Source organism: Canis aureus, chromosome 27, assembly GCF_053574225.1.
Source record: "Canis aureus isolate CA01 chromosome 27, VMU_Caureus_v.1.0, whole genome shotgun sequence".
Taxonomy (NCBI): domain Eukaryota; kingdom Metazoa; phylum Chordata; class Mammalia; order Carnivora; family Canidae; genus Canis; species Canis aureus.
Window position 1 is genome coordinate 34742362 of NC_135637.1, and position 221431 is coordinate 34963792.

At 47.8% G+C, this 221431-nt stretch overlaps 9 protein-coding genes, 3 long non-coding RNA genes and 1 pseudogene across 38 annotated transcripts; 6 read left to right on the top strand and 7 right to left on the bottom strand.

The window, feature by feature from the left end:
* Positions 1-2308: 2308 nt before the first annotated feature.
* On the bottom strand, positions 2309-51670 carry ZNF74 (zinc finger protein 74). 10 transcript variants are annotated; one of them, XM_077874646.1, is made up of 7 exons: positions 51274-51670; positions 17388-17473; positions 15640-15963; positions 9839-9965; positions 9319-9417; positions 8080-8174; positions 2309-7897 (listed from the first exon to the last, which is right to left on the bottom strand). In XM_077874646.1, the coding sequence occupies exons 3-7, from the start codon at positions 15781-15783 to the stop codon at positions 6533-6535; spliced, it is 1830 nt and encodes a 609-aa protein (XP_077730772.1). In that variant the 5' UTR covers positions 15784-15963; positions 17388-17473; positions 51274-51670; the 3' UTR covers positions 2309-6532. The 10 variants fall into 10 exon arrangements, with proteins under 10 accessions (XP_077730772.1, XP_077730780.1, XP_077730778.1 ...); XM_077874654.1 differs by having other exon boundaries at positions 15930-15963; positions 51274-51363; XM_077874652.1 differs by lacking the exon at positions 51274-51670 and adding an exon at positions 17823-18353 and having other exon boundaries at positions 15930-15963.
* Positions 22839-25927, top strand: LOC144299441 (protein SDA1 homolog pseudogene; annotated as a pseudogene).
* LOC144299442 (uncharacterized) lies at positions 25421-51528 on the bottom strand. Its single transcript, XM_077874963.1, has 4 exons — positions 51500-51528; positions 51228-51410; positions 49595-49661; positions 25421-29072 (listed from the first exon to the last, which is right to left on the bottom strand). The coding sequence occupies exons 1-4, from the start codon at positions 51526-51528 to the stop codon at positions 27939-27941; spliced, it is 1413 nt and encodes a 470-aa protein (XP_077731089.1). The 3' UTR covers positions 25421-27938.
* Positions 51671-51839: 169 nt separating the features above from the next.
* LOC144299225 (uncharacterized) lies at positions 51840-60457 on the top strand. Of its 2 annotated transcripts, XR_013365953.1 has the most exons (5): positions 51840-52714; positions 55379-55535; positions 56558-56769; positions 57101-57210; positions 60036-60457. It is a non-coding gene; the product is annotated as an uncharacterized LOC144299225 (long non-coding RNA). The 2 variants fall into 2 exon arrangements; XR_013365954.1 differs by lacking the exon at positions 57101-57210 and having other exon boundaries at positions 51847-52714; positions 60036-60453.
* LOC144299226 (uncharacterized) lies at positions 58036-70469 on the bottom strand. Of its 2 annotated transcripts, XR_013365955.1 has the most exons (4): positions 70310-70469; positions 66472-66536; positions 58597-58760; positions 58036-58340 (listed from the first exon to the last, which is right to left on the bottom strand). It is a non-coding gene; the product is annotated as an uncharacterized LOC144299226 (long non-coding RNA). The 2 variants fall into 2 exon arrangements; XR_013365956.1 differs by lacking the exon at positions 66472-66536 and having other exon boundaries at positions 70310-70462.
* LOC144299227 (uncharacterized) lies at positions 69805-72053 on the top strand. The gene is made up of 2 exons (XR_013365957.1): positions 69805-70005; positions 71658-72053. It is a non-coding gene; the product is annotated as an uncharacterized LOC144299227 (long non-coding RNA).
* Positions 70470-72053, top strand: LOC144299610 (protein FAM246A-like). The gene has a single exon (XM_077875008.1). The coding sequence runs from the start codon at positions 70470-70472 to the stop codon at positions 71157-71159; it is 690 nt and encodes a 229-aa protein (XP_077731134.1). The 3' UTR covers positions 71160-72053.
* A 232-nt stretch (positions 72054-72285) lies between these two features.
* On the bottom strand, positions 72286-78215 carry LOC144299233 (carbonic anhydrase 15-like). Of its 2 annotated transcripts, XM_077874674.1 has the most exons (8): positions 75277-78215; positions 74977-75012; positions 74191-74361; positions 73499-73659; positions 73325-73417; positions 72914-72980; positions 72639-72805; positions 72286-72554 (listed from the first exon to the last, which is right to left on the bottom strand). In XM_077874674.1, the coding sequence occupies exons 1-8, from the start codon at positions 75341-75343 to the stop codon at positions 72330-72332; spliced, it is 987 nt and encodes a 328-aa protein (XP_077730800.1). In that variant the 5' UTR covers positions 75344-78215; the 3' UTR covers positions 72286-72329. The 2 variants fall into 2 exon arrangements, with proteins under 2 accessions (XP_077730800.1, XP_077730801.1); XM_077874675.1 differs by lacking the exon at positions 74977-75012.
* Positions 78216-78362: 147 nt separating this feature from the next.
* DGCR2 (DiGeorge syndrome critical region gene 2) lies at positions 78363-178018 on the bottom strand. 15 transcript variants are annotated; one of them, XM_077874661.1, is made up of 14 exons: positions 177865-178018; positions 175060-175255; positions 139936-139989; positions 139302-139407; positions 138484-138606; positions 137457-137583; positions 115474-115601; positions 112851-113068; positions 111082-111158; positions 102545-102721; positions 89843-90046; positions 83992-84144; positions 82782-83018; positions 78363-81274 (listed from the first exon to the last, which is right to left on the bottom strand). In XM_077874661.1, the coding sequence occupies exons 5-14, from the start codon at positions 138508-138510 to the stop codon at positions 81024-81026; spliced, it is 1599 nt and encodes a 532-aa protein (XP_077730787.1). In that variant the 5' UTR covers positions 138511-138606; positions 139302-139407; positions 139936-139989; positions 175060-175255; positions 177865-178018; the 3' UTR covers positions 78363-81023. The 15 variants fall into 15 exon arrangements, with proteins under 15 accessions (XP_077730787.1, XP_077730788.1, XP_077730785.1 ...); XM_077874662.1 differs by lacking the exons at positions 139302-139407; positions 139936-139989; XM_077874659.1 differs by lacking the exons at positions 137457-137583; positions 139302-139407 and having other exon boundaries at positions 177865-178017.
* TSSK1B (testis specific serine kinase 1B) lies at positions 172254-173724 on the top strand. Its single transcript, XM_077874671.1, has one exon. It carries the CDS (start codon positions 172414-172416, stop codon positions 173521-173523), a length of 1110 nt encoding a protein of 369 aa, XP_077730797.1. The 5' UTR covers positions 172254-172413; the 3' UTR covers positions 173524-173724.
* A 7-nt stretch (positions 178019-178025) lies between the features above and the next one.
* On the top strand, positions 178026-179447 carry TSSK2 (testis specific serine kinase 2). Its single transcript, XM_077874672.1, has one exon. It carries the CDS (start codon positions 178161-178163, stop codon positions 179235-179237), a length of 1077 nt encoding a protein of 358 aa, XP_077730798.1. The 5' UTR covers positions 178026-178160; the 3' UTR covers positions 179238-179447.
* Positions 179448-181082: 1635 nt separating this feature from the next.
* Positions 181083-191608, bottom strand: ESS2 (ess-2 spliceosome associated protein). Its single transcript, XM_077874670.1, has 10 exons — positions 191416-191608; positions 190253-190421; positions 190061-190162; positions 187858-188027; positions 187628-187745; positions 187224-187357; positions 186348-186450; positions 185275-185384; positions 182073-182188; positions 181083-181637 (listed from the first exon to the last, which is right to left on the bottom strand). Exons 1-10 carry the CDS (start codon positions 191548-191550, stop codon positions 181358-181360), a joined length of 1437 nt encoding a protein of 478 aa, XP_077730796.1. The 5' UTR covers positions 191551-191608; the 3' UTR covers positions 181083-181357.
* Positions 191609-193264: 1656 nt separating this feature from the next.
* GSC2 (goosecoid homeobox 2) lies at positions 193265-196281 on the bottom strand. The gene is made up of 3 exons (XM_077874964.1): positions 196032-196281; positions 195686-195939; positions 193265-195312 (listed from the first exon to the last, which is right to left on the bottom strand). The coding sequence occupies exons 1-3, from the start codon at positions 196279-196281 to the stop codon at positions 195211-195213; spliced, it is 606 nt and encodes a 201-aa protein (XP_077731090.1). The 3' UTR covers positions 193265-195210.
* Between the last annotated feature and the right edge of the window lie 25150 nt (positions 196282-221431).

The following is a 221431-nucleotide window of genomic DNA, read 5'->3' on the forward strand; positions in this document are numbered from 1 at the left end:
CACCTTGGTCGCTTCTCATGGCTTTTTATTAATGGTCTGAGATGCATTCGGAGAGGTGAGGTTTGAGCATGGGGTATTCATTCAAGAGGCCTAACTAACAAGGGGCATTCCCGGGTAGCCTTTGTGGCTCAGCGGTTTAGCGCCGCCTGCAGCCCAGGGCGTGATCCTGGAGACCTCGGATCAACTCCCACATAGGGCTCCCTGCATGGAGCCTGCTTCTCCCTCTGTCGCAGCCTCTCCCTCTCTGTCTCTCGTGAATAAATAAATAATATCTTTTAAAAAAATGGGCATTCCTCGTACACATGCTGCCTTCTGTCAAGTGGACTCCCTAGTGAATTTAGAACAGCCACTGGGACCAGTTTCAACCCTGCAAGGGGCTGAAAAGGAGGTGGAAATGGAACGATGGTGCCATCTAGTGGTTGATTGTGGCAATAGCGTGAAGAGCCCAAATAAGCCAGGTAGAGTCCAGCAAGCTCTGGTGTTGCTAGATGGGGTCCCCCCAAGGGCATGCAGTGTCCCAGGCCCAGATTATTCCCCAGAGTAGACATAGCTAGGTGAGAAAAACCAGGAGGCTGAATGGTAGCATTTGCATCATGTGGGTGCTGGATAGCTTGAGACATTGGCCAGACCCCGATCTACATGGGTGTAGTGGGGACCAGTTGATGTGTGAGTATTTCACTGAGACACAGGGCCCTGACCCTTATGTGGGATGATATCCCATTGCCCCCTCCCTGTTCTATGTAGAAGTGTCAACTGAGTCTCCCCTCGAGGTTCTGCAGGCCCAGGAGTGGTTACCCCACAGACATCAGGTAATGGAGCGCTGTGTCCCTTCAAAAGTGGATGTGCTCAATCATAAAAAGGAAGGAAACTCTGACTCAGGCTACAATGTGGATGAACCTCGAAGACATCATGCAGAATGAGAGAAGCCAGGCACAAACCGGGCAAATTCATAGAGCTAGAAAGAATAGAGGTTGCCAGAGGCTGGGGGCAGCAGGGAATGCGGAGTTAGTGTTTAATGGGTGCAGAGGTTCAATTTTACAAAATGAAAACGTTCTGGAGCCATTGTGGTGATTTTTTTTTTAAGATTTTATTTATTTATTCATGACAGACACAGAGACACAGGAAGAGGGAGAGGGAGAAGCAGGCTCCATGCAGGGAGCCCGACGTGGGACTCGATCCCGGGACTCCAGGATCACACACTGGGCCGAAGGCGGGCGCTAAACTGCTGAGCCACCCAGGGATCCCCTGTGGTGATGGTTTTTATAACAACATGAATGCACCTTTTTAAAAAAAAGATTTTAATTGAGGCCTTTGCTTGGTTGGACGGTTTGGTGCCATGGGATGAGAAGGCCCGGACTTGGGGCATTTTCAATGGCTCAGGCTGCTTGGGGCCTCATTAAGAGTGGTCACTGACTCAGCAACGGGAGCTCTGAGGCCTTAGAGACTATAAGTTTTCCTCTGAGAAATAATGCTAGGCATCTGTGTCGAGAACCTTCCTTCTTCAGCATCTGTGGGTCCCCATTCCATTTTATCTGCCATACTTTTCCATCTCTACCTCCAACCGTAAGCCATGCGAGAGGAGGAGTTGGCAGGCTGTGGCCCAGGTGCCAAATCTGGCCGGTTGTGCATTTTCATAAATAGAGGTTGACTGAAGCAAGCTCACGTGCACGCGCGCACGCACACACACGGTGCTTGTTCAGGCCATGCTTCATCCTTCATCTTTTTTTTTTTTTTTTTTTTTTTTTTAGCAAGCAGGAGAACGATCCCAGCAGTGGTGCCTAGCAGCTGAGAGAGGAGCGGAATTTGGGGCAACTCTCCCTGCTGAGTGCAGGAGAATTCCCATCAGAGGTTGTTCACTGTCAGGCAAAACCTGAATGAAATCCTGGGCTCACTGTTGAACAATTCTGCTTGTTGCACCTCAAGCCCTAGAGAAGTCAATTCACGTGTAGTAAATGTTAATACACTCTTGGTGAATAAAGCTTATTTTAGTAAGAGTTTATTTTAGCAGAGAAGATATGTTAAAAAATCTTTTAATAAATCCAATTTTATCTCCATAACAATGTATATTATGGTATATGATCATTCTGAGGTGTGCCAAGAAGGTAAAAATCAGCATCCAGCCCTGATTTTTTGAAGTCTTAGCAAACTAGGTCTATAAAGACGGTTCATTAACCTGGTAAACAAGCAGTCATGGCCAACAGCGGCATCTCACCTAAGAGTGAAATAGTAGATCTGTCTCCCTTCAAGTCCAGAGAAAGACCCACATGCTGTGCCAGTGAGGAATGAAACAACTGTGAGGAATGACAAATGGACTTAAACTGTTTATTTTCTTACACAACAAGAACTCAGAAAGTTGAATGTTGGTGGCTGAAACAGTTGCTCAAGAATTTCATCTAAGGCCTAGGATCCTTCTATTTTTCCACTCCACATGTGACTTTTGTTCTCAATTGTCTCATGGTGCAAGATGGCTACTATACCTCTAGGCATTGCATCCAAGTTCCAAGTAGGAAGAAGGGGACAGGGAAGGAATACAAAACAAAGACTTCCCCAAAACTCTGGCAGATTTCCACTTGAGCCTTATTGTTCAGAATTGGGCCATGTGGTCACCCCAGCTGTAACAGAGTCTTTAGAGGCCAAAGTGTTTTGGGGTGACATAATGGCCTCCCACTTCAAATAGAGTCTGCCACTGATGACCACTGCCACCAACACTGAGTGCTGCTTTAGAAGTGCTAGCCAATGTAGGTTTTTAAAAGAAACAAAATAAAAGGCTTTCTGTATGAAAAGGAGTGGCAAGCTTTTTATTTCCAAGTTATATGAGTTTACCTAGAAAGCCCAATAAAATGTTAGAGACCTAAAATAATTCAATGAAGTTGCTAGATATAAAATAAATATACAAAAAGATATATACAATCAACAGTTGTCCTATATAAAACAGAAAGACTTGACTTAGAAACCCCACAAAATTAGAATGAAGTTAATAAACATACGTACTGAACATATATGTAAGAACATCTATGAAGAAAACTATACAGCTTTTCTGATGGTTAGAGACAGATTTGAATGACTGGTACTTGGATGAGAAGATTGAATATTGTATAGAACTATAGGAATTCTTCACACACTAGTCAGTTCTAGTCAAACCCCAATGAGATATGCAGGTGCAAAAAGAGGTTAAACTCTGAGAAGAATAATCTTGGGTTATCTGGAATAATTAGATTTTTAAAAAACCTTTTAAAAAACCCACAGAGGGCAGCCCCGGTGGCGCAGTGGTTTAGCGCCGCCTGCAGCCTGGGGTGTGATCCTGGAGACCCGGGATTGAGTCCCGCATCGGGCTTCCTGTATGGAGCCTGCTTCTCCCTCTGCCTGTGTCTCTGTCTCTCTCTCTCGCTCTGTGTCTCTAGGAACAAATAAACAAAATCTTAAAAAAAAAAAAAAAAAACACACAAAAAGTACTGTCCTGGTCCTACTACATATAAAGTGAATTATGAAGCTACAAACAGAAAAGAGGTCTAAGAACAGTGAGGAATGCCATTCTAGACTGATGCAGGGACCTTGGAAGTTACATCCCAAACAGATGGATATAAGAGTTCAATGCAAAATATGGAACCAAAAAAGGATTTATTTATTTTTTTTATTTTTTTAAAGATTTATTTATTTATTCATGATAGACATAGAGAGGCAGAGATGCAGGCAGAGGGAGAAGCAGGCTCCATGCTGGGAGCCCGACGTGGGACTCAATCCCAGGACTCCAGGATCATGCCCTGGGCCAAAGGCAGGCGCCAAACCGCTGAGCCACCCAGGGATCCCCCAAAAAAGGATTTAAAGAAGGGGCTAAGGGCCAAGAAAAAATATAAATAAACAAACCAAAAAGACCAAGTTACACAGAATTTGAACATCTCTGTTCATTAAAAATGTGGTAACAAAGGTAAAAATGTATGTGCCAAGGCACTGTGTGTATGAAGAACAAAGAATGGAATAGACAATTTATATGAAGAGAAGAAAAAGGTCAAAAAATACAAACCAATAATACTCTTGATGTATGAAAATGGTAAATATAAAAAGTGGAGATGATGCCAAGTGTGTGCAAGTGTGCAGGGAAAGGGGTGCTCTTGGAGCTCATGTGGGAGAATGAAGAATGTCGTGCTGGGTTTGACCTAGAAACAGCTATGTAGTGTCTGTGAACTCTGCCTGTGAATTCTACTTCTCAGAATTTATTCTGAGGAAATGATCGAAGGGCAGAATGGGTTTCTGTTCGAGAATTACAATAAAGGAACAGTTCAATCATGACACTGGTAAAACACAGCCATCAATAATGTTTTTGAAAAATATTTTGTAATGTGGAAAACACTCATCATAAAACATTTCCCATTTATGGGAAAAGACAGAAAAGTATGAATCTAGTTTTGCTTAAAAGCAAAGGCATAATATATGTGCACAGAAAAAAGACCTCGACATAAGTGCACCTCTGGCAGTGGCCTATGAACTGATACTGAAGGGTCCTTGCATTCTTATGATTTTTAAAATTTTTTCCAGATTCCTTCAGTATATACATATTGTTTGTATAATCATGAAAAAAAGTTTGTATGTAAATTAAAGAAAAATATCAAATCTCCAATGATAAGAGGGAAGAGGGTATATTCAAATCATTTTCAGGACAAAAGACCAAGAATCAAAAGTTGTTCAATATTCATCCTCATTAGTTACTGAAGGTGCAAAGTAAAGTGATAATAAGGTGCCACTCAGCTGAGTACATAGAAGCACCACAGGGTTGACAGCAGGCACGGTGTCCAGAGCCCCACAGAGATGTTTTAAGTTCTTTTGAAATAAGACGAAAATTGAGTATGAAAATAATGACCTAAGCCCAGATTGTATTTGTCCTTTTACAAAAGCAGCTGTAAAACAGGACTTTTCCTATTTGGCACAGAAGGCCCCACGACTGCCATGATGTGGCCCTGGGGACCGTGTAATGGGAGGCTGGCTTGCACACACTCTGGAGGAACGCAGTGGAGTTGCAGATGCCCAGGAGCATCGCTGTGTTGTTACTGTGCCCTGAACGAAGGCTGTCTGGACAGGCAGCTTCGAGCAGGGAGTCCCCCGTCTCGGGGAGGTGCCGTGCAGAGACGTTCCCAGCTGACCACTATTGCTGACTGATTGCTTCATATGAAATGGTATTACTTTGCACGCCACCAAAACCATACGAAAATGATTCCTGAAGCTGTTCATTTCCTTTATCTCAAAATTTTCACTTTTCAGAATCTAAGAAAATGCTAAAGAAGTATAATGCCAAAATATGCTCTATGAAGAATGGTTTATAATGGTGAAGTGATCTATAATAAAAACATGGAAATAACTTCAATATCCAACAAAAGAACATCCAATAGAATACTCTGCTTCCATTGGGAAGTATAACTCCAGACAGTTCAGTTACTTGGGAAAAAAATTCTGCTATGCAGCTAGGTGGGGGGTGGGGGAGGTTAAAAAGATATATACACTATGTTTGCGGTAATGTAAAAATCCACTTTGAAACCAGCAGAAGGTAATGTATCAAAGTGCGAAATGCAGTTTACTAGGAATTATGGGGGCCTTTTTCCTTAATTTCACATTTCCCGAAATGTGGTGATTTTGCTGCCATAATTTAAAAAGTATACTAAAAATCATTTCATAAACTATAGCTCTCTGTATAAATGTAAAGTATCGTCACTGAGAAAGCAGCTTAGACTTGCTTAGGACCAAGTGGAAGGAACATTAATTCCAGGTGAACACTACCCACCTCTGCAGGGAGCACAGGGGCAGGTCCCATGGACGAGCTCCTCCCGCAGGGCTGAGCCAGTGTGCTGAGCTCACTGGAGCAGAGGGAGGCCCTGCAGGACGAAGGTGCGCTTCCTAGACACGTCTATCCCAACACCACACCTGGATGGACGCCGAGCAGGTGGCCAGGCTCGATGCTGGCGTGTCAGGACCCGGCTACGCCGATGCCAGGCCACACTTCTGAGACGGAGGTGCTGTCACTACTGGATGACTTTGCGGTAGTACTGCTTCAGTGGGGTGAGTCCAGGAAATCTGCCTTTCCCTAAACCCCCACCATTCAAGATCCTTCTCCCCTCCTGGAATATACTAGTGTTCACTTAGAAGTAAACTGTTCATGATTCTTGTTTGTTTTTATTATTATCATTCTAAACTTAACAGCATACAAAGGAAATTCCTGATCGAAACCATGCCAGGAGCCCACCGTCCAAGGACACAACGATCGACGTACCTTCTTTCTGTCTGTAGGAAAGATCTATTCCCCATGTCAGTGACCTGCAAACCCGTTAAAGAAAACAGGATGACAGGACAACCTCAAAAGGCCCTTGACTCTTCTCGCCTAACGCATAGTGCTTCCCGGGACAGTGATGACCTCTGAGAGAGCTGTCCCTGCGCATGGGGTGTGGGCACAGGGCCGGTCTCTAATCCAGAGGCATGGGCGGGCTGTATGTATCCGAGCTGTCAGGCTTTCTATGGAAGGAACGAGGCTGATGGTGAGCACGCAGCGCTAATTTCCAGGCTTGCTGCCCAGGGGGGAAGTCCTGCCGGAGGAGGGCTGCACCACACACAGGAGCTTTGCCACGTCCAGGGGATCGATGGGGTCCACGCCACTCACGCCCGCGCCCCCTGCACCCAGCAGGCCGCCAGGCATGTAGTAGGTGCTCAGTAAGTGCTTATTGAACTGGATGGCAAAGGGCTTCTCCTCGCTGTGTCTTCTCTGGTGTTCAGTGAGGTGAGTGCTCCAGCCAAACATTTCCCCGCACTCGTTACATCTGAATGACTTCTCCCCAGAGTGGATCTTCTGATGTTTGATGAGACAGTGATTCTGGCTAAAGGCTTTGCCGCATTCACCACATTTGTAGGGCTTCTCCCCGGTGTGGATGCGCTGGTGCACGATGAGGGACGAGTGGCAGCTGAAGGCCTTCCAGCAGCGGCTGCAGTCAAAGGGCTTCTCGCCCGTGTGGATGCGCTGGTGCACGATGAGGTAGGAGTGGGAGCTGAAGGCTTTCCCACACTCGTTGCACTTGAAGGGCTTCTCGCCGCTGTGGATGCGCTGGTGCACGACGAGGTAGGAGTGGCAGCTGAAGGCCTTGCCGCACTCGGAGCACTTGAAGGGCTTCTCGCCCGTGTGGATGCGCTGGTGCAGGGTGAGGCGTGAGCGGCTGCTGAAGGCCTTCCCGCACTCGCCGCACTTGAACGGCTTGTCCCCGTTGTGGATCTTCTCGTGCACGGTCAGGGACGAGTGGCAGGTGAAGGCCTTGCCGCACGCGCCACACTGGTAGGGCTTCTCGCCAGTGTGGATGCGCTGGTGGCGCGTCAGGTGCGTCCTCTGGTTGAAGGCTTTGCCGCACGCGCCGCACTGGTAGGGCTTCTCGCCCGTGTGCACGCGCAGGTGCATGTTGAGCAGCGAGCTGCAGCTGAAGGCCTTCTCGCAGGCGCTGCACTTGTAGGGCCGCTCGCCTGTGTGGATGCGGTGGTGCACGTTCAGGGACGAGTGGCAGCTGAAGGCCTTCCCGCATTCGCCGCAGAAGAAGGGCTTCTCCCCGGTGTGGATGCGCTGGTGCTCCAGGAGGTTGGTGCTCCAGGTGAAGGCCTTGCCGCACTCGTGGCACTTGTAGGCCTTCTCCCGGGCGTGCCACCGCCGGTGCAGGGTCAGAGCCGAGCTCTGCCCGAAGGCTTTCCCACACTCGGCACACGCGAAGAGGCCTTCCCCGGCGGCCACGCACCGCCGCCCGCTTGTCGGAGGGTGTTCGCTGCGGTCGCCGTTCCTGGCCAGGCCTCTCCCCTGGCCTCTCCGTGGCTTAAGGACCACCTCACCAGGCCGGAAACTCTCTGTAGGCCCGTCAGGAGGGTCTCCTTCTGCAGGAATGTTCTGGGGGGTGAAGAGGGTGCACCCAGGGGGTAAATCCTTCTCAGATGCCTTGTGGCCCTGCCACCCCCACAGCTGCCCGGTGCTGGCCTCTGGAGCACAGCTTCATCCCTGGGCACAGCAGCCCATGGGCCCTCGCGGGCCCTCCCATCACCCAGAGGGGGGCTGTGGATGTTGGACCTCACCAGTGGCTTGGTGATCGGCTCCTGGCATGGCTCTTCCTTGTAAACACCCTGCTGTTGACACCACTTGTCCTCCACCCCAGGCCCGGGCTCCCCTCCTATAAGGAAGAGGAAATGCAATCTTCCATAAGCAGGTGGAGGTGTGGCAGAACCCAAACTGAGGTCTGACAGGGGGTGGAGGGTGGGGGGTGGGGGGGGTTCGGACAAGCACAGAAAGAAGAGGGCAGGCCAACAGCCAGAGCGCTAGAAGGCCTGAGGGGCGGAGCCCAGGGGCAGGCATCCCTGGTGAGACAGGCTACGAGCCCACCAGGCGGAGGTGGGGGAGACGGAACTCCAGACAGAGCCAGGGGGTGAGGGACGGAGCAGGGTCATGGGGTCTGCCAGTTGGACATGATTCACTTATTGAAACATCGACTGAAAGACCGCTGTGTGGGAACCGGGTGGGGGCCAGGTGTGAACACAGGGTAAGCACAAGCCCAGAAATGAGAATTACAGGCAAATTCTCTGTGATGCCAGAAGGGAAGAGTGCCCCCATACCGCCTCTCTGGTTTTTGCTTTAGAAGGCTTACAACTTACAACTGTAAATGTATGCTCTGGCCCTGAGACATATACACATCTTTTTATTTTTTAAAGATTTATTTATTTGAGAGAGAGAGAGAGAGAGAGAGAGAGAGAGAGAAAGCACAAGCAGAAGGAGTGGGAGAAGCAGACTCCTCAAGGAGCAGAGAGCCTGACATGGGGCTGGATCTTAGGACCCTGGGATCATGACCTGAGCCAAAGGCGGAGGCTTAACCGACTTAGCTGCCCAGGCCCCTGTACATATCTTTAAAAGCTAAATCCATCTCTTATCAGCTTTGCATCTCAGGAGGACCATCTGCCTGGGAGCCACCTCTGCAAACTATGATCCCCATCTCTCCGCACCCCCAGGCTGATGCTGCTCTCTTCTCGGTGAGGGAGGCCCTGGACCCCAGTTCCACACATACTCCATACCCCCTTGCATCCAACAGGTGCCACTAGTTCCCATGAGGTGCGGACATGACTGCTGTCTCCCGGCAGTTGAAGGCAGATGTCTTTGCCTGGTTTGCTCACCCCTATATTCCCAGCACAGGTCCCCATGCATAGTCGCTGCTCAATGTGGGCATTGAAGGAAGGAAGGGAAGCGGGACCACGTGGGGGTGGGGGTCGGGGAGTGGTCCTGGGAGGCAGGAGTCTGCATATCCTTCCACTGTGTGCCCCACTCACCTGAACAAGCCCCTCCAGGAACTTCTCCGGGCATCCACCACGGCTCCTCGCCTCGTTCCAGGTGGGAGATCACATCTGGCTTGCAGACAGGGGGCCCTGCTTGCAGGGGGAAGTGGTGTGTGTGGTTCTGTGTGCTGTGGCTTCTCGGGGCAGGGCTGTCCGGGCCAGCACTGAGAGGTGTGTGCCATACCCGGGGATGCGGGTCTTACATGTAGAACCCAAACTAAAGGGCACACGCTGAGGACCCCATGGGGTCTTTCTCCCTTGGAAAGCTCCAGGGCAGGCTGGGCTCCCAGGCCCCTGTCCACCCCCTCCCTTTCTTCTGGTCCCACCTCAGGACCAGCCCCACCTCCAGGCAAGGATGCTGGTAGTAGTTACTATGCACTGCCCAGCCCTAACCGGAGCACAGCGGCCACATCTCCCACGTCCTGCAGGGACTGGCACCGAAGGGAGGCTTGGTAATAGCTATACTACGGCAGAATGCCCAGACTACACACCAAGCTTCCGGGAGCTGTCTTACCCAGGGCAAGAAGGTTCTGGTAGTTCTCCAACATCACGTCACGGTACAAGGCCCTCTGAGGGGAGTCTAGCTGGCCCCACTCCTCCTGGGTAAAGTCCACAGCCACATCCTTGAAAGTCACCGATTCCTGGAATGACATGCACATTCTCATTCGCCCAGGATGGGAGTGATTCAGACTGTGTTCGTGGTTCCAAGGGAGCCACATGTCGACTGAGGACCTCAGGAATGAAGGGTTAGCCTCAGGTGACCTTCTCCCGTGTATGGAAGTTGTGCTATGGGTGCCATCTGTCATACACACCACGCCTGGGCTGGGCATCACCATGCAGACTCTGGCCTTCTGGACTGGGATGGCCAAGCTAACTGGCCAGCCTGGATCCAGGTGCCTCCATGGGCTGGAGTCTCCTTGAGTTTTGGGTAAGATGCTATGCTTCCAGCATTAAGAATGTCAAATTTAAGAACTTGAAAGAAGAGTACAAAGAACCCAGAAACACCAAACACCATCGTGAAAGGATCCTACTCTGGACAGGAAGCCATTATTACACCCTAAGGAAGGAAACTCTGTACTTATCAGCAAGTTCTGTCAGCAGTCGACCAAGGGAGCCACTCTGTGTTCTTTCTGCTTGCTTCCCACACCATCCCTTCCCACTGGACCCCTGCTCCCACCCTCCCCAACGCTGGTCACTGACACTTGCACACACTCCTCCTCTAGAACCCCTCTAGGCTCTTCTGCTGATCTGGGCTGCTCACCCACTCTGGAGCCTCCAGGCTGCCACCCCCAATGTTCCCTTCGCTCTTTACCCTCCAATCCCACTGTGGATCCCCCTTGCCAGCAAATAACCTCTCAAAGCCCATCTGAGTGCTGACCTAAGGTGGCAAGGGTGGTTGTCTCTTCAAAGATCTGGGCGCCATGGAACCCTGGTGTAAATGGTAGACAGGGCATTACATTAGATATAAGAACAAAGAAAAAGCCAAGTGGAGGAGGCCTGGCTCCCACTTCGTATTTGCTGGGAGTGACTGGCATGTGGCCAAGCTCCCAGAGGTCACCGGATTTCTCTGGAAATCTTGGATTTGCATCAGCATCCATGGTCAGGCACGGGGGTGTGGAATTTCAAACCCTGAGAGGCCTTGTGCCTACCAGGAGGTTGGGAAGAGTGGGGACATCCTTTGGGGTCACAAGAGCTTTGACCTTCAGCTCTAAAAGTGGCTTATACCTTTCTTTTCTTTCTTTTTTTCCTAAGATTTTATTTATTTATTTGACAGAGAACCAGAGAGTACAAGTGACGGAAATGGCAGAGGCAGAGGGAGAAGCAGGATACCCGCTGAGCAGGGAGCTGGATGTGGGGCTTGATCCCAGGACTCTGGGATCATGACCTGAGCCAAAGGCAGATGCTTAACAACTGAGCCACCCAGGGGTCCCGGCTTATACTTTTAGATTGTTCTCAAAGCTGCTGCAGAGTGAACTCTGTCCCCCTGAAATTCCTATGTGGAAGCCCTCCTTTCCAACGTGATTGTATTTGGAGACAGGTCTATAGGAGGTAACTGAGGTTATGTTGGGTCATAAAAGTGGGCCCAGATCTGACAAGCCTCCCAAGAAGGGGACAGAAGAGCTCTCTCTTTCCATCATGCATTCTGAGGAAAGGAGGCCTGAGGGCACTGTGAGAGCCAGACAAAAAGACGCAGAAACTGGACCCTGCTGACACCCTGATCTCAGACTTCTCACCTCTGGAACTGTTAGAAAATCAATTTCTGTTGTTCAAGCTGCCAAGTCAGTGGTATTCTGTTATGGCAGTCGGAGCTCAGCCAACATAAAACAGTAGGAAAGATAAAGCCCATCTTTATACCATACACAAAACGCAACTCCAGGTGCAAGGATCTACATGTGGAGGCTTCTGGGAGACAACTCTGTAAGTTCCTGGACGGCATGACAGCAAACTCAGAAGCCAGGAGGAGAAGATTTACATTTGCTCCATGAATGTTTACATTTTCTACACGTAGCACTGATAAATTGCTAAGAAGAAAGAAAAAAAAAATGGGCATAGGGTAGAAGCAGACAATTCACAGAAGACTGGCAAATGATTAAGAAGCACAGGAGGAGGGATCCCTGGATGGCTCAGTGGTTTGGTGCCTGCCTTCGGCCCAGGGCGTGGTCCTAGAATCCTGGGATCGAATTCCACATTGGACTCCCTGCATGGAGCCTGCTTCTCCCTCTGCCTGTGTTTCTGCCCCCCTCTCTCTCTCTGTGTCTCTCATGAATGAATAGATGAAATCTTTAAAAAAAAAAAAAAAAAAAGCAGCAGCAGCACATGAGGAGACAGTCACACTAGACATCCAGAAATGAGAAATAAAGCAGAAAGATACCATTTCACATGCAGCAGAGAGGCAAAATATGTAAAGCCTGGAAATACCAAGTGTGGGCTGGTCTATGAGGAAATGAGATGGTCTTACATCGCTGGACAGGTGTAAGGGGGACATCCATTCTGGAAAGCAAAACCTATTCTACTATCTCTAGTAAAGTTGAGAGTGTATGTTCCCTGTGCCTCAAAAGTCCACTATGAGATTCCTATCCAGTCTAGAGAGGCTGAGTAAACACCAGAAATGTCCTGAATGCCCATCAGTAGGGATGACATACACCAGGATACTGTGCAGCATTGCAAACGAATGCGGTGGAGTAATGTGGGGAGCTTTTAAGAGCACGGCAGTGAGTACAAGAGCAGGCCGAGGGCAACCAGGCCTGGTGTGATGTGACACAGTCCCGTGTGCAGTTTACAAATACTCATATGTACATCTAGCTCCATTCTCTGGTGCGTAAGGGCACAGGCTCCAAGCTCAGTAGCCTGGGTGGGCCCCCTACTCCCACCCTTACTAGCTATGTGAGTTGTGCAGGGGAGGGGGGCTCTGTTCTCTTGTTGCCAATAGCACTGGTGTCATTGCATCACAGTGAGGATTAATGAGTTAGTATGTAGGAAGCCCTCATCCAAGGGCCTGGCAGATGGCAGGTGTCCAATGGTGTTTGCTGTTAGTCACCGTCCTCTGAAATTGTCACACACTGAGGGGGGCAGGAGAGGAGGGAGACGAGGATGGGGAGGGAGGGGGGGGAGGATGCAAAAAACATCTTGCATTTACCTGTAAGGTTTTGGGTTGTTTATTTTTTTAAGATTTTATTTATTGAGAGAGAGAGAGAGAATGTGAGAGAGCATGAGTGAGTGGTGGGGAAGGGCAGAGGAAGAGGGAGAAGCAGGCTCCCCACTGAGCAGGGAGCCCAATGCAGGGCTTGATCCCAAGACCCTGATCTCAAGGACCCGAACCAAAGGCAGATGCTGTGCCACTGGGGCTGCCCAAATGTGAATGGTCTTAACACTCTGACTGAAAATAAGAGATTGTCAAGTTGAATTTAAAAATTAAGACCCAACCATACGTTAGCTATAGAAACCCATTTTAAAAATAAAGACAAAGGTAAACTAAAAGTGGAAGAATGGGAAAAGATATACTCTGCAAATACTAATCAAAAGAAAGCTGCAGTGGCTATATTAATATTAGACAAAGCAGATTTTGGAGCAAAGGAGATCATCAGAGACCAAGAGAGATGTTATATAATCATCATTACATGATTACATAATGGTCATTATCACAACAGCAATTCCTTAAGAACTCACAACAATCTTAACTATAAATGTATCTACTAATAGAGTTTCAAAACACATAAGGCAAAAACTTGATAGGACTGAAAAGAAAAACAGACAAATCCACGATTATACTTGGTAATTTTAACAGTAATCTCTCTCAATAATTGCTAGAACTCAAAAACAGAAAATATGTAAGGATACAGAACAATTGATTAACACATCATTCTACTGGACTTAATTGACATTCACAGAATACTATAGTTGACAAAAGCAGAAGACATATTCTTTTCAAGTGCATACAGAACATTTACCAAGATAAACCACATTCTGGGCAATAAAATAAATCTTAGTAAATCTGAAAAAATTCAAATTATATAAAGTTCCTTCTTCAACTACAACAGAATTAAATTAGAAATCTCTAATAGATATCTGGAGGGACACCTGGGTTGGTGGCTCAGCGGTTGAGCATCTGCCTTCGGCTCAGGGCATGATTCCCGGGATCTGGGATCCAGTCTCGTATTAGGCTCCCTGTGAGGAGCCTGCTTCTCCCTCTGCCTATGTCTCTGCCTCTGTCTCTCTGAGTCTCATGAATAAATAAGTAAATCTTTAAAAAAAAAAAGGAAGAAAGATATCTGGAAAAAATCCTCCAAATATTTGGAAATCAAAAACATTCCTAAATAACACATGGTTGAAGAAGAAATCACAACAGAAACTGGATCTATTTTGAACTGAAAAAATGAAAATACAACATAAAATCGGGGATGTAGCTAAGGCAGTGTTTAGAGGGAAATGTATAGCATTGGATGCTATATGAGAAAAGAAGAAAGGTGCCAAATCAATATCTGTTTCAACTTTAAGAAACCAAAATAAGTAAAGGAAGGAAATAATAAGAACCTTAAATAAATGGAACAAGACAGAAAAGCAATAGAGAAAAATCAATGAAACCAAAGATGGCTCTTGGAAATGATAAGATCGATAATTAAATAAACATTTACTATCTGACTCAACAATTCCACTTAGATATATATTCGGGAGAAATTAAAACACAAGTCTAGGGGATCCCTGAGTGGCTCAGCAGTTTAGCACCTGCCTTCGGCAGAGGGCGTGATCCTGGAGTCCCGGGATCAAGTCTCACATCGGGCTCCCTGCATGAAGCCTGCTTCTTCCTCTGCCTGTGTCTCTGCCCCTCTCTCTCTGCGTGTCTCTCATAAATAAATAATCTTAAAAAATAAAAAATAAAATAAAACACATGTCTATACTTGTATTCAAACATTTAGAGCAAGTTTACTTGTAATAGCCCAAACCTGGAAACAACCTAATATCTCTCAGCTGATGGATGGATGAACAAATTATAAATGCCCATATGATGGTGTTTGGGGCTGAGTTGTGACCCCTCCAAATTCATAGGTTGAAGCCTTTGCCCCAGTACCTCAGAAAAGCATGCTTGGAGATAGGATCCTTAAAGAGATAATGAAGGAAAAATTAGATCATTTTGATGAGCCATCATCCAACAGGAGTGATGTCCTTATAAAAAAAGAAAACTTTGAATCAAATACGTACAGAGAAAGACCATGTGAAGACACTGAGAAAAGGTATCTTCACAACGCAAGAAGAGAGGCCTCAGAAGAAACCAACCCTGCTGACATCTTGATCTTGAACTTCCTGAATTGAGACAATAAACTTTTGCTGTTTAAGCCATCTGTAGCACTGTTATGGCAGCCCTTGTAAACTAATACAAATGGTATATTACTCAGCAACAATAAAGAACAAATTACTGATTCACATAAAGAACTCAAAAGCACTATGCTAACTGAAATTAGAAACCAAAGACTATGTGGGGCACCTGGCTGGTTCAGTTAGTAAAGCAAGCGACTCTTAATCAAGGTGAGGTTTAAGCCCTACATTAAGTGTAGATTACTTAAAAATAAAATCTTTTAAAAAAAGAAACTAAAGACTATATATACTATATATTTCCATATGAAATTCTTAAGAAGGCAAAATTGTGGTTGCCAAGGGGTGGGGGTGGGGAGAGGACTGCTGCAAAGGGGCATGAAGGGAACTTTTTGGGTGATGGAAACATTTTAGGTTATGATTGTGGTGCTGGTTACACAACTGGTTACACAAACTCATCAAATCCTCTATTTAAAATTGGAGAACTTTACTGTATATAAATTATACCTCAGTAAATGTGATCCAAAAAAGCCACTGGATTTCAGGAAGACAAGGTGGGGATGATGACACATGCTGAGAACATGCCCATAGCTGAGGCATGCAGGAATAACACATAATGATCATGGCATTAGCAGGGGAAATGAAAAACATGGGCAGAAACAAAGCTCCAGAGATATCAGAATGTGGTGCTGGAGAAAGGGGGCTGTCAGAGGCCACATGTCTTCCGTGTGGGGGTGTCGACAGGTAAGGGCAGGGTAGGACCTGAGCCTTGCACAGGCTGTCTGGTGGCTATTTACACTGAGAGAAGTCCATGTCCCATGCATCTTCATTCTGTAAGATAGGAAACAAACCCCAGGGGATCAAATGCCAATGTGTGGTAATGAAACTAGTGGGGAAGTCAGACCAGATCGTGCAGGATGTCTCAGGAGAGCAAAACACTTGACTGTGAGTCTGAGTGGGGCTGCCAGGCAAGAAGAGTACTGAGAAGAGGAGGACCAGTTACTCAAGGCTCTAAGAAGTTGATATTTTAGGAATAACACCTATGCACAAGAAGGGTACTACCCTGAGGTAATCACTCACAAGCGCACACATGCACTTCTTGCTGAACCATCTGTGGGTAAGTTGCAGACATCACAACATCTCACCCTATGGGCTTCACCTTGTACGTTCTAAGTATATTCTCCTACCCAATCACAGTGGTATCATCACACCCAAGAAATGTAATGTTGATGCTATGTGATCTAAGATAAATCCATTTTCAAATTTCCTCAATTGTCCCAAACTGCCTTTGATTGAGGGTTTTTTCAATTTTTTTGGATCTATGACCTGTCAAAGATCACGTACTACATTTGACTATCAATAGTCTCTTGAGCGTGTTCTAGAATGACAGAGCATTCTAACACATGACAGTAGCTAGGCACATCTCAGGATGTGTTTTAGAGTTATTTCTATTTTTCTGTAATCAGATTCCTTTCAAGTGGGAGGCTAACACAATCACAAAATCCTGAAAGAATCAAAGGACCCTCAACGCTCCAGACTTTTTCACTACTGTACTCTCTTATCAACTGTACTCTTTCAAATACTGTGAGGGATGAGGGTGGTTTAGGTGGTTGAGTAAGATAAGAAATAAGTCTGTGAAAGGGGGGATTTGGGGCCCACTTTAGCTGCACAAGTGGCCCCATGCCAATTCCTTGCTGAGCTCCCAGATCCTCTAAAACTCCAGGTTTTTCCTTGACAGTCTCATTCCAGGGGCCCCTCCCAGAGGAAAAGGCACACAGGGATGCAACCCCCTCCCAACACTCTTACCCTGGAGCTACCATGCAGCCTTCTTTCAGCTGTTTTGCACTCCCCTGCCTGATTCCATCCCAGAAAACTCCCCCAGGTGAGGACCATGCCCTAAGTCTGCATGTGGAGGTGACTGAAGTGATCTCATATGAGGTGTCATCTACTTGCTCGGGATCCACTAAAATCAGTCCTCAGAGCTCCTGGTATGGTGCTGGGCAAACAGGTCCTGGGCAAATGACTCACCAAATGAGCTGAATCAGGGGAGAAGAGACACTTCAAGGGCACACCTGGACTCTCTCCAGCCGGAGCTGTTCCCCTGCCCAGAGCGTCCCCAGGAAGGGAGAACGGCCCCCCAGACTGGGAGTGGGGGAGGGGGGGACCCTTTGGGTGAAGATTCCAGGCAGGGGAAAAGTGCGAACCCTCTTCATTAAGAACGAGATATTCAGAAGGAAGAAAAGACAACCACTCACCTCGGACCTGGCTTCCAGGAGACCCTGATCCAATTTATCCTCTGGATTCTTTTTGAGGGTAAGGGCAGGCTCCTGAGAGGACCGAGCTGGGGAGGAGAAATGAGTCAAAGGGGCTGCTCTGCCCATAGCCCCCGGTGCAGGGCTGAGCTGAAGCCCACTCCACCCCTAGCACCGGGCAGGCTCGGAGAGGACTCAGGAACCGCCCCCGCGGGTGGGGTGGGGAGCGAGCCCCAATATCGGCACAATCTGGAGGAAGAACACTGCCCTTGTTTGTCTTCCTCTTCAGCATGCTTGAGAACTGGAAACGAACGGGTGTGCACGGTGAGAGGCAGGAGGCCCGACTCTGCCAAGTGCTTCTGGGACACTAGCCCGACCTGAGTGTCCGCCTCCTCGAGCCAGGTCCACAGACCCAGTGACTAGACGAGCCAACTGTACCTGTCTCCCGGGGCTTCGGGGCAGGGGTCTCCATGGCGCCCTCGGCAGCGTTCCCCCGGCCGTGCAAGGCTCTGCAGCCTCCCGGGCCCCAGGCCAGGCCCAGGGGCGCGGGTCCTGCTGCTGGGGCTCAGGGGCAGCCTGCAGGGGGGCCCCGGGGCGAGGCCCCCGCACTCCCGGCTGCACGGTCACGGTCACGCCCGCGGAGCCCCCTGCGCCGCTCCCCGCCCCCAAGGTCGGGGTCAGGCAGGCTCCGCAAGCGCCCCACACCCCAGCCTGCGCTCACGCCCCATCACCCGCGCCCCGCGCAGCCCGGCACACTCCTCCCGGGACACTGCGGGCCGGGAGCACCGCTGGGCTCGGGCTCAGCCGTCCGGAGCCAGCTGGCGCAGAGCGCGGCCGGCAGACAGGCCCCGCGGTGGACGGACAGACCGGCCGACGGTGGCACAGATGCGCGACCAAGCGGACCGGCCTCCCACAAAAGCCGACCGACTGCCACAAAGGAGCAACCCGGCGACCGCCGCCGGAAAGTGCGCCTGCGCGCATCGGACGCGAACTACAACTTCCGGTAGCCTTTGCGTTTCGCTGGCGCGGACTCCATTTCCCAGAGGGCGTTGGGGTCCCAGAGCTGCCCTTGCGCCAAGCATACGAGCTTATGGCACAGCCTTCTGGGAAATGTAGTTCCCGGCACAGCGGCCTAACACTCTGGCCCCGCCCCAATCTCCCTTGCCCCTATTGCTGCAGAAGGCGCTTGTGTTTCGGTGAGTGTGTGTTTATGTGGGTCAGCGTTTGCTGTATATGTTCCTCGGTGTGTCACCAGTGTGTCTGTGTGTACCCACAGTGCTTATCAGTGTGTGCATTTTTGTGAATCTATGCCCCAGTGTACATATTTATGTCACTGTGGGTCTCATAGTTCTGGTTGTGTGACTGTATGTAAATCAGTGCAATTCCAGAGATTCTATATTGAGTGCCCTGTCCACTCGTATCTCTACCTACCAGTCCTGAAAAGTAACAAGACAGTAGCTACAATGATGTGTCCAGACTAAAATAAGGATGTGGATGGGAGGGTACAGTTACTGCTTTATAATTCTTGAGCTGTGAAAAGCATTTAATTGACAATAGGTAGTGTAAGACTCTCACGTATTTAAGGAGATGTCCTAAGTTACTTTCTGACTTCTTAGGGTCATCCATGTAAAATCCTGAGGGCTGATTAGCAGGGCCATATGAAGTTACAGCAAAATATGGGTACATATACCATTTTAAAAGTAAAAAGCCGGGCAGCCCTGGTGGCGCGGTGGTTTGGCGCCGCCTGCAGCCTGGGGTGTGATCCTGGAGACCCTTGATCGGGTCCCACATTGGGCTCCCTGCGTGGAGTCTGCTTCTCCCTCTGCCTGTGTCTCTGCCTCTCTCTCTGTGTGTGTCTCTATGAATAAATAAATTAAAAAAAAAAGTAAAAAGCCCACAGTGTGTACAAATGTCAACTTACTATGTTATATGCCTGAAACTAATATAAAGTACATCAATTATACCTCAATAAAAAATTAAAAGCACTTAAAATAATAGGAATATTTTAAAGACCAAAACACATTAAACATTAATAATGTCTTATTACATTAATGTTTGGTGTTATAACCTAAATTCCTTTTCCAAGTACCTGTACAGGTAGCTTGTATCCCACTAGTCCTCTTGCCAAGAATAGTTATAAACTTGCATAGAGGAATGGATCTCAAGCAGATAATGGGCTGATGATACAGAGGCCAGAGTTTGAGGACTTCTGGAAAGATTCTAAATTGAGAGCAAAAATCCAGGAACTTGGAGATAGTCAAATAAGGGTAAGCCTAAAAATCTGCATAAAAATTCCCCTTGAATACTGGGGATCCCTGGGTGGCTCAGTGGTTGGGCACCTGCCTTTGGCCCAGGGCATGGTCCTGGTCCTGGTCCTGAATTCCACATCGGGCTCCCTGCATGGAGCCTGCTTTTCCCTCTGCCTGTGTCTCTGCCTCTTTCTCTCTCTCTGTGTCTCTCATGAATAAATAAATAAATAAATAAATAAATAAATAAATAAATAAAATATTTTTAAAATTCCCCTTAAATTCTTGAGTGACTACTACACTGCATATGACTTCAAGGATGTTTTCCTCTAAGCATCATTTGGAAGGCTAAAAAGCTGAGTGGAGATCTCAACAGTTTGGTATTTAACTCTCACCAATGGATTTATTAAATACCTGGAGCTTTCCATTGGAATCCCAGAAGATGCAGGTCTTAGTGGTAAAGATATAGCCCAATGTTAAGGGCTGTGTTCTAGGACTAAGGGCAAAACTAAAACAGACCTTCCTTAAAAACAAAACAAAAAAAAAGCCTAAAACCAAGATCTCAGAGGATCATTGTGAACAATTTAACTGCCTGCCTGAATGAAACTCAACACTCTTTAAAGGAAGATAACAGAATCCAAAATCCTTTCACAGGATCATCCACAATGGCAACTATAAATTAAAATATTAGGGGATCCCTGGGTGGCGCAGCGGTTTGGCGCCTGCCTTTGGCCCAGGGCGCGATCCTGGAGACCCGGGATCGAATCCCACGTCGGGCTCCCGGTGCATGGAGCCTGCTTCTCCCTCTGCCTGTGTCTCTGCCTCTCCTTCTGCCTGTGTCTCTGCCTCTCTCTCTGTGTGTGGCTATCATAAATAAATAAATAAAAAATTAAAAAAAAATAAAATAAAATATTACTAGACATGCAAAAAACCAGAAGAGAATGACCCATAGTTGAGAAAAAAAAGTTTATGTGAAGAAACCCACAGAAGACTCATATGAAGGAATTAGCTAAGAGTTTGACAAAACTATCAAAATTATGTGAAATAATTTACAAGAAAAGACAGGTCAAACAAGTAAGTGGATGAGGAAGCTCATCCGAGGAATGGATCTTTAAAAAGAACCAATTGAAAAATTCATTGATGAAAATGGGCCAGTAGAAATTATCCTAACTGAAATACAGTAAGAAAATGAAGTGGGGATTAAAAAAAAAAAACACAGAACAAATCATCTGAGATTTGTGGGACAATGTGATCATGGTCCAACACAATACCTCTTCAACTTTTTGGTCTTAGGAGCCCTTTACACTCTTAAAATTACTGGGAATCTAAAGGGTTTTTGCTTATGTGAATTATATCTATCTCTACTGCATTTGAAAATAAAGTTAAGGAATGTTAGAAAAATTTATTTATTCAACAAAATAAGCCAAATAAATGTTGTATTAGTTTCCCAGAGCTGCAAAATACCAAAAAAATTTTTTTTAAAGATTTCATTTATTTATTCATGAGAGACATAGAAAGAGAGAGAGGCACAGACACAGGTAGAGGGAGAAGCAGGCTCCATGCAAGGAGCCCGACATGGGACTCAATCTTGGATCTTCAGGATCATGCCCTGGGCTGAAGGCGGCACTAAACCACTGAGCCACCAGGGCTGCCCAAACTAAGTGGTTTAAACAACAGAAATGTATTGCCTTGATGTTCTGGAGACTAGAAATCTGAGATCCAGGTGTCAGCAGGGCTGGTCCTTCTGAGGATTATGAGGAAGAATCTGTTCTATGATTCTCCCATAGCTTCTGGTGGTTTGCTTCAATCTTTCTTATTTCTTGGCTTATAGAAGCATCACTCCAATTCCTGCCTTCATCTTCACATGGCATTCTTCCTGTGTGTGTGTGTGTGTGTCTGCCTCCAAATTTCCCCTTCCTATAAAAACGCTAGTAATATTGGATTAGGGCCCACTCTAAAGACCTCATTATATTTTAATTTATTTATTTATTTTATTTTTATTTATGTATTTGAGAGAGGAAGAGGGAGAGAAAGAGAATCTACAATGTCTCCCCATTGAACAGGGAGCCCAACATGGGGCTTGAGCCCATGATCCTAAGATCATGACTGAACTAAAACCAAGAGTTGGATGCTTAACCAACTGAGCCACCCAGGAGCCCCTAAAGGCCTCATTTGAATTCGAATGCCTCTGCAAAGACTTTATCTCTAAGTAAGGTCACATTCTCACATACCAGGCATTAGGACCTCAACATATGAATTTTGGGCGTGTACACAATCTATAACACATTTTAACATATTCCATTTGTAAAATGGAATAAAAATCCTGTATTTTGGCTGTTGGTGGTTGCTGGTGGTGTGGTGCTTCTTAAGACTGCTTTCTGAGGAGCCACTCAGCAGCCAACATGTCTAACAGAAACAATAATAAACTGCCCAGAAACCTGCCACAGTTACAGAATCTGATCAAAGCAGGATCTGCCAGCCTACATCGAGGAGTTTCTACAGCAGTATAATCACTCCAAATCCAATGTGGAGATTTTCAAATTACAACCAAATAAACCTAGCAAACAATTGGCAGAGCTAGTGAGGTTTATGGCATAGATTGGTCACTGCTATCCAGAACACTTAAGTAACTTTCCTCAAGAGCTGAAAGATCTCTCCTACAATCACAGTCTTGGATCCAGATCTTTGAATAACATTTTGCAAAGCTTTGATCTTGCTGAGAAATAAGAATCTCGTCAATCCATCAGGTTTGCTAGAACTCTTCTTTGAACTTCTGCATTGCCATGATAATCTTCTGCGAAACACTTTATTTTTTAAAAAGATTTTATTTCTTTATTCATGACAGACACAGAGAGAAAGAGAGAGGCAGAGACACAGGCAGAGGGAGAACTAGGCTCCATGCAGGCAGCCTGATGTGGGACTGGATCTCGGGTCTCCAGGATCACACCCCGGGCCGAAGGTGGTGCTAAACCGCTGTGGTGCTAAACCGCTGGGCCACTGGGGCTGCCCCTGTGAAAGACTTTATTTTTTATTTTTTTTAAAGATTTATTTATTTATGAGAGAGAGAGAGAGAGGCAGAGACACAGGAGGAGGGAGAAGCAGGCTCCATGCCAGGAACCCGAAGCGGGACTCGATCCCAGGACTCCAGGACCGCACCCTGGGCCAAAGGCAGGTGCTAAACCATTGAGCCACCCAGGGATCCCTGTGAAAGACTTTATACACACATATTGTCACTGATATCAAGAATATAAATACAAAACAGAAGAACAATAAAGTGAATATTGTGTTGCAGAATTTCATGTATACCATGTTAAGAGAGCAATGCAACTGCAGCCAAGATATCTTTGGATGTGATGACTGAACTCTACAGAAGAAACATCTGGAATGATGCCAAAACTGTCAATGTGATCACAACTGCATGTTTCCCTAAGGTCACCAAGATATTAGTTGCTGCTTTGACATTTTTCCTTGGGAAAGATGAAGAGGAGAAACAGGACAGTGACTCAGAATCCGAGGATGAAGGACCAACAGCAAGAGACCTGCTAGTGCAAATGCCACGGGGAAGAAAAGCTCCAAACACAAGAAAAAGTTGGAAAAGGCTATGAAAGTTCTCAAGAAAAAAAAAAAAAAAAGAAAAAGAAACCAGAGGTGTTTAACTTTTCAGCTATTCATTTGATTCATGATCCCCAAGATTTTGCAGAAAAATTCTAAAACAGCTAGAGAGCTGTACAGAGAAGTTTGAGGTGAAAATAATGCTCATGAACCTCATCTCCAGATTGGTGGGAATTCAGGAGCTTTTTCTCTTCAACTTCTATCCCTTTGTGCAAAGGTTTCTGCAGCCCCACCAAAGAGAAGTAACGAAGATCCTTCTGTTTGCTGCCCAAGCGTTTCATCACTTAGTACTCCCAGAGATCATTCAGTCAATGCTCATGACTGTGGCCAACAATTTTATCACTGGCAAGAACTCTGGGGAGGTCATGACAGTAGGAATCAATGCTATAAAAGAGATAACAGCTTGATGTCCTCTAGCCATGACTGAAGAACTTCTCCAAGATCTGGCTCAGTATAAAACACACAGAGATAAGAATGTGATGATGTCTGCTAGAACTTTGATTCAGCTCTTCCAAACAGTGAATCCTAAGATGTTGCAGAAGAATTTCCGGGGTAAGCCTACAGAGGCCTCCATAGAAGCAAGAGTGCAAGAATATGGAGAATTAGATGCTAAAGATTACATTCCAGGAGCAGAAGTTCTAGAAGTTGGAAAAGAAGAGAATTCTGAAAATGTTGAGGATGGGTGGGAAAGCACCAGTCTCAGTGAGGAGGCAGATGCTGATGGTGAGTGGGTTGATGTGCATCACTCTTCTGATGAAGAGCAGCAAGAAATATTCAAGAAGCTCATCAGGATGCCCATGGGGGAGCGGAAAGCCAAAGCTGCAGCCATTAGCACAAGCTGAGTTCTAACTCAGGAAGTCTTCCAGAAAGTCCGCATAGCCCAAATGAGGAAAAAACTCAACACTAACTCAGGGAAAGCCCAAAAGAGGAAATATATTGAAATAGATAGTGATGAGGAGCCCAGGGGTGAGTTACTTTCTCGTCGGGACCTTGAACACATTCATAAAAAGCCAAAATCTGACAAGGAGACAAGACTAGCCACAGCAGTGGCTGGGAAGACAGACCGAAAATAATTCATGAGGAAGAAAACCAAAATGAACCCATTTTCCAGTTCCACAAATAAAGAGAAGAAAAAACAGAAGAACTTTATGATGATGCGATATAACCATAACGTCTGGTCAAAAAACAAGCATTCCTTCCGTGAAAAGCAGCTGGCACTACGAGATGCACTTTTGAAAAAGAGAAAAAGAATAGGGATCCCTGGGTGGCGCAGGGATCCCTGGGTGGCGCAGCGGTTTGGCGCCTGCCTTTGGCCCAGGGCGCGATCCTGGAGACCGGGGATCGAATCCCACATCGGGCTCCGGGTGCATGGAGCCTGCTTCTCCCTCTGCCTGTGTCTCTGCCTCTCTCTCTCTCACTGTGTGCCTATCATAAATAAAAAAAAAAAAAATAAAATAAAATAAAAAGAATGAAGTAACCTCCAAGCAAGTTTTCCATTCCAAGAAGAATGCTAAGTTTGTATCATTATTTTGAAAACTAGTTAATCAAGAATATTTACATTAAAAAGTCCTGAAGTACCGTATTGTGAAAAATACAGTAAAAAAAAAATCCTGTATTTTCCAAAACAATAGTGAGGAGAGGAGCATTATTTGACATTCTTTTTTTCAAATCTCTTTAATGTAATACAAGGCAGCTGGATCTTCTTACCTGCTTCAGTGTAATTTAAAACGTTCTTAGAAATAAAATTTCAGACGCAAGTGGTGAATTCCATGAGTCTGAAACATTTAAGGAAAAAAATACCAGTTTTTCAGAAAATATTTCATAAAATAAGATGGGAGGGAATACTTCCTAGGTCATTTTCAGAGGCTTAAATAATCCTAATCCCAAAACTGACAAGGACATTACAAGGAAAGAAAATTACAGAACAATGATGCAAGAACATAGAAATGAAAGTATTAAGATAGCAAATCCAATCCAGCAATACTTTAGAAAGGATAATATATCATGACCAAGTGGAGCTTATTCAAGGAATGAAAAGTTGGTTTAATATTTCAAAATCAATCAATGTAATTAGCCTAATTAACACAGTAAAGGAGAAAAACAGCTTGATGCAGAAAATGCATTTAAATAAAAATAATACACTTTTTATTGATAGAAATGGACAAGTTGACTCTAAAATTTTATTTTTTTAATTTTTATTTATTTATGATAGTCACACGAGAGAGAGAGAGAGAGAGAGGCAGAGACACAGGCAGAGGGAGAAGCAGGCTCCATGCACCGAGAGCCCGACGCGGGACTCGATTCAGGGTCTCCAGGATCACGCCCTGGGCCAAAGGCAGGCGCTAAACCGCTGCACCACCCAGGGATCCCTCACTCTAAAATTTTAACAGGAAGCAAAGGACTAGGAAAGTTGGGATCATTTGGAAGAAATATAAAGTTGAAAAAGTCATGTGAAAAAGTTGGTGTAAGGAGGGTTTACTACTAAACCCTCTAAGTTGTAAAGCAACTTAGATTGGTGGTAGGAGACTGAAAACTTCCCCTGACAAACCTGATTTCTAATGCTGTGTGTAAGAATTAGAATTTCACCATTGCCTGGACATCTTGGAGCCTCACAGGGCCCCAGACACCTAACTGGATTACCTTGCTCTTGCCAATATGCCCACCGCCCAACAGGAAATGCTCTAATCCAGGTAGTTTCCCTCTCACCTGGGCCAGCGTCCCATCCTCACCCTACCAGCCCATGAATTATTCACAGAAGCCAATCACATTCTCCAGTGAAAACAGGGAATATCTCACCCTCTTGCTGCTACAAAGCCTGCCTCCCATTGCTCCTACTGGTTTTCTCTGCTCCTGAGTGCAACCCATGTGTGCTGTGGTGTGTGGTGTCCTTCCCTGCATTGGGATATGTGACTAATAAACCTCTGGCCAGTCATCAAGACCAGTGTCGGGTGCCATGTGTTTAGCTGTCTTATATTATGTAGGGTGGAGGATCCCACCCTCACCAATGGGATAAATAGGAGGTGATCTGAACAGTATTTGCTACAAAAGTTATTAATTAGAGAAGCCATAGAATTTACTTCAGAGAAACACTTTTGTCTTATATTTTCAAGGAAAAAGATCCTTTTTGTAATTTTTGCAAAAATAATTCAACAATTACAAAACAGGTAGGTTCTCTCTATGGTACATTTTATGACTATTACATTGCCCTAATTTACCTTTTTTAAAAAGAGAAATTTGTATACAATGCAGAATGTTGACATATTATAGTTGATTATCTACCCTCAATTTCAGGACATTTATTCTGTAAAGGGCTAGAGAATATTTTAGGTTTCACAGGCTTTTATGGACTGAGTTGTGTTCCCTCCAAATACATATGTTGAAGCCTGCTACGGTCTACAAAAATTCATGTTGAAATCCTGACCTCAAAAGTAATGGTTCTAGGAAGTGGGGGGCTTTAGGAGGTGATTAGGTCATGAAGGTAAAGCCCTCATGAATAGGGTTAGTACCCTTATAAAAGAGAGCCCAGAGAGATTCCTCACCTTTCTCAACATATGAGGGCACAACAAAAAGATGGCCATCTATGAACGTGGAAGTGGGCTCTCACCAAACACTGAATCTTCCAACTTTTCAGCCTCCAGAGCTTAAACTTTTCAGCCTCCAGAGCTGTTAGAAATAAATTTCTGTTGTTTATAAGCCACCCAGTATACATTGTATCTGTTACAGCAACGTGAAAAACTTAAAACAAATCCCTGAACCTCAATGTGACTATTTAAAGATAGGGCCTTTAAAGAGGTGAGTATAGTCAGATGAGGTCATAAAGATGGAGCCCTAATCCAAAAGGACTGGTGTCCTTAGAAGAAGAGGAAGAGACACCAGGGATAATAAGTGCACAGAAGAAAGGGCACATAAGGACACAGCAAGAAGACAGCCATCTCCAAGCCAAGGAAAGGAGACTCAGAAGAAAACAAACATGCCAACACCTGATCTTGGACATAAGCCTCCGAAACTGTGAGATAATACATTTCTATTGTTTACATAAACACATAGATGTGACTGTGCCAATAAAATTTTATTTATAACAAAGGTGCAGGTTGGATTTAGCCCATGATCTACAGTATTTAAAGCTCTGTATATGTAGAATGAGGCCTCCTTATATATAACATCATTTATAGATTCAACACATTATTCCTACAACTTTTCTAGAAATTCAGCATGATATATAAGAAGATTTAACTTTCATGTGAAACTTTGTGGTTTTAAAGATGTTATTTATAAGGTTCTCCTCAGTATTTTTCCTTTAACTTATAGTAAGAGATGGGATGCCTGGGTGGCTCAGTGGTTGAGTGTCTACCTTCAGCTTGGGTCCTGATCCTGGGCCTGGGGGTCAAGTCCCACATTGGGCTCCCTGAAAGGAGCTCGCTTCTCCCTCTGCCTGTGTCTCTGCTTCTCTGTGTCTCTCATGAATAAATAAATAAAATATATTTTTTAAACTTATAGTAAGAGGTCATATTACATTAAAACATTTCAGACATTTTCCACTTTCTTAGTTTTCTTTATGATGAACATATTAGTATTCTAGCATTTGTGGCATGGTAGAAGTGAAATATTTTCCACAGTTATATTTATAGGAGTTCTCTCTTTTATTAATTTATTCATGTTGAGGAATGCCTGTGCTTATGCTGAAAATTTTCCCACATTAAATACATTTGTTGAATTTCTCTCCAGTCAGAATTTCTTTGTGACTGGCACATAATAAAGGTTTATTTCTCTTGTGAATCCTTTGATGTTGAACAAGGTATGCATTTACAGTGAAGGCCTTTCCACATTCCTCACATTGATAGGGTTTTTCTCCAGTATGCATCCTCTGATGTTGAATCAGATACACACTCTGACCAAAAGTCTTCCCACACTCGTTACACTTGTAGGGTTTCCCTTCAGTATGAATTCTCTGATGTTGATTAAGGTGTGTACTTCTGCTGAAAGATTTGTCACATTTTTTGCACTTGTAAGGCTTCTCTCCAGTATGAATTCTCTGGTGTTGAGTAAGGTGTGTGTTCCATCGGAAAGCTTTCCCACATTCATTACATTCAAAGGGTTTTTCTCCAGTATGGATCCTCTTATGTTGAATAAGGGATGACCTATGACTATAGGCTTTGCCACATTCAGTACATTCATAGGGTTTCTCTCCAGTATGTGTTCTCAGATGTAAAGTAAGCTGAATGCTCTGGGTAAAGGCTTTCCCACATTCTTTACATTCAAAGGGTTTTTCTCCAGTATGAATCCTCTTGTGCTGCATTAGGGATGAGCTATGACTATAGGTCTTACCACATTCAGTACATTCATAAGGTTTCTCTCCAGAATGAGTTCTTAGATGCAGAGTAAGTTGAATGCTCTGAATAAAGGCTTTGCCACACTGATTGCATTCATAGGGTTTCTCCCCAGTATGAGTTTTCTGATGCAGAGTTAGATGTGAACTTTGGCTAAAGGTCTTCCCACACTGATTACATTCATAAGGTTTCTCTCCTGTATGAATCCTCTGATGCTGTGTGAGGCATGTACTTTGGCTGAAGGCCTTCCCACATTCACTACACTCATAGCGTTTTTCTCCAGTATGAGTTCTCTGATGTAGAATAAGGGACGAGTCCCAGCTGAAGGACTTCCCACATACATTACACTCATATGGTCGCTCTCCTGTGTGACATCTTTCATGTTGTATAAGGTGTGTACCCCTGCTAAAAGATTTGCCACAATTTCTGCATTTGAAGGGCTTTTCTCTAGCACCAAATTTCTGGTATCTAATAAGGTATGAGTTAACTCCAGTATGTGTACTCTAGTGTTGAGTGAGATCCAGACCACAGCTAAAGTCTTTCCCACATTGATCACATTTGTATAGCTTTTCACATGTGTAGATTCTCTGATGATTACTTAGATTTAGGTTATGTGAAAAGCTGCTGCCATAACTGTCATCTTTATACTTTGTTTTCCCTGAAGGAATTGTGCTTTGAGTAACAAAGTCTGACTGCTGTCCACACTCAAATCCAGCATCTTCAAGAATGTTCTCCTGAGTCAGGATTTTCTTACGGGTAAATGCCATCTGCCCTGGATGGCTCTCTAAACAACTAAGAGATTCTAGGACTTCTCTGGTGGAGTAACAGATTCCATTCCTTTTACCTTTGTTGATTACCATGCCCTGGGAAAATTCTTCAGAAATTAGTTGCTTCAAATTTGACTTTGCAGTTCTAGATCTGGTCTCTTGGTCTGAAAGAAATAAAAGTGGAAGATATTTGACCTTTTAGAGAAATACAAAGTGTGAGTTAGTCAAAGCTACATATAATATGTTACTATTGTTTTTATTCTTTGATTCCCCAAACAGAGGTATGGTGCTTTGACTGATTTCAAATGTCACGTAAGCGAAGAGCCACTGTGGACGGGAGCAAGGAAGACGTGAACAGGGACATGCAAGTGGTTATAGGGGTGATGGTAAGTGACACCTGAGGTAAGTTACAAGTGAGGACTGCCTTTCTAGAATCACTGAAGGGTGAAAACAGGGACCTAAGAATGGACAAGAGGGCAGTAATGAGGGGAATCACTAGAATAAGGATAGCAGAAGAGAAACAGATCATAATATAACCCACTATGTGCCTAGGTCACTATGAAATGTCACCACTAATATCTCAGCCTCCAACCTCTTCTCTTGCCCATTTTTTTAATAAATTTATTTTTTATTGGTGTTCAATTTGCCAAGATATAGAATAATACCCAGTGCTCATCCCATCAAGTGCCCCCTGCAGTGCCCGTCACCCAGTCACCCCCACCCACCTCCCTTTGCACTCGCTTCCCAGAGTTAGGAGTCTCTCATGTTCTGTCTCCCTTTCTGATATTTCCCACTCATTTTTTCTCCTTTCCCCTTTATTCCCTTTCACTATTTTTTATATTCCCCAAATGAATGAGATCATATAATGTTTGTCCTTCTCCGACTGACTTATTTCACTCAGCATAATACCCTCCAGTTCCATCCACGTCGAAGCAAATGGTGGGTATTTGTCGTTTCTAATGGCTGAGTAACATTCCATTGTATACATAAACCACATCTTCTTTATCCATTCATCTTTCGATGGACACCGAGGCTCCTTCCACAGTTTGGCTATTGTGGACATTGCTGCTATAAACATTGGGGTGCAAGTGTCCCGGCATTTCATTGCATCTGTATCTTTGGGGTAAATCCCCAGCAGTTCTTGCCCATTTTGTAAGCTGCCACAGTTAACTTCTCAGCAATGCCAAATCACCAGGTCTGTAAGGATGGTCCCATTCTCCTACTATCAGAGGCAACCCATGGTCACTATTGAATTGAGTTGGGGTCAGAGTTAGCAAGTGGGATAAAGGACTCAGGCGGAATCCAACACAGTGAGGGGGTGTGAGAAGACAAGAAACAGAGGAGTTGACTGATGTGGAGAGTGATCATGGGAAGTCCTGCTGAGGCTGAATGCAGCAGGAAGCAGAAAACCACAGTGTGGATTCCAGCAGGTGGTGGATGTGTTTACCAGGCCATTCCTAGTAGATTTACCTAATATTCAAGGTAGATTAAGAGGAAAGGAATGGTGATCGAACAGATGGCAAGAAAGAGGAGGGAGGTGAAAGTGGCATCACCGGCCACTGAGGGGCTTCTCTAGAGAGGACAGAACCCCTGGCAGGATGGGGGAGGAGGTACATCTGAGAGAAGGGAAGAAGGAAGCCAGTGCCACTGGGAAGGGTCCCAGGCAGGCAGTACACTCCCTGCAGGGCCCGGACTTGTGCAAGAGAGGAACGGGAGAGGCAGGATGTGGCTTCCGTGCAGGGATTATTCTCCAGGTAGCCCTAATTTATCTTGGGATTTCTCCTGCACTTCTAGAAACTACTGGCTTCCTGAACAGCCTTCTGCATGAGCTCCTGGACCCCCTTCCCATCTCTTCACCTGGAGAGGGGTCTCTAGGGATGTCCCTCCACACCATCCATGGTGATCTGCCTTGCTCCAGCTGGGAGATCACATCAGGCTTGAAATCCTGGCACCCTGCTCAGGGAAGACAAGAGGTACAAGTGTTGAGCCAGTGACAAGCATATGCCCAGGACCCTGCTGCTATTTCCCTGTCTTCAGGGAATGATGGATGACCCCAGAGTGGGGGTTGGGGCAGCCTTAGCCTCCTGCTCCCTGCCACACAGAGAACAAGCAGTGGAAACACCCTAAGCCTATGTCCTCTGAACATCAAAATATGGTCCTGTGGCTCAGAGGCCTCAGGGTCTTGGGATTCATGGTTTGGACAGAGAAGAGAGAGCAGAATCCTCATTCACCAACTCATATTGGCAGGGTAGGTGTGCACAGGCCTTCAAGCATTGTTAGTGGACTGTGCCTCTCAGACTCTAAAACCCCTTTCCAGTCTCTATTGCATCTTTTAAAATCTCACATATTTTCATTATAATCTATTTTATCTGTGTTTATTTAATAAAAAAAATGATCACTTACCAAGTTCAATTACTTAACATCTCCCCTCTTCCCAGCAGTTAAGCAGACAACCTGAGCAGAAGGCACTTGTGTCCCCCAACCCTCCCAGGGTGCTGCCTCGTGTTCCTCCCCAGGCCAGTGCTCAGGATGGGCCCAGGGCCACTCTTACCCAGGGAGGCCAGGCTCCTGTAGTTCTCCAGCATGACTTCTTGGTACAGTGCCTTCTGAGTAGTGCCCAGGTGCTCCCACTCTTCCTGAGTGAATTCTACAGCCACATCCTGGAATGTCACTGGGTCCTGAGATGTTACAAGAGGCAGTGTTTGGCAGTGGACATACCATGCACAGTGCATCACAGGGTGCAGCATCCCAACAGGCAGGGGAAAGTATATACCAAGAAATTATTGGCTTATAGCATGCTGAACACAAGACATTAGTACATCTGGTTCAAACAGGAACAGGACAGCAACACTGAGTCTGCTACTCTAATATTCTCCTGGAAGTTCTAGTTTGTGCAGTAAAAAATTCCAGATGACTAATGACAGCTATAGACAGTTGAGCGAATCTCTGGAATGTGAAGTCAAGAGCAAAGAAGCAAGCTGTAGTTAAATCCACGGAATATGTATTTATTCAGGGTTAGAGATCGAAATTATACTCTTCCCCTCAAGCCATCTGTTGAACCTCCAAACCACAATGTGACTGTATTTATAGATAGAGCCTTTAAAGAGACAGTTCAGGTTAAATGAGGTCATAAGGGTGAGGCCTTAATCTGATGGGTCCTTGTAAGAAGAAGAGGAGACACGAGTGCATGCACACAGAGGAAAAGCCATGTAAGGACACAGAGAGAAGTGGCCCTCTACAAGCCAGGAGGAGAGCTTTCACCATAAACCCTGATGGCACCTTGATCTTGGACCTTCAGCCTCCAGAACTGTGAGAGAATGAATTTCTGTTGTTTAAGCCATGTGGTTGGTGGTGTTTTGTTATAGCCACCCTGGCAGATTAACAGAGTTCAAACATTGTGCATTTGAATGGTCTAGTGTTTGGGATATATGTGGTAAGACCATAAAGAGCAAGAAGATTCCTACAGATTCCAGGGTAGAGATGATATTTGAAGGAGGGGGAGAGGGATGTTGTTTTTAAGATGAAGAGATAGATAAAGAGGAAGTATGTCTCTTAAATTACTTGGAATAGGACAAAAGAGTAACTGGAAGGAAGGCTGGCTGGAGCAGAGCAGACAGGGGAACTAGGTGCTGGGATGTGCAGAATGATGCTGAAGGACAGCTTGTTTGTGGCACTGTCTCCACTGTGTATGTCTTCACTCTTATTCTTTTTTTAAAAAAGATTTTATTTATTTATTCATAGAGACACAGAGAGAGAGGCAGAGACACAGGCAGAGGGAGAAGCAGACTCCATGCAGGGAGCCTGACGTGGGACTCGATCCTAGGTCTCCAGGATCAGACCCCAGGCTGCAGTCGGCGCTAAACCGCTGCGCCACCAGGGCTGCCCTTCACTCTTATTCTTCCACCCACATGCAGCACACTGTCCTGGCCCTTCCTGTTTAGTGTCCTCCCCATCTTTCTCCTCCTTAAATGATTGGGGTCCACAGTCCTTCATCCTACACCCTGTCAGATCCCTCTCCTCCCCTCTTTGGGATCCCCCTAGGCTTATCCACTCCTGGGATCTCAGGACCACTCTTTGCCTCCAACTTCCAATGTTGGTTTTTCAGGTCTGAATACCCAAGTTGTCAGAACAGAGTGAGAGGGAAAGAGGAAGTCAAGGGCAAAGCTGGGTCATCACTGGAGGATATGCCCTCCCCCCATAGAGTTGGAGACCCCATGGACAGAACTCCTCAGGTAAGGGTAGGTTCATCACCACAGCTGGAGACCCCATGGGCAGTGGGGACTCTTCTCCATGAGACAGAGATTCTACAAGTGGTGGTGCCCACCTTGCCATGAATGGAGCCTCCTCACCAAAGAGATCCACTGATGTCACCCATGGGCCAGGGCAGCAGAGGCCAGGGGGCCAGACCAGGTTTGAGGGTTGAGTCACATTATAGCAGGGCATCCTCACCAAAGCCGTGAGAGGACAAAGCCTGAGAGATCCGACCAAGGTAGCAGCTACCTCAGAGCTCCAGTCACTGAAGCAGACACCCATGCAATCCCAGAACACAAGGGGGCAAAGGGACAAAAGCACCCTGTTCACCAGCTGAGAGCCTGTCCCCCCAAACTAGTCAGAGAATGCCTAAGTAAACACCATATTCTCCTTTGTCTGGTTTAATTTGTCCAACAATTACAAGCTGCAATGCTATCACGGTAATGAGAAATGAACTCAACTAAATACTGAAAGCTTTGAATTTTTGCAGCTAATCAACTTGAGAATTTTTTAAAGATATTTTTAATTTATAATAAAATTTTATAACCTGATTATGCAAAAGTAAAAAGCTAAAAGTGCCTATTAATAGTTTTAAATGATTTTCATTAATGAGTCATGAAAGGATGAATATGCAACATAACTGTTTTTAAAAAACCACCTGTTCTTCAAACAAAATCTCTACCCATGTGGGCAGCAGACTTTGAGAGTTAAAAAATCCATTTAAAGATTTAAATGGAGACACTGACGTTTGGTTTGGTTGTAAATTGATTTTTTGCTTCTGGTTAAATATGTAAGACACATATGAGAAATTGTCTTGTTCATGATAATTCCTTCTGGAAATTCAGTATCTAAAAACATCTTTAAAAAGACATTTTTAGGGATACTTGGGTGGCGCAGCTGTTTAGCGCCTGCCTTTGGCCCAGGGCGCGATCCTGGAGACCCGGGATCGAATCCCACGTCGAGCTCCCGGTGCATGGAGCCTGCTTCTCCCTCTGCCTATGTCTCTGCCTCTCTCTCTCTCTCTATCATAAATAAATAAAAAATTAAAAAAGACATTTTTAAAGGTAGTGGTCTCTCCTTTACCCATGTATTTGAAGAATAAAGTCTTCAGGCAAGATCACAGAGGGAGACCAACATTGTATATTTGTGTGTTGATTTTTCATTAAGAAAAAAATGTAATGAAAGAACAGAAACTTTCAGTAATTGAGTACTATAATGAAAAATATTTTGTTGAGCATACATTTTTCTAAATATTTGACTATAGGCTCATCAGGAGAATATTAATAATGACTGCCAGGAATAAGACCTACTAAATGTGAAAAAATTGATTTTGGGGGGCTATTGTTTGGTTTTGTTTTTAATAAAAGAAGCCAAATGAGGGAAACTTGCCCAATTGGGCATTGGTCCAAAACCATGATGATTAAAACAACATTATATTCATGAAACCAGGCAGCCTAGATGGCCTGGAAATAGGTGCTGATTTAGATGCATACATGGCCGTTTTAGGCAACAAGGGAAAACAGATCATTCAAAAATGGTACTAGACAACTGGTTAATCATCTGGAAAAAATAAAAAGAAGATACTCACCGTATACCTTTTTTTTTTTTTTTTTTTTGAGAGAGAGAGAGAGAGTGCAAGCCGGGGTGGGGGAGGGGGAGATGGAGAAGGAAAGAGAGAATCTTAAGCTGAGCATGGAGCCTGACGTGGGGCTTGATCTCACAACCCTAAGCTTAGATCATGAACCCCCCAAGCTTCATGATCTAAGCTAAAATCAAGAGTTGGATACCTAACTGAGCTACCCAGACACCCCTTCAAGCCATTCTTAAGGCCAAAATATATTAGTTTTTTTTAATGTTTTTATTTATTTATTAATGAGAGGCAAAGAGAGAGGGAGAGAAGCAGAGACACAGGCAGAGGGAGAAGCAGGCTCCATGCAAGGAGTCCGATATGGGATTTGATCCTGGGATTCCAGGATCATGCCCTGGGCCGTAGGCAGGCGCTAAACTGCTCAGCCACCCAGGGATCCCAATATATTAGATTTTTTAAATTTTTTTTTAAATTTTTATTTATTTATGATAGTCACAGAGAGAGAGAGAGAGAGGCAGAGACACAGGCAGAGGGAGAAGCAGGCTCCATGCACCGGGAGCCCGATGTGGGATTCGATCCCGGGTCTCCAGGATCGCGCCCCGGGCCAAAGGCAGGCCCAAACCGCTGCGCCACCCAGGGATCCCCTATTGTAGCTTTAAAAACTAATATATTGAGGGATCCCTGGGTGGCGCAGCGGTTTGGGCCTGCCTTTGGCCCGGGGCGCGATCCTGGAGACCCGGGATCGAATCCCACATCGGGCTCCCGGTGCATGGAGCCTGCTTCTCCCTCTGCCTGTGTCTCTGCCTCTCTCTCTCTCTCTCTGTGACTATCATAAATAAATAAAAAAATAAATAAATAATTAAAGCTACAATAGTCACAATAGTTACAGCCTTTTGAAAAGAGTAACCTTGGAGGAGGCTGACACCAAGGTCAGGATCCATTCTAAAACCAGAGGCATACTTGAAAACAAAACTATACAACCTAAAAAAAAAGTTGAATTTTCCCAACTGGGAAAAAGAATTTGCAGTATCTATTATTTTCAAAGGATTGATATTACTATGTAAAAAGTTCTTATAAATTCATAAGAATAAAAAAATTAAAATGGACATAAAATATGAGTGATTCACAGAAGAAATTCAAATGGCTAATAAATATATGAAAAGTTATGGGCGCTTGGATGGCTCAGTTGGTTAAGTGTCCAACTCTTGATTTTGACTCAGCTCAGATCTAGAATCAAGCCCTGTGTTAGGCTTCATACTCAGTGGGGGGCCTGCTTAAGGATTCTCTCTCTCCCTTTTCCCCCTCCCTGCTTGCATGCTGTCTCTCTAAAATAAATAAATAAATAAATAAATAAATAAATAAATAAATTTTAAAAAGAAAAATATATAAAAAGATGTTCAACTATACTAAAGAAAATCTGAAGTGGAAATTAAAGGAGTTACTTTTTCCCTTTACCTGTTAAATTGGCAAAGATTAAAAAGTTTGCTAGACTTCAGTTTCTAGTAATTGACTGATTGAGTATCCAAAAGTGATCTTCCATCTGAGAACAAATAAAAATCCTGGATAAAATGTCTTTCAGGAAAAAAAACTATAAAATTTTACTGAAACATAAGAAGACCGATTACTAAAATGGCATATATTCTTTGTAAATATATGATAAAATTAACCAAAATGCAAAATGGCATTTTTTACTTTGCTAAAAAAAGACACAAAAATTCATCTGTAAGAAAACTCAGGCCAAAAGAACTTTACAAAGCTAAAATTATAAAATTACCTTTGCTTCTGTTCAAAAACCACTTTCATTTAAAAACAAATAACAGGTTAAACAGATAGTCCCCAAACCTGGTTCTTGTATATTCAGGAGTATATTACAAGGACTATAACATTACTAAGTGGTATTAATCCCAAGAATGTAAGGGTGGCTCAACATACAAAAAACAAACAACATATCACACCATATTAATGGAATGAAGGAAGAAAATAACATGAGATCTTAACTGAATCAGAGAAAGGATGTAAGAAAATCTATCACCCTTTCATGGTGAAAACACAACTAGGAATAGAAGGGAATTTCCTCAACATGGTAAAGGTCATATGTGAAAAATCAACAGCTAACATTATACTTAATAGTAAAAAAAAAAATAGTAAAAGTCTGAAAGGTTTATCCTCTAAGATGAGGAATAAGACAAGAATGCCACTCTTGCCATTTCTATTCGGCATACTACTGCACATTCTAGAGAAAGCAATTAGGCAAGAAAAAGAAATGTATCCAAATTGGAAAGGAAGAACTAAAAGCTTTGCAGATGACATGATCTGATATGTAGAAACCTCTAATGATTTCATTTAAAAAGTCACCATAGTTTTAGGATATAAAATTAACACAGAAAAATTTGTTCTATTTCAGATGCAGGAAAAAACATGTGATAAAATTCAACATCTGTTTATCATAAAAACTCTCAACAAAGTGGGTATAGAGGGAACATCACATTTAATGTCGAAAAGCTAAGAGCCTTTCCTCTAAGATCTGGAACAAGACAAGGATGCCCATTCTTATCACTTTATTCAACACAGTACTAGAAGTCCTAGCCAGAAAAACTGGGCAAGAAAAAGAAATAAAACGTATCCAAATTGGAAAGGAAGGAATAAAACTGTTACTATTTGCAAATGCATGATACTATATATAGAAAACCCTAAGGATGCCTTTAAAAAACTGTTAGAAATAATAAATTCAGTTAAGCATGATCAGCACAAAAAAAGTCTCTTGTGTTTTTATACAATAATAATAAACTATCAGTAAGAGAAATTAAGATAATAATCCCATGTACAATCACATCAAAAAGAATAAAATAGCTAGGAATAAATTTAACCAAGGAGGTGAAAGATGTGTGTATTGAAAACTATAAGACAGGGATCCCTGGGTGGCGCAGCGGTTTAGCGCCTGCCTTTGGCCCAGGGCGTGATCCTGGAGACCCGGGATCGAATCCCACGTCGGGCTCCCGGTGCATGGAGCCTGCATCTCCCTCTGCCTGTGTCTCTGCCTCTCTTTCTCTCTCTCTCTCTGTGACTATCATAAATTAAAAAAAATTAAAAAAAAAGAAAACTATGAGACACTAAGAAATTAAAGAAGACACAAATAAATGGAAAGATATTTTGTGCTCATAGACTGTAAGAATATAATTTAATTTAATATTGCTAAAATGGCCATACCACCCAAAGCAATATACAGATTCCATGCAATTCCTATCAAAATTTCAACGTGAAAATTCTATTTTCACAGAAATAGAACAATCCTAAAATTTCTATGACACCATAAAATACCCCAAATAGCCAAAGCAATGTTGAGAAAGAATAGGTTAGAGGCACTGTGCTCCTTGATTTCAAACTATATTACAAAAACAAAACAAACAAAAAAGCTACAGTAATTAAAACAGTATGGTATTGGCATAAAAACAGACAAATAGATCAGTGGAACTGAATATAAACATAAATAAACCTATGCATATATGGTCAATAAATTTATGACAAAGGTACCAAGAAAATACAATGGGAGAAAGGACAGTCTGTAATAAATGGTGCTGAGAAAACTGGATAGCCACACACAAAAGAATGAAATTGAACCACCATCTTACTTCATAACACAAAAGTTAACTAAAAAAGTATCAAAGACTTGAATTAACACCTGAAACCCTAATACTCCTAGAAGAAAACATTTGAATCTGACACCAAAAGCAAAAATCACAAAAGCAAAAATAAACAGGTGGGGCTACATCAAAGTAAAGAAATTCTGTATAGCAAAGGAAAGCATCAACAAAATGAAAATGCAACCTACAGAATGGGAGAAAATATTTGCAAATATATATTTGATAAGGGACTAATATCCAAAATATATAAAGAACTCATTCAATTCAATAGTAAAAAAAAAAACAAATAATCAGATTAAAATATGGGTAGAAAATCTGAGTAGACATTTTTCCAAAACCATATAGATGGACAACAGTTACATGAAAAGATGCTCTATATAACTAATCATCAGGAAAATGCAAATCAAGACCACAAGGATCTATCATCTCACACATGTTAGAATGGCTATTATAAAAAAAAAAAACTAGAAATAACAAGTATGGTGGAGGATGTGGAGAAAAGGGAACCCTTGTGCACTGTTAATGGGAATGTAAATAGGTGCAGCCATTGTGGAAAACAGTATGAAGGTTTCTCAAAAAGTTAAAAGTAGAACTACCATAGGATACAGTGATTCCACTTCTGGGTAGTTATCCAAATAAAACAAAAGCATTAGCTCAAAAAGGTATCTATACCCCTGTGTCCACTGCATCATTATCTACAACAGCCAATATACATAAGCAATCTAAGTGTCCATCAATAGATGAATGGATAAAGATGTAGTGCATATATTCAACAGAATATTCCTCAGCCATAAAAAAATCCACACAATGCCATTCACAACAGCATGGATGGATCTGGAGGGAATTATGGTAGGCGAAATAAGTTAGGCAAAAACAAATACCAAATTATCTGTTTTATATGTGGAAAATAAATTTAAAAAAAAACCAAGCTTATAGATACAAAGAACAAATCAGCAGTTGCCAGAGGTGGGTGGGGAGGGGTGGGAGAAATGGATGAACTGTTCATTTTAGGTTTTAGTTTAAATAACTGAGCTTTCTTTTTAAAATGTTTTTTTATTTGAGAGAGAGAGAGCATGTGTGTGTGCATATGAGTGTGGGTGGGGGTAGGGGCAGAGGGAGAGGAAGAGAATCTCAAGCAGTCTCGCCACTGAGCCTGGAGCCAGGTCAATCCCAGGACCCTGAGATCACAACCTGAGCCAAAATCAAGAGTTGGCCGCTTAGCCAATTGAGCCACCCAAGTGCCCCTAACTAAATTAACTTTCTTTCCTTTTTTTTTTAATAAGTTAACTTTCTAAAAAAGAAAAAATAGTTGTATCTTAACATACCATGAATGAAAAATATGCAAAAGAAATTAAGAAAAATGATTCCAGGGATGCCTGGGTGGCTCAGCAGTTGAGCATCTGCCTTTGGCTCAGGGCATGATCCTGGAGTTCTGGGATCGAGTTCCAAATTGGGCTTCCTGCATGGAGCCTGCTTCTCCATCTGCCTATGTCTCTGCCTTCTCTCTGTGTCTCTCATGAATAAATAAATAAAATATTTTTAAAAAAGAAAAGTCATTCCATTTACAATAACATCAAAGAATCACTTAGGAATAAATTTAACCAAAGGGGTATAAGACTTGTACACTGAAAACTGCAAAATACTGCTGAAAGAAATTAAAGAAGACCAAAAGAAACTGAAAGACATCTTGTTCTCATGGATTGGAAAATTTAATATCACTAAGATGTGTATATCACCGAAAGTAATAAAAGATTCAATGCAATCCCTCTCAAAATCCCAATGATGTTTTTGAAAAAATGGAAAAACCTCTCCTAAAATGCATACAGAATCGCAAGAAGACCAGAATAACTAAAACAACCTTGAAAAAGAACAAGAGCACCCAGGTGGCTCAGTGGTTGAGCACCTGCCTTTGGGTCAGGTTGTAATCCCAGAGTTCTGGGATTGAGTCCCACATCAAGCTCCCCCCACAGGGAGCCTGCCTCTCCCTCTCCCTATGTCTCTGCCTCACTCTGTGTCTCTCATGAATAAATAAATAAAATCTCTTAAAAAAAGAAAAAGTTGGAGGACTCACATTTCCTGATTTTGAAAAGTATTGCACAACGGGAGAGATCAAAACAGTGTGGTACTAGTATAAGGACAGACATTTAAACTAATGGAATGGCACTGACGGCCCAGAAATAAACTCTCACCTTTATGGCCAATTGATTTTTCACAAAGGTGCCAGTACTGTTCAATGGGGAAAGACCAATCTTTTCAATAGGTAGTGCAGGAAAAACTGGATATCCATGTGCAAAAGAATGAAGACAGACCCTTACCTTACGCTATATAAATATTAACATAAAGTGAACGAAAGACATAAATTTAAGAGCTAAAACGATAAAGTTCAGAAGAAAACATAAAGGCCAATCTTCATGACTATGGATTTGGCAATGGTTTCTTAAGTATTATATTGGAAGCACAGGCAATAAGATTAAAAAATAAATAAATTGGACTTCACCAAAATTTGAAAGTTTTGTGTATCAAAGAATACTATAAGGAGAGCAAAAAGGCAATCCACAGAATGGGAGAAAATATTTGCAAATCCTATATGTAGTAAGTACTTAATATCTACAATATGTAAAGAACATGTACAAATCAACAACCACCAAAAAAAATCCCAACTTAAAAATCGACAGGGGCCCCTGAGTGGCTCAGTCAGTTAAGCATCTGACTCTTGATTTCAGCTCAGGTCATGATCTCAGGGTCCTCAGTGTGGAGTCTGCTTGCGATTCTCTCTCTCCTTCTCCCTATGCCCCTCCTCCACTCATACACACTCTCTCTCTAAAACAAATAATAAAATCTTTAAAGATAAAAATGGGCAAAAGACTTAAATAGACATTTCTCCAAAGAATATATATATGTATATATAGTATGTATAGTATGTATATGGCCAATAATACACAAAAAGATGCTCAACATCATTTGTTGTTAGGGAAATGCATATCAAAACCACAATGAAATTTTACTTCACATCTGCCAGGATGGTTATAATAAAAGCAACAAAAAATACCAAGTGTTGGTGACACATGGAGAAACTGAAACATTTATGCACAGTTGGTAAGAATGTATAATGGTACAGTTGCTGTGGAAGTTTGGTGCTTTCTAAAAAGGTTAAACATAGAATTACCATATGCCCCAGCAATTCTACTCTTAGGTATACGCCTCAAAGAATGGGAAACAGGGATTCAGACAGATATCTGTACACCAACATTCACAACACCATAATTCACAATAGCTAACAAGTAGAAACGGTTCAAGTGTCCATTAACAGATGACTGGATAAACAGATGGAGTATATGCATACAATGAAATATTATTCCACCATAAAAAGGAGTTAAATTCTGATATAAACTACAACATATATATTAATAGTGAGGAAATATTTCTTAGTGTATTCATTTTTATAAATATTTTATTTGTTTGTTTAGAGTGAGTGAGGGGCAGGGGAAAGGGAGAGAGAATCTCAAGCCGACTCCATACTAAGCACAGAGCCCAACGCAGGGCTTGATCCCATGACTCTGAGAACATGACCTGAGCCCAAACCAAGAGTCAGATGCTCAATAGACTGAGCCACCCAGGCATGTCTATTTCTTAGTTCATATAGGTTCTGTTTGGCTTGATGATAACTGGTTGGTGGTGATAATTGGCAACAAGTGTACAATACTGTGAATATAATTAATTCACATTGGAGTGCATGCTAAAAAATGGTTAAAATGGTAAATTTTATGTTATATATATCTTACCACACTAGAATAAATCAAAGTGATAACCTGTGTGTGTAGCATCTACCACTTGGGTAAAAAGGAAATGGATGAAGGATACAAATTCAAATGACTGCATATGTATAAATAAATTTTCTCTAAAAGGATACAAATGAGGTTGTCTGGAGAGGAAAACTGAAGGGCTGGGGGCAAAAGTAGGAGACTTGCATTTCTCTGTTCACCCTTTGGTATGTTTGAATTCTCAATTATGTACACATATTACTTATCCAAAAATTTAATTACTCAAAAAATTCACAGAACTGGGTTTTAAATAAACATTACAACCCCAATGAATAAACATGCAAAAGTCAGAGCAGTCAATTCCTGAAAGAATAAACACACCCTCCCCAACTCCTACCTGCAAAGAAAGCAAAGTCCTTAGCGTTACTTGTGTCTTGGCCATGTCCTCTTCTCTAGGAAGAGCTAGAGAGAAAGAGAGAGAGAGAGAGAGAGACCGAGAAGAGAAGAGAGAGAGAACACGCATGAGTGCCTCCTCCTGTAGGGCTCAGAGCTGTCTAGAGAGGACTGCTTACCTCTCCCCCAACTCCCAACAGGGGCACAAGGGACACGACCCGTACATACCCTATATAGGTATAGCTCTATACTGTGAAGAAAGAATGTGGTTTTTCCCTTGTGTTTCTTGCCTTTTCTGACCTCTATGAGGCATTGACAGTGTGGAGCACTTCTCTCTCAGGACTGGCTCCTCTCATAAAGAAAATTCCAAGCCCAGGTGGTTTTCAATGATGAATGACTGATATCAAACATTTAAAGGCAAAATACACAAACTCTCAGAAAATAGAAAAATAAAAAGGGAATGCTTCCTAACTCCTTTTAGAGGCCAACACAACCTTGTTATCCAAACTTGACAAATAATTATAAGACAATTAAAGACCAATATCAGAAAAACAGATACAAAAATCCTTACCACATATCAGCAAATCAAAAGTATATGCATGTATGAGTGTGCATGTGTGGGTGTATGTGTGTGTATATTTTCCAGCAGAGTTTAACCTAGGAAAAAAAAGTTGGTTTAACATTAGGAATTTTATGTAATTAATCACATTAAGATCATATATTTTTTAAAGATTTTATTTTTATTTATTCATGAGAATACACAGAGAGGAGAGAGAGAGAGGCAGAGACACAGGCAGAGGGAGAAGCAGGCTCCATGCAGGGAGCCCGATGTGGGACTCGATCCCAGGTCTCCAGGATCAGGCCCTGGGCTGAAGGTGGCGCTAAACCGCTGAGCCACGCAGGCTGCCCACATTAAGATCATATTAAGAGAATGAAGGGAAAAATCAAAATATCTTAATAGATGCAAAAATTCATTAGATAAAATTTTACACTAGTTCATGATTAAAATGTTCAGCAAACCAGTAATGAACTTACTCCATTGATAAATGGCATCTACAAATAGTACCTATAATTCACATCATAATAAATAATGACACATTCAATGCTTTTACCCTAATATTGGGAACTAGGCAAGGATGTCTGTTCTCATCATTTTTATTTTACATTGTACTTGAAATCCTTGTCAGTGAAATAAAACATGAAAAAAGAAATAAAACCACAGATAGTAAGAGAGAAGAAAAACTGTATTTGCAGTCAGCATGATTTTCTCCATAGAAAAACCTAAGAAATCCACAATACAACTTTAAAAATTAATAAATAAGCAAGGTCATAGCATGTGAGAGTCTTCCTATTTCTTACTAACCTTAATACTCCAATCCCAGGCCATAGTAAAAAAAATTTTTTTTGTAAAAATTTTTTATACTACACTTTTCCTGTTCATATTACTATGCAGTTTCTATCTCCTGGTTGGATACTTACGGATATGACTGTCAGGGGAAAAGACTACTCTTAACCTCTACTTCACTACATACAAAAAATTAATTTGAATTATATTGTAGATAAAAACAGAAAAGCTAAAACTATATTGTCTCCAGAAGAAAATATAGGAGGAAATCATTGTTACCTAGTGGTAGGCAAAGAATTCTTAACTAGGACAAAAAAATTACTAACTATTAAAGTTGATAAATAGGACTTCGCCAAAATTAAAAAAATGCTCCATAAAAGACATCATTGGGGCTCCCTGGGTGGCTCAACGGTTTAGCGCCTGTCTTTGGCCCAGGGTGTGATCCTGGAGTCCCAGGATCGAGTCCTGCATCGGGCTCCCTGCACGGAGCCTGCTTCTCCCTCTGCCTGTGTCTCTGCCTCTCTCTCTCTCTCTCTGTGTCTCTCATGAATAAATGGATAAAATCTTTTTTAAAAAGATATCATTAAGATAATAAAAAGGCAAGCATGTAGGGAAGGGTTAACTCTATGTCTGCTCATGCCCTATACATTCCTCAGAAAGGCATGTTTTCAGAACTGGCCCCTGGATAGCTCCTGGGCACTGAGCTCCTAGAATGTTCTGTTGGATAAGAAGAGTGTTTTTGCAAGCCTAAGGCCTTGAGCCATCATTTGCCAGATTGTCCAGATAGCTTACACTAACACTGTGATTCATAGTGAACACCTACTTCCCATCTAAGGGTCTGGATCTTTAGTAACTGAGGTCAGCCATGCAGCGCCATATGCCTACATGGCTGACCTCCAATATAAACACTGGATACCCAAACTTGGGTAAGTTTCCATGGTTGGTGATACTTCGCACATGTCACACTTCACTCCTGGGGAAATTAGATACATCCCTTGCCACTCCACTGGGAGAGGACATGTGGAAGGTTGTGCATGGTTTCTTCTAGACTTTGCCTCATGCACATTTTCCTTGTGCTGATTTTACTGTGCATTCTTTTGGTGTGATAGACACTAACCACGAGACTTTTGAGTCCTTTGAAAGCCCTTCTAGTGAAACATCAAGCCTGAGAGTGGCCCTGGGGGTCCTTGAGACAGCGAGCCACAGATGGCAAGAAAATATTCACTATACATATGGTAATGCAGACATAATACATATATAAATACAAATATATCAATACATAACATATACATGATGACACATACATATACACAAATATACACATATATGATAAAGGTCTTATATCTAGAATATAGACTGAGTTCTTATAGATCAAAAACAAGAGATCAACCAATCCAACCAAAAATGGGCAAGGGACTTAGGCCTTCATAAAATGAGAGGAAGCTATCAGCCATCATTAGCTATCAGGAAAATCCAGATGAAAGATATCGTGAGTCAGCACCATACCATTAGAAGGGCTAAGATTAAAAAGACTGACAATACTAAGTGTTGGCAAAGACCTGGAGCAAACATAACTCCTGCACATTGTTAGCAGGAATGTAAAGTGAATCGGCCACTTTAGAAGTTTCAGAGTTTTGTTTTGTTTTGTTTTGTACAAAGTTAAACATATGCCTGTCCTATGAGCCAGTAGCTATTCCAGTTTTCTAGGTGTTTGCCCAAGAGAAATAAAATATATGTCCACAGAAAGGCTTGTATGCAAATAACCTCAGCAGCTTTACTCATAGAGGCTAAAAACTAGAAGCTACTCAAATGCCCACTGACAAGTGAACAAATATATAAATCGTGGTATGTTCATATAAGGAGTAACACAGAGAAATAAAAATTAATGAGCTAATACACATGTACTATGGAAGAATCTGAGAGACATTTAGTTCAATGAAAACATTTAAAAAGCCAGATGAAAAATGGTACATATAATATGCCTGAATTTCATGAACTTTGCTTTCTTTTTTCTTTCCTTTCTCTCTCTCTCTTTTTAAAAGATTTTATTTATTTATTCATGAGAGACACACACAGAGAAGCAGAGACACGGGCAGAGGGAGAAGCAGGCTCCATGCAGGGAGCCTGATGCGGGACTCGATTCTGGGACTCAGGAATCACACCTTGAGCCGAAGGCAGACGCTTAACCACTGAGCCACCCAGGGATCCCCTTTCTCTCTCTCTTTAATTGAAGAATAGTTGACACACAATCCATGAAGTTCTAAAGCAAGTTCTATGACAACAGAAATCAGCCCGGTAGTTGCTTGAGGTGAGGAACACTAGGAATTGAATAGAAAGAGGCATAAAGGAACTTCCTGGGAGGTTAAAAATATTCCCTGTCTTAAATTGGGTGGTAGATGAACAGATTTATATACCACATTCCATGCCACCCCATTTTATTGTATAAAGTTATATGACAAAAAGTTGATTAAAAAGAAACTAGCGGGATCCCTGGGTGGCGCAGCGGTTTGGCGCCTGCCTTTGGCCCAGGGCGCGATCCTGGAGACCCGGGATCGAATCCCACGTTGGGCTCCCGGTGAATGGAGCCTGCTTCTCCCTCTGCCTGTGTCTCTGCCTCTCTCTCTCTCTCCGTGTGGCTATCATAAATAAATAAATAAATAAAAATTAAAAGAAACTAGCTCCATGGGGAGCCTGGGTAGCTCAGTGGGTTAAGCATCTGACTCTTGGTTTTGGCTCAGGTCATGATCTCAGGATCGTGGGCTCAAGCACCGAGGCAAGCTCTGCACTCAGTGTGCAGTCTGCTTGAGATTGCTGTTGCCTCTGCCTGTGGGCCTACTGTATGCCAGGCCCAGACCTCTGCCTCTGCCCCTACCCCCATTCATGCTTTCTCTTTCTTTCTAAAATAAATAAATCTTTTTTTTTAAGCGACAAGACAAACCACATAGGTACATGGGTATCTGGAGGAAAAGCATTCCTGGCAGAGGGACTATTAAGTGAAAGCATGCCTAGTGAGTTCCAGATACAGAAAAGAGGCCGCTGTGGCCAGAACAGAGTGAGGGAGGGAGTGACAGATGAGCTTGGAACTCAGAACTGGAGACCAGAAGGCACAGGACCTCCCAGGCCATGGTGAGGCTCATTCTGGAACAGGATCATCTGGCTAAGGGCAGAACCAGTAGAAGCAAGGAGACCAGGGAGGGGTTACGCCAACAATTCAGGGAGAGAAGGTGTCCAGGGGAGAAGCTGAGAAGGGGCAGAGTCTGGACACGTTGTGAAGAAAGAGTTTGTGATAGTGTTTGTGAATGAATCGAATATGGGATGTAACAACAACAACAAAAAACGGCAGAGTCAAGAAGTAAAGGTTTTTGGAATGATAGGCTGGAAGTAGGGAACGATCGTTTGTTAAGATGGGAAACAGTGCAGGGGGAAGAGGAGGTCTGTGCAGAGAGCAGGAATCAGTCCTTTTAGACTTGATAAGTTCCAGGGGGCATTAGACATCCAAATGGACAAGCCAAGTGGGCAGTCAGGTAGTGAGCCTGAAGCTGCGAGCAGGAATCTAAGCAGAAGACATAAATTTGAGCATCGGCAGCACATGGGTGCCAGTGAAAACCACAAGGCTCGATAAGGTTTCTTCAAAGTGAGTGTAGTTAGAGAAGATGGGAGGCTTCTCATGATCCAGCCCTGAGGCCCTCCAGTCTTGGGGAGAGAGGTCTCTCATCTCAGGGGGAGATGAGGGTCCAGCAGTGGAGACCAAGGCATTCCCGGAGAGGCGGGAGGAAAACCAGGAGGGGCGCTGTCCCACAGCCAAGGCAAGACAGTGCTGATGGACGGATCAAGCAACATAGAATTCTCTGGTGCAATAGACATGGCCAACATGCACATGAGAAAATGCTCCGCATCACTTGCCATCAGGGAAATACAAATCAAAACCACAATGAGATACCACCTCACACCAGTGAGAATGGGGAAAATTAACAAGGCAGGAAACCACAAATGTTGGAGAGGATGCGGAGAAAAGGGAACCCTCTTGCACTGTTGGTGGGAATGTGAACTGGTGCAGCCCCTCTGGAAAACTGTGTGGAGGTTCCTCAAAGAGTTAAAAATAGACCTGCCCTACGACCCAGCAATTGCACTGCTGGGGATTTACCCCAATGATTCAGATGCAACGAAACGCCGGGACACCTGCACCCCGATGTTTCTAACAGCAATGTCCACAATAGCCAAACTGTGGAAGGAGCCTCGGTGTCCATCGAAAGATGAATGGATAAAGAAGATGTGGTCTATGTATACAACGGAATATTCCTCAGCCATTAGAAATGACAAATACCCACCATTTGCTTCAACGTGGATGGAACTGGAGGGTATTATGCTGAGTGAAGTAAGACAATCAGAGGAGGACAAACAGTGTATGTTCTCATTCATTTGGGGAATATAAATAATAGTGAAAGGGAATATAAGGGAAGGGAGAAGAAATGTGTGGGAAATATCAGAAAGGGAGACAGAACATAAAGACTCCTAACTCTGGGAAACAAACTAGGGGTGGTGGAAGGGGAGGAGGGCGGGGGGTGGAGGTGAATGGGTGACGGGCACTGAGGGGGATACTTGATGGGATGAGCACTGGGTGTTATTCTGTATGTTGGTAAATTGAACACCAATAAAAATTATTTTATTAAAAAAGAAAAAAAAGAATTATCTGGTGCATTTGACAAGGAGAGTTGTGGTACTCTTGTAGAAGCCTGCTTGGAGCAGCTTCAGGATAGACCCGGAGGAGAGTAGTTAGGCACGGCAGACATAAACAACCTTTCCGAGGAGTTCAAAGGCAAAAAGGAGGAATAGGATGGTTGCTGGAAAGTGGGAGGAGGTCTTATTAATAGGGAGAAATAATACTTTCAAATTGTTAGCTATCAATCTGACATCTGAGGTCATTTTAGATCTTTGCTTGGTATTGTTCCTATGTGAATATTCCAGGGGACTTACCAATTTGAAAGTATTATATTACATAATCATCGAGATAATTAGCATACTATGACTGGGAGAGCCCACAAGAATGTTTGCTAAAAAGTTAAGAGGAGCTCTCTCTAGGACTTGGCGGGTTACTGCATATTGTGCTTGTTTGGCTTTCCCAACACTTCCCCTGCACCTATGCATTGCTTGTACTGGATAATTCTTTACAAAAAAGCAGAGATAGTCTCAGTATGACTCATGAGACCACCTCCCCATGACCCATGTAGTTACCCAGACTTTGTCACTGTCTTTGGATATGCACATGCTATTCCCTCTACCTGTGGGTCCCCTACGGCCAGGCTCAGAGCCAGCCACTCCTCCCACTGGTCATTCAGGACCACAGTCCTGAGGGCAGGCCCCCAGCACAGTGCCCCCCACACAAGTGCTCAGGGAATGGATGGATGGATATGTGGTGTCCTGTTATCCAGGCTTGGGACCATTGCTCCAAATACCTGGAAGAACTCTGACCCTGAGCTCCTGACTCAAGCCTCCGGGCAGAAGGAAGAGAAACCCCAAGGCAGGGGTTTTAGGAATAAGCTTTTCAGAGATGATCTTCCTGCACCAGGGGAGCCCATCAGAACCCCAACGCAAGAAAGGAGGCCCATCAGGGCATGTAAAGGGCCAGGTGACTCAGTGTTCTGCGGACTCCCCGAGTATTTTCAACTTTTGATCACACTATTGATCACCCTAAAAAATTCTTTAAATTTTTTTAGAATTGTGGTAAAGATACACATAACCAAAAAAATTCACCATTTTAACCATTGCTAAGTATACAGTTCAGTACTGCTAAGTATATTCACATTGTTGTGCAACCCATCTTCTGAACTTTCTCATCTTGCAAAATTGAAACTCTGCATCCCTTAAACAACAGTTTCCCACACCCCCTCCTCCCAGCCCCGACAACCACCATTCCACTTTCTATGAATTTGACTACTTTAGGGACCTAATAGAAGTGGAATCATACAGTGTCTCTTATTTTGAGGCAGGGCTTATTTCAGTTAGCATAATGTCTTCGAGCTTCATCCATGTTGTACCACGTGTCCAAACTTCCTTTTTTAAGGCTGAATGCCATATTGCATTGTACGGATAGACCCGTTTGTTTATCCATCCGTTTGTGGTTAGATACTTGGGTTGCTTCCACCTCCTGGCTATTGCGACCGCTCCTGCTATAAACGTGGTCTGCAAATAATCTCTTTTCAGATCCTGCTTTCAATTCTTTGGGATATATACCCAGAGATTACATGGTGGTTCTAGTTTTCATTTCTTAAGTAAAAGTTAAAGAATTTCCATACTGCTCTCCACAGTGGCTGCAGCATTTTACATTCTCACCAAGGGCAAAGGTTCCAACTTCTCCACATCCACACTAACGCGTTATGTTTTGTTTTGTTTTTTGTTTTTTGTTTTTGTTTTTGTTTTTGTTTGTTTGGTAATAGCGGTCCTAATGCGTGTGTGATCTTTAAAATTGTTTGATGGTGAAACACAAATCCAGGGCGTGCAGGAACCTCACCCGGAACGGACAGTAATAAGAGACCATACACGGAATTCTGGACACAGGTCACAACGTGAATACTAACGGTGTCGCGGGAAATAGCCCCTGCCCTTACCTATTTCTCTTATCTCTCCCTCCTTCATCTTCCTACACCACCACCACCACCACCACCACCACCACCACCCCCAGCTAAACGCGCTTCTAGCTTTTACAGTAATATTGTCCTTGCTTAACTTGACAGTTTTATCACACCTCCGCTCCCTTAAACCATAGTTCACATTTTGCCAGTGTTTGACCTTGGTATACACGTAAGCATTTTGCGTTACTCCTTTGCTTAACTTTGGGCAGGGGAGACTCATCAGCATTCATACAGCTCTCATCTCTGGGTTTTCCGTACGGAATGTCACAGCAGGAAAATTCACCTTCGTCTCTTCCAGTACCCATCCACAGACAGAGATGACGCTGTACCTGTCTCCCGGGGCTTCGGGGCAGGGGTCTCCAGGCGCCCTCGGCAGCGTTCCCCCGGCCGTGCGCGGCTCTGCAGCCTCCCGGGCCCCAGGCCAGGCCCAGGGGCGCGGGTCCTGCTGCTGGGGCTCAGGGGCAGCCTGCAGGGGGGCCCCGGGGGGAGGCCCTCGCACTCCCCGCTGCGCGGCCACGGTCACGGTCACGCCCGCGGAGCCCCTTGCGCCCCCACCAAGGTCGGGGGCTGCGCTCACGCCCCATCACGTGCGCCCCACACACTCAGGCTGGCCTCGGGCTCAGCGGCCTGGAACCCGCGGGCGCGGAGCGCGGCCTCGGAGACAGATCCCGCGGCTGACCGCCCTCCCACAAAAGCCCAACCACCCTACAACTAGCAGCCCGAAGACCGCTGTGTGAAAGTGCGCCTGCGCAGACCGGGCGCGAACTACAACTCCCGGGAGCCCTTGCGCTGCGAAGACGGCCGACTCTATTTTCCAGAAGGCATCGGGGTCCCGGAGATGCTCCGACCTCCCGTCCCAGACGAGCTTGTAGCACAGCCTTCTGGGAAGTGTAGTTCCGGTGTCACGCTGGACCGCAGGCTGTATATCTAGTTGCTGGAGTATCCAGAGGATGGTGCCCAGGAACGTGGAATTATCCTGTCAGCTCGTCCACATCTCCAAGTGGATTCGGTTGGGTCCGGGTCCATATCCATATTTGCAGGAAAGGCTCATGCACCTCACCCTAAGGATACTAGTGGTGATGGGTTTTACAGGCTCCTGCTGCCCTGCCCTTAACCTGAGGTCCCAGGGAGGATCAGGGGAAGGGGTAGGGAAATCCTCAGCCCTGCTCTCAGGTCCAGTGATCCTGATGCTGGTCCCTCCTCATGAGCAGGGGAAGGAGTTCTCCGTGGTGGTCCAGCCTTGACCCTGTGCTCAAACAATTTCACTCTCCTTGGCTTGAATCCTAGGTTCAGCTTTGGCCACAAGCTCTACCCAGCCAGCATCAGCACATCACAGCTGTGGGCTCCTCCCCTGCTGTGGTTGCTGGCCTCCAGAATCGCCCATATAAGTCTTGTCTCCTGGTAGTCACATCTTTGTGTAGTACTCCCAAATTGAGTAGGGCTGATTTGTGTAACAAAAATAATATTGTGGATATACTGGTGTATGAATTCTGAAGCTAACTCATGAAACACATTGACTGAAGCTTCAGCCTTGCTGTCTTGGATCACTTACTCTGGGGGAAGCCAACACCACATCTTAAGTGTACCTGAATAATCTGTGGACAGTTCCACGTGGCAAGAAACTTTGGCCACCTGCCTACAGCGAGCACCAACTTGCCAGCCACGAAAGGATTGATCTTGATTGTGGAACCCCCCAGCCCTCAGTGACATTTTAACTGCAAACGTATGTGAGATCTCAAGCCAGAGCAACAGAAGAATAGCCAACATGAGGTAAAATGATTTAAGTTTGTTTTAAGTTACTAAGGGATAATTTGTTATACAGCAATAGATAACAAGTACAGATAAAAGTAGTATATATAATTAATGCAGATAGCTAAATCCAGTATTTAGAAATAGGATGCTGTGGAAACAAAAACTGGAATGTGGGAGAAGTTTTGAACTAGCAATGAGAAGAAGCTAAAAGGACTTTGAGATGAGTGGTAATGAAAGTATAATTGCCTTTGAAGGATCTAGAAGCCTTGAAGGATACTTCAGGTTTCTGGGACGCCTGGCTGGCTCGACCAGAAGACCATGCAACTCTTGATCTTGGGGTCATGAGTTCAAGCCCCATGTTGGGGGTAGAGATTACTTAAATAAATCAGTATTTTTTTTAACAACAGCAATGTATGAGGGTACCAATTTCTCCACATCCTTGCCACTACCTGATACTACCTCTTTTTGATTATAGACGTTCTGGGGGGTGTAAAGTAGTATCTCATGAGACCTTAAAGGACACGAAGGAAAATGTTTTTGGAAATTGGAGAGATGGGAATCCTTGCTGCATCGTGGCAGAAAGTTTAGCAACACATCACCTATAGTAACATGGAAAGTAGAAAATGTACCTAATAAACTGGGTAATCTAGCTAAGGAGATTTCCAGATAGAGTGGAAGGTGTCTGGAAACCTGTAGAAGGTGCTTCCTGGCTTCTTGCTGCTCATAGGAACATAGGAGAGGAGAGAAACCCACTATTAAGCAAAAATAAGTTAAGTATTGCTGGGTGTGGAAATACCCAGCCTCTCCAGATGGCAAATGATGCTGAAATCAGGAAATGGTTTATAAGCAAAGATTAAATCTAGGCCACACCCAAGAAAAATAGTATGAAGATGAAGTTGTATGAGCAGATGCTCATATCATTAGCTATCAGGGAAATGCACAAAACTACCATGAGATACTACTTTACACACCCCAGAACGTTTATAATAAAAAAGAGGTAGTATCAGGTAGTGGCAAGGATGTGGAGAAATTGGTACCCTCATATATTGCTGTTGGGAATGTAAAAATGATACAAATGCTTTGGAGAACAGTCTGGTAGTACTTCAAAAGGCTAAAAATAGAGTTACCATTTCACTCATCAATTCTACTCTTAGGCATATACCTAAAATAAATGAAGACATACGTCCACACAAAAACTTGTAGATGAATGTTCAGAGCTATACTACTCATAGTAGCCAAAAAGTGACAACAACCCAAACGTCTACCAAATGATGAGTGGGTAAATAAAATGAGAAATACCCCTATGATGGAATATTAGTCATTGCTAAAAAGAAATAAAGTATATACATATGCATGGGTTTTGCAAATATTATGGTAAATGAAAGAAGCCAGTCATAAAAGGCCACACATTGTATGGCTTCATTTATATAAAGTGTACAGGGTAGGCAAGTCTACTGAGACAGAAAATAGATTAGTGGTTACCTAGGGTAAGGAGTTTGGGGAAAATAGACAGTGACCACTAATGATTTTGAGGTGGTGTTTGAGAGGTGATGAAAATATTAGAAATGACTATGGTGATGGTTACACAACTCTGAATATACTAAAACCTATCAAATTGTCCATTTTAAGTGGGTGAGTTATATGGAATGTGAATTAAATCTTAATAAAGCTTTCAAACTAAAAATGAAATTATAAAATTATTTGTTAAGAACTCAGACAAATCTAAGTGTGGTGCCTCAGAAAGCTGTTCAAACCAAAGAGCTTCTTAGAAGCTTAATGTGTTGTCCTTTGGATAATTTGGTGTGAGTCCACAGTGAAAAAGGGGTTATTTTACAGAGATTTGGGGGTGTGGATTTTGTCTAATACAGTAAACTCCAGTAAGATTCACAAGAGACCTGCACTATTTTTAAGAGAATTAAATTGCCAAAAACACTACCAGCTTGGACTAACAGGGACAGAGTCAGTACAAAAGGAAAGGAGGCCTTGTGATGATCAAACTTTTCTATAAGATGAAAATCAGACTGAAAACACAAGTCTGTTATAAACACGAGAACCTTTCATGGAAAAGGAACAGTAACTCAAAGAGCTGAGCAAAATGGCATGAGGAGTTATTCCTAGACCTTGAGGCCTAGTCAAATAATTTCTAACCTATGCATTTCTGGATTTCGTAATTACTATGGACCAGTGATTTCTGTGTACCTCCTATATCTGCTCCCCTTTTGAACAAGAGCGTCCAGTTATCTTATGCTTGCTTCACCATGTCATCGTATATTGGTGAGTAGTGGAGGGGGCAGCTGTGAGTTCCCAGTTCTTTGGAGTAAGAACAATAGCCTTCAAGGAGCTGAACATGAGAAAGTACACGTGGACCTGATGTAGATGACAAGATCATAGAGTTTTAGCAGATGCTGTAATTGCATGACACTTCAGCACACTCAGGAAAGCATGAGTATATTTTGCACGTGGGAGGGGTGTGAATCATTAGAGACCAGAGGTAGCTTATAAGATAGCCCCCTATGATGCTTACCTCCAGGTGCTCATGCCCTTGTACAGCCCCCTCCCACACTGATCAGAGCTGACTTGTGTAACCAACAGGATGTAGTAGGATGACAATGTGTTAATTTTAAAGCTAGGTCATAAAAGGCATTACAGCTCAGCATTGCTGTCTTGTATTACCCACTCTAGGAAAGCCAGCCCCTGTGTCATGAAAACCCTCAAGAAGCCCTACTGAGAAGTCCACACAGTGAAGAACTGAGGCTCCCTGCCAACAGCCAGCATGCACTTGCCAACCATTAGTGAACCATCTTGGAAGTGAGTCCTCCAGCCCCCGTCAAGCCTTCAGGTGAGGGCAGCCATGGCTGAAATCTTGACTGAGACCCCAGGCTAGGACCGCCCACCAAAGTTACTCTCAAATTTCGGATTCACAGAAACTGTGAAATAACACCTGTTATTATTTTAAGTCACTAAGTTTGGGGTTATTTCTTACACAGCCATAGATGATTAATAATCTTGCCAGGTGCAGGACCAATGTTAATCAGAAGCAACTGCCTGGATGGCAGGTGTGTGTGTAAGTATGGAAGTGTGGCTCTGTGTGTGACAATATGTGTGCACCTATGAATGTATGTGCCTTTGGTGTAATTGTTGATCCATAGTTCCATATTGGTGAGAGTACCAGTTAATGCCAGTGAATGCCTTCTGTGCCCCTGTGTGTGTGCGCGCATGTGTGGCTGTGTGTCAGTGGATGCTGGATGGTGGGTCTAGTCTGTATATCTTCATATATTTGTGCTCTGTGTGAGTTTGTGTATGACTGAGGCTCTTATAGGTCTACAGGAATGACTGTATGCACCCTCTGGCCTCACAGTTCTCATCCGTGCTCTCTCTGGGGGCATGTGCTTCCATGTGATGCTGTACATATGTCCCTATTTATAGGACAGAATGCAGGCCAGTGTGCTGGCTGCTATCTCATAGTCTGGTCTTTCTAGGGGGTGGTGGTGGCTGTGTAAGCATGCATCTGTGTACAAGTGACATCGTATCTGCAGGTCTGGGCCATGGTGACTGTGTGTGCCTCTACTTGTGACTTCTATCTCATGGTCTGTACACACATGCACCTGAGTGTTATCTGAATGGCTCTTGTCTCTAATTTCTCATGTGTGTCTCCCTGCTTGTGTGTGTGTGTGTCTATGTGTGTGTGTGTGTATAGGTGTGTCCTTGGCAGGTGAGTGTGGAGAATGCAGACTATGTGACCACTGAGTGAGAAGGACAAGACTTTAGAGACACCAGCCAGGTCCTGAAGGACCCTGGCTGTTGACCTACTCTTTGTTCCCATCTTCAATGATAGGACTGGGTCCATTTCTCTTTGCCTAGAAAATCAACTCCTTTGCTTGGGACCACCCAGAACTGGAAGGAGGGAGCCTTCAGGAAGACCTGGCTACTGCCCTTGACCCCTGGTCTCTTCTTCTGATGGCGGTGGGGGTGAGCTATGAGGGGAGGAGTCTACAGAGGTGCATGACTGCCCCAACCTCCCTATCCTGGGTAGAAATGTGGCCACCCTGTGGGTCTGCCACACACATGAAACGGTGAGACACCTGCTGTTTTTTTTTTTTTTTCTGGGAACCACCATGGCAAGGTAGGGAGACTTTACACAGAAATAAGGACATGGGTGGGGACACCAGGGGACCAGTACTGGCTACTGCTCACTTGGCAGGGACTCAAGGCCAGTGTGCCAGGCCCTAGGGGCTGTGCAGCTAGAAGGAGGGAGCCAAATGCCTGTGCCATCCTGGGGTTGGAGGGTGGGGGGCGACCTGAGGAGTCTCAGGACACCTGAGGCTAAGACCCTTGCTTTGCTGGCCAAAGACAAGTGAAGTTCAGTGAGAATGTCAGAAATATAGTTTTTGCTTGTCTCCCCAGAGACCTTAAGCATCAGGGCCAGGGCATGATGGTAAGAGGCAGGCAGGTCTCCAGGCAGTTCCTGCGTTCACCTGCCTTTCCACGAGTCCTATGGGCCTGAACACTTTAGGGTAAGTCTCAGGTGAGAAAGCTCCTCCCTGGGCTCAGTGACCAGCCTCCACCTGCCTTCTCCCTGAGAAGAAGTGTGACTGTGTGTGCCTCTACCTGTGACTTCTATCTCATGGTCTGTACACACATGCACCTGAGTTATCTTTGAAAACAAAGAAAAAGAGAGAGGGAGAGAGGGAGGGAGGGAGGAAGAGAGGGATTGGAAAATAGGTTATTTATCTCAGGCATACAGGAGAGGCCAAAGAGTGATTACTATCCAACAATGCCTATTTCTTAAAAAATTTCTTCTTGATCAAACATATGGTCACCTACCCAGATGACTGACATATGTCAGAGTGCCCTCCCTGCCAGAGGACCCCCCACTTCTTGTCTGGCCTTGGCTTTGGGGGCCAAAGGTAGCTAGGCCTGGTTCCCAAGCAATCCTGCCTGGGTGGGCTGGGAATTCTGACAGGAGCAGCCAGTGTGCCCAGTTGGACTGAGGGATCCTAGATGTCAGGGGGGCAGGAGCCGTTACAGGTCCCACAGGAGGGCACACAGAGGAGGGCTTGTGCAGTCCCAGAGACGGCATGTCAGTACAGCCCCAATTCTCAGCTCCAGGCCCCCTGGCACAGTGGCTCTGCTTCCTGCCTCTGAATTCTCTGAGCCTCTCTTGAGCCCCCACAGTAAACAGTGTCTGTCTTAAGCTAGCCTGAGACCCAAAGAGCTCTGTGGGTGGTTATCAATAAGACAGCTACCAACAATTCCTCCTATCTCCATATGTGCAGGGTACATCTCCCTGCAGGAGGCCATTCTGTTGCTGCTAGAAAACCTCCCCAAATTCAGTGACATAAAACAACTACCATTTTATTGTGTTCATGGATTTCAGTGAAACCAGGAATTAAGATGGGGCATGGGGGCTCACCTCCGCTGCACAATGACTAAGGTCTCAGTCAGGTAGACTGTCATAGTTTGAGATGACTCAGTGGTTGAGGGTTGGAATTATCTGGAGGCTTTATAACTGGCATGACTCGCACCCGGGTAGGAAGAGTCAAAGACAGGGGTCATCCTGGACTCTCGACTTGAGAACCTAATCACGATCTCTTCATGTAGTGTGGGCTCCTCCCAGCATGGTGATCAGATTCTGGGGACTGTCCTGCAAGAGAGCGAGTGTCCCAAGAAGCCACATAGACTTTTATGACTTAGTCATGGGAGCCACACACCATCACTCCCACCATATTCTGCTGGTCAAAGCGGTCATGAACTATCTCGGATTCAAAGGGAAGGGCATAGAATCCACCTCTCAGTACAAGGTTTGTCAGAAAGTTTGTGGCCATTTTTTAAAACCACCAGTTTACTCTCTGGCCAAGAAGAATTTACATTCATTCTTTCCACATGTAAAATACACTCACCCCTTGCAAGCGCTGCCCCCAAGTCTTATCCAATTATGGCATGGGGCTCAGGTTCAAGGTCCAGAATTGAACTCCCGTATCTAAATCAGGTACCGGTACAGTAAGGCTTCTCAGGGGGCAGTTCTTGGTTTGACTTTGAGTGTGATTTCTCTTAATCTGAAGACCTGTAAATGAAAGAGATGCATTAACTGCACCCTACCACCCAGCATTTGATGGAGGGACAGGCATGGGATAAATGCAGTCAACACTACCATTCTGATAAAGAGTGAGACACGGCACTCACCATAGCAACCACATGACCATAGGGAGTCTAACATCCATCTGAACGCATGCTGTCACTTCTTGATTAGTACTGCTCCCTGGGACTGACTGCCTGTGGCTCTGGTTTTGCCCTCTGGGGCAATCTTCCCTTTCCTTTTTTTGTTTTTAAGATTTTTATCATATATATATATATATATATATATATGTATATATATATATATATACATATATATATATATATATATATATATATATATATAGAGTGAGAGAGAGAGAGAGAGAGAGAGAGAGAGAGGCAGAGACACAGGCAGAGAGAGAAGCAGGCTCCATGCAGGGAGCCCAACATGGGACTGGATCCCAGCTCTCCAGGATCACACCCTGGGCTGAAGGCGCCTCTAAACCGCTGAGCCACCCAGGCTGCCCAATCTTTCCTTTTCCATAGGAAATAGCCTCTGTTCACGGCTGAGTAGTTCTCTCAGCCTGCTTTTTGCCCAAAAAAGTTTGCAGATTCAAAAGTGTCTTTTCATTTTGTTCTTTCTATGTCCCTATAGGTCCAAACTTATATCAGAATTATATCATTTTTTTAAAAAAACTGTGTGGGTCTCTTATGTATAAACTAATAAATTCACTTTTTAGCCCAAAGACAAACACCTAAAAATCTCAACCCTTTTTCTACCTGGACGCCATGTGAAGCTACTGTGGGACATGCGTCATAAATCTTAGAAGATCTATTGTTTAGGGATACCTGGGTGGCTCAGGTCATGATCCTGGGGTCCTGGGAGTGAGTCCCACATCAGGCTCCCTGCGGGATGTCTCTGCCTCTCTGTGTCTCTCATGAATAATAAATAAACAAACAAACAAACAAATAAATAAATATTTTTTTAAAAGTCCCATTGTTTAACAGGGAGGTTATGCAAAGCACATCCTTAGGAAGGCCTTTTGCAGCATCCCAACTGAATTCTTAACAAAAGGTTTTCCAGTCCACCTCGGCTTCATCTTTACCATGAGATTTTCCTGACAGTACCCTGGATTTGATCTGAGGTTCTTTCTTACCTTGAGACCCCTTTGTTGACTGGAAAACTGGCTAGAGCCCTTTACATCTCCTCCTAGCGCTACTTGAAAACCAAGTAGCTCCTTTATCACTTTGTCTGTCTCCTCTCTCCTCTTATTGTACACAGCTAGGAGAACTCAGGCAGCACCTCCAACACTTCCTGAAAATGGCCTTAGCCAGATCCATGAAATTTATCCGGTATATCTACTGTTTTCCACTTTGCAAGGTGACAGTTTTGCTACATGTTCTACTACTACATAATAAAGATGCCTTTTCCTCCAGCTTCCAATTACACATTCTTTGCTTTGCTTCAAGTCCTGAGCTGTCGCATCTACAAGGTCCATCACACTTCTGCCTACTGCTCAATCCCCAACTCAATACCATGTGTCTTCTCTCTCTTGTGTTAAGGGAGCACTCTGGGTCAGCCTGGGTGGCTCAGCGGTTTAGCACTGCCTTCAGCCCAGGGTGTGATCCTGGAGACCCGGGATCAAGTCTCATGTCGGGCTCCCTGCACGGGGCCTGCTTCTCCCTCTGCCTGTGTCTTGGCCTCTCTCTGTGTCTCTCATGAATAAATAAATAAAATCTTAAAAAAAAAGATCATGATATGAAAATATGCAAAGTTTTTATATACTAATTATAAAGCAGGTAAAAATTTTATTTAAAAATACACCATTTATAATAACAACAGAAACTAAAGGTAACTAAAACACTGAAACAAGATTATGCAAAACCTGTATGGAAAAATTATAAAATTTGATTTAAAGATATTTAGGGGCACCTGGGTGGCTCAGTTGGTTAGGTGGCTGACTCTTGATCTCAGCTCAGGTCTTGATCTCAGAATCCTGAGTTCAGGTCCTGAGTTCAGCCCATGATGGGTTCGGTGCTGGGTATTGAGCTTACTTTAAAAAAAAAAACAAAGATATTTTAAAAGACCTAAATAAGAGAGATAACATACCATGTTTGTGATTGGAGGATTCAGTATTCCAGAGTAGTCAATTCTTCCCAAATTGGTCTACAGATTTAATATAATTCCAAGAAAAAACTAATAAATTCCAATAAAAATGTCAAGTGTGTGTGTGTGTGTGTGTGTGTATGTACATGTGTGTAACTTGGTAAGCTGACTCAAAAATGTATATTAAAAAGCAAAGGGACAAGAATAACCAAGATATGCATGAAGAAAAATAGGTTGGAAAGATTTGTCCTACCAGATAGCAAAATATTTTATAGAATTGTAATTAAGACACTGATAGTGGGGATCCCTGGGTGGCTCAGCAGTTAAACGCTTGCCTTCGGCCCAGGGTGTGATTCTGGAGTCCCGGGATCAAGTCCCACATCGGGCTCCCTGCATGGAGCCTGCTTCTCCCTCTGCTTGTGTCTCTGCCAATCTCTCTCTCTCTCTCTCTCTGTCTCTCATGAATAAATAAATAAAATCTTAAAAAAGAAGACACTGATAGTGATGCAGGGATAGACAAAATGACCAACAGAACAAACCAGAGAGCTCGCAAATAGACACAAGCACATATAACAGAAGTAACACATAAAATAAACACTACTGGGATAATCCATTATCTAAATAGAAAATATAGGACTGGATCCCAACCTCACACCAAGCACAAAAATCAATTCTATACAGATATGAGTCTACATGTTAAAAGCAACACTTTCAGTTTTTAAATGAAAATATAGAATGCTATCTTTTTGCTATATATATTTTTTCTTTCTGCTATATTTTTAAAGGCTTTATGTATTTTTTTTAATTTTTATTTATTTATGATAGTCACAGAGAGAGAGAGAGAGGAAGAGACATAGGCAGAGGGAGAAGCAGGCTCCATGCACCGGGAGCCCAACGCGGGATTCAATCCCGAGTCTCCAGGATCGCGCCCTGGGCCAAAGGCAGGCGCCAAACCGCTGCGCCACCCAGGGATCCCAAAGGTTTTATGTATTTGAGAGAGAAAGAGAGGGACAGAGTATGAGAGAGAGCAAGCATGAATGGGGTTAGGTGCAGGAAGGGAGAAGTAGTCTCCTTAATGAGTGGGAAGCCCAATGTGGGGCTCGACCTGGGATCATGACCTGAGCCAAAGGCAGACGCACAACCAAATGAACCACCCAGGTGCCCCTCTTTTTGCTATTGGATAGGAAAAATTTTATTAAGCAAGACACAAAATGCACTAACAATAAAAGAAATGGTTGATAAACTCAATTACATTAAAGTTTAAAACTTCTGTTCATCAAACACCACCATAAAAGAAGTTCCAAAATCATTTGCTATAAAATATTGAAAGAAGACATTTGCACATATACACATAATAGACAAAAGAGCATTCAGTGGGGTGCCTGGCTAGCTCAGTCAGTTGAGTGACCAACTCTTGGTTTCAGCTCAGGGTTCACAACCTTAGGGTTGTGAGATCAAGCCCCATCATGCTCTGCGTTCAGCACAGAGTCTGCTTGGAACTTTCTCTTCCTCTCCCTCTCCCTCTGCCCCTTCCCACTGCATGTTATCTCTCAAATGGATAAATAAGTCTTAAGAAATAAAAGATCAGGGACGCCTGGGTGGCTCAGTGGTTTAGCATCTGCCTTCAGCCCAGGGCGTGATCCTGGAGACCTGGGATCGAGTCCCGCGTCAGGCTCCCTGCATGGAGCCTACTTCTCCCGCTGCCTGTGTCTCTGCCTCTCTCTCTCTGTCTCTCATGAATAAATAAATAAAATCTTAAAAAAAAGAAATAAAAGATCATTCCAAATGCTTAAAGTTCATTGACTTAAATAGCAGTTGTTTTTTGTGGGTACTGACTGAGAGGGAGCCTTCTGGGTGCTGTAAGTGGTGTACATGTTAATCTGGGTGTTAGTTCTATGGTCTAAATGTTTGTGTTTCCTCAAATTCATATGTTGAAGTCCTAGTGCCCAATGTGACGGTATTAGGAGGTGAGGTTTGTGGGAGGTGTGGTTTGTGGGAGGTGCTTACGTTATGAAGGAGGAACCCTCATGAATGGGACTAGTGCCTTATAAAAGAGGTTCCAGAGAGATCTCTAGCCCGCTCCACCAAGTGAGAACATGGCCAGAAAGCACAAGCTATGAACTAAGAAGGGGGTCCTCACTGGGCACCCTGATCATAAATTTTCCAGCCTTAGATCTGTAAGAAATAAGTTTCTATTGTTTATAAGCCACCCAGTGTATGGCATTTTGTTATGGCAGCCTGAACAGACTAGGACAATGAGTGAATATGAAATCACACCGGTACATCTAAAATATGTGCACTATAGTAAATGCAAATAACATCTTGATAAAATAAATGAACTAAATGAGACACCTATAATTCAATAAGAAAAAAGAAAACCAAAAAAAAAAAAAGAAAAAAGATAAAAGAAAACCAAACAACTCAATAGGAAAATGGGCAAAAGTCATGAACAAGCATTTCACAGAGTCGAGACCATGAATGGTGCATAAGCCTCTGAAAAGATGCACAACTTCACCAGTAGTGAGGGAAACATGAAGCACAGTGAATTATCAGTTAACCCCACTTGATCAGGAAAATACAAGAATCCTGTCAGGGCCACAGGTTCGATACTTGTGAATTAACAGAGATCCTCACATACTGCTGGTGAGAGAGGGTATTCATCCACAATTTGGCATTTTCTCAAATATTTACATGTTTCCTACACCAGGTTCACTCCCCAATATATTCCTTTGAGAAATTCTTGCCTATGGTTCCCAGGGCACAGGTACAAAAATGTGCATAGAAACAGTAATAGCAAAAGAGAGGAATGATTCAAATATCCATTGACAGGAGAATGCACAAATAAGCTGGAATATTTTTTAAATTTTTTATGTTTAAAGATTTTATTTATTTATTTGAGAGAGCAAGAGAGAGAGAGCACAAGTGGAGGGAGAGGGAGCCTGAAGCGGAGCTCGATCCTGGGATCACTATCTGAGCTGAAGGCAGACACTTAACTGACTGAGCCACCCAGGTGTCTCAACTGGAGTATTACACAGAGGTGAAAAAGAATGAATGACACTACAGTGCAGCAACCTGATGCATCTCAGAAGTAATATTAGGTGTAGAAGGCAAGACCCCGGAAAGCGAACACAATGCAATACCATTTTTATGACACTCAAAGACCAGAGAAACCAAATGACACTGTGTAGAGATACCTGCATACATGAAAAGATATATATATATAAAGTCAGGGAAACACATATTTCAGGACAGCAGGTGCCTTTGGAGAGAAGGAGATGAGTCACTGGTACTGGAGCATTCCTGGGTTAGGTAGTTGATTCACAGGTAATTGTCCTGTTGTGATGCTTTTAGCATACACACATGCTATGTAGTATTTTGTGTGTTATCATACGTGACATTAAACATATAATAAAGAGAAAACTGATCTCTTTCAAACTTAATTTTGAGACAGGAAGCTGTAGGGGAAAGCTCTTGATGTGGGTGTTAGTTACAAGGGTATATACACACAAATATCTAACATGACCTGGTTCAATTCCTGGAAAGTGGTCTCACTCACTCCCTTCACTCCTTCCCTCATGCCAGACTCAAGAAAGGACTTGGAGGGGGTTCAGTGGGGTGGGTGGGGAGTGGTGAGGGCTCCCCTCCTATGACATGCACCCTCCTGTACTACCCCAGTCCATCCTCCCAGTCCTGATACCTGCTCCCTGCAGGAATATCACCCCCAATTTCTTCCCCCATGCAGCCCAGGCCTGCTCCCTCACACCAACCCCCCGACTTGTATACTCTCCATCCCCTTCCCTGCCACACTTTCCCACTGGGGGCATCTCAAGGGTGAAGGCAGGGAGTCTGGCCCCGGCTGACTCCAGTCGGTGGGGGGGAAACCCTAGGATTGGGTTGAGAGAAGGCCCTGCTCCTCCTCAGGCCATCCCAGGCAGGGGACACTGAAAGGCAACACTGCAGGCCTGGAAATAACAAAGCCAACACTGAGTGCTTACTCAATGCCAAGCCCAAGCAGGCACCTATATTCACTGAGAGTGGGTTGCTGCCATGCCTCTTGTGTGCCAGGCACTTTTCTGGACCTTGAGGATGCAGGGGTGTCCCTGCCCTATTGCAAGTCAAGCCCAAAGTAGGACAGAGACCAAAGACCCCACATTCCAGGAGAAAGTGCAAAGCATGGTGAGTGCCAAGCGGGCAGATGCAGGTGCAGCATGGGGAAGGGCCCCTGGGTCAGGGCAGGCCTTTCTAGGAGGCCACGTAAACTGATCTGAGGCTGAGGGAGCAGGATGTGCACAGGCTCAGGGGTGGGATGCTGGCATGGCCAGCAAGAGGAAGCAGGTCACTGAGGTGGCAGGTCCAAACCCAGGGTGCACACAGGAGCCCAGGCTCTTGCAGGAGTGAGATGGGAGCTCATGGAGGATGTGGGGCAGAGGTGGGTCTTAATCAGAATTTAGGTGGATCAGGCTCCCACTGAGAAGACGGGTGAATCCCGAGGCCTGGTAGGGGTATGGAGCTCCAGGGGCATGGCATGGGACTGAGAGGTGTCTGCAGGGTCTGGGGTCACCAGGAGGGCATGAAGAGGAGAGCAAAGCCAGTCATACCGATGTTGGTAGGCCTGATGCCCCATCTGGGCCAGGTTGGGAGGCTGAAGGCCACCGTCTGGACTAGTCAGAGCCACCCCAGGCCAGATATTCTAGGGCTGCTGACGCCAGGATGAGGCAAACAAAGTCATTATCAGGTAATGAGCTCATTACTGAGGTCAGGCAAGGCCATTACTGGGTAATGAGTTGTCCCCTGCAGAGCCACTTGCCCCAGGACAGTTCTTGGGGCATGCTGGGTAGCCAAAGCCACTGGGAGGCCAGGGAACAGTTCCAGGCCTGGTACCTAGAAGGTGTTCAGGGGCAAAGTGTCTCCAAGCCCCGTCCCCACAGGGAGCCCCAGTCAGTGGCCCCTTCTTTAAATGAGAAGCCACCTGTAGCTCAGATCTGCCCTTTAGGTCACAGGCTTCCCACGGCCCCTGCCTACCTCCCAGCATCACCATTTGTTGGCCAGTAAAGACTCCCTGGGCTCTGACAGGGGGACACTGAAGCAGGCACAGGGGCCACCAGAATACGTGAGGTAGAATGAAAGAGCCCAGAATGGTGCCCTGAGCAGTGGCCCCAGCCAGACCTGCTCACTTGGTCTACCAAAGCTCCACTCCCTGGCCTGGACGTTGGAGTCCTGAAAGGTACTGCAGCCTTCCCTTCCTAAGAGCCCTGGGGCCAGGGCCCAGGCCCCAGTCCAGCTGGCCTTGCTTGCTCATGGCCAAGGGTCTCATCAGTCTGGCTCTCCCTGAGCCAGTGGCATGGCCAGAGTAAAGAATGGGTGGGCTCCCATGCTCTAGAGTCTGTGCTGAAGGCCAGGGTCTGTGACCAGAAAGGGAAGGGGCAGCCCCCACCCCAGACACTCTGCCTGCAGTGCCCACTCCAAGCCCAGCTCTGAGGCTAACCGCCCCCTGAGGGTGGCTGATGGCTCATGGCAGACCCTACTTCCCGCTCCCCCTGGGGTCCTGCTCCCCATAGACCCTCAGAGCCAGCGCAGGAGGGACTGCCCAGCCAGCCTCAGGGACCCCCACCTGCATCTCCATTCGCTCCCCCTTCACTGAGAACCAGGCCAGGCCAGAACTTGGTGCACATACAGCTGTGGAAGAAGACAAAGACCAGCCTGTTGGTGGAGGGGTGACCTGGGCATCTGCATTTCCAGACCCTCCCATGATGACTGTGAGGCTCCCCTGCCCCCTCCAAGGCCACCAGGGACCCCTCCAACATACAAAGCCCGCCTGGCCCTGCCCACTGAACTCTCCTAGCTCCCACTGCTTTGGAAAATAGAGCCTCCTCTCTGGGTGGCTGCCAGGGTTTAATGGCAACAGAGTGCAAAGCGGGGGTAGTTAAGTGACGCAGAGGCTGCCCCCTTCTTCAGGCAGAGGGAGGGGCAGAGCCCCAGGGTCTCACTCCTCCCAGGCCCTGCCGAGCCCGCACCGTTCCTGAGTTAATCAGTGGCCAGGCACAATCATCGCCCAGGCCTGCCTGTGCAGAGCCCAATGGGGTCATCCCGGCCCACCTCCAGCAGGCCTGGCCCCTGGCGCCCTGGGCACACAGAGGTGGCCTGTGTGGGGAAGCAGCTGGGCCCTGCCCTGCCCCAGTCAGCTCCTCTGTGCAGAGAGCCGACCAGGCTGGGCTTGAGGATATTCTAGAAAGCAGACCTGTGCGCTGGGCCCCCTGGCGCTGTAGCTCTGTTCCTGCTTCTTGCCCCATTCCCCTGGAGCTTCCCCTGCTGTGACCAGCCAGCCTCGGCAAGGGCTCCCCAGCCTGTCCCCGCACCAGCAGTCCTCAGCTTCTGCGGCCCCCCACCCTCCCTGCCCGGGAAGCTCCAGTCAGGGTCACTGCAACCTACTTCTGGACTGTCGGTGCACTTGACCTCAGGGGCTCAGGGTTGTGGTGACCACAGCTGCCTGTTCACCCCTCACCATAGCCTCTGTGCCCTCCTCAGGGCTGGTCGGGCTCCCTGGGGCCTCCCCTCCCATTCTGCCCTCGGTCCTGTGCATCTGTCTGCCCCAGAGCCATGACTCTGGGACTCTCTACCACCAGCCATGACCTCACGTCCAGCACCTGCACGATGGTGAATTCCTCACCACAAAGGCTTTGTCCGTACCACGGCCCTCCATCAGCCTCGACAGCCTGGAAACCTCGCAGTCCCTGTCTGCCCCGGCAGCCCGGCCCCTGCCTTCCAGCTCTCTGCACATCACACATCTGGAGTCCAGTGCCACTGCCCCTCACCCCACCCCAGCCTTTCCCTGCTTCCCTGCTGTCTCCTCCCAGGGACCTCGGGGGCCTCCTTTAGAGCCCCTGGGTCACGTAGCTTGACTTGAGCAGGCCTGGGGAAGGAATCCAGGACATTTTGTCCACAGTATTTTAATTACTGAGAGGAGGGGGCAGGAGTATGGTTAACGAGGCTCTAGAGACCCAGAGAACCAGATGCTGGAAGTCCCAGGGGGCAGTCAGGTGACTCAGCAGGAATGGGGGGTGTCTGCAGGGTTTGACAGAGTGCCAAATTCTCAGCTTCCAGATAGATGGGCTGCAATGAACAAATGAATGAATGAATGGAGGGGATTCAGAAGTCTTCATGGTGGCTTGGGGCCAGGGCTGCCAAAAACAGGGTTGGCAGCCGTCCACCTCTCCCTCCCTCCCTCTCTCTCTCTCTCTCTCTCTCTCTCTCTAACACACACACACACACACACACACACACACACACACAGAGGCACAGGGCTACACAGTGGCTAGGTCCCCGTGGGCTCTGGGGATATGGGTCCCAGTGGCTGCCATGCCATCTCCCTCCCAGCCCAGCCTGGATTCCCTCCAAGCCCTCCCTCCCCACAATTGGCTGGGGAGGAACCCAGAGTCCTAACTAGTCCCTAGGGCTCAGTGAGAACAACAGGCCCGGCAGAGGGATACTGCCCTCCAGAGGGGCCCACAGTGCACTGCCCATGACCCTGAGATGGGCATAGGCAGGTCGAATGGGTGAAGGCACCTGGGTGAAAAAGAACGGAGTACAGCAGTGAGGAGCACTGGCACAAGTGGAAAATGTGGGAGGAACAGGAAAGCCAGCAGGGATGACCATGAAGGTCTGTTGTGTTTTGTTTTGTTTCAAAAAAAGATTTTATTTATTTGACACAGAGAGAGAGCAAGAGCACAAGTAGGCAGAGCGGCAGGCAGAGGGAGAGGCAGAGGGAGAAGCAGAGGGAGAAGCAGGCTCCCTGCAGAGCAGAGTCCAATTCAGGGCTCATCCCAGGGCTCCTGAGATCATGACCTGAGCAGAGGACAGACGCTTAACCAACTGAGCCACCCAGGATCCCTGACCATGAGCATCTAGAATGCCAGGCTGAGGAGGTGCAGGGGCTGATCAGAGTGGGTGGTTAGAGGTCCTGCCCCACTCAGGACCCTCAGCTCTAAACTCATTCACTCATCTACTCCCTGCATCCAACATCCAGCATGTTTAGTACCTCTGAGACCTGAGTGACCCAGTCACCCTGTGCTCAGGGTCCCTACTGTGGACCCAGGTGGACAGAGAACAGAGAGCCACTTAAACATGCTGTGGGCGGGAACCCTGGGTGGCGCAGTGGTTGAGCGCCTGCCTTTGGCCCAGGGCACGATCCTGGAGACCCGGGATCGAATCCCACGTCAGGCTCCCGGTGCATGGAGCCTGCTTCTCCCTCTGCCTGTGTCTCTGCCTCTCTCTCTCTCTCTCTCTGTGACTATCATAAATAAATAAAAATTAAAAAAAATTAAAAAAAAAACATGCTGTGGGCAAGGAGCCTGAGTCATCTGCTGGGGGTTGGGGTGGCCCAGGAAGGCTGTCCTGCAGAAGTGGGATGAGTGGGAGTTGCTTTCCCCCCACCCCCAGGGTATGGGAGTCGTTACCAGCAGGGGAAAAGGCCTGAGCAAAGGCCCACAGGGTGGAGGTTGTTGAACACTACATCTGAAACTAATGATGTACTACATATTGGCCAATTGAATTTAAATTTAAAAAGGGGGTACATCATTACAGAGCCTACACACATTAAAAGGAATAATAATATTTATAACAATAGAAAGTAGAGGGACTGAGCTGGGTGGCTCAGTGGTGGAGCATCTGCCTTTGGCATGATCTTGGGGTCCTGGGATCGAGTCCTGCATCCGGCTCCCTGCAAGAAGCCTGCTTCTTCCTCTGCCTGTGTCTCTGCCTCTCTGTCTCTCATGAATAAATAAATCTTAAAAAACAAAACAATAGAAAGTAGAATGGTGGTTATGAGAGGCTGGTGGAAGGAGGGAGAAGGAAGTTGTTCAACAGGTCTAGCTAGAGTTTCAGATTTGCAAGATGAAAAAGTTCTGGAGATGTTGCGTATACTCAATACTACTGAACTATACTTGAAAATGGTTAAATTGGCACATTTCATGTTCTTTTTTTTTTCTAACAGTAATTAATAAATTATAAAAGGAAGAAAAAAAAAGGAAGAAGACACCGCCAGGCACAGTGTGGGGTGGGCTGTGACACCCAATGGTGGCTCACCACTCAGCCCCCGAGGAGGACGGACTCCTGCAGGTGGGGGCAAGTGACAGCGGCCTGCACTACGGTATGCAAGTGATGGAAGCGGGCCGGGGACGCGCGGGTCCACCGGCACACCTGTTTCCCGGCCGGGACGGGGACGGTCGTTGGGGCGGAGGGTGCGGGCCCGGCTCCTGACTCGGTCTGGGCGCCCGGGCTTCCGCAGCCTTCCTTCCGTGTCCCGTCACTCCCCGCCCTGAAGCCGGTCCAAGCTCCGCGGCCCACGCGGGGGCCCAGCAGCGACAGCGGTCCCCGGGGACAGGCCCAGCGCACACAAGCCGGGCCGAGCCCTGCCCCGCTGGGTCCCCCCGGGGCTCCCCCGCCCTCCCTACCGGAGTTCCCCGGGCCCCAGGCCAGATAGAGCCCCGAGGCCTCGGTCGTTCCCACAGCCGTCCCGGGGGCCCTCTCCACGGAGCGTCGCCGGGGCCCCAGCGGTCGCTAGGCTGCGGGCTGGGGCTCCCGGCTCCGGCGGCGGCGGCGGCGGCGGCGCGGATGGCGGCGGATCCCGGGCGCCCGTGGCTCCAGGCGCGCGGTGCGTACGGCGCGAGCGAGGCGCTGCGAAGGGCCGCCCGCCGCCGGCTGGACCACGGGCCGCAGCCCAACGGGCCGGGCCCCGAGGAAGGCCGCGCCCCCGGCCGCCTGGCTCGCCTGCGGGGCCGGCTCCGGGCCGACGCGCCTCGGCTGCTGCGGCTGGTGGAGCGCGCGGGGGCCGCGGCGGGGGAGGCCGGGGCGCCGGGGGCCGAGGCGCGGGCGGACGCGCGCAGCGCCGGCTCCGTGTGCTCCGTGTGCGGGGAGCCGCGCGGCGGGGCCACCTACCCGGCGGGCGTCCTGGAGGTGAGCGAGCGGCGGCTGCAGGAGGGCCTGGCTGCCGTGCGCGCCGAGCTGGGCGCGGGGCTCGAGGCGCTGCGCGCGGAGCTCCGTGCGGAGCTGGACGCCCTGCGCGAGCTGCTGCCGCCCCCGCCGCCCGCCCGCCGGGAGCCCCGCGTCGCCCCTCGCGCCGCCCCCCGCGGGCCCGCGCTGCTGCGGGCGCTCGGCACCGTGAACGCCCTGGCCGCGGTCGCGAGGCCCGCCGACGACGCCCCGGAAGGCCCTGCGGACGGCGGCGCCAACCGGGCCGCCGCCAGGAGGAGCTTCAAGAAGACGCCGGCGCCGCCCGGGGCCCCGCAGGGCGGCGGGGATTGAGGGCGCCCCCCCGGGGGGCAGCAGGCGCCCTCCCGCACTGCATCTGTATGGACGGATCCATCCCCTCGTCCTGGGAGAAGCGGCCACGGGCCCTGGGGTGTGGGCGTCGGGACCGCAGAGCCTGGGGACCGCCGGGGACCGCGTCTGGGGTGCGGATGGCTCCGTGCAGCCGGGGATCGCCGGCCACCGAGTAGGGCAGGAGGTGGGGTGGAGCCCCTTTTGGCCTTAGAGCTGCAGAAGGGTCATGGTCAGGGGTGTAGCCAGCCCCGTGGAGAGCGTCGGGGAGAGCTCAAGGGCCTGCCTCGGGGAAGGGTGCTGGTGTTTAGGTTTGGTTTGTTTTTCTAAAGGGTCTTGGGTGGGAGGCAGGGCCTCCAAGCCCTGAAATGCCGTGTGAGCCACACATTCCTCAGCAGCCGTTAGGGATCCGCGGACGCTTGGGCCACTGTCACCTGGACACTGCCTCACTCAGGGCAGTAACACCCTCATATACAACCGCAGTCCACAGGGCATCAACTGGACAGCAGCTTGACTCTACTGACAGACGCAGCCTCCTCCTGGACAACGTTGCCTGGACACAGTGGCCTCTATGCTTTGCTGTGGACAGTGACACCAAGGACACTCAACCGTTCTCTTAGCCTCCCTTAGGCTCTCCAGAAAGTGTCACCCGACACTCGGGCTGCACAGCCTAACCCCCAGTGTCACCTGGGCACAGTTTCACTAGTTGTCCTTATCACCAGGACCCACTCACCTAGCACAGCCTGCAGCAGAGCCTGGAACCAGTAGCTTCTCACCTCCTGGCCTCAAGGAAATGTCAACTGAAGTCAGCACTTAACCCCTATAGTGGCCTGGGGTCCCTCAGCCCGCTTGTTTTTTAAAATAAAATGTGTAGTCTTAGACTTTAGCAGGTGGTGTTTCTAGGACCTGCCGGTTTTTCTCCTTGGAAAAGGGGGCACCTGGTCTCTCCCAGTGGGATCAGAGGTCTGGGGTTCCGGCTGGAGGTCTGGGACTGGCTGTGACGGGGTAGGGGAGGATCTCGGGGGTCTGCGTGTTGGCTGGCACACTGAGGCCTCAGTGGGGTCGGCGCAGGAATCCCGCCTCCCACCCCCGCAAGATACAGGAGGCCCCGTCACTCTGTGCATCGTTTATTGCGGGAAGGGGTCGAGCTGGGTCCTAGGGGCTCCTCCAGAGCCACAGGCGGAGCCCTAGGCCCAGCAGAGCCCCGCGCACAGGGGCCAGGTGCGGGGCGGGGGCCGAGGCTGCGGCGCGGATGGAGGCGCCCGGAGAGGCCGAGACCCTGCGCCCCCCGAGAGGCTGCTGCGGGCGGAAGTTGTCGGTGAGCGGTGCGGGGCGCAAGCCGGGGAGCCCGGCCCGGGGCACAGTCTGGAACTGGGCCACCTGAGGGCTCAGGGCAGAGACGGTGAAGTCGGGAGCGCCGGGGCGGCGGGAGGGAGGGAGGAGGGGGAGGGGTGGCGGCCCCACCTGCGCGCGCCCGATGGGGACCGCGGTGGCGAAGAGCGTCCAGAGCACCGCGGGCTGGCAGCCGGGCGTGGTCAGCGACCCCGAATAGCGGTAGTAGCGGGAGAGGCCGGAGGCGCCGGGCAGCAGCGAGGCCAGCGGGAAGGTGGGTGCCAGATTCGCCGGGACCCCTGGGCGGGGGAGGGGAGGGGAGGCGGGACTGCGCCTGGCCTCCCTGTGCCACCCCGTCCCCCGCCCCCAGCAACCCCAGCCCCGGGGGCCACCCCGTGGCTCCTCACCGCGCTCAGACACGTTCTTCAGGCCCGACACAAGCGCGGAGAAGTTGGCGTTGTCCGTGTCCCGCTCCTAGGGAGGGGACTCCAAGTGAGACGGGCGCTGAGTGGACGAGTCTCCAAAGGGGAACTCTGAGGGGGTCTAGGGGAGACTGTAAGGGAAGAGGGTAGGCCCCCAGGAGGGGCAGCTGGGAGATCACCCCCCACTGACCCTGCAGACCCAGGACCTCTAGAGGCCCCATCCTCTAAAGGAACCCTTTAAATCCTACAAACCCTATACAGCCTCCCAACAGCCCCACCGGAGGCCTACAGGCCCTCTCTGCTCCCTTTGCAGAACCCCTTTCTGGGAAGCACGAGGAGTCACGGAGCTCCTCTGGTCCTCCCCCACTGCCGGGAGTCACATGGCCCCTTGCTCACTGCCAACAGCACCGCCAGCACTGCCAGCCCATCAGGGTGACTTCGCGCCTCTTCTATGCTCTGATACCTCGTGTTCATGTGGACCACGTGCATCTGGAGGGGCACAGATCACGAGAGGTACCAGCTGCCCCTTGCACGGGGCACTCCCACCACCTCCCCCATGCCCACGCCCACCTCCATGGGGTAGTGCTGCCCATCCACACTGTGCTCTGAGCCTGCTCGCCCAGGGCCCCCCCAGTGGAAGTGCAGCTGCAGGGCACGGTAGGCAGGCAGCGGCAGCCCGGCGCCCCGAATCTCCAGGCGGCTCTGCGGGTCAGTGTCCATGCGGAGCAGTACTGAGGGGAGGGGAGCACATGACTCTCTCTTCCCCCCACCTACCCACCCTTGTGTATTAGGGTACAGGGTACCAGCACTGGTCCCCTCCAGGCTAGTCTGCTCCCTGGACACTCCCCAGGGTGTCCAGGCCCCTCTGCTGGTCCGCAGCCTACAGAGGAAATACCCCACCCTGCAAGAGGTGGGGAGAGGGTGGCCTTCCTATGCCTGGAGTTTTGACCCACCACATCCACAGCTATGTGTGATATTGGGGGGCTGTGATGACTTCTAAGGCATTCTGACCTGTGGGAACGTACGGACTCCCGGTCCTTGGGGGCAATGGCTGATTGTTATTCTGGGGCGGGGGGGTCCTGACACCTGTGTATGGGGGGCATAAGGTGTCTTTACCAATGTGTGTGGATGTTTCTGTGCTGACTGGAAATTTTGATCACTGGGTGTGTGTGGTGGGGGAGGGGAACGGGTAGTTCTCACTGCCAGGTGGGTTCCTGCTCCTGTTTGGGGTGGGGGTGGGGTCCTGGCCCCAGGGTACTGACCTGTATGGCCGTCATTCTCCAGTGTCCATGGGCCTGGAGGTGCTGAGTGGTAGCCTTGGAAGATAAAGGGTCCCAGGGCAGGGTCCTGCTGGACCAGGTGAAGGTCAATGTTGATGGGGGATTGGGCTGGGCCCCCACAGGCAGGGGCCATCTCCTTCCAGTGGGTGGGGCCTGAGGAAACAAGGCCAGGGATCTGTGGAGGGGGGTCAGGGAGGCAACTTGGGGGAAGGCAGTGCTCCCTCCCACACGTTAACAGAAACTGCCTAGCCTCAGGAAGCTGGCCCCCGGCTTCCCCACACACCTGCTGCACACACCCCGACCTGGCCTGGTTACAATGTCTGCAGCACTCTCACACAGGCAGGCACCGCCTGGTCTGGGCCACTCTGACACATAGTCACCTGCAGGTAGACTGCCCCACAGGGGATGGAGGTGGAAGGGTCTCCCGGCACAGTGGTCACACACCCCCACTGGGGACACCTGCTCCCACATGGACTGACCACACTGACAGTGGCCTGAGTCCCCACTGATATGAACAGCTTGGCACACATGGCAGGACTGCAGATCACACCAGCAACAAGCAACAGCCCTGGACACACATGCAGGGGGACACACACACATTCTGTCTGGTGCCCAGCGAGCCACTGTGGCCCACGACTCCAGATAGAACCTGCAGAGAACACAGAAGCTCAGCATGCACACTGCTTTTGGGTCACACTAGCACCAGGCTGTCTAGTGGTCACAGGACAAAGAGGGATCCCACACAGCCTCACACGACACTGTCCTCACCACACTTCGGGTCCTGGGAGTCGTAGCACCAGGTGCCTGCAGACAGTGGACAGGGGACCAAGATGAGGGACAGCCACCTGGGTCCACTCTGAGCTCTTTCCCAGCTAGGGTCCAAGAATGGGGGTGTAGGGCTTAGGCCAGAGGAGGCTAGCACAGACTCTTCTCTTCTGTCTCAGGCCCAATACCTCCTCCTCCAAAGAGCCCCCCGCCCCCCACCAAAGGCAGGGCTTAACAGGGAGAAGGGGGGAGTCACAAGGGAGGGTAGATTCCAAAAGGGATGGGCAGGGTCCAGATGCTCACCCTCTGAGTCCCCGCACACCACCATTGGCACGGTGAGGAAGGCAAGTGCAAAGCCTAGAGACTGCATGGTGCAGCAGCCACTGACTCCAGAGGACTGGAAAGTGCTAGAGGACAGTGGGGCAGGCTAGGCAGCTGTTTATTAGTGGGGTGGGCTAGGGGTGTGGCTAAGTCTTGTGAGCTCTCTGGCAGGCCACTGCAGGCTGCAGAGAGGGTCCGAGGGAGTGGCGTCCAGGCAGGGCCACCAGCAGGGAAGACGGAGCTCTGAGATCACCAGGCACATGCTCTGATCCTAGGGCTGCGGCTGCGTGCCAGCAACAATTGCTGACATTTACTGGAGCAAAACACTTTTTTTTTTGGAAAGATTTATTTATTCATGAGAGACACAGAGAAAGTAGCAGGGACACAGGCAGGGAAGCAGGCTCACTTCTGGGAGCCCTATGGGGGACTTGACCCCGGAACCCCAGGATCATGACCAGAGCCAAAGGCAGATGCTCAACCGCTGAGCCACCCAGGCGTCCCTGGAGCAAAACACTTTATTTTTATTCTTTTAAAAATGATTTTATTTATTTATTCACGAGAGACACAGAGAGAAAGGGAGAGACACAGAGAGAAAAGCAGAGACACGGGGAGGGAGAAGCAGGCTCCCCAGAGGGAGCCCGATGTGGGACTCGATCCCAGGACCCCAGGATCCTGCCCTGGGCTGAAGGCAGGCGCTTTACCACTGAGCCACCCAGACGTCCTGTGTATTTTTTATTGGAGTTTGATTTGCCAACATATAGTAGAACACCCAGTACTCATCTCATCAAGTGCCTCCCTCAGTGCCTGTCACCGAGACACCCCATACCCCGCCCACCTCCCCTTCCACTACCCCTTGGTTGTTTCCCAGAGTTAGGAGTCTCTCCTGTTCTGTCTCCCTCTCTGATACTTCCTACTCATTTCCCCTCCTTTCCCCTATGATCCCTTTCACTATTTCTTATATTCCCCGAATGACTGAAACCATATGATTGTCCTTCTCCGATTGACTTACTTCACTCAGCATAATACCCTCCAGTTCCATCCACGTCGAAGCAAATGGTGGGTATTTGTCGTTTCTAATGGCTGAGGAATATTCCATTGTATACATAGACCACATCTTCTTTATCCATTCATCTTTCGATGGACACCGAGGCTCCTTCCACAGTTTGGCTATTGTGGACATCGATGCTAGAAACATCGGGGTGCGGGTGTCTCAGTCCTTCACTGCATCTTTATCTTTGGGGTAAATCCCCAGCAGTGCCATTGCTGGGTCGTAGGCAGGTCTATTTTTAACTCTTTGAGGAACCTCCACACTGTTTTCCAGAGTGGCTGCACCAGTTCCCATTCCCACCAACAGTGCAGGAGGGTTCCCCTTTCTCCACATCCTCTCCAACATTTGTGGTTTCCTGTCTTGTTAATTTTCCCCATTCTCACTGGTGCGAGCTGGTATCTCATTGTGGTTTTGATTTGTATTTCCCTGATGGCAACCTCCCCACTTTCTCATGTGCTTGTTGGCCATGTCTATGTCTTCTTTGGTGACATTTCTGTTCATGTCTTTTGCCCATTTCATGATTGGATTATTTCTTTGCTGTTGAGTTTAATAAGTTCTTTATAGATCTTGGAAACTAGCCCTTTATCTGATACGTCATTTGCAAATATCTTCTCCCATTCTGTAGGTTGTCTTTTAGTTTTGTTGACTGTATCCTTTGCTGTGCAAAAGCTTCTTACCTTGATGAAGTCCCGATAGTTCATTTTTGCTTTTGTTTCTCTTGCCTTCATGGATGTATCTTGCAAGAAGTTGCTGTGGTCAAGTTCAAAAAGGGTGTTGCCTGTGTTCTCCTCTAGGATTTTGATGAATTCTTGTCTCACATTTAGATCTCTCATCCATTTTGAGTTTATCTTTGTGTGTGGTGTAAGAGAGTGGTCTAGTTTCATTCTTCTGCACGTGGATGTCCAGTTTTCCCAGCACCATTTATTGAAGAGACTGTCCTTTTTCCAGTGGATAGTCTTTCCTGCTTTGTCGAGTATTAGTTGACCAAAGAGTTGAGGGCCCATTTCTGGGTTCTCTATTCTGTTCCATTGATCTATGTGTCTGTTTTTGTGCCAGTACCACACTTAGAACAGATTCTCTCAACTAATGGGGGTGGTGCAATGATGCCCATTTAGAGATGAGAAAATGGGAGGCTGGGGGCCGGGAGTGAAAAGCCAAGGCCACCAAGCAAGAACAGAAGATCAAAGGGGAGGGCACCTTGAATCCCAATGCTCCTGACTTTTGAGGCCGGGGTAGGGAGTATGTCTTTCCCCTGCTGTGGGTCTGGAACCACTCCACTCCCTGCACACCTGAGGTAAGGCCTTCCTTTGGCGGATCATCCCACCATCTGGGAAACTGCAGCCCTCCCACTCTGCCTTGCACCCCCTAGGAAGGGACTTCAGGCTTCTGCAGCAGCTCCTGAGGCCCTAACCCCAGGCTGTGGCTTGAGCCTCAGTTCCCTCAATTCGCTCTTCCAGAAAGTGGGGCTGATTTCTCTGTCCCTTGGTCTAACTGGGACAGTGACACCGTTTGGAAAGAGCTCTCTATCTGGCACATGTGTGCCTGTGGATGTGAGCACGACTGGCCAGTGGGGTGAAGGGAAAGAGCTGTGCTGTCAACAGTGCTAATGGCACTCAAGACCCCCCTACCACCCCAGCAGGTGTGTCCAGGAATGAGGGACCTGTTCTCAAAAATTCTATCCCTAAGGAATCCCTGTTCCTTTTCTAACCCTGGTCCCTCACCTCTCCAGCCCTGGGGCTCCCCCTGCCCAGCCTGGAGCCAACTGCCAGGATGCTGGTTTAGGAAGATGAGATGAGCACAAGGACCTGCCTGAGGTTGAGTCCCCTGAGTCCCCTAGGAACCCTTTTGTCCCTCCACCACAAACTGGGAAATTACTGGAAGGACCATTGGTCAGACAGAGGGAACAGAGCATCTTGGAGCCCTGTGCCTGGCCGCACAGATGCTCCAACTCCTCCATCCGCCCATCCCCACCACTGTGCCATTCTGTCCCGACTTGGGTCATACCAAAGACTGACCACGCTTCTTCCAGAACACAAATTTATTTGGCATTTGAATGAAATGGTTCTCACAGCATCTTAAGAAAAGGATTAGTGCCAACCCAACCAAAAATAAACCCAAACTAAAAACCCTTAGTGAAAGGAAAACATAAAAAACAGGCATTGAGACAATGTACAGTATTGACTCCTTCCTCCACCAGGTAAGTTGGGTCCTGCGGGGGAAGGCTCCTCCCAAGAGCCTGACCTGTACCTCTGGGGGCCCAGTCTCTCACAGGAGCACAAGAGTCGTAGCTAGGGTTGGCCTCTGGATTCTTTGTTGGACCATGGAGCAGTCCGATCTTACAAAGGGTGGCAACAGGACAGGAGGCTGAGGACAGCCAGACAGACACTGGCGCCCCCCTTGTTCCCCTCCAGCAGAGATCAACTCCTGGGCACCAACTCTTGCAGACACAGTGGGCAGGGGTCTGGAGCAGCACTGCACGCAGGCCTTCTGCCCAGCCCAGGGACACCAGTGGGCTGAGTACCCTGGTGCCGGGACAGAGTCCTGGCCAGTCCAGAAGCAGGTCCACCCTTTCAGGCCACTCCCTGCTCAATGCCTCCTGCATGCCTGATTGGCCCCAGCAGTCCTTCGTCCCCAAAGGGTTTCCCAGTCCCCATGCATCTTGTGCCAACCCCCCTGCTCTCTATATATGGTTCTGAGGCATGGGCCAGACACATGGGAGTTGTGAAGGACTCTCAGCCATAGAGGTCAAGTCCCTATGGGCTCCGCCGGGGTGGTCACTCCAAAGCAGACACGCTCAGGACACTCACCTGGCTCCTGTAAGACCCGTGAATGCTGCTCTAGACCTCAGCTGCCTTGAGCCCAGCATGCTGGAGGCACAACAACCTTCCTGCTTTGTCTTCAGCAGCCAGTGTGGGAAACATGTACCCAGGACGCCTTTCTTGAAGTATCAGCCCTTTGGCAAGGGGAGCTCAGGCTTCCTCGGCATATAGCCTGCTTGCCTGAGGCCTGCCTCCAGCACTCTGGATCTTGTGAGCCCGGACAGGCAGTTCAAAATTCATACCTCTGGCCAGTTCTGTAGGGCAACTCAAAAATCTCATTCCATACTGGAAGAGTCCAACAGGTTTCCAATGGGAGAGTGTGAGAACGCGCCTGGACTGCACTGTGCCACCGAGGTCTGTCACCACAAAGCACCACAGCAGCACTCACTTCTAGTCAACCCTCCTGTCACTGCACGCTGGTCTGGAAAGGCTACAAAGGGGACCAGGAGCAGGGCTCCAGGATCCTCAGGAGCCAAGGGGCAGAGGTGCAGACCTGGCCATGCCTCAGTGCCACCCACGAAGTCACAGCAGGCCGAGGAGAGTGGGGCCCCATGCCGAGTTCCGGTGTACCGCCACCTGCAAAAACTTGGACACATATGCACACACACACACACACACACACAGACATACACGCACACACAAAAAGAAAAGATCCAGACATACAACGTAGAAAAGATATGGATGTGCTAAAAATCGCACAGAACCCGCTTAATCTCCAAACCTCAGAAATGCTAAAAGCCCCGTGTCAGGAGACATGACCACTGCCCAGGAGCAGGCAACAGGGTCCCTTGGTCAAAAGGCCCCTGGGCAGGGTACCCAGCACCCCAAGCTGCTGAGGAGCACGGGAAGGTGGCATGCGGCCACTGGGCACTTGGCTCCAGTGGTGGTGGTGTGCAAGTGGACTTTCAGGAGATGGATACAGCCCAGGGCATTAATTTCAGCCACCCCTCCCCCAAAGAAACAACCCTTTATGGCACAAACAAGATGGGGTGGGGGGCAGGCCAGGCCCAGGGGCAAATTCAATAGGAGTGGGGGCTCCAGAGAGTAGCAGATAGGAGCCGGCCAACCCCCAATGGAGGATCTGGGGCCAGAACACTCATGCGTGAAGGGCCTTGGCCCAACTCCAGGGCTGCCTCCTGGGGGAGCCATGCACAGCAATGCTGGGGACAAAAATGAGAAGGTGGGGCCAGGACCTCCTGGCCCAGAACTGGGCTTCACAGAGCCCAGCTGGAAAGACAGAGTGAGGAGTTCAACCTCTTTCCAAGACCCCCTCTCAGGGCATCGGGCACCAGAGGCCCAGGCCAGCCCCCAGCCTGGGGCAGGGTCACCTTGATGTTCACAGCTGGGGGGGGAGGGGGTGGTGGGGACCCTTGGAGCAGTCGCTATAGTAACCCCCAAGGCTGTTCACCCTGTGGCAGACCAAGTGCCCAGACAATACTGACAGTCCACAAACATAGCCATGCCTGGAAACACCCCTCCTGCCCCCTGGTGGCCCCCAGGCTCAGAGGCGGTTTGGCAGGCTCCCCTGCCCAAAGCCAGGTGTGGTCTGGCCTCTGCCCACACCCCCGGTGCCTTCTTTGTTCCCTACTTCTGAAACGTGTGGTCTGAACTAACTTCATCATTCTTCTGCCACTTGAAAAGAAAAAGTCAGGGACCCAAAGCTGTGCATGTTCTTGGAGCCCTCGAGACCCGGTGCCCAGTGTCTGCTCCCTCGGGAGGTCAGTGGGGTCTGTGCACGTGCACACTGGCAGTGCAGCTGGGTCCAGGCTCATTCGGGCCCTGTGAGTCTCCCACGGGGATCAATGTTTCTCGACAGCAAACAGGTGCTCTCTGGCCGTCGGGGCCGTGGGCTGGGCCGTCCTCTATACCACGGTACTGAGGGAACTGCGGCTGTGGCGGCCGCCCCCTGGCAGTGCCTCTGTGGGGGTGCCTCCTGGACCAGGGTCAGGGGGCACAAGCAGGGCACTGCTGCTGTCGGCAGAGTCTTCCAGATCTGCCAGAGAGGCCTCTGCGGCAGGCAGAGGGTGCTCCAGGCGCCGGGGAGACGCACCTTCACCGCCACCATCCCCCGGGGTTGGCGGCCTGGCGTCTGCTGGCTCAAAGGCATCATCGTCTGCAGGGAGACAGAAGGGGGTCAGCAGGATGGTGGGTCTGGCACAGGGGAGGAGTGGAGCTAGACAGAACCAGGGAACGCTCCTGCTGTCTGAATGTTCCCACCAAGGTGTGAGTGGGGGGGCAGTGTGCTCACCCCTCACCTTTGTACCTGGCAAGGTGCAAGGTGCCATGGTACAGCCACAAGCAAGCCATGCTGTGTGACGGCGGGGACAGGCTTTGACGGTCAGCCAAACAAAGTCAGGGGAGGGGGAAAATTCTTTCTGACTTGAGGGGAGTCAAAGCAGGGCTCCTGTGACAGGAGGGAGCTCCGGGCTGGCCAAGGACAGGCTGTGGCTGGAATATGTGAATGGGAATGCAGGAGGCAGGCCCCGAGCACACAGCTCTGCAAACCTCACGGAGATGTGCAGAAATCTTCACTTTGAGGGAAGCTTTGTGGCAGCCCAGTGCCTTCAGCATGCCTGCTCCGTCACTCTGGCCTCGGAAGGCTCGGGCCATGGGGGCCCGGTGCGCACCTTCGCCTGGCGGCTTCCCCAGCCTCCGAGTCCCGGTACCCTGCCCCGGGGAGCATCTGCTCTGACAACCTGCTCCATGCAGGCATCTGGGACCTGCTGCCCCCCAGCAGGGTCCCTGGCAGGAAGCCTGTTCTACCCTGACCCACTTGACAGCAGATTGGGATAATCGGACCAATCCAGGTCTTGCCTACAGACCACAGAGAAGCAGGACTTGTGAACAAACAGGCCCCAGGACACTGGTTCTGCTGTGGCATGTGGGTGCGCGAGGAGTCGGCCACCTGGGAGTAGGGCACTGCCACTGTCGTACCGTAGGGGGCTGTGTGTGTTAAGAGGGTGGTCACACACAGGCAAATGGGATGAGACACCTGAGCTGCACACAGGGAAAAGGACAAGCCAGGCAATGGGTGGGGAACCTGGCATTCCCTCTGTGCTCCACAGCCCTGCAAGGAATGACTTTCCAGTATCAGATGGACAAAAGATTAATCGGGCCAGTGTCACAGGGCCTTCTTCCCACTTCACAGAACTGCTTCCGGACAGGAGGGAATGTCATGATGGTGTCTCTTCAGCTTACCACAGATACGTGTCTTTACAGCCAAGCAGCGGGCTCAGGGCGGGCCCCTGCACCTCTGGGCTAGCCCTGTACCCACAACCACCAGCACCTGGCTCCCCAGCTCTCTGCAGAGCCCAGCTGAGTGTGCCTCAAGGGCCCCTTGCTAGCAGGTGTTCATCGGACCACCGCCAACAGTCATTGGCACGTGCAGCCCTGGCAAGAGCCCGCCTGCTCTTCATCTGCCCTCCTGCTCTTCATCTGCACCACCACAGATGGTGGTTCCTTCCACTTTAAAGGGAAAACCAAAGGGAAAGCGGAAGGCCAGGAAAAAGTGGAGGCTGAGGGTCTTGTGGATTGGGGAGGGGGGCCACCAGGTCTCTGGCTACCCATGGTGGACAGTGAGTGACGTGCTACTCCCTGTCCCTGGGGGCGGGGGGAAGCACCTGCGGGGTCGTAGAACACGCTGTCAGGGTTGATGGAGGCCTCATAGGGCGGCGGAGGATCATCAGGCTGGTCGATGTCTGGGTATTTGTATGCGGTGTAGGGAGGCGGAGGGTCATGGAAGTGGAACGTGCCGCCCTCCCCGTCGTCAGAAAGGTGTAGTGGAGTGAGGCCAGTGCCGAACCCGTCTGGGCCATAATCAAAGCCAGGGATCCTCCGGCCAAGGTTGAAGTGGTGCACTGGGCAACCGCAGGGAGAAACAAACAACCGAGTCACTCAAAGACACACACGGCTCAGCCCCCAAGTCAGCCACCCTCTCCTGGGGCTGGCCCCGCCACCCCCCAGGCCCAGGGCATCAGGCTTCCTGTCACACTTGTGTGCCCAGCTGCCCACATGAAAGCCCTGAATCTCTCACCTGGACCCCCTTCAGTGCGGCCCTGCCCCTCACCCACATGTGACCTGTCACTCCGTCCTGTCCCTTCTGCTGCCCCGCCGTCACCACAGCCCTCCTCCAGCTTGAGGGTCTTTGTAGCTGGCATGGAGAGAGGGTCTGGGGAAGGACCGTGCCGGTTCAGTGCTGCCAGTGCAATTGCGTCCCTCAGCATTCCCGCCACCTTGATTCAGACCTCGAGCCCCCAGGGTCTGCATCCATCCCACTGGTCCCCACACGGACTGGGGAGCCTGGCTTGCTCACTGGGACAAGGGACAATTCCAGAAGCTCTACTAAGGGCACAGGCCACTGACTGCAGAGAACTCGAGCTGAGGAGGGCGAGTCACACCCTCAGCTGCCTAAGTTTCGAGTGTCTGCTGCTCTGACCCCCTACCCCTGGCCGGTGGCCCACTGACAGTCCAGGCTACTGGAAAAGGTAAGAGGTGATCACCCATCTGAACACATGGCGGCTGCCGAGGGTCGTGCTTCCAGGCCTGGAATGCCAGGGAGCCCGGGGGCAGCTGGCACTGAAGATGCGTCCTTCCGTCCACATGTCCGGAGCCTGATTTCAGGTCCTAAGGACAGTTCCTCCAGTTCCCCAGGTGTGCACTCAGCCCAGGAGCAGGTGAGTAGGTGGGACAGGGACACACCAGGGCACCCTTGTCAACATCCTCTCCTTCTTCCTTGCCCCTTCCTGCTTTCTGTGCTTCCCACCATAAAGGGGACACAGCCTAGGGTGGGGCCCTGACAGTGGCTGCACAGGCAGGGCCAGGCACACTCACAGTTGGCTCCAATCAGTGACTCAATGCGCTCCCGTCGCCTCTGGCGAAGCCGGTGGACCATGAAAAGGAGCAGCGACAGGATGAGGAAGGAGGAGATGCAGCTAACGATCAGACGCATCCCACTGGCCATGGAGTCAAACAGGCTGTTGCCATCTGTTCAAAGAAGAAAATGGCTGTTCACAGAAAAGAAGAGTCTGACCCCCCCCAGGGGCTTAGTGCTATGGAAAGGCCATGGCCCTTCACCACCAGGCAGATATGTACACAAAACAACTTGCTTCCTGATTCCCTGCACTTGATGGTCTTAGAAGAGATGGCAGAAATCAAACAGCTCAAGGTCAAGAATACTGGGATATTACCAAAGGAGAGAAGCAAATCATGGGCCAGGATAAATATTTTACCTTCCAGCCAAGCACTCCTAAGTTCCATACGATGAGTCCCTTCTGCCTAAAAAGCTAGAGGGTGCTCTGTTACGGGCCTCTATGCCCCCAACCAACACAGTACAAAATCAGGCACATGTGACCAAGCTCCAGACCCTAGACCAGGGTTGCTCACCTGGGCGGCTCTAATTCCCAGGGAACGTTGGGCAATGTCTGGAGACATTTTTGGTCATCATTAACCACTCAGGGGGTAGAGGCATTACTGGCATCTAGTGCATAGAGGCTAGGGATACTGCTCCACATCCTGTTGAGCATAAGAAGGCCCTCACCACAGTGCTCAGCCCCAAATGTTGACACTGCCAACATGGAAACACCCTGCCTTGCCCTGGTGCCCACCAGTGCTCGTTTGGTGCTTGCTGTGGAGGTGCTGTGGGTGGGGCACACATGATGATCATGGGATGAGGTGTGAGGGAAGAGAACTGCACCGGAGGAATGCCTACAGTGTAGGAGACATCTCCAGGGGCTCTCATCTAGATGAGATGGGCCACTCGCACCAAGTCACAGAATAACAGAACCACGAACTGGTCCCAGGAATACCTGCCTCCATGAAACCAGTGGGAATGCCATGGAGGCTTCAATGGAGGGACTGACCTGTAGCTACTGGAAGCAGGACTCCATGTGGGTAGAAGGGCCAAGCACTGTCAAATCTCAACACCGTGACAGCCATGTGGGCGGGTCCCCAACCACCAGCCCCAAGGAGACACTTCATGGCCAACATGGGTTCCATGTGAGAGGCCAGGCTCCCAGGGCCCTTCTGCTTCTGCTGGCCCAGTGTGCTCCATACCAATGCAGATGGTCTGAGTTCGCGCTTGCCCTCTTCCCACAGGGCCAGGAAGCTTCCCTCAAAGCTGCACTTATTGCTGACAACGCTTGGGATGAAAATATGTGGAAAAGACATCCTCTCACCAATTAGTTGCTTTTTTGGTGCCTCTGATCCTAGTCCAGTCTCAGAGGAACATTCTGTCTTTGTGGGAGGAAGTCTGTCAACTCAGGAGGCTGCTGATATGTCTGTTAATTGGTGGCCAGCTCAGAGATCCCACGGGGGCACCTAAAGCAGCAGCCCCTTTGCAATGACTCTTACTAATCACTTCTAAAATAAACCCAAGGGAAAAAAAAAAAAACAAAAACCCAAGGACACAGTCAAGGTCCCTGACCATCCCTCCATGGTGATTATGAGGGAGGAAGCAACTCCTAGAAGAAAGCCATTTACACTCAGACACAAAGAAGACAGCACTGTCCTAGGAGCCCGAAGGCAACTTTTGGATCCCTGGGACTCATGCCAAGACTGGTCTCTTTATGGGGCTCTGGACAACACCATGAGTGGGGTTGTCTTCTATCTTCCATGCTACTGGTGCCCAGCCAGCACCTGGGCCCCAGAGGACATGTCCTGCTGTGGTTGATGCTCTTGGAACTGAAAGTGCCCTGAAGTCCACCTGGCCTGACCCTCGGTCTGAATGCCTGAGCCATCCCAAGTCCTTTCTACATGGCTGTCCAGCCTGTGCATGAAGAACTCCAGTGATGACAAGCTCACCACTTCACTGAGTTTGGTTATGTGCTTAATAGTTTGAAATTTCCATCAGAGACAGCAGGTGAAGCAGAAGCTCAGCAGGAACTGGAGGGCAATGCCCTGGACTCTAACATAGGCTCTGTTCCTGGCAGCTACACAGTTGGGTACCCCATCTCACCTCTTAGAGCTTCATGATCCCATGACCCCAGGGCAGCAGCACAGGATGGGAGGAGAGAGCACTCTGAGAAGGGCAGTTGCTCTGTGCCCAGGTCGCTGCTCAGTGTTGGCAATTGTTATTTTAGTCTTTAATTAGGTATGGTACCCCACGTGCATTCAATCTGTTCCCCTAAATGACCAGTGTTGAGCATCTTTTCAGCTGCTTGGCTGCCATCATGTACCTTCTTTGGTGAAGTCTCATTTTAAATCTTTTCCTCACTTCTTAATAGGGTGGTTTATTTTCTTATTGTTGACTTTTTAGAGTCTTTATATACTCTGAACACAAGACCTCTGATTTGTGTTTTACAAATATTTTTTCTTTGATGGTGGCTCATCTTTTCATTCTCTTAAACAACTTTCAAAAGGCAGAAGTTTTTTATTTTACTTTTTGAAAGGATTTTATTTATTCATGAGAGACACAGAGACAGAGAGAGAGGCAGAGACACAGGCAGAGGGAGAAGCAGGCTCCACGCAGGGAACCCGACGCGGGACTCAATCCCGGGACCCCAGGATCACGCCCTGGTCCAAAGGCGGTGCTAAACCGCTGAGCCACCCGGGCTGCCCAAGGCAGAAGTTTTTAATTTTGATGAAGTGCAATTTATCAATTTTTCTTTTTTGGATCATGGTTTTGATGTCAGCTATAAATGTTGCCTATCCCTAGGTCACAAAGATTTTTCTATGTTTTCTATTTTCCTTTAACAGACTTTACTTTCTTAGAGCATACATTTTCCTCTAGAAATATTACAATGTGTGGTTGTATAGTTAGGTCTAAGACCATTTTGGGTTAACTTTTATACAGAGTAGAATGTATAGTTAAAGGTGTGTGTGTGTGTGTTTTTGCATATGGATGTCCAATTGTTTCAACACTATTTGTTAAAAGACTATCCTTTCTTCATTTAATTGCCTTTGTACTGTTGTGAAATATTAGTTGACCATGTAAGTGTGGGACTATTTCTAGACTATTCTGTTCCACTCATCTAGGTGTCTCTTCTTTTGATGATACCATACTGTTTTGATTACTATGACTGTACAGTAAGTTTTATTTTTTTATTTTTTATTTTTTTAAATTTTTATTTATTCATGATAGGCACACAGTGAGAGAGAGAGGCAGAGACACAGGCAGAGGGAGAAGCAGGCTCCATGCACCGGGAGCCCAACGTGGGATTGGATCCCGGGTCTCCAGGATCGCACCCTGGGCCAAAGGCAGGCGCCAAACCGCTGCGCCACCCAGGGATCCCTGTACAGTAAGTTTTAAATCTGGTATCATCAATCCTCCAACTTTGTTCTTTTCAAAAACTGTTTTAGCTATTCTAATTCCTTTGCCTTTCTACTTAAGTTTTATTTAAAGTTGTGTTTTTTTTTTTTTTTTAATTTTTAAGTAATCTCTATACCCAACGTGGACTTGAACTTGAACTCAAGAGTCATGTGTCCACGGACTGAGCCAGCTAGGGCACCCCTCTACATAAATTTTAGAATCAGCTTGTCAATGTCTATAAAAGTAGTTTGCTGAAATTTGGGTTGGGACAGAATTATATTCACAGATAATTTGAGGATATTAACTGCCTAGTGATACTGAATCTTATAATCCATGAACATGGTATACCTCTTCTTTTATTTACATTTTTTTATTTCTTTCATAAGTATTTTATGGTTTGTAGCACACAGCTTGTGCACATATTTGTAAAGCTTATAACTTAGTAGTTTCATGTTTTTGGTGCTATTGTAAATGGTACTTTTCTTAGAAATTTCAATTTCCAACTGCTCACAAGTAGCATATATATAAAAACAATAGAGCTTTAATATATTGACCTTGTACGTGGAGACCTTGCTAAACATACCTATTAGTGTTAGTAACTTTCCTGTAGATCCTCTGGGATTTTCTATGCAGATAATCATGTCATCTACTAAAAAAAGATGATTTCAAAAAAAAAAAAAAAAGATGATTTCATTTTCCCTTTCTGGTCTGGATACATTTTCATTTTCTGGCATTGCCCTTTTCCTTCTATACAACCTTGAATAGAATGGTGAGAGCAGACATTCTGTCTTGTTAAAGGGGATACTTTCCCAATGTCCCCAGTTTGGGTGGCAGTGTCTCTTTCCTTGTTGGAATAAAGACACTTCCTAGGAGAAAATGCTCAGCCTGGGAAGCAGTGAGGACCTGCAAAAGTAAGGCTGAAAAAGAGACCAGGAGACTCCCTGGATAAGTTGCTCAGAAAAACGGCCTGTACTAGATGTGGTCTCATGCAGATGCCCTGAGAGCCCTGTTCTGTGAAGAAGTCCTCAGGGCTGGGCAGGCTCTACAGGCCTTATATAGTTCTGATCATTCTTACAAAGCCTGAATGGAGAGGTAAGGCAATACTGGCAGACTCCTAAGAAATGCAATGAGAAATCCAGGCGATGTGCTTATGGAAGCCAGAGTTTGACTCCTGTGGAAGGTAAGGAGCTGGAGGTTGAGAGTGATGTGGCCAGGACACAGGAGACCTGGTAAGCATCCAGTCAGTACTTGCCATAATACATGAATGCACCTTATACAAGCAGATACAGTCTACTCTGTAAGACAAGGAGGCCCAAGCTCCACGCTCCCTGGTAGGCTCCTCTACTCTCCACAGCCGATTGTACATGTGGGACATGTGCCAGAGTGCCTGATTCAGCCAAACTTCAGACACCCTGATACTGCTCTGACCTCTCCCTAGGCCCTCCTGGCATGCAGGGGCACTGACTACTCCCTACCTGACGAGAGCTCTAGCTGTTGTGGCCCTCAGACACCAACCAGTTCCAGCTCCTGTCCCACCAGCACTAGGCAAAACAGTTTCTCCTCCACAGGGGCCCTGGAGGATGGGGATGGTCACTATGCCCTGTCTGAGCTGCTCTTCTACAGGGTGCATGAGCTTAGGGACTTCCACAAGTCCCTGTCCATGTCTTTCTCACACTGTCAAGATAAAAACAAATTCATGTTTTTGATTTACATTTCTCCTGTGATCATGAATTCACAGAGATGCCAACTATACTGGTGTGAAGAACAATTCAGTATGCTGTAGGGAATGTGATGTAGACTAATGGTCCTATAGACCAGATTGTTACCTGCTTTTTTTTTTTTTTTTTTTTTTGTAAAGGAAAAGAGGGCTATCTAGAGACCACATGTCTGTGCAGTGTCTAACCATAAAGCATCACCTGGTAGAAAGGAATTTTTTTTTCTCAAAAATGAGGGTAATATTTAATCGGGTAATATTTAATCTTTTTCTGAAAGATTTTATTAGTAAAAATCAACGACTATAAGCAATAAAAAATGTCATTACTCTCCACATCACCAAACTCAGAGAAGAGCTCAAATGGGGATATAAGTCTTGAGAGGAGAAAGATCAGGTTCGAAGCCACCAGTTTTAGTGGATTCACTAACAGACACCCACATTAAACTTCAAGTTCACTGGTGTATGATACTTGTTACCTCCCTGAGCTGACACAAGCCAACCTATAAGGTGGCAGTTAGAGAAGGCTGGGTCATATGACACACACATGCCCCCAAGACTACTGGGCCATCAAAGCTGACAAGACAGCTCTGTGAACAAACTGCCACTGTTGCTATGCCATGTACCATGAGCCCTCATGTGTCCCCACCACTGAGAAAGCAAAGGGATATCTGGGCTCCAAGTCAGAACAGGGGGGGTGACTCATGACCCACCATCAATCTCACCTGGGTCCAGGCACATGAACTTGCAGCATTCCTTGGGGTCCTTGCGGTACTGCTGGCAGCCCTGGGGCCTCTCACAGAGGGCAGCCACACACATCTCGGGCTCCCCACCATGGCAGGTGCAGCTCAGGCACGGATCATCTCCCTTGGGGGTGAAGTAGAACCCTTCATCCACCACATTGTCCTTGATGTCAACGCATGTTTGACCTGAAATAAGCACAAATATGCATATATGTATGCAATATCAGCAGAAGGAGCTCTGACTTTCTCCACCTGGGTCTAGGTGGCAGACGTGACAACAGAGGAGTTAGCAAGATCAATCTGAAAGCCCTTCCAGTGCTGGAGTATATGAGCCTGGTCCACAGGGAGTGACTGTCTGAGAGAGGTCACTACAGCTCACTGTTAGGGCAAAGCACACTTGGTCAGGGCACACCTAGCCAGGAGCCCAGACAACTAGCAGAGAGAAGAGTACTAGATTCCAGGGGAAAGCCCTTGAAATGTTTGCTTTCAAGTGTCTGCCTAAGCAGTGTACTTAAAGATTTCTTCAATTTTAAGATGGAGCTGCAATACATATTAATCATTTTATGACATATTTGAGAATGTGTCTCCAATGATTCTCCCAAGAAGCTGCTGGTTCTATTTGTAAAAACAGTCCACTAGTCTCGACACACATGGTAAACTGTGCAGAGCTGACTTAGGGCTAGAGGAAGAGAAATGGCCAAGGCCAGAGACAAGAGGGAGCTGAAAACTCAAAGCCCTAAGCCAGCCCCAGACACAACAGAAGCCTGGAAGAAGGGAGGAGGGATGAGGCAGGGGCAGCTCTCCAAAAGACACATGCTCAGTTGAAGGCAAAGGGAAATGAGAAGAAGTTTGTTTCACTTTTCAAATGGAGTAGGGATGTCTAAAAAAATTCATCAGAAATCCCACAACCACGGGTCTGTGCCTCACTTAAGACTGGAGTTAAATCTACATAACTCATGTGGTCAAGAATTTGCAGGGCAAGAAACACATAGAATTATTCTCTGTTAGAACAGAAAGAAAAGGAATGAAGAAATGAGCAGCCCTCAGAGAAACATGGGATACCATCAAGTGTACCATTATACATGAAATGGACGTACCAAAAGGAGAAGAGAGTAGAAGGAGCAGAAAAAAGTATCTGAAGAAATAATGGCTGAAAACTTCCTAAATTCACAGAAAAACAAAACCTTTAAATGTAGAAATCACAACAAATTACAAGTTGGATAAATGTGAAGAGCCTAAACATGTCAGACACATACATCATAGTAAAAGTGCTAAAGTCAAAGAAAAAGTGAAAGCCTTAAAAACAGAGAGCCAGAAATGACTTGTTACCTATTAAAAGAACCCCCACAAGACTTATAGCTGACTTCTTAGCAGAAAGAACAGAGGTGAGAAGGCCTCTGTATGTCTTGATAACATACTCAAGGTGCTCAAAAAAACCCCTGTCAACCAAGATTCCTATATCCAGTAAACCTAGCTTTCAAGACTTAAAGGCAAAATAAAGACTTTCCCCAGACAGACAAGACCTGAGAGAATTTATTGCTCTTACTTATTGCCTTTTAAGAAATACCAAAGGAAGGATGCCTGGGTGGCTCAGCAGTGGAGCACCTGCCTTTGGCCCAGGGCGTGATCCTGGAGACCTGGGATCTATTTATTTATTAATTAATAAATAAAATCTTTAAGGAAAAAAAAAAAAACAAAGAAATACCAAAGGAAATTCTTTTTATCCCAAAGGAATTTTTTTTTTTTTTTTTTTGAGAGAAAGTGCCCATAGGGAGGGAGGAGGGGCAGAGAGAGGAAGGGAGAATCCTAAGCACACTCCGTGCCCAGTGTGGAGCTTGATGCAGGGCCCAACACGGGGCTCTATCTCACAACCCTGAAATCATGACCTAAGTTGACATCAAGGGTCAGATGCATAACCAACTGAACCACCCAGGCACCCCACCCTAAAGGAAGTTCTTAAAGTTTTTTTTTTTTAAGATTTTATTTATTCATGATAGACACAGAGATAGAGAGAGGGAGGCAGACACATAGGCAGAGGGAGAAGCAGGCTCCATGTTGGGAGCCCGACGTGGGATCGTGGGATTCGATCCCAGGACTCCAGGATCGTGCCCTGGGCCAAAGGCAGGTGCTAAACCGCTGAGCCACCCAGGGATGCCCGGAAGTTCTTAAAGTTAAAAGCAAGTGACCCTCAGAGAGAAATTTGAATCCATACAAAAAAAAAAAAAAGCACTAGAATAGATAATTGTGTAATTACGAAAAACAATATAAATGAGTATTTTTTTCCTCTTAATGATTAAAAAGGCAACTGTATAAAATACTGTGTTTAGAGATGCCTGGGTGGCTCAGCAGTTGAGCATCTGCCTTTGGCTCAGGGCATGATCTCAAGATCCCAGGATTGAGTCCCACATAGGGCTTCCTGCATGGAGCTTGCTTCTCCCTCTGCCTAGGTCTCTGCCTCTCTCGCTCTCTCTCTCTGTCTCTCATGAATAAATAAAAACTTAAAAAAAATAATGTGTTTGTAACATAGTATCAGACCTCTAACATATAGAAATGTATTTTTTTTTGCTAGTAAGCCCAAAGGAGATATGTGGAATAAAAGCTGTTTTAGGCTAAGGAAATGACTGGAGATGGTACTTAACAACAATGTATTGGTAGTTTACAGCACTAACAGACCTAGTGTGTATAATAATACCACAGAAAGAAAGAAAAGAAATACAGTTTTAAGAGGTAACTTCCACATATCACTGAAATGAACCTAGTATCAATCTGATGCTAATCTGAATAAAATGTATATGTTTATATACATGGAATTAGTAGTAATAGTGGCACTTACCTGTGAATATACTAAAAAGCATTGAATGATACAGTTTACATGGGTGAATGGAAAAGTATGTGAATTATATCTCAATAAAGCTGTTAAAATAAAGAGATGATAGCTGAGACCTTCCCATAATTAATAAAACACACAAATCCCCAAGGGTCCTAAAAGGACCAATAAAAATAAATCAATAATTAGACACAATGTGATAAAACCCCAGTGTATCAACAAAGAGAAACTCTCAAAAGCAACAAGAGATGACTATTACCTACTGTTCTATGTTCTTTTAGGCGATGGTCAGTCCGGTGTGGCCACAAGAGAGGCATAAAGGAGGTACGGGAAAACAAAGTGTATTATATTCATAGGCCCTGGACCAACAGAGTCACTGCACACTAGGAAGGATCACACAGTTAGAACACTCAACCAAGTGGGCAGGGAGCAGAGAAGGAGCAAGGACCCCACAGCAAGTGCTTTGTGGGGAGTCAGAATGGAGTACACAACCAAAGGCATGAAGAAATCTCACTGGAATACTTGACTTGATCATTATTAGGTCACAGTCATGGGAGGACAAGAAGGGGAACTTATGGCAGAGGCCAACCTTATCATACTTGGGGCACCTGGCCACCTGGACGGGGTGCTCACAGCCTGTTCGTGGATGGACCAGGATGATAAAAAGTTTTTGAATTTGTAATACATCAAACAAACGAAGAAAAGGTATATGACAGTTCAGAGCAAGGAATAGGCAGAAACAATAAAATAGCACCTTCAAAGTCTTGAGAAAAAGTAACTGTTAATCAACAAATCTATACCCATCTAAGCTAACATTCAGGGTTAAAAAAATACAGACTTTTCATCCAGAGAGTGAAAGGGTGTAGTACTAACAACACAACCTCATCTCAAAGAGCTCCTGAAGGCTGTATTTGAGAAATAAAAAGCTGAACCCAGAGAGAAGAAGTGGGATATAGGAAGAAATAATAAAGACAATGATGAACACCTGAGGAAAGGTGCCTAAATGCTGACTTCATAAAACAAGTGATTCTAATTTCAAGAAGTGTAAACACAAAGTAAAACTAAAATAATGGACAAATATAAGTCAGAAGCTGGGGAACAACTGGAGCTAAAGCAATATAGAGCTTTTGGTGCCTTTTATTTTAAAACTTTTTATTTTCAGGTGCACAGGGACATGTGTCTTCTCCAGTGTCAAAAAGTGGCCCTTCCAAGAATTGAGCTTTTGAACTGAAATGGCTACCATTGGGGAAAAAACAAAAATAACTCTACTTTCCAGTTCCAGGTGACAATGTCTTTTTGACTGATATTCATTCAAGAGTGCACTTGTCCTCAGCAGCCTGTGAAGTCCCTCATGAATTCATCATCTAAGGAAGGGGAGGCATACCCAAGTTGCAGACGCAGGGCATATGCTCTGCAGAATTGTAAGAAAGATAAGAGTTGGTTTTAACCATCCTCCCAATGTCCCTTTTTAAGCCTTCTTAAAAGGTGGTTTGCACAGTGAGTAGAAATTAGGCTTCTCTGCAGTCTAGATCTTCACTCAATCAGTGAATACAAAATGGCACTGGCCCACTGGAAATTATGGACTCCATTATGGAGAAAAAAGCTTACTTACTGAGCAGCAAATTCCAAAAATTTCTAATTTGGATCTTAGTGCTGACCTCTCAATATAGGGTCTTTGTAGGAACACAGTAGGAAGTTAGAGACATTGACTATCTTTAGATTTAAAAATATAAATCAATTATGCCTTTCAAAAATGTAAGGGTAACTAACCACTAACAGGCATATATAAACAAAGTTTCTGAACCAGTAGAGGAAAGAAAGACTAGAGAAAAGTTGATTTATCTCATATAAGTCAGGAAAAGAAAAAAAAGAAGAAAAATCCTAGGTAAACAGCACAGAATAGGTGCCAAAATCAACTTGAAGACTTAATTAAAAGAGTACAAAAAGGTATATTAAAAAGAAGATAGCATAAAAATATTATGTAATAACAATAAAAATAGTTCATTTATATTGAGGACTTTCTTTTTTTTTTTTTTTTTTTTTGAGGACTTTCTATTTGCCAAGGATTGTTCTTTGTACTGCACACATATGTTAACAATCTCTCCCAACAACAACATGGTGAGGTGGGGGCTCTACTACCCATTTTTCCTAATGTGGAACCCAAGGGATAGAGCTCAAGAAACTTGTTCAAGGCCAAACTTGGATTCAAAGTCTGGCTATTGGGCAGCCCGGGTGGCTCAGCGGTTTGGCGCCACCTTCAGTCCAGGGTGTGATCCTGGAGACCCCGGATAGAGTGCCATGTCGGGCTCCCTGCCCGGAGCCGGCTTCTCCCTCTGCCTGTGTCTCTGCCTCTCTCTCTCTCTCTCTGTGTCTCATGAGTGGATGGATAAAATCTTTAAAAAAAAAACAAAAACAAAAAAACAAAAAAAACCCAACAAAGTCTGGCTATTAAGCCTCTTATTGTAACACCATTTTGCACCCACCACTGCAAAAGAAGTAAAACTTTAAGCAAAACCAACAAAAACTAATATGGATAAAAGGGATCATTACAGCATGATAAAAAGGTTCAATTCGGACAGATATTATAAGTACTTGTGCCCCCAATAACATGCTCTCAAGACAGATAAAGCTAAAATTAGGGAATTATCAGGGAAAAATGGATGAATCAACATCCAGAGTGAGAGATTAAAATACATCTTTTAACAATTACTATACCCATGTAGTCAAAACAGACTTGCTATCAATAAGCCTGAGCTAATGTACAAAAAATCCTACCGCCAAGAGTTTAAGCACATGAGGAATACTAATAAAACTCCTAACAACAATAGAACATAAATATCATGTTATCTAACCACAATACACATTAGCCACTAAACTAAATTAGAGACTGTAAATGACTTCGCGGAAGGGGAAAATACACAGACTAGGTAGGGACAGGAGGCATCTTCTGAGGGGCTGGAAATATTCCACCTCTTGATTTGGGAAATGGTTACACATGTATACAAATTCAACAAACTTAAAAAAAAAAAAAAATTCAACAAACCTGCTCTTAAGATCTGTGTACTTCATTGTTTGTAAGTACAGGGAAATTTAAACTTTAATGCCGTATGTTAGAAAAAACTAAAAATTAAGGAGATAAGGGCCTAACTCTAGAAGAAAAAGAAAAGCGTAAACCTAATGAAAGTAAAAGGATGGAAACTGATAGTAGAAATTAATGGCACAGAAAACAGATATAAAACAATGAGAATCAATTACTACCCAAAGCTGGTTATTCACAAAGATGAATCAAAGAGCCAAATCTTCAGTAAGACTAATCAAGAAAAAAGAAAGAAAGTATAAATAATATTAGGAATTAAAAGGTCATAACGATATACAAATGCTTCAAAAATCGTAAAAGAATGCTAAGAGAATTGTATGAGAATGAAGTAAAAAATTCAGACACGTAGGCAATGCCCTAGATAAACATGACTTACCAAACTGACTGAAAAAGAACCAGAAAACTTGAATATGTCTATAATCATTAAGACTAAATTAGTATCAAAAATCTATATCCAAGATATATATATATATACACACACACATGCACACATGCATGCACACATGCACGCACACACACATCTTAGCTCTGTCCACTGAAAGGGCGTTAAAGTCATGAGCATAATTAGTGCCCAGGTCCTCCAAGGCTTGGGAAAAGGTTGAATCCAGAGAGTACAAGATGAACTAGAAAAAGAAAGCAAACAGAAGGAAATAATAAAGAGAAATAATCAGTGAAATTGAAAATAGAAAAAAATCAATTATACAAATAGCTGGTTCTCAAGAAAATGAACAAAATTAATAAACCTCTAGCAAGACTGACAAAATCAAAATTGGATAAACACAAATCACCAATAGCAGGAATGAAATAGGGGACATCACTATAAATCCTGCAAAGATAAGAAAATTAATAAGAGAACGCTATGAACAACCCTATGCCCATAAATTTGAGTACTTAGAAGAAATGGATTAATTCTTTGAAAACCAGAACCTACCAAAAATTCACTCAACATGAAATAGATAATCCAAACAGTCCGATAACAATCAAATAAGTTGAATTCATAATTTAAAAATTCCCCCCAAGAGAAATCTCAAGCCTACATGGTTTCACTGGAGAATTCTTCCACTACAGATAGTGGTTGCAAGTGGGTGTGGTTATAAAGGAATAATAGGGAGGATCCTTATGGTGCTGGAACTACTCATATCTTGAACTACTCATGTCTTGACTGTGTTACAGGATCCTACACAAGAAATAAAATTCTATAACCCCCCCCCTCACACACACACACACACACAAACACACACACACACACACACACACACACAAATACAAGTAAAACTGGAGATAGCAGAATAAAATCAGTGGATTGTGTCCAACTCAATATCTGGCTATGATATTACACTATAGTTTTGCAAAATGTTCCCATTTGGGGAAATCAGGCAAAATGTATAAGGGAGCTTTTTATTTCCTTTAAATGCATCTGAACCTACAGGATCTCAATAAAAATGTCAATTAAAAAAAAAGGCAAGCAGGGATCCTTGGGTGGCTTAGCGGTTTGGCGCCTGCCTTCTGCCCAGGTAGTAATCCTGGAGACCCGGGATCGAATCCCACGTCGGGCTCCCGGTGCATGGAGCCTGCTTCTCCCTCTGCCTATATCTCTGCTTCTCTCTCTCTCTCTCTCTGTGACTATCAAATAAATAAAAAAATTAAAAAAAAAATTCAAAAAAAAGCTGTTTTAAAAAAAAAAGCTCTAACGGAAAAGGTAGATATACAAGATAGAACATTCAGCAGAGATGGAAAGTTAGGAATCAAATGGGGTGCCATGGTCTCAGTCAGTTACGTGGCTGCCTGCAGTTCGGGTCATGATCTCAGGGGTCCTGGGATTGTCCCCCGCCTTGGGCTCCCTGCTCAGTGGGGAGTCTGCTTCTCTCTTTCCCTCTGCCTCTCCCCCCAGCTTGTGCTTCGTTTCTGTCTCTCTTTCTAAAATAAAATATTTTTTTTTAATTTTTATTTATTTATGATAGTCACAGAGAGAGAGAGAGAGAGGCAGAGACACAGGCAGAGGGAGAAGCAGGCTCCATGCACCGGGAGCCCGACGTGGGATTCGATCCCGGGTCTCCAGGATCGCGCCCTGGGCCAAAGGCAGGCGCTAAACCGCTGCGCCACCCAGGGATCCCTAAAATAAAATATTTTTTAAAAAAGAAAGAATCAAATAGAAACATTAGAAATGAAAAATAGACAAAATGTCAAAAACAGGTAAAAAATGCCATCAGTGGGCTCATGAGCAGACTGACAAAGGTAAGGAAAGAATTAGTAAAATATGTCAACAGAAATTACTCAAACTGAAAGACAAAAAGGAAATTAAAGAAACACTACAGCTAAGTGAAATGCATGATTCTGGACTGAATCCTGGACGAGGATAAAAATAGTTATAAAGCGTTATCATTGAAACAACTGACAAAACTGTCATAAACTGTAGCTTACTGTATAGCACTGTACCCATATTATATTCCCTGATTTTGATAATTGTGCGGTGGTTATGTAAGAGTATGTCCTGGTTCTTAGGAAACACACCAAGTATTTAGGCCTCAAGGGTACAATATCCTCAATTTATTCCCAAATGGTTTGGAAGAAATAAGCAGTGAGGGACGCCTGGGTGGCTCAGCGGTTGAGCGTCTGCCTTTGGCTCAGGGCGTGATCCGGGACTCCCGGGATCGAGTCTCACATCAGGTTCCCCTTGAGGAACCTGCTTCTCCCTCTGCCTATGTCTCCGCCTCTCTCTGTGTGTCTCTCTCTCATTCTCTCTGTGTGTCTATCAAGAAAGAAAGAAAGAAAGAAAGAAAGAAAGAGAGAGAGAGAGAGAGAAAGAAAGAAAGAAAGAAAGAAAGAAAGAAAGAAAGAAAGAAAGAAAGAAAGAAAGAAAGAAAGAGGGATCCCTGGGTGGCGCAGCGGTTTGGCGCCTGCCTTTGGCCCAGGGCGCGATCCTGGAGACCCGGGATCGAATCCCACATCGGGCTCCTGGTGCATGGAGCCTGCTTCTCCCTCTGCCTGTGTCTCTGCCTCTCTCTCTCTCTCTCTGTGTGACTATCATAAATAAATAAAAAAAAATTAAAAAAAAAAAAAAAGAAAGAAAGAAAGAAAGAAAGAGAAAACAAAAGAAAAGAAAACCGTAAGGGAAAGAAAATACATTTACAATAGTTTACTATATTTACTGAAAAAATCCATATAAAAAGTGGATGTGGGGATCCCTGAGTGGCGCAGCAGTTTGGCGCCTGCCTTTGGCCCAGGGCGCGATCCGGGAGACCCTGGATCGAATCCCACGTCGGGCTCCCAGTGCATGGAGCCTGCTTCTCCCTCTGCCTGTGTCTCTGCCTCTCTCTGTGTGACTATCATAAATAAATAAAAATTAAAAAAAAAAAAAAAAAAGTGGATGTGGGGGATCCCTGGGTGGCTCAGCAGTTTGGCACCTGCCTTTGGCCCAGGGCGTGATCCTGGAATCCCGGGATCGAGTCCCGCATTGGGCTCCTGGCATGGAGCCTGCTTCTCCCTCTGCCTGTGTCTCTGCCTCTCTCTCTCTCTCTCTCTCATTCTCTCTGTGTGTCTATCATAAATAAATAAATAAATAAATAAATAAATAAATAAATAAATAAATCTTAAAAAAATAAAAAGTGGATGTTAACCCATGTTGTGCAAGTACCAACTGTGTATCTAAATAACAAGTTACAAAGCCCTGGCCTCCCAAGCCCAGATGGTCTTAAATGGTATGATCTATCAAATACTTAAGGACAAGATCATTTGCAATTAGTGCAAACTGACTTAGAGACTGGTAAAATAGAATGCTTCCCAACTCATTTCAAGTATCGAATATAAATGTGATGCAAAAACTAGTCAAGGAGAGCAAAGAAAAGCACCATAACAGGCCAAGATCACTTTTTTTTTTTTTTTTTTTTAGGGATTGAAAGCTTTTTATTAACCATAACAGCACCAGTTACAGAGTTATTTCAGCTGCACTTCAATTTGTTTTGTTTTTTTTTTTTTTTTTTTTTTTATGATAGTCACAGAGAGAGAGAGAGAGGCAGAGACATAGGCAGAGGGAGAAGCAGGCTCCATGCACCGGGAGCCTGATGTGGGATTCGATCCCGGGTCTCCAGGATCGCGCCCTGGGCCAAAGGCAGGCACCAAACTGCTGCGCCACCCAGGGATCCCATCAATTTGTAATTTAATTTAATAAATCACAATGAGAATTACTAAAAAGCAACCTAATCTGAGTTCTTTAAATTCTTTTAACTTGGCATTAAATGCTAAAGAAATGCATTTATTAAGAAAGCTTCTTGTAAGGCATAATACCTTGACTGAGATATAACCTGTGATTTACAAAGTTTAAACTTATAATACATGCTCAGTGTGTTTTTTTTTTTTTTTGAAGATTATTTATTTATTTGAGAGAAAGAAAATGAGGCGGGGACGGCAGAGGGAGAGGGAGAAGCAGACTCCCCTTTGAGCAGGAAGCCCAATGTCGTCTCCCATCCCAGGACCCCGAGAGCATGACTTGAGCTGTCCAGGTGCCCCCTGAGTGTGATTTTTTAAGGTGATAAAGATAAGGTAATGAATGGAAAACTAGACTTGGTGTTAAAGGTGTTAAAAAATTAATCTCTAACTGGATGACCTTGACTTAATCTTCACTTTGGAAGCCTATAAAATATGTGGTTATGGGATGTAAAAGGAGATTATAAACAGATATCTTCTATTTTCTTGACTGGTGTTTTTGCCAAAAAACTCTACAAGGAAGGTCTTACCTACAGTCAAGACATTATTACTTTAGGAGTTGGGAATTTCACGTGAGATTCAAAATAGCAGAGTACTTCCATGAATATGGAGGAGGAAAGAGGACTGCTTAGTTTCATTGCAGACAGCTGCCAACTTGAAGATGCGCTACAGTCTTTTTCTATTATAAGGTGATTTATGAATATCATTATAAATCCAGCTTAGAACTTTTACTGCTTTAAGTGCCATAAACTCATGGGATCTGTAACCTCACATGTAATAAAATTCAAAAAAGATGAGAAAAACATGATTTCCAATCATTCAGCCCTCTAATATGAATTTATTTACAATCACTTTGACTCCTGAAACTAGCTAGTCTTTAGTCTTTTTTTTAATTTATTTTTTACTGGTGTTCAATTTACCAACATACAGAATAACCCCCAGTGCCCGTCACCCATTCACTCCCATCCCCTGCCTTCCTCCCCTTCTACCACCCCTAGTTCATTTCCCAGAGTTAGCAGTCTTTACGTTCTGTCTTCCTTTCTGTTATTTCCCACACATTTCTTCTCCCTTCCCTTATATTCCCTCTCACTATTATTTATATTCCCCAAATGAATGAGAACATATGATGTTTGTCCTTCTCTGACTGACTTACTTCACTCAGCCCAAGATCACTTCTTAGAGGAGTTTCAAAAATCCTAAATGTCGGCCAAGCAAAGCCAGCAATATATATATATATAAAAAACCCTGAGGATGGTTTAATATCAGAGATCTAATGTAAAAAAGTAAATGGTAAATAAAATCATATAAGCAAAATAATAATATAAATCAGTGAAGAAGAAAAGCCACACGATCCCAATAAATGCAGAAAAAGTGTTTACATTTTTGTAATGTAGAAATTCTCAGCAAACTAAGAATGGAAGGGTACTTCCTTAACCTCAAAAAGGTATTTTCTCAGTTTTAAAGTTCCATATTTAATGGTGAAACACCAAAAGCTTTCTCTTTTAGGCTGGTAAGATAAACCTATGGCTCACTACCAGCACTTCTAGTCAACACTACACTGGAGACCTTAGCAAGTAAAGGAACACCAGGGGAAAAAATGTAAAGAAATAAAAAATCAAAGATTTGAAAGAAGACAAAAAAAAAAAAGCCTAAATAGAAAATCTAGCGGAATCCAACCAGGTAAGAGTTCTAATAATGGAGCTCAGAAAACGGATTCTAAAATTCAGGTGAAGAATAAAAGGTTGAGAATTGGCAACAGAAGGGGCAAGAACAAGGGAAGCCCACCACTCATTGGGAGGATGCAAAGTTCCTGTGAAGATGATGTGGTATCAGCATGGGACTGACAACAGCCAAGGGTCAGAATGGAGTCTACTAACAGGCTCAAACATCTATGAATGCTTGATGAATGACAAATTATCAGAAAAGGAATGATGGTCCAAATTAATGATGCTGAGACCATCAGCCTACCTCCCATGCTGCCTCTGGGTGCGATTTGTCCCTGCCCTCAGTAAGCACCACACACTGTGAGTCCCTGAAACTGGAAGAGACCTGGATGTGGAATGTGAGTGAGTGAGTGGGCTGAGGGACAGGGAGAGATCACGGATGGAGCCGGGGAGTGGTCCAGATGCAGAGTAAGCAGTCTTGGAAAGACCGAAAGAGAGAGTGGATAAGTAAGTGACCAGGGGGATTGGAGGCTCCAAGACACCAGGAGATGTGGCAAATCCTCCATCACCATTCTCATGTCAGCTCCTAACAACAACGAGATGTAGAGGGCAGGAATTAGCACCTCTATCCTGGCAAAGAGAAAGGATTGTTCACAGATGCTGACTGCTGCCGGGATCCTTGCCCTCCTGCCACAGCAGTGGCGTACCTTCAGAGGGGTGTGAGCCAGGCAAGGAGCTCCTGCCACCCCACTATGATGCAGGGGTCTGCCTTGGTGCACCGTGAGGTCCAAGTCTACTCAAGGTTGACACCAAGGTCCAGAAATCAGACAGCCACGTATTCATGAGAAGCACTTCCTTACAGCGCATTAGGAGTCACAGCCAAGGTGGCTTACTTCTTTTACAGAGAAACGAAGACTTCTCGTAGCAGTTCTCTGCATGCCAGCTGTGCAGGTCGTGGTGTCGGAGGGTGGGGAAGTGGAAACACTGGAGCTGAGCGCAGAAGACACTGTCACTTTCCGACACGGCTGAGGCAAAGATGGGGTCTGGGGGCAGGAACACCTCGGAGGAACCTGTGGGAAAAATAACAATGTCAGCACACCAATCCCAGGCAGTCCTTGTGGGCACCAAGGCCCCCCAAACTGGACCATCAATCAAAGGGCCTGTGGGCCGCCAAATACTAGCTGCACTGCATTCATTCACGACCTCCCCTAGTTCCTGGGAGCACAGCTCTGGGCAACGTGAAGGATAAAGTAATGGGCCACAGCACAGTCGATTAAAATGTATGAGTTTGGGCAGCCCGGTTGGCTCAGTGGTTTAGCGTTGCCTTCAGCCCAGGGCCTGATCCTGGGGACTCAGGATCGAGTCCCGCGTCGGGCTCCTTGCATGGGGCCTGCTTCTCCCTCTGCCTGTGTCTCTGCCTCTCTCTCTGTGTCTCTCATGAATAAATAAAATCTTTTTAAAAAATGTATGCGTTCATATGGATAAACAACAATTAAATGGGGAGGGGAGTCCTCTCCTTTAACAGGGTCTCAACTAGTAAATAGAGAAGGGCTCAAAAGGCACCTATTGCACGTGCCAGGAGCACACAATTCTGACAGAATCGTAGCTCCCTCAACCTAGCAGGGGGATCATCAGGCCAGGCGAGCTAGAAAGCACTGGCTCCCTGGAACCCCCTCCCAGCTCCAGGGAGACTGTCACTCACTGAAACTCTGCCTTCCAACCCGGGGACCAGGCAATCAAAAATCATGTGGTGCCCGGCAGCCCGAGTGGGGGGTTGTGGTGGAGTACAGGGACAGGGGGCCTCTCTTCTCCTGTCCCAGGAGGTGGACTCAGGTCACAACTGGGCACAGCACAGCCAGCCCCCAGAGCCCACTCTCTACCTCAGAGAACCCTCCAACACTGGACCGCCACAAGATTCCTTGAGGCTAACCTGGACGTGGGTCACCAGAGACACTTCTAATTTTACTAAGATGGCGATGTGGTTTACCCTTTAACAGCAACATGGTATTGTCATGCATGCCTTTTGAACTCTATTTGCTCCCAATACTAAGCATGGAGGTCAGTCTGGAAGAGCCAGCGAGTCTGGAGATGGGGCCTCATTCTGTAGACACTGGGCACAATGCCTCCCAGCCCCCTGACAAGGTCAGGAAGAGGGACTCTGGGGAAGCGTGGTGGGATAGAAGCCCAGTCTCCAGCTGACAGGCACAGTCAATGTCAGTGCACCCCTGCTAGGTCAGACTCACAGGAGGACCATAGAGGAAGGGTAGGGGTGGGGGCCAGGGTCCTTGGGATGTCTTTTCACACCATTTGGGGAGCCTGCCTCTAATGCTAAGAGTGGGCACTGCCATGAGCACTGTGTCATCCAGCCCCCTACTCTCCAGCGAGGTCTCCTGTAACCCACGTGTCCTCTTCTTCTTCAGATACCCCTTTACCTGGGAGAAGCCTTCCTTCTTTTCTTTTAAAAGATTTTATTTATTTATTCATGAGAGACAGAGAGAGAGAGAGAGAGAGGCAGAGACACAGGCAGAGGGAGAAGCAGGCTCCACACAGGGAGCCCGACGTGGGACCCAATCCCGGGTCTCCAGGATCAGGTCCTGGGCTGAAGGCGGCGCTAAACCACTGAGCTGGGGTTTAGCGCTGGGGCTGCCCAGAAGCCTTCCTTCTTAAAACAGTTTTCTTCACTATTTGGCTTCTTGTCTCGTGTGCTGAAAACGAAACAGATTTATCCCATCCTTTATAAAAACAAAAAACAAACAAACAAAAAACCCAAAACAACCAAGTCTTTAGGGGCGCCTGGGTGGCACTGTTAGTTAGTTTCAGATCAGGTCCTGATCTCAGGGTACTGGGAATGAGCCCCGCATCAGGCTCTGCACTCAGCATGGACTGGGCTTGAGATTTTCTCTCCCTCTCCCGCTGCCCCTCCCACTCATGCTCTCTTTCTCTTTCTCTAAAATAAATAAACCTTAAAAAAAAAAAAAAAAAAAAAGAAAGGCTCTAGCCTTGAGTCTAGTTGCCAGCCCAGAGTACAATGTCAGCACACGATTGCAGAGTTCTGACCAAGGCCACAAATGCTCTCAGGGTAGAGTCCTGGGACCTGGTCCCCACCCCATTCTGCTCACAGGCCCTGGAACCTGCCTGAGCCAAACTGAGAGTGGATGGTGGGAGCGAGGGTGGCTCAGGCCCCACCACGTCACACACAGACGGGGGGCACAGGGAAGGCCAAGTGGAGGGAGCTCCTCCCACCCATTATGTGCCCAGAGGACCACCTGGGCCTTCTCGCTCTGTGCTGGTCAGAAGCCCTGTTTACCCTGAGGTCATGTGGGCTACAGTAGTTTCTTGAAACCAATGACTAAGAAGACTGCTACCTCTTTGCCAAACTTAGTTTCTTTCAAGCCTTCATTTTATGTGCCCTTTCTATGGTACTTTATACTCCAGTTTCATAAAAATGCTCCATCCTCTCTTTGCTAGGAGATAAATGCAGCTAATCCCCAACACACTCAGTGTGATCTTCAATTAGCATCTGCTGTGGGTTGAGAAGCATCCCCCCAAAAATCATGGCCATCTGGAACCTCAGAATATGACCTTATTCGGCTCTCGAGGTAAAATCATTCAGTACTTGGGGTGTGTCCTTGCAAAGGGAGAAGACACAGAGGATAAAAACATGGGAAATGACCAGAGGCAGATGGAGCAGAGCCTGGAGTGTGGCTGTCATAAGTCAAGGAATGCCAGGAGCCACTCTGCACTGGCAAAGGAGCAAGAAAGAACTCTCCTGCTAACACCTTGATTTTGGAATTGTCTCCAGAACTGTGAGAAAGTAAATTTGTGTTAAGCCAGAAGTTCATGGTACTCTGTGAGGGCAGCCCCAGGTATCTAGCATGGCCTCCTGATCATCATCCCCACTGACTTAATAAATGTCCACAGGCCGCATCCTGTAAACGGGCACTCGGGGTACACCGGGCAACAGCAGCAGGCAGAGATCCTTGCCTTGCAGAGCTTACAACAGGGTAGGGGTGTAAAGGCCAGAAACAGAGGACGACTAGACCTAATGAGTGAGGTATTCGTGATGTTGGAAGGTCACAACTACTACAGGTAAAAAGGAAGCTGGAGCATGGAGATGAAGGCAGGCCTCGGAGTAGTGCCACAGGAGCAGAGAATGGACGGGACGGGTGACAAGGCTTGTGGTGGGAGTCCCACGCCACGCACAAGCTCACGGCTTTGCTAGAAGCACTCAAGGGACCTGGCTTCTAGCCGCAGTCACAGCTAAGATTTATTACAGCAACACAGCACGATACACCAGCAACAAGAGAGGGGACAGCTCAGGCAAGTCTGGGGGCATCCAGGCCAGACTTCCTGAGCACTCTCTCACCTGGCAGGAACAAACTGCAGCAGCATGGGTGTGGCGTTCCTGCCTGGAGGAGTCCCTGGGCATCTCGACTCCAGACTCACCAGGGGAAACCGGTGTTCACCATAAACCCCACAGTTCGTGCAGTCCAGACGACCCGACACAGTAGGCTCTGCTCCACCCAATCCCTGAGCCCTCCCAGGTGCCAGCCAGGGCCAGGCCGCCTGTGGTACCTTCTCCTGCACCAGAGCAACCTGAGCTTGGGAAGGAGCATCCCAGGGAGGGCTTACAGCAGCAGCAAAGGTGGCATGTGGCTAGAGAGGAGGGCTGCAGGGTGTCGGGAGGGAGGGCAGAGGGAAAGGCTGCCACAGGACTGTGAGGACCAGGCTTTCTTGAGAGAAGGAGCCACAAGGGCAGAAGGGGGAGGAGTAGAGGAACCTCTGACAACTGTGTGAGGAGACAGGGGTGGGTGGGGTTGGCAGCAAGAAGACCAGGCTGGAGGTGTTGGTAATTTAGGTGGGTGACATTAGATCTGATGGCTGTGACCTGGTGACAAGTGATAAGATTCTAGGCAAGTCTGAAAGGGCAGGAGATCATGTCATCGTACCAGCAGACTGTCCTCTAGGGTACCTCTCCACTGCTGCCTGTGCAGCAGGGCAGGCCTTCAACCTGCTGGAGTGGCGGCAACTGTTTCCAGACACCCCGACTCCGTCTGCACACAAGCTGTCCTTAGCGTGGCGCACATGGCCATATACAACAACACCGAACTTCCTCTGCCATCTCCTCCTGTGTCTCTGTTCCCCTGCTCCCTCAGCTTGGAAGAACCACACCCCCCATGCCCATCCTACAGCAGGCTGACCTTCACTTTCTATCAGTGCCTCCCCACAGCAGGCTGTCTGCCTCTGTCTTGCCTCACCCAGGAAGGAGTATGGTACTACAGCCCCCACAGAACGGGTCTGCCTTGGGGCCCACAACGAGCTGTGTGGATCCTCCCAAATGCTCCTCTGCTGGAACCAGCTACCTCACTCTCAGGGCTGCCTTCCTTCAGCAGAACTGCGGCCTGACCTTGGCTGACTCCACTCCAGCTTGACAGTCACCTCACTCAGAGGGCAGGGTCTCCACAATGTGCCTTCTAGGCCAGCTTGAGCCCTGGCCCTCCCCCAAGTGCCGCTTCCTCACTGCTGATGGAAGATTCTAGGTCAGGATAGGTCAGGGCACACAAGTGAGTCACACTCCCTGGGTGTGAGCACCAGGGCCAAGAAGATAGAGATCATAAAGGGCATTCCTTTGTGGCACACATGGCCTCAGCCCACTTGTGATGGGAATGAGCCCCTAGAGGTGGGAATGCTGAGATAGGGGGAGGATGGGTATCCAGGTGCAGGACTGAGCACATCTTTTTTTTTTTTTTTTTTTTAAGATTTTATTTATTTATTCATGAGAGAGACAGAGAGAGGCAGAGACATAGGCAGAGGAAGAATCAGACTCCTTTTGGAGAGCCCGATGAGGAACTCGATCCCAGGACACTGGGATCATGCCCTGAGCCAAAGGCAGACACTCAACCAGTATGCCACCCAGATGCCCCTGAGCAGCTGTTAAAAATAAGCAAGTTATACAACGTGGGCACATCAAACACACAGTATGCTTCCATTTTTATATTTTAAAATACATATCACATATAATAACCAGTAACTGAAATGATACTGTTAACAGCAATGATGCTAGAGCCCTGGGCAATGGCTTGGGGGAAAACAGATGATTCCCTTTAGACAACATGGATCTGCTTTCAAACTTTGGTCACCAATGTTATAAAATTGGCACCTTGTGCTCTCTGGCAGCAGCAGTTCTCAGCCTTCCAGGGTACACCAGGCCCTGGGTGCTGCCTCAACGTCAGGGTCTTGGTACCCTGGAGTGGAGCTGACATGCTGTATAGACAGAAACCGGAGGCAAGGCATCCCTCTTGGGGGAGAGACCATGAGAGGAGGCCCCTCTTACAAGTGGAGCTCCAAACTTGAAGTGCACCTGGGGAGTGGGGGTGCCAACATACACAGGTAAGAAGTATGGATATACGGATGATACTCTGCAGGTGCCACTGTGCTGATGTTATGACAACACGTGTGTTATAACAACACATATTATAAAACACAGAGGAAAATGTTGGGCAAGATGTAAAATACTAAATATCTTCCCGCAGTGGCTTCTTACTGCCATTCGCTCATATTTTAGGCACAATCTTTTCTTTGGAGCGAATTCACCATTAATGACCAAAGACTTAAATCCACCTCCTACTGCCTTTGGGATGCATCACCTCTGGACCCACTTCTCAGGCCCAGCCAGATCCTCAGTTTTGACTAAGGGAGCACGTTCCTCTCTCTTCTCTGCGAGTAGCAGTGGGAGCTCTGCTACCGTCTCATTTGCTGGGGCTGTGTTGACAGCATTCTCTCGCGCTGCAGTCTCTCAGCAGAAGGTGCTTTCGGTATAGACACTTTCAACCAGATACAAAGGCAGCGGAAGAATATAATGAACCCCTGCGAAGTTCTGTCCTGTGTCGCAGCAGCTCACTCTACATGCTTGTCCACAGCACAACACTACAGTCACACCTCTGAAAATCCTGGAGTCAACCTCCACTGCAAATCCAGATTCAGCTTCCCTAACTGTGTCCCAAAATATTTATAACTCTCCCCCTCCCAATCCAGGATGCATCAGAATTCATGTGCTACATTTGGGCTTATGTTTTTTCTTTTAATTTCTTTGAACCCAAAACAGGGGCACCTGGGTGGCTCTGTCGTTAAGTGTCTGACTCTCGATTTTGACTCAGGTCATGTCTCAGGGTCATGGGATCAAGCCCCACAACCGGCTCTGTGCTGGGTGTGGAGCCTGCTTGAGATTCCTGTCTATACTACAGGATAGTATAGACACTCTTCGATCCAGTTATCTTCCTGACACCGATAGTTAAAAAGAGAAGATGCAGGTCTGCGTTGCATGATAATGTGTTCTGGGCTGGGGGACATGGGACCCTCATCTGGCATGAGAATGGCAAAGGCCCCAGGTAGGCTTCAGTGGCCACACTTGTTTTCTCCTTGGCTCCACTGGGGAATTTAGAGAGTAAACCTGAAATCTAAAAAAACTAGATTCCTTTCCCTCTGCCCCTCCCATATCCCACTCTCTTCCTCTCAAAACAAAAACAAAAACAAACACCCCAGAACAAATTATGTTGAGCCGTGTCAGGTATCCGGGCCAGTTATGTTGTAGTAGAGGAATCCTTTTTAGCCACGCATTCATTTTGTGGCTACTACTTAAATCCAGAACAGAACTGCCAAGTCCACTTACCCAGGCACGAGCAGCCAACAACATGCTGCAGCCACACAGAGCTGATGGACATTAGGGCCACAGCACCATCTGTGTGGGCGCCTCACTCTTGCCTCAGGTCCCTTGCACACTGAGCCATTGCTGCCAGTGTTGACATACTTAGTTTTTTTAGATTTCAGGTTTACTCTCTAATGCCCCAGTGGAGCCAAGGAGAAAACAAGTGTGGCCACTGAAGCCTACCTGGAGCCTTTGCCATTCTCATGCCAGATGAGGGTCCCATGTCCCCCAGCTCAGAACACATTATCATGCAACGCAGACCTGCATCTTCTCTTTTTAACTATCGGTGTCAGGAAGATAACTGGATCGGAAGAGTGTCTATACTATCCTGTAGGCCAATGCCTTCTGCTGGGGTCAGGGGCAATGGGCCTTGGCCTAGTATTAGCCATCAATGGTTGTGATTAAGACAATGAGGAACTACTAGATTTATCCTCTGCAAGATACACAGTGACTCCCAGGCCTGGAAACCCATAAGCTATTTACTTGTCTTCTACTCTGGAGAAAAATCTACATATTACCCTCACAAACTTTGGGGATACAAATATGAGGCATGCTTTCAGTAGGATATTTGGAAGATACAAGAATGGGGTGACTTCCCAAGTAGGAGCAAAGGCTGGTAGGTGTGGCCTCTGTTGGGGCCTCTGTAGTCACCATCTCTGCTCCCTGCCCCTTTCCAGCTGCCAGGCTTAGCACCCCTACCCTGTGAGACCCTGCCTCTCTCCAGGGAAGCCAGCTACCTGGGGCTTCTGAATACCAATCATGTCTATAATTTCACCACAGTATGTAAAGACACAGCCAGTCACCTGCCACAAGGCCACTCAGGCTGGGAAACAGGTGGGCTCTGAGGTCAATGCCCCTTCATTCTCCACAGTGAGGTAGCTGGACAGAGCAACATGTCTGGGGTCCTGGGACGTGTCCTTCTCAGAGACACTTAAGACATCCACAGTGGGACTGGGACATGTTTAGGAAAAATGAATAGGACCCAAGCTCAAACCACAGGCCCAAAGAGCAGCCCCAAAGCAAGGCCTGACAAGGGGACAGGGCAGGGGAATCACAGCTCAGGCAGCCAAGTGGAGAGGCCATAGCCAGGGCCTGGGTGAAACCTGCCAGTGCCAGAGTAATAGGGCAGGAGGGGAGGGACAGGGGAGGAGGGGGTAATGGCATGACTCAGCTGCCAACACCAGCATGCTTGCTTCCTTTACATTATGTTGGTGCTTACAAACAAGTCAGCATAAAATCCTTAAAGAAACATACACGCACACACAACACATGCACACTCACTATTTTAATTCCATCTGCCTGGTAGCTTTCCTTCCAGTTTGGATTCTACTTCTTGACGTCTCTATCCTAGAAGGCTTATCCCTCCCTCTCGCCCATGTCAGCTGCACACTCCGTATATTCATTATTTTTATACCCCAATTAAAGGCCTTCACTTAAAGGGAAAATGGACAGTCTAGGTATTTGCCAAGTGAGAAAGAAACACAGTTTCCAGAGAAGGCTCCAGCCCCACAAAGAGCGTGAAAGAAGGGCCTTGGGGTGTCTGCCCATCATCATGGTGCCCTCCACAATCTGGGGCCTGCTCCTCTCCATGAGCCCTGCACCAAGCACCACTGGGGAGAGGGTGAAGGTGTGGGGAGCCCCCAGCAATATCTCCCTAGTCAGGATGATGCCCCCCCATCCCAACTGCACACTCAACAACTCTTCTGAAAGACCAAAAAGACTTACCCTTGAACGCTACCTCCCAGCGACCTTCTAGGGAGCGGTTCCGGCTGGCGATGACATACTGGTAGCCAACCCACAGCCTGCAAGAGGGCGGAAAGGCAGCAGGCCTCAGCACAGCAAGGAAACAACCGTGGACTGGGTGTGAGTGTGGGTATCTTAGAGTTATAGTGACCTTTCAAATACCAAGCTTGTAAAGCATTAATGATTTAAGTTTTGATACTAAAATTTAATAAAGTACATATAAAGTTAGTAAACAATAAATTCACAGATCAGAAAAAGTTGAATCTTGGGTAACTCCTATCAATTCCATTCTCATTGGCTGATCCAATAAAGTTTTCACATTCTATATAAGACCAATCTTATTCTTGGTATTCCTGGTACACACAGCCCCATGAATACAACTCTGTGAATATACTAAAACCAAAGAATGGTCTGCTCTAAAGGGGTAAACTTTATGGTGTGTGAATTACATCTCAATAAAACACAAACCCACATGGGTCTACACTGCAGTGTTGGGTAAAATGACGTTCGTGGTCTCCTGCTTGGTCTCCGCTTAGAGCCAGCTCGCCCCAGACCTGCAGTGTGCTCCTGAGCACACACGTCACAGCACCAAGGGGGCCATGGACCTGGCCGACTGCCACAACCACCTGCTGGGTGTGTGCCTCTCACCCCAGCCTTCCAGCCGCAATCCTGGAGCTGCCCGTCAGCAGGCCCAGTGCCACTGCAGGAGTTCTGGCTCAATGCCACTCTTGCCACTCTTCTCCCTTCAGCCTACTGCCATGCACACGCCCACCCTGGGAAGATGGGGTACTTTCCTACCCAGTGGGCTGAGCCCTCTCACTTCTCCATGGATTCATAATCACCCCGTGATCTAGAAGTTTTTTTCTCACTTTGCAGCTGTAGAAGGAAAAACAGCAAGGTGATTGTGATTTGCCAACATCACAGGGCATAACAGTGGAGCCCAAATCCAGCTAGGGTATTGAAATGAAGGCTTGCTCTCCACCTGCTACAGTCATCGTGCTCCTATAGCAGTGTAGCATCCCTGAGAGAGCACACTGGCCATCTGGCAACCCTAAAATCCACTCCTCCACTCCCCAGCAGTGTGGAAGAAGCAATATGCCCCCTCCAGAAGAGGACCACTACAGTCCTCAGCACACACCTGCCCTCCAACAAAACCCTCTAAGCTCTGGGCTTGGAGATGCTGGCAGCTGGCTGCAATTTTGACATATTCTCCACAATGTTGCAGAGCCTTGGGGTCAAGGGTCAGGCTTTGGAGCCAGACTGCCTGAATTGGAACCTAAGCATACCCTAGCTAATACGTGCCCAAGGTCACGTGTTCACCTACTCTGGGCCTGTCTTCTCACCTATTGGCCTCTTGTGGTTTCTAGAAGACTGAACGAGTGCGCCCATGGAAAGCACTGGGCCTGACAGAGCCCTCTTTCTTAGAAGGAACCCTCCACCCACTTTTACGGCCCTCATGCCGGGCCTAGGAAGCCCCTTCAATCAGCCCCTCAGGAGCCAATGAAGGTAACTGCTTGAAGTGACAACACGGCAGCCCATCCCTGGCCCTCTAAGAGCCCCTGACATCATTCTGATGCCTGATCTAAAGCCCAGATCTCTGTTTCCAGTGGATGGGGCTGCCCTTCCTCTGAGGGCCGGTCAGCGAAGCCTGAGGGGTGTCATGGGAGGCCAGAAGCCACATCCTCGGTGGGTATCCTGCTCACTGGGTGGCAGCCTGACCTCAAGCCCTGGGTCCCCACCACAGGACTCACTTGTGCTGGTCCTGCCAAGCGAAGCTCCGCTCCGGCTGGTCCCATTCCTGGGCCAGGACGAAGCGCAGCTCCTGGTCAGTGGAGAAGGTGGCAAGGGAACCATTCACACGCTGGCAGGTCTGTGCGGCATCCCAGTAGTTCTCTCCACTCAGGTAGACCCGGTAGCAGCTGGCTGTGCCTTCATAGTGGTGCCATCCTGTTGGGCACTTCCCTAGGAAACATGAAGGGCGGGAGGGGAGTTGTCCCCTAAATTAGGATCCTCACTCCAAAATATGATTAGACATGCTGCACCTGAGGCCAGAAATAGCCCCAGAAAAATGGGGAAACAGAGGCTCAGGAGGCAAGCTCTGCCTATAAGACCACACATACTGTGAAATACAAGATTCTCTAAGACACAGATGTAGCCCAAGGCACGGGCACATTCAGGGACTCATATCATTTCTGTAAGGCCTTTGATTTACTTGGCACACTAAAGACTGGCTGCAGAATGTATTTCGTGAAGTGGACTTCATTCTCAGATGAAGTCTGGTTGACAAGACAGCAGAACTCCCCATGCCAGGAACGAGCAGAAAGACTCCCTGCCCACACTGCCCCCAAATCTGGCTCTCTGGCCACTCCACCAGCAAGCCCTCCTGAGCCTAATCCTTGGCCCTCCTTTTCCCTTCAAATGGGCACTGGCCAGTATTCCCCTAAAAGAGAAATTCAGAGGATCAGAGCCAGAAGTGCCTCTGGAATAAAAAGGCCAGCCCCTGCCTCCCAAGACGAGAAGGCGAGGCCCAGGTGGTTCTACAGCAGGCAACAGCAGAGTAGCCAGTCGGAGCCTGCATCTCCCTGAGGCAGGCCAACCCAGATGTCTCCTCACCAGGTGGACCCACTCCTGGGGCCAGACGGCCTCCTGCTGTTCTGTACGGCTGGCCTTAGGTAAGATCTAGGGCCTGTTCCACTGGATCTATTAACTTTCAAATGCTGGCTACCCACCTCCTAAGCACACACTGAAGAATAATAATTTTTAACAAAGGCAGTCATTACCAAAATGCAACTTTTTAATGCATCTACGTCCTATGGAATTAGTAAAACTTCTGAAAGATAGATGTTCATGTTTTTATTAGAGACTGTGTGTGTAACTGATTAACAAAGGCACAGAGATTACAAGAAGGAAATGGCAGCTCTGGCCCGGAGCCCAGGAGGCATGCCACAGCAGCACTGCAGTGAGGACAGGGCTGTCTCCTGCCACCTGCCCACGGGGGACAACCCACTCACAGACTGAGCAGCACAGCACGCAGGAAGGCTCTTCACTGTCGACCAGGAGCAAGCACTGTGATTACCCCTGCTTGGAAGGTACACGGGGCACACAGCACATGCCTGCTGAGGCTGTGGCATGAGCTTGAAGGGCAGGGGATCACCAGGGGAGCCCTTACTACGGCTCCTAAACCCCCACGCACAATGTGTTCCACTCACCCACCCCCTCCAGGTGGGTCCTGCCTTGTTTCCAGGCTACAGGTGGAGACACGGAGACATGCAGAGGCCAAGCACCTCAGCTGGCAAGCAATAGGGCAGGCTCCCACCCAGGGCTCCTCACCCACCACCTTGGGATGGGTCCAGAGGAAACCCCTCTGGGGATGGCAGCTGGTGGGGGGGGGGGCAATGGAAGGAGGGAACATTACTTTTTATTGGCTCATCTTTTTTTAATCATATGAAATTTGTGGAGTTACTACCTTGGCAGAAGTATGAACTATTCAAAAAAAAAAAATAGGTAAGCAATGAAAAGGGTGAGTGTGAGTGTGAGTCGGGGCTCCATGGGGCTGAGTCCTGGCGGCGCCCCATAGGCTGCATGACCTTGGATGTGCTGACCTCTCAGAGCCTTGGTTTCTTCACTTGCTAAGCTTGCCCAGTATCCCTTCAGCCACAAGAATCCTTGCATTTCACAGCTTTTATGGATCAAGGGCTAGCACAGCACCAGGGCACAGCTCCCCAGCTCGTTTAGTCCCTGTCAGGCAACCAAGCTGCCACACAGGGTCTGAGCTCTGAGGTGTTCCCCGGTGCTGAGTGTCTGGGGAGGGGCAAGTACTGACATAGCCAACCGGCTCCTTGGCCCCACAGCTGACACGTCACCTATCAGTTCCTCCTGTCCCAGCGTGTTGTACCCATGTCTGTCATTATCCCTGTCTGTTTTTGGGGCGGGGGTTGGTGTGGCTTTTCTTTCAACCTTCTTTAATCTTGTAATGCTCCTTTAAAAATCTTAATGTCATAGGGAGTTTATTCAAGAACTAGTCTCTTCAAAAACAGTTTAATGACAGGGGCAGAGCCTTCCCTCCCATCAGCTGGACCTAATCCCTCGGAGCCTATTTCTCCATCAAAAAGCAGCTGATTTGTGGCAGCGAGCAGCCTGGTTCCAGAGCCTGGGTTCACATCATGGCTTCACCACTCGGCCCTGGGGTGACCCTGGAAGGGTCGCCTTTCAACCTCAGTCATCAAAAGAGGTCAGTGGCCCCTGACAGCCCAGAAGGGCCATTTTAGGAGGCACACTCCTCATCCAGCTGAGTGGCCCTGGGATAGCCAGGGGCTACATGGGGCCACACAGGGCCACAAGGTTTAGGTCCCAGACAGAGCAGGTCTGCAACTTACTGCTAAAGCGCACGGGCTGCGCCACATTCACTGCATGGAAGTGCTTGGGGTCGCTGCCTCGGGCCCGACCCGGCCGCGGATCCACAGCCTCCTTCCCATGGTAAGGACGCGATTCCCCAGTCACTTCTGAAAGCAAGAAGAGAAACAGGCTGTCAGCACCGCGCACGCAGCGGCAAGGCATCACGCCACCAGGGGCTCTCTGTGGCCAGTGCCAAATTAAAGCCCAGCAGAGTCAGCCTACTCAGGGCTAGGAAAACCAGGTCGAGGGGAAGGCAGCACATTTTCCACTTATTCAAGAATTCTTTAAAGCCTAGGACACCTTGCTGCTCAAGACCAATGAATGACATGTGCTTCTTACTGAAATTATTCTTCATTTTGTTATTATTATTACAAAATGAGGTCTCTCCATTGTATTTTCTAAAAGGCTGCTAGCATAGCACAGAGCTAGTCATTCCTGCCGGAAATCCCTCAGGAGCCCTGGTTTCATGGTGGGGACGCTGGGAGGAGGTGTCTCTCCAGAGGCCAGGCCGCCCCTTCCACCCCAACTGCTAGGGAGCCTCCCGTGGGCGTGAAGGGGGACCGACTGTGGAATACCCTCCTTTGTGCTACTTGCACTGGGCCTGAGTTGCTATCTGTGTGCCTGCCTGTGGGTTCTTCTCACTGCCTCAAGGCCAGGGCCTTCTGACATGCCTGCCTGGCTCCCCAGCGCTTGGCACAGGCCCTGGTGTGCAGCCAGCCTCAAAGGCAGTTGGAAGCATGAACAGGAAGCTGAAAATGAGGAAGACTTCTAGTTTTACGGATCACAATCCAAAAGCGATTCATAGACTGGTGCTTCCACAGTCTCTCTGTGGAGTTCTCCAACCCTGAGAGCACCACTCTCCTCCCTCTTGAAGGTGAGGAGTGATGCAGAGACGTGAGGTAAGGTATTCAAGTCACAGAATGGGAGACAGCCAGAGGCAATGTCCCACCAGAACCACCTTCCTTCCTACTCGGCCTGCATGGAAGCATCTTGGTGCTCAGACAGGACACCTGACTCAAGGTCAGGACAGACAGTGGCAAACTTGGTCTGCACGGCTGCATGCAGAACGAGGTCTCCTCTGGTTCCAGATGGCCACCTCTGGCAGGCCTGAGGCAAAGGACATGGGGCACATGGGCGTGCCATGTGGCCTCCCACAGACCCATCTTCTCTGACTCCATGGTGCTCCACTTGACTGAAGCCTCGCCAACTATCTGATCCTGCTCACGCTGCAGACTCTGACACTGTTTTTATTTCATAAATAATCTGTATTTCTCCTCATTGTAAAATAACAAATCATCCATGTGAAATAACTGAGAAACACAAAAATCTGAAATGCCAAAACATAAACCTTTACTCTGCTAGGGTCTGCCACCCTTCCTGTCTTTTTTTCTATACATATCCCTAAAAATACTGGGATCACATCACTCTATTTTATGTTTTGCTTTGTAAGCTTGACTATAAACAGCTTTCCATATTCTTTTTTTTCTTTTATTTATTATTTATGATAGTCACAGAGAGAGAGAGAGAGAGAGAGGCAGAGACATAGGCAGAGGGAGAAGCAGGCTCCAAGCACCGGGAGCCCGATGTGGGATTCGATCCCGGGTCTCCAGGATCGCGCCCTGGGCCAAAGGCAGGCGCCAAACCGCTGCGCCACCCAGGGATCCCAGTTTTCCATATTCTTACATGCTCTTAAGAACATCATTTTTAATGGCTGCACAGAATTCTGTGAATGTATTTAATTATCATAATCCCCTATGGATTGAAGTTTAGGTCGTCTGCATTTTGTCATTACCCTCCAAGGACTGCACAGAGCAACTTGTACAAAAATCTGTGTGCTCCTCCTCATTTCCTTCCAAGATCCTGGGTAAGTCACAAGCCCTAGTAGCTCTGGGTCCTTCCCCAATACATATAGCATTTCCATTGCCCCTCCATAGACATGTGATGGGGCTCAGAGGCCATCAGATTACAAACTACTCTAAGATATAAACTGTGCTCCCAGTGCCTGAGAGAAGCTCAACTCAAGGCAAGACCTTAAAGGAGAAGCACATTCAAGGCCTTTGGTGCGACCTTACTACCAACACAACCACCTCACTGCTGCCACCTGTGTGCTACAGCCACTCTCCTCAGGGCGACATCAGTTCTCCAGGACTGGGTGTCCCATCCACATATCCTGAGCACTGTCACTCCCACCCCACTCCCTGGGAGGCAGGCAGAGGGGTGAGGAGACCCGTACTGGGCTTAAGGATGGCAGACTAGAAATAAGGACAGGGGATTCCCAGCAGAGGGCACGGCTTGGGCAAAGGCCAAAGGCGGACACGTCTGAGACAAGCTTGAGGACAAGTTTGGGTGTGGTGAGCACATGTTTCCCTACACCTGAATTTCATGTCTCCCTCTGTCTGCTCTGACAAGCAAGACCTGTGATTCCACTTTGTGTCTTGGCCTCTGCCCCAGAGCTAAGCACAGCAGCACCTGGTACAGAACAGGCCAAACTGTTCAGAGAAAGATAAATCTGGGGCACAGGGCGGGAGAGAAAGAAAAGGTAACAGAGTGTGCTGCTGGGGCCTGGATGCTGGCTGACTACGGAGGAGGTATGGGGCAACAGGCCAAACAGTTCAGGGAAGTCACCAGAATGGTGATGGGGAAGCCACTTAGCGCTGTGCAGGCTTCTCTGGTGGCTCAGATGGCAATTCTGAACCTTTCCCTTTTCCATTATTTCTCTTCACAGCCAAACGCCCACACTCATGTCCTCATCACTCTTTTGTTCAGTGCCACCATGGGAACTCACTGGCACAGACCAAGGACTTCCAAGTGTCCTGGGGGCCAGGAGAAGCAGGAAATGGGTACAAATGAAGAAAAGACGGAGCTCATTGGAGCAGTACCCCTACAGACCCCTTAGGAGCACCTCTGACAAAACAGAATTTCCTTCTGCAACCCACAGACAGTACTTCCCCTTAGGGCCAGGTGGCAGATCTGAGCTGATAAATGTGCAGCCAGCCCCAAGAACCAGTTTCAGGATGTAGACAGCCCAAAGCAACTTTCCCTCTCCATCCCTCTCCCCTTCAATCTCAGTGTGCCAGACACTCTTGTAGGTACGGGGAATACAGCAGTGAGCCAAACAGCAGATGAACTTGTCCTCCTTTAGTGAGAGGTCATGCCCTCAGCCTGCCTTCTCTTCCATCTAGCAACTGGAGATGGGCACACTTACATCCTGTGATTGGGAATGGAAAAGTCTGAGTCTGGGACACCTAGGTGGCTCAGTGGTTGAGCATCTGCCTTGGCTCAGGGCATGATCCTGAAGTTCCGGGATCAAGTCCCGCATGGGGCTCCCTGTGGGAAGCCTGCTTCTCCTTCTGCTTATGTCTGTGTCTCTCATGAATAAATAAACAAAATCTTGAAGAGAAAAAAAAGGAAAAGTCTAAGTGTGCATCCCAGCCCCCAGCCCATCCTGCAGTCTTGGAAAGGGTGCTGTCTGCACCACAGGCTGCTGTCTGAGCTCTGCTCTCTTCAGGTGTCCTCACCAAGACTTCAGAACAGCTCTGGCGGCCAAAGACAGGGAGTGCATGGAAGGAGACATGAAGCAAGGAGGAGTCAACATGGTTGACTTGGTACTAAAAAAACTGACGTAAAGGAAAATGTCTTACAGATGGGAAGGCAGGCTCAAAAGTATCATGACACTTGCTTTACAGCAGAAGTAGAAAATAGGAGATGTGAGCCCTCCAGGTCCACTGAACCTGAGCCTCCTCACCATACAGCACGGCCAACAGAAGCCTCTCCTTGGCCATCTTCCCAAGCTGGGAATCCTTGTGCGCTGGGGGTGGTGGTGGTGGTAAGTGGTGGTGGTGGTCGGGGGGAAGGGTGTGTACTGCTTAGGGTAGCTGCCTCTTGCTCCACCAGGGACACCCAGCATGCCAGGTTTTCTGCTTTCCCAGCACAAGCCTCACAGGGAGAGCTTGGTGGGGTGGGAGTGGAGGGCATAGGACAGCCTTGAGTCCAACAGGGAAATTGAGTCAGGTCAGGCAGGGGCATGCTTGCTTCCCAACATTTGTTATTTGCAAATAAAGGACAAAATGTGAGTGATTCTAATTTGTGTTCCTAGGATTGTATAACTTGTCCAAATACAGCATTAGGGTTCAGATGAGCTTATAACCTCTCCAAATAAAGGGCAAGACAGACTAGAGCTTCTTTAGTGCTCCAAGTGGTCTGAATGCATATCACTTTCCTTCTTTACATCAAAACAGGTTTAGAATCACGGTCAAGGGACACCTGGATGACTCAGTGGTTAACGGTCTGCCTTTGGCACAGGGCATGATTCCGGGTTCCTGGGATCGAGTCCCACATTAGGCTCCCTGCCTATGTCTCTGCCTCTCTCTGTGAGTCTCTCATGAATAAATAAAATCTTAAAAAAAAAAAAAGAATAGTGGTAAAAAATCAGGGGTAGGTAAGTCCAGTAACATTTGCTTACCAGAAGAGGATTTCTAACATTAGACAGCCTAAAAATATAAAATTTTGAATGGTATTTCCATTATGTTGTACATTCTTTACATTGATTTTTTTTTCCCTCCCAGCTGGAGCCAGGGTCATGAAGCTTATTAAGAAACTTACCGAGGCTAAAGATTTACTAGTTTAGGCAAGCCCCAGGATTGCCATCTTTGTCTCCATTCTATCAAGGTTTTGAGACCTACGCTTCTGAAATACCAAATGAACACTTCTGCTTTTCTACTATATACCCATGTGGACAACATATAACTCAACACAGAGAGTAACTGCAAAAATACAGCCCTGTCAGTTCCAAGTTCAAACCTGCTTCCCTCCTGTTGCCAGGGTTCAAATATCTCAGGCACAAGTTCACGGAGGAAATGACTTACCTTCCACTAAGGCCGGTGACAGAAGTTAAAGCCATCAGATAGTCCTATGACACACTCAAGATATGGCCTTGGGTCTCAACTGCCAGCAGAAATATGCCAAAAGCAGCATAACCTGGTAAGAATCCTCACCCAAGGTCTTAATTCTTCTGTATGTACATCACAAGATGAAACAGAAACAGATGAAACAGAAACCTGTCTCCCCTCCTCCCAGACCCCTGTTAAATTAAAAAAGAGAAAAACAAGGTCGCCTCAGTGGCTTAGTTTAATTAAGAGTCCGAAAAAAAGAAAAAAAATCAAGAGTCCAACTCTTGATTTCAGTTCAGGTCATGAGCTCAGGATTGTGATGAGCCCCAAAGGAGGGTCCTGTGCTGGGCATCGAGTCTGCTTACGATTTTCTCTTTCTCTCCCTCTGCCCTTTCCCAACTCCGCAAAAATGAATGAATGAATGAATGAATAATCAAAGCATTGACAGTATACACAGTAAGATACTTTTTCATGTAAGAAAGAGGTCAAAAGGGATCCCTGGGTGGCGCAGCAGTTTAGCGCTTGCCTTTGGCCCAGGGCGCGATCCTGGAGACCCGGGATCAAATCCCACGTCGGGCTCCAGGTGCATGGAGCCTGCTTCTCCCTCTGCCTCTCTCTCTCTCTCTCTGTGTGACTATCATAAATAAATAAAAATTAAAAAAAAAAAAAAGAGGTCAAAAAAAAAAAAAAAAAAAAGAGGAGGGCAGTCCAGGTGGCTCAGCGGTTTAGCACCACCTTCAGCCCAGGGTCTGATCTCGGAGTCCTGGGATCGAGTCCCACGTCGGGCTCCCTGCATGGAGTCTGCTTCTCCCTCTGCCTGTGTCTCTGCCTCTATCTCTCTCTGTGTCTCTCATGAATAAATAAATAAATAAATAATAGATTTAAAAAAAAGAGGAAATAAACTATATGAATATTTGATTATTTTTGTAAAACAAAATGAGAACTCAAGAAAGATAAGCCAGAAACTAATTGAATTACTTACCTACAGAATGTGAATGGGAACCAGGCAAAAGAGGGGAAAGGAAAGGAAAAGGAAAAGGAAAAGTTAAAAGGAAAAGGAAATGGAAACTTTTTTTAGCAGCCTCTATGCCCAACGTAGGACTTGAACTCATGACCCCAAGATAAGAGTCAGCCAGGCACCCCTGTTAAGAACTTTAGATATGTTTTTATACATTATGACTTCTGAATCCTGTTTACATTTTACATATCTTAAAAATAAGTCAGAGAACCTTTTGAATATACTAAAACTGTGAAACTGTACTTTAAAGGGGTGAATTTTATGGCATGTGAATTATATCTCAATACAAAAACATTAAAATAAATCAAGATGAGGAGGCAAAGTCCTAAAACTGAATATAAACAGGGTGAAATGTTAACATAATCACCTTAAAGAAAAAAGGAATGAATGCTAGTCACTTCTGACTTGAGAACTGACTATACCCCATCAGTGGGAAACAGCCTAATACCATAAAGAACTACAAAAAAATCCTAGCATTTACATAATAGCTGTGTTTTTGTTTTTAAAGATTTTATTTACTAATGAGAGATACAGAGAGAGAGAGAGAGACACACACACACAGGCAGAGAGAGAAGGTGATCCCGGACCCAGGATCACACCTTGAGCCAAAGGCAGACACTCAACCGCTAAGCCGCCCAGGTGTCCCAATAGTTGTGTTCTTGATAGTGGTAGAGGAGTAGTAATTCCAAAACTACTAGTATTTTAGGACTGGCCAAATGGATGCATATATACAGGGTATTGGGAACCAGGGGAAAAAAAACAAAAACATGAGATGGGAGGAAGAGAGGAAAAACTTTAAGTTAGAATCAGAGGTACCAATAAATATGAGGTTATTATTTTTAAAAAGGATTCCTATTTCCATCCACTGAAAGAAGTGCCTAGAAGATGTGATGCCCAAATAACTATGAGCACAGCTAACACTTAGAACTTGGCTTCTAGGGATCCCTGGGTGGCGCAGCGGTTTGGCACGTCGGGCTCCCGGTGCATGGAGCCTGCTTCTCCCTCTGCCTGTGTCTCTGCCTCTCTCTCTCTCTGTGACTATCATAAATAAATAAAAATTTAAAAAAAAAAATTAAAAAAAAAAAAAAAAAAGAACTTGGCTTCTATGGGATCCCTGGGTGGCTCAGCAGTTTGATGCCTGCCTTTGGCCTAGGGCGTGATCCTGGAGACCCAGGATCGAGTCCCACATCAGGCTCTCTGCATGGGGCCTGCTTCTCCTTCTGCCTGTGTGTCTGCCTCTCTCTCTCTCTGTTTCTCATGAATAAATAAATAAAATCTTAAATAAATAAATAAATAAATAAATAAATAAATAAATAAATAAATAAATAAAAACTTGGCTTCTAAATACCATTTCTCACTGAAAGTAATGGGGCTCTTTAGAGAAATGGTTAATTCCAGGTCCGGGGCAGGAAAACTATGATATGAACCTGGAACATTTTACAGTGCCACAAAATAGGAAAGATCTTTATAAAATAATTTATTAAGTGCGGTGCATATGGTAGAATTACAAAATCAGCATTTTTAAACCACCACTATTATAACCGATTCAGACAAGAACCATCAATATAAAATAACTGGGTATAAGGTTGCTGGAAAATACCTAGACCACCACTCCACAGATTACTCATTACTTATTCACAGATTAGTTTTGTTAAGGATAGGGGAGACCTTTACTGTACTGAAATCTGGCAGACATTTCCTTGACCAAGTGATCAAACTTAACATCACCAATAATGGGACAAACTGACCTCATGCCTCTCCAATGGGACACTTTATGATCCGCTTAGATTCACCTGAATCTAATCATGAGCAAACAGACAAGTCCATATTGAAGGACATTCTACAAAACAATTGGCTTGGATACTTTAAATAGGTCAATGCCATGTAAGATCAGTAATAATATATTTTTTAAAAAGCTGGGGACACTTCTAGATTACAGAATAAAGCAAGATGGTAAGAAAATACAGTATATAATCTTTGAGTAAATCCTAAATTTAAAGACAAAAAAAACCTGTAAAAGATATTTTTGGGGGCAATGGAAAAACTTCAAAATAAACTGTAAGATAACAGGACTGTAGTTAAGTTTCTTACACATGAAAAGTGTACTGTAGTTATGGGATTGTTCTTCTTAGAAGACAGATGAAGTATTCAGGAGTAAAATGTCATGATATTACACTCTCAAAAGGTTCAGGAAAAAAAAAAGGTTCAGGAAAAAAAAAACATGAAGAGAAAGCAATGGTTAAGGGTTTGTGAATGCAGATAAAGGCAGTATGAGCACTCACTGTACTACTCATGCACCTTTCCTACAGATTTGAAATTTCTCATATTAAAAGGAGGAGAAGGCAGCTGACACACCCATATCTCATCCCCTGTATTTGGTGTGCTCAGGCAACCCTGTCCCATCTCACCCCAGCAGAAGATGGGTGACTTATTGATGAGAAGGTCAAACAGGTGGTCTCTTAGTTGGGAGCACCAGTTCAACTGAGAGTCAGGTTCTATACTTTGTTGGAGGAGGGCAAAATCCCAGCCCCTTTTCCCCCACTGGGATCCCAGAACCTCAGCCTCTGGGCAGAATGGAACATTCCTCCATGGAAAAATCTGGCCAGCCCAAGAAAAAAGTCCCAAAGGAGAGGAGACTCTCCAAGAAACAGTCCAGCTGGTTCACTGTCTAGGGAGGCCCACAAGCACAGAGCTTCCAGTCCCTCTGCTACACAGAGAAGGCAGGCAAGGCCAACTTCCCTCCAAGGAGACCCTGCAAACGAAAGACACCAACCTACAAGAGGAAACAATACAAAAAGAATGTATACAGAACAGTTCAACAAAAACGTGCCATTAACATACTCAAAGTGACAGACAATATTGTATCCATAAAACAAGAATGGGATACTATTAAAAAGGAACAGGGCAGCCCGGGTGGCTCAGCGGTTTAGCGCCGCCTTCAGCCCAGGGTATGACCCTGGAGACCCGGGATCGAGTCCCACGTCAGGCTCCCTGCATGGAGCCCTTCTCCCTCTGCCTGTGTCTCTGCCTCTCATGAATAAATAAATAAAATCTTTAAAAAAAAAAAAAAAAAAGGAACATAGAGACACCATTAGCCCCCCACCCAAAGAAAAAGCTCTACTAGAAATGTAACATGATGGCAAACATGATAACCTGTTAAAAGATGTGGTGCAAGTAGAGACCTCTTTAAAGTAAAATAAAAAGACAAAGAGATGGAAAACTGGTGACTGAAAAAATTGAAGATCAGTCTAAGAGCTCCAGTTTCTACTAACAGTTCTAGAAAGAGACAAGATAAATGGAAGAGAAGAAAAAAAAAATCTAGTGTTTTCTTTCCCTAAACCAAGAGGCAGAAGTTCCTAAAATGAAAAGATCTGCTGAGTGGCCAGTACAACATATCAAAAGACACTTAAAATTTCTAGAAGAACAAAAACAGGTTTCGTTTAAAGAATCAGATTTATGGCATCAGCAATATTGAGAGTTAATAAAAATGGAGTAAGATCTTCAAAATTATAAGGGAAACTTATTTTTACCTAGTAATTCTAAATCCAGCTAAATCTAGCATGTGTGAGGGTCAAATAAAGGCATTTTCAAACATGCAAGCAAGGAATCAAAAACTTTTGTCTTCCGTGTTCCTTTTCTGCAGAAGTTAATAAAGAAAGCAGTGTTTTACTTAAATGAGGGAATAAACCAAATCAGGAAACCAAAAAACAGAGGATCTAACATGGCGCGTGGGGGGGTCGGGGGGGTGGGGACACAAGCGGACAGACATGAGGGAAAAATCTGATTCTCCCATGCTGATGGGGACAGGAGAACTCAAGAGGGCAGCTGAGAAGGTGGGCAGCAGGCCCTGCCAGCAACTCAGCCAGACAGATGAAGTCAGGGGGCTGCTCCAGGAAAGGAGATTCCAAAATCAATCTCTGTCAGAATAACATGATAGATCTACAACTGAGGGGAAATCAGGAAAGAGATCCATCCTGCTAAGGATATTTTTTTTTTAATGTAAATATATAGCCACTTTGGGAAACAATTTGGGAATTTCTTAAAAAGTGAAACATACGGGACACCTGGGTGGCTCAGCGGTTGAGCGCCTGGCTTCAGCCCAGGGCATGATCCTGAAGTCCCGGGACGGAGTCCCACATTGGGCTCTCGGCATGGAGCTTGCTTCTCCCTCTGCCTGTGTCTCTGCCTCTCTCTGTGTGTGTCTCTCATGAATAAATACAAATCTTTAAAAAAAAAAAAGTGAAACATAAATTTATAACAGATCCAGAAATCCCATCCCTGTTTTTGTCCAAGAGCAATGAAAGCATATTGTCCCCTGAAAATTCATACACTAATGTTCATAGCGGCTTTACTCTCAAAGTGGAAGCAACTCAAATGCTCATCAAAGTGAAAGTATAAACAAAGCATGGCATTATCCATAGAATGGAAAATTTGGTGTGGAAAGGAACTACTGTCACAGGCAGCAAACAGATGAACCTCAAAAACAGGATGCCAAGCAGAAGAAGTCAGACACAAAAGAAGGTAAACAGTAGGATTCACTTTATAGGAAATGTCCAGACATATTCTGGGTCTAAAAGACACAGAAAATAGATTAGTGGTTGCTTGGTACTGGGGGAGGAAACAAGGAATAACCACAAATGGACTTGGGGATCTTTGGGGGCAGTGGAAATGATCTTAAAGTTCACTGTGATGATAGATGCACAACTCTAAGAATTTCACAAAAATCACAGACTTGTATGCTTTTGAAAGTGATGAATTTTATGGTACATAAATTATATCTCACTCAAAGTGTTAAACCGGAAGTCTAACAGAAGACAAATAAAATTATTCTTTCTTTTTTAAAAAAATATTTTACTTATTTATTCATGAGAGACACAGAGAGAGAGAGAGAGAGAGAGAGAGACAGAGGCAGAGGGAGAAGCAGGCTCCCCACAAGGGAGTCCGATGTAGGACTCAATCCCAGGACCCCGGGATCACACCCTGAGCCACCCAGGCATCCCTAAAACATTTTCTTTAAAGTACATGCACAAGTTTTTATTTTATTTTATTTTATTTTATTTTATTTTATTTTATTTTATTTTATTTTATTTTATTTTATTTTATTTTTTAATTTATTTATTTATGAGAGAGAGAGAGAGAGAGAGAGAGAGAGAGACAGGCAGAGACACAGGAGGAGGGAGAAGCAGGCTCCATGCAGGGAGTCTGATGTGGGACTCAATCCCGGGACTCCAGGATGGCGCCCCGGCCAAAGGCTGGCGCTAAACCGCTGAGCCACCCAGGGATCCCCAAGTTTTTTTTTTTAAGGTAAACAAAAAGAAAACTACATGGATGGACCTTGAAAATATGCTAATTAAAAGCCAGACACAAAATACCACACATTATATGACTCCATTTCTATGAAATGTGCAGAAGAGTCCAATCCATAGAGACACAAGTAGGTTAAGTGGTTGCCAAGGGCTAAGGCTTGAGAGAAAGTGGGAGAGTGCCTGCTGATGGGTACGGGGTTTTATTCTGGGGTGATAAAAATGTTCTATAGTAGAGGTGATAGTTCTGAAAATATTCTAAAAGCCACCAAAAAACATATTTAATGAGCAAATTCTATGGTATGTGAATTATATTTCAATAAAGTCATCAAACAGATGATGGTGACAATGTTCAACTCTGGGGTAAAAACAAAATGTTTCACCAGCAAAAAGGAAATGGAATCATCCTCCATGCCCAGCCAAGAGCAGCACTGACAGGGAGTAAGAACTCTGGGAATGAGGAGATGAAGGGGGATGTATCAGCCACCTTGTTCAAAGAAAATCAATAAAGCATGCCCAAAACCATGGAATTTTGAGACCCACTAATAAAAACTAAGTAAAAGGGATCCCTGGGTGGCGCAGCGGTTTGGCGCCTGCCTTTGATCCAGGGCGCAATCCTGGAGACCCGGGATCAAATCCCACGTCGGGCTCCCGGTGCATGGAGTCTGCTTCTCCCTCTGCCTGTCTCTGCCTGTCTCTCTCTCTCTCTCTGTGACTATCATAAAATAAATAAATAAATAAATAAATAAAAAATAAAAAAAATAAAAACTAAGTAAAATCAATAGCTAAAGTAATCTCAAGTATTTGCTTCTGAGAAGTGGGAATGGGAAGGGGCACAGGGTTGCTATTTTTTAAATAAAAAGTCTTATAGAACTATTTGAATATTCAGATGGTGTGTACAAGTAACTTGAATAAACCTCCAACTAAAATTTTGATTTAGATGATTAAAATCAGCTCCTCTTCAGATCCATATGGCCTTGCCCCACTGTTTCACTATGGTGTGCTGCTGCTGAGCATCTCATGTTATTCTGATTCTTGATCTTTTCACCAGGACCTGTGCTCTCCCTCTTTGGATATGTGGTGTTCACTGTATTCCTGACATGCTGTAAGTACACAAGGTAGATCTTGTCTAAGTCTTTTTTTTTTTTTAAAGACTTTATTTATTTATTCATGAGAGATAGAGAGAGAGAGGCAGAGACAGACAGAGGGAGAGGCAGCCTCCCTGTGGGGAACCCGATGTGAGACTCGATCCCTGGACCCCAGGGATCATGCCCTGAGCCGAAGGAAGACGTGAGTCATCCAGGCATGCCCTTGTCTAAGCCTTTTAAAAATTATTGTGCCCTCCTCACCTCAAAGCTATATGACTAATTCCCTCTACTCCTGTATTTTATTTTCTTTAAAAGAACTCTTATGGGAAGCAGAGGGGTGAGGCGCTGGGCAGCTCAGTTGGTTAACCATCCAAATCTTGGTTTTAGCTCAGGATATAATCTCAGGGCTTTGAGATTGAGCCCGGTGTCTGGTTCCCTGCTCAGCATGGAGTCTGCTTGTTCCTCTCCCTCTACTCCTCCCCATGCTTGTGTGCATGCATGCTCTCTCTCTCCCCCCAATAAATAAAAAATAAAAAAACAAAAACAAAAACAACCTGGGGCTGCCCAGGTGGCTCAGCGCTTTAGCGCTGCCTTCAGCCCAGGGCGTGATGCTGGAGACCCGGGATCGAGTCCCACGTCAGGCTCCCTGCTTGGAGCCTGCTTCTCCCTCTGCCTGTGTCTCTGCCTCTCTCTTTCTCTCTCTGTGTCTCTCATGAATAAATAAATAAAATCTTAAAAAAAAAAAACCCTCTTACTCGGCCACCTGGGTGGTTCAGTTGGTAGAGCATGCAACTTTTCTTTTTCTAGAAAGAGAACACGTGCACACAAGCAGGGATGGGGAGAGGCAGAGGGAGAGAATCTTAAACAGGCTCCACACCCAGGATGGAGGTCAACTCGGGGCTCAATTTCACAACCCCCCAGATCATGATCTGAGCCAAAATCAAGAGTTGACGCTTAACTGAGCCATGCAAGTGCCCCAAGCATGCGACTCTTGATCTCGGGGTTGTGAATTTGAGCCCCACATTAGGTACAGAAATTACTTAAAAATAAAATCATGGGGCACCTGGGTGGCTCAGCTGGTTAAATATCTGCCTTTGGCTCAGGTCACGATCCAGGATCCTAGGATTGAGCCCTACATTGGGCTCCCTGTCAGTGGGAGTCTGCTTCTCTCTCTCCCTCTGCCCCCTCACCCCCTACTTGTGTTCTCTCTCTCAAATAAATAAACAGAATCTTTGATAAATTAACTATTTTTAAAAATTAGAGGGGGCTGGTGGCTCAGTCAGTTAGCCATGAGTCTTGATTTCTGCTGGGGTGGTGATCTCAAGGTCATGAGATCAAGCCCGCCTTACGCTCTACACTCAGCAGGGAGTCTGCTTGGGATTCTTTCTCCCTCTGCCCCTCCTCCTGCTCTCTCTCTCTCAAATAAATCTAAAAAAATAAAAATAAAAAAATAATCAGATATTGGATTTTCTGGACTTTTTTTTTAATGGATAAGAGCTCCTTCTTGCTCAATTATTCCTTTTCACAGCGTTCTGTTCATGTTCAGAAAATAAATCATCTGTATATATTTTTCATTGCAACAAAACACATAAAACTTTAACCATTTTTAATTAAGGACTTGGGTCAAAGACCCTTCTTTCAATTCTTTTGAGTTTATATGCAGAAGTGGAATTACTGGATCCTATGGTAGTTCTATTTTTAATTTTCTGAGGAACCACAATATTGTTTTTCACAGTGACTGCACTATTTCACATTCTCACCAATTGTGCAAAAGCAATCCAATGTCTCCATGTCCCCACCATCATCTCCACATCCCCACTGCATCCACACTAGCACTTGTTTTGATAGCAGCCATCCTAATTGGTGTTAAGGTAGTGTCTTGTGGTGGTTTTGATTTGCACTTTCCTAATGATTAGTGATGTTGAGTACATTTTCACGTACTTGGCCATTTGTATGTCTTCTCTGGAGAAATGCCAAGTCCTATGCCAATTTTTTAATTAGATGTTTTGTTGTTGTTGAGTTGTAGTTGATACATATATATATTCATTCTGAATATTAGTCCTTCATCAGATATATGATTTGCAAATATTTTCTCCCAATCCTTAGGCTGCCTTTTTATCTGTTGAATGTCTTCCTTTAATGCAGTTTTAAATTTTGATGTAGCTCAATTTATATTTTTTCTTTGTTGTTTGTTATGGGTGACACGTGTAAGAGATCTTTGCCAGCCCAATGTCATAAAACTTTTCTCCTGAGTTTTACAGTTTTAGCTCTTTAGCTCTTCAGTCTTTTGAACCAAATCAAATTAATTTTTGCACACTAAGTGAAGTAATTAATTTTTGCATGTGGCTGACCAGTTTTCCCAGCACCAATTTTTGAGAATACTGCTCTTCCGTCACCCATTGAACAATAATACCCCTGTGGAAAATTGATCATAAATATGAAGGTTTATTTCTGGGTTCTCTATTCTATTCCATTGGCTTATGTATCTTTCTTTACACCAGATCCACACTGTCTTGATTATTGTAGCTTTGTAGCAAGTTTTAAAATCAGAGTATGATGGGACGCCTTGGTGGCTCAGTGGCTGACCATATGCCTTTGGCTCAGGGCGTGATCCCAGGATCCAGGATCTAGTCCCACACTGGGCTCCTTGCAGGGAATCTGCTTCTCCCTCTGCTTGTGTCTCTGCCTCTCTCTGTGTGTCTCTCATGAATAAATGGGTAGAGTCTTTAAATATATGTATATAATATAATCAGAGTATGAGATTTCCAACTTTGTTCTTTTCCAAGAATGTTTTGGCCAAATGAATTTTAGAATGGAGTTTCCTATTTTGGCAAAATGGTTTCTGGCATTTTGATAGGGATTGTATTATATCTGTAGATTGCTTGGGTAGTACTGATGGCTTTCTAAATCTTCCAGTCTGCAAACATAAGAGGTCTTTCCATTTACCTGTATCTTTAAATCCTTTCAGCAGTGTTTTATAGTTTTCAGTATACTAGAGTCTTTCACTTCCTTAAATTTATTCCTAAGTGTTTTATACTTTTTGATGCTATTGTAAACCTTCATTTCCTTCTTGGTTTGTTCACTGTTAGTGTACAGAAACGTAAATGATTTTTGTGTGTTGATTTTGTGTCCTTAAACTTTGCTGAATTTTTTTTAGTTCCAATAGTGTATGTAATCTTTAGGATTTTGTACATATATCATACTACCTGTGAACAGAGGTAATTTTACTTCTTCCTTCCCAATTCCGATGCCTTTATTTTCTTGTCTAATTGCTTTGGCTAGAACTAATTTCCAATACCATGTTGAACAGAAGTGGAATCCTTGTCCTGTTCTTGATCTTAGAGGAAAAGCTTTCAGTCTTAACTACTGAGTAGGATGTCAGCTGTAGGTATGTCATATATAGTCTTTATTATTTCCAGGTAGTTCCCTTCTATCCCTAGCTTGTTGAATATTTGTATCATGAAAGAGTGGTTAATTTTGCCAAATACTTTTTCTGTATTGAAATGAACATGTGGTTTCCTCCCCTACATTCTGTTACTGTGGTTGGTGTATTACATTGAGTTAGTTTGTTGAACCATCCTTGCATTCCAAGAGTAAATCCATTTGGTTATAGTATATAATCATCTTAATGTGCTGTTAGATTTTGTTTGCTTGTACTTTGCTAAGAATTTTTGCATCAAAGTTCATGGGATATTGATCTGTAATTTTCTTCTGGAAGCTTGTTGCTGGGAATTTTCTATTTCATCTAGGTCATCCAATTTGTTGGCATACAATTCTTCAGAGTACTCTCATAATCCTTTTTATTTCTGTAAAATTGGTAATAATGTCCTAACTTCCATTTCTTCTTTCAGTTATTTGGGTGTTCTCTCTTTAGTCATTCTAGCTAAAGGTTTGTCAATTTTGTCTATCCACAGATTTTCCTTCTGTTGTTTTTCTATAATTTATCTCTGTTCTAACCTTTATTTTCTTGCTTCTGCTAGCTTTGGGTTTAGTTCATTCTTCTTTGCCTAGTTCCTTAATGTTTAAAGTCAAGTTGACGATTTGGGATTTTTTTTTTTTTTTTAAGATTTTATCTATTTATTCATGAGAGAGAGAGAGGAAGAGACACAGGCAGAGAGAGAAGCAGGCTCTATGCAGGGATCCCAATGTGGAACTTGATGCCGGGACCCCAGGATCATGCCCTGGGCCTAGGGCAGGCGCTCAACCACTGAGCCACCCACACATCCCTCTTTTTTTTAACATAACATTTACAGCTATACATTTCCCTAGCACTGTTTTCATTGCATCCCATTAGTTCTGCTATGTTGTGTTTCCATTTTCATTGGTCTTGATATTTTCTAGTTTCCTTTGTGACTTCTTCTTGACATTGACTATTTAAGAGTATGTTATTGAATTTCCATGTATTTTTGAATTTTCCCATTTTCCTTCTAACTGTTGATTTCTAGTTTTATTCCACTGTAATTGGAAAACATACTTTGTATAATTTCAATCTTCTAAATTTAATGACTTCTTTTATGGCCTAACACACAGTCTTTCCTGGAGAACATCATTATGTGCACTGGAGGAAAAAAAATGTATTCTGCTATTGTTGATAGCTATTGTGATCCTCTAAGTCCCCAAGGCTCTATTGACTTTTCTTTGTTCATCTGTTCCAAAGACTCAATAACTTCAAATGTTCTCTAAGTTCACTTAGTCTTTCTCCTGACCAGTGGAGGCTACTATCCAAACACTTCTGATTGATTTTTCAATTCAATTACAGTATTTGTTTTTCTTTATAATTTGTTTCTCTTTGTTGGTGTTCTCATTTTGTTCATATACTGTTACTCTGATTTCCTTTAGTTGTCTCTGTTTTCCTTTAGCTCTCTGAGCACATTTAAGAGTTTTAAAACATCTGTCTAATACGTTCAATGTCTGCTTCCTCAAAGATAGTTTCTGCCACTTTATCTTATTCCTTTAAATGGGCCATGTTTTCCTGTTCCTTTGTATGCCTTGTGATTTTGTTGTTGACCATTAGTCATCTGAATAAACAGCCATCTTCCCCCATCTTTGTGGACTGGTTCTGTGTTGAAGAGCTTCACTAGTTAGCAGAGTTTGTTCTGAGCCTTGGGACCACTGTGGGGCAAAGGCTTAAGGTCTTCTCAAGTCTTTTTTTGTACTAAGTCTGATATTTGGCCCGTACTTTACACTTGTAGTCCATCCTTGTTCAAAATGGCCACATTTCAAGTGCTCAATAGCCACATGTGACTCATGGCTACTATACAGGGCAGTGTTGTCTACAAAATAAAGTTCATGCCTGCTGCTGGGAGAAAGACTCATTTAGCCCATGCAGTGAGGAAGGCAGACAGGTGGTGAACGAGAATCCCACCAACCCACAATCCATTCCCATGCAACATGCCCACCAGCCTTAGTATTTAGAGCACCAAGCCTTTCAGTGGCACTGCTTGTCAAACCAGCTCATTTCCTAACCATCTCTCTCTAAAGCAGGTTCACACTTACAGTTTCTCTGGTATGCTAAGTTTACTCTCCTCCCACTGGCTTTTCTTGAAGGAAAACAAAAAGCCTACATAATATCTGACATATTTGAAAGAACATATGTAAGAAATAAAGCCTAATAATAAAATATAGTTGTGAGTCCTCCACCCCAACCCCTACCCTACTTCAGAACCCAAACATCAGCTGTAGGGTTGTTTCTCCTGGTCTTATTCCTCTGTATCCCCACCAGGGAGGAACTAGGAGACCAAATTTTGGGTATCATCATTTTGTCTTTTTTTAGTTTAACACGCATGTATGTACCTACACGTAAAACAAGGGTCACTTTTGCTTGTCTTTATTGTGCTGTATATACTTTTTGGCTATTTGCCTTTGTCACCTACATGCTGCCTTTAAGATCCACTGATGTTTTGCAAGAACCTACTATTCACTCACTGTTGTCGATCCATAATATGCCATCATGTGAACATAAACATCTGGGTTGTTTCCAAGATGTTTATTAGCATGATGAGTACTGCAAGAATTTCTCTAGGATTCCCCCAAACACAAATCTTGGATCACAGAATATGAGAATGAGAATGTTCAACTTTACAACTTAATGCCAGTTTTCCAAAGCAGGTGCACCAATTATCCTCCTCACCAGCAGCAGATAAGATTTCCAAGTCACTCACATCCTCTTCAACACTTGGTTTTATCAGATATCTTAATTTTTGCCAATCTAAACAACTGTAAAGTGGAATCTCACCATTGCCTTGGAATACTAATGAGGTTGAGTATCTTTTTATATATTTAACCACTGTTCTTATTAATTTTTTTGTGACATGCCTTGTTTCTTTTGTTCATGTGTAGGAGTTCTTCATATATGCTGAACTATAACCCTTTACAGGCTATACGTGTTGTAAAGATATTTCCACTCTGTGGCTTGGCTGTTCACATTCTTTATAAGTACCTTTTGATAAAGGGAAGATCTTAATTTTAATCTAGTAAACTAGTTATTTTTATTTTAGAGTGATTTTTTTGGTGACTTGAAAAAAAAAAAATAAACACTTTCCTACCAAGGTCATAAAGGTATTCTCCTGGATTGTGTTCTACAAGTTTTTCTGCAATTAACCTGAAGCTGAGTGTTCTGTGTATCACTCCTTCCCAACTGTCACAGCACTATGACTGAAGAACCTATCTTCTGCCTAGTGGTATGTATTTCTACCTGTGTCATGTACTGTTTCTTGGGTCTGTTCCTTTCTTTTTTTTTTTTTTTAAGATTTTTATTTATTTATTCATAAGATGCACAGAGAGAGAGGCAGAGACACAGGCAGAGGGAGAAGCAGGCTCTCTGCGGGGAGCCTTTGGCAGACACTCAACCAGGAGTCCCTCTTGGGTCTGTTTCTGGCAGCTTTTCTGTTGCACAGGCCAATCTGTGCTTCGCTGAACAACAAAAACATAAGCCTTGGGATGCCTGGGTGGCTCAGTGGTTGAGCATCTGCCTTCGGCTCAGGGTGTGATCCCGGAGTCCTGGGATCGAGTCCCATATCTGGCTCCTGCATGAAGCCTGCTTCTCCCTCTCTCTCTGTGTCTCTCATGGATAAATAAATAAAATCTTTAAAAAAGAATACAAAAACAAAAAACCGTAAGTCTTGAACTGGGTAAGGCAATTGCTCATAGCTTACTCCCCTTCAAAGTGTCATACCATATCAGGACTTTATTCTTCCAAACATTTCAAAACTGACTTGCCACATTTCCCAAAAACCCTCTGGAGATGCAATGACTCCATAGATCAATTTAAGAACACGCCACTTTACCATATTCAGTCTTCCTAGCAAAGAATATCCTGTCTCTATTTATTCAAATCTTCTTTAATATCTCTTTTTTAATTTTTTTTTAATTTTTATTTATTTATGTCTTAATAAAGTTGTACATTTTTCTCCATTAAAAAATTTTATGCATCTTATGTTAGTCCCCATTTACATCAAAAATGGTCAGAAGAACAGATGTCATGCTAGGTATTTCAAAAATAGTGGAGTTTAATACAGGACATTAAGTACTTTCAGAACAATCGAAGAGGCTAGAGTGTGCACAAAAGTGAGCGAACTCTAGCCTTCCATTTCACTTCTGCAGTTGTAGTTGGAGTCAGAAAGCCGTCCACAGTATAGGAAACTGCAGAAAACCACTGCTAATCACAGTTGCTCTGCAGCCCCACGATGGCTGGTCAGAGGAGGCTGTGGAGGCCCCTGTACTCACTCACCTCAATCTAAGCCCAGGCACCCACACCACTGCCAGAGGAGGAAGGAGTCCACCTCCCTTCTACCTTCCAAACTTCATGGCAAGGATCTCCTGGGCTAAATGAAGCCAAAGCCCGCTGCCAGGGGGTTCTGAATGAGACAGCTCCAGCCTTCCAGCCCCTGAAATGCAGGCAATGTATTGAATGCCCTATCTAGTACGCCATCCATTTCCTATCTTCCAAAAACATGCTGAAATTACTGGTCTGCTGTTTCATCTTCTCCCATTTGCTATCTTTTATACTCTTTTACCATGGCTTTATATCTTTTATGCTCTTTTACTATAATTTTAGCAGGCTTTCAGCAGGACAATGCCATAATCTTGTATGGTCGCTCCAAAAATCCTGAAGCCCATATTCAAAAACATGACAAAGCATGGCCAGGGCTATCCACAAGTTAGTTAAACTCTCCATATGCAGGAAGGCAATGGTAAAGGTAGTTATCAGCTAACTCCTGTCCACACTCCCCTCTCCACACACAAAGGCTTTTCTTCTTTTTTTGGAAGGGGGGAATGTTAACAAGGATTTGATATATTCATGATGCCTTTTAAAAATTAATTTAAAAAAATAAACAAGAAAATATGACATTTCAGCAACTATTGATTGATTCAGGGAAGTGAGAAACAATATTACATTATTCTTTGTATATTTTGATAACACATTTCTCAGAATCCCAACTTTAAGAACAATCAGAAATGAAAGTTTATCACCCACCTGCCTCCTGGTGTGGCACTACACCACGGGACAGAAACAGTACCAAACACAAGGGGAAGCCAGGAATGAGCCAAGAGGTCCGACAGCACCTCAGCCCTCCAACCCCACTCCTCAAATCCTCCCTGGCCTATCAGGGATCCATAAGCTTCCACACATGGCCATGATCATCATGCCCTCAGTGGCTAGGGCCTGGAGTACACTATCCACTCAGAACTCTGGGCTCCTGTTGGAAAGACTTTATTTCTCTGTCTGGGGAGAAAATATAGCAACTTCTGTAATCTCAAATCAACACTTGTGCTAGGCAGACTTGTGACCTTCTGTGCCAGACCATGTGAACCAAAAGAGAAATCAAATCTAGTCCATGCCTTTACCAGGTTCCTGTCTTTTTATCAAGTCCACAGGAGATGAAGAGATGAACTAGATGAACTAGAGTGCCTACCATTGTTTTCAGTATATATACAACAGAAGAGTTACATACAATCTTAAAAGCTAAGCCAAAAGGCACTTTGAGAGCAGCAAATAAGTTGTGCTTCCACTTTAAAGCAAGCCAAGAGTCTTTTGGTTTGTTCAGAATATTCTCTAGAAGGCTGGATATGAAGCCTCATCTCATTAAGTCTGACCCAGCAAAGCTCCCAGTCACAACCACTGGTCCTCAACAGCTGACAGAACATGGAGCATCGGCATCCCAAGCACTGGATAGTTTATGCTCTCTGGGCTGTGACCTAAGGAAGGAGCAGGTGGGCTCCCAGACGTAGCTCCCAGAACCTTCTGTCCAGCTACCACCATTCAAATTCATTTGGAAAGACAAGCATGTCAACCAGAGACATGCACAATCCAATGAATAGGCTCAAGGGAAAACTGGGATTTCCTCTAAAGGCTGTCTTTTCAGGCAAACTGTCTGACCAGACCACCTTTGTTCCTTATTTTGGAACCCCCTTCAAAAAACCATCCTAAGCTCAAATGTCACCTTGTATTTGATACCTGACCTGATCCCTACGGTTTGAGTTAGCTGGTTTTTCTTCAGTACCTGACCTACAGGAATTACAACATTCCTTTCATTTTCTGAATGTTAAAAAGGACTTCCATTCTAGGTCAGGCCATGCTTAGAAAGAGGACAGGTCTGTCTTCGGAGAACTCACAGTCTGGAAGAAGAGATCAAGCATGGGCACAGGTAATGGTGAGAATTACCGGTGGCTCTAGATGCTGTCAGAGAGAGGGAATAGGTGCTGGAAGAAGCCAATCTCCACCCAGAGGACCCAGAGATGCCATCTTGTTGTGGTATTATCTGAGCCAAGCCTTGAAGGACAGGCAGGATCTGTCCACATGGAAACAGAACAAAAGGATCTCAGGAAAAGAGAAAGGCATGAATGAAGCATGTGGCTAGAAAATTCTTCATGGGTGGGCACAGGAAACAGCCCAGATGAACCACTAAAGGGAAAATAGCAGTAAATCAGGTTGGCAAAGTAGAACCAAACCAGAATGTTAAGAAATTTAAATGTCAGGCTGAAGAGTTATATTAGATCGGAGGTTCTCAAGGTAGAATAAGACACATCTTCTTAGGGGCTTTATTGGTACTACCTGGGTCCCACACATATGCATGATGGGATGCATCATGGATGCAGGGATACCAGGGATGTAGTGAACACCATTACTCTTGGGGTGTGTTATACTCCCTGAGGGTGCTAGGGCAGAAACCAAGTAGAGAACCAACAATTTAGACTTTCTGTGGCATTGGCACATATCTTGAGGAGCCCATGTGTTGTCAGGAGAAAACTTCCAACTGAAAAAATACAAGGGACTGAGTGAACAGGATGTGTTTGGCAGAGCCAAAGCCAGTCTGAACAACCCACATCAGGATTGTAGCCAGGCCTCAAAAGGCACCCAAAGCCAGGCAAGGAGGAGGCAAGAGGGCACCATGCTTCACGGGCACTGCTCTTGGGCCAGCATGCCTCCCAAAATGTGGTGTCCCTGGCATCCCTCTTGCCTGACCTTGCCACCTGGTAAGTTCTGGGATCTGCCTGTGTTGGGATTTATTTTTAAAGAGATAGGAAGAGAAAGAGAGGAGGGAAGGGGTCAGCTCAACATAAGCTTCCAGTGAGTGGATAGAGCACAGGCTACAGCCGATGACACCCCACCACCACCTCCTAGAAGCACAATCAATGCAGCTGTGATGGGGAGGCAGGGCATCGGGTGGCCGCCTCCCTGACACACTCACCTGGACAGTCGGCTTCGTCGCTCTCATCCTCACAAGTCACCCAGCCGTCACACTGCCAGGGCAGGGGGATGCACTGGATGGTGCCGCTGCGACAGGCAAACTGCCCAGGGTTGCACCGCAGCTCTGTGGAACCAAAGGGCAAGAGGCCATTGAGAAGCGGCAGCAGCAGTGGAGACCTGGGACAGCCAGGCCTACCGTTGCCCGGTCCTGCCTCCGCGGCCACCTGGCCCAGGAGCTCAGCCCACCTCCTCAGGGGCCTGCACACAGGCCCCAAGGGAAAGCCAAGAGCTATGCCCACAGTTACACGAGTCCCCAGAGGCAATGCACCCCCAGACATGGATCTTTATGTGCCACACCTCAGACACACACCTGACACATTTCTGCTCTGAGAGGGACTCTGTGCTAGACTACAAAGGTCACAAGAGGGCACACCTCTTACCTCCGGAGGGATTCTGGGTCAACAAGACACACACACACACACACACACACACACTTCTGACCAAGAGCAAATCAGGAGGGCACAACAACAGTAGTGCTCAAACAGCATGAAGGAAGGAGAAACTGCCTGCACCCGAGGGGCTCCGGAATCCTTAAAGAAGGTGGGATGTAAACAGGGCTCCCAAGGCAGGTTTCAAAAGACTTACATAATGTAATAGGAAGAGAAAAATATTCCAGAAAAAGTAAGGCTTACAGAAATATCAGGGCAGGAAAACTTGCCAAATAGACTGTGTGTGAGCTGACAGGGAGTCACTGGAGGTAAGATCAGAAATAGGAAAAGGGTCAGACTATGGAGGCTTTGAGTGTAAAATAATTCTGACCTTTACTGGGAATGTTATAGGGAGCCAGAGGTTATTCAGTCAGTAAGTTACATGATGAGATCTATGTTTTAAGCAAGGTAGAACTGGCAATGGTTTCTGGAAGCAACTGTAATAGAAGGAAACACACAAAAATATCAACTCAGTAAAGTGAGGACTTGAACTGAGGCAGGGGTTGGCAAACTACAGCCCTCAGGCCAACTCTTGCCCTTCCCACTTGGTTTTTGTTTTTAAAGATTTTATTTATTTATTCATGAGACACACACACACACAGAGGCAGAGACATAGGCAGAGGGAGAAGCAGGCTTCCTGTAGGTAGCCTGATGTGGAACTTGATCCCAGTACCCTGAGCTGGAGGCACACGCTCGACCACTCAGGCATCTCATTCTATTTGTTTTTTAAATAAAGTTTTATTGGAACACAGCCACAAATATGTATTGTCTGTGGCTGCTTCTGAGCCACAACAGCAGAGTTGAGACTGACGACTAAGAGAGATTAAATTACCTACACAGGCAAAAATATTTACTCTGGTCCTTCAAACCAGACTTGTGAAGTGAGGTGACAGCTGCTACATGGGCAAACATACTGCACACCATCCTGAAAACACAGGAAGATGAAACAAACAGAGCTCTCTTACTGTGGTGCTGCTCTCTCTGTGGTCTTCCTTGTCCCAGAATCATTCCACTGAAATCTAGGAAGAAAAAGAAACTATTCCCATCCCTGAGTCCTGTCCCATCATTGGCCTACGTAACCAGGGCCAATCATCACTCTAATTAACCAAGGAAGATGAACCCACCAAACCAGGTTGGACACGGAAGCTAGGCCTGAGCCCTCCCCTCACCACCACCCCTGGATGGTCATGCAGGGCATCAAGTACCATTGTGCATCTTCACGAGAGAGCCTCTTCAGAGTGCTCTGCAAGGAGGGACAACCCATATCCCCACCAAGGTCAGGCAGATGTCTGAGAGTCTTCCACTCTGAGGTGGGGAAGGGAAGAAGGGCCAGGGAAAGGAATTATGAACACAGTGTTTGCTCTTCTCCACCTGCCACCACACACTGCAGTAAATCAATCAACCTAACCAGAAGGAAAGCCTTTGTTAAATGTAGAACACAGACAAAAGAGTCACAATGATGTATATTTTATAAAGGCTTCCAACCAAGATAGAGTCATAGGGGTATATTTAACTGCCTACCTGAAACAAGGAAGTAAAAAAAAGTATAAAATATAAGAAAACACCAATTCTCCAGAAACTGACATCAAGCAACAAAGGACAGAGACCCCTGAGTCAGGGCATGTGTGAGGTGAGCCTTACTGTATCAAGAACATTTCCAGAAAAAAAAAAAAAAAAAACATTTCCAGGCTACAAAGCAGGGAGATGTATTCCAGGGGGTGTAGACAACTTAGAGGTGAGCGGATGCAGCTAAAAACTGGGGGGAAATCAAAGCAGGTAACACTCACAGGGCAGCTCCAAAGAGTCCTGGAGAAGAGAGAGCTGCACAAAAGTAAGACTCCAGAGATCCAGAGAGGACCCCCGCAGGGAATGAAGGAAAGTACTGATCAGTGTGTGGTGTAAGTGGAAACCACCCGGGGCTAAGGAGAGAACCACCCAAAGGACAACAGGGAAATGATAATTGAAGTTCAGCAAGACCACAAACTGCCTGTTCTCAGGAGCCAGACTGGAAAAACTCATAACTTGTGGGGCACCGGGTCAAGTACTCAGAAGAGTTCTACCTCATTAGTGGAGAGAAAGAAACTCCAGACTAAATGCAGTCTAACAATAATTAAAAAGAAAGAGCCAAAGGGATCAAATTGTTTCCAAGTTACACCTAAAACAAAACTTGAGAATATTTATAGGAAGGCAAAAATACGCAGTAACCAAAAAAGGCAAAATTCACAAACTCTAGCATTCAATAAAAAAATTACCAGACATGCAGAGAAACAGGAAATCATGACCAAAATGAAAAAAAATTCAAACAAGACAGACTCAAAAAAGGTAAAAATGATAAAGCACACAAAGACATTAAAGTTAAAATTGTGTCACAAATGCTCAAGAAGCTAGAGGAAAAATCAAACGTGTACAGTAGATATGGAAGATTTTATGAAAGAAGCAAACCCACTGCCTAGAGATGAAAACTGCAAGGCACAGGATGACCAGATTCAGTTTCACAGAGGAAAAGATGAATGACTAGAAGACAATAATAGAAACTCTAAACTAAAACACACCAAAAGAAGGCTAGAAAAAAATGAACTGTGAGCTGTGTGATACACAGACTTAGGGCGGGGGCGGGGAGACAGACAAAATATTTGAAGAAACAGTGACAAAAAAAATTTCTCAATTTGATAAAAATCCACAGATTTAAGTCACTCAGTGAACTCCAAGCATAAGAAATGGAAAGAAAACTATTTCAAGGTACATCATGATCAAATTGCTTAAAGCCAGAGATTAAGAGAAAAATCTTAAGAGTAGCCAGAAAAAAAAAAAGAGGTATTCCCCAAAGGAAAACAAACATGACGTGATGGCAGATTTCTCATTAGAAACAATACAAGCTGGAATATTGTGGAGTAACATTTTTAAGTTCTGAAAACAAAACAAAACAAAACAAAAATACTCAACCCAGAATTATCTGAAGCAAAAACATGGATCCTATACTGTGGGCTCAAAACATGGAAGGAGAACTTTAACAAGAACAGCACAAATAAAAAATGTTAAATAAAATCTTAAAAAAAAAAAAAAAAAAGAACACAAATGCTGGGAAGGAAGAAGCAGAGGCACACCATTTTAAGGCTCTTATGCTGAAAGTAATGCAGTCTGTCATGCAAAGGGCAACTGTAGGATGTTCAAGATGAATACCAAAAAGCTAGCATGAGAGTTTTAACAAATAACCCAATGAAGACAACAAAACGGAATAAAAACAGTCAATACAGAAGAAGACAGAAAGAAAAAAGAAAAAAGTTGAAACAAGCAGCACAAATAGAAAAAACACAAATGACAAAATGGCAGGATTGATTGATTGATTGATTGATTGATTGATTTATTTATTTATTTATTTATTAAGATTTTATTTATTTATTCATGAGAATACACAGAGAGGAGAGAGAGAGAGGCAGAGACACAGGCAGAGGAAGATGCAGGCTCCGTGCAGGGAGCCTGACATGGGACTCGATCCCAGGTCTCCAGGATCACGCCGTGGGCTGTAGGTGGCGCTAAACCGCTGAGCCACCAGGGCTGCCCTAAAATGGCAGATTTTAATTAATTCTCCCTTATCAATAAACAGATTAGATGATCTAAAACACCCCAGTTAAAAGCAGAATTTGTCACATAGGTTAAAAAAAAATATCAGTTACATATTGTCTAAAAGAAACCCACTTTATATAAGGATACATGTAGGTGAAAATAAAAGAATGGAAAAAGACATACCATGCTAACATTGATCAAAAGAAAGCTGGAGTAGCCAAATTAATATTACACAAAGTAGACTTCAGAGCAAATATTACCAGGAATAAAGGTCATTTAACAATGACAAAAGATAACGTAATGCTAAATGTTTATGCATCTATAGCAGACCTTTAAAATATCAAGGAAATAAAATAATAAAATAAAATAAAATAAATAAAATAAAATAAAATATCAAGGAAAAACTGCTATAACTAATAGACAAATTCACAACCAATTTCCATCCCCTCTCAACAGGTGATAGAAGAAGCAGACAGGAAATCAGCAAGGATACAGACAACCTGAACAACACCAATCAACATTTCTAGAACTCCCAGCCAACATCAGCAGAATACATATATTCTTTCCATAAACATATCTAACACTTACCATAATAGCATTATGAGACATAATACAAGTTGCCAATAAATTTATAATGATTCAAAACAGAGTATATTGTTTGGCCACAATGGAATTAAATTAAAAGTCAGTGACAGAAAGATCTGGAAAATACCCTGACTATATGGAAACAACTGACACACTTCCAAATAGCCTACGGGTCAAAGAAGAAATGAAAAAGGAAAATAGAAAGCATTTTAAATTGATGAAAATTTGTGGAATGCAACTAAAACAGTTCCCAGAGGCAAATGTACTGCATTGAACTCATGTATCAGAGAAAAAGAAAGGTCTCAAATCAGGAATCTCAGTTTCTTCCTTAAGAAACTAGAAAACCTGGGATCCCTGGGTGGCGCAGCGGTTTGGCGCCTGCCTTTGGCCCAGGGCGTGATCCTGGAGATCCGGGATCGAATCCCACGTCGGGCTCCCACGTCGGGCTCCCGGTGCATGGAGCCTGCTTCTCCCTCTGCCTGTGTCTCTGCCTCTCTCTCTCTCACTGTGTGCCTATCATGAATAAATAAAAATTAAAAAAAAAAAAAAAAAAAAGAAAAGAAACTAGAAAACCAAAGCAAATGAAACCCAAAGCAAATGGCAGAAAAGAAATAATGAAGATCGGAGTGGAAATATAGAAAACAAGAATAGAGAAAATAATGAAAATAAAAGCTGTTTTTCTAGAAGATTAACAACATTAACAAACCTCTAGTCAAACTAGTCAGGAAAAAAATTAAGAACACAAAATATCACTATCAGAAGAGGGCGTCATCACTACAATTGTAGAGACATTAAAAAGGATAATAAGAAAAAATAAATAAAAAATAAATAAACTTTAAAAAAGGATAATAAGGAATGGGAAAATAATAAGGCAATAGTACGAACAACTTTATATCAGTAATTTTGACAACTTAGATAAAATAAATTCCTTGGGGCAGCCTGGGTGGCTCAGTGGTTTAAGCACCTGCCTTCCACACAGGGCGTGATCCTGGAGTTCCAGGATCGAGTCCCACGTCAGACTCCCTGCATGGAGCCTGCTCCTCCCTCTGCCTGTGTTCTCTGCCTCTCTCTGAGTCTATCATGAATAAATAAATAAAATCTTAAAAAATAATAAAATAGGGATCCCTGGGTGGCGCAGCGGTTTGGCGCCTGCCTTTGGCCCAGGGCGCGATCCTGGAGACCCAGGATCAAATCCCACGTCGGGCTCCCGGTGCATGGAGCCTGCTTCTCCCTCTGCCTGTGTCTCTGCCTCTCTCTCTCACTGTGTGCCTATCATAAATAAATAATAAAAAAAAAAAAATTAAAAAAAAATAAAAATAAAAAAATAATAATAATAAAATAAATTCCTTGAAAGGCACAAACTACCAACACTCACTCAAAAAGACATCAATAACCTGAATAACCTTATAACTATATAAGAAACTGAATTTTTAGTTAAAACCTCCACACAAAGAAAACTCCAGACCCAGATAGCTTCACTGGAAAATTCTACCCATATTTAAGGAAGAATTAAGATCAATTCTATACAAAGCATTCCTGAAATTAAAATACTTAAAATTACCTTAACAACAGCATAAAAAAAAAAGGAAATACTTAGGGATAAATCTAATGACAGATGTACAAGTCTTAATACACTGAGAATTACAGAATATTGATAAGAGAAATTTTTTAAAGACCTAAATACATGAGGTTCATAGATCAAAAAGACCAAAGTTGTTAAGATACCAATTCTAGGGGCACTCAGGTGGCATTAGGGGCATTAGGTCGAACAGCCAACTCTTGGTTTCAGCTCAGGTCATGATCTCAGAGTCCTGGGATCGAGCCCTGCAGGGGGGCAGGGGGTGGAGGCTCCCTGCTCAGCAGGGGCATCTGCTTGACGATTCTGTCTCTCTCTCTCCCTCTGCTCCTCCCCTGCACAAACTCTCTCGCGCTATTTTTTTTTTTTTTTTTAAGATTTATCTACTTATTTGGGAGAGAAACACAGATAACAAGAGAGCACAATCGAGGAGAGAGAGAAGCAGGCTTCCTGATGAGTAGGGAGCCCAACTCTGGGCTCGATCCCAGGACTCTGGGATCATGACTGAGCCAGAGGCAGACGCTTAACCTACTGAGCCACCCAGGCACATCTCTCTAACAAATAAATAAACCTTAGAAAAAAAAAAAAAAAGATAACAGTTCTACCCACATCCATCAATGCAATCCAAGTCACTATGCCACCAGGCCTTTTGTAGAAATTGACAAAGTGACTTTAAAATTCAAATGAAAATGTGCTTTGTTTTTTTTTAAGATCTTATTTATTTATTCATGAGAGGCACAGAGAGAGAGGCAGAGACACAGGGAGAGGGAGAAGCAGGCTCCACTCAGGGAGCCCAATGTGGGACTCGATCCTGGGACTCTAGTATCACACCTTGGGCTGAAGGTGGTGCTAAACCGCTGAGCCACCCAGGGTTCCCAAAAAAGTTTTTTTTTTTTTTAAAGATTTTATTTATTTACTCATGAGAGACACAGAGAGGCGAGACATAGAGGGAGAAGCAGGTTCCCTGTGGGGAGCGTGATGTGGGACTCAATCCCAGGACCCTAGGACCACACCCTGAGCCAAAGGCAGGCGCTCAACCACTGGGCCACCCAGGCGTCCGAAAATGTGAAAGATTTAAAATACTCAAAACAACTTTGAAAAGGAAAAACAAAGTTGGAAGATATATACTATTTGACTTTAAGACTTACTATAAAGGTACAGTAATTAAGACAGTATGCCATAAGTATCAAAGACAGGAATCAAGATCAACACAACCAGGGCAGAGTCCAGAAATAGGCCCACATATGTGGGAAAATGATTTACAACCAAGGTACAAAGGCAATTCCCTGGAGAAAGAACAGTCCTTTCGACAAATGGTCCTGGGACTAGATATCCATCAAGAAATAAAGAAAGAAGAAAGAGGGCAGCCCCGGTGGCCCAGTAGTTTAGCGCCACCTTCAGCTCAGGGCGTGATCCTGGAGACCCGAGATCAAGTCCTGCGTTGGGCTCCCTGCATGGAGCCTGCTTCTCTCTCTGCCTGTGTCTCTGCCTCTCTCTGTGCGTCGTCTCTCATGAATAAATAAAATCTTGAAGAAGAAGAAGAAGAAGAAAGAAAGAAAATTCTGATCCATTCTTCATACCAAAAACTAACCCAAAATAGATCAGAGACCTAAAACTATAAAACTTTTATAAGAAAACATAGGAGTGGGATCCCTGGGTGGCTTAGCGCCTGCCTTTGGCCTAGGGCATGATCCTGGAGTCCCAGGAGTCCTGGGATTGAGTCCTACCATCAGGCTCCCTGCATGGAGCCCGCTTCTCCCTGTGCCTGTGTCTCTGCCTCTCTCTCTCTGTATGTCTCTCATGAATAAATAAATAAAATCTTAAAAAAAAAAAAAAAAAGAAAGAAAAGAAAACATAGGAGAAAAATCTTTGTGACCTCAAGCTAGGCAAAGATTTCTTAGATACATATAGCCAAAGTACAATCTATAAAAGAGAAGTTGATAAACTTCATCAAAATTGAGAACTTTTCTTCTCCAAAGACACTGTTAAGAGAATGAAAAGACAGCTCACATACTACGAGAAAACATTTGTAAATCAAATATGTGATAAAGGGCCTGTGTCCAGAATATATAAAGAACCTTCGAATTTCAATACCAAGAAAACAACCCACTCAATTTTAAAGTGGCAAACTATTTTAAAGGATATTTAACCGAAGAAGACACACAGATGGCACATAAGCACATAAAAGACACTCAACATTAGTCATTAAGGAAATGCAAATTAAAACCATAATGAGATACAATTACATACTTATTAGAATGGCTAAAATTAAAAAGAATGATGATATCAAGTGTTGGCAAGTATGAGAAGTAACTGGAACCCTGCTACATTGCTAGTGGGAATATCAAATTGTACTACTTTGGAAAACAATTTGACAGTTTGTAAAAGCTGAATATACACCCATATGACCCAGTCATTCCACTTCCAGGTATTTACCCAAGAGGAATGAAAGTTACATGTCCATAAAAAGAGTAATTTTATTTATAACAGCCAAAAGCTGGAAATCCAAATGCCCAAAATAAGTGAATGAATAAACAAATCACAGTACAGCCACACAGTGGACTACTTACTCAGCAATTAAATAGAATGAGCCATTGATACATGTAAAAACATGTTTAGAAAAAAATAAAAAAATATATAAAGCAGCCAGCTACAGAGTTTATGCCAAACCCTGCTGTCTTAAAGTGTAAGTATAGGGATAAATCTTTATCCTCCACTCCAAACCCAACACCCAGCACAAGGTAGGGTGCGGGGAGGACTCATTAATGTCAGATGAACAGAACTGCTCAAAGATCTTCCTCTATTCTTGAAGTCTGTAACAAAGTATCAATAGTTCTCTGACATCCCCCTGGGGAAGGTTCTCTCCCTTTCTGACTCACCTGTAGCATAGGGGCTCTTCTGACAGCAATCCAATGTGTAAGTCACTGGTTAATACATGTGAATCACTCATTCAAAAAATATTTACCAAGCTCCACTTTGTGCCAGGCAACTTTCCTGGGCCACAGTGGTAAACAAAGCAGGTAGACTTGGGACATGACAGAGCTTGCCTTGTGTGGTGGGGGACCGACACACAGTCGCTTGGTAAGTCAGCCAGCAATTCTGATGAGTCTCATTGCCATAACTCGAGCTGCAAATCAACATTCCTTTTCCCTTTCTTCCTCAATATCTTCTCAAGTCCCTTTGTAAAGCATCCAGCATAATTTCTGCTGCATCTAAAGTTGCTCAAAAATAGTCACCCCCTCTTCCCACCACTGGCTTTGCCAAGGTCCTGCCCCAAACCTTTTCTTATGATGCCTGTCTCCTGGCTATCAAATGGGAGACACAGGCAGGCCTTCCTAGTCAATGGATTGCTGATACTTTTCAAAATAATCCATGCCCTAACCATGTGCAAGGCCACAGAACCAAAATGAGAACTTCTCACTAAGCAGTTCTCAAATGTTTTTATTGCCAAATCCCTTTAAGCACTTAAAATTTCTGAAGACCCCAGAGAACTTTAGGTTATGTGGGTTATATCTATCAACATATACTGTATTAGAAATTAAAACAGAAATTTTATAAGTAGCAGGTTCCAAATGTACACTCCAAAGGTAAAAACACATATGATCCAGAAATTCCACTCCTAGCTATATGTTCAAAAGGAATGAAGACAGGGACTCAGGAAGACACCTATACACCGATGCTCACAGCAGCACTACTCACAATAGCCAAGAGGTAGAAACAACCCAAGCATTTACCAACAGATGAATGGATAAACATGTGGTATATCTATTCAATGGAATATTATCAGGTCCTAAAAAGGAATGAAATTCTGAAACATGCTTTAATGAGGATGGACCTTGAGGACTTTATGCTCAGTGAAACAAGCCAGACACAAAAGGACAAATAATGTATATGATTCCATGTATATGGGGTCCCCTAGAGGAGTCAAATTCAGACATAGAAAGGAGCATATAGGTTACTAGGGCCTAGGGGGAGGAAGAATGGAGAGCTGTTTGATGGGGACAGAGTTTAGGCCCGGAAGATGAAAAGAATTCTGGAGAGGGATGGTGTTGACAGTGGCACAGCAGTGTCAAAGTACTTAATGCCGGTGAAACATACACTTAAAAATGGTTAAAGTGGTAAATTTTATGTTATGTGGATTTTATCACAACTTTAAAAAAAAATCCTTTAAAAAAGAGAAAAACAGGGAGACAGGAGGAGAAAGAATCCCAAGCACACAACCCATTAGCCATCAATCACTTGTCAAGTGGCCTCTGGCAATGCCAGCACACTCCGGTGAGAGAATGAAAGAGGCAAAGGACTCCTTGCTATTATTATGAAAATGATTTTGACCTGGCAGAGCCCCCTCAGACCTCAGCCACACCTGGAGAGCTACTACGGCTTTATTTAAAGTATGCAAAGTTTGGGAATTAGAGAATTCGAGCCCTGCAGAAATTTGGAAGCCTCTGCCTTACAGATTCTTTCTCTGGATTCAATTTCTTCTTTGTCAGCAAGCCTTGGCCTCATTTTAAATTATGTAAGCTGAGCTGTCTCAAATTACCGTGTGAAATTTAGTATCAGACTCTAATTGTTTGGAATTGAGTTCTCCTAACATCTGCCCAGAGAGAAATAGAGGAAGATGGGGAACAGCGGAAGCACACATGTCCATAGCCACAAAGCTCAGGAAATCAAAAATCTCCAGCCAGGAAACGCAGGAGAGAACTCTAGCCCATCTCCTCCCATGGCCCCCAGCCCACTCGGATGGTCTGCAGAGAGCACAGAGAGGGGCATCCTCAGATGCAGCCCTCCATGCCTTCCTGGAGCGCTCTCCCAGGCACTAGGAGGCCCGAGTCTCCCCACAGGCTCACTCCCAGGGGGCAGCGCAGCCTCTGTCAGACGGCCCAGACATTCTTCCCTGGAAAGAGCAACAGCTTCTCTTCCGACGATGCTGTCCCCTGGGTCTCATTCCACCCACTACCCAGGGCAGGGCTGGGAGAGAGATGTTTCTCCAGCACCACACTACACACCAGCAACAGATGGGAGAGTATCTGAAAATAAGGACTGGCTGAGCCCTGCCATGCAAGTGAAGGACAGGTCTGGAAGAATGGTTCCTGTGGGATGCTGGGTCCTGTCAAGCACCATGTCGGGAACTTGGTGTTCCTGGCTGGAACATGGGACAGCCATGTCTGCTCTGGACACCCTCAGAAGGGCACAAAAACCCACTGTCGACAACACAGATCACTAAAATACAAAACACAGGGCATACCTGTTAAGAGTGCCTTTTGAGGTGGAATTACCTGTGTCCTAAGAATAAGGGGCTTGCCAAGAGCCCTCAGAATGGGCAACACATGCACCACCAGATGCCACAGGGAAAGCCTACAGGCCAAGGGTACAGCCTGGACAAGTGCCACCAACACAGGTAAGAAGCTCTCTGCTTAGCTGGGGCTCAGCATGGGATTAGACCAAGCTGGTCTCACGGATGTCCAATGGCTCCAGGACTGGATGCTGCAGGCAGTGGAGACCATCAGAACAACCAGGACAGAGAATGGATCTGGGAGGGCAGAACCAGGAGATGCAGACAGCATTACTAGGCATTGGGAACAACGGTTCCCAGGAGATCATTCTAGAAAAAACCATGATTATATTATAAACTCATTGCCTGCTCTACAGTGTTCTAAATGCCATTTGTCATTTCATGAGGTGAAGGGCATCTCTAACCAGCCTTCCCCCAACGACCCCTCCATTCAGGGTCTTGGGATCCCTGGCTCAGCAGTCCCTATGGTTCCCCCTGCAACCCTGTCAGCCCTCTGCCAGTGGCTGTCACTTCACGGCATCAATGAGATTGCATGTAACCTCTCTCCTTGCTTCCTGGCGCAATGTGGCAACTCATGGTTGCTGAACAGTTTCATGTACTCTGCTCTTTGGAACGACTCTGTGAGGCCCTCTGAAGCAGCAAATGCTCTCTGAGGGACCCACCTGGAGAAAGGGAGGATGCGAGCAGGGAGCTGGGACCAGGGGCTTCTGCACAACACAAGTCTGCCGTGGAGCTCAGCAGCGAAGCCCAGTTAAGGATGCTGTTAATGGGAGACCTGAGCACCCCTTGGCTCTGGCAGGCATCAGAGTTACAGCAGGAAGGACACAACATCTGAACGTCACACTGCAAGGAGCTCAAAGACCAGCTGGCCCTTGATTTGCATACATGAGGTCCTAGTATCCAAGGGGGGAGAGGGATATGTATGGTTCCATGAAGACTACAGTATATTAGTTTTACCAGAAAAAAATAAATTAGGAAGGCCAGAGACTGCTACATTTACCAGAAAACCTATCTATGGGTAGCCGGGGTGGCTCAGCGGTTTAGCGCCGCCTTTGGCCCAAGGTGTGATCCTGGAGCCCCAGGATCGAGTCCCACGTCGGGCTCCCTGCATGGAGCCTGCTTCTCCCTCTGCCTGTGTCTCTGCCTCTCTCTCTGTTTCTCACGAATAAATAAACAATTTTTAAAAAAAGAAAAGAAAACACATTTAGTCCAGTCAACTCACTTACTTCACAAAAGGACTGACGCACCTGCTCCATGTCCTATCACAAGTCAACAGTAGCAGAACAAGAACCTTTTGCCCAGATCTATATCCCAAAGCCAGCTTGGCTAAGTGGGAATCAGGACTCAGATCGGGAATCATAGCCACCCCCAACAGGATGCCTTGCATTCTGATTTGGGGCATGGCTAACCCATCTTTCCTCAGAGGGCTGAATCCAAACGTTCCAACTCTGACCCATTTTCTCTTTAAGACAGAAAACACAGGACTTATGAAACACAGGGCCTCTGTGGAGGTCAGCAATACAAACCCTCAGGGACAAGGACTCTCTGACTGCTTGATAGGGACCTGCAAGGCCAGGAATGTACCAAAATACTATAGGTTTGAAATAAAGCCAAAATTCTTAGATATGCCTTCTCAAATGCCAGTTGCTCCCAGTCACTGTGACCACCAAGCCCATTTCCAAACAGCCCTGGGGCAGGAGGAGAATCACTGAGAATCACTCTCAGTCAGCCCCCATATGGGAGGGGGAACTCATCTGAATGCGGAGTCTGAGCAAGGACATCTCCTACTGCCCTGTCACCTACCTGCCTGGTAAGGATAGGCAGGGGACCCAGCTCTGCTGTGTCTACCCAGCTCTACTGAGGGCTGGGGAGCACTGCCCATGCTCAGGGGAAGCCACTTTCTCTTATCAGCCAAGGAATCACAAGGTTGATGCAAGAGACCATGACACCAGAACAAAGTGACAAGGCCCATACTTCAGTATTTATTTTTTATAGGTCACAAACATTTTCTACATCCAGGAGATGAAATGACCATCACTCACTATATCTTCTATCCTCAGATACTCCTCAGCTGGGACACTGGCTCATCTGCCTTGACTTGTTTTCTGGCTTCTCCTTAGGTACATGTTTGGAGAAGGTCCTGCTTGAAGTAAGTTATCTTAGAAGAGGAGGGAGAGGCCCAAAGGAAAAGGATGTGACTGGACAAGATGAAAGAGGAAGGAGAGGCAGGTTCACCAAGCATCTCTATTAAATGAATGACACTTTGAAGAAAAGAACAGCAACCAGCAGTCAGTCTATATTTTATGGAGGTTGGAGTTTGGGAGGGTTTAAATGTGGGAATAAGACCAGGGCAAGAGGGTGGGGTAGAGCTGGAATAATAGCTATCTCCCATCTAATGTAACATCCATTTGCTGTTTCATTCACCACTCACACCACACTTGGATGACAACCATAGTACAGTATAACCAGTACTTTGCAAGGGAAACAGCTGGAGCAAGATCAGATTCTTGTATGTTCATTGTGCCAGTGTATCAAAGGCCTCAAATATATTATTTAAATCCTTAAGACAAACTTATTAGCACAGCCTTGTGCCTCCTGTGGGCCAGGCACTATGCTAGACGCAAGCAAGAAGACTGGAATGATAAATACAAGGTCTTTGCCTTGACAGAGCTCTAAGTCTAAAAAGGAAGGAGAAGATTTCCACTACCTCAGGACAGCAAAGAGTTGTCACAGAAACACAGAAATTGTAACCATAAAAGAAAAAAAAACTGAGGGGATCCCTGGGTGGCTCAGAGGTTTAGCGCTTGCCTTCAGTCCAGGGTGTGATCCTGGAGTCCCGGGATCGAGTCCCACATCGGGCTCCCGGCATGGAGCCTGCTGCTCCCTCTCTGTCTGTTTGCCTCTCTCTCTCTCTGTGTCTTTCATGAATAAATGAATAAAATCTTTAAAAAATAAAAATAAAAAACTGATACGGGAGTCTGGATGGTTCAGCAATTGAGCATCTGCCTTTGATTCAGGGTGTAATCCCAGGGTCCGGGATCGAGTCCCTCATCAGGCTCCTGTGGGGAGGCTGCTTCTCCCTCTGCCTATGTCTCTGCTTCTCTCTCTCTCATACACACACACACACACACACACGAATAAATAAATAAAATCTTTAAAAAGGAAAAAACTGGGATCCCTGGGTGGCGCAGCGGTTTGGCGCCTGCCTTTGGCCCAGGGCACGATCTTGGAGACCCAGGATCGAATCCCACATCGGGCTCCCAGTGCATGGAGCCTGCTTCTCCCTCTGCCTATGTCTCTGCCTCTCTCTCTCTCTGTGACTATCATAAATAAATAAAATTAAAAAAAAAAAAAAAAAGGAAAAAACTGATAAACTTCAAAATTTAAAACTTTGATCAGGGTATCCCCGGTGGCTTAGTGGTTTAGGACCGCCTTCAGCTCAGGGCGTGATCCTGGCAGATCTCCCTCTGCCTGTGTCTCTGTCTCTGTGTGTGTGTGTGTGTGTGTGTGTCTCATGAATAAATAAATAAAATCTTTAAAATCAAATAAAATAAAACTTTGATCAAAGGATCTAAAGTGTGGTAAAGATACATAGATCAAAGCACTAAAATACAGAGCCCAAAAGTAGACCCATACAAATGTGGCCAATTGATGTTTGATAAAGGTATAAAGACAATTCAATGGAAAAAAAGAATCTCTCAAGTGGTAGTGGAATAACTGGACATACACATATCAAAAGCTGGATCTGGATCCATATCTCACATTGGATATAGAAATTAACTCAAAACAGACCAAAGACTTACATGTAAAACCTAACACTAAAACTTCTGGCAGAAAAAAATAAAACCTTTGTGAACCTGGGTTAGGCAAAGTGCTTACATACATCTCCAAAAGCATGATCTATATATAAAAAAAATAATGTTGTAAACTGAAATTCATCAAAAAAATCAGTGGTTGCCAGGTAGAAACCTGGTAGGGAGGTAGGGAGAGGCGCTGACTACAAAGTGGCAGCATGAAGCAATTTTGGGGTGATGGAACTATGCTCTGCATTTTCAGTGTGGGACTGGTTATAGGACCATATACGTTTGTCAAACCTTAAAGAATGATATACCAGAAAGAAATTTTAGTGTACTAAATTAAAAAATAAAACAGATACTTTTAAAAGTACAGCTAAGCAAACAAACTGGTAAGTCATTGACTAAGAGAAAACACTTGCAACATATCTGTCTAAAAACTTTTATTTGGGATATACAAAGAATTCCTATAATTCAGTAAAAAATATAAATAATAAAAAAGCAAACAACCTCATAAAAAATGGGCAAATGATTTGAACAGATACTTCTCAAAAAGCAGATATATGAATGGCTGCTAGCAAGGACATGAAAAGTAGTCAACACCATCACTCACAGAAAGACAATTAAAACCACTACACAATAGAAAGGCTACATTTTAGAAGGCTGACAACATAAAATGTTGATGTGACTGTGGAGCAACTGGAACTCTCATACAATATTAATGGGAATGTAAAATAGCACAACCACTCTGCAATCAGGCAAGAAAAAGAAGTAAAAGACATCCAAATTGGAAAGGAAAAAGTAAAATTACACCTGTTTGCAGATGACATGATCTTGTGTCACGTCTAAAGATTCCACCAAAAAAAAGTTAGAATAAATTAAACAGAGCCATAAGGACACAAAAATCAATACAGAGAAACCAGTTGTCTTTCTATATACTAACAATGAACAATTTGAAAAGAAAATTAAGAAAACGATTTTATTTACAAGAGCACCAAAATGAACAAAACGCAAGGTGCCTAAGTGGCTCAGTTGGTTAAGTGTCTGATTTTAGCCCATGTCATGATCTTGGGGTCCTGGGATCAAGCCCTACATGAGGCTCCCATTCTCAGTGGGGACTCTGCTTCTCCCTCTCCATCTGCCCCTTCCCCTGCTTATGTAGACGTGCATGTGCATGCTCTCTCTCTCTCTCTCTCTCTCAAAATATACTCATGAGAGACACAGAGAGAGAGGCAGAGACATAGGTAGAGGGAGAAGCAGGCTACCCGTGGGGAGCCCAATGTGAAACTCGATCCTAGGACCCCAGGATCACAACCTGAGCCACCCAGGTGCCCCAAAATATTAAATAAAACCTTTAAAAAAATAAACAATACTTAGGAATAAGCTTAACCCAAAGAGATGAAACACCAGTACACTAAAAACTACAAAACACTGTTGAAATTAAAGAAGACACAAACGATGGAAAGACATCCCATATTCATGGAAGACTTAAGATGTCAATATGAACCAAGCAATCTACAGATTCAATGCAATCCGTATCAAAATGCCAAGGACTTTTTTTTTTTTTTTGCCAAAATAGAAAAATCTAAAATTAATATGGAATCTCAAATGACTCCAAATAGCCAAAACAATCTTGAGGAAGAAAACAAAGCTGGAGGCCTCACACTTCCTTATTTCAAGACATATTACAAAACTACAGTAATCAAAACAGTGTGCTACCGGCATAAACACAGATATATAGGCCAGTGAAACAGAATAGAGAGCCCTTAAGTAAATCCTCACATATATAGCCAAATGATTTTTGATGAAGGTTCTAAGACCAGGCAATTTTTTCAACAAATAATATGAAGAAAATAACCACACATAAAAGAATGAAGTTGGACTCTTACCAACACTATAAACAAAAATTAAATCAATATGGATCAGGACCTAAATATAAGACCTAAAACATTAAAATCCTTAGAAGAAAATACAAGACAATGTTAGATTTAGAAGTGATTTCTTGGATATGACACCAAAGCACAGGTAACAAAATCAAGAATAAACAAAAGAACTACATCAAACTTAAATAGAGAAAAGGCCACCTACAGAATGAAAAAAAAAAAGCACAAATCAGGTATCCAATAAGGGATTAGTATCCAGTATATACAAAGAACTACAATTTAACAAAGATACAAATAATCCAATTTAAAAATGGGCAAAGTGGGGCACCTCGATGCTGCAGTTGGTTAAGCGTCCGACTATTGGTTTGGTTTCTGCTCAGGTCATGATCTCAGGGTCGTGAGATCAAATCCTGTGTCAGCACTCAGCACAGTCTGCTTAAGCTTCTCTCTCGCTCTCCCTGTGCCCCTCCCCCCACAGCAAATGTGTGCTCCTCTCTCAAAGATTTAAAAAATAAAAAATGGGCAAAGGACGTGAATTAGATATTTCTCCAAAAAGAACATGCAAATGGCCAACAAGAATAAGATGAGATGTTCAACATCACTAATCATTAGGGAAATGCAAATCAAAACCATAATAAGGTATTACTCCATACCCTTTAGAATGGTCACTATTGAAAGAGGAGGAAAGGAAAGGAAAGGAAAGGAAAGGAAAGGAAAGGAAAGGAAAGGAAAGGAAAGGAAAGGAAAGGAAAGGAAAGGAAAGGAAAGGAAAGGAAAGGAAAGGAAAGGAAAGGAAAGGAAAGGAAAGGAAAGGAAAGGAAAGGAAAAGAAAAGAAAAGAAAAGAAAAGAAAAGAAAAGAAAAAGAAAGAAAGAAAGAAAGAAAGAGAAAGAGGGAAAGGAGAGGAGAGGAGGGGAGGGCAGGGGAGGGGAGGGGAGGGGAGAGCAGAGGAGAGGAGAGGAGAGGAGTACTGACAAGAATACAGAGAAATTGGAACCCTTGTGCACTACTGATAAGACTGTATAATGGTGCAGTCACCATGGAAAACAGTATAGAGGTTCCACAATAAGTTAAAACTAGAATTACCATATGATCCTGCAATCCCAATTCTGGATATGTATCCAAAAGAACTGAAAACAGGATCTCAAAGAGATATATGCACATTCATGTTCATCATAGCATTATTCACAGTAGAGGCAGAAGCAATCTAAATGACTCATAGATGAATGGATAAAGAAAATGTGGTATATTCATAAATTGAATATTATTCAACCTTAAAAAGGAAATTCTCTCATGCTACAATATAGATGAACCCTGAAGATACTATGTTAAGTGAAATAAACCAATTACAAAAAGACAAATACTGCATGATTCTACTTATATGAAGTTTCTAAAGTAGTTAAACTCTTAAAAAATGGAATGCCAGGAGCTGGGGTGAAGGAGGAAAAGGGAAGTTGTTATTCAGCAGGCTAATGAGTTCCAGTTTTGCAAGATGAAAAAGTTCAAGATCTGTTGCCCAACAGGGTACATTTCATTAACACTACCATACACTTAAAAATAGTTAAGATGAAAAAAAAAAAAAAGTTAAGATGGTATATTTTATATTATGTGGGTTTTTTGCCACAACTTAAAAATTAAAAAGACAAACAACCTAAACCTTGTTTCCCTGGATCCAGTTAATCCTCTGAGGTCAGTTTTATTACTCTCCCCACTTAGAGAAAAGAAGATGAGGTCTTCTCATATCCCTCCTGGGGCTGGTTTCCAATGTGCAAAATGAGGTGACAGTGGGCTGTAACCTAACCCTCACAAGCACAGATAAGACATGGAGCAATTTTAAAGTCACAAGGGAAATATTAACACTGAATAAACTCCTGCAAGAAAACAGGCCTATAAATCCGAGGCATTCTAAAAGGAGATTGACATGAAGGCCCAGTCATCAGAAGATTTGCCCCAGCTCCTCCCTCAGGCTAGCTCAGTGGGGATGAAACTCTGACACCTGTTTGAATTCCCATAGGAGCTCACAAAAGCACACAGCTTTTCATTAATGGGCCTCTTTTAAAAATACTCAAAGATAACGAGTTGTTACAACATAAGTTTTATTTCATGTACTTATTTCAGAATCAAAATCGAGAGTAAGATTTAACACATCAAAAATGCTACCTACAAGGTAGGGTTATCATTAGGGTTCACTGTTATTGCACACCTAGTGCTTAGAAGAGTGTAGGATGCTCAGAAATGGGGGGATGGGGTAGCAGAAGGATGGCAGTGATGATGATAATGACAACAACACTAATGGCAGCCAAGAACCAAGGCCAAAAGTACAGGACCGGGCCAGGAGGGGATGCTTTCAGCTCCCAACAAGCCGAGTGTGAGGCTGCCTGAAGGACATTCGTGAGGACCAGCCGTGGGCAGGTAAGATGGCAGGTTAGCACCATGACACCAGTGGCCAAGGCTATGGGAAGAAGACAAGAAAAGTGGGTAGGCAAGGAAGTTCACATTGAAAAGTCAGGAGCAGAAAGATGAGAGGGAGGAGGGGCCCAAAGAACCAAGGGTAATGGGCAGCCCCGGGTGGCTCAGCGGTATAGCACTGCCTTCAGCCCAGGGCGTGATCCTGGGGACCCGGGATCTCCCTGCATGGAGACTGCTTCTCCCTCTGCCCGTGTCTCTGCCTCTCTCTCTCTCTCTCTCTTGATCTGTGTCTCTCATGAATAAATAAACAAAATCTTTAAAAAAAAAAAAAAAAAAGAACCAAGGGTAATGAAGTACCTACTGAAGCTGTGCAAATCAGAGCGAGAGAGAGCTCTAGCTTGCCCGGGTTTCAAATACTGGCTCCACCACTTACAAGCTGTGTGACTTTGGGCAAATCACTTATTCTTCCAAGCTGTTTCTTCATCTGTAAAATAAGGTTGATATGAGTACCCACTTTCTATAAAAAGGGCATCACACTCCACACTGCAATTATAAAGAAGAAACACACAACAGCAACTAGATAGAATTTTATAACATTATTTTATTGTGTGCCTTAATCATTTTTTGGCTTACTTTCTGGCTTTTACAAGTATTATCATTTTTACATTTAGTTATACGAAATCTTTAAAATACCTTGTTCTGATCATTAACTTTTATTAATGCTTCTTAAGAGATAATAGAGCTGGGGATCCCTGGGTGGCTCAGTGGTTTAGCGCCTGTTTGGCCCAGGGCGTGATCCTGGAGTCCCGGGATTGAGTCCCACGTCGGGCTCCCTGAATGGAGCCTGCTTTTCCCTCTGCCTGTGTCTCTGCCTCTCTTTCTCTGTGTCTCTCATGAATAAATAAATAAAATCTTAAAAAAAAAAAAAAAAAAGAGATAATATAGCCATGTCATTCAAAATCCACAAGGAGATTATTAACAAGATTTCCAAGCTTCTTTTTTTTTTTTTTTTTTTTTTTTTTTTTTGATTTCCAAGCTTCTTAAAGCATCCGTGCTTTCTTGATTATAAACAGAAGGTGGTGAGGTCACCAGGGGGAGGCTGCTAAAACACTAATCCCACAATTGGTCAGCCAGGTCCAAAGAGCTGTGACAGCATTAGTGTCCACACAAGATGTTGATGGGGCCAGAAGCCATGAGCACTGAGAAGGTGCCTCTTCCTTTGCAGGTGGGCGCCAGATGATGCATCTGTCTCCACTCAGTCTCCCACAGCCATGCAGCTCTTTCATCTTATTTTGGAATTATGGTACAAGAGGCAGAGCACCTGGCTCAAGATAGCAAGCTTTGGTTTCCAGTTTCCGCTTCTTCTACTTAAAAGCCAAGTGATGCCACCAGGCAAGGTAATATCCTCTCTGGGCCTCGGCATCCCAATCTCTAAATTGGACCCTACCACCTGCCTTACTACCTCCCTCCCAAATGGGACTGTCGGATAAAGCATGTGCACAACTATGCCCAAACTGCTAGGCCAAGCTCAACCCCACCTTCAGACAGCTCCCCTACACACCCCTGAGACTATCAGAACATGATACACACCACGGGGAACTTATTAAACAAACAAGCTCAAATGACCTCGGCCATCTAAACCTTCTACTTATTTTCCCAAAGAAGCACCTGAAATCAGGAAGAGTGACTTGCCAAAACTGCACTGACAAAATTGTCACTGACAAAACTAACAAGGTCTCAGGACTCTTAGAAATGAAAAGTAATTCATTTAAATATTTATTACAAAAAACTTTTCAAATGAACTTTCGACAATGGGATAATTTTAGATTTACAGAAAAGTTCCTATATGCCATCACCCAGTTTGCTCAGTTGTTAATATCTTACACTACACACTAACATGGCATGTTTGGCATAATTAGGAAACAAACATTGGTACCTTTCTATGAACTGAATTACAAAATACTGAAATTCCACTGGTTGTTCCACTAATGTCCTTTTCCTGTTCTAGGATGCAATCCAGGGCACCACACTGTACTTAGTATTATAAAGTAATTTCTAATACACTCTATCAGAAATTTTAAGGTTAACAAAATTAAATAACTAATTAATAGCATTTATTAATGTTAAAATCTAAGGAATGTAATCATTTGTTATAAATTTTACTTAGCCTTTCTCTTTACTGATGCTGAGTGGTCATTTATTCAACATACATAATTCCCTTCAAATCAGAGAAACAAAATTGGAAAAAATACGCAAATAGCAACTTACACTAATGAGTTGATTTGTTAAAACTATAAATATTTAGACATAAAAATGATTTTTAAGTTACCCAGGAAAATACTATAACCTATTCAATAATGAGATGTTTCCTTACTAATTGGTGTGATGAAACAGAAGCTTGTTATAATAATGAGATTATAATAATTACCTCTCTCAATATTCTTTATTTAATAAAGATGGTTTCAAATCAACATAGTTCTGTTTTGTTTTAATTTCAACTAAGTTCCACGCCCATTAAAGGGCTTGCTCTCAAGACCCTGAGACCAAGAATTGCACACTCTACCAACTAAGCCAGCCAGGTGCCCCCAATCAACCCAGTTTTGATTCTAACTGTATAACAAACATACAGAAGAGAGAAAAAAACTAATCCAAGTAGCTTTCACACTCAGGACACTGTACATATACTATCAGTCTAAAAACAAAAAGGGCTGCAAAAAGGAAAAAAAAAATCCAAAATTGTACTCAGCTGGTTTGCTGTTGGTACTGGTAATGGGTATAGCGTTTCTGAAACTATTCTGTGCACGATAGGACTAAGCAAATAAGTAAATCTACTGATGTTGTTGGAAGCCAGAGTTCTTATTGCAGAAAAAGGGAGATACAAATATGAAGTAGGGAAAGCAGGCAAGATCCTGTGATGCTGGGTTGGGACAAAAAGAAACAGTATGAACTTACACAAAAGAAACACACACAGACACATCCATACACACACATGCACAGAGACAGACATCCACGTACACACACCCCAGCTGGACTGAAAAGTCTGATAGCAGCAACATCCCAGTAGCAATAAATACACCTACCACCAATACCCTAGCTTCTAAATACCATCCCCCCTAAAAGGAACCAGTATTCCATGGAAAAATGCCTGGGGAAGGAAGGATACAAGATGAGACTAGTAATAAGGAATGTTCAAACTGGATAAGGACTGGAGGTATAGCTCAGGGGTAGAGCATTTGACTGCAAAATGGATGAGGACATGGCGGAAGGATACAGATGCCAGCCTTAAGGGGTTTCCCCTGCCTACAGCAATTACAATATAAGTATCAAAATGAATCATGACAATAACAGACTACACACACTGAATAGAAAGAAGAATCCATGAATCCACATTGACAGTAAGAAGTGAAAAGGAAGGGATCTGTGGGTGGCGCAGCGATTTGGCGCCTGCCTTTGGCCTAGGGCCCGATCCTGGAGACCTGGGATCAAATCCCACGTCGGGCTCCCGGTGCACGGAGCCTGCTTCTCTCTCTGCCTGTGTCTCTGCCCCTCTCTCTCTCTCTCTCTCTCTCTCTCTCGACTATCATAAATAAATAAAAATTAAAAATAAAATAAATTTTTAAAAAAGAAGTGAAAAGGAAGAGAACCTCTCTTGTATAATAGACTACTACTAAAGAAAAAAGCAAGAGAAAAATCATTTAGCAACCATCACAGTAGTAACTGATTCAAGCAAGAATCACTAATAGATGTTGAAAAACAACAGGCAAGGCAAGTATCTGCCAATCACGAAGGGGGAAAGGCACTTTTCCCCCCAGAGATATACAGCCATGCCATCCTACCAGGTGATGAAAGTTATTATCGCCATTCCTAGGACAAATTGATGGGCTGTGCTTCCCAGATGCATGCACTGAGGAGGACTCAATGATCTAGGGGATCACACCTGCCAAAAATGCATCAACCAAATCTAATCATAAGGAAACAACCTGATAAACCTAAAATGAGGAATATTCTATAAAATGATTGCCTGTACTCTTTTACAAGTTGGTAATATCAAAGGCAGACAAGAAGTTGTTCCAGATTTTAAAAGATTAAACAGATATCAAAATTAAATGTAATACATGACCCCAGGCTGAATACTGGCTTTGAAAAATATGTTGTAATGGGACAATCGGCAAAACGGGGACATGGCTAATAGTACCTCCTTACATTTCCTGAATATGACAACGCTACTGTGCTAAGACAGTGGCCTTGTTCTTAGGAAATATACACAGAGGGACTTAGAAATGAAGGGTCACGATGCCTGCAACTTAGTTTCAAGTAGTTTCCTCCATAAATATAAGATATATCTGCATACATAAAATATGTGCACAAATGTGTGAGTCAAAAGTTAACAGTTGGTGAATCTAGGTGAACTATATATAGGAAGAGTTCATAGTACTACTCCTGCAACTTATCTGTCTGTATGAATGTTCCCAAAGTAGAAAGTTTAAAAAAACAACAACAAAAGAATGAAGTATCCCTCTGCCTCCTTCTGAAGGAAGATATTTTGAAATCTTATATCTTTTTATAATTAAGCTTCCTCATACCAATAAAACAATGCTGTCCACTCGATCTTTGGTTTCATTTTTGCCCTTAAGGGAACTCTCTACTGAATGATTTTGCTCATGTCAATGTCCCCTTAAATGGGCACTCTAATTCTAAATTATCCTTGGTGAAATTATGCCATTTAGATACATAAGCACACAAATTTGAGTTACAGCATAAATACATGTGAAATCCAGGAGCCAAACCTGAAATTGTTGCAGATCTAGCTTTAAACTGAGACCCAAAAAACCCAAAAAAACAAAAAAACAAAACTGAGACAAACACATCATGAGGGTCTGGAAGCAGCCAGCTGAAGCACTGCCTCTGTATTTTAGCACTCAGGTCCCCCAGCCTAATGGCCATGCCGTCTCTAACTGTAAATCTCACTAACATGCAGCTTCTGGTTGATGAAAAGCTTAGGTAAGATGCCCAGAACCAGACCTCACAGACAAAGGAGAATAAGGCTGAGGAAAGTTCTCACAAAATCTTGTCAAAAAGAGAATAGCTGGGCAGCCTCGGTGGTTCAATGGTTTAGCGCCTCCTTCAGCCCAGGGCATGATCCCGGAGGTCCAGGATCAAGTCCCACGTCAGGCTCCCTGCATGGAGCCTACTTCTCCCTCTGCCTGTGTCTCTGCCTCTCTCTCTCTCTCTCTCTTTCTGTGTCTCTATGAATAGATAAATAAAATCTTAAAAAAAAAAAAAAACAGAATAGTCAACAGCTGAGGGTAGACAGACAACAAAGTTATCAAACTGATGGCTAGCTGTCAGCAATCTGGAAGCCAGCCTACAGAGAGAAACTGGAAGGGGGCAGGGGCACGGACTGAGGACAATGACCAGCCCAAGCTGGCTGAAGCAAATGCCACACGAAGCAGAGAAGAGGGAGAAAACCAAAGGGCAAGTATGGCAGTTCTTGCGCCCACCAGCTCTTAAGCAAGGCTTGTGCTATGCAATGGCTCAAGGAAGGCCAAACCATGCCCTCATGCAGGGGAAGTCCGGTTCTCACGTCTCAGTGCCCCGCAAGTCCATCAGAGAGGAAGCCCAGCCCACTCATCCCTAAGGCTTCTTGCCCAACCCACCCCCACCTCCACCCCCACCCCAGGCTGGGTGTCTGGTGAACTTCAACAAGGATCCACGTTCGTGAGAAGCCCTCACCCACTCTCACCTCCCAGCCCAGCTCACCCCCACAATGTGAGCTCCAGGCCAGCTGGCTCCGCAGCCCCCCCCCTCAATACACCGGTCCTCCAAAGGCGTTCTTGCAGGCAGCCGCAAGGCCCTCATCCTCACCACCCCCACCAGGGGCAGCTGTGAAGCCCGCTGGCTAAGGGAGCTGTTGCTCTTTATGTCAAAATATAAATAGCCATTTGTGCATTTGTTCAATAACTGATTTCTGAGAGCCCACTCTGTGCCAAACTAGGCCTAGGGGACACAACATGAACGTGACAAAGAATAAAACGTGTCAGTATGAACAATCATAGCCCTGTCCAAAGCACCGCGGCTGTTTTGAGGGCTCTAGGAAGCCACATACACCCCCTCTCAAACCATGGGAATGGCTAGACTCATTTAGCGCTCACTTTGTGTCAGACAGTTGCTCAAAGCCGCTTCACTCTGCTGCCTCCCAGGTGGGCGTTCTCTCCAAGAAACATGCCCTTATGCATACACACTCATGCACCCAGACTTTCGGGGGGGGGGGGTGTCCCTTACACTCTCTAAAGTCCATTCGGAGCTAACATGAATGGCCTTTTTGTCAGACATGTGTTAGAGCTTTATACTCCTTGATTTTAATTCTCACAGCATCTCTCTAAAGTATGTTCTATCATGTCTGTGTTACAGATGAGGAAATTGAAGCTCAGTGCAGTCAGAGCGGGCAACACAGTGAGCCCTGATGCCCAGTCATGCAACTCTAGGGTTCATGCTCTTAACCCACCACACTGGACTCACTGTGATCTAACCACAGCCACTCCTTCACCAAATGGCTTGTGTGAAGCAACACAAGACCTGAGCTTTCCTCCCTTCCAGGTCGATCAACGCCCAGAAGCCCCAGGACACTCTGGGTCTGCAGCTCACAGTGCTCCAACCATGGCCCACTGGCCATTCACCCACCCCTGGAATTGCCCTGTCAAGGCAACCACGTCCACACTGATGGAACACACAGCCCAGCTTGAAGCAACAGGACAAGATGTGACTGACTTTCACTAAACACCCCAAGTAATTGGTAAATCACACCAGAAACAAAAATACAGCTATCACAGAATAACCATACTTTGAGCCCACCCATCATTCTAGCAAAGCGTTGGCCCAAAATTGGGCTCTCGAGATTACTGACCTGCTCTGCAGATTGGAAGAGGAAGGGATCACTCACCAAAATCTCAGCACCCCAAACACAAAAGCTCATGGGATGAGATAACAATCTGGCAGTGTAAAACAGAAAAACCATTTAATCAGTCCCTCGCTGTCTCCTAGGTCTTAAATGCTGTCAGTGATACATTCCACTTAGAGTTGAGAAACTACCAAAGTTTCCCTATGCCAAGTACCAAGAGAGGCAGAGGAACAGAGGTAAGAGATCACCCGTGCAGGGAGGGCCAATGACTAGATCACCTGCCATGTCAGCTAAGAGGACAAGCCTCAGTGCTGCCCAACTACTCAGGGGAGAAGAAGGGGTAAGGAAAGTGCCAATGAGCTAGCCTGGGTAGCAGGACCAAAGAAGGTCACAGGCAAAAGCCAGAGGAACAGGAAAGGCACAGCCTAACAGCGTCAAGAAGGTGCAGACCTGTCTGGCAAAGTGTGCGACAGCAGCAGATTCTCCATTCCTAACACAAGAACCACCAACTGAAATAATAACCTGACTCGCTGCCACCTGGGCCAACCGGAGCTTAACCACAGTGCTTCCTGTGCCCTCAATACTTTTCCATGTTGACGGTGCCCGGCACACAGCAGGTGGGAGTTGGCGACAGTGCCCCGTACACAGCAGGCTGTGGTGAGGGCTTGTTACAGGGCTGTGGGGGGGGCATCACCATTCATCTCCCAGGGGCGCCAGGTACCAGGAGCCTCCTCCTGCTCTCGGCAGTGGCCAAAGTGTTCAGGAGAAAAGGCTCACTTACTCTCACATAGTTCAGAAGATAAATTATGTGCGTGCCTACACACACATGCACGTGCATACACAAGGTTATCAGGCAGATAAGGTAAAACAAGGTAAGTCTGAGTAGAGGATATACAGGTGCTCTTTGAATGAATTTTATTCTTGCAACTTTTCTGTAATCTTAAAATTATTTCCAAATTTTCTTTGTGTGTTAAAAAAAAAAAAAAAAAGAATTCATTAGTCAGCAAGGTTGGGAAGTATGTTAACACTACTTTCCAACTAAAAAGAATGAAACCGTTAAGCCGAAAGCACAATCAGCCAGTGAATCAAGTTCTACAGTGTTACGGGCGGGTGGGCTGTAAAGGAAAGAGCTCACTCAGAACGTGCCTGGCAAGCCCAAGTGCAGGTTCAACTTCCCAGCTACTTCTACGAGCTTCACCAACGTCTGCTTATAAAATATCCACACTCTCCCTATTCACTAACTCAAGTGCTGCTCCAAAAGCAACATGCTACAGCCACTGACTGGTCAGCTCACTGAAGATTTTCAGTTCGGCAGACAGCAGCCCGCTCTGGGTCCCTAACGACAAAGGGGAAAGAACCCTTAAATCAGAATCAACTTACCTGGGTTTGAATCCCAACTATGCTGCTCACCAGCTATACGACCTGATGCAAGTCATTTGCCTCTCCCAGCCAGCTTTTCCAACAGCTTCCAGGCCTGCCACCTCATCTGGCAGCCTCACTGAACACAAGTGCTGGGAGAGAGCTCACTTAGAGAAAGCAAATGTTCTCTCAGCTATGAACGGTGGGGTCACCCTGGACAGAGCCGTGGCTAACACAGCGGCATGATGTTCTTCCATAATTGAAGCTAGAAAAACAGGTTTAGAATCAGCAATCGCTGCTGCGTTACCTGCACACCTGGAGAAAGGGTCACTGGCCCCCAAAAGCCCCTCAGCAGAGGTCTCCAACTCCCCTTCTCACCAAAGCCCCAGCAGAGAGAGAGAACACACACCACCACTGGTTGTTATGGCCGACGGCAAAAGGGACTTGGGGCTGGTTCTAACCCTCAGATCAGAGTATTTAGATGGAAAATAGCTCCACAGCTGGAGTTAAGGAGGCCAGGGCAGGACATACACAGCTGGGGTAGACAGAGGCTCAACCTAGGGCACATGATGGGAACACAGGCCAGACATCGAGGACTAAAAGCTCATCGCAGCCACTCAGTTTCATGAGCTCTCTGTGGTCATCTCTCTATTTATAAAATGGGGCTAAGGGCAGTCACCCACCTCAGAGGGACCACCTGCGAGTTCATCAGCGCACACGTTAGTACACACTGGAATAGCATCTGGCATGTAACACATCCTCAATCAACCAAGATCAAAAATGCATTTAAAAGAAATTTTGCCAAAAGGTCAAGCTGAGCGCTCTCTTGTTGCCCCCACTCTGAAAGGCCTCCCACCCTGGCCTGCACCAGGGAAGAACCAAGGACTCCCTCCCTCCTGGGGAACAAGTTCTCCCTGGTGCCCTCCTCACACCCAAGGACAGGTCTAAGCCGGGACTGTGATAGAAAGAATGCAGGTTAAGAGTAGGGAAGCTCTCCTTCCCAAGCGCCGGCCAAAAGACCTCTGCCTGGAAGGACAAGAGCACAGACAAGCACCCAAGGAGAGCATCTGACTCAGAGGGAGACAGGCCCTTGCTGCTCAGCCAAAATCAGGGCACCAGCTGGAGCCCCTGGGAATTTGCAGAGCAACTCAAGATACCCCCAGGAGCCACTGCGAAGTGCTGATCTGGAAAGTCATGGGATGGATGCAAAGGGCAACTTTGCTCCCTCAACCAGAGACACCTCCCTGCCCCAACCCAGACCAAAATGTGGGATCTCCTGTGAAGCCCTCCCCTGCTTCACAGGTACAAATGACTAGCCAGTCACCTCTGCTGCTTGCATCTAAGCCCCCACACTCAATGGCCTGATTTACATCTAGTTTCTACTCCATACCTAAAGGGCACTCCTAGAGGAAGGGATTTATTCAATGCATTTGAGAATCCCTAGTGGTAGGCAGATAGGGAGCACTTGAAAACTCCGGAACTGCTGCTAGCCAGCTGGCATGATACATGGACAGAGAGCAAAGGAAGGGGTGCTGGGGACATTTGTCACCTCTATCACCCAGGCAGGAGATGCTGGACCTGGAACCAGAGGCACCCCAAGAAAGACAAGCGTGATGTGTGGCTTGGTCCCTCAGTCTACCTGAGGGACTGATACGCAAAACTGGGACTCAAGAGCCAAAACCGAATGATGTGTCACCTCTCTACAGATGCCTCTCTAAAAAACTTAATCTAAATAACTTAATCACAAGAAGCCAGAAATCCATTGGCTCTGGACCTCAAGAGTCCATTCAGTACTCCCTCCAAAGGCAGGCCTTTTTCTGGCTTCCATTCCTACTAAAGCCACCCCACAACCAGTCACCCTCCTGCCCAGAGAACCATCAGAAACAGCAAGCAACCAGCTCTATTCAGGGAGGCCAGAAAAGCATCAGTGAAGTGACTCCCAGGTTTAGCATGAGCCCAGGGCCTCGGGCACCCAGTAAACGCTAGAGGGGAGACAGCACTCTGTAAGGATGACAAAGGCAGAGAGGTGTGTCCCATCTGTGGTGAGAGCCCTGGCTGAAGCACCACCGGGAGTGCCACACCACTGTGCCCCCCAGGCTGCCTTTACACACAGAGATCTGATACAGCTCACAGACAATGGCCTTGGACACGTCCGCCTTTACGGGCCCCTTCCTCTATTAAAAAAATCACGAAGAATCATACTTTTCAAATGCACTGGTATAAAGACACAAAATCTGTACGTGTATATTTCAACATTTTCTTTGACCTAAAAGGTAAGGGTTTTTTCCTTGCTGATTTTAAAAGACCACTTAAAAGCAGTCATTGTGAGCCCCCAGCACCAGGCCTCCTGAGCCTGACAAATGAATGCACCCTGCACATGGGGATTGGATTTCTGCTGCTGCAGTTCAATGGAGGAGAGGGTACACAACAACAAACAGGTAGAAATAAAAATTATCCCGGACCTTCCGGCTGCCATGATTCTGATTCTCCCCAAGCTTACTTATAAAACCACGAGCTGCGAGGGGGGTTCCAAAAGCATTTAATTATCACATTCAAGGAACATTCCTAAGGGCCTGGCAGTGTCCAGGCGCCAGCGGCGGAGACCGGGCCGCAGCACCAGTCTCTGCCCCAGGAAGCTTTGCCTCCCGCGTGCGGTGCTTGGTGGACTCCCAGTGGTACCTCCTTGGGCCGGTCTCTGGGCTGAGTAGTTCTCAACTGCAACACCTCACTGAGTGACAATAAGCGACACAGCCACCACTCTCCAGCCAAGGAGTTTCCAGGGCTGAGACGCTGGCACCAAACGTGGGAAACCAGGTGCCTCCGAGGGCTGCTCTCTCGACCCCCGTACTCCAGCCTGACCCCAGCCGCTGGGCAAGGTGGGCGCGCCCCAGGGGCACAGCTCCTTGGCCAAAGAACTCCCAGGCCCCTGAAGTTAGGTCGGGCCCCGCACATCGCTCGATTCCCAAAGCGCGCAGCGCTCCACGGACACGGATCCAAAGGTAACATCCCTCGAGAACAAAGTTCCATGATGTACGAGTCGCTCTGAGCCCGGGTAAACTCTCCGCACGGGCCCGGGCGGGGGACGCGGCGGCCCCGGGGCAGGCCTAGCCGGCGCCCTCCGGGGGCGCGGCCCCGCCCGGGCAGGGAGGTCTCGGCGACCCCGGCCGCGCACACCTCGGGCCGCGCACACCGCCAGCCCCGCCCCGCCCCCGCCCCCGCCCCCACACGCCGCCCCCACCGCGCCGCGCCCACCGCGCCGCGCACCTGGCCGCAGCGGCTCGGTGACGGTGAGCACGAGCAGGAAGAGCAGCAAGAAGGCACCGCTGTCTGCCTTGGGCACCATTTATCCTCCGTTCATCGTCCCCGGGGCGGCCGCGTGACCCCGCGGGGAGGCCGGACCGGGCCGGGCAGAGGGTCAGGGGAGGGCCGGGCTGAGGGTCAGGGGACCGGGCCGGCTGAGGGCTGGGGGCCGGGCGCGGAAGGGCGGCAGGAAAGGCTCCGGCGACGCTGCGGCTACAGCGCGCCGCGGAATCGCGCGCACTCCCGGCCTCAGTCCTGGGCTCCGACTCCGGCTCCGCGCAAGATGGCGGCCGTCCTGCTCCGCTCCGCGCCGCCCCCCGCCCGCGCCGCTGGCGCCGGCCAATGAGCGCCGAGGCGAGGGGCGGGGCCGCCGCTCCCCCCAGCTCACCGCCCCCCCGCCCGCGCCGCTGGCGCCAGCCAATGAGCGCCGAGGCGAGGGGCGGGGCCTGCCGCTCCCCCTCTCGGATCCCCGGCCGGGCGGGGGGCGGAGCCTGAGCGGCGGTGCCCGAAAGGGGCGAGGCCTGCGGCTGGGACGGCGCGGGGCGGGGACTGGGAGGCGGGCCCGGCTGGCGGGCGGGACCTCCAAGAGTCAAGCGTGCCATTGGTTAAGCAGAGAGGTGGGGCTCGGGGGTGGGGCCCGGGCAGTAGGGCCTCCGAAGGGCCGGGATCCGAGGGCAGGACGCGCAGGGCAGGGGCGGTGGGGGAAGGGCAACGGGCCAAGAGGAGGGACACAGACAGGGGCGGGGCGCAGCGGGCCGAGGCGGCGGGGAGCGGGGGGGTCTAGGAGCAGCCCTGGAGGGCGGGGCGTGGAGAAGGGGAGGGACATGGTGGACCTGGGCGAAGGTGGACACGGGGGTCTGCACACCTTGCAGACCTGCAGGTCCAACAGTGCTCCCTAAAGTGGGCCTCTAAAGGCAGAACCGCAGCGGATAAGGGATGAGGAAAACTGCTTGAGGTTGCGGCAAGAGGGGGGTATAGAGAATCCACCCTGTAAAAAAGCAGGCAGATGTGGCTTCCCCAGCACACACTACTGAAAACGTTTCAGATGAGGAAATAGCCTAAAGGAGTGTCATACAAGGAGAGCTGACAGGCAAGCCCAGATCCCAGCCTGAAGCAGAACTGGCCTCAGGAGGAAGAGCCCTGCCTACACAACGTGGGAGGAGGGGGAGGAATGCTGGGCGCAGCTGCTGCCACAGCAGGCCACCTGTACAGGGAGGAAAGGCTCCCAGTGCTGGCCTCGCACCTATGGGGAGCAAAGTGTCTGTGGCAGAGGACACAGCACATGGAGTGTCCTCAGCAGAGGACACAGCACATGGAGTGTCCTCAGCAGGAGGGGAGCAAACTGGTCAACGGAAGGACCCCCAACCACACACACAAGGCCTGGTACAAGGTGAAGATAGGAGCACAGGAAAGGGGGGCCCATCTTAGCCCCATCCACTTCCAGCCCCACCAACTTCCTCCCCGGGAGCAGTCCCCCCAAGTCCCTTCAAGGTACGATCCTCCAGAATGTCCCAGGATTCCAGCCTGTGACACTCAGGGTCACTGAGAGAGGTACCCGCTCCCAATGAGTGGATATGGCCAAGGTAAAACCCAAGGCTTGGCCAGACCTGCCTGCTCCTGCTCCCTCAGGCCTGTAGCAGGTGCTAGACAAAGGGCCCCACTTCAGGCACAAACAGTGGTCCCTGTCCAACAGTGCCCTGGCTGTTTGCATTGTCCTCATGGAACATTCCCAGGAGCAGCTGCTGCACTCAGAGGGATCCACACCCAACCTTCAATGTGCCCAGGGAGCCAAGCCAGAATTACAGACCCCCCAGGGAGGGAACTCACAGCTCAGAGCAGATAACCCTGCCAGTTGTCCCCCTGCAGAGCCACTGTTGGAGAAGCTGGCCAGCAAAGGTTCAGATGGGGAGAGTAGGACAGGGAGGTGAAAAGTCCAGCCACGCCATGCAGGGAGAAGGCAAAATCCTGGCTTCCAAAATTGTAGTCACGGCTGGCCCAAGAGTCTTTGCCCCTCCTGATCCACCTCCACCTTTGGCCCCCCTGCACGGCCTGCAGGCTGCCTGTGTGGACACCACCAAGGACCTCTAGGACTGAAGGGAGGGAGGAAAGGTCAGGGATATTTTTTTCCCCAGCTCCCTCCTTGTGGGATCACTGCCTCTACACTCTTCCCAGGGTCCAGTGACCGACCTGCCCTTCTTCCAGGGGTCTGTTACTACCCTTGGGGTACCATACACTCAGCTCCCACCTTTGTAAGAAAGAGGACTGTATTAAACTTTCCTTAGACTGCCCTAACTTGAGTATGTCTTTTGCTTCCTGCTGGGACTCAGGCAAATATGACCATCCACTCTGAATTTCTTGGGATGCCCCATGTTACAATAATCAATCCCACAAGTAGGCCTGGCTCCCGGTGTGCAAGCACCAGAAGACCGATGTGTTCCCCTCATCCCCCTCCTACCTCGTCTCAGCCAAATGCAAGGCCACTCTCCTCTGGTCTTTGGTCCACGCCAGCGCCCTGGCTGGCCTTCCAGGATTCCAAGTCCAAGTGGCTCAAGCTAGAGCCTCATTCCCGCAGGGCACTCCTCCTTTATGACTTCACCCACTGAAGTTACCTGGGAGACGATGCTGAACGTTCCACTCCAGAGTCTTGGCCTCTAGGAGGCAGGGACAGCAGGCCCGGCCGGCCCAGAGGACTTTCTGTCCACAGTGTAAATGAGGACGCCGCTGGCCCATGTCCCGCAGGGATGTAGAGGGCAGCCTCAGAGGCACTGGGCGCTCCCGGCACCATGGATGACGCTGCCGTCCTCAAGCAACGAGGCTACATCATGGGGATAAATTTGGGAGAGGGCTCGTATGCAAAAGTCAAATCCGCTTACTCTGAGCGCCTGAAGTTCAACGTGGCGGTCAAGATCATCGACCGCAAGAAAGCCCCCAAGGACTTCTTGGAGAAATTTCTTCCCCGGGAAATTGAGATTCTGGCCATGCTAAACCACCGCTCCATTGTCAAGACCTATGAGATCTTCGAGACATCAGATGGCAAGGTCTACATCGTCATGGAGCTCGGGGTCCAGGGCGACCTGCTCGAGTTCATCAAAACCCGGGGAGCCCTGCACGAGGATGATGCTCGCAGGAAGTTCCATCAGCTGTCCTCGGCCATCAAGTACTGCCATGACCTGGACATCGTCCACCGAGATCTCAAGTGCGAGAACCTCCTCCTTGACAAGGACTTCAACATCAAGCTGTCCGACTTCGGCTTCTCCAAGCGCTGCCTGCGAGATGACAGCGGCCGACTGACTCTGAGCAAGACCTTCTGCGGGTCGGCGGCGTACGCGGCCCCCGAGGTGCTGCAGGGCATCCCCTACCAGCCCAAGGTGTATGACATCTGGAGCCTGGGCGTGATCCTCTACATCATGGTCTGTGGCTCCATGCCCTACGACGACTCCAATATCAAGAAGATGCTGCGCATCCAGAAGGAGCACCGCGTCAACTTCCCCCTCTCCAAGCACCTGACGGGCGAGTGCAAGGACCTCATCTACCGCATGCTACAGCCCGACGTCAACCGGCGGCTGCACATCGACGAGATCCTCAGCCACTGCTGGGTGCAGCCCAAGACACGGGGCCTGTCCTCTGCAGCCATCAACAAGGAGGGGGAGTGCTCCCGGGGTGCTGAGCCCTCGTGGACCCCTGAGACCCCCGACAGAAAGTCTGCCACTAAGGTGGAGCCCCGAGAGGAGGCACGGCCCGAGACAGAGCCCGAGACAAAACCCGAGGAGGAGGAGATGTTGCCAGTGCAGGGGTCGAGGCAGTCGGACACCACAGGCCTTAATGGAGAGCCGCTGAGCAAGGAGACAGAGGAAGAGGCCCTCCCAAAGCCTTCGGAGACACACACCTCATGAGCCTCTCTTGGCCCAGGGGGCCGGCAGAGAACGAAGCAGAGCTCATGGCTTTGAGCCCGAGCTCCAAAGAAGCCAAGGGACAAGCCAAAGAAGGAAGACTGTCCTGGATGAGCCACTATTTTCGTCAGTTTCTCCTCCCTCCCCTTGAACTTGGTAACCCACATGGCTAAAGAAGCAATAAAATCACTATATTAGTGCAGACCCCAAGGTGCATGTCTTTGCCCCAGCTGACTGCGGTCATCCAGGGAGAGGATCCTGCACTCTCCCTGCCGCCACCCCACTCTCGGATCGATCGCACCGCATTTCACCTCCAGTTTGGGAAAATACATCCCAGTGTGCCCAGCCCTGACTGTGACCTCAGGCCCTGGACCAGAGCAGAGAGCTGAGCAAGGAAGATGCTGTTTCAAGAGGGAGGCCATGAGTGCCATGGTGGGAGGGGGAGAGAGAGGGGGCAGCGAGGACAGAACCAAGAAGGGCAAGGGGGCTGCCTGCAGAAGAGAGGCGCTGTAGGTAGGCAGGGGCTCGTCTGCAGTTGGGGCTGAGGATCTGGGCCCTCAACACCCCAGCGCCACCGCCTTCACAAGGCTGCGGGTGGGGAGGGGGCCTGCAGGGGGCAGATGGACATGCCTCTCAGCCCCTCTGGAGCTCCCCACCCCAGTAGGCAACTCATTTCTTTTGTTCTGTCCACCAGGGTTCCCCCCTCCTCCCGTGGCCAGCCAGCACCCAGGATGCCCTGAGTCATCCTGCCTGTGGTCATTCCCCCTGCCCCACTGGATGGCCCGGCTCCGCCCGGCCTGTACGTTCCACAGTCACACTCTGTGTCCCCGACCACATTCCATTCCCTTCTAGTCCCAGTCTGTCCCCAGGGCTGATGCTCCACGCCAGAGTGGATAAGCAGACCGGTGTGTTCACAATGCTTGCCGTGCCCTGCAGCCGCCAGTCGGTGTCCTTTAGAGGGAGCAGGCCTGCACTCAGCATCGCTGGCTGCCGTGCCCTGCCGGCCCACCCGTGTTATTCTCAGGCTGCTCCCTCTGACCTCAGCCACTGCAGCCCCTTTCTCTTCCTGCCCTGCACTCACCCTGCCACCTTGTGGGTTTGACACATCAAGAGGAAAGCGCCTTCAGACTTATCCCCCTTCTGCCCACGTATCTTGGAAAAACCCCAACCCCAGGCCCTGGGAGAGGTGAAGTCTAGTGAGGGTCCCAGCCCCACTCTCTTTGCACCCCTCCGCACAGCACTCCACCTCTCTGCCTTGCTCCTGCCCTCCCCACAGCCACCTTTGCACATTCTACGTCTTCCTATCTCCATGTTCCTGTGTGTATTCTCGAACACACGACTTGGCTACCGCCATGGCCTCTACCTGCGTCTTTTGTTCCACCAGTGGCCAGAGCCTCCCTTCGGCATGCAGTAGAGATCCCACTGCCCTGGGGAAGGATCCCGGTGTGGGCCTTGGCCTCCCAGCCCCCTCCCTCAGCCCCAGGCCCACCCGTTTATGTGCCAGAATCACACTTGTACATGTGTCCCTGCAGACCTTACCCATGTCTCCAGGATCAGCCGAGGGGCCATGGCCTCCGCAAAGCCTTCAGAACTTGGCAGCCCGCCGCTATAAGCTCTGCTGCTGGGGCAGGCCTGTGAGTGCTGAGGTCCAGGCACAGGACAGGCCCTGGGTGATGTCGGAGGAGCCACCCAATTTTTCCCAGAGGTCCCAGGAACCCAGCGTTGTGCAGATCATCTGGTGACAGAGTAAAATTCCAGAGTACATGGGGCTGGTTGGAGTGGGGACATCCTGAGAAGCTCACGAACCTCCTCACTTTGGTCATCTGTGGCTTGTTGTGGTCGTCGGGCAACATACAGCAAGAGGGCCTGGGAGCAACCCACTATGGCCTAGTCAGAAGGCAAGCCTGGGCAGGAGGGGCCCCAGGGAAAGAGCATCTACTGTGTGCTTTACAGGTGGGGAGACAGCTCAGAGAGGGAGGGCAACTGCCTGAGATCACACAGCACAGAGTGGCAGCCTAGGCGACAGAAGCCCACGCCTCCCCGGGTACCCTCACATTCCAGGCCATTCCAGCTGCTGGGGTCAGCCCTGGCTCAGACCCCTTCAGTGACCCTCCTGAAGGCTTTAGATCAAGACCTTCACCATGGCCTGCACAGTCTGTAGTTCTGTCCCCTCCCACCCTGCACACTCCCGCCACTCTGTGTCCTTTTCAAGCCATCACATGCTCTAGCAGGTTCTGGTCCTCCTCCATGTGGCTAACTCTTCACACCTCAGCCCTCCCAACCTCCCCAAATCCAATCCCAGTTCTTCCCTCACAGCCCTGTGTTCCCATATCATGGCACAGCCACCACTGGTCATTTGCACTGCTGGTGTGACACTGAAGCTCCCTGTCCTCTGGGCTTCAGAAAGGCAAAGGTCCTGTCTAGTTCCAGCATCTGGAACCAACCTTCAAATACCTATTGGGTGAGTGAAAAAATGGAGGAAACCGTAACTCAGAGGGAAGTGGCCTTGCCAGAGTCTGCAGGTCTCCCACGCACAGGGCTGCAGCCTGGGAGGGCTCCTGGAGGCCCCTGGGCCAGTCGAACACTTCCCCTTCCGAACACACCCTGCGTGCGTGCTTGTGCGTGCTTGTGCTGGGTGAAGCCACCTGCTCCCCTGCCCCCAGCTCAGCTCGTGCCTCCTCCACCGTGTCCCCTGAGAACCAAAGAGGCCACACTGTCCTGGGCAAGGGCAGAGTATAAGGAAACAGAATCCACAAAAAACAGAAAAGTGGGTAGGTTGGCAGAGTCAGCCAAAAAGGCAGACATGCAGGGGGTGCCCCAGGGAGAACGTGTGGGAGTGCAGGAGAAAGGGGAGACTGCTCCGGGTCCTGGCCCGCAAATCCTCATGGCCAGCCCCTTTTGGGATGCACAGGAGCGAAGTTCTGGTCATTTCTGCCAAAGACGTCCCAGGGGAGAGCAAGCATCAAGCCAGAGCTACTGCAACTGAAGCTCCAAAGAGCCAGGAGCGGGCCTCAGGGAGGCCGTGGCTGCTGGAGGGCATCTGGACTCCGGCCACGCGGCCCCAGGGATCTTCCAGACAAGCCTCCAGCTGCAGGGAACTCCCCGTGTGCCCCCAGGTGTGTCCACAGAGCCATGCTGGGGCCAAAACGGCAGGCACATCTGCCCAGCACGTCCTCCCCCTCATCCACCTGTACACGGTCTCCTCCGTCACTTCCCCTACCGACCACCCACATAGAGGCAGGCCTCCTGAGGTCCCCCCCCACCCGCTGAACACTGAGCACATGGCACGCCCACATGTGGGCACGGGATGCCTGCCATGGAGACCGAATGAGCAGCAAGCCTTCCAAAGTACCTAAGGAGACACACAAAGGATGCCACGTTTCCCAAAGCAAAAACAAAAGGGTTTTCACATTGCTTTCAGGTGCAAGACAGCTTGAGAGACGCAAATGCCAGGAGTCCATCAGCCTGCCCAGCTCCTCACAAGGATCCTCTCCTCATCCCAGTGCCTGCTCTTACCAGAAGCCCTGGCACCAAGGCTCCGCCCAAGGTCCTGCCCCCTCATGGGCCACCGCTCAGCCCCTCTGTCTCCTGCCGCCCAATCACCCATAGGCCTGCCTTGGTCCAGCCTCCTCTTGTCCAGTCAAAGGCATTGGCCTCCACTCACCCCAAAACGGATCCTCTATGTACCCTGCCAGGGACCATCTTAAAACGTGACTTGAGCCATGGCTCTTCTTGCCCCAGACCCTTCCCTTCTCCTCCACCCTCCCTCCAGATGTAAGACAGCCATTCTCAGAACAAGCCGTCACCTCTTCCAGGCTCTTCCCTACCCGGATGCCTCACCACCTCCTCTACCTGACCGAGGCCTGGCCCATCCTCCAGGCAGGCCCCAGCCCTGGGAACACGCATCTGCCAGTGGGGGGCACAGGGCCCTGCCTGTCCTCCCACCCCACACATGCCCCGCTTACCACAGTGGCACTCCTCTGCCCAGCCTTGTACCCCAGAACAGAAACTGCTCTCATTCACAAGGCTGGGTGGAGCCACCAGCCTGGCCAGACCAGGGCCATTCCTCCCAGGCACCACCAGTTCCAAGGACACAAGTCCTAGAGAGGGTTTTCTTCACACCCCAAAGAAGCTGTAGGAAATAGGCCCTAGTGGGACATGGACTGATGCAGAGTCAGCCCGCACAGCCAGGAGAAAGAAACAGGCATGGGGCTGGCACTCTGGCCTGACCTGGGGGGCCCTCCCTTGGGCCTGACTCAGGACCAGGAAGCCACAGCGAGGAGGAGGAGGAGGAGGAGGAGGAGGAGGAGGAGGAGGAGGAGGAGGAGGAGGAGGGAGGGTTACCGCAGTCCTGGGTGCCGGCTTCCTTCCAGTGGGCGGGGAGTGGGCACTCCCACCAGGCCAGCCTGGCTTCCAAGGTTCCAGGGGCCCGTTTCCCCCAGCTCAGTCCCTACTCCCGGCAGGCTGGCTTTATGACTTCACATGCTGAAGTCACGCGGAGACAATGCTGAGCGTTCCACCCCTCCGAGTCCAGGCCCAGCCCAGCCAGACGGCTCCCCACAGGGTAAATGAGGACAATGCCCGCTGGCCCACGTGGGGAGGGGATGTAGAGCGCAGCGGCGCCAGCCGCTCCTGGCACCATGGATGATGCCGCGGTCCTAAGGAAGAAGGGTTACATCGTGGGCATCAATCTTGGCAAGGGCTCGTACGCAAAAGTCAAATCTGCCTACTCTGAGCGCCTCAAGTTCAACGTGGCGGTCAAGATCATTGACCGAAAGAAGACGCCCACTGACTTCGTGGAGAGATTCCTTCCTCGGGAGATGGACATCCTGGCAACTGTCAACCACCGCTCCATCATCAAGACCTATGAGATCTTTGAGACCTCTGATGGGCGCATCTACATCGTCATGGAGCTCGGGGTCCAGGGCGACCTGCTCGAGTTCATCAAGTGTCGGGGGGCGCTGCACGAGGATGTGGCGCGTAAGATGTTCCGCCAGCTGTCCTCGGCCGTCAAGTACTGCCACGACCTGGACGTCGTCCACCGAGATCTCAAGTGCGAGAACCTCCTCCTCGACAAGGACTTCAACATCAAGCTGTCCGACTTCGGCTTCTCCAAGCGCTGCCTGCGGGATGGCAGCGGCCGCATCATCCTCAGCAAGACCTTCTGCGGGTCGGCGGCGTACGCGGCCCCCGAGGTGCTGCAGGGCATCCCCTACCAGCCCAAGGTGTATGACATCTGGAGCCTGGGCGTGATCCTCTACATCATGGTCTGTGGCTCCATGCCCTACGACGACTCCGACATCAAGAAGATGCTGCGCATCCAGAAGGAGCACCGCGTGGACTTCCCCCGCTCCAAGAACCTGACGGGCGAGTGCAAGGACCTCATCTACCGCATGCTACAGCCCGACGTCAACCGGCGGCTGCACATCGACGAGATCCTCAGCCACTCATGGCTACAGCCCCCCAAGCCCAAAGCCATGTCTTCTGCCTCCTTCAAGAGGGAGGGTGAGGGCAAGTATCGGACGGAGTGCAAACTGGACACCCGGCCAGGCTCGCGGCCCGAGCACCGGCCCGACCACAAGCTGGGAGCCAAAACCCAGCACCGGCTGTTGGTGGTGCCCGAGAACGAGGACAGGATGGAGGACAGGCTGGCCGAGACCTCCAAGGCCAAAGATCATCACGTCACCGGAGCCGAGGTGGGGAAAGCGAGCACCTAGCGGTGCTGTGGGCCCGGGGGGCGCGGTGCATGGTGTGCGCCCACATAAACTAAATAGGCAGGTAGGAGCTGAAGAAGGCACAGGTGCAAGGAACAAGTAAAATCCGTCAATTAAACCACTATTTTGATTACGTTCTATTAGCTTTCTTCCACTTAGTAGCAAAGACGTTAATTACTGACCACCAAATAAACCACAAAGTGTATACAAGCATCAAGAGTGCCCCGTGAGGAGTCTTTTTCTCTAGGACTCAGCCAACCCCCCTCCCTGCGGCGCGGGGGTCTCCAGCGTAGAGGTGCAGGGCCCGGTGCTCGGGGGCAGGCACACTCTCGGTGAGGCCCTGTGGGCCAGAAGACCTCAGCCGCAGCCCACAGCCAGGCCCCCCCACCGTCTCCCTCGGACCTGCCCGGGGCCCAGTGTCCCAAGGCTGGCCAGCCGCACGGGTCTCTACGTTTCGGGCAGAGCACAGCTCACCCTGCCCCCAACCCGATCCTGCTCCCTCGGGCCCCCCTCTTTCTGCGTACTCTGCTCCCTCCATTCCTGCTTTTCAGATCAGTGGCCTGAGCCCCTTGAGTGCCCTTTTGATTGCCAGAACAGCCCCAACCCAGACCGCTCACCCACCCCTTCCTGCCCTCCCTACACCCCAGCCCGTACTCGGGGGGCCAGCGCTTGGCCTTAAGTGGCCTTGTCAGGACAGTCTCTCCCCCACATCTCACACCCACTCACACCGCTGCCTCCTTGCTGCTCTGGCCCACGCCCCCCTCCTCCATGGGGAAAAACAGCAAAGGCCACACTCTCCTGACCCCTGAGCAGTCCTGGGCCTGGTCCCACCTGCCAAGCCTAGTCCCAGCCCCCATGAGTTAGGGGCCTGGCTGGGGCTTGGCCCCCTGAGAACTGGCAGGAACTCAGTCGAGCACAGGCTAGCGGGTACCCAGGCAGGCGGCTGGCCCCCGCCAGCCTCTAGGGAACACCGCCCTCACGGAGACGGTGAGGAACCATGCAAGACAACCCAAGACAACGGCCAAGGCAGGGCTGGGTGTGCTCAAAGACAGACTCCGGTCTCGGCAGATTCCAGGCTGTCTCTGTGGGCAGTGCAAGCCCCTAGGAGGGCACCACCTGACCCCACCTAAGGCCTGAAGAGATCCATCTGGGAGCCAGCAAGGCCCACCACCTCCTCGTGAAGCAGCTGGCCCAGGCCTCCTGGAGTCGGGCACCAAAGCCTTCGGGGTCATGGGCAAGTGTGGCCTGTGGTGCACATGGCACTCATGGGTCTTGCTCTTTTGACACTGTGCCCAGGTTAGTGTTACCCACAGCTCCCACTGGTGACTCAGCAGCATATGGAAGGTAGTGCCTGGAGCACTGGGAGAGAGAGTGAAGGGCAGGAAGACAGAGCAGCCCTGCCCCACCTGAGCTGGAGACCAGGTGCTTGGAGATGACATTGAGGCCACTTTGAAGGTGCCACACGAGGTGTGGTCTGACTTGTAGGACCCACGTGACCCCATCACCAGCACACCACAGGGGCCAGGCCTGGGTGGGGAAGCTGTGGACCTGGGTGCAGAGCCCCGGGGACCCGAGGGGCATAACTTCTGAGGGTTTTCTTCTTCCCTCAGGGGGCAGGGCCCAGTGTGCTGTGAGCTGAGCACAGAAGGTAGGTTCCAAGTCCCAGGGGGCCACATTGTTCCATGTTCCCAGAGGGGGAGCAATGCAGAGAGTGGCACGAGGGGTCAGACACCCTGGATTTCCTCCCAGAAGCTTCTGCCCAGGGAGGCCTGTAGTCCTGAGACTGGGACGTGGGCACGAAGGTAGCCTACGGGCTGTGCAGAGCGGGCCGGAGAGATGGTCCTGCCAGACTGTGCCAGGTGCTCTTTAATGACGGCTAAATAGAAACAGGCAAGGAAGGGTTTGATAGAAAACAGTTTCAACAAGACCCAGGGACATACCCCAGGGGCTGTGGGGGCAAGTCTTGTGCCAGCCTGGCCGAGGCACGACATCTCTTCTGTGGCTCCTGGGACAGCCACCATTTCTGGCCCGGGCCTGGGTCCCCAGAAGGCCGGAGTCCTCTGCTGAGTGGGCTGCGGCCCTGCAGGCTCCACAGTTTCCACAGGCCCGACCCGGGCCTGGCCCTAGAAGAAGTCTGAGGCTTTGCGCCGGGCAGGGAGCTGCAGCAGGTTGTCCGTGATGGAGGCGGGGTCCTGGCTGAGGGGGGTGCGCGCCGCAGAGCCAGGAGCTGGTGTGCTCGTGGGGGTCTGAGGCCCACCGGCTGGGGTCTTGAGGTGGGTTGAACGTGCTGGAGATGGGGTGTAGCTGGCCCGCAGGGCCCGGTCTGTGTACTTGCTGGCCGTCCTGCTCACGAGGCGCTGCAGGGCTGGGGACATGGCTGGGCTCAGGCCTTTGGGGGTGAGGCTGGGGTAGAAGGGGTGGGTGAAAGAGGCACCATTAGGCCTGATCAGGTATTGCCAGCAGCAGGGCTTTCCATGGCCCCACAGGAAGATACATGGGTGATGTGTGGTCACTACTGGCTGACCATACAGCACTGTAGCCAAACTTAAGGTCAAGTAGTGGTGCTGCCTTTAGTTGTGGGGTTGGATGGACCCTGTCTCTCCAAGGAGGACAATACACCTGCTCCCACAGGGCTGACAGGTGTGCGTAAGTGGGACAAGGGGCCCTAGAGATGTGCCGAGAGGAGGCTGAAGGAAAGGACAGAGGGGCCTGCATCCTGGTTCATAAAGGCTGCGCCCTGGACCCGAGGAGCCGCCACAGGAACCGGCACAGGACCCCTGGGCCTGCCCTGCACAGTGTGTGTCCACACTGCATTGGGTGGGGTCAGGCACTTCATACCTGGCCAAGTTCTCCGTCACTCTTCTCAAGGCCTCCTGCTTCTTGGCCCGGTTCTTGGCGGCAGCCTCGTTGGCCATCTTCAGCCCCAGCCGTTCCCTGCGGCCAGGCTCCAAGATCTATGAGGCAAGTGGGTGTGTGGGTGGCCTGCTGCCAGGTCAGGCAGTCCCTCGCTGCTGGGGCACCTGCCTCTCTCCCGTGGCCCCCTGCGATCCTCACAACCCATTATTGCCTCCCTAAAAGCCCCTGGAAGGCCCCTGACCAGCTTGGTGAGCTGCCCACCCGCAAAGGCCCAGGCCTCCCACCTGTCCTCACAGTTCCCCACAAGCCAGCACCGCCAACTTACGAACCCGACAGTCTTTTAGGAAAAAGGCGGTCTGGTTTGAATCTGCTTTCCTCTGATTACCAGAATAAACTGCCTGTTGACTTTAATTTCCATTGACCTTCTCTATTTCTTTCCAGAACTTCCCGAAATAGATCCTTGTCTTATTTTTCTATTAAAGTGCTTGCTTAGGGATCCCTGGGTGGCACAGCGGTTTGGCACCTGCCTTTGGCCCAGGGCGCGATCCTGGAGACCCGGGATCGAATCCCACATCGGGCTCCCTGCATGGAGCCCGCTTCTCCCTCTGCCTGTGTCTCTGCCTCTCTCTCTCTCTCTCTCTGTGACTATCATGAATAAATAAATAAAATCTTTAAAAAATAAATAAATAAAGTGCTTGCTTAGGGGCAGCCCTGGTGGCTTAGTGGTTTAGCGCTGCCTTCAGCCTGGGGTGTGATCCTGGAGACACCAGATTGAGTCCCACATCGGGGTCCCTGCATGGGCCTGCTTCTCCCTCTGCCTGTGTCTCTGCCTCTCTCTCTCTCTCTGTCTCTCAAGAATAAATAAATAAATAAATAAATAAATAAATAAATAAATAAACAAACAAACAAACAAACAAAGTGCTTGCTTTCTTAAGGTTTTACTCTAAGTTAATGTTACATTAAGCTCTGCCAAACAAACTCCTTCTCAGTTATTTGCTTTCAGTGTCATTCATGACTTTTTTTTTTTTTTTTTTTTTTTGCTGTACTTAAGCCTATACCTCACATGGTATCACCTACACCTTGCTTCCATATCTCTTCCATGACGTCTCTCTTTGCTTTACTCCTTCCTACCTTTATCTCAGATTAAACATTGACTACTGGGCAGCCCGGGTGGTTCAGCGGCTTAGCACTACCTTCAGCCCAGGGCATGATCCTGGAGTCCCGGGATTGAGTCCCACATCGGGCTCCCTGCATGGAGCCTGCTTCTCCCTCTACCTGTGTCTCTGCCTCTCTCTCTCTCTGTGTCTCTCATGAATAAACAAAATCTTAAAAAAAACAAAAACAAAAACTAGAACTTAGAGATGGGAGGTTTAAAAAAAAAAAAACAACATTGACTATTATTGTCTTCTCATTGTTTTGTATTTACGTTTTCTGTACTTAACCCTTCCGCTTCGGGAACTCATTCTGCCGTGCGTACCAAGCACTTTATGTCCAAATGCTCTTGCTCAGCACAGCTTGAACGGTCGTCTCTCATGTACCCTGAATTCGGATTTGGACTGAGGTTTGTTCATGATCTCTTCCCTGTTGCCTGGTAGGCTCCAGGACCAGGGGAAGACCTGTGATATCCCCACACCCCCAGCGTGCCCTGACACCTGCTGGCACAGGCTCCTCTCCGGTTTTTCTTGGTTATCCTCGGGTCCCAGACAAATTTAAGAACCAAGGTGCCAAAATCCTCTGCATACATTCTGTCTGGATGTGTGTTCCTTCTCTGAACGAGAGCAGTGCTATTACGGCGAGGCAGCATAGTGTGGCCCACACTCTCTGATTTTCCTTACATAAGCCTGTAGCACTAGCCTGTGGTTTCTTTATGAAAGCTAAGTTACGGGATCCCTGGGTGGCGCAGCGGTTTGGCGCCTGCCTTTGGCCCAGGGCGCGATCCTGGAGACCCGGGATCGAGTCCCACGTCGGGCTCCCGGTGCATGGAGCCTGCTTCTCCCTCTGCCTGTGTCTCTGCCTCTCTCTCTCTCTGTGTGACTATCATAAATAAATAAAAATTAAAAAAAAAAAAAAAAGAAAAGAAAGCTAAGTTACTGTTAGTTAGTCCGAACTTCTTCTGCTACAGTGAATGAGATATTTCTTGTCTTTTCTTTTTTTTTTTTTTTTTTAAGATTATTTATTCATGAGAGACACACAGAGAGAGAGGCAGAGACACAGGCAAAGAAGCAGGCCCTATGCAGGAAGCCCGATCCTGGGACTCCGGGATCACGCATTGAGCCAAAGGCAGACGCTCAACCGCTGAGCCACTCAGGCGTCCCAAGATCTCTTTTTCTGTTGCATTTCAAACTACACACTGCAAGTGTTTAGAGGAACCAGTTCAAGACAACCTCTAGCCTAGCTCCCCACGCGGCAGACCTACATTAATGGCAGGTTCCATGCCTAACCCTTTGGGATTTCAAAGCAGATGATGTAACCCCACACCCTTCGTTCTCTGCAACAACACTGACTTCTGCCTCCTGCAATTTCCTAGCAATCCAGGTAGGGAGCGTTGGCCCAGCACCCTGAGAACAGGACTGCATGCTCCCAGCTTCCAGCGACTTCTCTTCCTTCCTGTTCCAAACTACTCCAGTCACTCAGTTTCCCCAACAAACTGTGTGTATACCGGAGCACCTTGCCTTCCCAAAGCCTCTCTGGGGCCTGCCTAGGCCACTCGATCTCCACAAACCACCTGGCACCCAGCTTCCCCACCCTACCTGGTCCAGGCCTCATGAAACACCCCCTCTGACAACTTCTACAAAACTGGTGCCTCCTGGTTCATGCTCTCTAACCGGAGGCCTCTCTCTGCAAGCACGCAATCCTTCTGAGGACACAAACCACATCCCATGGAACACTGGGGTTCTAGGGCCCTTCCCACCCCACAGGCCTACAAGCTCAGAGGGCCATAGCTTTGGTGCCCTAGCCCCACACCGGAGTCCCTCCCTTCACCCACACCTGTGCGCAGTGCTCTGGTCTTATTCAGAAGTGCAGTGCTTGCACAGGTGTGTAGCCTGGAACATGGCTTGGCGCTTCAGTTGGTTCTGCTTTGACCAGTGGCAGCTAGCCCATCCTCTGTGCATTGAACTACAAATGCTCAGATGGCCATATGCCTGCTCTGGGTCCCCTCCGAACTCCCCTCATCATGACTCACCTTGAAGGCTGGTCCTGGCGTCCTGTCCACGTAGGGGGTTTCAGATCCTTCAACTCTCAAGGGAGTGTTTTCAACTTCTCCCCAGGTCATCAGCGGTGACTCATTCACACCTGCAGATGGACAGCTCACAGTCACTTCAGGCCAGGGGATGCAGATGGGGGTGGGGTAGGTGGGCAATACCAGGCCCGCCCTGACAGCCAGCTCCCACCATGCGTGTCCCAGCTAACAAACATGAAGGCTGGCAGTAGCCCACTCTCCTTCCCTAGGACTCTGGAACTCTGGCAGCTCGGCCCTCTGAGAGGACAAGGCCACTTAAGGCCCAAGGCAGGTCCAGGCTCTGACAACTAAAGGGCTTAGCCTGGAAAGGTGGCTCTGCAGAGAAGCTGGGCTGGATCAGCTAGGCTCCCAGCCTAGCACATGGCTGTGGGGGTCTCCTGGAGGTTGCTATGGCACCCCACCCAAAAGGAGACACTTGGGGCCTTTCAGAGCCCAAAACTTCCCCAGAACCCTGGGCAAACCTGTAGCACCTCCAGATATCCTGGCCTAGGTCACATGAACCAGCAGCCCAGGATACAGAGGCCAGTGCTTGGGAGGGCAGGACACCACATGCATGGCTACACCATAAGACTGTCCTCGAGACTTATAAACCTCCTGTGTGAGGCCATGCGGGGCTGGGGCCTGAAGCCTCCTCCCTGTGTCCGTCCACCTCGCCTCCCTGTGCCTGGCCTCTCGCTATGCCCTTCAGCATGCTCACCACAGCCCATCTGTCCAGCAGAGCCCCGACACCCCTGGTTCCCAACTAAACCAGCCTGTTCTGCTTAGGGCAAGCATGAAGACTGCCCAGCTCCATAGGCTGGGCCCCATGCATCTCAGGTCAGCATTACCTGAGAGTCCAGCCCACCCACAGCCTTGTTCAGCCCCGTCATTGCACAGGTGGGACACTGGGTCCCCGAGTCACATGAGACACGTGGCAAAAATGGAGAAGTGTCAACAGTGCTAGAGCCACTTGAGTAGCCCATCTCCCAGAGGCAGTCTTATCAGGGGCCGGGCTCATCAGCAGGTCCACTTCTCACCAGGGGCAGGAGAGGGTGTTGCAACAAATCCAAATCCGCCTACTCGTGGGGAGTCCTGGGGGATTAGCTCCTTGCCATCAGGGCCCACCTTGCCCTGTTTGTGCTGGAACAACAAGAGAGACTAGTGTTAGGGGGGCCCAAGCCCACTCTCTCCACCTAGCTGATGCACAAATGCATAGGAACATGCTGGAAACACCTCCCCTCCCCAGGGCAGACCCAGAGCTCTGTGGGTGGTATCCCCCTTGGAGAAAGAGAAGAAGACTTTCTCAGAGCAGGGAGCAGCAAGGGAAGCTCCCCCTCCCTCTGTGCAGGGCAGTGCCGGGGCCCTGGGCGTCAGGCTATATCCCCACACAAGCTGCCCTCAGCAGCTCCTGACTTAGGCCCTGCTCTGACCTCTTCCCCACAAGGCACCGGCAGAAGCCTCCAGGACAGTCTCCCCATCTCCTGCCTCACTTCAACCCTATGACCACTGGAGGCACCACTGCACCATGACTCCCAGACTCAGAAACCCCTGCTGTGTACCCCACCAAGCTTCACCCCACCCTACCCTGCGCACCCCATCTATCTATCCCTGTCCTACCTGGTGCATGGGTGTGGGTCTGGCCAGCCTAGGCTGGCTCCCAGCAGCCTCCCTTCTTTCATGTTCTTGTCCGCCAGGGAGCTGGCACAGAACTGACCCACAGAACGTCTCTGGCCAAGACAGTACCCCAGTGGTAACCCATACAAATCGAGAAAAGGCTCAGGTCCCTGCTGCAGAGGAGCCCCACATACTCACATGCTGCTAGGTTCCACCTAACCCAAGAACAGTACTAATTTAAGAAAGGAAACCAAGATCGGGGAGATGGTGGCTGCCCACAGCCAGCCCCAGCCACTCACCTGGGCGTTGAGAGCGGCAGCCTGCTGCAGCTGGGATCTGCTCAGGGCCTGGCTGAAGGGATCCCTGAGGAAGCGAGTATTCTTATGCACCACCTGCCTCGGCTTCTTAAACAGCTGTTCCTCATCTGGGACGCCTGATGGATGCAGGAAAGATGGCAGCAGTGTCAGAAGGGTGGGTAGGCCCCACTGCTGCCCCACACTCATGGCTCGGGAGAGAGAGGCCAAGTCATTCCCTGGTGACCAGAAGTATGAAGCTGGGCAAAGCGCTTACATCACCCTCTGCCTGGAGGCAGACCAGGACCCCTCCAAGTTCCGTACACCGGGGAGCACAGATACATCCTCAAGGCCCGACCCAACACACGGTCCCACCCGCTGCCGCCTGCCCGCCCACCCTCCCTGCTCACCCTCTGGGTAGTACATGAGGGAGTTTTTGGCCTTGTACTTCCAGGTCTCCACGCCAGCCTGGCTGCTCTCGATGGCTTGGTGCTCTGCCGACGGAAGTGCAAGATTATCTTTCTGCCTCTGTGTCACAGGGGGAAAGTGAGGGTCAGAGAGGCCCTAGGCACTGTGCCCCTGGCCCAAGGACTCCCTCCACGCCGACAGAGGATGCCTGTGCCCCTGTACCCAATGACACCTTCTCAAACTCCTCCTCGGCCTGGTAGAGCCACGTGTGGCGTGCCCGGCTCTTCTCCTTCGCCACCTCCATGATCTCCTGGAAGGAGGCGTTGTCCTCACTTGTGTACCGGCTCAGGAAGACATCCAGGCTGGGCAGAGGCTCCTTCTCCTCCTCCTCTCCAGCCTCTCCTGCTCAGGGGCATAGGTGGGGTGACACAGAACCACAAACAGCATAAATGCTTTGTAGTCACTCAATCCCAGGACCCGTAAGTAGGGTGGGAACCCTTAGCCTCATTGTGGGTCTTCTGGTGAGAACCCACACTGCCAGACCACTCCCCTGGGGATCACCCCCCTAATTGCCCAGGGAGCGCTCAGAGGCTCTCCTCAGCTGCTGGATGTCAAGTGAAACATATGTCTGACTCACACAGGCCAAGGCATATCCAGGGGTCAGAGAAAAGGCGGGTGATCACAGCAAGCCTTGCACTGCCCAAACTGCGCCATTCCTATAGGACCTGCCTCTAAAGCTCCAAGCTCTCCCTCCATCCTTACCCTGCCTGCTCCTCTCTTCCCGGTACCTGTGCTACATGTGGGTGGATGTCACCTAAGCCTCCTAACCTGCTAACAGGCCCTGAGGGCAGGACCCCGTAGGATCCAGTGGTCCAGATGGGGCCTCACAGGCACTGGGCCACAACCCCAGCCGCCCCACCCACCACCATAGGAAGGGGAACCCCCAGTGAGGTGGTGCCATTGCACTGTGTGCAGTAGTGCGCACTTCAGAGGGACCGTCAAGAGGAGAGTCTTGTCTTCCATTCCACTGACAGTCTTCACCACCTACTACTTGCTACACTGTACCAAGCACAGTGGCTAAAAGTTCCAAGACAAGACCCAGGGTTGGAAAGATGAGAACTCAAACCCCATTGTATCACCAAATAGGTCTGAAACCTGCAGAAGCTACTCCTTCCTGAGCCTTAGCTTCCTCACCTGTGAATGTGAACAATGATGGTACCCACCACCTAGCTTATTGATATGGTTCCTAGATCTGCTGACAAGATGTATCTTTAAAAAAAAATAAAGAATCTGAGGGGTGCCTGGGTGGCTCAGTTGGTTCAGTGTCTTTCTGACTCTTGGTTTGAGCTCAGGTCATGATCTCAGGGTTGTGGGGTCGAGCCCCACGTTGGGCTCCCCACTCACCACGAAGTCTGCTGGAAATTCTCTCATTCTCATTGCCCACCCCGTTATTCGCACACGTGCTCACTCACTCTTTCAAAGAAATAAATAAGTAGAATCCCAATAAATAAGTAGATAAGAATCTGTAAATCGCCTGTGACTCATCTGCCATGTGCAGTAGAAAATCAAGCTCCAAGGACACGATGGACTAGGGTAACTCCACAAAAAGCTGGATTTTGAAAGGGAAAATATCTCATCTATGTAAGCACACAGAGCATCTACAGCACGCTGAAGACTAGAACCTAGCAGAGAACAGGAACCATCTTGTCTGCCTGGGCCCTGGTCTTCTACTGACAAAATCGTCCACTGATCCTGAGAAAGTCACGTGGCAGTGCACACTTGTGTCCAACCGGGCTCAAAATGCTCTCTCCTAGAAAGACTCCCTCATAAAAAGTTGGAACATGTCATGACCCTCCAACATATGTGTTGGAGAAAACAACTTATTTGTTCTACTCCCACAACATGCCATGTGCTGTCCTAGGTGCAGGATACATGCACAGAAGCAAGACAGAGAAGCTCCTGAAGAGAAGAAAAGCAACAAACAGAAAAAAATGCCTTTTTAAGTGCCATGTCATACAGCAAGGAAACAAAAGCCAGGCAGGAAGGCATGCTGGGGGGTGTCAGGAAAGGGTTCCATAAACGGTAACATCTGAGCAGAGGCTTGAGGGGAAAAAAGGGGAGAGCCGTGCAGTTACCCAGGGGAAGTGACTGACTGAGAAGAAACAAGTGCAGAGACCCTGAGGCATTCTAAGACAGCAACAGGAAAGGGGTCCTTCGAGGACAAAGCACACTGGGTAGGCGCTGGCACGCCGTGAGCAGGCTGGGGACAGAGGTGGCAAGATCCCCATTCCACAGAGGAGGGCCAGAGGCTCGGAAAGCTGCCCACGTCTGCCTCCCAGACCAATGCTCTTTAACCCCATGGCTTGCCATTTAGGCAGAGAGCCCTCAGGGATGCACAGGATGAGACTTGCAGGCAAACCCCAGGGCTCACTCACCATCGCCATCCTCCAGGCCCCTGCCTCGGCCCCGAGGCTTGTTGCCCACCACTCCGGTGCCTGTGTGCACATCAGGGGTTTCAAATGTGGCTGGAGTCACATCTGGAAGGAGGGAGGGAGTAGGGATTAGAGCCAGCCTAAGGCAGCAGTTCAGCAGGAGCTCCCCTTACTGCCAACCACTGAGGCTCTTACAGGGTGGTGGGGGCTCCCGGGACATCTTGCCCAGGGCAGAGCCAAACTTGATGGCGATCTGCCGCATCCGTTCCAGGTCTCCATTCTCCTCAGCCTCCAGGTACTCCTTCTGAGCCTGCAACTTCTCCACGTCAGGAAAGAAGTCCCTTTGGATGACTGTCTGGAGACCCTGTCAGAAGTCAGAACAAAAGCCAGAGGTCGCATCTGCCTCTCCTCTGCCCCTCAGTCTAGCAACATACATGCTAAGGTCCTTGCTGATGCCCCCAACCTCTAGCCAGCCCAGTGATCCCCTGAGCTCAGCTGCACTTTCTAACGAGGATGAGCATCCCCTGTGATCTTGCGGCAACATCTGACATTACTCCACGCTCATCTGATTTCCATAAAACCTTTCTCCCCTCACTGGTCACTCTCATGCTCCTTTGCTAGCTCCACCTCCACACCAGCTGGATCAAGGTGGGTGTTGCCCCTTCATTCCACCTGATACCTCTTAATTCCAATGGGATCCCTTTATCTGGATGATTTCAGCCTGTCACCCCCACCAACAGCACGGGGTTGAGATTCCCCAATCTGTTCTTCCAGACAGACCTGATCCTAAGCTGCTCATCTATGTACCCTTCTATCCACTAATGCCAGCTGCCTATCCCAGAGGCCTCCCAAAATTAACCAATCCAAAGCCAAACTGATTTCCTCCAATCTCCTTGCCAGCTCCTTTCCCTGCATATTTGCTGTAGTATTAAAACCTACTTCAAGGATCCTTGGCTGCCCACTAACTCAGCGATGCTGATGCAATCAGAGGCTGTCTCCAAGACCTCCAGCCTCCGCATCTGTTACAACTCTGTAGAAAGTCCTCTTTGCCACCATCCTTCCACACGCCTCTTCATGCTTTAATAAAACACCTTGTTTCCCCGACCGCCCCCCCGCCCAGCGCACACAAAGCCGCCCCCTCTCTCCCCTAATACTGCCGGTGCCTCCCCCCATCAAGGACACCTCTCTCTGCACTGTATTTACTTGGCTCTCCGGCTGTCCACACCCCAAGAGCACAGACTCGGGTTGCCCCACCTCCGCAAGGGTACGAGTCCGCCACGACCCGAGAGCAGGGACCCGACAGGAGCGCGAGGCAGGGAAGGGACCTCGAATCCGCTAGCGTCGCATCAAGGTCTTACCTCGATGTACTCTTCTTCGTCCAGGACCCGTTGCTTGCTCGCCGCAGCCCGGGCCTCCCCTGCTGCCCGCTTCCTCCGGGGCCCGGACGAGGGAGGAAGCAATAGCGCCGGGGTTGACGCTTCAGGCGTCTCCATCGCTATCCCAGGACCGCTCTGGCGGCGCAGGTACGGAAAAGGGTCGGGAGACGGTGGGGGCGGGACTGTGCTAAGTGCGCAGGCGCCTACCACAGTCCACCAATGGGAGAGCCGCGCGTTTCGAGGCCAGCCCGCGCTCCTTAGTGACGTCACCAAAAAGCCTTGTGGGAATTGAAGTCTTCCAGCAGCCCCACTCTGGTCCTGCGACTCTGAACTACGGGCACCAGGGGGCGCTGTGGTGGGAGAGACTAAGGGATGTGTCCTTCACTCTAATAGCGAACATTTTCAGCGCTGCGAAATTGAAACGCCTTGAATTCCAGTTTCTCCCAAATCATCATTGAGCATGCTCCTGCGTTATTAACAAAAACACATTTTGGCTATAGATGGGTTTGAAAGTTTTTATTTAAACTTTATACAAGATGAGAACCCGAGGACCATTTCTTCTGGATCGTTATCTAACAAAAGAAAAAAAAAATCCGATGGTCTGGTAAAGAAATGTCTGGTTAAACATTATTCAGTCCGGGGACGCCCGGGTGGCTCAGCGGTTGAGTGTCTGCCGTTGGCTCAGGGCATGATCCCGGGGTCCGGGGATCGGGTTCGAATCGGGTTCCCTGTGCGGAGCCTGCTTCTCCCTCTGCCTGTGTCTCTGCCTCTCTGTGTGTGTTTCTCATGAATAAACAAAATCTTTAAAAAAAAAAATTCAGTCCCTTTCGGCGACTATACGGCTGCAAAGATTGTGGCTGGGCCAAGGACGTCAGGTCTCCCTGTCCTCCTCCTTTCTAACCTTTCCCCAAAGCCCCTCAATAAAATGGTTTGATAAAAAATTTTTTAAAAATTTAAATAAATAAATAAATAAATTAATTAATTAATTAATTAATTAATTCGGTCCCTGAACACCACAGTGGGCTTTCCAGAAGAAGGCTAACTGTCTTTGAAATGGACCAGAAAATTGCCCAACCACTTTTCAGGAATGATCATGTCTTCCCTAAAGGAGGTTGTGAATGATGCCAAACAGGTAAGTTCTGCCCCAGAACAAATTCGTATTATAGGCAGTCATTCCTTTATTCCGTGGGAACTCCATGGTGACGGGTCCTGCCCTGTGGAGCTGACAGTCGAATGGGGAAGACAGACACTACACAGGTCATCCCACAAACAGGCATAAAGCTCAGGGGACAGAGAGTGCAAAGAAAGAGTTTGTACTTGGGGAATCTTCCTCTACGGGGCAGGCAGGGGATGTTTCCTTGGGGAGCTGCCGAGCTGGAGAATGAACAGACGTTGATCATGTGGAGGGCAAGAGCAGGTGCAAAGTTCTCACAGCAAGAGGGAGAAAACCTTTGGATACAAGGAGTGCAAGGAGCGGTGAGGTGTGAGATGGACACCGCAGGGGCCGGCTGTGTGGGGCCTCGTGGGTCTCGGTGAGTTTTGTCTTTAGGAACAACGGGAAGCCCTTGGAATGCTGTAGGCCGGGGAGAGGCGGGTTCACATGTGCACCCTGGGTCGGATGGAAAAGGAATTACAGAGGAACCAGAACGGCTGCAGGTGGACAAGCTGCAATGGGCTAGGTGATGGATGATGGCATTCCCATCAGGTTGCTACCATTGAACCTGGGGAGAAGACAGTTTCTGGGATTGTCTTGGGGAGTAAAATTGATTTGCTATAGGTTAACTAACCTGAATTTTTAAAAAGATTTTATTTATTTATTAATGAGAGACACAGAGAGAAAGGCAGAGACACAGGCAGAGGGAGAAGCAGGCTCCATGCAGGAAGCCCGACTCGGGACTCGATCCCAGGTCTCCAGGATCACACCCTGGGCTGAAGGTGGCGCTAAACCGCTGAGCCACTTGGGCTGCCCACTAACTTGAATTTATATAAAATTCAAAAAAAGTATTGGTTTGCTGCTGGCCTGGGTGTGGTGGGTGAGGGGGAGGAGGGGTGCGGGTGATTGCCAGCTCTCTGGCTCATGCACCTGGTTTGCAAAAGGAAAGTTTGCCGCAGACAAGGTGGTTTTGAGGCGCTGCAGGCTTCCAGGTGGAGTAGTCAAGGGAACAGTGGGACATAAATATCCAGCTCAGGGAAGAGGTCTGGGCTGGAGATGTAAATGTGGCAGAGATACAGGAGTTGGAGCCTGAGGTGGAAGTGATGAAGCAAGGAGAGAATGGAGCGGAGGGGCCCATGCCTGGGGCCCAGCCTGCAGGATGCCCACGTTAATGGGCAGCTTGTAGGGGGTGAGCCTGCCAAGGAGCAGCTAGAGAGAAAGGAGAGAAACGAGGACAGTACAGCCACTGGTCCTTCGCAGGCAGGGCTCTGATCACGGCCGTGCAATGACGAAGAGCCAACCGGGAGGGTCAGGGTCCCAGGGTCCCAGGGCCCAGCCAGATGAGGGCATCCCAGCCTGAGGGAAGCGCTGCTGGCGCGCTGTGCAGTATGCGAGGATAAGGCCAGCATTCAGGGGGAAAGCCTGGGACAGCCACAAGTGTGCAGCCTGAGGGGTGGAGGTGAGTGCTGTTGTCCCGGAGGCTCCCAGCAGTTAGACGGCTTGGGTGCTCGGTGTTCTCTGAGCCGGCCAGCCTTGGAGAGTCCTGGGAGTGGTAGCCCTGGCTTCTAGACCTTTAATGAGTGGACTGCGTCTGCTTTCAGATACCCCCGGCCCATTTCCTCCAGGACCCGTAAGGAGGCAGAGCATGGTCCCCAAGCCAGGTGCCAGGTGCCCTGAGCCCACCAGAGGGGCCTTCGGGGGGAACCAAAGCGACCTTCCTCCACCCTGGGGTCAGGACGATGGAGAGGAAAACGGACACTTTCCAAGGCAGCGGCAGGGGCATGTGGTGCATCCTCCCCAGTCAGACTTCCTCTGGCCCCAACAGGAAGGCGGAGAGGGAGGCAGACACACGGCCTGGAAACCCGCCAGAAGGAGGAAGCCAAGGATCTCCACCCTGAGCAGTACCTGGAGGCCAGTGCAGCCCCCCGGGGGTGCTAGGCCATGATCTGTGGGGTGGTCTGCTGTGCTGGGGAGCACAGGGACTGAGGACTCTCTGGGCTGCGCTCCCCAAGGCAAGGTGGCCCCCACTCCTTGGATGTGGGAGTGGAGCCACGGCGGACTTTAAACTCTGGACTGCTTTTGTGCGGTTTGCAGTTGCTTTTTTATTTCCCAGGATGCAGGCGAGGCTCACAGAATTAAGGAGCGGGGCAGGGAGATGACCTCACCCAACGCTCTTATCCCACAGCTCTGGACACCAAGGCCTGGTGCAGGACACGCAAGCCGCAAGCCGACCGCCCCAGAATGCTCGAAACCTCCAGAGGCGGGGTCGAGGGAGCCGTGTGCATGCGGGGGAGGGGAGGGAGAGGAGGCTTCCGGGCCCCCTGCCCAGGAGTGGTTCCTGTCCTGGGGGGGGGGGAGGGAGTTGAAGCGGACCCAGCCCACCGGCCCCCAGGGAATCCTCCCGACCCTAGTCACGGGGAGGAGAGCACGTGGGGATGCTCAGGGCTCCCTCCTTTCACGGGCAGGGCCGGGGCGGGGAGGGGCACGCACGGCCGCCCCTGCCCGAGCGCTAGCTCCAGGCTGCGGGAGCCCCGCGGCCGCTCTCAGCTCGGTTTCGGGCGGACCCGAGTCCTCCCCAGCGGGCCCCGGGGGCGCGGCCAAGGCCACGAGCGGCTTCCAGGCCGTCAGCCGCTCTCCTTCGGGGGCTTCTTGGCCCCGGGGAGGAGCCTCGAGGTGGCCGACCGCTTCTGGTGTCGCCACTTGGCCCGGCGGTTCTTGAACCAGACCTGAGGGGCAGGAGGGGCGACTCAGGCCCAGCCCGGGCCCCGCGCCCCAACCCCGGCCCGCGCGGGCGCCTCCCGAGGGGCGTGGCGGGGGGCGGGGGCCGGCGCGGGCTGCGGGTCCCCCCGTCCGCGGCCCCGCAGCTCGCTGCTCCTCCCGGCTTCCTCCACGAGCCGCAGGAGGCCGTGTATCCGCGAAAGTAAGAAAGTTTAAACCGAAGGAAAACCAGCCCTACCTGCCGTCCAGGTCCAGCGACCCCTTCCCGCCCCCGCCCCGCCCCCGCCTATCCGAGGAGGGGGGAGGGGAAGGGGGCCGCGCGGGCGCGTCGCGGCCCGTCCGCCCGTCCGTCCGCGCGTCCGTCGGTCCGCGGGCACCCACCTCCACGCGCTCCTCGCGCAGGCGGATGCGGCCGGCCAGGCGCTCGCGGGTGCCCACGTCGGGGTACTGGTTCTGCACGAAGAGCGCCTCCAGCGCCTGCAGCTGCTCCTCGCTGAAGATGGTGCGGTGGCGCCGCGTGCGCCTCTGCGGGCCCGGCCCGCCCGCGCCCGGCAGCGCCCCCGAGCCTCCCGCCGCCGCGGCCAAGGGCGAGGGCGCCGCGGGGCCCAGCCTCAGCGGCCACGGCAGCCGCGCGCCTGCGGGGAGGGCGCAGTGAGGCCCGGCCCCGCCCGCCCGCCCGCCCGCAGCCGCCCCGCGCCCGCCCCGCGCCCGCCCCGCGCCCACTCACCCAGCGCGGCGGCCGCCTCCGGGGGTCCCCGGGGCGCCGCGCGGGGTCCGCAGCAGCAGCAGCAGCCGCAGGGCGCGGCCTCGGGCGCCCCGGGCTCCCCGGGCTCCGCGGGGCTCTGGCGGCCGGCGGGCGGCGGCGCGCGGGCGGCCCCGGCGCTGCGCTCGGGCGGGCTGGACAGGATGTGGTCGATGGAGAAGGGGCAGGGCCGCCCGGGGCCCCCGCGGCCCGCCGCGCCCCCCGCCGCCGCCATGCCCGCCGCCGCCGCCGCCGCCGCGGGGATATATACGTCGGGGGGAGCGCGCGGTAATCCCCGGGCCGAGCGCCGCGTCCACGCGGGCTAATCCCGCCGCGCCGGCCCGGGCCGCGCTAATCCCCACCGCGGCGGCGGGGGACCTGCTCCGCCTCGGCGCGCGGGGGCCGCGGGGAGGGGCCGCGGGGAGCCCTCCGCCCCCGAGCTGCTGTTCTGTCCCCGGAGCGGAGGGCCGCCTCCCCCTGCCCCGGGGCCCGGGCCACCCCGACCTGGCCGCCCCCGTTGCCCTCCTGGCCGAGCCCCGGGCTACGTCCCGCAGTGGCCCCTCGTCCCCTGGGGGCTCTAAGAGGGCGACCGGCAAGTCTGGAGAAAACCACCCCAACTGCCAACCTCCTGGCCCCGGCTCTGGCGGGCTCCTGCCCCCAGGGGGGCCCAACTGCACTGGCAGCCCCCCGATCGCACCCTCTCTGGCCCCCAACCTCCCACCCACTTCACAGCGGGACCCTCAGCCTCCTGGAGGCAACAGGGAGCGGGAGCTCTCTGCTCACCACCAAACCTGGATCCCCACGGCCCAGGCCCCAAGTCTCTACCCCCTCTACTGGGTCACCCGGCCTCTGCCTCCCAGACCGCATCCAAGGCCCCACCCCAGTGCTCCGCAGCCACCCCTCCTCGTGCTTCCTGTATGTCCCAGAATCCCCTCCAAGAAACCATGAAACACCCCGGCCCCACCCTGTCGGTGGCCCAGCTTCTGGAGAGTGACTGGAGGGCTCGGTGCCCCCCACTCCTCAGGCCGCGGCCCACCCCTGGGAGGTCACGCTGCCCAGCATTGCTGACCGCCTGCACTTGCCAAATTCAGTGAAGGCCGTTCATCCTCAGGTAAGCAGCCCCGAGCAGCCTGTCAGGCGCCCGGCTTAAGACCCTCTTCCCTGGACCCCTGGAAAAGACACGGTTGGCTCACGGGACTGAGCACCAGGCTGCGTGGCTCATATCCCAGCCATCACTTCCTGGCTACAGGAGCTTCCAGAGGTTCATCCCCGCCCCCTGTGCCTCGGTTTCCCAATCTATAGCATAATTATAGCAACCTAACTCCAGAGGTGCTGCTGCTGGGACTCAGCGGGTCACCACGTGGGAGACGTCGGAGCCGGGCTGGGCACGCGGGGCTCCGAGTGGCAGTTCCCCGTCGGGCGCCGAGCTCACATTCCCTCCCTTCTCCTCCCACCTCACAGCCTTGCTCAGACTCCTTTGCTCACTCCGCTCTGGTATCAGTGAGGAGACTTTGGACTTCAGGGACAGAACCTGCCAACTCAACCCCTGTCACAACAGTTCTAGTGGGGGCCCCAGGACTTGTCCATCTGAATGCTTAGTGAAGGAACCATGGGGTGGTTCAGCATTCAGATGCACAAGTCCTGGGCCCCCACTACTAGAACTGTTGTGGCAGCTGCCTCATGACTGCGAGGTGGCTGCTGCAGCCCCATACCCCCCATCTCTTCCCATGTGTCCCTTTGGAGGACTCTGGAAACCTCTTCCAACATAGAACCGCGTGCTCACCATGTGATCAGAGAGGCGCACGAGGATTGAGTGCCCGTCAAAGCGGGAGATCTGACAGGATGGGGTCAGGAAGACTGTGCCCCCCACTACCCCCAGGCCTGGCGGTTTCTTCATCCCGCCCCATTCCCACCCTGGGTGACCTCCTGCAGCCTCCAAGCCTCAGACACCATCTCTGTGACAATGACTCCCGGGCTGATACCTCTGGTCTGACATCTCCCTCTGTGCCAGGCTGGAATCTCCCAAGTGCTTGGATCACCTGTCAACACCTCCCAGCCACCAGGCCTCGGATGGACTGAAGATCCTCTCAAAACGTGTTCCTTGGCACGCCTGGGTGGCTCAGCGGTTGAGCATCTGCCTTTGGCCCAGGGCGTGATCCTGGGGTCCTGGGATCGAGTCCTACATCGGGCTCCCTGCATGGAGCCTGCTTCTCCCTCTGCCTGGGTCTCTGCCTCTCTCTCTCTCTGTGTCTTTCATGAATGAATAAATAAAATCTATAAAACAAACAAACAAACAAACAAACAAACAATTCCTTGCCTGGTATTCTCTGCCTTGATGAATGGGTCACCTACCTGCTTGTGCACCCGGTAAACGTGCCATCTCTTTACCTGCCCACCTCTGCCCGTCTCTTCACCAGCCCACTGTGGTGAGGAGCCCACGCTGGTGCTTTCCAAACCTGTCAGGAGAGTCCTTGACCCTTCTCCCTTCAAGAGGTGATAGTGAATTCCCTTCACCTTGGACATGGGCTGGCCTCAGGCCTCGCTTCTAACCTCTGGAATGGAGCAGAAGTGACGTTGATTTTTTTTTAATTAATTTATTTACTTGAGAGAGAGCATGAGGGGCAGACGGGAGGGGCGGAGGGAGGGGAGAGAGAGAGAATCTCAAGCAAGACTTGATCACGAAGCCGATCAGAAGTCCACTGAGCAGGGCTCGATCTCACAACCCTGAGATCATGACCTAAGCCGAAATCAAACGTCAGATGCCCAACCCACAGAGCCCCCCAGGCGCCTCCATTGACCCTGAGTTTTGAGGCTGGCTCAGACAGCGAGGTGGCCCAGCTCCTCTATCTCCCTTATCTTGGGACATCTGCTCCTTGAGCCAGCCACGCCTGCAGCTGTGGGAAGGGGCACGCGCAGAGGTGCGTTCCAGCCGTGGCTCAGCTGCAGGGCCACCAACAGGCAGCACGGAGAGTGAGGGAGGAAGCCTTCGGGTGGCTTCTGTCCCAGGTGTCATCAGCCGCAACCACACAGGAAGCCCAGCCGACAATGGTGAGAGGTCACGATAGCGGTGACTGTGTGTGTGTTCATAGCGCTGGATTTGAGGTGGCTTGTTACGTAGCTCTGAGCAACCGGACGGCGTAGGGTACCGGAATGGGATGCTGTCCCTACAGGCCTAAGGCACGCGGCTTTGGGTTTGGGACTGGACAGCGAGCGGGAGCCGCAAGGACCTGCCGAGACTGCCAGCGGGGTCTTATAGGGAAGTGAGAAAAATCTTACGAGAAGACAGAAGAAGGGGGACCCTTGGTGTGGGGTGGCAAGAAGCTTAGCAACGTGGTCAGCTGTAGTGGGACAGGAAATAGGACGTGTCCCCTATGGGTAAGGTGATCCAGCTGCGGAGGTGCCCCGCTTCCTTCAGCTGCCCACGGCGAGAAGGGAGAGCCTGCCTGAAGGAAGGGGGTGCTGGTGCTCAGAAGCCCGCTTACAGGGTGAGCACGCACCTGCTGCACGAGCACGCGGGGCCACTCCTGGAGCTGCCCTGCAGGAATGAAGGCACAAAAGTTCACACTAAATGCTGCCCCTGCGTGTTTAGAGAAGTTCTCTCCACTGTCGCCAAAGCTTGGAAACAACCCAGATGGCCACCAGCTGGTAAGCGGGCGGACACGCCGTGGTCCCCCACCCAGGGAGGGGCCCAGGGTGCCAGTGATAGGTGCGGCAGCACAGAGCCATCTCAGAAGGTTGTACCGAGTGGAGGAATGGGTCTCAGAAGTGTCCATACCGTGGGAGGCCGTTTATATGACACTCTGAAAATGGCAACAGGTCTGGGGAACAGAACAGAGGTTGGGGTGGGGCAGGAACGGGAGGGAGGGTTTGGGGACCACTTGAGGGAGGTGGAGGGGAAGGGGAAATGCTAAGGGGGAGGCCACCCTCAGCGAGGTCAGGGTGCACAGCCTGTCTCACCAAGGTGGCTCCACCGAGTCGATGCTCCAGAGAATCGGGTCAGCTCCAGGTCACCGCTCACGCAGCGGATGCTTACCCCAGCCCTGCTACGCTCAGCCCCACACCAAGTTCATTGCGTTCAGGTCCCCAGGATTCTGGTCGGTCCCAGTTTCTGGACACACGCAGGACAGGAGAGCTACTGCGATGGGCTATGGCCTCTATTGCTTACTGTAACCAGGCACCACCTGTTCCCTCTTCCCCCACCTTTTCTAGATCCTCCTCTCCTAGGAGTGCCTAGCACTTCTGAAGGTCTGGGTGCCTCATCGGATGGGTCGGCGCAGTTGCTCCTCCCCGGGTACCTTGCCCTCCTCAGGCTGTGTGGCTGTATCGGCCCATTCGCAGTGACAACTGGGGAGGGAACACCACAGGACATCCAGGGCACAGGAAGACCAAACATCCCTGTTCCTAGGATCTGGGTGTGGGACCCTTGCCAGTATGGGTACCCCTTTGCTTGGTGGCATGAGGAGCCCAGAGTGACCTAGCAGATGTCATAGCTCATGTTTTGTGCCACTCTTACCGTGTTCCTGGTGAAATTACCCCCTTCTGAGACCCAGAACCAAAAGTTTCAAGAATGAGGACACACATTCCCCAGTTGGGTCTCCGGGAGTACTGGGGAGCAGGGTGTCCCATCTGGACCCCTGGGTCCATCAGTTGGAAAGCCATTACATGTCACACTGGTTTTCCAGGTGTCCCTTCTTCTGACTTCCTTGTCTCAAATTCTGTTCTTGCAATGTCTGCGCCCCCCTGAGGCAACCAGCTCAACTGTTTGCTGTGGCAAACGGGTGTGTGTCTTCCTTTCCTGGACACTTTTCCCTCCATACAACGTGGGCGATACAGCGCTCTGCAGAAGCTCTACCCTTTAGAAGGCTTTCCCCTCACTGCTGTCATTCAGGGTCACCCAAGGTGCAGTGAGAGAGGCCACCTGGGGGTGGCAGTCACTTGCTTAGGCAGCTTACCACGTCTAGATTTGCTCGGAGCTGGTCCTGGCAACGCCACTTCCATTGTACAACGGTACCTTAAGTCTTGGTGGCTCTGACAGTGTCCAGCTCTGATGAGCCATTTTGGTCATGTGGTCACTTAATAGCCCAAGGTCAGATGCCCAGTTCCTGCTGGGGCCCAGTAACATGCCAAGAGCTGTTTTGTGAATGGTGTGTGGCGTGGTCTCACTCTAGAACCCTAAGGGCTCTGGTGCAGCTCTCCCATTGGAACCTACCAGAGGCCCCAACTCAACCTCTTTGTCTGCCGTAGCATTTGCCATGGGCTCGCCAGATCACAGGGCCAGGCGCAGAGCTGCTTGTGCCAAAGTCTACACCTCCTGCAGACCCCTCTGGGCTCCACTTAAAGTTGGCACGCTCTGTATCACCCAACAAACTGCTCAGGGCAGTATTCCCAAGTGCGGAACATGGGGCCTGGAAACCCAAAGAAGCCTCTCTGCAGTGTATTGTGTCTTAGTGATAGGAGGTGTGGATCATAATTACTTGTCCTGTACTTTGAAGGAATGTTCTAGCTTGGAACGACTAGCATAGGACCACTGGAGTCCTAGAAACTTGTTTTATCTTTTCATTATTGGGTTGTGTTCTTCATATATTTAAGACACAGTCCTTATCAGATATATAATTTGCAAAACCTCTCATTCTATGAGTAGTTTTCCACTTTTTAGATGGTGTCCTTTGAAGGACAAAGTTTTTTTTTTTTTTAAAGATTTTATTTATTTATTTATTTATTTATTTATTTATTTATTTATTTATTTATAAGAGACACAAAGAGAAGGCAGAGACATAGGCAGAGGGAGAAGCAGGGAGCCCGATGCGGGACGCGACCCCAGAACTCTGGGATCATGCCCTGAGCCAAAGGCAGACACCCAAATGCTGAGCCACCCAGGCGTCCCGAAGCACAAAGTTTTAAAATTTGAATAAATCCGGGATCCCTGGGTGGCGCAGCGGTTTAGCGCCTGCCTTTGGCCCAGGGCGCGATCCTGGAGACCCGGGATCGAATCCCATATCGGGCTCCTGGTGCATGGAGCCTGCTTCTCCCTCTGCCTATGTCTCTGCCTCTCTCTCTCTCTCTCTGTGCGACTATCATAAATAAATAAAAATTAAAAAAAATTTGAATAAATCCCATTTTTTCTTTGATTTTTAAATACTTCTGCTATTGTATCTAAGAAACCATTGCCAAATCCAAGAGCATGAAGATTTACCCTAATGTTTTGCAGTTTTATTTTATTTTTTTAAATTTTTATTTATTTATTTAAGAGAGAATGAGAGAGAGAGAGAGAGAGAGAGAGGCAGAGACACAGGCAGAGGGAGAAGCAGGCTCCATGCACCGGGAGCCCGACGTGGGATTCGGTCCCGAGTCTCCAGGATCGCGCCCCGGGCCAAAGGCAGGCACCAAACCGCTGCGCCACACAGGGATCTCCGTTTTGCAGTTTTATAAACTACACAATTTATAGTTACATTGATCCATTTTGAGTGAAGATTTTTTAAGATTTTATTTTTTAAAGTAATCTCTACCCCCAACATGGGGCCTGAGATCAAGAGTCGTAAGCTCTGCCAACTGAGCCAGGCAAGCACCCCTTGAGTGAATTTTTATATATGACATGAGGTAAAGGTCAGCTTCGTTCTTTTGCAGGTGGATACCTAGGTGCCTTGGCACCATGTATTGAAAAGATTATTCTTTTGCCTGTTGCATTGTTTTTGCCCCCTGGTTGAAAACAAATTGACCAAAGGGTGAGGACTTATTCCTGGATTCTGAATTCTCCATTAACCTATATATCTATCCTATGGCAATACCATACTGTCTTGGTAACAGTAGCTTTGCAGTTAGTTTTGAGATTGGGAAGTGTGAGCTCTCTAATGTGGTTCTTTTTTTTTTTAATTTTTATTTATTTATGATAGTCACAGAGAGAGAGAGAGGCAGAGACATAGGCAGAGGGAGAAGCAGGCTCCATGCACCGGGAGCCCGATGTGGGATTCGATCCCGTGTCTCCAGGATCGCGCCCTGGGCCAAAGGCAGGCGCCAAACCGCTGCGCCACCCAGGGATCCCTGTGGTTCTTTTTCAACATCGGTTTGGTTATTCTGGTTCCCATGAATTTCCATGTGAATTTTAGAACCAGATTTATTAATTTCTACAAACAGGTTGGGAAGAATTTTGACAGGCATTGTGCTGAAGCTGTAGATCAATTTGGGAATTTTAACATTAGATCAACATTGTTAAGATCATCTTAACAACATTAATCCTTCCAATCCATGAACATTGGAAATCTCAATTTATTTAGATCTTCTCTTTTTAAGTTTTTTTTTTTTTTGAGATTTTATTTATTTATTCATTCATGAGAGACACAGAGAGGCAGAGACAGAAGCAGTCTCCATGCAGAAGCCCAATGTAGGATTCGATCCCGGGACTCCAGGATCATGCCCTGGGCCGAAAGCAGGTGCTCAACCGCTTGAGCCACGCAGGCATCCCTATTTAGATCTTCTTTAACTTATTTCAGTAATGCTTTATAACTTTCAGAGTATCCATTTTTCACTTCTTTGTTAACATTCCTAAGCATTTTATCCTTTTTGGTATTATGGAATAGTTGTCTTAATTTCATTTTCCAATTGTTCACTGCAAGTGTATAAAAATACAATAGATTTTTTTTTTTTTGAGAGGGAAGGGGCTAAGAGAGAGGGAGAGAGAGAGAAAATCCCAAGCAGGCTCCATGTCCAGTGCAGGGCACAGCAAGGGGTTTGATCTCACAACCTTGAGATCATGACCTGAGCCAAAATCAAGAGTCAGATGCTTAACCAACTGAGCCACCCAGGCGCCCCAAAATACAATAGATTTTTTTACATTGATCTTATATCCTGAAACTTGCTGGACTCATTTATTAATTCCAATAGGAGACTCTGTTGGATTTTCTGTGTACAAGATCATATCAGAGAACACAGCTTCATCAGTGAACACAGCTTTTTACTTCTTTCTGTACAATATCCATGCCTTCTACTGCATTTTTTCAAAAAAATTTAATATCGAATTTATTTATTTATTTATTTATTTATTTATTTATTTATTTATTTTAGAGAGAGAAAGCAGGCATGCAGGTAGAGGGGGAGGGAGAGAATCCCAAGCCAATTTAGAGCTGAGTATGCAGCCTGTTGTGGGCTCAGTCCCACAATCCCAAGATCATGACTTGAGCCCAAACCATTAGTCAGATGCTTAGCCGACTGAGCCACCCAGGTACCCCTACCTTCTACTTCATTTTCTTGCCTAATTGTCCCTAATAAAACTTTCAATACAATGTCAAGCAGGAGTGGTGAGAGTGGGCATTCTCATGTAACTCCTGATCTTAGAGAGAAGGATTCAGTCTTCATCATTAAGTATGTTAGCTGTGGGTTTTTCATAGACATCCTTTACTAGATTGAGAAAGTTCACTTTTTAAAAAAAGATTTATTTATCTACTGGGGAACCTGGGTGACTCAGATGGTTAAATGTCTGCTTCAGCTCGGTTGTGATCTCCAGGTCCTGGAATCGAGCCTATGTCCGGCTCCCAGCTCATCTAGGAGTCTGCTTCCCCCTCTCCGTCTCCCTGTCCTCCCTGCTCATGCTCTCTCTCTCTCAAATGAATGAACAAAATCTTTAAAAATATATTTATTTACTTTAGAAAGAGAGAGAGAGTGCTCGTAAGCATGTGAGCGCAGGGGGCGGGCAGAGGGAGAGGGAGAGAAAGAGTCTCAAGCAGACTCCCCACTGAGCAAGGAGCCCAACAGGTAGTGGGAATCAGGGATCCATCCCAGAACTCTGAGATCATGACTTGAACTGAAATCAAGTTATCCACTTAATTGACTGAGCCACTCAGACCCCCTGAGAAAGTTCATTTGTTTTGAGTGTTTTATCATGAAGGGGTGCTGTGTGATCCTTTTGGTTTTTGCAGGGTGTCAGACTAATGAATTAAATTGAGTTTCACTAGAGATCAGCACCCTACTTGCATCCTTTAAGTCTTTAGCCATGACATAAACCTCTGCTGTTCTTCCAGGAAGCGGCATTGGTTTTTTGGTGGTTTTTTTTTTTTTTTTTTTTTAATCCTTTTGAAGGGGGTCAGTTCAGGAGTTTTCACTTACAAAATAACTCTTATTCTCAAGGTCAGAACCACTGTGGAAGTTTTGCCAAACGCTAAATGTCTTACAATTATACATTCAAAAATTGGAGAAGTAACCAGTGGGTAGGTTAGGAACCCCATGTGAAATGGAGTCAGGCCAGTTCTCCATTTGTTACCTGAGTCCTCTACACTCAACTCTAACGTGGAGGCTGTGATGGTATTTTGCGTTCCAGGTATCAGTGATGATGTAGAGCCCACTGTAAAATGGTCTGGGTTTTCCCTTTCTCCAGGATGCAACCATTTGAGTAAATGAACATGGTCCTTTCACAGAGCGATTAGGACATCACTCCTATATACATTTTTCATGGTGTTGCTGGATCCTTCCCCATGTGAAAGAGACTTCAGTAGATGAGGTCTGAGAACTGGCTGGAAATTGGGCAAGGGATTGTGACAGCCCCTTGGGCTCAATGATCTCAGCTTTCTGCTTTTCTATTATTTTTATTTATTTATTTTTAATGTGGTAAAACGTACATAGCATAGAATTGACCATTGTAATCATTTTTAAGTGCACAATTCTGGGGCACTGAGTATATTCACAGTGTTGTTAAGTATAGTCACAGTGTTGCATAACCATCATCACTGTCATTTCTGGCACTTTCCATCAGCCCAGACAGAAACTCTATAGTCATTAAACAATAACTCTCCATTCCCTCCTACTCCCAGTGCCTGCCAACTGAGGGTTACCGCCTAGTTCCATTGAATGGATATACCACATTTTAAAATCTGTAGGTGGGGATTGGTTGCTACCACCTTCTGATTATTGTGAATACTGTTGCTGTGAATGTGGGCATACAAGTACCTGCCTGAGTCCCCACCTTCAATTCTTTTGAGTATATATACCTAGAAAGAAGCACAATTGCTGAAGCATATGGTAATTCTGTTCAGCTTTTTGAGAAACCATTAAATTGTTTTTCCACAACAGCAGCACCATCTTACATCCCCACCAGCAAAGCACAGGGGTTCCAATTTCTCCACTTCTTTGCCAACATTTGTTATCTTCCGTTTTTTAAATTTATAGTTGTCATAATGGAGTGGTATCTTGCAGTTCTGTATTGCATTTCCCTAATGATTAATGATGTTTAGTGTCTTTTCATGTGCTCACTTGCCATTTGTATGTCTCCTTGGAGAAATGTCTATTTAAGTCCTTTGTTCATTTTTTAAAAGATTTTATTTATTTGAGAGAGAGAGAGAGAACATGAGTGGGAGGGGCAGAGAGAGAGAGAGAGGAAGAAACAGACTCCCTGCTGAGTGGGGAGCCCAATGCAGGGCTCCATCCCGGGACCCTGAGATCATGACCTGAGCTTGAGTCAGACACTCAACAGACTGAGCCACCCAGGCATCCCCTTTGTTCATTTTTATTTTTATTTATTTATTTTTTAAATTATTTATTTATTCATGAGAGAGACACACAGAGAGAGGCAGAGACAGAAGCAGGCTCCCCGTGGAGAGCCTGATGCGGGACTTGATCCCGGACCCTGGGTTCAGAACCTGAGTCAAAGGCAGATACTCAATCGCTAAGCCACCCAGGCCCCCCTGTTCATTTTTAAATTGAGTTGTTTTGTTTTTGTTTGTTATTGAGTTTACTTACATTATTTTGCCCAATATTTCATTATGAAAAATTTCAAAAGTTCAGAAAATTTGAAAGGTTCGTGAACATCCATATCCTCACTACCTAGATTCTTTGATGAGCGTTTTGCTTTATTACCTATGTATGCATCCATCCATAAGTCCATCTGATTTTTTTATGCATTCCAAAATAGGCTACAGACATCAGTACACCCCACACCTAAAATCTTCAGCACGCATATCATTAACTAGAATTTAATATTTGTTTGCAAATTTAAGGTAACATTTATATACAGGAAATTACACAAATCTTGAACGTACCATTTTGTGAGTTTTGACAAATGTATACACCTATGCTATCCAAACCCCTATCAAGACATAGAATATTTCCATCACTCTGGGAAGTTTCATGCTCCTTCTGGATAATCACCATCCCCAACCCATCCTCAAGAGGAAACCGCTGCTCTGTTTGTCAACGTAGGTTGCTGCTCTGAGAGTTCATTGAAATGAACTCCAATAATATGATCTACTCTTGTATAAGCTTCTTTTGTTCAGCATAACATGTATTTGTTTACTTTTATTTGCATTTATTTTATGCAGAATTTTCTCCTGGACCATTTAGTTTTATTTCTTTTTTTTTTAATTTTTTTTTTTTTTAGTTTTATTTCTTCATTTCCTTCTGGGATATCTTTTTCTTCTGTGCAACCTCTTCTTCTGGTTTAGGGACAGTTTGCTCTTTTTCAGTAAGGCTCATCTCTGTGGCAGGGAGAACTCACATACGGGTTAGCCTGAACATGTGCTCTGTAAGTTCTCACCACACTTCAGGGGGTTTTGTTCACCTGGATATGCTCAATGACCACAGAATTACATCTAAACCCTTAAGTTCAGCATTGCTCTCTGCCTTTTTAAGCATGTGCAGTAAAGATTCAGAACTGTTTTTGGGTCGCTGACCCTGTGTCCAACCCCATTGTTTGGCCTGAGCACACCTACCAATTCCACCATTGCAGCGACAGAATGGCACACATTGCATCTGCAAAGTGACATCCTCCAGATACTGGGTGACTTTTCAGATATGCATACCCTTGATGGCCTGGGCAGTTTCACAGGTGTTCTTTAAGGGAACACGAAAGATTCGAACTTCTTGATTTGCATGATTCTGTAGGGTTTTGTTTTCTGGGTCAAGTGCATATAGCAAACCATTTTCAGAGATCACCTCAGACCTTTTACAGGAAGAATTCAGCATAGAATTTTCAAGATTCATCCATCTTGTTGTGTTGTTTTGTGCCAGTCTTAGCCTCTCAATAACCAATGTTGCGGTTGGACCAGCCCATGGTTCTTATTATGAGTGCAAGACACTTTTCAGCAATAAACATCAGGAAACTTTGAAAAACTAAGAATGTATTATTTACAGGAGCTGAAATTTACACAGCACACCCAGAGCCACACAGCAAGGTCATAGGTAGGGAGAGAGAGAGGCACACACCTGGGGTTTTACTTTTATTGGGGTTAAGGGTAGAGACCTAAGATTTCAGGGACTCGGTGTTTTGTTTTTTTCTAAGATTTTATTTATTTGTTTGAGAGAGCACGAGAGAGATAGCATGAGCAGGGGAAGGGGCAGAGGGAGAGGGAGAAACAGACTCCCTACTGAGCAGGGAGCTGATGTGGGGCTCATGGCTGGATCCCAGGACCCTGAGATCATGACCTTAGCCGAAGGCAGGATGCTTAACCGACTGAGCCACCCAGATGCCCCTCAAGGGCCTCAATATTTCTTGGTGAATTTAAAACCTAAGAGCAGAAATTTAAAGCATGGCAAGAGAAAAAAAAAAAAAGAGGCCCAAATGGTCAATTATCAAAATCAACCAAGCTCTCTAAAACAAAGGAGACTCAGTGGAGGAAAGGGGCCTGGTTCTTTATCTAGTAACGTGGCTGGCAATATATTTATTGGAGATAATCCATCTCTGAGGTAGATGCCTCAGCTATCAAAGCTTAAATCAGGCACTTGCCTTACAAAAAAGAAGAAATCTAACTGGGCTTACACCATATGTGTGAATCAGAAATTTTTTCTTCTTATCACTAACTAGTACTCCTTTGTTGTGAAGATATTTTCCTGTTTTCTTCTAAAAATGTTGTAATTTTACATTTTGTGTTTAGATCTACAATGGCTCTCAAATAAATTTTCATATACGGTCTGAGGCAGGAGTTAAAATTAAATTTTTTCACATCGATACCTCATTGTTACAGCACCGTTTATTGAAATAGTTGTCCCTTCCCTGTTACATTTCACTGGCACCTTGTTTAGGAGTAAATGGCCTATTTCTAGGCTCTCTATTCTGTTCCACTGACCTACTTATTGATCCTTATGTCAGTAGCACAGTTGATTGCTGTAGCTTCACAGAAAATTTTGAGAAACATCTCCATGGGTTCTCCAAGTTTTTTATTACTTTTCAAGATTGCTTTGGATATTTCTGGTCCTTTGTATTCCTATAAAATATTAGATTCATTTCTTCAGGAAAAGCTTATTGGGATTGTGTTTACAATTGGATTGAAACTATAGATCAAGTTCGGGAGAATGGATATCTTAAATATATTGACCCTCCAAATCCATGAACTTGGTATCTTGCTCTCCATTGATTTATATCTTCTTTACGTTCATGCAGCAATATTTGTAGTTTGCAATGTAGATGTCTTACAGGTTAATTGTTAGATTAATTTCTAAGTATTTCGGGATCCCTGGGTGGCGCAGCGGTTTGGCGCCTGCCTGTGGCCCAGGGCGCGATCCTGGAGACCCGGGGTCGAATCCCACATCGGGCTCCCGGTGCATGGAGCCTGCTTCTCCCTCTGCCTGTGTCTCTGCCTCTCTCTCTCTGTGACTATCATAAAAACCAAAAAAAAAAAAAAAAAGAATCATCAAAAAAAAAAAATTTCTAAGTATTTCATGTTTCTAGATGCTATTGTAAATGGAATTATTTTTAATTTTTCAATTATTTGTTACTACTATAATGGAAATATAATTAATGTTTATATATTAACTTCATATCATGACTGTATTAGTTTGCTAGAGCTGCTGTAACAAAGCACCACAACTAGGTCATGTAAAACAACAGAAGCTCACACTTCTGGGAGCTAGAAGTCTGAAAAAAGGGTCTTAAACAGGACCATACTCTCTGAAGCCTGGAGAGAAATCTTTCCTTACCTCTTCACAGCTTCTGGGGGTTTGTTGGGAATATTTGGCAGTCCTGGGCTTATAGTTATGTGACTCCAATCTTTGCTTTTGTGTTAACATTGCATTTTTTCCTGTGTGTCTCTTTTCACATGGATGCATTCTTCTGAAGATACCATTCATGTTGGATTAGGGGTCCATCCTACTCTGGTAGGACCTCATCTTAACTAATTACACCTGCAATGACCTTACTTCCAAATAGAGTCACATTGTGACATACTGGGTATTAGGACTTCAACATATATTTTTTGAAGGGGAAATAATTCAACCTTGCTGACTTCACATATTAACTTATAGACCTCTTTAATTTGGTTTTGTAGATACACAGAGATTTTCTATATAAAAGGGTATGCTGTCTGAAATACCATCTGTCTAGTTTTACTTCTTTTACAATATTATAACTTTTATTTCTTTTCTCTTCCCTTATAGAATTATCCAGACCTCCAGCACAACATTGAATAAAAATGGTGATATCAAGCTTCTTTGCCTTGTTCCCAATCTTAGAAGGAAACAGCTCAGTCTTTAAGCATTAAGAATGATTATAGGGCAGCCCTGGTGGCGCAGCGGTTTAGCGCCGCCTGCAGCCCAAGGTGTGATCCTGGAGACCTGGGATCGGGTCACTCATCAGGCTCCCTGCATGGAGCCTGCTTCTCCCTCTGCCTGTGTCTCTGCCTCTCTCTCTCTCTCTCTGAATAAATAAATAAATAAATCTTTTTTCTTTTTTTAAAGAATGATTATAGAAGCAGGTTTTTCAGAGATGTGGCAAAGATTTTGAAGCAACTATTATAACTATGTTCAAGGATATCAAAGAAAATATATTCACGATAAGTCATAAGATGGGAAGTCTCAGCAAAGAAAAAGAAACTTTAAACAAGAACCAAGTGGAAATTCCAGAATTGGAAAATACAATATTAGAAATAAAAAATTTACTAGATGGGCTTACCGGTAGAGGGGAGGTGACAGAAAAATCAGTGAACTCAAGATAGATCAATATGAATTATCCAACCTGGACAATAGAGAGAAAAATGATTGATTTAATAAATGAACAAAATCTCAGGGATCTGAGAGGCCCTGCAGTAGCTCATACAATCTATCAGGTGTGTTACTGGAATCCCAGAAAAAGCAGAGGGATAATGAAGGTGTGTATTAGTTTCCTATCACTGTTGTAACAAGTTGTCACAAACTTGGTGGTTTAAAATAATACAAATATATTATCTTATATTTCTGTAGGTGAGAAGCCTGACACGGGCCACATAGGGCTAAAAGCAAAGGGTTAGCAGGGCTCCATTCCCTTCTGAGAGAAAGTCCATTCCCTTGCCTTTCCCAGCTTTTAGAGGCTGCTTTGGCTCACATTTCATTCCCACATCTTCCAAGACAGCAATGGTGGGTCACTTCTCACAATTGCACCACTCTGACTTCTCCTGCCCCCCTTCCACTTTTAAGGGCCCTTGTAATTACACTGGACCCCCTGGAATACTCCAGGATAATCTCCTTATCTCAAGGCTCTAAATCTAATCACATTTACAAAATCCTTTCTGCCATGTAAAAAAACATATTCCCAGGTTCTGGGAATTAGGATGAAGACATCTCTGAGGAGATCATTATTCTTCCCACCACAGGGAGGAGAAAAATATCTGAAGAAATAATGGTTCAGCTTTTTAAAAGATGTAATGAAAGACATACGTTGACAGATTCACTGAGGTCAGCATTCCCTCAATAGGGTAAACACAAAGAAAACCACGGTTAGACAGAACCTTGTCAAACTGAAAGCACTGAAAATAAAGAATATTAAAAAATAACCAGAGAAACACGGCACATTATATACAGGGAAAGGATACAAATGTTAGCTGACTTTTCATCAGAAATGATTGAAAGACAGGGGGCCTGGGTGGTTCAGTTGGTTGGGCAACTGATTCTCAGTTTCAGCTCAGATCAGGATCTCACGGGTTGTGGGACTGAGCCCTACATCCAGCTCCCTGCTCAGTGGGGAGTCTCGGCTTGAAGATTCTCTCCCTCTGCACCTCCCCCCACTTGCACGCGTGCAGGTGAGCTCTCTGTCTTTTTATTTTATTTTATTTTTAAATTTTTTTTCAATTTATTTATTTATGATAGTCGCAGAGAAAGAGAGAGAGAGGCAGAGACACAGGCAGAGGGAGAAGCAGGCTCCATGAACCGGGAGCCCGACGTGGGATTCCATCCCAGGTCTCCAGGATCGCGCCCTGGGCCAAAGGCAGGCGCCAAACCGCTGCGCCACCCAGGGATCCCTGTCTTTTTTTTTTTTTTTTTTTAAGATTTTATTTATTTATTCGTGAGAGACACACACACACACACACAGAGAGAGAGAGAGAGAGAGAGAGAGGCAGAAACACAGGCAGAGGGAGAAGCGGGCCCCATGCAAGGAGCCCGACGTGGGACTTGATCCAGGGTCCAGGATCAGGCCCTGGGCTGCAGGCAGAGCTAAACCGCTGCGCCACCAGGGCTGCCCTATTTTCTTATTTTTAAATCTTTTTTTAAAATTTTTATTTATTTATGATAGTCACACAGAGAGAGAGAGAGAGAGAGAGAGAGAGAGAGAGGCAGAGACATAGGCAGAGGGAGAAGCAGGCTCCATGCACCGGGAGCCCGACGTGGGATTCGATCTTGGGTCTCCAGGATCGCGCCCTGGGCCAAAGGCAGGCGCTAAACCGCTGCGCCACCCAGGGATCCCCCTATTTTCTTATTTTTAAGTAGGCTCCATGCCCAGTGTAGAGCCCAATGTGGGGCTTGGACTCATGACCCTGAGATCAAGACCTGAGCTGAGGTTGAGAGTGGGAGGCTTAACTGAGCCACCCAGCTGCCCCAAGAAAACTATTGATATAAGCACAACATAGACAAATCTCATAATCATTATTCTGAATGAAAGATACTAGTCCCCTTCCCCTCTAAAAGAATACACATTATGTGTATCTTGAAAGTCTATAAAATGAGAAGTGTGAATTTTTGGAGGTGATGGTTTCATGGCTGTATATATATGACAAAACTCATAAAACTATACATTTTATTTTTTTAATACATTTTAAATATATGTGGTTAATAGTAGTTTGTGTCTCAGTAGGAAAAAAAAAAAAAGCTATTTGTCAATTCCAAAATCTAGAATCATTCCGAGGCTGGTTTTCACTGATTGCCTTTCCTCTTCTACATGACCCATTATTTCTTCTTTCTTGGTATGTCTAATCATTTTGGATTGTATCCTGGACATTGTGTGATCTATCATAAAGACCATAGTTTCTGTTATGTTCCTCTGAACTTGTTTTGGCAGACAGTTAATTTGGCTGAATGGCAACTGCAAAATTTGTTACCCCTGTAGTGTAAGGCAGCTAAAATCTCTGTTCCATTATTTTAGCCTTGGGTGGGCTACTTGGAATCTATTCTCTACATGCATCCTTCAGACGTTACCCAGAGATCTGGGCAGAATTTCTATGCAGAGTTTGGGACTCACCCTCCGTGGCTCTCTCTGAGGTCTCCCCCCGCACTTTACAGTCACTATGGTTCTGAAGTCAGCCTCAAGCAGAACAGCTCTTGGGACCAGTAATACCTTCCGGGCTCTTTTCAAGTTCTAACCACTCTACTGGAGACTTCCTGATAATGGGAAACTCATGTTTTTTCCCCATGTGTTCACTCCCCTCTAGTTCCTGTCTGTTCACTATCCAATATCTTCAGATTAAAAATATACATATATATTGTCCAGAGTTTGTCATTGTTATTCATAGGACTGGTCCAAAACCTAGTGACTTCATGCTTACCAGAAGTGGAACACTTGTCCTTTTATTTATTTATTTATTTATTTATTTATTTTTTCACTTCTCATTTTATTTTAATTTTTAAAAATTTTTATTTATTTATGATAGTCACACACACACACACACACACACACACACACACACAGAGGCAGAGACACAGGCAGAGGGAGAAGCAGGCCCCATGCACTGGGAGTCCGATGTGGGATTTGATCCCCGGTCTCCAGGATCGCGCCCTGGGCCAAAGGCAGGCGCCAAACCGCTGCGCCACCCAGGGATCCCTCACTTCTCATTTTAAGTATCTTTTGAGGGACGCCTGGGTGGCTCAGCGGTTGGGCGTCTGCCTTTGGCTCCTGGCCTGATCCTGGATTCCCAGGATCGAGTCCTATATAGAGCCTGCTTCTCCTCCCTCTGCCTATGTCTCTGCCTCTCTTTTGGGGTCTCTCATGAATAAATACATAAAAAATCTTTTAAAAAATAAATATCTTTGAAGCTTCTCTAAGTTGCTAGATACTGTTAAGCCATCCCTGCAGATCCTGTAGTCCAGGCCTCCTCGACTATTTTTCTATCTGGCAATCAATAGAATAAGCATTTCCCCTTGCTCCTTGCAGTTCATTCAGCGCCCAGCACCTGCTACACTAGGCTCCTGTGGTCCCGGTTCCCACGAGGAAGCCAGTTCTGTCGCGGCATCTTCCTCCTCACCCACAGCGGGCAGCAGGGGCCTCTCTGGCTTCTCACAGGGCACTCCTTTCACCAGGCCCTGGGAAGGATCTGGGGCGCTCACAGGCAGCTTGTGGTTTTTCTAATCATGAGCCCCATTCAACATGTTACTTTTCTGAGTCTTCTGATCTCTTTCTTTGCATTTTTTCCATGGCTATTTTAGTATCTCCATTTTGTTTGCTGTAGACCACGACTTTTTCCCATAGGTCACCCTGGCAGCGTATTCGAATTATTTCTTTTTTTTTTAAATTATTTATTTATTTATGATAGTCACACACACACAGAGAGAGAGAGGCAGAGACACAGGCAGAGGGAGAAGCAGGCTCCATGCACTGGGAGCCCGACGTGGGATTTGATCCCGGGTCTCCAGGATCGCGCACTGGGCCAAAGGCAGGCGCCAAACCGCTGCGCCACCCAGGGATCCCTCGAATTATTTCTTGAGGGTTCCTGTAGAGTCTCCTGTGTCACAGGAGAGTACCTCTGTGTGGATCAGCTCTTCCTTATCAATCCTTGTGTCCCACTTTCTCCATCGACTGCCTTCAGGGTTCCCACTAAGGCATCTTGTCCTGGTTCTTGCCAGCTCTGCTCAGACAAACCTGCAGTACCCCTTGCACACCACCCATGCCCTCCCAATGGACCCAGCATTTCAGTTAGTCTATGCTGAGATATGATCCTAGTTTGGGGTGTGGTGGCTAACAAGGGAGGCGGGGGTGACCCAGAAGCAAACACTGTCTGATACGGTGCCTATCTCTTTTGAGGTGTGTGCAGAGTTCTGATGTATGGTGGTGTTACCCATGGACGAATCCTAGAGGATTCGGGGGAGTCTGGGGTTCAAAGGGCTCAAATCCATCCATCCAGATATCCCCACTCACTCCATGTGTCAGGGTCCCATTTCTTCAGTATTAGGGCCCTGACTTTGATGCAAAGAGGCTTAACTAGGTTAAGATCCCTACTCTGCAGTGTCTCATCTTCATTTTCCTCAGGCTGCAGGGTCTCTTGACATGTGCCAGGTGGTCTCTGACACTCACTGTTGATTAATCTCTCTGAACTTGCCATGTTCTCTCCTTAAGGAATCAATAATACTTCGCAACAGCCACGGCTCTTATTGGTACCATTTCCTCCCTCCTTCTCCAGTGCCTGAGACAGTGCACCGGCAACTACCTCCTTCTCCACTGTTTCCCATCCCGGTTCTCCCAGGTGACAGTTTTCAAAGTCACACTGCTACTCACGCCAGGCGCTATGAATTTTCCATATGTCATCAGTGATGGTCTCTCATTGCCACCTGGTTGCTAGGAATCCAATTGTAGAGTGCTGTCCTTAAGGTCGGTTTCCTGGGACCACCTGCTCTGGTCAAGGCCAAGTTCCCTAAACGCAAAGCCTGATACTGAGAGTCTTATCCAAATGAGATGTTTTTGAGGGTGTGGTCTTAGGAGTGAAGAAATCTGCATCAGTTTGCTAGGTCTTCCTTAACCACGTCCCACAGTCTGTGTGGCTTACCACAGCAGAAATTTATTCTCTCAGTTCTAGAGGCCAAAGGTCCAAAATCAAGGGGTCCACAGGGCCGTGCTCTAGGTGAGAATCTGTTCCATGCCTTTTCCTTAGCTTCCAGTGCTTCCGGCAATCCTTGGTGCCCCCTGGCCTGTAGATGCATTGCTCCATTCTATGTCTGTCATCACGTCACTTTCTCCTTGTGTGTCTATGCATCACGTGGCTTTTCCCTCTCTGTGTGTGTCTGCCTCTGTCTCTTACTTCTTTTAGTTTTTTTTTTTAAGATTTTATTTACTTATTCATGAGAGACACAGAAAGAGGCAGAGACACAGGCAGAGGGAGAAGCAGGCTCCATGCAGGGAGCCCGATGTGGGACTCGATCCCGGGACTCCAGGATCACACCCTGAGCCAAAGGCAGGCACTCAACTGCTGGGCCACCCGGGCGTCCCTCTGTCTCTTAACTCTTATAAAGATATCAGTCATATTGGATTAAAGGCCCACCCTATTCCACTATGACTTCATCTTAATTTACATCTTAAATACAGCTGCAAACACCCTATTTCCAGTTAAGTTTACATTCACGGGTACCAGGGTTTAGAACTTCAACATCTCTTTTTGTGGGACACAACAGAGGTGTAAGGTGAGCAACCATTCTGGTTTGGGCAATGACATTTACCTCCTGGTAAAGTCTTTAGTGTCAGGAAACTGAGATGGTCAGTTACCCTGGAAGCAGGACAGGGCAGGGTGAGGAATGGAGAGTGCTAGGTGAGAAGGTGGTCTTGGTTGGAGTCAGCTTCCTGAAATCCCATATGGAAGCACTAGTGGCTTCACAGATCTGAATTGCCTTGAGGCAAAGTAAGGACCAGTCTTTTGCACCCTTATGCCAGTCAGTTCTTGGCTGAGCTCTGCCCTGAGCAGAGGGAGTGTGGGAGGGCCCGTCACCAGGGACAGTGCTTCGAGGTGGAGGCAGCTGTGCTCCATTAGCCACCAACACTCAAAGCAGCAGGACAGATGGGCTGACCACTGAAGGCATCCGGACAGAGTCCCAGCAGCCTCCACGACGCCACCCATGGGCGCACACCCGTCTACTTGACCCCCTTGGTAAATGGCCCACCTTTCTACCTAGTCACCTGGATAAATGCACACCTGTCCATTCAGGTTTCGTGGCCCACCTGCCCACTTGAGCGCCTTGGTAAGTGCTCACCGGCCACAGGGCCGTCCCAGCCTCAGAGGGGTGAGCCTGCCCACAGAGCCAGCAGTGATCTCTACAAACAAATCCAATCAGAGTGCTCCCCTGCTTCATATTCTCAGGATAAGAGGATCCTGAGGATTAGTCCCTTTGCGTCCGTGGTCCCCCAGCCCCTGGACTTTGCCACTTCTGTCCGTCTGCCCCACTGGCCTCTGGCTTCTCCCCTGATGCCCACATTCTGGGTCAGCTCCTCCAACGAGTCTAGTGCACAGCCAGCCTGGCTCGTCTCAGGCCCACCCCAGGGCTCATGGTGGTCTCTGCAGAGGGGCCCTTCCTATTCACCCCACTGCAACACCAGAGAGCTCAGGGCCTCTTTCCCTGCACACGCTCCATCAACAATCCTAGTCAATACTGGATGCCCTCATTTCTGTTTTCCACACTGAAGAGCAGACCCGGCTGCTTCCAGGACTGGTCAAAGCCGGTTACTGCCAAAAGAGAGGGACAGATGCAGGAGCATCAAGGGCCATGGGAAGAATGGATCTGCAGAAGAGCCCTGAGAGATCGTCGGCTTTGGACAGACACTGGAGTGCAAGGCAGGCGCAGCAAGGCCCCGGTGGGTTTGGGGGTTAGGTCTCAGCAAGTGCAAGGATGGTGCAAGAGGGGAGGGGTCCTCGCATCCAGCAGAGAGGCAGCAAGGGTGGAAGTGGGGAGGGGTCCTAGGTGCAGTCCAGGGCTGGGTGAGGCAGGCTCAGGATGGAGGTGGGGAGTTGGGCTCCTGGAGGCAGCACCCCTCCTTTCTCCTCCCCCTCCTCCTACATCCCCTCCTCTTTCTGGACCCCCTTTCCTGTCTCCCTCCCAGGCCCGGCAGGCGAGGCCATCAGGATTCCCCTGATTGCTTTCTTTCATCCTGGTGCCTTTCTCTGCAGCAAACGCTGCTAATGCCTCCTTTATCACGGAATTAGGGGATTTAGGGCCAATAGCACAAAGAGGCCTTCTATAGCAGCCATAATCAAACGCCAATCGGCCGATCTTGAGCGGGCCGGGGAAGAAAGCGAGCGCCGGGGATTAGCGCGGGACCCGCGGGCCGGGCGGGCTGAGATAGTATCGGCGCGGTCGCGGGGCTGAAGCCGCGGGGAGGGCCCGGCCACGGCCACAGAGAAAGGCCGGCTTAGCTGCTCAGCGCCGGGGATTCTGAAGCCATTAGGGGGGATTAGCACCCGGGTTAATCTGCTTTGGCCGCTCAATTGTCAGCAGGGAGTGCGCCAGCGGTGGAGGACACCTCTGGCCCCGAGTGGCCACGGGACCTCTGCGGTCCAGGCCCAGAGGCTGCTCTCGGTTTCCCCAGCTGCCTGGGCCGAGCCTGGTCCTGAGGAGCAGAGGTAAGGATGCGCACCCCATTTCATCAGGCCAAGGGGCTGATGCAGACACCTACCCCCTAGGTGTGAGTGCAGCCAGACTCTTGGCTCTAGCCTCCCCCTCTGCCAGCCTTTTTGGGAGATCAGAGAACACGGTCCCTGCCCATCCTTGGGGACACCCTTCCCTTCTGTCCTCCCCCGCACTCCACCTCTGGCCTGATCACTGCTTGCAGCCCTGGGGGTCAGCTTCCCCACTGAGCGTGGGTTCCTCAGTAAAGCATACACCGTCCCCATCATGACCGGGAGGCAGGACACAGGCCGAGGGATGCTGATGGAGATCGTAAGGAGCCACCACTTGCAAACCCTTCTTGGGTCTCTCTTGGGGTCCCTTCTCAGGGTCTGGACCCCCGAGGGGCCTATTTGCTGACTTATTCAGTCAGAACTGATGTGATGCTGCCTGCTGTCTCCCCACTGCTTGTCTCCAGCCCTCTCGCACTAGCTGAGGCCAGTGGGGCCGTGCAGACCGGGGCCTCCATAGGTCCTGGATAGTCCTTTGTCTCTGCCTGGGTTTTCCCATCTGCGAAACAGGGCTGGCTGAGAGAAGGAAAGGTCCAGCCAGGAGGCGCCATGGTCCAGTTGCACCACCTGTGCTCACTGCTGCCTGCTGGAGGGACACCCTCCAGCCCCTTTGCCTCTTCCTGGGCTGCTAACGACAGGCTCCTAGAGTAGGAAACTCAGAGGGGTGTCAACACCCTAGGCAATGAGGATGTGGCAAGGCCACTGTGCCTACACAAGCCCACGGCCAGCAACAGATGGCTGGTCCGAAGGTGGCCAGGCCGGCACGATGGGGCGGGAGGCGGCAGCGGAGAGGCTGGTGGAGCCCCGTTGGTGCCATCCCCTGACCCCATCTCCTCTCCCGCGGCTGAGGCTGGGGGCACCGAAGTAAACACATGCGAGGGGAGGAAAAGACGGTCTCCCAAGTTCCCTTCCCTCCCTCGGCAGAGCCCTGTCCAGCCCGGGCTCCGTGGAGGGGACACGCGGAGCTACAGGCCCAGGCTCTGCCCCGGGAGCTCGGCTGTGGGCGCCCAGGCAGGCAACCGGGCGCCGGGCCAGTCCCCACCTGCACGTAGGTGGAGCGGACCGCGGCTGCCGGTCTGGGGCGAGGCGGAAGCGCGCTGCCGCGGGGAGGCCCAGCCCGGGGCAGCACCTGCAGGCGGGGCGCGGGGGCGCGGGGGCGGCTTCCTCCGGCCGGCAGCGTCCCGCGGGGCCTCAGCGACTCGGGGGAGCGGAGAGTGTCGGGCACCGGCGGTAACACGCGAGGCCCGCGGGCTCCGGCGGCGCCCACCACCGGCCTCCGACGCCCCAGCCGCTCCGAGCGCGGCCGAGCCCCAGGGCGCGTGCGCGAGCCTCCGCCGGGAGCGCGCCCGTGACGCCATCAGCGCGAGCCGCCCCGACTTCCGGGCGCGAGCGTCCCCGCCGCCGGCGGCCGCCGTTCCGCTCGGGCTCTCGCTGGCTGTCCCCAAGGCCGGGAACACAGGTGGGCCCGGGCAGCCCCCAGGGTGCCTTCTGCGCCCGCGGGCCCGGCCCCGGACCTCCAGGGCGAGGGCTGAGAGACGCCCCTACGGCCTGCGGCCTCTCGCAGCGGCCCTCGCTCCTTCCCCGTGGCCCGGTCCGGACAAGGCCCCGGGTCACCAGCGCGGGCGGCGGATTACCTTCGCCCGTCGCAGCCCTGCGGGGTCCTCGTCAGGTCACCGGGCGGCGCGGGTGCGGAGGGCGCTGCGGGGCCTCGGTCAGCCTGTGTGGGGCCCCCGGGCGCAGACGGACGGACTGGCCGCGCCGCCCGAGGCCCCCGCGTCTTCGGTGCTTTCGGCCGGGGGTCGGGCGGCAGGCCCCGGCGGTCATCTGAGCTCCGCTTCGGGGCAGAGGCGGTGGGATGCGTTACCCCTCGAGGTCACTTCGGGACAGCCCCCCCCCTCCACCGCGGCCAAGGCCCCCGGGTCCGGCCTGCCCGGTGGAGGACTCTGGGGAGGTGGGCGTGGCCTGCCTGGGACACAGATGACAGCCGCTGGGGAGGGTCAGGGTCCGCCCCAAACTGAGGGGGGCGGCGAGAAGGGGAGCTTGCCCTCAGGGGTATTGCCAGGCGGGTGTGGAGGAGGGGAGATGGAGACCGGACCGCAGCGGGGCCGCCTTGCTTCCCACGGGTCACCCACGTGGTTGCCTGGCTCAAGTCCCCCGCAGCCCTGAGTGTTGTCCGGGGCCTCCAAGTTGCCCTTTGCGGCCAGCTCTTCACTGCATGCATCTCTGGCCTGGTCCCTGGGGCGACCAGACCCTGCTCCCCGATCTGGTTGTGGCAGGAGCCGCTCAGACACCCCCCCCCCATTCTGTGCCCCTCCCCAAGGACCCTTTCTTTGTCTGGGGAATCTGAAAACGCGGAGGAAGTACAGAGAGGAAAATACTCTGGCATCGTCAACTGAGATTCTGTTGGCCATAAAGGCTGAGGGCACGATCCGAAGAACAATTCTCTTTGTTGGCTAAAAGGGGACAGACCCACTTCAGGAGTGACTGGGTTTTTTGTGCAGTTAACTCTGCCTGCCATTCATCACCTACACAAGGACACAGAAAAATCCAGGGGATGCCTGTGCAGTAGGGGCAGAGCAGGGGGTGGGTTCAAGGCAGCAGGGGGCTGGAGGACAGCTGCGGGCGTCCGGCCCCGCCTAAAGCGGTAGGACACCCGGCCCCAGCCCCGCAGCAATGACCACAGGGCTGGCGGCCTGCCGAGCCCTGCCCAGGAGTAGCCACCACCTCACCCTCTGCTCGGTTGCCCTGGCCGAGGCCATTGTCCCCTTTGGCTACATTAGGTTCGGATCCCCCGCTCGAGGCCATGCGTGATGGTGAGGCTGCCTGAGGCCGAGTGAGGCTGGCTGCAGAGGCCTCACA

Coding starts and splice junctions, on each gene's coding strand:
- ZNF74 (XM_077874646.1), bottom strand. CDS start 15,783: ATGTTTTTCATTTCCCCTGCTAATGCCATGATCATTATGTGTTATTCC. Junction 8,175..9,318: donor TCCTGGAGGGGCTTGTTCAG/GTGAGTGGGGCA, acceptor TCTTCCTTATAG/GAGGGGAGCCCGGGCCTGGG. Junction 7,898..8,079: donor AGCCGATCACCAAGCCACTG/GTGAGGTCCAAC, acceptor TTCACCCCCCAG/AACATTCCTGCAGAAGGAGA.
- LOC144299442 (XM_077874963.1), bottom strand. CDS start 51,528: ATGGGGCGTGAGCGCAGCCCCCGACCTTG. Junction 51,411..51,499: donor GAGCGCAGCCCCCGACCTTG/GTGGGGGCGCAA, acceptor GCCCCCCTGCAG/GCTGCCCCTGAGCCCCAGCA. Junction 29,073..49,594: donor TGGCCGTAGGGGACCCACAG/GTAGAGGGAATA, acceptor ACTCAACACTAG/AGTACACATACTGGAGTTAA.
- LOC144299610 (XM_077875008.1), top strand. CDS start 70,470: ATGGCGGCGGATCCCGGGCGCCCGTGGCTCCAGGCGCGCGGTGCGTAC.
- LOC144299233 (XM_077874674.1), bottom strand. CDS start 75,343: ATGCAGTCTCTAGGCTTTGCACTTGCCTTCCTCACCGTGCCAATGGTG. Junction 75,013..75,276: donor GGTGTGCGGGGACTCAGAGG/GTGAGCATCTGG, acceptor CACTGTCTGCAG/GCACCTGGTGCTACGACTCC. Junction 74,362..74,976: donor CTCCCAGGACCCGAAGTGTG/GTGAGGACAGTG, acceptor TTGTTTCCTCAG/GCCCCACCCACTGGAAGGAG.
- DGCR2 (XM_077874655.1), bottom strand. CDS start 169,673: ATGGTGCCCAAGGCAGACAGCGGTGCCTTCTTGCTGCTCTTCCTGCTC. Junction 113,069..115,473: donor AGCCCGTGCGCTTTAGCAGT/AAGTTGCAGACC, acceptor CGCCCTTCATGT/TTCCTAGGGAAGTGCCCAAC. Junction 81,275..82,781: donor CGTGTTCTACGACCCCGCAG/GTGCTTCCCCCC, acceptor GTCTCCCTGCAG/ACGATGATGCCTTTGAGCCA.
- TSSK1B (XM_077874671.1), top strand. CDS start 172,414: ATGGATGACGCTGCCGTCCTCAAGCAACGAGGCTACATCATGGGGATA.
- TSSK2 (XM_077874672.1), top strand. CDS start 178,161: ATGGATGATGCCGCGGTCCTAAGGAAGAAGGGTTACATCGTGGGCATC.
- ESS2 (XM_077874670.1), bottom strand. CDS start 191,550: ATGGAGACGCCTGAAGCGTCAACCCCGGCGCTATTGCTTCCTCCCTCG. Junction 190,163..190,252: donor CCGGGAGCCCCCACCACCCT/GTAAGAGCCTCA, acceptor CCCTCCTTCCAG/ATGTGACTCCAGCCACATTT. Junction 188,028..190,060: donor GGGCCTGGAGGATGGCGATG/GTGAGTGAGCCC, acceptor GCCCCTGAGCAG/GAGAGGCTGGAGAGGAGGAG.
- GSC2 (XM_077874964.1), bottom strand. CDS start 196,281: ATGGCGGCGGCGGGGGGCGCGGCGGGCCGCGGGGGCCCCGGGCGGCCC. Junction 195,940..196,031: donor GGAGGCGGCCGCCGCGCTGG/GTGAGTGGGCGC, acceptor CCCTCCCCGCAG/GCGCGCGGCTGCCGTGGCCG. Junction 195,313..195,685: donor TGCGCGAGGAGCGCGTGGAG/GTGGGTGCCCGC, acceptor CCTGCCCCTCAG/GTCTGGTTCAAGAACCGCCG.